The following is a 288,358-nucleotide window of genomic DNA, read 5'->3' on the forward strand; positions in this document are numbered from 1 at the left end:
GAGCACAGCAGTCACTGTCCTCCTCCCCGATATCATCACATCCATCAGTACATGGACACAGAGCAGCAGTCACTGTTCTCCTCCCCCGATATCATCACATCCACCAGTACGTGGACACAGAGCAGCAGTCACTGTCCTCCTCCCCTCATATCATCACATCCACCAGTACATGGACACAGAGCGCAGCAGTCACTGTCCTCCTCCCCGATATCATCACATCCATCAGTACATGGACACAGAGCGCAGCACTCATGTTCTTCTTCTTCTCCTCCGCCGCCGCCGCTCATTATTATTACTCGTTTTATTCTTTTTGTCTTCCCTACTTACAGGGGGCGGGAGAAAACATAGCAGCCGTCCAATCAGGACACGCAGTGAAGCCTGACTGACCAATCAGACGCCCGTCTTTTCCCCGTTGTTTGCCGGGTACGTCATGACGCTTTTACGTGCGTGGCTCGGTTTGTCTCCTCCATGATGGCGGGAAGCCGGAGGAGCTCAGCAGAATGAAGCCGGCTGACAGGGAACCGTAGTGGGGAGAGAGCAGTGTCTGCGGCGGGAGGGTCTCGGGGATGCGGGTCCGCCCCTGTGCGGGTGTGCTGTGATGCTGACCCCACTACACCGTGTCCTGAGCGGAGGGGACAGCGGCGCTGCCTGACAGGTACTCACCGTCCACAGGGGTGAATGGAGCTGTGTGCCGCATGTGTCACCGCGTCCCCAGAGCCCGGTGTGCCACCAACTGTGCGGCAAGTCAGGAGGCCGGCACACCTAGATGTGTATATACTGGTGTTGTGTCTGTATATGTGTGTATATATGTAATTGTGTATATAATGTATGTATATATCATGGTTGTGTGTATATATAATGTATATGTGTATATAATGTTTGTGCTTACAGTAATATACAATAATATGTGAAGTGTTGCAGGGAACAGTCGCCTCTCTGGGTCCCTTGTGGAGACTCCATCTGGGCCTCTCCCTCCTTTTTTCTATGTCAGTGATAGAAGCTGAGTGCAGATTTCCCTTTTTTGTGTCCCGTTTTACCATCATAAATTCTAAGTTTCTTCTTCCCATTAACAGTAAATATTGTATTTTTTTTTTACTACAGTTGGGCCCTGATCCGTCTGCTGCTTTTTCTGCAGTTTTCTGTAGTAATTTCACTTTTTTGTTTGCACCTCCTTCCGCACAAATTTGCACCACTTTTAAGTTTTCTTTCTTTAAGTCTTTGTTTTTTTTTTTGTTTTTTTTTTTTTACTTGACAACTTTGCGTATCCAAATATTTCAGGGGTCATGCACACATGAGTGTTTTTCTTCTACAAGCAAATCGGTCTGAGTTTTATCAGTTCTTTTCAATGGTTTTTCGCTGTTGAGAAGAAACAAATAATTCTCCACTTTTTCCTAACAGTCCGTGATAAATGGACTGCACATTGATGGCATCCAAATGCTGTTTTTTTTTTTTTTTTCCGCTGACCCATAGACTTTTTTAGGTAAGTTTGATCATCACCAGACGTGTCTACATGATTGTGCACTGACCGCTCAGTCTGCGAAGAATCGTGTGCCTGTGACCAGCTCTACAGAATCATTATAGGAACGAGTACGATGCCTGAAAATCTGGAGAACGCTCATACGTGAAAAACTGATCTGTGAATGAGCCCTTAGGGTAGGTGCAATCACTCAGTGAACGCTGCGGGTTGGACGCTGTGTGCTTGTGCAGCCTCCATCCTGCAGTGTCCAGATGTTACAGCATGGTGGATGGGATTTCAAGAAATCCCATGTCCACTATGCATCCAGAGACACCCATGGAAATGGACATGCAGCACGTCTCTCTAGACCACAACATGTCCATTTATTTTGCAGAGACGCAAGTCTCCGCAAGAGAAATTTCACCCATAGAATGTATTGGATGCGGTGATTCCGCACGGTGCAGTGATCACATGCGGATTAACCTGCGTTCAATAGCCGGCAGCGCCTTGGACGTAGCAAACATGCCCTGCCTCCAAAGCGCTGCCACTTCCGGATCGTCTGCACATACCGTTAGACTGATTTATGTAACATTTACCAATTTTTTTTTTTTTGAGCATCATTCTAGTCTCTGCTTGGAGTAAGGCTCCAATTTGGTGCATTTTTATGTCTTTTTTTTTTTTTTTTTTAAAGGATTTATGACTTTTGACAATTACAAAAAAAAAGTTAGACATAAGTAATATTCTTCTATTTTGCTTGTGTGTCATTATGAAGAGTTTGATGTAAAAAGAAAGAAATGTCATAAGATAAAAAAAAAATAAACTAATTCAGTAAATTGCAAAATGACATGTGAGCAGCCCTAAAGACTACAATGGCTGCTTGTTCTGTCATTGTAAAACATTGATAGAAGTATGTGAAATTTGTGTCTGAATGCGGCCTTAAGGGGGTTTTACACATAGCGATATCGCTAACAATATCGCTAAAGCATCACCGATTTGGTGACGCAGCAGCGATATCGCTATGTGTGATACTTACCTCCGACCGGCTGCCTCGCTGTCCATCGCTGATCGCGCTGCTCCATTTCTCGTCGGGCGCTTCCTGCTGGCGCCGACGAGCGACGCTCGGACGCGAGGATGTCAGGATCGCTGCGTCTGAAAGGTAAGTAACAACCGCTAGATCGCTGCTGCATCGCTGTGAGATATGCCTGTGTGGCAGCTCACTAGCGACCTTTTAGCGATGCAACAGCGATCCTGACCGGGTCGTATCGTTGTTGGGATCGCTGGTGCATCTCTCTAAATGTAAAGGAGCCTTAACTGTGAAAGTGGCAGATAGCACCCAGCTGTGGGCAGCAGCCTAGAGATCTCCTAATTTCACCGTCATTTCAGTGGAGTTTTAAAGTACTGTCACACTAAGCGATATCGCTATAACTTGTGACGTTATAGCGATATTGCTAGCGATATCGCTGTGTCTGATACTTACCTACAACCCGCTCCCCCGCTGGTTATCGCTGATCGCGCGAGAACGTCGAGGACCGTTTCTCGTCGTCTGCTTCCTGCTGTGACGACGAGCGACGCGTGGAGCCGGGCGGGAGGATGCAGGATCGCCGCGTCTGACAGGTAAGTAGCGACCCCCGACCCCTGCGATGTCGCTGGTGAGATCTGCCTGTGTGGCAGCTCACTAGCGACCACTTAGTGATGTACCAGCGATCCTGACCGCGTCATATCGCTGGTCGGGATCACTGGTACATCGCTAAGTGTGACAGTACCTTTAGGCCAGGGCTTCACTTATCAAGTGTAGAGTACTGGTATCTCACATGGAAGATGGCCGTACACTTCAGTCCTTGACATCGTTCTTTCCCTCAATATCATCTGTTGGGTGAGAGATGCACCAAAATGAAATCGATGGGTTTTCCAGATTTGCAACATTTTATGCCATGTGTTCAAATAAGAAAATCAGTTACATGCCGCAGCGCTGCCTTGTCACCGCTGTCCCCCTAATCCTTGTTAACAGTTTTCAGCAGTGATGTCACGACTATAGAACATCACCGCTGCAGCCAGTCATTGAACTCAGCATTCGTGTGCCATCTACATAAGCAAACCCGCTGATTGGCTGCAGCGTTCACGGACTGTGGTTGTGATTAGTGATGAGCAAACGTGCTCCGATAAGGTGTTATCTGAGCATGCTTGAGTGCGGAGTATCTTCGAACGTGCTTGAATAAATGAGTCTCTGCAGCTGTTAGTCAGCCGCAACACATGCAGGAATTGCATAACAAATGGGCAGTCCCTGCATAAAACCTAACCCGAGCACGTTCGCTCATCACTAGTTGTGATGTCACCGCTGCAGCCTGTCAAACAAGAAAGGCAATGCTCAAATGGCATTGAGTTAGTTACACTTACACATCTAATATTGTGTTAAGTGCTCAAAGTGTGTGAAAAACTGCACACAGGATGAGGACTTTATTTGTTAGGCCATGTTCAGTATTTTACATCAGTATTTGTTCCACTCCTAACTTTGGCTTAGAATCAGGAAAAATATAATAGACATGTCACCACTTCTGTATTTATCACCCACGCCTGGTTTTGGCTTACAAATACTGAGGTAAAACACTGAACGTGTGAACGTGGCCTTAGGCAGTTTCTTCTTCCTTAAACCATTTTGGAACTGGCAAGCTTTGTAAAAATAGAAGCTGCTGTTAATAAATGTGTGTGTGTGTGTGTGTGTATATATATATATATATATATATATATATATATATATATATATATATACACACACACACTATATACTAGCTGCTGGCCCGATTCTAAAGCATTGGGTATTCTAGAATATGGCCAGCGGCAAATTAAAATAAAAAATGTGATATACTTATCATCCGACGGCCCCCGGACTCTGTCCCTCCTCTCCACGCTGCCGGCATCTTCCTTTCCCAGTACTGCTTTGCGCCAAAGACACCTGCTGACGTCTCACTCGCGAGAGCGTGACGTCATCAGCGGTATTTCGCGCAAAGCATTACTGGGAACGGAAGATGCCGGCAGCGTGGAGAGGAGGGACAGAGTCCGGGGGCCGTCGGAAGGTGAGTATGTTTATGTTTTTGTTACCCATGGCCACCTTCCGACGGCCTCCGATGTTCTTTCCACGCTCCCGGCCTCGCGTTCCCAGTAATGCTTTGCGGCTTATACCGCTGATAACGTAGCGCTCTCGCGAGAGTGACGTCATCGCGGGTCTGAGTTGCAAAGCCTTCCTGGGACTGCGAGGCCAGGCGGGTGGAAAGGACCTTGGAGGCCGTCGGTGATACTAATTTTTTTTTTAATCTTTTTACTAATAATCCCTGCGGCTGATTGAGCGCTGCCCCTGACTGCGCTGGCCGCTGATTGGTCGCGGCCTAGCGGCCGTGACCAATCAGCGACAGGCGCAGCTTACTGTTACAAATAGCTGCGCCTGTGACTGATTGGTTGCGGCCTGGCGGGGGCCTGGCGGCCGCGACCAATAGGCGGCCCGCTATTTGATATATATATATCACACTGTATAACTTTTAGACACTTCATAACTGATTCAGAAGGTGCAAAAAATGTCTAATACACACAATGAAATTGTTCCCAAATTTTTTCAGTGCAATCTGTCATTTTTCGCCATTTTGCTTTCTGGGTCTGGAACTTCTGTATCATTCTGACTTGATATTGCCTATGGGTGCCATCACATGGGCAGTTTTGATGCAGTGACTACTATTGAGGCTGCTGTGAATAAACGTAGCAGCCAAGTAATTCCTTTTATATATAGTAAACAAAATATGGAAAAATACAACAAAATATAGCTGCGCAATCAATTGTATAAATGTCGTTTGTTTTAGATCATCCACAACAAATGTTTGCTCCAGAATCTCCTTTTCCATTTTACCAGGTTGGAGCTCTTAAGATTTTCCCCAGATACTTGCTGCGTCTTGTCGAAGTGAAGACTTGACAATGGCGTACAGTGACAGTAGAGGTAGAAATAGATTATTTTCAGGGAGTATTGTCCTCATCAGAGCACTGTGAAGACGCAGGCGTTCTTACTTGTACGTGTCCCCATTGCTGCAGTTCGGTAGTTACTGTTACCTATATTTTCCAGATTTTATGCAAGTGCAGAAGGAGACGAGGGTCAGGAATAATGTGCATTATTTCGTCTCCAGTATTAACAGGATACTAGAGTTGTATCAGTGACAGGTGTGTTCCCCCATATACAGGGAGGCATCACACTGGCTTGCTTATAAAGGGTATGGCCCATTGCCCCTCGTCAGTGCTGCACCTCCATCCATATTTCCCGTTTACTGCAGAATGACTCTTTAAAGTGGCTTTTTCCTATCAGGTTCCTGTGGACATGTCCGTGTAAGCTGATAAAGAGTTCACATGAAATAATAAACACCGTTATGACTAAGAAGATAGATGAACCCCCTTGTATTAAAGTTTTTTTCTTCCTGCATTTATGACTTCTAGATAGTTTAGTTGTAGAACGTGGGATGGATGATGTGAGCTTGGCTGCCGGCAGGAGCCAGCGCGAGAAAAAACGTTCATATAAAGATCTACTCCGAGAGGAAGAAGAGATGGCAGAGCAAGTGCGCAAATCTTCAAAGAAGAAATCGAAGGTGAGAAGATCCATTGTCCTGCTTCCTTCTGGAAAAGATCTAAGGCTACTCACAATGTCTTTACTGGCTGGTACGCTCTGTAACCTGTCTGAAAAAAAGTGTTAAACACTCAAATGAATGAACATATGCATTTATATTTAAAAACCACTCGCGGTTCATATGTTCAGTGTTTTGAGTTTTTCTTCACCACATTAGCTTTCCAAAGAAGCCAAGCAGTTAAAAGAAGTGACTGGACTGTTCTTCCTGCGGCTTCCACTATTTTATGCAATTCATGGTAAAAAAAAAAAATTAAAAATGGCGGCTGCAAAGATCTTACAAAAAACTGCACAGAAAATGATCGAAAAGATGCTGAACGATATTATAAAAGACGCCTGTGTGTCCTGAAGCGTCTTCCTCCTGAAAAGCTTGGTAGGTTCAAACCTCTACAAAAGGTGTCGTGCACTTATCCTAAAATGTTTTTCTTTAGGAAGCTATCCTGAGAGCCAGCTAATGTCTGCCGAGTGCATGCAGCGTGTTTGCTGTCAGCCATAAACGCTCATGTGCTATATGAACAACCGTGGCCACTGTCGGTATACATCACGTGGCATCTGTCCACCATAGGGACCATTTAAAAAAAAAAAAAACCTTTAGTACACAATTAACCCCTTACCTACAATGGACGTAATATTCCGTCCATGTGACCCTGGACCTAATTACCATGGACGGAATATTACGTCCCAGCGATCAGCGGCGCCCACGTGGTGAGCGCCGCTGATCGCGGCCGGGTGTCAGCTGATTATCACAGCTGACACCCGGCACAATGTGTCAGGGGCGGTCACGGACCGCCCCCGACACGTTAACCCCTTGTACACCACGATCAAACGTGATCGTGGTGTACCGGGGGTTAAAGGGAAGCATCGGCAGGGAGGGGGCTCCCTCCTTGCTTCCCTGAGCCCCCCACAGCAGCGCAATGTGCAGTGCTGCTGCGGGGGTCTCTTTCCCTACAGGCCCCCGGATCCAAGATGGCGACGGGGGCCTGTAGGGAGCTGACTTCCTCACTGCCTGCAAAGCGCAGGCATGAGGAAGTCTGCAGAACTGCCTGTGACAGATTGCTGATCTGTGATGTGACAGATCAGCGATCTGTCACAGGACAGTGATTTCCCACCTGGGACAAGGAAATAAAGTAAAAAAAAAAAAAAAAGTGTTAAAAATAATTTTAAAAAAGTCGCTAAATAAATTAGTAAAAAAAAAATATATATATTCCTCAATAAATCCATTTATTCAAAATAAAAAAACAAACAATAAAAGTACACATATTTGGTATCGCCGCGTCCGTAGCGACCCGCCCTATAAAACTGTCCCATTAGTTAACCCCTTTAGCGAACCCCTTAAAAAATAAAAATAAAAAACGAAGCAAAAAATGATTATCATACCACCGAACAAAAAGTGCAATAACGCGCGATCAAAAAGACGCATATAAATATCCATGGTACTGCTGAAAACGTCATCTTGTCCCGCAAAAAACGAGCCGCCATACAGCGTCATCCGCAAAAAAATAAAAGTTATAGCTCGCAGATTAAAGCGATACAAAAATAATTATTTTTTATATAAAATTGTTTTCATTGCAAAAAACCGACAAAACATAAAAAAAGCCTAAATGAGGTATTGCTGTAACCGTACTGACCCGAAGAATAAAACTGCTTTATCAATTTTACCACACGCAGAACGGTGTAAACGCACCCCCCAAAAGAAATTCATGAAACGCTGGTTTTTGTTCATTCTGCGTCCCAAAAATCGGAATAAAAAGCGATCAAAAAATGTCACGTGCCGAAAATGGTACCAATGAAAACGTCAACTCGTCCCGCAAAAAATAAGACCTCACATGACTCGGTGGGTCAAAATACGGAAAAATTATAGCTCACAATATGTGGTGATGCAAAAACTATTTTTACAATAAAAAACGCCTTTTAGCATCTGACAGCCGCCAAACATAAAAACCGCCATAAATAGTAAATCAAACCCCCTGTTATCACCCCCTTAGTTAGGGAAAAATAATAAAACTAAAAGAAAATGTATTTATTTCCATTTTCCCATTAGGGTTAGGGCTAGGGTTAGGGCTAGGGCTCAGATTAGGGTTAGGGGTGTGTTGGGGTTAGGGTTGGAGTTATAATTGGGGGGTTTCCACTGTTTGGGCACATCAGGTGCTCTCCAAATGCAACATGGCGTCTGATCTCAATTTCAGCCAATTCTGCGTTGAAAAAGTCAAATGGTGCTCCTTCCCTTCCAAGCTCTGCCATGCGCCCAAACAGTGTTTTACCCCCACATATGGGGTATCAGCCTACTCAGGACAAATTACAAAACAACTTTTGGGGTCCAATTTCTCCTGTTACCCTTAGGAAAATAAAAAATTGGGGGCAAAAATATCATTTTTGTGGAAAAAAATGTTTTTTTTATTTTCACGCCCAGGCGTTATAAACTTCTGTGAAGCACTTGGGGGTTCGAAGTGCTCACCACACATCTAGATAAGTTCCGTGGGGGGTCTAGTTTCCAAAATGGGGTCACTTGTGGGGAGTTTCAATAGTTTAGGTACATCAGGGGCTCTCCAAACGCACATGACACCCGCAGACCATTCCATCAAAGTCTGCATTCGAAAACGTCACTACTTCCCTTCCGAGCCCCGACGTGTGCCCATACAGTAGTTTTCTCCCACATATGAGGTATCAGCGTACTCAGGACAAATTGGACAACAACTTTTGGGGTCCAATTTCCAGGGTGGATTGATTTAAATCACGCCGATTTAAATCATGATTTAAATCACGATTTAAATCAAAAGATTTTTTTCTATTTAAATCGGATTGATTTAAATCATGATTTTAATCATGATTTAAATCACTGATTTAAATCAAAAGGTTTTTTTTTAATATAAATCACGATTAAAATGAGAAGTGAGAGCAGTGTGCATGTGCGCCCATAGTTACACGGACGAAACTAGGGGCAACGATCTAACGCCAGGGTGAGGGGGGGACCCCAAAGTAAGTAAAAATCTTTTTTGTTTTACTATATGGCAATAGGTAGGTGTTTAAAAGCAGCATGTCTTAATTGTATAAACTATTAATAGCCTCCACATTTTGTTCATACTGCCCCTTTAATTCCACACTTCTAGCTTGGTTTCAGTTTTGGTTTAGTTTCTTTTCCCCTGCATTCAGTTGACATGCCCAAACTTGTTGGATAGTCAGCAGTACTTGGCTCAGGCTGTAGTAACATCAGCAGTGCTTGGCTCAGGCTGTAGTAACAATCAAACTTCATAAGTGATCTGTGTGAGCCATGGCAGCAGGTCGTAAGAGAGACCCTATTTGGGTTCATTTTGTTGAGATGCCAGCAGCAGATCTTGGAAAGAAAGGTGCAAGAGCAAAGTGCAAATACTGTCAAAAGGATATCCAAGGACTTGTTTGCCGTTTGAAATCACATTATGAAAACTGCAACCAGAAGGGAAATGAAGATGTTGATAGTGATACAACTAATGTCAATGAACCCCCACAGCTTCTTATGCACCAGGAGCCTAGTACTAGTGGTAAGTCTGGCAATTAATTTACAACCTATTTTTTTAACAGACATTTTACTGGGATGGTTAAAGTCTATGAAAAGAAAAATGATTTAAATCAAAAAAATCTGATTTTTTTTATTTTTTTAAAAAAAATCAAGATTTTTATCCACCCTGCCAATTTCTCCTGTTACCCTTGGGAAAATAAAAAAATTGGAGACTAATTGATCATGTTTGTGGAAAAAATGCGATTTTTTTTTTTTTTTTTTTTTTTTTTTTTTTTTAATTTTCACGCCCGGGCGTTATAAACTTCTGTGAAGCACTGGGGGGTTCAAAGTGCTCACCACACATCTAGATAAGTTCCTTGGGGGGGTCTAGTTTCCAAAATGGTGTCATTTGTGGGGGGTTTCTATTGTTTTGGTACATCAGGGGCTTTCCAAACGCGACATGGTGTCCGATCTCGATTCCAGCCAAAAACGTCAAATGGTGCTGCTTCCCTTCCGAGCTCTGCCATGCGCCCAAATAGTGGTTTACCCCCACATGTGGGGTATCAGCGTACTCAGGACAAATTGCACAATAACTTACCCTTGGAAAAATAAAAATTGGGGGTGAAAAGATCATTTTTGTGGAAAAAATATGATTTTTTAATTGTACCGCTGTACGTTATAAACTTCTGTGAAGCTCTTGTGGGTTCAAAGTTCTCACCACATATCTAGGTAAGTTCCTTGGGGGGTCTAGTTTCCAAAATGGGGTCACTTGGGGGGGGTTTCCACTGTTTAGGTACATCAGGGGCTCTCCAAACGCGACATGGCGTCCGATCTGAATTCCAGCCAATTTTGCATTGAAAAAGTCAAACGGCGCTCCTTCCCTACTGAGGTCTGCCATGCGCCGAAACAGTGGTTCCCCCCCCCACATATCAGGTATCAGCGTACTCAGGACAAATTGCACAATAACTTTTGCAGTCCAATTTCTCCTGTTACCCTTGGTAAAATAAAGAAAATTGAACCTGAAGTATTTTTTTTGTGAAAAAAAGTTAAATGTTCATTTTTGTTTTAAATATTCAAAAAATTCCTGTGACGCACCTAAAGGGTTAATAAACTTCTTGAATGTGGTTTTAAGCTCCTTAAGGGGTGCAGTTTTTAGAATGGTGTCACTTTTGGGTATTTTCTATTATATAGACTCCTCAAAGTGGCTTCAAATGTGATGTGGTCCGTAAAAATAAAATGAGAAATCGCTGGTCAATTTTTAACCCTTATAACTTCCTAACAAAAAAAAATTTTGGTTCCAAAATTGTGCTGATGTAAAGTAAACATGTGGGAAATGTTACTTAAGTTTTTTGTGTGCCGTATCTCTGTGATTTAAGGGCATAGAAATTCAAAGTTGGAAAAATGCGAAATTTTCAAAATGTTCGCCAAATTTCCGTTTTTTTCACAAATAAACGCAAGTTATTTGAATGCAATTTTACCACTAACATGAAGTACGATATGTCATGAGAGAAGTACAATATGTCATGAGAAAACAACAGAATCACCGGGATCCATGGAAGCGTTTCAGAGTTATGACCTCATAAATGGACAGTGGTCAGAATTGTAAAAATTGGCCCGGGAGTTAACGTGCAAACCACCCTTGGTAGTGAAGGGGTTAAACAATCAGTATGAAGATGCATGGGAGCCAGACAGAAGCCAAATGTGGACCTATGGGAACGGCAGCAAGTATGCCCAGGAGCTTTCCCTTGAGTATACGTTTGGCTGTGTGCATCACAGATTTGCTGCAAAACCCTACAGCCATTAATGAAAGTGTTTTTAGCCGCTGTCATTTGAAAACAACAAGGCTCTGCACGTTTTCAGCTGAAAAGAAGCATATGGGTTCCTTGTTCAGTTTAGTAAACTACTGATTGAGCCTTTTAACGTGAAGCTTTGCTCAATATCTGAAAAATAACTTTCAAATATAAAGCATTTTGATCTGGCATGTGGTACCGTAAACTATAGAAAAGGGACCAAAAGGTGAATTATACAGTAGAAAAGGGACCAGGGACTGTGGCAGCATTGTATTTCTTAACAGACACAAGTTATATAAATAGATCCCTATGTGTGCATCATGGAAATGTATAGCAGCCCCAATGTTCTAAAGATATGAGACAAGTCCCGAGTAATGCATATTATTATACATCACTGGGGATTATAGCCGATAACATTATACCATTGGGACCCCCTAGTGATCCCGAGAGCTGAATGGAGCAGAGTTTAAGGCCTCTTTCACACATCAGGTTTTCGCCGTCAGGCGCGATCCGGCGCTTTTGACAAAAACCGGATCCGGCGAAATGCAATGCCGGATCCGGTTCCCCCCCATTGACTTGCATTTGCGCCGGATCGCGCCGGATGGCCATGCGTTTCATCCGGTTTTCGCCGGATCCGGCAATGTGTGTTTTTTGTCTCCGGCGAAAAAGCCGGACACGCCGGATCCGGCGCGTCCGGCTTTTTCACACAATGAAAGCCTATGAGCGCCGCAATGCGCCTGATCCGGCGAAAGCCGGATCCGGTGGCCGGATCCGTTTTTTTTTGGTCTGAGCATGCTCAGTAGCTCTGCCCACAAGACATATATAAAAGCAAGACAGTGGGACCCACAGCCACACCCAACATGCCACCCAAGAAAGCAACCAAGCGCAGGAGAAGGCAGGAGACCACTGCAGCACCATCAGCACCACCCCAAATGGAGCAGCAAATGGAACATGCTGAGGAGGGGAGGCCAGCAGCAGATGAGAGACGGTAATTATCAAATCCCCCATTCCTCCAAACTAGGGCTATTGAATATCAAGATATTCATTGGCCCTTTGTTTCTCTTTATTCAACAGCCGCCCAATAGATGCAGCAGCAATGGCAGCAGCTGGAACACCACCCACAGGCATGGAGTGTGGCCACCAGGAAGACAGCACATCATCTTCTGGGAGCCCTCCCTCGCATCGTCAGCGTTTGACGGTAAGTTTTTATTTCCAAAATCCATCATCTCTGGAATATATGTCTATTCATTGCCTTTTATTTCAAAACAGGATTCACAAGATGAAGAGGAGCTCCCAGAAGAAGAAGGAAGGGGTGGACAGACACCTGGAGTGGGCTCACAATTGGTAAGTTTTTTGCATCAAACGCAGAAACACAACATCACACTACACACAACACATAGAAAACAATGTTCTGCAGACCACACACAGCAAACAAATGCCTACATCCAAAGACATAACATTTTTTGTTTTCTTCTCTAGTCTTCCCAATCTGGTGCTCGGCCAAGAGGTCCTCGCAGTGCCTCCCAGGGTCGTCGGCGACAGCAACGCGGCGGTCACCAGCGTGTAAGTATAAATATTTTTGCTTTGTTTTTTTGCACTTTTTATTTCATTTCTTTTGTGGAGGCTAATTATGTTATTTTTGTCTATTTTTCTTTAACAGCCTTCACAGCGTGCTCCCGACTCTGACGGTGAGGATGGAGGACTCGATGTGGACCACCTCATCGATCTCGTCAGAGAAAGGGAGCCGCTCTGGAATATGGCTGACCGCCGCCATGCTGACCTTATCGTTACCCGACGACTCTGGGAGGAAATCTGTTCGCTCCTTGTGGGCCGCTGGGAGGACCTCGATGCTCGGGCCCAGATTAAAGAGCGTAAGTATATACAGTACCGGTTGCTTGATGTAAACCAGTGTTTCCCGAACTCCAGTCCTCGTGGTCCCCACGGATCATGTGTTCAGGATTTCTATTTACTATGGAAATCCTGAAAACATGACCCCTGGGGACCATGAGGACTGGAGTTTGGGAAACACTGATGTTGTATACTAACCACTCCTTTCTAGTTTCAGGGAACAGAATTGTGAATCGGTGGCGGTCTGTGAGGGATCGTTTCAAGAAGGAGTTCAATAAAGAGATGCGGGCCCCGAGTGGATCTGGAGGACGCAGGAGCAAGTACAAGTACGCACAAGCCCTGTCGTTCCTCCGGGAAACAATGGTCACTAGAAGGTAAATATTACACACCACATGTGAAAAAAAATGTTAGATGTAACTTTTTTTTTTCAGCCAGGGCCATACCATGTCAGTATTTTAATTGTTTTTTTTTCTCTTTATTCCACAGCACGGTGAGCAGCACTCGGGAGCCTGCACGATTGGACCCTTCTGAGGCGATCCCTGAGGAGACCGGCACCGAGGGACACTTCGACCGCCCCGGTACATCTGCACCTTCCCAGCCTTCCCACACATTCGACCCATCTGTCCCATCCACCAGCACAGGAGCATCGTGGCCGCCTACATTACATGAAGCTGCTGGTGAGGAGATCGCTTTCCCTTTACCCCACCCTTCTGCCCCTGCCACCTCTAGTACACCTGCGGGTACTGGGCGGCAGCGGCAGAGGGGTCAGGAAAAGAGTTATGCGCCAGAGTTCTTGCATCTGAATGCATCTTTCCAGAACTGTCTAAAAGTCTTGTCAGAGCAAATCTCCGCAGGCTTTCAGCAGATCAACTCCAGCATTCTGGAGGTGAAGACACTTCTGCAAACCATGCATTCAGAAGCAAGATCTTCGCCAAACCACACCTTTTTCAGGTCTGTTGTGGAGCGCATGGCAACACTATCTCCTACCCAGCAGATGCATGTAATGCATTCGTGCCACGGTGCTCTACAGCAGGTTACCTCCCAACCTCCACCTCCCACCACTGTAGTTCCTCCACCTGCACCCCCTCCAGCCACTTTCCATCCTCCCCCTCCTATTACATCTGCACCCCCTCCAGCCACTTTCCATCCTCCCCCTCCTATTACATACCAGCAACCTCCCCTGTACCAGCAATCTCCCCACTTCCAGCAACCTGCCCCGTACCAAACTCCTTCCCCGTACCAAACTCCTTCCCCGTACCAAACTCCTTCCCCGTACCACCTCTTCTGCCTCCCACATGTCCACCCATTCTGTAGCTTTTTCCACACCATCACCTCTAACTGTTCCTTCCCCACCACGATCCCAGTCCTCTCTCCACACTCCCATTGTCGAAGTGTCCCGCAGCCCCTCCAGCAGTATTTCCACCCCACACTACACCGAGTTATAATGTTTTTTTTGTAATAAAAATGCCCATTTGGTTGGTTTCAAACCTTTATTAAAAAAGTTTTTTTAACTTTAAAAACAGTTTACACAAAAAAAAATATTTTAAATAAGTTAAATTATTGTTTACACTGGTTATCTGTCATTTCTTTCTGCGGCGAAATATGTTTAAAAACAAGGTTAAATACAGGGTATTTAAAAGGTAAAAAGGTATTCAAAACCAGGTATATAACTGAGGGTAAATTTTAGCTTTTTGCCACAGTTGTGTTCCTGGTTGTGTTTGAAGCAAAGTATTTCACCTGAAAAGTTGTGTTTATTGTTGGTGATTTCCTAACAATGTACACAACTTTTGTTAAAAGGTGAAATACTTTGCATAAAACACAACCAGGTACACACCTGTGGCCTAAAGCTAAAAATAGAGACCATGACAAGATAGCCAACTTTGGTTGGCAAAGGTATATACTGTTGGTACAGAAGGTACACAAGTTTGGTTAAGGGCACAAGGGTTTTCCAGTAGCCAATCCCGTTCGGAAGGCCACAAGGGTCAATTTTAAAAACCGGATCCGGCGTAATCCGTTGAAAAACGGATGAACCGGATGAGACGGATCCGGTTTTGTCTGTCAAGAAAAAGACGGATCCGGCAGAAAACCGGATCCGGCACATCAGGTTTTACAAAACATTTGCCGGATCCGGCATTCCGGCACGACGCCGGATCGCGCCTGACGCCGAAAACCTCATGTGTGAAAGTAGCCTTAGCGTGTGCACCTTTGCTTTATTCGTTGTCTGTGTGTTTTGCTCCACTCTTTCCGCAGTTTCAAAGACAACGAATAGCATGACCTCTGCAGATCCCAGTTTTCGGGACCATTGAGAGTTCATTATTCTGTGGATAGACAATAACATTCAGTAGTAGGCAAACCAATGTCTAAAAGAAAACATAAGTTATAAAGCAAGAAAAACAAACAAAAACATGTAGTTGTGTCTACCAGCAATCCTGTCCTGATGCTACAGCAGTCCGTCCAGTCTTGGTTTGCACAGCCAGCTTTTGTTGGCTAACCCCTGTAACATGACTTCTGCTTGAGCCGGATATATACGGTACGTTAGCTAATGCAGTTAATAATTCTCATTTTAGGACGCAGAATTATTGGTTGTGGGAACTGAGCCCCTTAAGAAGAAAAGTAAGCATTCCTCAGATGACGCTTATTACCCAGGTATGTTCACCATTCATCTTTTTAACCCGCTGCCTTTGTATCTGTGATGTACTGTTGTGCCTAGTTTGCATGTTATTCCACAGGACCTTGTTTTGTTCTTTTTCTCTATATCTTTTCTATGAATAGTCTTATTTGTTCCTTTCTTTCAGTCTTATGAATTATAACCTTCATTTGCATTTTCTCTCTGCAATACTTCATTTTTGGCTCGTGTAGCTTAGTAATATCTCACCATCTAATTTAGAATTATCTTCATCTGACCTGAAGAAAAAAAAAAAACTTCTCCCCAGCTCCTCATCCCCAACCTCGGATACAGCCATGGACTTGCTGAATACCATTTCCCCTCCATTATCTGCCACAACCAAATCATCTTCCAAGAAAACTGAGAAGCTACAGGCAGGACCTCTACATTTTCAGTCCCCTATACAAGTGCCCCGTAAGGAACATCGGAAAAAAGAAGAAACCGCTGAGGACCTTTCACACAAGCCTAAAAAACCTAAACCTCTAACACTTCGGGAACCAGACGGCATAAGGATGAAACTTATTCTTTCTCCTAAGGAGAAAACAAGTGAGCGCATGTTCCCACCACAAGAAAGTCCAGTTCTTGGTGATAGCACATCTCCCAAGAAGAGCAGCAAAAAATCCTCGAGGGATGAAACGGAGAGAAGCAGCCATAAGAAACACCGTAAGGAAAGCCACGCACCTCGGCCTAGTGGAACACCAGATTCGGCTTCATCATCTGGAGGGGAGCATGAGGCCGGAGAGTTGGTGATTGACGATTCAATTCGGGAGATGATGAAGAAGAAAAAGAAATCGAAAAAGAGCAAGAAGAAAAAGGACAAACACAAAGAGGAAAGGCACAAGAAACACAGTAAAAGCAAGAGAGAGCATGGAATGGAGAGCAACCCATCACTAGGTCCTCCCCCTTTACTTTCTTCACCGCCGGCCTCCATCACTGCAGCATCTCCACCGCCAACTGCACAGTTACCCCAGTTACCTGCACAACCACCAGTGCCGACACTGATGACATCCACCGCTGTCCCCCATCTTGAAGGCACATTGGATAAGAAAAAGAAAAAAGAAGAGGCAGAAAAAGTAAGAAAAAATTAGATTGTGAAAATGGCAGTAGACATGAGTGATTGTTGTCCAGACCATTTTGTCATCCACTGAGCTGGCACAGTGTGTAGGTCGGAAATCTCCTGAGCAATACATTGTATAGTACAGTATATAACATTGCTGCGCTTATCGTAATAATCTGCACACACCACTTATGCTTCATGCCATTTTCTTTGCTTTTGATTTTTTGGATCGTCTTCAGTTTACGCGTGAGTATTGAAAGGGATTTTGAACGTTTCTTCTTTAAAATGGCTATAATAAACCCTGATTTTTTTTTTTTTTTTTTTTTTATTTTCCATCTTCCTGGACCTCTGCTTTGAGGATTCCAGGTCTCCTCCCGGTCTCTACTTCTAGCTGTAACAATTACCTTATTCCCAAACATGGGAGAACATCTGACCAGCTGCAGCGAAACTGGGTGATCACTACTGTGGCCACTGATTGACTGAGTGGTCATCTGTGTTTAGACCATTGAGGGACCAGGAAGGAATGGAAAGTGACCAACGGGATCAGTGAGAAGAGTACCACTGTTTTTTGGGTTTTTTTGGGTGTGGTGGAGTGTCAAAACAAATCTGTCAAAATGAAATTAAGAAAAAACAAACTGCCTTTTCAGGGGGTGTATGCAATTTTAAAACAGTTTCACTCTTATTTTGATTTTCTTATCTCATGGATATTTGTGTTGTGTATACACAGCCTAAGAAGAAAAATGTGTCTGCTTATCAAGTTTTCTCTAAAGAATATAGAGGCAGCATCATTGCAGAGCATCCAGGAATAGGTAAGAGGTGCACAGAAACAATACACGTAAATGTTTTTTCAAAATAGCAGTTTTGGAGAAAAAAATCCAGAGGAAAGGAAAGCAGGGTGCAGATTTCACATCTGCAGTATACTCATTTTGTAGATTTTTATTGCGGTACTCTCCCTGTTCAAAGCTTAGTAAATGGAGCAGGGAGAAATCCTCTACAAAATCTGAATGTGTGATGTGTAGATCTTATCACAGATTTAGGTGCTGATTTGTAACCAAATCTGCTACAGAGATTTCTCGCAACATGTGAACATAGCTTAAGAGTGCCCTGGTATCAATCACATTCATCTTGCGCTCTCCTCTATGATCAGATTTTATTTTCGGTGGGTAGATTCGGTAGCGTGTACATTAGCTGTTCTAGGCTGGCTTTAATAGAAGCCATGATGTGAAGAGATTCGTCTGGAGACTGATTTTTGTAAATTTATTATAAGAATCAAATAAAAAACTAGTCCATATTTCTTTTTCACTCAGATTTTGGAGAACTTAGCAAAAAATTAGCTGAAGTGTGGAAGCAACTACCAGAAAAAGACAAACTTGTAAGTCCAAGAGATACCGTATATACTTCTGTATAAGCCGACCCCCTAATTTTACCACACAAAACTGGGAAACCTTATTGACTCGTGTATAAGCTGAGGGTGGAATCCATAGAATATGCCCCCATATGCTGCTGCATAGAATATGCCCCCATATGCTGCTCCATAGTTTATGCCCCCCATATACTATGCCCCCCCATATACTGCTCCATAGACTATGCCCCACCATATACTGCTCCATAGACTATGCCCACCATATACTGCTCCATAGACTATGCCCCCCCATATACTGCTCCATAGACTATGCCCCCCCATATACTGCTCCATAGACTATGCCCCCCCATATACTGCTCCATAGACTATGCCCCACCATATACTGCTCCATAGACTATGCCCCCCCATATACTGCTCCATAGACTATGCCCCCCATATGCTGCAAAAAAAAAAAGCCATACTCGCCTCTCCTGGGTCCATCGCCGCTGTCTGCCGCTTCTTGTGTCAGTGACTGTTCAGCAGAGTGGCGGCGTGCACTAATCACGTCACCGCGCCCCCTGCTGCCTAAACGTCACTGACACAGGATGCAGCAGAGACAGCGATGGACCGGGGGACAGGTGAATATCGCTATACTCACCCATCCTGCCGCGGTCTCTGCTGCCTCGCTCGCTTCTCCACTGTGTCCCTTCCTGTCTTCAGCAGTAACGTGGTACTGCTCATTACCGCTCATGAATATGCGCATATTCATGAGTGGTAAAAAAAATGGGCTGAAAATCTCGGCTTATACACGAGTATATACGGTAAATCGTGCATACGTTGTATTTGTTTTATGGGGTTTTTTTTAAATACCATCTATACTTGACTTTTCCTTGTATGCAGGCTCGCTGCAAAAATATTTAGAACCACCCCCCCCACCCCACAAAAAAAAAAGCGGAGAAATGTGCAAAATGCTGAGTACCTGACATAGTTGTGTAATAAAGCCCCTCTTAATGCAAGCTGTATTTGGTAGCCGTTATTTCCCAGTTCTACTTCTATACATTGGCCGGACTGTTTCTCTTCCTACATGGACTACAGGTCTGGAAGCAGAAGGCTCAGTATCTCCAGCACAAGCAAAACAAAGCCGAAGCCACAACTGTAAAGCGGAAGTCAAGTCCTTCGGAATCTTCTTCAAGGAATAAAGGTATATTATCAGCTACATCTCCTATTTGGCAACCTGGCTTTATTTTACAGTGTGCGCACTTTTTTTTTTTTTTCTTTGATTCGTTCCTTATATTTTAGGATCCTCTTCAGGGCTATCATCGCCACACAAAAAGTCCCCAAGTAGTCTTGCATCCTTCTCTTCTTCTCCAGCAAAAGTCCCTGATACTGAGCCCATTGACTTAGCAGCCCATCTGCAGCTTTTGGGGGAGTCTTTAAGCCTCATAGGACACAGACTTCAAGAAACCGAGGTAATGCTTTTCAGAAGTTCCATCACATTTCACAAATCTTGGGTAATAATTCGATATTGAAAAATGATGGCTACTATTGTGTTTATTTCTGTTGCTGGAAGTAAGGGAGCATGGATATGTGAAATACTTTCTGACTTCTGACATAGCAGTAAACTTTTAAAGGGGTTGTCCACTACAGGGCAACTTCTGCTTAATAATTCTGTCCCCCCTGGAAATCTAACCAATGTATCCTCACTTCCTGCAGCTGCACCAATCCAACAATGTTGGTACTGCTGTTGTCAGTAGCTGCAGCACTCATATGACACATCACTCAGTGGAAGCCGATTGGCTGTAGCAGTCAAGTAACACCAGAATGTCATGTGACCCGTCAGGAACAATAGAATCAATATTGCTGGAATAGTTCTGCTGCGGCAGGTGCCATTATTTTATTTTTTTTGTGAGGCACAGATTTGATTATGGATAACGCATATATATATATATATATATATATATATATATATATATATATATATATATATTTTGGTTTTTAGATATTTCTTTTATTTTTCTCTATAGGGCATGGTTGCAGTGTCTGGCAGTTTATCTGTTCTGTTAGACTCCATTCTTTGTGCTATGAGCCCTTTGGTGTGCCTCACTAGCCATGTTCCTGAGCTAAATGGCTGCCCGAAGCAGGTTTTGGTAAGTTAAGTTTAGTTACAACTTTTTCATATTTCTCTGATTTCTCGTTCGCCTTATTGGGGGACACAGAGACCATGGGTGTATGCTGCTGCCACTAGGAGGCTGACACTATGCACAAAAAAAGGTTAGCTCCTCCTCCGCAGTGTACACCCCACCGACCGGCAGGGAATTGCTCAGTTTAGCTTAGTGTCAGTAGGAGGTGGACACGGGTCTTTCATTAGACCCTTATCTACCTCAAGGTGCGTCGTTCCTTTTCAGGTTCCGGAGGGATACAGTGTGAACAGTCACAGCTGTACTCCCACAAAAAGACTATGAGTACGGCGTGTACTGCCACCCCGTATCCTCATAGGTCTCTACGGCAGGACCAAGAGCTCAGCACGGATGCGTGACAGCGATCCAGATGGTCCTCGCTCCCCGTCTCCCACCCACTCGCCCACCAGAGCCTGTCGGTCTGGATGAGACGCGGACACTACAGAAGACAGACAGCGTGGGATATTGAGGTACCTTTATTGATTGCCAGACGGAGGTAAGTATGGGGGCCGAGTCACGTCCTCCTCATCCCTAGATGGGCATCTCGGCGGCTCCAATCTTATTCAAAGCGGCCACTGCGGCCGCCGCAATTACTCCTGGCCCTGGCGTCAGAAGGGGCCTTGCCCGGCGTTTCCCTCCCCCCCCCCCCCCGCCTTCAGTCCTGGGCCCAGCAGATGGCAATGGCGCTCTGCAGAGCGGTTGCCGCGGCAGCGCTGCGGGACCTTCCCGCCGCCCCGCGCTGACAGGCGGCCGCCGCTATTAATTTAGGCCCCGGCTTCATTTCGGGCCTTCTTCTGCGTCGCGGCCACGCCCCCCGCCCATTTCTTCTAAGCGGACTTCTCTCCCGCCCGTTCCAGGCCCTCCCTCCGCCTCCTTCTTGCACCCCAGCCTATTCTTGGCCAGCGGGCGGTGCCTCCGTCAGCCTGGCAGTTAACGCCGCCCTTCTTCTTCCCCTGGAAGCGCGCGTTTTCCCATTCCTCTCAGGCGGTCGCCATCTTCCCAGCCTGTCAGCCGGACGCCGTTCTGTCAGCCGGATATCGCTCTCTGGGCCTGTCAGCCGGATTTCGCCCTGACCTGCAGCTGCAGGCAAGCCGGATAGCATTGTCTCTGGGGACACCGGACTGTGAGTAGCACTGCATCTGCAGACTGACACCCTCCTCTGCCTTCTGTCCCCCAACCTTCCGGCACTACCTTAGTTATCACTATGTCTAACTCTAAATCTGATCGTGCCCGCTCTACGGCTCCCCCCTGCACTCTAGTCAAGTACTTTGCGTGCTCTTCTTGCAATCGCAAACTTCCCTCAGGTCAGTCCACTCCCCTCTGCCTGGACTGTAGCAATCCAATTCAGCCTGACGCCGCCCATGAGCCATCTATGGCCCCAGGTGAGAGTGAACCCCCCATGCCTGGCTGGGCTTCATCTCTTTCTCAATCAGTGGCAGACCTCACCAGGGTGTCTCAGTCCCTAGTAGCCGCTCTGGATAAGTTGCCCCTGGACACTTCTGCAGGGTCCAGCAGGCCTCAAGAGATTCCGTCTGAGTCAGCCAGCGTTAGTCGCAAAAGACCCAGGCAGGATCTCCAGCCGGAATTCTCCCCTCGTCCCATCTCACCGCATAGTCCGTCTCAGCAGCCTCCTTCCCGGGCCTCCTCTCCCGAGTCAGGTGAAGCGTTCTCGGACAGGTCTTCTGAGGGGATTTTAGAGCTGGATTCGGACCAGGATGCGAACATGAGGGTTACTGTACAGAACCTCATTGCAGCGATTCACCAGACCTTCGAGATTGCTGACCCCCTGCGAAATCCTCAGATCAGGAGGTTTCGTTCAGACGGGCGGAAACACCCTCCAGGGTATTTCCTTTCCATTCCGAGTTTGGAAAGATTTTTACCAGGGAAAGACAAGATCCGACCAGACGCTTTCAAAGAGGAAAGTGTCTCGGCGTACTGTACCCGTTTGCTAAAGAGCTCACGGACAACTGGGCTGCTTCTCCCTCGGTGGACCTGCCCGTGTCCAGACTTTCTAATAACACGGTTCTCCCGCTTTCAGGCGTGGCGGCTCTAAAGGATTCTAATGATAGGATTATAGAATCCCTAGCTAAGTCCGCCTTCGAAGCGGCTTCAGCGGCGGTATGTCCAAGCTTTGCTTCGTCTTGGGCAGCAAAAGCCATAGCTACTTGGGCAGAGGATCTTCGTCAGGGCATCCTAGATAAAGCACAACCAGAGCGATTGGCCGATCTCGCCAATCAGATTTCCCATGCGGGGGATTATCTGCTTTCTGCTTCTTTGGATGCCGCATCCTGCGCGGTTCAGGCGGCAAGCAACGTTGTGGCAATCCGACGTACAATTTGGCTCAAGGCGACTTGTCTTCTAAGAAGTCTCTTACTAATCTGCCTTTTCAGGGAGTACGCCTCTTTGGATCCCAATTGGACCAGATTATTAAGGTCGCCACCGGAGGCACGAGTCTCCCTCAGTCTAAGCCTCGCAGACCTCCACTAAGGCGTCAGTTTCGACCCTTTCGGGCTTTCCGCCGTTTCAATACGGCGGAGAACCCATCCAACCAACAAAGACCGCAGGCGCGCCAAGATAGAAAGAAAGTTTCCTTCAGACCCACTCCTTCCTGGCGATCCCACTCTTCCCAGGGCAGACCATCCAGATCCAGGTTTGGACGGTCTACATCTGCATGACTATCGTCGGACTCCCGAGGGTCCCTTCCGATTGGGAGGTCGACTTCTCTTCTTCAGGGACATTTGGCTGGCCTCAGTAGAGGACGCTTGGGTCAGGGAGGTTGTATCGTCAGGATACAAGATAGAGTTCGTTTCTCTTCCACCGAATCGTTTCTTTGAATCCCGTCCTCCAAAGGATCCAGCCTTGATTCCGGGGTTCTTTACGGCCATCACCTCTCTCCTCAGTTCCGGGGTGATTGTGCCCGTTCCTGTCTCGGAGCGGTTCACAGGATTTTATTCGAACCTTTTTGTGGTGCCGAAAAAAGGCGGGCCGGTCCGACCCATCTTGGATCTCAAGCTTCTCAACAAGAGAGTACGCCTTCGCCACTTTCGGATGGAGTCGGTTCGTTCGGTAATCGCTTCCATGGAGGAGCAGGAATTCATGTGTTCAATAGACATCCAAGATGCCTATCTACAAGTTCCCATATTCTCCGGACATCAGAAGTTCCTGCGGCTTGCGATTCGCCAGGAACATTACCAGTTCGTCGCGCTGCCCTTCAGTCTCGCCACCGCACCCAGAGTCTTCACGAAGATCATGGCTGCGCTGATGGCCTTGTTGAGGATCAGAGGTCTCGTTCTTTTTCCGTACCTCGACGATATTCTGATCAAAGCTTCCTCTTTTCAACAGGCTCGTCTAAGTTTGACGATCGTCCCAGACACCCTTTCCAATTTCGGGTGGATCGTCAACAGGAAAAAGTCTTGTCTGATTCCTTCTCAACATCTTGTGTTTCTGGGCCTACTGTTCGACACGCGTCGGTCAAGGGTCTTTCTCCCACGAGAGAAGATTCTTTCCCTGCAGCAGGATGTACGATCGCTGCAGACCACACGATTTCCGTCCCTCCGAACAGCTATGAGGGTCCTGGGAAAGATGGTGGCGGCGATAGAGGCAGTTCCTTTTGCCCAATTTCATGCCAGACCTCTCCAGCACGCCATTCTGTCGAGGTGGAACAGGTCGGCTCTGTCCCTGGATCGCCCTGTACGTCTTTCATGCCGGGTCAAGCGGTCACTCAACTGGTGGTTGACGTCACCTCTTATCCACTTGGGTCGGTCTTTTCTTCCCATTCACTGGCAGATTGTAACAACGGATGCCAGCCTCCTCGGCTGGGGTGCAGTGTTCCGCCATCACACTGTTCAGGGTCGTTGGTCGACTCAGGAATCAGCCCTGCCGAACAACGTCCTAGAGATACGAGCGATCCATCTGGCTCTCGTCCACTGGGAAAGGCTCCTCAGGGGTCTGCTGGTCCGGATTCAGACAGACAATGCCACAGCGGTGGCATATGTCAACCGCCAGGGAGGAACACGGAGTGTCTCAGCCCTGGCAGAAGTGTCCAAGATCCTTCAGTGGGCAGAGATTTCGGTACCGACAATCTCCGCGGTACACATTCCCGGCGTAGACAACTGGGCCGCCGACTTTCTCAGCCGCGAGGGTCTCGCGGCAGGAGAGTGGTCCCTACATCCGGAGGTCTTTGTTCAGCTCTGCAGTCGTTGGGGAACCCCGGACGTAGATCTGCTAGCTTCTCGCCTCAACTGGAAGGTCCCACAGTTTGTATCCAGAGCTCGAGATCCTCTCGCAGTGGGCGCCGACGCTCTGGCCATTCCTTGGTCACAGTTCGAGCTCCCCTACCTGTTTCCTCCCTTGCCTCTTCTTCCCAAGCTGTTGAAGAAGATCAAAGCAAAAGGAATTCCAGTCATTCTCATCGCCCCGAATTGGCCCAGAAGGTCTTGGTTCGCGGACATTGTCAACCTTCTCGCAGACGCCCCCTGGAAGCTTCCAGACAGGGCAGATCTGCTGTCTCAAGGTCCGATTTGCCACCCCAATTCTCGGCCACTCAATTTAACGGCGTGGCTGTTGAGACCGAGGTTTTGAAACGATCAGGATTCTCCGGTCGTGTAATTCATACCATGATCCGAGCCAGGAAGCCATCATCTTCCAAAATTTACTACCGTACTTGGAAGGCCTATTTCACTTGGTGTGAGGCCAATAACATCGCGCCTATGTGCTTTTCGCTCCCTTCCGTTCTGGCGTTTCTTCAGGCAGGGCTGGATGCGGGGCTTGCTCTCAGTTCCTTGAAGGGTCAAGTTTCGGCGCTGTCCATTTTATTTCAGAAGACTTTGGCCTCCCGCCCTCAGGTCAAAACCTTTCTTCAGGGCGTGGCTCACACGGCTCCTCCGTATCGAGCGCCCGTGGATCCTTGGGATCTTAATCTGGTTCTTGAGGTTCTGCAAGGTTCTCCCTTTGAACCTCTCAGAGAAGTCTCCCTTTCCCTTCTCTCCTGGAAGGTAGCCTTTCTGGTGGCCATCACCTCCATCCGGCGCATGTCGGAATTGGCGGCTCTTTCTTGCCGCTCTCCTTTTCTGGTACTTCACCAGGACAAGGTAGTGCTGCGGCCTCCGCCCTCTTTTCTTCCGCAGGTGGTGTCCTCCTTTCACCTCAATGAGGATATTGTTCTGTCAGAGTCCAACTCACCCTCGGGAGCTGTCCCTGAACAAGCTGGATCTGGTCAGGGCGATGGGAGTCTATCTGTCTAGGACGTCTTCCTTGCGAAAGACAGACTCTCTTCGTCATTCCAGATGGGGCGCGGAAAGGTCACCCGGCTTCCAAAGCTACTATTGCTCGCTGGATCCGATCGGCAATTTTGGAGGCCTACCGGGTTAAGCATCGAGTGGCCCCTCCGGGGATCAGAGCGCACTCTACCCGGGCAGTGGGTGCTTCCTGGGCGGTATGTCACAGAGCCTCCGCGCTGCAGCTTTGCAAAGTGGCAACCTGGTCTTCGGTTCACACGTTTGTGAAGTTCTACAGGGTCCACACCTACGCTTCGGCGGACACCAGCCTAGGTAGAAGGATTCTGCAGGCAGCGGTGGTGAGTCCACTGGCCTGATGGAAGTTTGTTTCCCACCCCAGGGACTGCTTTGGGACGTCCCATGGTCTCTGTGTCCCCCAATAAGGCAAACGAGAAAACAGGATTTTTGGGTTGCTTACCGTAAAATCTGTTTCTCGGAGCCTTCATTGGGGGACACAGCACCCTCCCATGTTCTACAACTCCTGTTCTTACTTTGGTTGATTTGGTTACAGTTGAGTTGTTTGTTCTGCTTTTCAATCTATTCTGTTACTTCTCCTACTGCTTTCTCACTAACTGAGGAATTCCCTGCCGGTCGGTGGGGTGTACACTGCGGAGGAGGAGCTAACTTTTTTTGTGCGTAGTGTCAGCCTCCTAGTGGCAGCAGCATACACCCATGGTCTCTGTGTCCCCCAATGAAGGCTCCGAGAAACAGATTTTACGGTAAGCAACCCAAAAATCCTGTTTTTCCATTCGCCTTTCCCTCCTTTTTTTTTTTTTTTTTTTTTATATATATCCCATCGACATAGCCATACAATGATTTTATTTTTGCAGGACTAATTGTACAACCCCTGGCAAAAATTATGGACTCACCGGCCTTGGAGGATGTTCATTCAGTTGTTTAATTTTGTAGAAAAAAAGCAGATCACAAACATGGCACAATACTAAAGTCAATTCAAATGGCAGCTTTCTGGCTTTAAGAAACACTAAAAGAAATCAAGAACAAAAAATGTGACAGTCAGTAATGGTTACTTTTTTAAACCAAGTATAGGGAAAAAATTATGGAATCACTCAATTCTGATGGAAAAAATTATGGAATCATGAAAAACAAACAAAAAAAAACACTCCAACACATCACTAGTATTTTGTTGCACCACCTCTGGCTTTTATAACAGCTTGCAGTCTCGAAGGCATGGACTTAATGAGTATCAAACAGTACTCTTCATCAATCTGGCTCCAACTTTCTCTGATTGCTGTTGCCAGATCAGCTTTGCAGGTTGGAGCCTTGTCATGGACTGTTCAACTTCCACCAAAGATTTTCAATTGGATTGAGATCCGGACTATTTGCAGGCCATGACATTGACCTTATGTGTCTTTTTTCAAGGAATGTTTGCAGTTTTTGCTCTATGGCAGGATGCATTATCATCGTGAAAAATGATTTCATCATCCCCAAACATCCTTTCAATTGATGGGATAAGCTAAGTGTCCAAAATATCAACCTAAACTTGTGCATTTATTTAAGATGTAATGACCGCCATCTGCCTTTACCTGACATGCAGCCCCATTTCATCGATGACTGTGGAAATTTGCATGTTCTCTTCAGGCAGTCATCTTTATAAATCTCATTGGAACGGCACCAAACAAAAGTTCCAGCATCATCACCTTGCCCAATGCAGATTTGCGATTCATCACTGAATATGACTTTCATCCAGTCATCCACAGTCCTCGATTGCTTTTCCTTAGCCCATTGTAACCTTGTTTAGTGCTGCGGAATATGTCGGCGCTATAAAAATAAAATTTATTATTATTTATTATATTGTTTTTTTCTGTTTAGGTGTTAATGATGGCTTTCATTTAGCTTTTCTGTATGTAAATCCCATTTCCTTTAGGCGGTTTCTTACAGTTTGGTCACAGACATTGACTCCAGTTTCCTCCCATTCGTTCTTCATTTGTTTTGTTGTGCATTTGGAGACATATTGCTTTAGATTTCCGGTCTTGACGCTTTGATGTCTTCCTTGGTCTACCAGTATGTTTGCCTTTAACAACCTTCCCATGTTGTTTGTATTTGGTCCAGATTTAGACACAGCTGACTGTGAACAACCAACATCTTTTGCAACATTGCATGATGATTTACCCTCTTAAGAGTTTGATAATCCTCTCCTTTGTTTCAATTGACATCTCTCGTGTTGGAGCCATGATTCATGTCAGTCCACTTGGTGCAACAGGTCTCCAAGGTGTGATCACTCCTTTTTAGATGCAGACTAATGAGCAGATATAATTTAGTGCAGGTGTTAGTTTTGGGAATGAAAATTTACAGGGTGATTCCATAATTTTTTCCTCAGAATTGAGTGACTCCATAATTTTTCCCCTATGCTTGGTTTAACCCCTTCCTTACCGATGACGGAATAGTACGTCATCGGTAAGGATCCCCGCTTTGAGGTGGGCTCCGGCCGTGAGCCCACCTCAAAGCCGTGACAGGTCAGCTGTTATGAACAGCTGACGTGCACTGCCCGCAATAGGCCCGAGCGGAATCACCGGCCGCCCGCGCCTATTAACTAGTTAAATCCCGCTGTCAAAGCTGACAGCGGGCATTTAAATAGCATTTCCGGCAGCTGGGCTGGAAATGAGCTCATCCCCGAACCACGTCACGTTATCGGGAGTCTGCGTCACGTTGCCTGGACAACCACAGGTCTCATAGAGACCTCTATGGTTGTTCCAGGCAGATGGCTTTGAGCGCCGCCCGGTGGTCAGTGCTCAAAGCACAGCAGTAAATCTGCTACATATAGGCGATCTGCTCATCGCCCATATGTAGCAGAGCCGATCGGATTGTGCATGCTTCTAGCCTCCTATGAAGCATGCCAAAAGTAAAAAAAAAAAAAAAGTTTAAAAATAAAAAAAAAATAAAGAAAACCTAAAAGTTCAAATCACACCCCTTTCGCCCCAATCAAAATAAAACAATAAAAAAAATCCCCATATACACATATTAGGTATCGCTGCGTTCAGAATCACCCGATCTATCAATAAAATAAAAGCATTAACCCGATCGCTAAACGGCGTAGTGAGAAAAAAATTCAAAACACCAGAATTTACGTTTTTTTTGGTCGCCGCGACGTTGCATTAAATTGCAATAAATGGGCGATCAAAAGAACGTATCTGCACAAATGTGGTATCCTTGAAAACGTCAGCTCGGCCCGCAAAAAATAAGCCCTCACCCGACCCCAGATCACGAAAAATGGAGACGCTACGGGTTTCAGAAAATTGTGCAATTTTTTTTAGCAAATTGGGAATTTTTTTTCACCACCTAGATAAAAGAGAAGGTAGGCAGGTTAGATTTAGCATCTAGTGAACCTAGCAAAAAAGCCAAGCAAAAAACAAAGGTGGGATTGCACTTTTTTTGCAATTTCACCGCACTTGGAATTCTTTTGTAGTACACGACATGGTTAAAGCAATGGTGTCGTTTAAAAGTACAACTCGTCCCGCAAAAAATAAGCCCTTACGTGGCCATATTGACGGAAAAATAAAGTTATGGCTCTGGAAAGAAGGGGAGCGAAAAACGAAAAAAGCTCCGGGAGTGAAGGGGTTAAAAAAGTAACCATTACTGACTACCACATTTTTTGTTCTTGATTTCTTTTAGTGTTTCTTAAAGCCAGAAAGTTGCCATTTGAATTGAATTTAGTTTTGTGCCATGTCTGTTTTCTGCTTTTTTTTTCTACAAAATTAAACTGAATGAACATCCTCCAAGGCCGGTGAGTCCATAATTTTTGCCAGGGGTTGTACTTTCCAACAACTGCTGGCTACTTTATCATGCAATGAAATGGAAAACTTGATAAAAATTCCAAGTGTGGCAAAATTGCAAAAAATAAAAAATGCAATTCTGCCATTGGTTTTTGGATTTTGTTTGACAGCATTCTTTATACAGTAAAAATGACTTGACAAGGAGTCTCCAGATTAGTATGATTGTGGTGATGCCAAGCCTAACAGGAAATCCCTGCTTGTGCTGCGGCCATCTAAGGCTAATTTCACATTAGCGGTTTTTTGCGCAGCGCATCGTGCACAATAGAAACGCATGCAAAAAAACCGTATCATGCATTTTTGCATGCGTTTGCGTTTTTTATGCGCATTCGTTCTCTAGGGGTTAAAACCAGTGTCTACACATTTTTATGCCAAAAGCGCATGCGCACGAAAACGCAGACGAATGCATGTCTATGCGCACACCTTCGTTCCCATAGACTGTAATGCGTTATTTTGTCGCATTCCGTGCGCAAGCGTGCACATGCGTTTTTTTTTTTTACGCCTTTCGGCGGACCCAAAAATGCAACAGGTTGCGTCTGGCACGCCTAGGTGCACACCTTGAAAAAACGCATGCGCACGAAAACGCATGTGCACGAAAACGCATGCAAACGCAAGGCCATGCGCACGCCATGTTAAACATAGGGACGCATGCGCATGGACGCGCACGATGCGCTGAGCAAAAAAAAAAAAAACCGCTAATATGAAATTAGCCTAACAGCCACGAGACATGCAGCCGCGGGAACTTGAACATATCTTTTGAGCATGATGAAATCACTCTGTTAGCACCTGAGCGTGGTTGGATAACACCTTATCAGAGCATGTTCACTCATCACTAGAGATATTATGTTTCGCTTTTTTTTTTTGTATTGCAGCAGCCAGAGAAACCTGTAGTTCTGGTGTTTAGATTTTTTTTTTTCTCATTACAGTCTACCGATCAGGTCATTTACTTTTATATTTTGATAGATCAGATTGTTATGAAGATGTCACATGTTTTCTTGTTTTTTTTAATGGGGTAAAAAGGTGATTCAAATAAAAAAAAAAAAATATATACAGTTGTGGCCAAAAGTATTGACACCCCTGCAATTCTGTCAGATAATACTCAGTTTCTTCCTGAAAATGATTGCAAACACAAATTCTTTGGTATTATTATCTTCATTTAATTTGTCTTAAATGAAAAATCACAAAAGAGAATGAAGCAAAACATTGATCATTTCACACAAAACTCCAAAAATGGGCCAGACAAAAGTATTGGCACCCTCAGCCTAATACTTGGTTGCACAACCTTTAGCCAAAATAACTGCGACCAACCGCTTCCGATTACCATCAATGAGTTTCTAACAATGCTCTGCTGGAATTTTAGACCATTCTTCTTTGGCAAACTGCTCCAGGTCCCTGATATTTGAAGGGTGCCTTCTCCAAACTGCCATTTTTAGATCTCTACACAGGTGTTCTATGGGATTCAGGTCTGGACTCATTGCTGGCCACCTTAGAAGTCTCCAGTGCTTTCTCTCAAACCATTTTCTAGTGCTTTTTGAAGTGTGTTTTGGGTCATTGTCCTGCTGGAAGACCCATGACCTCTGAGGGAGACCCAGCTTTCTCACACTGGGCCCTACATTATGCTGTAAAATTTGTTGGTAGTCTTCAGACTTCATAATGCCATGCACACGGTCAAGCAGTCCAGTGCCAGAGGCAGCAAAGCAACCCCAAAACATCAGGGAACCTCCGCCATGTTTGACTGTAGGGACCGTGTTCTTTTCTTTGAATGCCTCTTTTTTTTCTCCTGTAAACTCTATGTTGATGCCTTTGCCCAAAAAGCTCTACTTTTGTCTCATCTGACCAGAGAACATTCTTCCAAAACGTTTTAGGCTTTTTCAGGTAAGTTTTGGCAAACTCCAGCCTGGCTTTTTTATGTCTCGGGGTAAGAAGTGGGGTCTTCCTGGGTCTCCTACCCATACAGTCCCTTTTCATTCAGACACCGACGGATAGTACGGGTTGACACTGTTGTACCCTCGGACTGCAGGGCAGCTTGAACTTGTTTGGATGTTAGTCGAGGTTCTTTATCCAACATCCGCACAATCTTTCGTTGAAATCTCTTGTCAATTTTTCTTTTCCGTCCACATCTAGGGAGGTTAGCCACAGTGCCATGGGCTTTAAACTTCTTGATAACAATGCGCACGGTAGACACAGGAACATTCAGGTCTTTGGAGATGGACTTGTAGCCTTGAGATTGCTCATGCTTCCTCACAATTTGGTTTCTCAAGTCCTCAGACAGTTCTTTGGTCTTCTTTCTTTTCTCCATGCTCAATGTGGTACACACAAGGACACAGGACAGAGGTTGAGTCAACTTTAATCCATGTCAACTGGCTGCAAGTGTGATTTAGTTATTGCCAACACCTGTTAGGTGCCACAGGTAAGTTACAGGTGCTGTTAATTACACAAATTAGAGAAGCATCACATGATTTTTTGAACAGTGCCAATACTTTTGTCCACCCTCTTTTTTGTGTTTGGTGTGGAATTATATCCAATTTGGCTTTAGGACAATTCTTTTTGTGTTTTTTCATTTAAGACAATTTAAAGGGAAGGTGCCATCCAAAAAATTTTTTTTCAGCAATTGAAAAAATGTAAAGAATTAATGTTTACATTTTCTTAAAAAATATTATCGTTTGTTTTTAATTTTGCAAAATATGAAAAATAATTTTAAAAAGTTTGGCATTTCCACTTGTTAACACTAGGGGGAGCAGCTACTGAAATCTGGCACAAAAACCTATGACATCTATAGACACAGTGAGCAGCCATTTTGATGGGGCTTGCAAAGTTACTGACTGTCTTTGCATGTAAAGTCTGGATCAGAACAGGCCATCAATCAGCAGAAATGTTTCCTGGATTTCTGTGGAGCAGACAAGCAGACGGTCCATCCATGTGTATAAAACACAGCGCTCTATGTACAATCCCTGGCACTGAACAGGGCGCCCCCCACAGACCAGCACACTGCTCTCCTGAAATACTCTGTGCTGCTGTCACCCTGCTCCTTCCACCATACATCAGGCCCCTGTCCCCTCGGTTTCACACATCGCCAGGACGGGATCTGAGGAGAGGAATGGGGTCTTCGGTCACCAAGGATGGCAGGCAGCAAGGATTCTGGGAGCAGGGTGACAGCAGCACAGAGTATTTCAGGAGAGCAGTATCACACGGGATAGGATTAGATACACGGCTCAGCAGGCAGCATCACACAGGAGAGGATTAGATACACGGCTCAGCAGTCAGCATCACACAGGATAGGAATAGATACACGGCTCAGCAGGCAGTATCACACAGGATAGGATTAGATACACAGCTCAGCAGTCAGTATCACACAGGAGAGGATTAGACACATGGTCAGCAGGCAGCATCACACAGGAGAGGATTAGATACACGGCTCAGCAGTCAGCATCACACAGGAGAGGATTAGACACATGGTCAGCAGTCAGTATCACACAGGAGAGGATTAGATACACAGCTCAGCAGTCAGTATCACACAGGAGAGGATTAGACACATGGTCAGCAGTCAGTATCACACAGGAGAGGATTAGATACACGGCTCAGCAGTCAGTATCACACAGGAGAGGATTAGATACACGGCTCAGCAGTCAGCATCACACAGGATATGAATAGATACACGGCTCAGCAGGCAGTATCACACAGGAGAGGATTAGACACATGGTCAGCAGGCAGCATCACACAGGAGAGGATTAGATACACGGCTCAGCAGTCAGCATCACACAGGAGAGGATTAGACACATGGTCAGCAGTCAGTATCACACAGGAGAGGATTAGATACACAGCTCAGCAGTCAGTATCACACAGGAGAGGATTAGACACATGGTCAGCAGTCAGTATCACACAGGAGAGGATTAGATACACGGCTCAGCAGACAGTATCACACAGGATAGGATTAGATACACAGCTCAGCAGTCAGTATCACACAGGAGAGGATTAGACACATGGTCAGCAGTCAGTATCACACAGGAGAGGATTAGACACATGGCTCAGCAGACAGTATCACACAGGATAGGATTAGATACATGGCTCAGCAGACAGTATCACACAGGATAGGATTAGATACACAGCTCAGCAGTCAGTATCACACAGGAGAGGATTAGACACATGGTCAGCAGTCAGTATCACGCAGGATAGGATTAGATACATGGCTCAGCAGACAGTATCACACAGAATAGGATTAGATGCACGGCTCAGCAGGCAGTATCACACAGAATAGGATTAGATGCACGGCTCAGCAGGCAGTAGCACACAGAAGAGGATTAGATGCACGGCTCAGCAGGCAGTATCACACAGGAGAGGATTAGATACACGGCTCAACAGACAGTATTACAGATATGCCCACACTGGTGAAACTTCCAGCCCCCCCCAATTATACACAAGACTATGGGCTGTATAAGTCACTGTCCTCCTCAGACAGCCATAAAAGCAAAGGTGTCAGATTACTGGAGATCACTGGGGCTGTGTGTGAGGAGGCGGAGACAGAGCAGGAGGACGCTGGAGCAGGAAGCACAGGGCTGAGCCTGGAGTAAGCAGTACAGAGGAGCATAGATGAAAGTCACCCGCACTCACCACTCTCCATCCTCCGGCTCCAGTGAGCGCTTCTCTCCTCTGCTGACCACCTTCTCCTTTTCTTCAGCCTCTCCTCACAACACAGGACCCGTTATGCCACAAGTGGTCCTGTGATAGAGGGTAAGTGGAGCTCAGCAGATAGCACTGGGCTACAGTAAAATGGCACCCAGCCACACCTACAGCAGTGAATGGTGCAGCCCACAGGGGCGTGCCCAGTTCTCTGCTACTGAGGCTGCAATGTGCGGTCGGAAGCCGACCGCAGTCTCCTATGTGCAGGGACGGCCATATTTGCAGACTGTATGAGTCCTCCACAGATCTGCAAATCAAGATGGCAGCGCCCAGTGGCTACATTAAAACATTATTACAAACAAACCATAAATCCTGGTTAGTACAACATTTGCTGAAACAACATGTTTTGTAACTTACTATTTTTTTGCAAATTATATAAAATTGTGGCACCTTCCCTTTAAATGAAGATAATACCAAAGAATTTGTGTTTGCAATCATTGTCAGGAAGAAGCTGAGTATTATCTGACAGAATTGCAGGGGTGTCAATACTTTTGGCCACAACTGTGTGTGTATATGTGTGTGTATGTGTATAAAATTATATATATATAATTTTTTTTTTTTCCTTTACTGTATTTTGTAGTCCCTTTTCGGTGGCCAAAACCTGTGATCATCCGATTACTTTAACCATACGCAGCAATACCACAGTACTGCTGTGTATGTCCTTGGTGTCTTACACATCTTCATATGGAAACTGCTTGTATTCAATGCTTACAGTGCATTTTCTCTTATTTCTCCAGTCCAACACGTTGGATAACATTGCCTATGTGATGCCTGGCTTGTGACAACGGCAGTGATGCATGTGACATCTGGATCCACAAGTGTTTTATATATGTACATTCTGTATTATATGTATACAAAGTCTAAACGATTTTATATTCCTTTGTACTTTTATTGTGTTTTTTAAAGCAAATGGCAGCGTTCCAAATGAAAAAAACACTGTTTGCTCCAAGAAACCAACTCTAAAATATGAGCTGTAAAATCACTGTATTAGGCTGGTTTCACATTTGCGTTTTTTTTCGCGGTAATTTAGCGCTAAATAGCGCAAGCGTTTTTTTTTCCTATACTTTGCATGGGATGCGCTTATGTGCGCATACACATGCGTTTGTACGCGTTTTACCGCGCATGCGGTTTTTTGCGGTATGCGCTTGGGCGCACAAAATGCAACTTGTTGCATTTTTTGTGCGTCCGATTTGCCTCAAAAAAACGCATGCGCGCGCAATGCGTTTTTTTACAGCAAGACACCCAATATAAGTCTATGGGTGCGCATATGTGCGCATTGGCATGCTTATGTATGCGTTTTTTTGCACATGCGTTTTTTTTTGTTAACCATGGAATTTAGGGGTTTGGGTTAGAGTTAGGGTCAGGGTTAGGGTCAGGGTCAGGGTTAAGTATGGTTTGGTTAAGGGTCAGGGTTAGGGTCAGGGTTAGGGTTAAGTATGGTTTGGTTAAGGGTCAGGGTTAGGGTCAGGGTTAGGGTTAAGTATGGTTTGGTTAAGGGTTAGGGTCAGGGTTAGGGTTAAGGTTAGTTAGGGTTTGGGTTAGGGTTAAGTATGGTTTGGTTAAGGGTCAGGGTTAGGGTTAAGTATGGTTTGGTTAAGGGTCAGGGTTAGGGTTAAGTATGGTTTGGTTAAGGGTTAGGGTTAGGGTCAGGGTTAGGGTTAAGTATGGTAGGGTTAGGGTCAGGGTTAGGGTTAAGGTTAGTTAGGGTTTGGGTTAGGGTTAAGTATGGTTTGGTTAAGGGTTAGGGTCAGGGTTAGGGTTAAGTATGGTTTGGTTAAGGGTTAGGGTTAGGGTCAGGGTTAGGGTTAAGGTTAGTTAGGGTTTGGGTTAGGGTTAAGTATGGTTTGGTTAAGGGTTAGGGTCAGGGTTAGGGTTAAGTATGGTTTGGTTAAGGGTTAGGGTTAGGGTCAGGGTTAGGGTTAGTAAAGTCATGGTTTGGGTTAGTGTGAGGGGCCACCTAATGTTGGAAAAAAACGCAAACGCGGAAAAAACGCACTAAAAACGCATACAAACGCATAAAAACGCTGCGTTTTTTTCATGCATGCTCATAAAAATGCTTGAAAAAAACGCAGCAGTTGTATGCTTTTGTATGCGTTTTTCAATGCGTTTTTTTGCGGGAAAAACGCGCTGCAAAAAAAAGCAAGTGTGAAACAGGCCTTACAGGATGGGTGGTTAGACTGCACTTTTAGATGACCTTGTTCTACATGGTAAGGCCTCTGGCAGCAGTAAAATTCTGCCGAAGTTCTCCCGTAAAGCATGCAATAGCTGCGGTAGAACAGCTCTATGTAAACTAGATCTTTATAGGAGGTATTTCATTGAAAAAACGTATTTTTTTAAACTTGTGCATTGGATAGGTGAATATTAGATATTACAAGTGCTGGAACTGTTTGATTGCTAGAATGTGGGACCCCTGTGTACACACCCATCTTATAGACAGCGCTCCTTCGTCTTTTTTTCACACGTCTGTGTTTCGCGGTCTGATTTCAGATAATGATGCATGGATCTGCTGCTGGTCTCCTGCCCTGAATGTCATAGGCTCATAGGCATATACAAGGCAGTCACCTTTGGCTCAAGAGACCTGCAGCCAGTCTGTGTATCACGGTCTAACTTCCATTGAGTAGTAACAAGCAACAACACACAAGCATTAGAACAGGCAAGGTATTTATCAACGCGAAGGTGTTGAGGGGCTGATGTCCCACTTTCTAACAAACAATATGGGTCCCAGTGGTAAAACTTCCACTGATCTATCATTGCAGTTAATCATGATAATTGGTGGAATAGCTTCTAGTTTGGTAAACTGTATATTCAAGATCAGATCATGGCAATGTAACTGACATTGTAAAGACCAATACATTTTTATGCTGTGCATCAGTGATTAGGATGTACACATTATGATCATTTTAGCGCAATTGTCATGTAGTGGGGTCCATGGTTTTTAATATTAAAATGAGAAGCGGCGTATTGCACAGCACGCCCGGGCTTAGCAGGGCTGGGGCCCAGAGCTCTAATCTGACCAAGATCAACATGTGCAACCATGCTCTTTGTATTTGAAAGGGTTTCCTCCCACCCTCCAAAAAACATACTAGTAGGAAATGTCGGTTGTGACATATTGTCATCACTATGATTATATAAAGATCTGCTGAATAGGTTTGGTGCTATATAAGCAAGAATAAATCCTATATTGTGCAGAAACCCTTGTCTTTGCACAGTTTTATGATGATAATCCTTGGAAATGTCCAGTCTGGGGCAACATGGGTTAATGAAATAGGAATAAACAATTGCGTCTGTCAATTCATTTTTCTCTTTAGTAACAGGTTTTTTTTTACTTATATATGAGATATGTACAGGACAGACAGCTATGCTTGTGGCCGGAGCATTGCTTAAAGTGAACCTGTCAGCAGGATTGTGCACAGTAACCTACGCACAGTGTTAGGTCGGCGCCGTTATACTGAATAAAATAATACCTTTGTTGATAAAATCCATCTTGTGCTGCTTTTTTAATCCTTATTTTCATTTTTATGTTAATGATATGCTCGTGTCCTAAGGCGGCATTCATGTATGTGGTGCTCTGATTAGGTATTCATAATGCAGACTGCTGACAGGTCACTGCTCCCTCAATGACCTGCCCCCTAGTTTACGTAATTAATATACTAATCTTTGTATTTAAAAAAAAAACACGTCATTTCATAAAAAAGTGCGCAGGCGCCGTCAATCACTATTTTGTGCTGTTGAAAAGAAACAAATCACCATCAAAATGGCGCTGTGGGCTGCGCATTAGCACCTATCGCGTATCAATAGATGCTACTGGGCAAGCTCATCTGCCCGTCCTGTGTCGCTGCAGCCAAAAAAATTTATAGCACAACAAAATGTTGCCGGAGGCGGCGCATGCGCAGTAGCATTTATCGGTACGCTATAGATGTTAATGCACAGGCACAGCCGACGGAGCCATTTTGATGGTGATTTTTGTTTCTTTTCAACAGCGTAAGAGAATAGGCACTAACTGATAAGTGATAGTGTGCAGGCGCTGCCATTTTGATGAAGTGACATGTTTTTTTTTCAAATACACACTTTAGTATAGTCATAATGTAAACTAGGGGGCAGGTCAGTGAGGGATCAGTGACCTGTCAGCTGTCTGCCTTATGAATATATAATCCGCACCACATACCGCATCCCTGCTGTAGGTCACGAGCATATAATTTACTAAAACTAAAAATAAGGATTAAAAAAGCACAAGATGGATTTAATCAACAAAGGTATAATTTTATTCAGTTTAACATTGCTGACCTGACCCTGTGTGTAGGTTACTATGTACAACCCTGCTGACAGGTTCCCTTTAATTCATGGATGTGCACACAAGGCACTGCCATGAGGTTATAGCGTTGGCATGTAAGACTGTCAGGGGCATAAGTTAGTCCAGGCAACAAATAATTGCATCAAACTGTGAATCAAATATGACCTCTGAGCTTCCTCATAAAGGCTTTACATACATGGGAACATGTATATTGTAAGTTATAAAAAATAAATGTATCCGATCTGGGCATACTCACCTGTCTTCTCTGCGCAACTGCCCACTGAGCGGTATAGTTGTCGAGGAAAACACACTACGGCTGCTGCGTATAGGGCACGTGACCAAAGTCCTAATGTATATGAATGATGTTTACCAGATAGATTAGGAGACCCCTAAACTCCATATAGCTGCAGCTCTAATGGTAGGACCCACATGGATAGAGGTTAAAGGCATTTTCTGTCGATGAGCTGAGAATTGCCCTTTGCGCACAACTCATGATTGTACAGTCATGGCCAAAAGTTTTGAGAATGACACAAATATTATATTTTCACATGATCTGCTGGCCTCTGATTTTTATGTGTGTTTGTCAGATGTTTTTATCACATACAGAAATATAATTGCAATCATATTATGAGTAACAAAAGGTTATATTGACAGTTAGAATGAGTTAATGCAGCAAGTCAATATTTGCAGTGTTGACCCTTCTTCTTCAGGACCTCAGCAATTCTCCCTGGCATGCTCTCAATCAACTTCTGGATCAAATCCTGACTGATAGCAGTCCATTCTTGCAAAATCAATGCTTTTTGTTTTGTCTGAATTTGAAGGTTTTTGTTTGTCCACCCGTCTCTTGATGATTGACCACAAGTTCTCAATGGGATTAAGATCTGGGGAGTTTCCAGGCCATGGTCCCAAAATCTCTGTTTTGTTCCCTGAGCCATTTAGTTATCACCTTTGCTTTATGGCAAGGTGCTCCATCATGTTGAAAAAGGCATTGTTGATCGCCAAACTGCTCTTGGACGGTTGGGAGAAGTTTCTCTTGGAGGACATTCTGGTACCATTCTTTATTCATGGCTGTGTTTTTAGGCAAGACTGAGAGAGAGCCCATTCCCTTGACTGAGAAGGAACCCCACACATGAATGGTTTCAGGATGCTTGACAGTTGGCATGAGACAAGACTGGTGGTAGCGCTCACTTGGTCTTCTCCAAATAAGCAGTTTTCCAGATGTCCCAAACAATCGAAAAGGGGATTCATCAGAGAAAATGACTTTACCCCAGTCCTCAGCAGTCCACTCCCTGTACCTCTTGCAGAATATCAGTCTGTCCATGATGTTTTTCCTGGAGAGAAGTGGCTTCTTTGCTGCCCTCCTTGAGACCAGGCCTTGCTCCAAGAGTCTCCGCCTCACAGTGCGTGCAGATGCACTCACACCTGCCTGCTGCCATTCCTGAGCAAGCTCTGCACTGCTGGTAGCCCGATCCGCAGCTGAAACACTTTTAAGAGACGGTCCTGGCACTTGCTGGTCTTTCTAGGGCGCCCTGGAGCCTTTTTGGCAACAAGGGAACCTCTCTCCTTGAAGTTCTTGATGATGCGATAGATTGTTGACTGAGGTGCAATCTTTCTAGCTGCGATACTCTTCCCTGTTAGGCCATTTTTGTGCAGTGATGACTGCACGTGTTTCTTTAGAGATAACCATGGTTAACAGAAGAGAAACAATGATGCCAAGCACCAGCCTCCTTTTAAAGTGTCCAGTGGTGTCATTCTTACTTAATCATGACAGATTGATCTCCAGCCCTGTCCTGATCAACACCCACATCTGTGTTAATAGAGCAATCACTGAAACGATGTTAGCTGGTCCTTTTAAGGCAGGGCTGCAATGATGTTGAAATGTGTTTTGGGGGATAAAGTTCATTTTCTAGGCAAATATTGACTTTGCAAGCAATTGCTGTTAAGCTGATCACTCTTTATAACATTCTGGAGTATATGCAAATTGCCATTAGAAAAAATGAAGCAGTAGACTTTGTAAAAATTAATATTTGTGTCATTCTCAAAACTTTTGGCCATGACTGTACATGTCTTGAGAAGCAAGTCCAAAATAGACCCCAGTGCCCGAGGTTAAATTTTTTTTTTTTTGTAGTAAAGATAATGGTATGAAAAAAACAATTTTCTTTTAAATACATGTAGCACAAACACCAGATATAATAAACGATCAGATATTGTTTGATTAAGGCTTCTCGTCTAGTCAAGTATGGACTGCATCCACTTATCTTTTGTTGGATATCTGCAAAATTAATTTTTCCAATGCCTTTTTCTTCAGCCTTTTATTGGTAGAAAAGTGTGTTTTTTCAATCAAGTAAAACGATTCCCATCCAAAAACAACCTGCCAGAGGAATATTCTGACTTGTCTTGTCTCTTTTGTGATTTTTAAAAATAAATAACTATACAATGGATCAGGTTCCTGTGCATTTCTGCGGCAGCCAGCGTGCTTCAAACAGTTAATTAGGCCATTAAGTAGCAGGCAAAATCCAGTTTTTCTAGAACATTGATGGTAATTTTATGGGCGGCTATTATGTCAGTAATATTGCATCATAAACAGACCTGGTCTGATCAGCGACATAAGTATAGATGTAAGCTGTTAGTCAAAAGTATCCAGTTTTTGCTCCTTAATTATTCCCGTTGCTCTCCTGCGTATTACAGGGTTGTTGGGTTTTTTTTTAATCCACCATACAGTGCCCTATATAAGGACTTGTTTCTCAAGTGCATTTCTCTGGAGCTGTGTGATGGATATATACACTAATCACAAGAAGTTGGATATAAGATTTTTGGGTTAAATTTATGGAAAATGTAAAACATTCATACCACATTGATATCTAATATATAAAGCTCAAGTATGTATGTATGTCCGGGATTGGCATCCGCACCGTCGCAGCTACAGCCACAAAATTTGGCACAGTCACACGTCTGGACCCCGAGAGTGTCCTAGGCTATGTCGTGAGGCGAAATTTTAACCCTGCGCGTTCCAATTCACCAAACAATTTTGCCCCCATCTACATAATGGGGAAAAAGTGTGTGCGCATTAAGCCCCGCCCTTCATTATGATGTCACAATTGTTACCATGGCGACGCTGATTCATCATAGGTTGCAATGGTGACGGTTATGTGAGCTGTTGCCATGGTGATGATGTCATAATGGGTATATGGACACGGGACTATGGGATGGAGGATGTGTGATGGGTATATGGGCACGGGACTATGGGGTGGAGGAGATGTATGATGGGTGTATGGGCATGGGATTGTGAGATGAAAGATGTGTGATGGGTATATGGGCACTAGACTATGGGATGGCAAATATGTATGATGGGTATATGGGCATGGGACTATTGGATGAAGGATGTGTGATGGGTATATTGGCATGGGATGGAGGATATGTATGATGGGTATATGGGCACGGGCCTATGGGATCGTGGATATGTATGATGGGTATATGGGTATGGGATGGAGGATAATTATAATTTGCTATAACTAACCACAGTTAGTTACTATGCCCGGGCAGTATCATAAAAATAGGGTATTTACTTAAAAGCATGCAATGGTGATTTCCTCCTCTGAAACATTTATTGAAAAAAGCCAACAGTGGTGGGCATACCCCCCAAATATGTCACTGTGACAATAACTTGTCATGTGGCCTTGACCATCTATTACAGGTTGTCAACTACATCTACTGTTCACAAGTGGAGTTATTGTCTGCTCAGGCATGGCATTCCACTCTTGAAGGGTGGTCCTCAGGTCATTGAGGTTCTGGGTTACAGAGTTACGAGCCTGCACACAGCGTCTTGGCTGATCCCATAGGTTTTCTATGGGATTCAAGTCTGGAGAAAGTGCAGACAACGCCATTTGAGGTACCCCAGGCTCTAGCAGCGGTTCCCTATTGATGTGATGTCGATGAACTGGAGCACTGTCGTTTATGAAGATGAAATTAGGCCTGTGTTGTTCAAGCGGAGGCACAATGACTGGATTGATGATGTTATTCAAGTAGGAGCTTGTCACTGTACCATTCCCATAGTTTAGGGCAGGTCTAAGTTGACTAGACACACCTTCCCAAACTGTAACGCAAGGCTCATCTGGTGACAACAGTGGCTGATGCATAGCGCTCTCCTTGACGTCTCCAACGTCGTTGGTGGCCATCATTTCTGCTCCACTTGAATCAGCTTTCATCACTGAACAGCACTGAGTTCCAGTGGTCCCTGACCCATGGAAGACTGAGGCCTGTGCCTGGTGGTGTGGTCAGGTACCCTTGCAGGTCATGTAGCATGCAGATGATGTTGAGGTAAACTGTTTTGAATGGTGTGACGTAACACTTGGGTGCCTCTCACCTCCCTTAAATACGCCTGGAGTTGTGTGGCATTTATCATCCAGTTCCAAAGGGCATTGTACAAAATGAAGCTGTCATCCGTGCAGGACGTGGTCAAAAGTTGTCCACGTCTATGCCTTTCTGTGACTTCTCCAGTCTCTCTGTTGCAACCTGCTGATGACTCTGTGACACTCTAAGCTCAGTGACCACTTCAGTCTGAGAACATCCTGCTTGAAGCTTCACAATGGCGATGTACTGGTGATCAATTGTTAGGTGTAGTCTTGGTGTCATGATGTCAAAATGTGAACAGCATGAGGACTGTTTAATACCAATTCTAATTGAACCCCAAAATGTATTTGCCGATTCATGGATCAAACACTAGTTGTGAATTTTGCCATTAAGCTCCTAGTTAGAGAACAGCAAGTTGTACTGAAACACTGAACAGTTGGATGTGTGAATTCAAAAGATTATACTAATTATGCAAATTGTCTCTTCAGAGAGGAAGAGGACTAGAACTCTAGTGCCACCTATTGGAAGCAGGAGAAATGATACTTCTTGGATATCGGTCGGACGCCTCTCACAGCCAAACCAGATCTCACACTTTGCACTGACGAGGGGCAGTAGCCCGAAACGCAGTGTCTGCAAATTGAGATTCTGGCTTGGCTTTTATCCTAAGTCATGTAACAAGGGTTGACATTGACTTTTAAGATTGTTACTTCCAGTAGGTGGCACTAGAGTTCTAGTCCTCTTCCTCTCTGAAGAGACAATTTGCATAATTAGCATATTTCCCAGAGGAGCATTGCGGCTTTAAGTCTCCTCATATCGACATGCTTAGCATGTCATTATCCGCAAGGAGAAATGATACTTCTTGGATATCATTCAAAAGATTAGAAACGGCACATTAAGGTTAGAATGCATTTTACTTTGCAGTCCGGTCACCATCCTGGTAGCGCTTCTAAAAACTCTCAAGTTTTTTATTGTCTTTTCTCTAGTAACGACCCACGACAGCACATCGTAGGATGTTACCCCTTTCCTAATAGGGACAGGAAATACCAAAGGTTAAATAACCCCTCCCACATCCTCCCCTCAGTATTCTTTCCTGACCCTACTAGGGATGAAGAGGTCACTGTGTGCTGTGGCAGCAACAGTCATTGGGGGGGAATAGAGAACAAGCTGGGCAGCAGGGGACCAAGCTCCCATCTCCGTTCAAGACTCGGGACCCGCTTCCAGTCCGCACCTTCGGGCAAGGTCTGGGAGGGCTTTGTGGCTGGAGGCCTCTCAGAGCTCTCCAGCCTTCTCTCCTCCGGCGGTTGCTGAAATGCACGCACACGAGAACTTCCGGGTCAGAGAACGGCAGCAGGAAGTGACGTCAAACGCCGGCTTCAGTCCACTGTACACAGTACACAGGATTCCTGCCTTCCATACTGGAATGCATCAGGGATTACAGCGCTGATAGGTGTCAGCTACCCCCCCCACACCTGGACATCAGGGGGGGAGGAGGTCCTCTAATGAGAAGACAGGTGCTGAGGTCTGGTCGCCTACATAAGATCCCTGGATGAGGAAGACATCTAAGGTAGGATCAACCCTGTGTGGTCGTAGCATGGAGATGTCAAGTTCATCTCGCTCTGCATCTGCTGATCCCAGAACCATCCCGGTCCCAGTAAGTACTCTGCCACAGGGTGTCCCCTGTGTTCAGGTTCAGAGCCTTATTATTCCTTCTCCCCTTTCTTTTAGGGGGATAAGTAACCTGCACCATGAAGCAAGTCCAAGACTTCACGGAGATGTGCAGTCTGTACAAAAAAAACTTGCCCCTTCACATAAGAAATCATGTAAAGTGCACTGAAAAGATCATCAGGGAAGAACAACCTTCCTTAATGGAAAAAATTAAAGGCCTAATCCACCAGGAGATAAAAACCTCCCTGCCCACACATTCCCAGCCCACACACTCTCCCAGTGTCCCTCCAGAACCTAAAAAGAGAAGGCTTAATCTGGAGGAGGAGGTGAAGGATGAAATGTCAATCCCAGAAGAACTGAAAGAAGGCGAATTAAGCCTGGACCCAGAGATCTCCAAACAGGAGAGATATATTAATTCTCAGGGAATATAGAGCAACTCCTTATTGTAGTAAGGAGGACCATGGAGGTTGAGGAGGAAAAAACAGCCCAGACTGTACAGGAAGAAATGTTCGGGGGTCTACGATCTAGGAAGAAACAGGCGTTTTCCCATTCATAAAAACATCCGGGACCTGGTGCTAGAGGAGTGGGCATCCCCAAAAAAGAGGCTGAACACTACAGAGATGAAGGACAGGTTTCCCATGGACAACGAAACAGCGGCATGCTGGTCAGAGATTTCATAGGTCGACGTCCAGATGCTGCAGGTAGCCAAAAAGACCGCTAAGGTTTGCAATTGTCCAGGGAGAACACACAGTACATTATCAATTCATCGTCCTCCCATTTAGTCTATCTTCTGCCCCAGGGATCTTCACTAAGATCATGTCAGAGGTCATAGCATACATCAGAGGTCAACAAATATGCATAGTTCCATACCTTGAAAATTTTCTGCTGGTGGCTCCTTCAGTACCCATACTACAAGAACATCTACAGATAGCGACCCAGATCTTATCAAAAGGCTGATTGGTGAACCTCAAGAAATCAAATATGGTTCCCACAACAGCAAAGACATTCCTGGGAGTCCTACTAGACTCACACAGCCAAACATCCTTCTTAACCAAACAAAAACAAACCATGTTAAAATCAAAGATAAAGATACTACAAAGTAAGGAAGTAGTGTCAATAAGATGGGCCATGTCAGTTCTCGGCTCCATGACATCCTGCATACAGACGAACATTCTGGCAAACTCACCTCTTTCTCTTTCTGACCACAACCTACTTACATTCTCTTCCCTCTCCACTCCTTGTCCACAATCTCCACTCCACAAACTTGCACACCCTCGAAGAAATCTTAAACACCTCTATCTACACTCACTGTCTGAATCCCTTCTCCCTCTTACAGGCAGTAGTTATCTACACTATGCGGATGCCTCTGCCGCTCTATATAACACCACAATAGTTGTAGCTCTGGAATCGGTTGTCCCTCTCACACATACCAAAGCTCGCAAAATGAACAGACAGCCCTGGCACACCAGCCTGACCAAAGATCTGAGACGGGCTATCGGGGTTTCTGAGTGGAGATGGAAAAAATCCCACTCCAATGAGCACTTCATCGCATTCAAATAATCCCTCTCTACTTTCAAGGCCACACTCGCTGCAGCAAAATAAACCTACTTCTCATCTCTCATATCCTCCATGTCTCATAACCCTAAACAGTTATTCAACACTTTCAATTCTCTCCTCCTTTCCCCAGCACCCCTCCCTCTCCACTCATCTCAGCCGAAGACTTTGCTTCATTTTTCAAGCATAAGATTGATAACAGAGCCCTTCCTCCTAACTGCTCAGCCATCCACCTCCAAAACCAACTTCACCATTACAGTTCGACTCTCCACTCCACTCTACTCTCAAGATCACATCTCACCACCTGTGCACTTGACCCGATCCCATCCCACTTAATCTCAAACCTCACCACAGTCTTCATTCCAACCCTAACCCCTCTCTTCAACCTATCACTAACAACTAGTGTTTTCCCCTCTTTAAACATGCCTCAATCACACCTATTCTCAAAAAGCCCTCTCTTGACTCATCCTCTGTATCTAGCTATTGCCCCATATCACTTCTCCCCTATGCCTCAAAACTACTGGAACAACACGTCCATCTTGAACTGTCCTCCCACCTCTCTTCTTGCTCCCTCTTCGACAGCTTACAATCTTCCGGCTGCATCACTCCACTGAAACTGCACTAGCTAAAGTCACCAGTGACCTATTAACCGTCAAAAGACAAGCGACACTACTCTGTCCTCCTCCTGGACCAGTCCTCTGCCTTTGACCCAGCATTCCCTATTACTACAGACCCTCTCATCTACTGGCATCACTGACTTGGTCCTATCTTGCATCTTCTCATACCTAACAGACTGGACATTCAGCATCTCCCACTTGCACACCACCTCCTCATCTCGCTCCCTATCTGTCGGAGTCCTGCAAGGTTCAGTCCTAGGGTCCCCGATCTCCATTTACACCTTCGGCCTCGGACAGCTCATAGAATCTCACGGCTTTCAGTATCACCTCTAAGCTGATGACACACAGATCTACAGGGGTTGGACAAAATAATGGAAACACCTAACGTTTTGGCATCATAATCTTCGAACATGTTATAAACATGCAAACCGTGACATATGGTAATGTTTTCTAGTTGATTATTTGTGTTATGTGATGTGTATGTAAATTAACTGTTTGTTTTGCAGAATTGTAAGAACATTGATGAAAACCTGATACCAATGGCAGACCTCTCGGATTTTCAAAGAGGCCAAATTGTTGGTGCTCATATGGCAGGCGCTAGTGTAACAGAAAGTGCCCGAATGCTTTGCGTGTCAAGATGTACTGTCTCCAAAGTAATGACTGCATTTGAAAGAGAAGGAAAAACAGCTGCAGCAAAGCACAGGTCCGGCCGAAAGTGGAAGTTGACTGAGAGAGACCGTCGGACTCTAAAGCAAATTGTGAGAGGGGATCGCAAGACCACAGCTCCGAAAATCACTGCTGAGCTCAATGAACACCTACAGAACCCAATTTCCACGAAAAATGTTCATCGGGAGCTGAACAAATCTGGATTCCACGGAAGAGCTGCAATTCGAAAACCGCTGCTCTCAATGACAAATGTTTCCAAGCGTTTAGAGTGGTGTAGAAACCTCCAGAATTGGTCCCTTGAGCAGTGGAAACGTGATATTCTCAGACGAATCATCGTTTACCCTATTTCTGACCTCCAGCCGAGTGTACGTTTGGAGACAGCCGAAAGAAGCATTCCATCCAGACTGCCTTCTCCCAACCGTAAAGCATGGCGGAGGTTCTGTGATGATCTGGCGTGCTATTTTGTGGAGATCCGCCGGGCCAATGATATCCCTTCATGGAAGAATTAACAGCCGTGATTATTTAGGCATTTTGGGCGACCAAGTGCATCCTATGGTTCAAGCACTGTTCCCGGAGGGGAACGCCATCTTTCAGGATGATAATGCACCAATTCATACAGCTAGAATCGTTAAAGCATGGCACGAGGAACATTGTAATGAAGTTGAGCATCTCATCTAAATGGCTGATCACTCTCCCCAGTCCCACAAGCTCGCTGTCTCGGGGTAATCCTTGACCCTGATCTCTCCTTCAAACCACATACCCAATCCCTTTCCACTTCCTGCCGACTTCAACTCAAAAATATTTCCCGGATTCGTACATTCTTCAATCAAGAATCTGCAAAAACTCTAGGCCATGCCCTCATCATCTCCCGCCTTGACTACTGCAACCTCCTGCTCTGTGGCCTCCCCTCTACCACTCTTGCACCCCTCCAATCTATTTTAAACTGCTGCTCGACTAATCCACCTGTCCTCCTGCTATTCCCCAACCTCTCCCCTCTTTAAATCCCTGCACTGACTCCCCATTACCCAAAGACTCCAGTTCAAAACCCTAACCATGGAATACAAAGCCATCCTTAACCTGAGTCATCCATACATCTGTGACCTCGTCTCCAGGTACTTACGTGCACACAACTCCTGATCCTCACAAGATCTTCTCTACTCCCCTCTTATTTCCTCTTCCCACAGTTGCATACAAGATTTCTCCCGCACATCACCCCTACTCTGGAACTCTCTACCACAACATATTAAACTCGCCTACCATGGAAACCTTCAAAAAGAACCTGAAGATCTACCTCTTCCGACAAGCCTACAACCTGCAGTAACCACTGATCGACCAAACCACTGCACAACAAGCTCTACCCTCGCCTACTGTATCCTCATCCATCCGTTGTTGGTTGTGAGCCCTCACGGGCAGGATCAACTCTCATTCTGTACCAGTCATGACTTGTATTGTTTAAGATTACTGTACTTGTTTTTATTATGTATACTCACATGTAAAGCGCCAGGGAGTAAATGATGCTATAATTAATAAATAATAATAACAGAATCCTTAAACAAGATCCCGATACCACTGCTCAAAAAAACATTGTTAACATGGTGGCTAAAAACAAAAAATTTGAACAAAGGGGTCTCCTGGAAACAAGACCCTGTGATCACTATAAAAGTAGACACTAGTGGGAAAGGATGGGGAGACATGATCTCTCAACACATATTCCAGGGATGCTGGTCAGACGAGAAAAGTCAATGGTCCTCAAACTTCAGGGAACTGAAGGCAGTAGAGGAGGCACTCAGGACCGCAGTAGCCCTAGTCCAGAACACCCATGTCAAGATATACTCAAACAACATGACAACAGTTGCCCACCTTCGTCATCAAGGAAGTACAAGACACGAGGACCTGAAGACGATTTCAGCCAGAATATTCTCCTGGTCCAAAGAATACCTTCTCTCCCTGTCTGCTCTGCACATAAAAGGAGCAGTAAACATATAAGCCGATTTTCTCAGCAGAACAGAAATCCATCCCGGGGAAATGGAGTCTAGACCCGGAGATTTTTCAGATACTGACCAGAAGGTGGGGCCATCCAGAAGTAGATCTCTTCGCAACTGATGAGAAAGAGTGAGGAGTGAGTATGCTCGTTACTCAAGTTTTCCGAGCATGCTCGGGTGTTCTCCGAGTATTTTGGGTGTGCTCGGAGATTTAGTTTGTGTCGCCACAGCTGCATGATTTGTGGCTGCTAGACAGCCTGAATACACGTGGGAATTGCCTGTTTGTGAGGAAATCCCCACGTGTTCAGGCTGTCTAGCAGCTGGAAATTATGAAGCTGTGGCGACACAAACTAAATCTCGGAGAACACCCGATCATGCTCAGAAAACTTGAGTAACTAGCATACTCGTTCATCACGAGTCAGAACGCAAAGGTAGATCAATATTTTTCACTAAATCCAGCCGATCCTTGCTTAGGCGTAGAAACGTTAGCCCACCCATGAAGATTCAGACTGGCGTATACCTTCCCTCCAATATACCCCTGATCAGAAGCCTCCTCCAACAGGGACCCATCTTCCAGCCAGATTCCAAGAAGTTACATCTGAGTGCCTGGCTTCTGAGTTCTCAATCCTGAAGACCAGAGGATTGTCAGAAAAAGTTATTAGGACGCTACAGGAAAACAGGAAACCAGTGACAAATTATATATACCAGAAGATATCGAAGACCTTCATCTCATGGAGTACACCTGAACAGGGAAAAAAAGGGAGGCGTCCCAGCTCCTTAAGGCTATGTGCACACATTGCGGATTGTAATCGTTTTTCGCGACTAAAATGCTGCGAAAATGCATACAAAATGCAACCCATTGAATTCAATGGCATTCCACACATGCTGTGCTAATGCTGTGTATTTTTCCACGGCGGAATCGCATCGTGGAAAAAGATGCAGTATGCTCATTCTTAGTGCGGAATCGCGGGTATTCCGCACACATAGGAATGCATTGATCCGCTTACTTTCCGCATGTGGCTATGCCCACCATGCACAAAGTAAGCGGATTATGCACGGATGGCACCCAGGGTCTGGAGGAGAGGAGACTCTCCTCCAGGCCCTGGGTACCATATCCCTGTTAAAAAAGAATTAAAATAAAAAATATTGATATTTTCACATTCCAGCGGCCGTCGCAGCCTCCCCACCTCTCAGCCATGCGACAATGACCTGTGATGACGTAGCGGTCTCGCGTGATGCTACATCATCTGAGGTCATTGTCGCAAGGCATCTCTGGGATCGGGACTGGCCGGGAGCATCGCGAGGATCGGGAACACTGCGGGGGCCGCTGGAAGGTGAGAATATCACGATTTTTTATTTTTTACATTCTATCTTTTACTATTGATGCCGCATAGGCAGCATCAATAGTAAAAAGTTTGTCACACTTGTCAAACACTGTTTGACGAGTGTTACCAACCTGTCAATCAGTTTTCCAAGAGATGGTACAGATCGCTTGGAAAACACTAGCATTCTGCAAGCTAATTACGCTTGCAAAACGCTAGTTTTTCGCAGGAATTCCGCATGCGAATTTCCCGCGTATTTCCAGCGGCAGGAAGTTGCGGTATTGCCGCAGAAATTTCCGTGGCAATTCTGCACGTGTGCACATAGTCTAAAACTTGAAAAAATTCTTTATTACAAATCCATTAAAAATAATTGACAAATGGTTACTCCTCAGAGGTGACAGTGCACATGAATCATACAGGAATGCAGAAATTTTTTTTAAAAAAAGCAGCTATCCTACATGGGCATTAAAGAGAGTGCGGGATATAGTAAAAAAAAAAAAAGGAATAATTTTATTTATCTGAAAAATGATCAACATCTGAAAAGAGGAAGTAGAAAAAATAAACCATATATTTGATGGAGGCTATAGCCCACAATTTAATGAAATAAGGAAAATTATTTTTAAATCCTTACCTATTTTATATGAGGATGAAATATTGGCTGATATTTTAGATTCTGGTGTCAATGTGGTAGCTAGGCGTGCCCCTACTTTAGGAGACACTATTTCACCGGGTATTTTTAACTCTAAAATGAGCAAAAACAATTGGTTGCAATGTAAAGGTTTTTTCAGGTGCGGTAATACGAAATGTGCAATGTGTAAATATGTGCAAACGGGTAAGATTTTTAATAATCAGGATGGCACCCAAACTCATAATATTAATAAATTCATCAATTGCAATTCAAAAAATATTGTTTACTAAATTGAATGCACTTAATGCAATTTAATGTACATAGGGTGCACCACTAGGAAATTTAAAACTCGTATCTCTGAACATGTCAGAGACATAATTAACAATAATATTAGTAAGCGCATTATTTCCATGGCCTCTAAGCATTTTATTTTACAGCATAATAAAAATATTTCATCATTTAGGGTTATGGGTTTGGAACTATTAGGAAATCCTAAACGGGGGGGGGGGGGGTGATATTAGGAGACACCTCCTTACTCAGGAGGCGTTTTGGATTTATAGCCTGGAAACAAGATATCCATCAGTTTTAAATAAAAGAAATGAAATCATGTTCCATTACTGAGGATATACAATGTTTTTCTAATTTTTTTTTATTGTAATCAGTATATTGTGTGCAATGTTGTATTCTAAGGGTTAAAGGACCTGAATATTTGAATCGTGATTTGGCCCTGAGATCTTATTGGTTAGTTTGGACTAAATAATTATGTATGGAATAGGATTTAGTAACTGTGATAAAGATCCTAGTGATCGAAACGCGTCACTACATTCCTGTATGCTTTATGTGCACTGTCACTGCTGAGGAGTAGCCATTTGTCAATTATTTTTAATGGATTAGTAATAAAGAATTTTTTTCAAGTGTTAAAAAGCTGGGACGCCTCCCCTTTTTTTCCCCTTCTTGGATTATACGCATCAGTCCAGACGTAGTCCCGGGCACCTTCAGACTGTCGGTGAGCTGGCTTGGGCGTATAGCCCACTTTTTTCTATTTATAGTACACCCAAACAACCTGACCTGCACCAATCAAACATGGCACAGGTCCTGGATTTCCTGCAAGAGGGACTAGAGAAGGGTCTCAGACCTAGCACCCTCAAAGTCCAGGTGGCGGCTCTAAGTTCCTACTACAACCAAACGTTAGCCGACCACCGATGGGTTTGAAGATTTATGACAGCAGCATCTCACCTACGTCCAAGAGCCTCAAATTTAATACTTTCCTGGGACCTCAATGTTCTAAAAGGGCTCACACTACCACCGTTTGAGCCCTTATCATCTATAGACATAGATAAAATATCCTGGAAAACAGCTTTCCTTGTAGCAATAACTACAACCAGGACAGTGGGTGAGTTACAGGCTGTCTCAATCAATGAGACTCCTACATGAGAATCCTACAGGACCGACTTATTCTGTGACTGGACTCGTCATTTTTTCCTAAAGCGGTCTCAGAGTTCCACACGTCCCAGGAGATAATTCTTCACTCCTTCTATCAAGACCCAGGGAATACGGAGGAACAAGAGTTCCACACTCTGGACGTTCGCAGAACAGTGCTCCACTATCCTCCAGGAGACGAAGAAAACTAGGAAGGACCAAAACTTGTTTGTTCACCTTTGAGGACAGAATAAGGGGAAGACTTCCAGATCCACGATCGCCAACTGGATCAAGAGAGCAATCTCTGAGACGTATCACATCCAGGGCCATCCACTGCCAGAGACATTTATGGCTCATTCTACTAGAGCGACATCTGTCTCCTGGGCTGAGAAAGCCAGTGCTTCCATCGAGCACATATGCAGAGCTGCTACTTGATCTTCAGTCTATACAGTTTCCAAACATGAGGCCAATGGGATCCCCTTCGAGTCTGTAATAGCACTTACCAGATTCATCCTCAACTAAATGGAGGCTAGACATGACGTCTGTCAAATACTTGGCCTTTGGGATAAAAGGCCTCCAGGCTATAGTCCCTCCTTAACATTACTCTAGGGTATTGCTCTGGTGTGCTGTTGTGGGGGGTTACTAGACAAAATAGAATTGGACTAAGGCTATGTGCACACGTTGCGGGTCCGCTGCGGGTTTTTCCACGCGGAACCGCAGGTAAAGTGACCTGCGGTTTGGTCTGCGGTTTTGCCCTGTGGTTTCACACCTCTACTATGCTAAAGGTGTGAAACCGCTGCGGAAACCGCACAAACAATTGACATGCTGCGGTTTGTAAACCGCAGCAAAACCGCGTGGAAAAAACCGCACCGTGAGCACAGTGTTTTTGAAACCCCATAGGGTTTCATTGTACTGTACCATGTCAGCGGAACTGCTGCGTTTCCGCAGGGCCAAAACCGCTGCGGAAACGCAGCAGAATCCGCAACGTGTGCACATAGCCTTACCGGTAATTCGGCTTCTACTGTAGTAACAGCACAGGTAAATCCCTCCCTTTGATTAATTTTTTCGTTTTCTCAGATAAGGAGAATAAAATATAATTTGAAGCATTCCTACTCCTGTGGTCCTTTATAATAACTGTAAGGTTCGGCCAGGACCGTAGTCATGGCCGAGGACACCTAGGTATTAGTGTACTGGCCTCACCTCACAGAAAAATAATGTCCACTAGTCAGCATACCTTTGTCTTCAGGTCCAGCTCATTCAGGATCTTACCTATGCCACAGGGGACCCTCTTCACGCGGATTTGCATTAACTGAGACACAGTCTATTTCAACTTTAACAAGAACATCTTTACTGGGTTCGTTACACAGCACATCCAAAGTCTTCACAGCTTTTACAACAGGCTTCACAACACAATGTTCCTTTTCTTTCCCTGCGCTACTCTCGCGATCACAAAATGCAGGCCCATGTCGGACCGTCCCTGAGGATTCATCAGCATCCTCTCTGCACAGCTCTGCTACGGACATGCATCCCTTGGTCTGTTTCGCCCCAGACACAAGATCATTATTTCCCGGAGTCAGAAGCCACTGGGAGAGCGACCTGCCCTTCTGTGCTGGGCGATTCCATGCTGAGAAGGAATATTTAAAAAATTTTCAAATATTTTGGAAATAGTTAATTTTTTGTAAGTTGGTACTTCATTACACATGGCATAAGGTGGCAACACTGTTTCAAATTCTATATATTTCCAAGATGGCAGAGGGTTGCATGTGAACACCTACTGTTCTTACTGGAATCATACAGTAACATGCTAAGTGGATTACTATTAACTAGCAACATGCATAACTTAAGTTCAGTAAGTATAAAATAAGTACTGTTAGGAAACCAAAATACTATAATATCTTTGGTTCTGTAAGATTATTTTGCACATATCCATTGTAGCCATTTTCTCTGTAACGTAAATTACCAAAATGATAAAAAGTTTTTGTAGGATTGAGAACTAAGCATAAAGTAAGTTGTAACTTTCAGAGTTCTTATATTGCATAATGTATTAACTATTCACTAAGTTTCATGTTGCTGATAAAAGTTTCACAGTTTCTGTGTGAAGTAAACTTATTGTAACGTAAGTTACCATCAGCTTTGTAAGGAAGTTACTTCAGCTTTTCAATGTAAGTTACCCGCCTTTCAATTCAATTTCAAAACTGCAAACAAACTGAAGAACATAGGAGGTCCTAGACATAGGCAACACTGAGATTGATTACAGAAATTTGGCTCTGGATTTAAAGCAGTTGGTAAGAAATGCAAAGCCTGTTGAAGGAATTTCCAAATTTCATGCCATAGGGTATTTTGCAGGGAAATTTATTGGCTTTAGAACCACTAAAAACATGGTCTATTACAATGCTAATAACTGCAAGTACCCTGATTTTGAATACAAAGTTGATGACTGGGTTGAAGTAATGTATGATGGCAGAAAGTATCGTGGAGTGGTTACTGAGGTTGCACGCAATGAGATGAAAGTGAAAACCATGGAACTCTATGGCAAGAATAAAAATGTTAGGTTGAACAATAAGAAATGTTCACTAGTTGCCTGCTCCTGGCACAAAGGGTATTGGTCAGTGCGGACTAAAAGAATCACACCACACAGTCGGATGTAACCTCTCTGATCAATCTATGGCACAGCTCCCAGAGAGCAGGAGAGAGCTTTATTGATTCAAACATATTTCATATATCCCCTGTGAGGGAGCTCGGTTAACTCTAAAATGGGAGGGTTTGGATGTATTCCATTGGTTAGTGGGTTGGGCAGTGAGCTAGTCTGTCGGCGGATCGATGAGGTCATCAGAGTGGGCGTCATCGTGGGTGGATCCATGGAGCACATGGTGCGTGAAAGCAGGAAATTCCAGATCCATGAGCACATGGTGTGTGGTGAAAAATAGGAAATGGCAGTGTCAGGAACACCGCACTGAACTTGTTCACTGAGCCAGTGCGCGTGTCCTGAGTAAAGCGAACTGTGCTCAAAGATACCTGTGGAGTGGGCAGCAGCCGAGTAGATGCATTCTTCAGAACAGCAGGACCTGAAGCACGTGACTGCTAGGGGCATGGCCTAAACTCCAGAGAGCTAGGAGCTGCAAGAGAACTCCTAGCAGGGTAACTGTGAGACAAAGTTACCAAGGGGCATAGACAGGGAGGATAGTCAGGACGTAGCCAATGAGTCATACACAGAGATAGCTGCAAGGTACAGGGGGCGAGCAGAGAGTAGTCAGATCACAGGCAATGAGTCATACACAGTGAGGGTAGCGCAGTACAGAATCAACAGGCAAACTCACAACGGGGAACAGAACCGGGTCAGAACCGGGTTAGAACCATATAAACAAGCTATAACAACGAACAGGCACACAGAGGTCACCACACTCGGCCAAAGGCAAAAGTATAACTGGCAGGGATTGGAACTTCCCAGGGGTTTAAAAAGCTCTCCCAGAACCAAAGAGAGGCCACAATCATTAACCCCAGGTGTGCAGGTCAAAACCTGCACTGAGCTCCAGACAATAACCCCTGAGATGCAGATCAAAAACCTGCACTGGGATCATGACAGTACCCCCCTCTCAACAGGGGGCCTCTGGACCCCCAGGCTTCCCCGGGTATTTGGCATGGAAAGCCTGAACCAGGCGATCTGCATGTACATAGCGAGCAGGGACCCATGAGCGCTCCTCTGGTCCATATCCCTTCCAGTGGACCAGGTACAGCAAAGAGCGGTGCACCCACCGAGAGTCCACAATATGTCCGACCTCATACTCCAAATTGACCCTCCACCCGCACTGGAGGAACCACAGGCTCGGAGTCCTCTTTGACAGACCCTACGGATTTCAACAGAGATTTATGGAACGCATTGGATATTTTTAAGGAGGTGGGGAGACGCAACCTATATGCCACTGGGTTGACTATCTCCATAATCTCGTACGGACCAATGAACTTTGGTCCCAACTTAGCTGATGGTACCTTTAAGTTGATGCTACGTGTGGAAAGCCAAACCTCTCCCACCTAAAACATGTCTCCCGAGGCTCTCTTTTTGTCAGCAAAATATTTGTACCTCCCCTGGGCCCGAGAGATATTATGCTGGACTTCAGCCCAGATGTTTTTTAACCGTTGAACAGACCCCTCTACCCCTGGATAACCGGAATCCACCCGTGAAAACTCCCCAAAATGTGGATTAAACCCATAGTTAATCAGGAATGGGGACATGTTGGTGGACTGACTCACCCGGTTGTTAAAAGCGAATTCCGCCAACGGTAACGCATCACACCAATCCTCCTGTCTGGCAGAAGTCAGACACCTGAGAATTTGATCCAGGGATTGATTGGTGCGTTCTGTCTGACCATTACTCTCCGGGTAATATGCCGACGAGAAGGAGAGTGAGATGCCCAATTTCATACAGAACGCCCTCCAAAATTTGGCCACAAACTGCACACCTCTGTCAGACACAACATTCAGGGGTACCCCATGCAATCGGACCACATGCTGCACAGACAACCTTGACAATGTTTCTGCTGAGGGCAATGCTGCCAAGGGAAGTAAAAGGTATGAGTTCCCCAGCCGGCCGGTTATGCGAGCTTTTGGAATGGGTACACACGCCACAAGCAGAAACAAATTTCTTGACATTGGACCTTAGTGAAGGCCACCAAAAACCCCTGGCTACTGCCTCTCTAGTGGCCGTGATACCTGGATGAGCACTCAGCCTAGACTCATGAAACTCCTGCAGAAGTCTAGGCCGCAATAAATCTGGAACAGTTTATCCCCTGGCCTGGTTGCCAGAGCTAGGGCCTGGGCCCTTAGAATTTCTTGTTCCAACTCAGTTGAGACCCCCGCCGCTACCACCCCTGGGGGAAGAATGGAGGATGGCGGCTCAGGGGGAGACACTGGGTCAAAACTTCTGGACAGGGCATCCGCTTTAACATTTTTGGACCCCGGTCGAAAAGTAATGGAGAACTGAAATTGCGAAAAAAAAAGTGACCAACGGGCTTGTCTAGGAGTAAGCCTCTTAGCAGACTCAAGGTATGCCAAATTTTTGTGATCCGTGACAACCGTGATAGGGTGAGCCGCCCCTTCCAAAAAGTGCCTCCATTCCTCAAATGCCAGCTTGACCGCAAGAAGTTCTCTATTGCCTACATCATAGTTTCTCTTGGCTGAAGAGAACTTCTTGGAGAAGAAGGCACAGGGTTTGAGATTGGTAAGGGTGGCCGGACCCTGGGACAGCACAGCCCCCACCCCCACTTCAGAAGCATCCACCTCCACAATGAATGGTTTGGACGGGTCAGGTTGTACCAACACCGGGGCAGACATGAAACATTTCTTAATAGCTGAGAAGGACTCCTTAGCGGGTACAGACCAATTTTTTACATCAGTAGGTAATACAGATGGTTAGCACTCGGCCAGAGGGTTCGAGTTCGCGGTGCCAGTGAAAAGGAACGGATAGTCCCAGAATCGCATAAACAATGTATAGTCACTGCACACGCTGATTGTACTTAATGTGAAGTAAATTTATTGCTTGACAGTGAGGAAGCGACATCAAACAACGTTTCGGCCACATCGGCCTTTATCACAAAGTCGCCTTTTCAATTGAATGTATGGTCTGCTCTGGCACCATTGTGCAGACTTCACACTCCACTGAGCCACCAATAATACAGTGGCATATTTACCAGTCCACCACCTCTTCAAGGAACAGGATTTAGCGGCAACTTTGAATATGCTATCAACTCATTTATGCCTAGCAGTGACACTATCGATTTGGTGAAAACAGACCCTACATTCAATTGAAAAGGCGACTTTGTGATAAAGGCCGATGTGGCCGAAACGTCGTTTGATGTCGCTTCCTCACTGTCAAGCAATAAATTTACTTCACATTAAGTACAATCAGCGTGTGCAGTGACTATACATTGTTTATGCAATTTTTTACATCAGCGCCCTTCTGGGTAAGATCCGTGAGTGGTTTAACCACTTGTGAGAAACCTTTAATGAATCTTCGATAATAGTTCGCAAATCCTTAGAAGCGCTGGAGCCCCTTGAGATCTCGAGGCTGAACCCAGTCAGCGATCGCCAGCACCGTCTTAGGATCCTTACGAAACCCTTCACAGGACACAATCAACCCCAAAAAAGACAGTTCCTGTACAAAAAATGAACATTTTTCCAATTTAGCGAACAATTGGTTCTCCCTGAGTCTCTGGAGAACTGTCTGTAGATGTTGCAAGTGAGATTGGCTGTCCGGGGAATACACCAAAATGTCATCCAAATAAATAATAACAAAACGGCCTATCAGGTCAGAAAACACAACATTGATGAAATTCTGGAAAATAGCGGGTGCATTAGTTAACCCAAACGGCATTACCAGGTTTTCAAAGAGTCCTTCTGATGTGAGGAACGCAGTTTTTCACTCGTCCCCTTCCCGAACCCTTATCAGATTGTAGGCCCCCCGGAGATCTAACTTGGAGAACCATTGGGCCCCAGGTAACTGGTTACATAAGTCTGGGATGAGGGGAAGCAGGTAAGTGTTCCTAACCGTTTTCTTGTTCAGTTCCCGAAAGTTGAGGCACGGCCACAAACCACCATCTTTCTTCACAAAGAAGAATCCTGCTGCCACAGGTAACACAGAAGGCCTGATATGCCCTTTGCGGAGACTCTCAGCTATGTACTCCTTCATGGCTTGGCACTCAGGCCCAGACAAACTGAACAATCGAGCCTTAGGTAACTTGGCTCCGGGTACTAAATCAATGGCACAATCGTAGGGTCTATGTGGTGGCAGTGCCTCAGCCTCATTTTCGGAAAAAACGTCTTCGAAATCCTTCAGGTACTCCGCAATACATTCCAGACCGACAGACAACACAGATACGGATTTAACTGTGTTAACAAGATGTCCCAGGTTACCACATTTATCCTTGCATCCCCATTGAGTGATCTCCCCTGTAACCCAATCAATGGTAGGATTATGGCGTTGAAGCCAAGGCAACCCCAGTACCAGTTCTGCAGGCAAGTTATCTAGCACAAGACAACTTAGTTTTTCCACATGAGTGGAACCCACTTTTAGAGAAAAAAGTTCAGACCTGCAACAGATACCGTTCTGGGTAAGAGGAGACGAGTCAATTGCCACAAGTTTAACAGGATCGTGAAGCCTGACTGTCCCTATCTTATTAAGAGTCATAACCTTGGTATCAATCAGGTTCACAGCAGAACTGCAGTCAATAAAAGCAGTAGTCTGAACAGGACCATAACCAAGTTCCAGTTCCACCTGCAGCACCATTTTTGCACGTGAGGAAAATTGTACCTGAAGGTCTGGGTAGCCTCCTCGACTACTACCCAGACCTAGTCGTTTCCCGCCATCTTGGAGGATGACGGACAGGAGGGGCAGTCCTTCCAGTGTCCAGATTCCCCACAATAGAAGCACAACTGCTTCTCCCGGTGGCGTCTTCTTTTCTTTTCCACACAGGTGACAGCGCTCCCCTCCATAGCCACAGGAAGAGTCTGGGTCTCATCTCCACTGAAGAATAATGGTGTTTCCAGTTGCATAACGCCTCTAGCCCGCAGTCTGCGATCCATGCGAACTGCTTGGGTCATGGCATCCTCCAGGGAGTCGGGTGGAGGATGGAGTGCCTAGGCATCCTTCAGACGTTCACACAGGCCTCTACGGAACAGCCCCCGAAGGGCGGCATCACTCCAAGAAATCTCGGCTGCCCAACCCCTGAATTCAGTACAGAACCACTTGGCCGAGTGCTCCCCCCTGACAGACACTCATCACCTTGTCCTCAGCCAAACGCACTCTATCAAGTTCATCATAAATAAGCACTAAGGCTTCAAAAAACGCATCCACAGACATTCCCTCGGGCAGAAGAGGAAAGTGAAAATGCCCAGGCTTGTGGGGACCCCCTAAGCCCCTGCTCACCACCCCCACCCTCTGTTTCTCATCCCCAGAGGAGCGGGGTCTCAGAGAAAAAGAGCTTACAGCCCTCCTTAAACGCTCTGAATTCATCTTTGTTACCAGCAAACGTATCTGGCAATTTAATCGGGGATTCGAGTGGGACTAAAATGACATCCCTTTTCCCCACCTGCTGAAAGCCTGCGGAAAGCACCCCCTGAACTGAGTCCTCAACCCGCTGTTGGGACTGGGCCAGAGCTTGGCGTTCCAAACTAAGCTTCTGCAGTGACTGAGTCAAGCATTTCACCTACTCAGATAAAGCACACATTGGGTTCATGCTGCAAAAGTGAGGAGAGAAAAAAAAATTCATGGCCAGTTAAAATGTCAGGAACACCGCACTGAACTTGCTCACTGAGCCAGTGCGCGTGTCCTGAGTAAAGTGAACTGTGCTCAAAGATACCTGTGGAGCGGGCAGCAGCCGAGTAGGTGCATACTTCAGAACAGCAGGACCTGAAGCATGTGACTGCTGGGGGCGTGGCCTAAACTCCAGAGAGCTAGGAGCTGCAAGAGAACTCCTAGCAGGGTAACTGCGAGACAAAGTTACCAAGGGGCATAGACAGGGAGAATAGTCAGGATGTGGCCAATGAGTGATACACAGAGATAGCTGCAAGGTACAAGAGGGGCGAGCAGAGAGTAGTCAGATCACAGGCAATGAGTCATAAACAGGGAGGGTAGCGCAGTACAGAATCAACAGGCAACTCACAACGGGGAACAGAACCGGGTCAGAACCATATAAACAAGCTATAGAAACAAACAGGCACACAGAGGTCACCACACTCGGCCAAAGGCAAAAGTATAACTGGCAGGGATTGGAGCTTCCCAGGGGTTTAAGAAGCTCTCCCAGAACCAAAGAGAGGCCACAATCATTAACCCCAGGTGTGCAGGTGAAAACCTGCACTGAGCTCCAGACATTAACCCCTGAGGTGCAGCTCAAAAACCTGCACTGGGATCATGACAGGCAGCCATCTTTAGTGTCACACTTTGATCTGAAAAAGCTCATGTAAGGTAAAATAATACACTTTTTGGGTAGTTCCTCTCAATCTCTTATGCCTTGAGGATAATTAAGTATTTGATCTTAAGGCGCTCCTCAACAAAAATACCTGGAAATGGCCATCCAAAGATGATGAAATTTATTATGATGTCTGTCAAATTTTAAGAAAGGTTGATCCACCCCTGAAAATGGGTTCTAGGGACATTTGGGAATTTTTTGATTAGCCAGGAAATTAAATGAGCAGTGAGCACAAATTTACATCCTTGTTGAAGTTCTTAATTAGCTGTGTCTGAATTCATTGGACTGGACCGCATATGTAGGCCTAGATTAAAATTTAGTCTACATTATGTAATTGATAAACGGTCAAATTTTGTAATTAAAATTTCCACTCTGCAAAAATGTTGACAACTGAAGTATGAATATTGATTGATTACATTTTTATACTAAATTTTAGTCTACATATGTAATTCACATCAATGAATTCACATGCAGCCTATGTTTTGGTTAAATAAAGTCAGTTTGCCTTCTCAAATATGAACACTGACAAAGTTGAACACATTCTTTGTTTTGTAACGTAAGTTACGATATTGTGTTGTAACGTAAGTTACCTACATTTCTTGTAATAAAAACTGTTGCATTTAACTTGAGAGGTTAAAATAAATTTGTTAAAGCTGCTTGGACTATGGTGTTTTAATACAATAAAAATAGTGCTTCTCCCCTGTTTACCAGAACAGAAAATTTGGCAGTCTCATGTTATTATTATGCATTTATATAGCGCCATTTATTCCATGGCGCTTTACATGTGAAAAGGGGAAATATAGACAAGTATATTAAACATGTGTAAGACAAGGGACACACAAGTACATAAGGAGAGGGGACCCTGCCCGCGAGGGCTCACAGTCTACAGGGATGGGTGAGGATACAGTAGGAGAGGGTAGAGCAGGTCGTGCGGTGGTTCAGTAGACCGAGGATCATTGCAGGCTGTAGGCTTGTCGGAACAGGTGGGTCTTCAGGTTCTTCTTGAAGGTTTCCGTTGATGGTGAAAGTCTGATGTGTTGCGGCAGAGAGTTCCAGAGTATGGGGGAAGCACGGGAGAAGTCTTGTATGCGGTTGTGGGAAGAAGAGATAAGGGGGGAGTAGAGAAGGAGATATTGAGATGATCGAAGGTAGCGTGCAGGTAGGTACCTAGTGACCATGTCACAGATGTATGGAGGAGACAGGTTGTGGATGGCTTTGTATGTCATGGTTAGGGTTTTGAATTGGAGCCTCTGGGCAATAGGAAGCCAGTGAAGGGCCTGGCATAGGGGGGAGGCTGGGGAATAGCGGGGAGACAGGTGGATTAGTCGGGCAGCAGAGTGTAGGATGGACTGGAGCGGAGCCAGAGTGCTAGAGGGGAGGCCAGAGAGTAGGAGGTTGCAGTAGTCGAGGCTGGAGATAAGAGTATGCACTAGTGGTTTTGTGGTTGAGGAATGAGCGGATCGGGGAAATATTTTTGAGTTTGAGGTGGCAGGAGGAGGCGAGGGCTTGGATATGTGGTTTGAAAGAGAGGGCAGAGTCGAGGATCACCCCAAGGCACCGAGCATGCGGGAATGGGGAAAGAAAGAAGCCATTGACATTGATGGATAGGTCTGGTGGAGGGGTAGAGTGAGATGGGGGAAAGATGATGAATTCTGTTTTGTCCATGTTCAGTTTGAGAAAACGAGCAGAGAAGAAGGCTGAGATCGCAGACAGACATTTTGGGATTTCAGTCAGAAAGGAGGCGAGGTTGGGTCCAGATAGGTAGATCTGCGTGTCATCGGCATAGAGGTGATACTGCAAACAGTGGGATTCTATGAGCTGTCCCAAGCCCAAGGTGTAGATGGAGAACAGTAGGGGTCCTAGAACAGAGCCTTGAGGAACACCAACAGACATGGGGCGTGGTGGTGTGTGAGAGGGAGACACTAAATGTTCGGTCTGTTAGGTATGATGAGATCCAGGATAGGGCCAAGTCTGTGATGCCAAGAGATGAGAGAGTCTGTAGCAGGAGGGAATGGTCTACGGTGTCGAAGGCAGAGGACAGGTCCAGGAGAAGGAGGACAGAGTAGTGTCGCTTGCTCTTGGCGGTTAGTAAGTCGTTAGTGACTTTAGTTAGGGCAGTTTCAGTTGAGTGATGCGGTCGGAAGCCAGATTGTAACCGGTCAAAGAGGGAACAGATGGAGAGGTGGGAGGACAGTTCAAGATATATATGCTGTTCCAGTAGTTTTGAGGCGTAAGGGAGAAGAGATATCGGGCGATAGACACAGAGGATGGATCAAGGGAGGGCTTTTTGAGGATGGGTGTGATTGAGGCATGTTTGAAGGATGAGGGAAAGACACCATTTGTAAGTGAAAGGTTGAAGAGGTGTGTTAGAGATGGGATGAAGACTGTGGCCAAGTTAGGGATGAGGTGAGACGGGAGTGGGTCAAGGGCACAAGTGGTGAGGTGTGATATTGACAGAAGGGTGGAGAGCTGATCTTCTGTCATGGTGGAGAAGCTGGCTTTTGCAGAACAGGGCTGAGCGGCTAAGAGGGGCATTGGGGGCTGCGGGCCAAAGTTTTGTCTGATAGAGTCGATCTTCTGCTTAAAGAAGGAGGCAAAGTCTTCAGCCGAAATGAGAGGAGAGGGAGTAGGTGCTGTGGGACGGAGTAGAGAATTGAAAGTGTTGAAGAGCTGTTTAGGGTTGTGAGACAGGGAGGATAAGAGGGATGCGAAGTAAGTTTGTTTTGCGGCAGAGAGTGTTAAAGCTGGCAAGGGACTGCTTGTATGCGCTGAAGTGCTCAGTAGAATGGGTTCTCTTCCATCTCCGCTCAGCGGCCCTGGAAACCCGTCTCAGCTCTTTGGTCAGGCTGGTGGTCAGCCAGGGCTGCCTGTTGATTGTTCGAGTTTTGCTCGGCATGAGGGGGGCAGCCGAATCAAGTGTTGCTGTTATTGTGGTGTTATAAAAAGTGGCAGCAGCATCTGTGTCATGAAGGGAAGCTATGTCTGTAAGAGGGAGAAGGGACTCAGAGACTGATTGTAAATTGAGGTGTTTGAGATTCCTGCGAGGGTGAGCGAGTTTATGGAGTGGGGGTTGCGCAGTAGGAGAGGAGAGGGAAGAGAATATCAGTAGGTTGTGGTCAGACAGGGGGAAGGGAGAGTTATTGAGATTAGTGAGGGAACAGAGACGGGTGAAGATAAGGTCCTTTGTGTAACCATCTTTGTGAGTGGCCGCAGAGGACCATTGAGTGAGGCCGAGGGAAGCCGTGAGCAATAGAAGTTTAGAGGCAGCCGGGGTGGAAGTGTCAATGGGGATGTTGAAGTCGCCCATGATGATGGTGGGGATGTCAGCAGAAAGGAAATGGAGTAGCCAGGTGGTGAAGTGGTCGAGAAAGGTGGAGCTGGCTAGTTCAGGGGGGCGGTAGATGGCAGCCAGTTGAAAGTTGGAGGGGGAATAGATGCGGACTGAGTGCACCTCGAACGAGGGAAGAGTAGCGGAGGGTGGCAGAGGAATTGGGGTAAAGGAGCAGGTATCAGACAGGAGCAAGCCAACTCCACCACGTTTGTTGCTGGGGCGAGGGGTGTGAGAGTGATGGAATCCGCCATAGGAAAGGGCAGCTGGAGAGGCTGTGTCAGAGGGAGTGAGCCAGGTTTCAGTGATGGCAAGGAAGGAGAGTTTTTTGGTGATAAAGAGGTCATGGATAAATGATAGCTTGTTGCAGACAGAGCGTGCGTTCCATAAGGCGCCAGGTAAGAGGACCGGGGGAGTGGGGGCTGGATGAATGGGTATGAGGTTGTCATGGTTGCAAAAACGTGTAGAGGATCGTGGCAGAGTGTTAGAAATGAGTGTGGGGATTTGTTGAGGAGGGCCAGGATTAGGGGATACGTCGCCAGCAATGAGTAGCAGACAGAGCATTAAGGGCATGTCACACTAAGAGATATCGCTAGCAATATCGCTATAACTAGTGACATTATAGCGATATTGCTAGCGATATCTCTGTGTCTGATACTTACCTACGACCGGCTCCCCCGCTGGTTATCGCTGATCGCGCGAGAACGTTCAGGACCGTTTCTCGTCGTCAGCTTCCTGTGGCGCTTCCTGCTGTGAGGACGAGCGACGCGTGGAGCCGGGCGGGAGGACGCAGGATCGCCTGGTGTGACAGGTAAGTAGCGACCCCCGTCCCCAGTGATGTCGCTAGTGAGATCTGCCTGTGTGGCAGCTCACTAGCGACCACTTAGCGATGCACCAGCGATCCTGACCGCGTCATATCGCTGGTCGGGATCGCTGGTACATCGCTAAGTGTGACAGTACCTTTAGAAGGTGGGAGCAGGATAGGATATGATGTGGCCTTGTGTGTCTGGAGAAAAAGGATTGTATGTGGAGGAACAGTTGTGACGAAGAGGTGAGATGGCTTGGAAGGATGGAGGGGGAAATGACAAGTTCCTTACCGGGTTGAGGGATTGCAGGAGTTAGGGAGAAATAGAGTAGTATGGGGGTGATAGTAAAAAGAAGGTGAAACAATGTTATGGTATTATAGTCCGTTACCTTACAGTCAATTCCAGTCCAATTCTAGTCTAATTTAGAGTACTTAGAAATATGTACTTTGAAATATGGATTTTGAGATAGATGGAGCCGACTACGTCTGGAGCAGACCCATGGTGCTGAATATATGTGCAGCTAAACATAATCAGCTGTGAGTGAGAGTGGGGTGTGACTGCCCAGGCAAAATGCACAGAGTTAAGCAAAGGTCATAAAAGGGGGAAGGGGTTTTACAGACCACTTAGATGTGTGGCAAAGATAACAAGAATGGAGTACAATTATGGATACAAGAAGATGGGTAAGCAATGTATACCATATAAAAATACAATGCAGTTCACATTGGGCTTTCAGGAGCATGGGAGAGAGGGGTGGAAATTCAGCAATGCATACCATACAAAAATACAATGCAGTTCACATGGAGCTTTCAGGAGCATGGGAGAGAGGGGTGGAAATTCAGCAATGCATACCATATAAAAATACAATGCAGTTCACATGGGGCTTTCAGGAGCATGGGAGAGAGGGGTGGAAATTAAGCAAAGCATACCATATAAAAATACAATGCAGTTCACATGGAGCTTTCAGGAGCATGGGAGAGAGGGCTGGAAATTCAGCATGATATGGACAATTACCTTTCCTTTTTGTGTAACGTAAGTTACCAAGTAATAACACTTGTATTTTGTATTTATTTTGTATTGTTGAAAAATCAAACTGTGTTGAAATCTATTGAGAATAGTTTAATGTGCAAAATACATTCACTCATTTTTGTGCCTGCCTTCAAAGAACAGTCTGTAGCCATTATTAACTCAGTTTTTGGATTGTGAATGTAACATAAGTTACCATGGAATCGCCCTGCTGTTCCCTGCACTTGCACCACATCCTTTCTGTCCAAACTCACTATATCTGTAGGCTCCTCCAGCCGTTTCGCTCCGGCCCTGAGGGTATCTGCCCATGCGATGAGTTGCCACATACTGGAACCACTATTGGCCCCCCAACTGCATCAGCCCGCTGCTGAGATGTCCTGATACTGTGGATGACTGGGCTTTACTCCTTCTACGTTGCGTGACTGCTGTGGTGTCCGGGGCCTATAGCCCTTTTGGACAGTTTGGGCGGCCCTCGCCCTCTGCCCTAACTTTTCATGTGTCTAGCCCACCACACAGCAGCCCCTCCTATCTTAACTATTTCCCATCAGTATTCCTATAATACACACTATACACTAACTGAGAGCCTTGAACACGATAATGCCCCCCATCTAGTGGCCACTATTAGGAACTACACTTACCCTATTGTAAGAATACAGTAACACATCATTGTACATTATACACAGTTCACATCATGGCAATACACATTCAAGTGTAGCAATACCAATAAAGCATAATGGTAATACACATTTAAGTGTAGCAGTACCACAATATATCAACAAACATACATCAACTTTATATCACACTAAAACATGCGGTACCAGGACCGCTTGGGGAGGAAAGGTAAAGCAGTAACGTTATTCAATCCCCTTACATAACATTGAGGGGAGGATGTGGGAGGAGTTATTTAACCTCTTTGGTATTTCCTGTCCCCATTAGGAAAGGTGTAACATCCTTCAGTGTGCCATCGTGCTGGGTTACTAGAAACCGAATTACTGGTAAGTCTAATTCTATTTTTTAAAATGTGGTGCCCAGAATTGGACGCAGTATTCCAGATGAGGCCTGACCAAGGAGTTGAGGGGGGATAAACACTTCATGTGAGCTAGACTATGCTTCTCTTAATACATCCTAGAACAGTGTTTGCCTTTTTTGCTGCTGCATCCCTCTGTTGACTCATATGAGTCTGTGATCTATTAGTATACCCAAGTCTTTTTCCCACGTGTTGTTGCTTATTTCTATGCTTCCCATTCTGTAGATTTAATTGTCATTTTTCTTGCCCAGATATAGAATCTTGCATTTCTCCCTGTAAAATAACATTCTATTAGTCGCTGCCCTTTGTTATAAATATCCAGAAGTGATACCATTTTAAAAATCACACCTCTCAAATACTGCAAAACTGCTGTCGGGTATTTTTTTAACCATTCAGGTGCTACACAGAAATTAACCCCTTAAGCCCCAAGGGTGGTTTGCACGTTCATGAGCAGGCCAATTTTTACAATTCTGACAACTGTCCCTTTATGAGGTAATAACTCTGGAACGCTTCCATGGATCCTGGTGATTCTGACATTGTTTTCTCGTGACATATTGTACTTCATGTTAGTGGTAAAATTTCATTCAAATAACTTGCGTTTATTTGTGAAAAAAACAGAAATTTGGCGAAAATTTTGAAAATTTTGCAATTTTCCAACTTTGAATTTTTATGCCCTTAAATCACAGAGATACGGCACACAAAAAACTTGATAAGTAACATTTCCCACATGTTTACTTTACATCAACACAATTTTGGAACCAAAATTTTTTTTTGTTTGGAAGTTATAAGGGTTAAAAATTGACCAGCGATTTCTCATTTTTGCAACATCATTTTATTTTTACGGACCACATCACATTTGAAGCCACTTTGAGGGGTCTATATGATAGAAAATACCCAAAAGTGATGCCATTCTAAAAACTGCACCCCTTAAGGTGCTCAAAACCACATTCAAGAAGTTTATTAACCCTTTAGGTGCATCACAGGAATTTTTTGAATATTTAAAAAAAAAAATGAACATTTAACTTTTTTTCACAAAAAAAATACTTCAGGTTCAATTTTTTTTATTTTACCAAGGGTAACAGGAGAAATTGGACTGCAAAAGTTATTGTGCAATTTCTCCCGAATACGCCAATACCCCGTATGTGGGGCTAAACCACTGTTTGAGCACACGGCAGAGCTCAGAACGGAAGGAGTGCCGTTTGACTTTTTCAATGCAAAATTGGCTGGAATTCAGATCGGACGCCATGTTGCGTTTGGAGAGCCCCTGATGTACCTAAACAGTGGAAACCCCCCACAAGTGACCCCATATTGGAAACTAGACCCTCCAAGGAACTTATCTAGATGTGTGGTGAGAACTTTGAACCCCCAAGGGCTTCACAGAAGTTTATAACGCCCGGGCGTGAAAATAAAAAAATCATATTTTTTTCCACAAACATGATCTTTTAGTCACCAATTTTTTTATTTTCCCAAGGGTACAAGGAGAAATTGGACCCCAAAAGTTGTTGTCCAATTTGTCCTGAGTACGCTGATACCTCATATGTGGGAGAAAACTACTGTATGGGCACACGTTGGGGCTCGGAAGGGAAGTAGTGACGTTTTGGAATGCAGACTTTGATGGAATGGTCTGCGGGTGTCATGTGCGTTTGGAGAGCCCCTGATGTACCTAAACTATTGAAACTCCCCACAAGTGACCCCATTTTGGAAACTAGACCCCCCACGGAACTTTTCTAGATGTGTGGTGAGCACTTTGAACCCCCAAGTGCTTCACAGAAGTTTATAACGCCCGGGCGTGAAATTAAAAAAATCATTTTTTTCCACAAAAATGATATTTTTGTCCCCAATCTTTTATTTTCCTAAGAGTAACAGGAGAAATTGGACCCCAAAAGTTGTTATGCAATTTGTCCTGAGTAGGCTGATACCCTATATGTGGGGGTAAAACACTGTTTGGGAGCATGGCAGAGCTTGGAAGAGAAGGAGCACCATTTGACTTTTTCAACTCAGAATTGAGATCAGACACCATGTTGCATTTGGAGAGCACCTGATGTGCCCAAACAGTGGCAACCCCCCAATTCTAACTCCAACCCCAACACACCCCTAACCCTAATCTCAGCCCTAACTCTAGCCCTAACCCTAATCCTAACCCTAGCCCTAATGGGAAAATGGAAATAAATACATTTTCTTTTAGTTTTATTATTTTTCCCTAACTAAGGGGGTGATAACGGGGGGTTTGATTTACTATTTATGGCGGTTTTTATATTTGGCAGCTGTCGCACGCTAAAAGACGCTTTTTATTGTAAAAATAGTTTTTGCATCACGATATATTGAGAGCTATAATTTTTCCGTATTTTGACCCACCGAGTCATGTGAGGTCTTATTCTTTGCGGGACGAGTTGGTGTTTTTATTGGTATCATTTTCGGGCACGTGACATTTTTTGATCGCTTTTTATTCCAATTTTTGGGACGCAGAATGAACAAAAACCAGCGGTTCATGAATATCTTTTGGAGGGTTGCGTTTACACCGTTCCGCGTGCGGTAAAATTGATAAAGCGGTTTTATTCTTCGGGTCAGTACGGTTACAGCGATACCTCATTTAGGTCTTTTTTTATGTTTTGTCGGTTTTATGCAATGAAAACTATTTTATATAAAAAATAATTATTTTTGAATCGCTTTATTCTGCGAGCTATAACTTTTATTTTTTTGCGGAAGATGCTGTATGGCAGCTCGTTTTTTGCAGAATAATATGACGTTTTCAGCGGTACCATGAATATTATCTTTGATCGCGCGTTATTTCACTTTTTGTTCGGCGGTATGATAAATCATTATTTTTTGCTTCGTTTTTTATTTTTTAAGGGGTTCACTAAAGGGGTTAACTAATGGGACAGTTTTATAGGGCGGGTCGTTACGGACGCGGCGATACCAAATATGTGTACTTTTATTGTTTTTTTTTATTTTCAAAAAATGAATTTATTGGGGAATATTTTTTTTTTAACTAATTTATTTAGCGATTTTTAAAAAATTATTTTTACACTTTTTTTTTTTTTTTTTTAACTTTATTACATTGTCCCAGGTGGGACATCACTGTCCTGTGACAGATCGCTGATCTGTCACATCACAGATCACGGTGACAGATCAGCGATCTGTCACAGGCATAGACGCAGACTTCCTCATGCCTGCGCTTTGCAGGCACTGAGGAAGTCAGCTCCCTACAGGCCCCCGAAGGTCCCCGTCGCCATCTTGGATCCCGGGGCCTGTAGGGAAAGAGCCCCCCACAGCAGCGCTGCACATTGCGCTGCCGTAGGGGGCTCAGGGAAGCACGGAGGGAGCCTCCTCCCTGCCGATGCTTCCCTTTAACCCCCGGTACACCACGATCGTGTTTGATCGCTGTGTACAAGGGGTTCACGTGTCGGGGCTGTCCATGACCGCCCCTGACACATTGTGCCGGGTGTCAGCTGTGATAATCAGCTGACACCCGGCCGCGATCAGCGGCGCTCACCACGTGAGCGCTGCTGATCGCTATGACGTACTATCCCGTCCCTGGTAATTAAGTCCCAGGGCACATGGACGGGATAGTACGTCATATGGGATTAAGGGGTTAATGCAAAGTCACTTGAAAAAAATAAATACATTTTACCTCTAAAATGTTATTTTAGCCCCAATTTTTCACTTTTACAAGGAATAGTATGACCAAATGGACCCCACAATTTGATACCTAGTTTCTTCTGATGGCGCTGATACCCTACATGTGGTCAGAAACCTTTGTTTGGACAAATGGCATGGCTCAGAAGGAAAGAAGCACCATTTGAATTTTGGAACACAAATTTGGCTGAAATAGATTGCTGGCACCATGTCACATTTGCAGTGCCCTAAGGTAGCTAAACGAGAAAACCCCCACACGTGACCCCCATTTTGGAAACTACACCCCCCCGGGATTTTATCCAGGGGTATAGTGAGCATTTTGAACCCACAGCTACGACACAGAATTTGATATTGAAAATTATTTTATTTTTCTCAAAAATTTTGCTTTAGCCCTAAATTTCTCACTTTTGCAAGAGGTAACACCAAAAAGTGGACCTCACAACTTATGACCCACTTTAGGAGAGCAGCTATACTCCACACATAGGAAAAAAAAAGTTCTGCTTAGACAAACTACAGGACTGTGTGCAATATTTGAATTTTGGAGCACAAATTTAGTTCTATTTGGAATAAATTGTCATATTTGCAGAGCCTGTGTGGTTCGAGAACATCACAAAGCCCACCATAAATTTATTTTTTGTAAATTATACCCTCTAATGTATTTATCTAGGGAGGTAGTGAGTAGTTTGATACCATTTTTTATGCAACACAAATTTGAAAAATTACAATTTGCAGTTTTCATTATCACCTTTTATGGATCATTTTGTAAGTTCTGAGGAGCACACCTCAAATTTTATTGCACTAGTTTTTCAGTGTTCGGAAATACTTCAAAGATGGCACCAATGTGAGTAATGGACATATGGCTGTGACTTTTACAGATTGTGAAATTCAAAAAACAACAATGACCACCAATCCAGGACAATTTATATGAAAAGCAGGGTAGGATTATTTATTAATCCTACCCTATTACAGATGGTGCACCATTTGGTCTCTAGGGTAAAATTGTTGGAATTCCAGTACCCATTCAAAGCTTAGACACATTGAGATACCAAACAAAAAATTATTTCTAGGAATTATTACTCACAGGAGGCATGGCCCTAAAAACACATTTGCTGATTATGAAACTTGGTCTTTCTAACATACAAATTGTCCCTCAATTGCGTATATTACAGCAGGAAAAATAAACAGTACTGGAGTGAAGTGAAAAATGTGGAGGAAAATGCAGACAACTTACCCACATGTAGCAAACCTGAATTTGTTCCAAAGATGAAAGAACACCAGCAGGGCTAGAATGACAGGTTTATCTTTCATAGACTGGTCGTACAACGTCCGTTTCGCTCCATCAATCCCTATATGAGAGACGATTGTGCCAATAGATGTGGTACACCATGGTAAGTTCCTACCTGCCAAGGTCAGAACCGCTCTATGCAAAAAACAACCAATCCCCTACAGAATCCGTAAAGTATTGTCTCGTACAGGAGGTTCGGCAAGAACCATACAGTAAAGCCCATAGTGTATAAGTACGGAACAGCATAATTATTAGAGATCTTCCGATAAAATGTTCATGTCCGTATCACCATTATAAATATATAATTAATATGAATGCAAAATGAAAGTTTTTTGCAGCAAGATATAGTTGCAAAAGCAGGCAAACTAAGATAAATGGTCAAAATTTGTGAGTGAGCAAGACCTAGAATTGTCAGATGACCTGACTTTTCAAGAACATTTGTGGGGTCTACATTCTGGAGTGTACAGACGTGGGTACGTGGACGAAAATTTGAATAATATTTTGGTATATAAGTCCTGGATTTAATTGTGAAATGGGGTAAAATGTTGTTTTACTGATAAAAATATTTTTATTTGTCCAATAAAAATTCCTACTAAACAGAAAATATAAATTATTTGAAAAAAAAAAAAAAGACCCTATCACACAATTTGGTGTTATTCATGTCAATTTAATAATGGAAATTTGTGTGGTAGGTCTCAAAACAAGGGGTGACACAGAGGACGGGTTGGGATGGGCACATGGAGCAATATTACCTGGAATCACTCTTTCAACTGTGCTTCCTACAATCCTAGCATCTTTTTTAGGACAATTTTGGGTGGGTGTGGCAGGGACGGGCAAATAAAATGTTGCTCTTATAGTCTGCGGGCATCCCCTGACTCGAAGACTACCTCCTGTGCTGTTGAGTCAAATAGGAGACACTCAACAATTTTCTCCTGGAACTGGAGGAAAGAGAGAGCTCCTTGAGATTTCTTGTAGACGACAAAGCTGTCATAGGTAGCAACCTTTTTGTACTGGGTCCTGGTCTTCCGCTTCACCAGATACGATTGAAGCACCTGGTCTGACAAGTCAACGTCACCCATGAAATTTGTTCTTGTCTGTTTTGCAGACCAGTTTTTGCTTGTCCCTGGTGGCGCTCCTGTCTCTGACTGTCACAGTGGTGTTCACATGCAGGGTGGTTAGCATGCAGACATCTTTCCTGTCATTCCACTTCACTGCAAGAAGTTGGTCACTTGCCAGTGACAATGACGACCCCTTCTCCTAACGTCTAGACACCAACTGCGATGTAAAACCTATTAGGCTATTTCTGACTGCCCCACAGGACTCTGTGTTTAATGCGTGGAGGGATTTATATAGGGGGATAGTTTTTACACCAGTATTAGTGTACACATGGTAACCTTGATGTAAAAATGGCATCATTAGCTCGCAGATAATTTTACCAGGGATATCAATTGTCTGGGGGCAGTTTGGTGGGTTTATTTGGTGGTCCCTACCTTCATAAAATAGAAAGGTGCACGTGTACTCAGTTGTGTTATTACACATTTTGTATAATTTGACAGTGTATTTGTCGCGCTTGAAGGGAATAAATTGGAAGAATGACAGACAGTCCCAAAAACTCATGAGGAACTCGCGACTGCAACATTTTGCTCTGGGGTATAGGAGTTTAAAAATTTATCTTTTAGGAGGAAGATTAGGGGTGCCAATTTATTAAGGCCATCATAGCTGGGGTCACTTCTTGGGTGGTCTTGGGAATTATCACTAAAGTGAAGGAATTTTATTAGGGCTTAATAATGGTCTTGTGACAAGACAGCTGCAAATGTGCTTTGGACAGATTTTATTACCCAGTAGGAGCGGAGAGTGTTTTTTTTCTAAACCCATGTTCAAGGAACGGATATGAAAGGACGTACGTTTTTGGGAAATGTATTATCTGGCAGATAAATTTATTTGGTGGGCAATTAATTGTAGGACTTTTGGGGTAACAAAAATTTGGAAAAAATCAAAAGGGGGTAAAATTACTTACATCAACTTTTTTACCAGAGGTTGCTGAAAAAGGCGGAATTTGAGGGGAAAATAAACCGTTGGGATACCTAAGTGGAGGGGCGACTGTGGAACTTGGCCCTGCCTCCTGACGTTTTAGCAGTGATGACTGACTCCACTACCATCCAGCTGTGTTATCCAGAGGAGGAAGAGTCGTCGTCACTTGCTGAAAACAGTTCAACTTCAGAAGCAGATTCTGTGTCAGTCCCGATACTGCTGGAGCAAAGCATGGTGAACACTTGCTCCATCTTAACCGCTTCCCGACTGTCCACAGTAGATAAACGTTGGCGCTTGCTGGGCTTTGTGCAGCGCCGACGTTTATCTACTGTCGGCGGTTTTGTGCCCCCCGGGACCCCCACATACCTTACAACGCTGGGATCCCGGTGCACAATGCATGTTGGGACCCCCAACGTCATCGAGACCTGATTGGTTCAGGTCCTGATGACGTCAGCGTCACAGCAGCCAATGGGAGCGATCGCTGGGAAAGCTGCTTGTTTCCCGGCGATTTCACTCACTGTAACGCGGCTTCTCCTCTGATCTAACACTGACAGATGATCAGAGGTGAAGCAGCGTTACTGTGTGACTAGATTGCTGCCTGGCACAACTGATCGCTGCCTGGCACAGCTGTGCCAGGCAGCGATCTTGTCACATAGTAACGCTGCTTCACCTCTGATCATCTATCAGTGTGAGATCAGAGGAGAAGTGGCGTTACTATGAGTCAGATCGCAGGGCAGCAATCTTGTCACAAAAATAAAAAAAAATAAAGAAAAAAAAAAAGCAGGTACACGGGCTAGGGCTAGGGTTGGGATTAAGGTTATGGGTGTGTTGGTGTTAGGTTTTTGGTTATGGTTAGGGCTGAGATTAGGGTTAGGGGTGTGTTGGGGTTAGGGTTGGAATTAGAATTGGGGGTTTCCACTGTTTAGGTGCATCAGGGGCTCTGTAAATGCAATATGACGCCCGCAGACCATTCCATCAAAGTCTGCATTCCAGAACGTCACTACTTCCCTTCCGAGCCCCACCGTGTGCCCAAACAGTAGTTTTCTCCCACATATGGGGTACCAGCGTACTCAGGACAAATTGGACAACAATTCTTAGGGTCCAATTTCTCCTGTTACCCTTGTGAAAATAAAAATTGGGGGCCAAAAGATCATTTTTGTGGAAAAAAAAATGATTTTTTTATTTTCACGGCTCTACATTATAAACTTTAGTGAAACACTTGGGGGTTCAAAGTGCTCACCACACATCTATATAAGTCCCTTGGGGGGGTCTAATTTCCAAAATGGGGTCACTTGTGGGGGGTTTCCACTGTTTAGGTACATCAGGGGCTCTCCAAATGCAACATGGCATCCGATCTCAATTCCAGCCAATTCTGCATTGAAAAAGTCAAACGGCACTCCTTCCGTTCTGAGCTCTGCCGTGTGCTCAAACAGTGGTTTAGCCCCACATACGGGGTATTGGCGTATTCGGGAGAAATTGCACAAAAAATTTTGTGGTTCATTTTCTCTTTTTACACTTGTGAAAATAAAAAAAAATGGTTTTGAAGTAAAATGTTTGTGAAAAAAAGTTAAATGTTTATTTTTTCCTTCCATATTCCATTCATTCATGTGAAGCACCTGAAGGGTTAATAAACTTCTTGAATGTGGTTTTGAGTACATGGAGAGGTGCAGTTTTTAGAATGGTGTCACTTTTGGGTATTTTCTGTCATATTGACCCCCCAAACTCACTTCAAATGTGAGGTGGTCCCTAAAAAGAATGGTGTTGCAAATTTTGTTGTAAAAATGAGAAATCGCTGGTCAACTTTTAACCCTTATAACTTCCTAAAAAAAAAAAATTATGTTTCCAAAATTGTGCAGATGTAAAGAAGACATGTGGGAAATGTTATTTATTAACTATTTTGTGCGAAATCAGTCTCTGATTTAAGGGCATAAAAATTAAAAGTTTGAAAATTGCAAAATTTTCTAAATTTTCGCCAAATTTTGATTTTAACAAATAAGTGCAGATCATATCTAAAAATTTTTACCACCATCATGAAGTACAATATGTCATGAGAAAACAGTGTCAGAATCAGTAGGATCCGTTGAAGCGTTCTAGAGTTATGACCTCATAAAGTGACACTGGTCAGAATTGAAAAAATTGGCCCGGTCACGAAGGCAAAAACAGGCTCGGGTGCGAAGGGGTTAAACATTCTGCAAACCATTATTATGAACAGTGTGAAATGCATCCAGCTCACACACCAGGGTGTTGATAAAAATCTTTAATTCGGCTTTATGTGGAAAAATTCTTTTTAAAATAATGCAACATCAATTAGAACGTCTCAGACAACATTGTAAATATAAAATAGGAGGTGATGTATGAAAAGAACCATAAGCGTTTCGAACAAAAACACTGGTCACGTCATCAACCATTATTATACATTATCCCTGCCTGACAAAATAAAAAAAAAAACTAACTATAATCTAACACTAGTATTACTGGTGCTAGTATTACTAGAACTCGTAATGACCTGGAGAATCAAAATGGCAGGTCAGTTTTAGCATTTAGTGAACATGGTAAAAATAAAAACCAAACAAAAAACAACTGTGGAATTGCACTTTTTTTTGCAATATCACATCTCTTTTTTCCCATACACTATATGGTAAAACCAATGGTGTTGTTCAAAAGTACAACTTGTCCCTCAACTGTGTCAATGACTGCCCACTGAACATCTGTCAAGTTTGCAGTCATCCCCATGATTGTGGAGCCTACTGAAACAGACTAAGGGACCTTTTAAACACTTAGGAAGCCTTTACAGGTGTTTTTTGTTAATTATTCTAATTTATTGAGATATTGCCTTTTGGGTTTTCATTGGCTGTAAGCCATAATCATCAACATTAACAGAAATAAACACTTAAGATAGATCACTCTTTTGTAATGATTCTATATGAGTTCCACTTTTTGTATGGAAGAATTGAAATAAATTAACTTTTTGATGATATTGTAATTTAGTGAGAAGCATTTGTACATTCTAGACTCAAACACACACACGTCCATTCACATAATTGGGCTGTCTTTCACACAGGACGGGTCCTCAAGAGAGATTCTCTTTGTAACCATTTATACTCTGATCTAGATGGGGATTCTGAACACAGGACTCCTTATATTAATTGATTAACTTAAAATGTTTACCAAAATAGGTTTTACCATGTGGACAGTCAATAAGAATGTTTTCGTAGGATCATATACAGCAGTTAAGGGTACTTATTCCTCAGCGCCACTTTTTAACGGTGCTGAAAAATAAGGTTATAGCGCCCCCAGCGTCGGAAATTCTCCGGGGTCTCAGCTACCTGAGACCCCAGAGAACATGATTCGGGTCAGTTTTTACCGACCCCAGTGTTGCGATCACCATTTTTCACAGAAAAAAAATCAGATTTCTCAATAAATTTCTCTCTCCTCTGATATGATAATAATAATTAATAATAATAATAATTTTTATTTATATAGCGCCAACATATTCCGCAGCACTTTACAATTAAGCGGGGACATGTACAGACAATAAATTCAATACAAGTTAAGACAATTCAAACAGTGACATTAGGAGTGAGGTCCCTGCTTGCAAGCTTACAATCTACAAGGAAATGGGGGGACACAGTAGGTGAAAAATGCTTGTTAATTCAGGTCTGGCAATTATAATAGGGATTTTCATATAAAGCTGCATGATCCGGTCATCAGCCCGTGTGTTTAAGTGCAATAGACAAGTATCAAGTGCAGTTATCATGTGCATGAAGGGTGTGGAGACAGATGAATAGTAGGGTGCAGATTCAGAATAATATTTGGAAGGAGGGAACAGGGCAAAGTTAGCTTGCTGGGTAGTTGATGTGGTAGGCTTGTTTGAAGAGATGGGTTTTCAAAGCGCGCTTGAATAGGTCAGGGCTAGGTATCAGTCTGATCGCCTGGGGAAGTGCATTCCAGAGAGCTGGAGCAGCACGAGAGAAGTCTTGGAGGCGGAGGTGCGAGGTTCGGATTACGGGGGATGTTAGTCTTAGGTCATTTGTAGAACGGAGGGCACGTGTAGGGCGATAGACAGAGATGAGAGAGGAGATATAAGGCGGTGCAGAACAGTGGAGAGCTTTGTGGGTGAGAGAGATGAGTTTATACTGGACCCTGTAGCGAATAGGTAGCCAGTGTAATGACTGGCACAAGATGGAGGCATCGGTGAAGCGGCTGGACAGAAATATGACCCTGGCTGCCGCATTCAAGATGGATTGGAGAGGAGAAAGTTTGGTAAGAGGGAGACCGATCAGAAGAGAGTTGCAGTAGTCCAGGCGAGAATGAATAAGAGCGACAGTAAGAGTCTTAGCAGTTTCAAAGGTGAGAAAAGGTCGGATTCTGGAGATGTTTTTAAGATGCAGGTGACAAGAGCGACTGAGTGATCGGATGTACGGAGTAAAGGAAAGTTCAGTGTCGAATATGACCCCAAGACAGCGGGCATGCTGCTTGGGAGTTATGGTTGAACCCTCCAGGGTTATTTCGATGTTAGGTAGAGTGAGGTTAGTAGAGGGGAGAAACACAAGAAGTTCAGTTTTAGAGAGATTTAGTTTCAGATAGAGGGAGGACATGATGCTAGAGACAGCAGACAGACAATCCTTGGTATTTTGAATTAGGGTAGGGGTGATGTCAGGGGAAGAAGTGTATAATTGGGTGTCATCAGCATAGAGATGATACTGGAACCCAAATCTGCTGATTGTTTGTCCAATAGGGGCAGTGTATAAAGAGAAGAGGAGGGGGCCTAGGACTGAGCCCTGCGGGACCCCGATAGTAAGGGGACGAGAAGAGGAAGAGGAGCCGGAAAAAGATACAGTGAAGGAGCGGTCAGAGAGGTAGGAGGAGAACCAGGAGAGGGCTGTGTCCTTGAGGCCTATAGAGCGGAGCATAGTGAGGAGGAGCTGGTGATCCACAGTGACAAATGCGGCAGAGAGATCCAGGAGAATCAGCAGGGAGCAATGACCTTTCGATTTAGCTGTTATTAAATCATTAGAGACTTTAGTGAGGGCAGTTTCAGTAGAGTGTAAAGAGCGGAAAACAGATTGTAAGGGGTCGAGAAGAGAGTTATCCGAGAGATAGCGGATTAGACGGGAGTGGACCAGGCGTTCCAGGAGTTTAGAGATGAAGGGAAGGTTAGAGACAGGTCTGTAGTTAGCAGTGCAGTTCTGGTCCAGGGATGGCTTTTTAAGTAAAGGGGTTATGATGGCATGTTTAAATGAGGAGGGAAATATACCTGAAGAAAGAGAGAGGTTAAATATTTTAGTCAGGTGAGTGGTGACCACTGGTGAGAGAGACTGCAGGAGCTGTGAAGGAATAGGGTCACTGTTGCAGGTTGTAGGCCGAGCAGAAGCGAGGAGCTTGGAAACTTCTTCTTCTGAAACAGGCTCAAAGATGTCTAGTGAGCTTGAGGTGCGGCAGGGAAGGGGATCCAGGCACTGAGAAGATAGGGCTGAGATATCCTGATGGATGTGGTTGATTTTTTCTAGGAAATAAGTGGCCAGATCCTCACCGCTGAGGTTGGTGATGGGGGCCTGTACTTTAGGTTTCAGGAGGGAGTTTAAGGTTTCAAAAAGTCGTCTTGGGTTGTTGGATAGTGAGGTGATGAGGGTGGTGAAGTAGGATTGTTTGGCCAGATGAAGGGCAGAGTTATAGGTTTTGAGCATGAACTTATAGTGGATGAAGTCTTCTGCTAAGAGAGATTTTCTCCACTGCCGCTCTGCACACCTCGAGCAGCGCTGAAGAAAGCGTGTTTGCGTTGTGTGCCAGGGCTGCCGTTGTCTGTGTCGGGTCTTTCTGCGTATAGAAGGTGCTGCTTCATCTAGGGCATTCTTCAGTGTATTATTGAAGTGTGACAATGCTATGTCTGGACAGGAGAGGGTGGAGATGGGGGCTAAAGATGTGTGGAGATTGTCCCTAAGCTGTTGGGTATTAATGGTACGTGTATTCCGATAAGTGTGGTAAGTGGGGGTGTTCCGGGTGAGGAGACAATTCTTGACAGAGAAGGAAAGAAGGTTGTGGTCCGAGAGCGGGAGGGGTGAATTAGTAAAGTCGTGCAGCGAGCCGGGACGGGAGAAAACCAGGTCCAGAGTATTCCCGTCCTCATGTGTAGGAGAATTAGTAAACTGTGAGAGGCCGAATGAAGAAGTTAGAGAAAGAAGATGAGAGGCAGACTGGGAGAGCGGATCATTGATGGGGATGTTAAAGTCTCCCATGATGAGGGTGGGGATGTCACAGGACAGAAAGTGAGTAAGCCAGGTGGTGAAGTGGTCTAGAAACTGGCGGGAGGAGCCTGGAGGGCGATAAACGACCGCCACTCGTAAGGAGAAGGGCTTAAAGAGTCTGACGGCGTGGACTTCAAAGGAAGGAAATGTAAGTGAGGGAACCGGGGGGATGACCTGGAAAGCACATTGTGATGAAAGGAGCAAACCAACACCTCCACCCTGTCTGTTCTCAGGTCTGGGGGTATGTGAAAATTTTAGCCCACCAAACGAGAGAGCGGCAGCAGCGGTGGTGTCTGAATGCTGGATCCAGGTTTCTGTAATAGCCAGAAGGTTAAGGGAATTAGAGAGAAAAAGATTGTGAATGTAAGTCAGTTTGTTACACACAGACCGTGCATTCCAGAGAGCACATTGGAAAGTGAGAGGAGAAGGCATACACTGAATGTTAATAAGATTAGCAGGGTTTCTATATGCAGATGGAGGAGAGTAACGTATGCTGGTGGAGGGAGGCCCAGGGTTGGGGGAGATGTCACCTGCAACTATTAAAAGGAGAAAAAACAGAAAAAGCAGGTGGTGGGATGATTTGTATGAACGTTTTGAGTGCTGCATGGTGGTTTTGGATGGTTTGGTGTGGGTAAGAAATGTCAATAGAGCCTCAGAGTTATACATGGGAGAGGGGAAAAGGGAGGGGTGGATATGCAGAGAGTGCACAGAATGTGTAAAAGGGCAGGCGAGTTGTTAGAAAGCAGAGGTGAAGACAAAAAGCAGCAGGTTGATATGATCAATGCAAATGTAGTACGACTGACCAAGAAGCATGCGTGCATGAAAAACTTATGCACCTTACCTGTCTCCTGCCCTGTCCAACTGCATTGTCTAACTGCAAAACACTTGATCCACTTGATCCCGTTGCACTTAATATCTGTTGCACGCGTGAGCCCGCACGCGTGCTATCCCAACCAGAGCTAAATATATATGAAATGAAATGTCTGCTAGCTTCAGCCACCAAAAGGCCACAATCAGTAATTAACCAATTAGCACAAGGCCAGAGCAGGCATTACTATGCAGGGTAAATAACTAACCCTGGACAAGGCCATCAAACAGAGAAAGGGAAAAAAAAACCTTTCTACACTTCAAAGCAGATATGATCTATCACATTAGAGGAGAGGAGAGAGAAATGGGGTCCCCCAAGTCCCTCCGGCTCCCTGGACCCTCCTGCATCCCCCGGTCCTGTCCCCTGGCCGTCGGCGTCTTCTTCTGGGAAGAAAATGGCGGGCGCATGCGCAGTGCGCTTGCCGAGATCTGCCTGGCTCTCAAACTGAAAGCCATAATCTAGGAAGCAGAGCAGGCAATAGGATATCTTTCATACAGACATTGACAAATCTATTTCACTTTAATCTTTTATGGAGGACATCTATGTTACGTAAGTGCAAAGGTGCAATTTAAAAACATGTCTTTCCAGCTTTGCACCATGCGTTTTGCCAATATGGACATCAGAAGGTACTATGTGTTGATGTAAATCATTTTGCACAAGTTAAAGAAAGGAGCGTTTTCCTCCTGACCATAATATCAGTCCTCTGTTCTTTCATTCACTATATACTGGTGTTTAGCCAGTAGTAAATAGAATATTAAAAATGCTCTACTCCGCTGGCAGTGTGAGGTATCTATCACTTGCTGCTTCTCTGTGCCGGGTACTGCATTGTAAAGTGGGCAAAAGTAGATTGGTGAATGCATTAACAGCCCTTGCTTGATGGACATCCCAGAGGCTGGCATACATTATTACAGACCTGTTCGGACACAATCCGCTGTTTCTTTGTTGTATCGATAAAGTTGAGACCAGAATACCTCACTTTACGGCACATGAGTCAGTTGCTGCCCGAGCTAGATTCTAAAGACAGATCCCAGCCCGTGAGACATCAATAATCAATTAAAAATAAGAGCATGACTCAGGAGTGTGGCACCAGCTTTATCTGGCACCGCCTCTAGGACTCTTCAGGAGTGCGGCACCTCCCATAGGTCTCTTCAGGAGTGCGACACCTCTCAAAAGTCTCTTCAGGAGTGCGGCACCGCCTCTCGGACTCTTCAGGAATGCGGCACCGCTTTTAGGACTCTTCAGGAGTGCAGTACCGCCCATAAGTCTCTTCAGGAGTGCGGCACTGCCCCTAAGGGTGCCGTCACACTAAACGATACACCAGCGATCCCGACAACGATACGACCTTGTCAGGATCGCTGATGCCCCGCTACATGATCGCTGGTGAGCTGCCAAACAGGCAGATACACCAGCGATCAGGACCAGCGAGGACGCTGGTATCAAAGGTAAATATCGAGTAACTAAGCGAGCGCGTTGCTTAGTTACCCGCCGTGTACTTTAGATACCTGCGTGCTGGGAGCTGGTATCTGAGGTACACAGCGGGTAACTAAGGGATGCGCGTCACTTAGTTACCCGCTGTGTACCTTGGTTACCAGCTCCCTGCACCAGCACGCAGGTATCTAAGGTACATAGCGGGTAACTAAGTGATGGCGCGCTTAGTTGCCCGATATTTATCTTAGATACCAGCTCCCAGCGTCTGCTTACAGCGCTGGGAGCTCGCTCATTGTTGCTCTCCCACTGCCGCACGCGATGCGTGCTGGCCAGCGGGAGACTAATGATCAAAAAGTGGCCCAGGACATTTGTGCTCGATCAGCGATACTCGGCGGGGGGGGCGGTCGCTGATGCGTGCCACACACAGTTAGATCGCTAGCGAGATTGCTGATGCATCATAAAATCAGCGATCTCGCTGTGTGTGACGGGGCCTTAAGTCTCTTCAGGAGTGTGGCACCGCCACTAGGTCTCTTCAGGAATGTTGCACCACCCCTAGGACTCTTCAGGAATGTGGCACCACCCCTAGGACTCTTCAGGAATGCGGCACCACCCCTAGGTCTCTTCAGGAATGCGGCACCACCCCTAGGACTCTTCAGGAATGCGGCACCACACCTAGGTCTCTGAAGCAGTGTGGCACCACCCCCAAGTCTCTTCAGGAATGCTGCACTGCCCCTAGGTCTCTTTGGGAATGCAGTGCCACCCCTAGGTCTCTTTAGGAATGTGGCACCATCCCTAGGACTCTTCAGGAATGAGGCACCACCCCTAGGTCTCTTCAGGAATGAGGCCCTACCCCCCAAGTCTCTTCAGGAATGCGTCACCGCCCCTAGGTCTCTTCAGGAATGTGGCACCGCCCCTAGGACTCTTCAGGAATGTGGCACCGTCCCTAGGACTCTTCAGGAATGTGGCACCGCCCCTAGGACTCTTCAGGAATGTGGCACCGCCCCTAGGACTCTTCAGGAATGTGGCACCGCCCCTAGGACTCTTCAGGAATGTGGCACCGTCCCTAGGACTCTTCGGGAATGTGGCACTGTCCCTAGGTCTCTTTAGGAATGTGGCACTGTCCCTAGGACTCTTCAGGAATGTGGCACCGCCCCTAGGACTCTTCAGGAATGAGGCACCGCCCCTAGGACTCTTCAGGAATGAAGCCCACCTCTAGGACTCTTTGAATGAATAACACATACAGATTTCAAAGTTGTTATTCTTGTGCTGCGCTTGGCAGAATACACAAGCGCATCATTCTCAGCTTAATGCTGGAGAGTGGTGGTTTAGAGATGTAAGGTGCAGTTATGATTGAGAGATCACACGTTTATATGACATAGGCAGTGATCACACATGCGAGAAACTCTGACGAGTCCCAGCATCTTAATACCCGACACTGCTGCCGATAGAACTTCATGCAGCCGCACGCTCCGCTCCCGAGTGCCGGGTATTGACGAGCGAGACTCTCCGAGTTTCTCGCAAGTCTGACCCCGGCCATAGACTGGTAGTGACCTCTGACATGCGTTCATCATGCAGGTAATCACACATACTTGGGCATAAAATTAAATATAATTGTGCATTCAAAATTATTCACCTAAAGAATGTAGTATTACAAAAACACTCTTGCTTTGCATGGATTATGTGATAACAGATGAACCCATTATGACTACAGTGAATCATGAGATCCAGTGTATATATAGACCTGCTTCCTGTGAAGTCTGCTCCTGATTCTTTCAGCACTGTTTACTCTCACAAGCCTGTAGCCTGCATCCACCCTGATATAAATAATCCGTGTCCACACCCAGCAGACAGTGGAGTTTGCATGCTGTTATCGTGTATATCTCCTCTTATAAGTGTTTATAGCCTTTTCCTTGGAGTTTAGTCTATCTCAGCAGATGGGTGCATGAACCCCAGACAGTGCAGAATCTTACACTGATAAACACCAGCAATAACCGGAGAATGGAAATGTAAAAATCCAATATTTATCGTATCATTTCTGACTGCCATTGCTTTATTAGGTGTAATGTACAGATTTACAATTCCAGGCCTCATATGCTTCTCTGAGTCTGTACTGTACTGTGTGCCTCTGAAATGAGCTTCCTCCAGTATTCTCAGGCCAGTATGGATAGAGTTAACACTATGAACCATATACACTACTGGATAGTAGACCTGAAGAGACTAGTGTACTTATTTTAGGTATCCATGTCAGTGAATGCATAATATTTTTAGAAACGTCCTATCTAGTGCTAGTGTTAAAACGAGCATGTTATGAGTCCAGCTGTAGCTAAAAGTAAGTACACCAGTCCTGTCAGGACTAAGATGTATTTAAGCATGTAAGTGGGTTGTATGCTGAAACATGGTCACAGATCACTTTTTCATATAAATTGAAACACCCGACAAATGTATTCTTCAGAAACAAATATTTTTATCCAATAAAGTGCAAGGATATAAACAAAAAAGATGTTCACTTTCATGCCTACTGCTACCTTATATGGACATTGCTGTAGATCCACAGGAGAAACTCCTACATGCAGAGACACTACAGGGAGGAACAAGGCGGCCATACACCTGTGCGGTGTTTCGGGGGTATCCTGCCCATTCTTCAAGCATGGACACTGTATCCCAGGTACCATTGCATATATCATGTGATCACTTCCTACAGACAATAAATACAAGCACATAATAGACATATGATGTATATCCACATGTGGGAGTACTGACATACATACAAATACAGGGGTTACAGTTTTGCTACAGTGCATATTCATTTAAATACTTACGTTCCATGCATGATATAGACATCTATTATCCCCTTACGCATCCAAGGAACTTTTTTTGTTCTCCAATAAGACATTGGATTGCAGATATATACCTGGTTTAAGAACAACAACATCACTGAGCTTGATTGGCCAGCAAACTCGCCTGACCTTAACCCTATAGAGAATCTAAGGGATATTGTCAAGAGGAAGATGAGAGACACCAGACCCAACAATGCAGACGAGCTGAAGGCTGCTATCAAAGCAACCTGGGCTTCCATAACACCTCAGCAGCGCCACAGGCTGATCGCCTCCATGCCACGCGCATTGATGCAGTAATTGATGCAAAAGGAGCCCCGACCAAGTACTGAGTGCATTTACTGAACATGCATTTCAGTAGGCCAACATTTCAGATTTTTAAATTATTTTTCATTCTGGTGTTATAAAGAATTGTAATTTACTGAGATAATGACTTGTGGGTTTTCATTGGCTGTAAGCCATAATCATCAACATTAACAGAAATAAACACTTGAAATAGATCTGTGTGTAATGACTCTATATGAAATTCACTTTTTGTATTGAAGAAATGAAATAAATTGACTTTTTGATGATATTGTAATTTTGTGAGATGCACCTGTATGTTATTCAGCTTCCTAAGACCTACATGCACTATGGACCCTTGTGTATTTCGGTCACTATGTTGCAGCAGCATGTTTAAGCCAGAAACAGGAGTGGAGCCTTCAAGAAAAAAAAAAAAAGTAAAGACTTGTACCACTTTTGCGCTCTGGATCACTGTGGCGTTTATTGCATACAGTGGGCGAGTATATGGCACATATGCCAAATGTTGCCATAGGCCTAATTCACCCAGTGGAGGCCAGATGTGTGGCCATTTGTCTTCCGTCTGAATGGCACGTACGTGCAGCAGCTGCCTGTTTCCTGTTCAGTGGACTATAAACTGCGATATACTTTTTCAGCATGACATATGCCAATATTTGGCTCTATAGTGCCAAGTGCAAGTATTGCGTACCCCTAACTCAGTAATGATGCCCTCTTTAGTATTATTGCCTCCTTAAAATGTAATGATGCCACTTCAAAAACTAAGGACAGCTTTGTGCCGCCATCCACAAAAAAAAGGGGAGAAGGGGTCTTTGGATTTCATATTGAGTGGGGCGGCATCATACTGTTTCGGGGTACTATAAGGACATGATATTGTGTGAGTGGGACTGTGTAGGTACCATACTGGTTGGGGACAGCCTGCTATGTTGGAGGGGCACAGTAGAGGCATCATGCTGTGTGTGTGGTGGACTGTCCTGTCTAGGTGAGAGGTCTACGACAAGAGGTCTAAGGCAGGGCGTTTCTCCTTGCAGAGAAGACATAAGTAGAGTTGAGCGAAACAGGTCGGTCAGATTCAAAAGTCGCCGACTTTCGCCAAAGTCTCGTTTCACCCAGCGAAACCCGACCACAGCGTGAGGTCGGCCATGCAGTCGTCGACCTGAGCGTCAAAGTCGGATTTCACAGAATGCTTGCACATGCCTTTTTTTTTTTTCAGCCAATGAGCAAGGACGTACACTGTGGGCAACGAGATGTGCAGGGTCCTGAGAGAGAGGAGAGAGATTTTGCGCACATTAAAATCGCGGTCCGGCATGTAGGTGTATTTACTGTCCTCCACTCCCTGCCAACTTTGCTTCCCCATTGACTTGCATTGGGTTTCGTGTTTCAGTCGGACCCCGACTTTTCACAATAATCGGCCGATTTCGTTCGAGTCAACTTTTGAGAAAGGCACCGTCGCTCATCTCTAGACATAAGGACAATTCTAAGCTAAGAGGATATTTAAAAGTTAGGCGGCATGCCCCCATGTGCAATTTGGCTTCTCCACTGAATCATTAATTATTGGGACGTAAAGTTGGAGGGGGGGTGATTAATTTGGACTTTTACGATGGGGGGTCCCATGATTTCTATGCTCGCCCCTGCAACCGTTATTGACCACGTGACCTGTGGTGTCACTGCGGAGCCCCTGCTGCGGATGCTGTGCACAGCCCGAGCATCACGTTCTTACAGCGCCTGTTTTTCTAACCCCGAGGACTCGTTCACATGCAGCATCTTTACAGCACACTGCCAGTCACAGGGTGAGCTCCGCTTTGTGCTTTTTGTCCTTTGGTGCATTTATCTTAATTTTACTTTTAGAAGGCATCACATCAAGCGTTTCAGGACGTGTTCACATATAGCATACATGCTGCGGGTTTTTTTGTTGCGGCGAAAATTTGCTGTTTAGCTATACAAAGTTGATGGCATTTCCTGAAAATGCCTGACCACTGTGTCTAAAGACGACGCTGATAAAAGAAAATAAGGAGTTAAAATAAAAGCACGTGTAAGAAATGCAGTGGAATTTTATAGGGTAGAAAAAAAAATCTATATCTCTCTCTCTATATATATACACACACGTCTGCTTGAAACCTGCAATAAAAACGCATCATAACAAGTGGAAACCATTAAAAAAAAAAACAGCAATAATCAGAAAAGATTGTTCTTGTGCATTATGGAACTGATACCTGCAGAAAATGTGAGGAGAAAAAGCAGAAGAAAAAATGCAGCGTTTACACTGTGTGAACACAGCCTTGCTGGAAATTTTCACCAAGAGGTATCAAAAACCGCGCCAAAAAGACATGTAACGTCAGCTGCAGTTTTCCAGTCAGAATCTGTGCTCAGTTACGAAAATAATGCATCAAAACCGCTACATGTGAACAGAGAACATACTAATGCTACTACAGGTCTGTATGCAGAGCGCTGGAAGCCGCAAGGACACAACACAGACACTACTGGGCTGAAGAGACAGGAGGGAAAAATATACTACAAGTGCTGAGACGGTCAGCGCCGTGAGCCACACACCCCGCAGCAGCAGCTCAGCTGACTGACTGACTAGCAGGCTGGACACGTGTTTCCTGTTGGGGCGGAGCCAGGCAGCGTGACAGAACGACGTCATAGGGAGTGGGCGTGGTGGACGGAGGTCGGCTGGTGTCATGTGATCACGTCTCGTATCACGAGCTCTGCCTGGTGTCGAGGAGCTGTCGCAGCCACCGGCTTGGAACCATGGATTTCCTATTGGGTAACGCGTTTGGGACCCCGGTGGGACAGCGGATCGGTGAGTGCTGAGCGCACAGACGTGTACAGTGCACCGCGAAAGCGGCTGCTGGACGGCCACTTGCTCTTTTCCATTCAGCCAATGAAAAGTTGCTTAACAATAGGGGCTAAGCCTATTGCTGCTGGTTAAAGGGCCCGTCTGACCAATGAACTGCAAGCTAGCTAACTGGCTGGCCAATCAGTGCACAGACTGACCCGTGCGGCTGGATGAGTGACCAATGAGGTGTAGACGATTCTCCGGGTGGGCGGGTCAGTCATTCTGCTGCACTTCCCCGTTGTGGCAATAGTCGTTAGTTCTCGTTCTGTGCTCAGCCGGTTGCGGCTTGTTGTCCTGTAATAAATCAGAAAAACCTCATCGGGTAAAGGGGGCGTTCTGGACTTCTCACCCCATAGAAGGGAATGCTGTAAAGTAACGATCTGCGGCCATCTACATTGTCACGTGATCCTGTGGTCAGGATGTGTCACAGATCCTCGCATCGCTTCAGAGGTCACGTGCCAGTGATTGGCTGCAGCGGTCGCATGATTAATGGACGTCACACGTTATAATGAATGAGGAGGATACCTTACTAAGGGGCTAGATTCGGATAGATCGCATCGTGTGTGACAATATTATTCACATATTTAGCTTTGCTTAAAGGGATATTCTGGCATCTAGAAGTCAGGGGCCCCGGAGGGTAAGGAGGCCACTACCGCCCCCAAAACATGGAACTGTGCATTGTGATGAGCTGCTGGACTGCAGAGAGCCCATATTTTGTTCCTGCACAGGGCCCTTTTCTCTGTCTGCCAAGGCTGGACTTATCACCTATCCCTGGGTGAGGCGATCACTTATAGATCGATGGGTCAGCACTGATCGCGGGGCGGGACACTTCTGCCCATTAGAATGGCGCACACCACTGCGTCACTATGGGGCTGCTGAGAGCTGGACTGTTATGTCCCAGGATGGATGTGCTGGCTCACATAGGACTCGTGTCTTGCCCAGATAGGGGCTTGCTGTAGTGGAGGGTCCGACATGGTGCACTGTACTGACTGTATGGAGTAATTGGACTTTTTATGATGTTTCTGAGCACATACAATAATGTAATATCCCCAAAAATCTATTATACAGGTAGCAAAAGAATCAAACAAAAGTCAGACTAGGAGCCCATAACCCCAAATAGACAACACCTGAAAGAGAGCCTGTCGGCAGTGCGGACCCTGCTCAGCTTGCTGTGCTCTTCCTGCCTTGCAGCGGAGGTTGGTGTCCTATAGCAGCGGAGGTTGGTGTCCTATAACAGTGGAGGTTGGTGTCCTATAGCAGCGGAGGTTGGCACCCTTTATCCTGCGCAGTTGGCGCCCCCGCTCCTCAGCGGCTGTCCCTCCTAGCCCTACAAGACCCTGGAGAGGGAGTCCAGAGTACATTGATATAAGTGTGTAACCAACGTTATAACAGATACTAAGGGTAGGGGGTATAGGGCAAAAATGGCCGTAGAATATTATCTCTAAATGCAAAAAGACCCCAAGATAATAAAGTGCAGGGTGCAAATGGGGATATTCTACATGAGGAATCTCCTAAAACTGACCAACTCAAACTAGTAGGGGGCTCTCCCTGCGTTCGCCCCTGCCTAGCAGCGGAGGTTGGCACACTATGTATGTGCAAGTGGCGCCCTCACTCCCGACGACTGATCCTTCTGTCCCAACTAGCACAATCAATGAGGTGACAACAGCCAATAAAAAAATCATGAAGGGAAAATGTGGAATTGGTCCAAAGTAGGGAAGACCTGTAATCTACAGAAATATTAATAGAGTATACAGCAATATACAGACCGTGAGCTCCAGGACACTGATATTAGTCTACCAGTATTAGCGTGGTGTATAGACTACACCATCAGCACCGTATAGTAACACTCCTATGGCTGTATATATGTATCAATATAGAGGTACTAAAGGCTATTGTAACCGATCCATGTGATACCAACAACTTCTATCACCTTGGTCATTATTAAAATTACACCATGGACCTGCTGAATAGTGACCATACCCCAGATATAGTTTGCTAACACACTCAATAGGATTTGCTTAAACACTTGACGCGTTTCCCCTATATATAAGCTTCATCAGGAGGGAAGCAATAGTAATATATGAAGAGACCACTTAGCTGTCAGTTGTCTCGCTGGTTCACATGATAAATGTGCACACTGGAGGATCAGTCCCTCCTGATGGAGGACCCTCACTCCTGCCTCAATGAAGCTTGGTGTAAGGTGGGGGAAGCAGAGTATCAGTCTTGTCCGGTGCTGTAGTTTTGCTGAGATCTTCTTAAAGGGGTTACCCAGGACTATATAATTTTCTTTTTATTTTATACCTTCGATCTAACAGGCAGGTAGTTGCTAACCACCTGCCTGTTGTTCCCGACGCTGATCCCTGCCGGTACAGAGAGGTCACCATCTCACAGACCGCTCCTGCCGGTGACTTAGCAGCTTCCACTGACGTCATGTCGGCAGAGCAGTGGCTTCTTATCCGTTCTGCTCTGTTGAGGAGCCGGCTGTCAGTGATGTCAGCCCTCACGTCGTTTCGACAGAGCAGCTCGAAGACGAAGAGCTACTCTGTTAACATGGAGCAGCTTAATCGCCGGCAGGAGCGGTCAGTGACTACTCTGAGCCGGTGCTGGGTACAACAGGCAGGTGGTGGCCTCTTAGCAACTACCTTTCTTTTAGTTTTTAGACCCATAGTAAAAAAAAAAGTGTAATAGTCTTGGATAAACCTTTTAATTGCAGAGCATCTTGCAGATGGCTTTAACCCTTTGGAAGTGCTGCAGTATGTCATTGTGTGCTACTGTTTTTGCCCGTCAGTCCCCGGCGCTGTTGTGGGGCATTGCTGGTAATTATGGCAGCTGCTCGGTAATGGATTTGCATGTGCCAGTTGCTGCGGAGACTTCTGGACTTTGTCTTCGCTTACATTACACCTGATTATTCTGTGCGGAGCATTGTGCTGCTGCTTTGTAACCGCTATTATGGTAGTTTATGACGTGTACAAGATGGCACAATGCACATAACAGGTAAAAAGTACCAATAACCCCTCCTGTACGTCCCTCTTACTATATAAAGTCTGGCTAGCGATATAAAGTGTCCTCAGGACCAGGCCCGTTACCCCCCCCCCTCCCCCCGTTCCTGACTAGACACATTTTCGGGTATTTTTATTCTTGCGGTTTAAATGCTGTAAAAAAATGTTCTAGTTCACATATTTAAATACTTTTTACGTTTATTTTCGTGATGCGTGGGGTTTAATTTCTATGTTCTTTTCATACTCTCTCTTATCAGGAGATAATGGCAAGAAAATAATGTGACAGTGTTTCACGCGGTTTTATGTTTTTTTTTATCACCATAAAGGATCACTAAACACCATTAAAGAACTTTGGGAGGCATTTCAACTTTACAATTCTTTATGTGGCCGATCCAGAGGTCTGCGTCGGCTATATAAAGTGAGCTGACCGCTGCAGCCTGTGATTGACTGCAGCGCTCAGGTCACTAGAAGAGTACCTTATAAGAAAAATATCTAGTTACGTGCTATTCTAATCATCTGATCGCTGCAGCAGTCCTCTGACTTCTGGATGGAGCAAGCATTGCTTTTGGAGGGGTTTGTACTGTAGGAGCTGTAATATATGTACGTATGCTACCATTTTTTTTATTTTTAGCACATTTGTGCCTGCATTTTTTTTTTTTTTTTGTATAGCGACTACCCCAGTTAAGTATTAAGGATTTATATTCATACGCACTGCAAGTGAGTGCAGGAGTTTAGTGTCGCACATTCCACACTTAATAGAAGTAGCTGTGTTCCTGGCTTATTCCACCAGTGAGGATTGTGGTTGTTACAAAGGTCACTGAGGGTAATGGCAGTGATAGCAATGTGTCCGCAGCAGCCTCCGACCCAGACTGTATTATGGACGCATCCATGCACCATATACCCTATACGATACAGAGCGAGCAGAACCGCTTAGGACATTAGTGCGGCGTGCACAGACAGAGCAGACAATGGCCGCCGCGGCATCTTGTTGTTACCTGCATATCCCCATTGTTCTTAGATCTTTTTACTAGCCTCCAACATTGTGCACAAATTAAATTTTATGGCAAGATGACCATTGATATGAAAAGAGAAGTATATATGGCGCCATGGGGACTTTTTATCTAACTTAAAACTTTAGTAGCAATTAGTCCCTGTGTCGGGAAGCATAGATCTTAAAGGGATATTTTGAAGTTTGAGCTTCCTGTTTGCTGGGATCCCCACCGATCCTAAAAACTAGGACTTTAAAGCGCCCTGTGTGAATGGGGTGGAGGTCGATCTTGCCCACTGCCACTATTGATGAGCGAGCTTGATCGGATAAAGTGTCATCTAAGCATGCTCAGGTGCTAACAGAGTGTCTTCGGAGTGCTTGAATAATATGTTCGTGTCCCCGTGGCTGCATGTCTCGTGACTTTTCGACAGCCGCAACACAGGTAGGGATTGCCTGTTTGTTAGACAATCCCTACGTCTGTTGCAGCTGTTGAACAGCCAGGCCCAAGACATGCAGCTGCAGGTACTCGAACATACTTTTCGAGTGCGCCGAAGACACTCGGTTAGCACCCTAGCATACTCAGATAACACCTTATCCGGACATGTTCGCTCAGCACTGAATGCCGCTCCTCCATTTTTATGGGAGTGCTGAACAGCGGCCGGGCGCAGCTCCAGGCGATCTCTGGCCATCCCAGTAAGGGTGAATGGAGCAACAGTGCACAAGATCAGCCTCCACTCCATTCACATGTGGCTCTTCAGAACACCAGTTCTCGGGATTGATGGGGGGTCCTAGTTGTTGGACCCTCAGCCATCAGATAGTCATCTCCTAGTCCACCAATACCCCTTATCCTTCAGGGGCCTTTACACTAAGGGAGATCGCTTAGCAATATCGCTAAAGCGTCACCGATTTTGTGACGCCGCAGCGATATTGCTAGCGATATCGCTATGTGTGATACTTAACTCCGACCGGCTCCCCCGCTGTCTGTTGCTGATCGCGCGAGATCGGCCGGGTCCATTTCTCGTCGGGCGCTTCCTGCTGGCGCCGATGAGCAACGTGTGGACGCGGGCGGGAGGACGTCAGGATCGCTGCGTGTGAAAAGGTAAGCGCGACCGCCAACCGCTGCTGCATTGCTGTGAGATCTGCCTGTGTGGCAGCTCACTAGCGACCATTTAGCGATGCACCAGCGATCCTGACCGGGTCGTATCGTGGTCAGGATGGCTGGTGCATCGCTAAATGTAAAGGGGCCTTTCCACATTAACTAAATTTTCTTTTTTTGTTCAGCGTAATTTTTTTCCCCTTTTATTTCATACACCCAATATGCAAGTCCACAATTATGGAAATTGGATGTGGTGACTTACTTTTCTCTCAGTGTTCACACTTCAGGAATGCACCTCCCAAAGCAAATATTTCATCTTCACATAGTACCAGCAGTTTCTTAAGCTGGAGTCACACATAGCGACTTACCAACGATCCCGACAACGATATCAACGTGTCAGGATCGCTGGTGAGTCGCTATGTGATCGCTGGTGAGCTGTCACACAGACAGCTTCACCAGTGATTAGCACAGCGATGCCGAGCGCGCGGCATCGCTGTGTTCGTTAGCGCTGATGCCATATTCACGTCAAAAATAGAATTAAGATAAAAAATATAGTTATTCTCACCATCCTCTCTCCACGCTCCGGTCCCAGTAATCCTTTGCGAGAATGACGGCGAGAATGTCACGGTCTCGAGGGAGCGCAAAGTCTCGTGGTCATTCTCGCAAAGGATTACTGGGACCGGAGCGTGAAAAGAGAGGATGGTGAGAATAACTATATTTTTTATTTTTTTTATTATTTTTTACAGCTGATCGCTGGTCTTCCGCCTGTCACACACAGCGATGCGTGCTGGCCAGCGGGAGATCAGCGACGAAAAATATGTCCAGAGGTTTCTTGGAGCGATCGGCGATACCGGCAGGGGGGGCCGGTCGCTGATCGCTGTCACACATAGCGATCTCGCTGGTGAGATCGCTGTTGTGACTCAGCAGCGATCTCACTAGTGAGATTGCTATGTGTGACTACCACTTTACAGCTGAGGTCTGTCTCTAGCCATTATATTCTGCTTTATCTTTATTGTTTGCTTAGATTAGGTTCAGCAGTTCAGTGTGAGGCAGATTGTCTACTTGTGTCCATTGTTCTATTCACATTATGCAACTTTTTTTTTTTTTCTGTTTAATGGAAGTGAATAGAAACCTATCACTTTACAACTATGCAACAATGACAGTTTTTATATCGTCGTGTGAATGTGACTTGCTTACAGCTGAAGGAACACAAAAAAGTTGCAATTTTTGCACTGAGCATAAGGGTTGTATAAGGATTGATGATGATCGCACAGTGTGGAACTTCCATTAGGGTACGTGCACACGCTGCGGAGTGGTCTGCGGATTTTTCCGCGCGTGTTTAGTAAAATCCGTAGGTAAATCAGCAGGTCAGAAGAACTGCGGTTTATCTGCGGGTTTGCCCTGCGGTTTATCATCTCCACAATGGAGCAGATGGTAAACTGCAGCGGAATCCGCAGAAAGAATTGGCATGTCAATTCTTTCTGCGGATTTGAAACCACAGCAAATCCGTGTGGAAAATTCCGCAGCATCTGCACTGCGGTTTTCATTTTCCATTCATTTTAATGGTACTGTACAATGCAGCTGATTCTGCTGTGGTTCCGCAGGGCTAAATCTGCTGCGGATCCGCATCAGAATCCGCAGCGTGTGCACACACCCTTATGCACCTCTGTAACTGCACTCATTTTTTTTCTTGCTAAAATGATGTACTTTGACAGAAACTTTTATCATGGGTAAAAGCTTACCCATGATAAAGTGCAAGTGCAGGATCCCATGGGACAGCCCCGACGCACGTTTTGCAATCTACCCCTGTGAAAAAGCAAACTGGTGTCTGGGCTGTTCCCTGGGATCCAGCACATGTACTTTATCATGCGTAAGCATTTTTGTTTTTGCTGTGATCTACATGCACATGCACTTTGCTTGTATGTTGTTGCAACTAGCTAATGAACTTATGGGACTCATATGATTGGTGATTAGTTCTTATACATATGCACTTTGCTGGTACATTGCTTTTTTGGCTAGCTCATGAACATATGGGACTTACATCACTGGTTGGTTAGGCTATTAGGCACATAGAATTACTATATTATATTTTCCCCTCTCTTATAATTTGTCAAAAACTATGCTTTGTGTATTACACCTGATTTCTTGCCCATGTGTTCCTTTTTTATTGTGTGTAATTTTTGTATAAAATAAATGTTGTGTTTCAGAAAATTATGCTAATTGATTTACACATCTGAAGTCAGCACTCCCAATCAGGGCTGTGGAATCAGAGTCGGAGTCGTGGAGTCGGAGTCGGTGCTCATTTTGGTGGAGTTGGAGTCGGTATAAAATGGACCGACTCCGACTCCTAAAATATATAATAAATTGGGTACAGTAGTTCAATGCAGAATGTGCTGAATATTTTTTCATAGGAATTTGGGAAAGTTATGAAATGTCCTATAAATGACTGTTCTATTCCTGATCTAAGGCTACATTCACACAGCGTTTTTCCTGCGTTTTTTGAGGATACGTTTTTCAGTTGCAAAAGCAGATCAGCTTTTTAAAAAACCGCATCACCTGAAAGGTTTTTGAGCTCATAGATAATGTTTTCAATAGCAAAAGCAAATTAGAAATCTGCTCTATCTATATATCCATTTATCCATATCTGTCTATCCATATCTTATCTGTACCAAAAAGAATGAAAGCCGGATAGCACACAGACTAACACTCCTTTTTTTAGCACCAGTCAGGTACACTTCATAGCCGCCCAAAAGGACGCCCAGGACAGGCATTGCTCGTCTTCAGTAACATCAACTGATAGTTGGAATTAATAGACTGCATTCATCGCCACATCTTCTTAAGGTGCAGGCTTTATTTTCAAGTGTAGGGGTGTGAAGTATGAGGTTCTGCAGCAGCTGAGGTGTGCAGTATGAAATTCTGCGGAACAGTATGAGGTTCTGCCCCCCCCCCCCGGTTTGATCCTGGCTACGCCCATAGTGTGAATGTAGCCTGAGGATCTAGGCTTTATCTTAGCCGAGATAAGTCATAGTGTGTGTGTGTATGTGTATGTATATATATATGTACACACACAGTACAGACCAAAAGTTTGGACACACCTTCTCAATCAATGCGTTTTCTTTATTTTCATAACTATGAAAATTGTAGATTCACTCTGAAGGCATCAAAACTATGAATTAACACATGTGGAATTATATAATTAACAAAAAAGTGTGAAACAACTGAAAATACTGTATGTCTTATATTCTAGGTTCTTCAAAGTAGCCACCTTTTGCTTTGATTTCTGCTTTGCACACTCTTGGCATTCTCTTGATGAGCTTCAAGAGGTAGTCACCGAAAATGGTTTTCACTTCACAGGTGTGCCCTGTCAGGTTTAATAAGTGGGATTTCTTGCCTTATAAATGGGGTTGGGACCATCAGTTGTGTTGTGCAGAAGTCTGGTGGATACACAGGTGATAGTCCTACTGAATAGACTGTTAGAATTTGTATTATGGCAAGAAAAAAGCAGCTGAGTAAAGAAAAACGAGTGGCCATCATTACTTTAAGAAATGAAGGTTAGTCAGTCCGAAAAATTGGGAAAACTTTGAAAGTGTCCCCAAGTGCAGTGGCAAAAACCATCAAGCGCTACAAAGAAACGCTCACATGAGGACCGCCCCAGGAAAGGAAGACCAAGAGTCACCTCTGCTGCGGAGGATAAGTTCATCCAAATCACCAGCCTCAGAAATCGCAGGTTAACAGCAGCTAAGATTAGAGACCAGGTCAATGCCACACAGAGTTCTAGCTGCAGACACATCTCTACAACAAAACTGGAAGTGGCCGCGCTTAAACACTGTGTGATAAATTTGTGAAGCAAACTGAAAATGATAATGAAACTTAAAAGACAGACATTACTCACTGTTGCGGAGACTGGCTGTGGCTAAACATATTGCTCTTTGAATCATGAATGTTAAAAAGAACAGTCTCTGAACTGGAGCAAAACCAGGGAGCGTCCTCCCGTTTGCAAAAAGAAACAGCTCCCCGCAAGGGAGCACGTCCCCCTGAGCAGCAGACAGCCAACAGCTACAGGATGACACCCCTGAACTTCCCGTGGTTAGGGGGAAGGGGCCATTTAGCTCACGGCATACCACTCGAGTGCTAGATGTTTATACACCTACGGATACCAGTATTCCTATCAGCAATAGGTTTTCGCCCTTATTGTCAGGGGGTGAAAACCTAGATACCCCGTGTAGAGCAGGCCCTCTTCCAGCCACGGGCAGAGACCCACCCCCTCTGACGGACACCTCCAGGACATCCATCGGGGAGGTGCCTGGAGGCAAAGGGGGAAGCAGAATGGGGAATTCCCTGAACCATAACACTTTGACACAAAGACCATTTTCAAGATTCTTGGGTTCTAAAAATGTGGTACCTAGGAATCTGGGTAATAGTAAAAAAACTCAAGCTTTAAAGAACTTGAATAAAGGATCAATGTTTTTTAAGAAGGGAGGCACTTCCAAAATTAATTCAAATTTTTTTCAGGTCCGAAATACAAAGTCAAGCGTGGTAAGAGAGGAGGGAGGAAACTCACCAAAAAGAAAAAGAATATAATCAGTCATAGTCAAAAATTTTTTAATCTTAGTTCATATACTTTGTCTACTAAAGAAGAATCCCTCCTCCAAAAAGGTTTAAAATTTGCTCCAACCACAGAGCCTGTTCCGTTCAACTTATATGTGAGCATGAAAAAATTCCTTCGGAATTTGGCTCTTAAAAAATATTTAAAAAAAAAACAAATGGCCGGTCTCCATTCATCTGGTACGGTCCCTAGTGAGTATATTCATACATCATTAGCAAATCCTTCAGTGTTTAATCCTATTAGTGAATATTCCAATGCTTTTCATACATTTGAGACGCTGGTTTCTATGGATATTAGAAAAATGAAGAATGGGAACCGTAGATTTGTTCCTCAGAATCTCTCTGGAGAAGAAAAGAGGGCCTTAGTTAGCCTTCAGCATAATAATGATATTGTCATTCAAGGGGCGGACAAAGGGGGAGGTATTGTGGTCTTAGATCGCAAAAGTTATCATGAGGAGTCATTAAGACTTCTCAGTGATAATGTCACGTATAGAAAATTATTTGGTGACCCTACTTCTCATTTTGTAAAAAAACTGGATGTTTTGGCCCAAAGCGGCAAAGCTTTGGGTATTTTAAATAAAAAAGAATTCTGTTTTATTAATAATAGGACACCGAGTTTAGCGGTATTTTATCACATCCCTAAGATTCACAAAAATCCCAGCCATCCACCAGGAAGACCGATAGTCTCTGGGATTAATTGTTTTACTGCAAATCTGTCAGAATATGTAGACTCGCATCTACAACTTTGTGTGTCTAGGCTCCCGGCTTATTTAAAGGACACCAGAGATACTATCAAAAGTTTGGAATTGGTGAAGTGGGCTCACAATTGTTTTTTGGGTACTTTGGATATTAAGTCCTTGTACACTGTCATTGACCAAGAAAAAGGGTGTGATGCTGCTGACTATTTTCTTCACAAATTCAAAATTTTCAACCCCATTCAAATATCATTTATAGTAGATAGTATGAGATTTATTTTAAAACATAATTATTTTATTTATTGCAATCAGTTTTATTTGCAAACTTGGGGCACGGCTATGGGTACAAAATTTGCCCCAAGTTATGCAAATTTATTTGTTGGAAGGTGGGAGGAGTCTAATATTTTTTATAATGGCCATTTAAGAGATGGATTATTATATTAGCGGCGCTTCATTGTTGATGTGCTCTTTATTTGGCAGGGGTCTCAAACTAGTTTAGACTCTTTTTTTGAAGGAAATTAATGACAATTCGTTTGGCTTAGAATTTACCTCTAGTATCAGTCCCACCAATATCAATTTTTTTGGATCTTAATATTTTTGTGGAAAATAACTCCATTTATACCAAATGTTACCATAAGGAGGTGGATTGTAATAGTTATATTCATATGAACAGTTGTCACCTCCCTTTGTGGCTTTCAAATATTCCAAAGAGCCAATTCATGCGCATTAGACGCAATTGTACTAAGGATAGTGATTTTGATACTGAAGCCAGTTTTTTACAAGCTCAATTCGTGGAGAAAGGGTATGATGTATCCATTGTAGATCGAGCTAGACATGTAGCAAAATCGGCTTCTAGGAGCAGGATGATCAATGGAGAGAAACAGGTCTTGGATATTCCGGATATTAAACAAGAGATTGGCATACTATCCTTTATTACTCAATTTCACAATAATCCCAGATTTTTTACTAAGATCATTCAGAAATATTGGCCTATTTTAAAGAAAGACAAATTGGTGGGTGAATTTTTACCTGAAAAACCCAGGTTTGTTTATAGAAGGGCTCAAAATATTGGCAATTTGTTAGCACCCACCCAGAAGAAGGGTTTGATAAATGGCAGTAATATATTAAATGGGAAACATTCCAACATTACTGGGGGCTTTACCCCGTGTGGCAATTGTTCATGTTGTGTGCGTGTGAAAAACAAGAGTCACGCAGACTACCTTTTGGAATATGGAAAAAACTGAGATGTTCCATATTAAGGACAACTTAACATGCCATTCTACGGGGGTTATTTATATAGTAAAATGTCCCTGCAATAAGTTTTATGTTGGTCGTACGAAAAGAAAACTCAAAGAGAGAATAAAAGAACACCTGGACAATATCTCTAAGGGATTTTTAGGACATCCGCTGTCTCGCCATTTCGTGGAGAAACATGGCAAGACAGGTATGGGGTCCACCTTTTTTGGCATTCAAAAGGTTCGAAAAAATCCGAGGGGTGGTGATTACATTAAGAGTATGTCGAGGGTTGAGTCTAGGTGGATTTTTATACTGGACAGTTTGGTGCCAAATGGGCTTAATCATGAAATTGAACTTTATGCTTTGTGATCTATTTATATATTGTCTCTTTTTTATTTCTCCCCTTGCATGCAGGGTTCTTTTTTCTATATTAATAATAATAAAAAGATCTCTCCTTGCTTTCCCGTAGTTAAGAAGGATTGTCCCTTTGGATATTAATTATTGTTGGAATTATAATTACAAACTGAAATATTTTGGGGGGCGTGGAGTTTGTGTTATTCGTAATATAATTGATTTTAAGTAGTCTGCACCTGGTTTTAAATTGTTTTACCTTAATAAAGTTTAGTTATTTATTGATTTTTAGTAATATTCAGTCTGAGGGTATTATGCCATATAATGGGATATGTTTGCGTCATTTTTTTTTGTGGAGGCAGGGGTATATAGAGTGTGGGCGGTAGTGCAAGATCCATACCTTTGAGGAAGGGGGACGGTTCCCCCGAAACGTGTCAGGATTGGCCCTTGCACACGTTCGTCTTGCACGGACTGGTGACGTCACCACCCACAACTCACGCCCCCCGCCAGTCACGCCCCTCGCTCACCACGCTACTGTTCGGCGGCGCCATCGGCCGTGGCTGTCTGCCGCTCAGGGGGACGTGCTCCCTTGCGGGGAGCTGTTTCTTTTTGCAAACGGGAGGACGCTCCCTGGTTTTGCTCCAGTTCAGAGACTGTTCTTTTTAACATTCATGATTCAAAGAGCAATATGTTTAGCCACAGCCAGTCTCCGCAACAGTGAGTAATGTCTGTCTTTTAAGTTTCATTATCATTTTCAGTTTGCTTCACAAATTTATCACACAGTGTTTAAGCGCGGCCACTTCCAGTTTAGTTGCAGTTGGTTTTTTTTAGTGGCAGATAGCACACTTAATCTGCCAGGTGTGCCAGCAGCTTATCCATTGACTGTGTATTTGTAGCGCCGGTGTGTGTTTGTTTCTTTGTATTTTTACATCTCTACAACAACTGTTAGGCCTCTTCCACACATCAGGTTTTCGCCGTCAGGCGCGATCCGGCGCTTTTGACAGAAACCGGATCCGGCGAAATGCAATGCCGGATCCGGTTTCCCCCCCATTGACTTGCATTTGCGCCGGATCGCGCCGGATGGCCATGCGTTTCATCCGGTTTTCGCTGGATCCGGCAATGTGTCGCGATCCGGCGTCTGGAAAAAACGGCTACTGTAACTTTTTTTGTCTCCGGCGTAAAAGCCGGACGCGCCGCGTCCGGCTTTTTCACACAATGAAAGCCTATGAGCGCCGCAATGTGCCGGATCCGGCGAAAGCCGGATCCGGTGGCCGGATCCGTTTTTTTTGGTCTGAGCATGCTCAGTAGCTCTGCCCACAAGACATATATAAAAGCAAGACAGTGGGACCCACAGCCACACCCAACATGCCACCCAAGAAAGCAACCAAGCGCAGCAGGAGAAGGCAGGAGACCACTGCAGCACCATCAGCACCACCACCACCCCAAATGGAGCAGCAAATGGAACATGCTGAGGAGGGGAGGCCAGCAGCAGATGAGAGACGGTAATTATCAAATCCCCCCATTCCTCCAAACTAGGGCTATTGAATATCAAGATATTCATTGGCCCTTTGTTTCTCTTTATTCAACAGCCGCCCAATAGATGCAGCAGCAGCAGCAGCAATGGCAGCAGGTGGAACACCACCCACAGGCATGGAGTGTGGCCACCAGGAAGACAGCACATCATCTTCTGGGAGCCCTCCCTCGCATCGTCAGCGTTTGACGGTAAGTTTTTATTTCCAAAATCCATCATCTCTGTAATATATGTCTATTCATTGCCTTTTATTTCAAAACAGGATTCACAAGATGAAGAGGAGCTCCCAGAAGAAGAAGGAAGGGGTGGACAGACACCTGGAGTGGGCTCACAATTGGTAAGTTTTTTGCATCAAACGCAGAAACACAACATCACACTACACACAACACATAGAAAACAATGTTCTGCAGAACACACACAGCAAACAAATGCCTACATCCAAAGACATAACATTTTTTGTTTTCTTCTCTAGTCTTCCCAATCTGGTGCTCGGCCAAGAGGTCCTCGCAGTGCCTCCCAGGGTCGTCGGCGACAGCAACGCGGCGGTCACCAGCGTGTAAGTATAAATATTTTTGCTTTGTTTTTTTGCACTTTTTATTTCATTTCTTTTGTGGAGGCTAATTATGTTATTTTTGTCTTTTTCTTTAACAGCCTTCACAGCGTGCTCCCGACTCTGACGGTGAGGATGGAGGACTCGATGTGGACCACCTCATCGATCTCGTCAGAGAAAGGGAGCCGCTCTGGAATATGGCTGACCGCCGCCACGCTGACCTTATCGTTACCCGACGACTCTGGGAGGAAATCTGTTCGCTCCTTGTGGGCCGCTGGGAGGACCTCGATGTTCGGGCCCAGATTAAAGAGCGTAAGTATATACAGTACCGGTTGCTTGATGTAAACCAGTGTTTCCCGAACTCCAGTCCTCGTGGTCCCCACGGATCATGTGTTCAGGATTTCTATTTACTATGGAAATCCTGAAAACATGACCCCTGGGGACCATGAGGACTGGAGTTTGTGAAACACTGATGTTGTATACTAACCACTCCTTTCTCGTTTCAGGGAACAGAATTGTGAATCGGTGGCGGTCTGTGAGGGATCGTTTCAAGAAGGAGTTCAATAAAGAGATGCGGGCCCCGAGTGGATCTGGAGGACGCAGGAGCAAGTACAAGTACGCACAAGCCCTGTCGTTCCTCCGGGAAACAATGGTCACTAGAAGGTAAATATTACACACCACATGTGAAAAAAAATGTTAGATGTAACTTTTTTTTTTCAGCCAGGGCCATACCATGTCAGTATTTTAATTGTTTTTTTTTTCTCTTTATTCCACAGCACGGTGAGCAGCACTCGGGAGCCTGCACGATTGAACCCTTCTGAGGCGATCCCTGAGGAGACCGGCACCGAGGGACACTTCGACCGCCCCGGTACATCTGCACCTTCCCAGCCTTCCCACACATTCGACCCATCTGTCCCATCCACCAGCACAGGAGCATCGTGGCCGCCTATATTACATGAAGCTGCTGGTGAGGAGATCGCTTTCCCTTTACCCCACCCTTCTGCCCCTGCCACCTCTAGTACACCTGCGGGTACTGGGCGGCAGCGGCAGAGGGGTCAGGAAAAGAGTTATGCGCCAGAGTTCTTGCATCTGAATGCATCTTTCCAGAACTGTCTAAAAGTCTTGTCAGAGCAAATCTCCGCAGGCTTTCAGCAGATCAACTCCAGCATTCTGGAGGTGAAGACACTTCTGCAAACCATGCATTCAGAAGCAAGATCTTCGCCAAACCACACCTTTTTCAGGTCTGTTGTGGAGCGCATGGCAACACTATCTCCTACCCAGCAGATGCATGTAATGCATTCGTGCCACGGTGCTCTACAGCAGGTTACCTCCCAACCTCCACCTCCCACCACTGTAGTTCCTCCACCTGCACCCCCTCCAGCCACTTTCCATCCTCCCCCTCCTATTACATCTGCACCCCCTCCAGCCACTTTCCATCCTCCCCCTCCTATTACATCTGCTCCCCCTCCAGCCACTTTCCATCCTCCCCCTCCTATTACATCTGCACCCCCTCCAGCCACTTTCCATCCTCCCCCTCCTATTACATCTGCACCCCCTCCAGCCACTTTCCATCCTCCCCCTCCTATTACATACCAGCAACCTCACCAGTACCAGCAACCTTCCCAGTACCAGCAACCTCCCCAGTACCAGACATCTCCCCACTTCCAGCAACCTGCCCCGTACCAAACTCCTTCCCCGTACCAGACTCCTTCCCCGTACCAAACTCCTTCCCCGTACCAAACTCCTTCCCCATACAACTTTCCATCAACATCATCTGCTCCTACAGTCCCTGCCCAACCCTCCACTCCACCGCCCACCACCTCTTCTGCCTCCCACATGTCCACCCATTCTGTAGCTTTTTCCACACCATCACCTCTAACTGTTCCTTCCCCACCACGATCCCAGTCCTCTCTCCACACTCCCATTGTCCAAGTGTCCCGCAGCCCCTCCAGCAGTATTTCCACCCCACACTACACCGAGTTATAATGTTTTTTTTGTAATAAAAATGCCCATTTGGTTGGTTTCAAACCTTTATTAAAAAAGTTTTTTTAACTTTAAAAACAGTTTACACAAAAAAAAAATATTTTAAATAAAAGTTAAATTATTGTTTACACTGGTTGTCTGTCATTTCTTTCTGCGGCGAAATATGTTTAAAAAAAAGGTTAAATACAGGGTATTTAAAAGGTAAAAAGGTATTCAAAACCAGGTATATAACTGTGGGTAAATTTTAGCTTTTTGCCACAGTTGTGTTCCTGGTTGTGTTTGAAGCAAAGTATTTCACCTGAAAAGTTGTGTTTATTATTGGTGATTTCCTACCAATGTACACAACTTTTGTTAAAAGGTGAAATACTTTGCATAAAACACAACCAGGTACACACCTGTGGCCTAAAGCTAAAAATAGTAAGACCATGACAAGATAGCCAACTTTGGTTGGCAAAGGTATATACTGTTGGTACAGAAGGTACACAAGTTTGGTTAGGGCACAAATCTTTCACACTCTGTCATCCTGCCAGTGTACTCTGCCTTGAGGTGACATAAAGTATAGTGCAAAATTGTCCCTCATTACTGAAACCGTCACAGAACTTCTAGTGGTAATATTTCCAATGACAACATCCATCTTCGCCAGTAACTTGCTCTTCTCTCCAACCTGCACTTTCTCCTCTACAACCTGTCAAAGAAGGGCTGTAGGAACATGCTATATATAGTTTTCCAGTAGCCAATCCCGTTCGGAAGGCCACAAGGGTCAATTTTAAAAACCGGATCCGGCGTAATCCGTCGAAAAACGGATGAACCGGATGAGACGGATCCGGTTTTGTCTGTCAAGAACAAGACGGATCCGGCAGAAAACTGGATCCGGCACATCAGGTTTTACAAAACATTTGCCGGATCCGGCATTCCGGCACGACGCCGGATCGCGCCTGACGCCGAAAACCTGATGTGTGAAAGTAGCCTAAAGAGGAGACTTTGTGCAGCAGGCCTTCATGGTAAAATAGCTGCTAGGAAACCACTGCTAAGGACAGGCCACAAGCAGAAGAGACTTGTTTGGGCTAAAGAACACAAGGAATGGACATTAGACCAATGGAAATCTGTGCTTTGGTCTGATGAGTCTAAATTTGAGATCTTTGGTTCCAACCACCATGTCTTTGTGCGACGCAGAAAAGTTGAACGGATGGACTCAACATGCCTGGTTCCCACCGTGAAGCATGGAGGAGGAGGTGTGATGGTGTGGGGGGGCTTTGCTGGTGACACTGTTGGGGATTTATTCAAAATTGAAGGCATACTGAACCAGCTTGGCTACCACAGCATCTTGCAGCGGCATGCTATTCCATCCGGTTTGTGTTTAGTTGGACCATCATTTATTTTTCAACAGGACAATGGCCTCAAACACACCTCCAGGCTGTGTAAGGGCTATTTGACCAAGAAGGAGAGTGATGGGGTGCTACGCCAGATGACCTGGCCTCCACAGTCACCAGACCTGAACCCAATCGAGATGGTTTGGGGTGAGCTGGAGCGCAAAGTGAAGGCAAAAGGGCCAACGAGTGCTAAGCATCTCTGGGAACTCCTTCAAGACTGTTGGAAGACCATTTCCGGTGACTACCACTTGAAGGTCATCAACAGAATGCCAAGAGTGTGCAAAGCAGTAATCAAAGCAAAAGGTGGCTACTTTGAAGAATCTAGAATATAAGACATATTTTCAGTCGTTTAACACTTTTTTGTTAATTATATAATTCCACATGTGTTAATTCATAGTTTTGTTGCCTTCAGAGTGAATCTACAATTTTCATAGTCATGAAAATAAAGAAAACTCTTTGAATGAGAAGGTGTGTCCAAACTTTGGTCTGTACTGTATATATGTACATGTATACAGTGTATTACATATTTACAATTTATTACAGTTTTTTGTGTTCTAAAGTTGTATTCCAATAAATAGATATGTTCTATCTAAATATCTTGATTATTGGATCATAGAAATGATTAAATGTCTGATGTTCACATTGTACTACAATAAATTTTTCACTTAAATATAAGCAATATATGTGGGAGTCGGAGTCGTGGAGTCGGAGTTGGAGTCGGAGTCGGTGTAAGGGAAATTGAGGAGTCGGAGTCGCAGGTTTGGCTTACCGACTCCACAGCCCTGCTCCCAATTTCTTAGTTTTTGAATGTTATGGGCAGATACTGCTCAGCCTTATTAGGTTGTGTAACCAGTTGCACAATGATGAGGTTGTTTCACAAGAAGAATTTTCACTGTTTTAACTGAGGGGTGTGATCTCATAAAAGGAACTTCTCTGGAGTGTCGGCTAATTGTGCAATTGTAGGCCGCTGTTACATGGTTTGTGCACTGTTCTGACGGGAGCACACTGTTTTCTCCAAATTCCTGGACTTCATGAGAGATTTCACCAAGCTGTGTTATTAATATTTAATTAGCTGCTTTCACTACTGAAAAATTTTTTTCTTTAATTTTCGAAATTCATTTTTTTTCTTTTGAAAAACTTGGAGTATATAATAAGCTATTATCATGTGTAAATGAGTAAAATGAATACAAAATATATAATGTATATTATTGCAGCACTCATGCATATCACAACTGATATAACACATAGAGAAATGCATAAAACGTATAACAAGTACAGGGCATTTATAATCATTTTTGGAAACTTTTTTTGCCTATCACAATCTATATTAAAAATTAAAAAAGAAATCATGAAAATCATTGGCCACTGGGACTGTTCTAGCCTGTAACTTCCTGTTGTTTCAGGAAACAACACATGCACATAGCCACAATGACTCTATCTTTTTAATTGAAGGGTATTATGAGTGTGCGGAAAAGTAAATGTGAAGGAAGGGAGAGGAGTAGGGTCCGCTGTGACATCGCTTATTGTGATTGGTGGATCTTGTGTTATCAGCGCTGTACAAAGATGTTGCCTGTTATTGTAGTCATCCCTCTGATGATAGGGAACCTGCTGAAAACTCTTCATGAATTAACAAAAATATTTTTTTTCTTAAAGATGGTGCATGATATAGAAAAAAAAATGCCCAAAATAGAAAAAAAAATATACATACAAGACAAAAACTTGACTTAAATAATTTTTTTGACAACTCCTTCCCGTTAAGGAATAGGGATTAAACCTTATTCATGTGTCATTGTTTGACCTTCATGTCTTGTCAGTCTTCTGTACGGCTATTCACATCAGACCCATGATCTAGAGATGGTCAAGAAATGAGCGCGCAAAAAACCTAGGAGACTATTAAGGAAACCTCCATCCTTTTTTTGTTTCTTACAAGAAAGAGAGATGACCCATAGTCGATAGAAAATGGGATGCAAATGGATGAAAAATGGACATGGATGTGTGAAGAAGGCCGAAACTATATGGCCATGTGGAATACAGTATAAGAAGAGCAGTGGAAATGGAAGCAAAATTTCCGGATTTGGTCTCCACACTGCGCCCACTTCTCGCTTTGTAACCGGTCCATCAGTCAGTGGATCATGGTCACGCTATAGCAGCTGACATCGCTTGGGGTGTCTGTGGCCGGTCTGCAGCAACCACTGACAGGGAAATATTGTGTCACTGGTCAGCCATTCAGAGCGGCCGCTGCTCTAACTTGCCGCCTCACTCTTCGGCTGTGTTCACACCACGGCATTGATAGCACTCAGGTCAATGTTATTCAGATGGATTGTTCAAGTGACAGTTTTTTTTCACATAATTAATGTGTGTGAAGAAAAAAAATGGCAGCACTCACTAGTTTCTTCCATATTTCTGCTTTTTACGGATACATGGCAGTTAGTAACAAAGGAAACTGGATGTGGTCTTCCAAATCTATATTCATTGCTGGTATGAAAAATTCTTTCTGCATGAAAATCAGACCATTTTTCTATACGCTCATGTGAACGCAGCCTTATGCTCGTAGATGGCAGTCAGGAAGTAGGTGACTTCCATGGGATCTCTTTATGAGACAACCTATTTAAAATGGAACCTGTCAAGGGATTCGTGCTGCCCACAATACATGAATCTGACGTTGGCGGTGTTATGGCAGCCGTGTATGTGTTATTCTGAATCGCTGCGGCCTACTTTGAAAAGCCAGTCAGGCACTCTTGTTTTCCGATGACTCGTCTACAGCAGGTCTCCATTGGCTTCTCCTTGCCCCAGTCCCTTAGACTGATAGGTCTCCCCACTGGCGGACCGAGAGAGAAGAAGGGCCCCTTGTGCAAGAACAATATCTGGGCCCTTTTCACTACAAGATGCAAAATTACATCTGCTTTGCTTGTAAAAATGGCCCCCCTACCTCTTGGGTCCCTGTTTCATCAATGACGTGTCCGCCCCTGGGTGTCCCCTATACACTTACATATAGAGAGACAGCGTCCATTAGTAACCGTCAGTGTGAATGTGGCTCTGGTCAATAACACGAGCTGCACAATATGGGAAGCGCATTTACAGGGGTATATAGCACTTCCTATAGATTAGTGCCTTGTAAAATGTAATATAGTGTTCAAAGGTGAACCTTCCCTTATAACATCCCATACGAAGCTTCTAGTCCCTCTTATAAAGCAGCGGACGGCTCCAGAATGGGGGGGGGGGGCGCTCCACTCACACCTGATATCACTTACATGATGCTCTACAAGGACTTATCCTAGCAATATTTCCTAAAAATTTCCTTCAGTAATACCACTAAGGCACCGTGACGTGAATGTGTACCTGGAATCGGGAGCAGACAGACCACTGGTGAAACCTATGCAGCTGCACAGGGGCCCAGGTGGTCGGGGGCCAGTACCACCTACAAACCAGCAGCTTATATCACTGACACATAGGGGCACATGATGATGGACTACAAAGGACCCAGATACTGGCCTCCGTCTGTCTGTCTCACAGCACTTAGTAATTGAGACGTGTTACAGATTTTGTTTTCCGCAACAGATTTTGTCCCCAATCAGAAATTGCCGTGCTGTGGATGTATTCAGCTGCAGATTTTCCACTTGAATATCCAGACAGATGATTACCTGCAATTCTGTCACGTTAACAAGCAACACTGTCATACACTAGCTAATTAGACAACCCCTTTAAAGGGAATCTGTCACCCTTTTTTTGGCTTGCAGCTGCCAGCATAGACATTGGGGGCTTATCTACATCATTCTGTAATGCTGTAGATAAGCCTCCGATGTAACCTGAAAGAGAAGAAAAAGGAGTTACATTATACTCACCGAGGTGGGCTGTCCGGTCCGGTGGGTGTTGCGGTCCGGTCCGACGCCTCCCTTCTTCATGCGATGGCGTCCTCTTCTCCCGTCCTGTAATGGCTGCGGCGCAAGCGCACTGCTCTGTCCTGTTGAGGGCAGAGCAGAGTCCTGCAGTGCGCAGGCGTCGGAGAGGTCCAGCGCCTGCACACTGCAGAATTCTGCTCTGCCCTCAACAGGACAGAGCAGTGCGCTTGCGCCGCAGCCATTACAGGACGGGAGAAGAGGACGTCATCGCATGAAGAAGGGAGGCGTCGGACCGGACCGCAACACCCACCGGACCGGACCGCCCACCCCGATGAGTATAATATAACGTGTTTTTCTTATCTTTCAGGTTACATCGGAGGCTTATCTACAGCATTACAGAATGCTGTAGATAAGCCCCCGATGTCTATGCCGGCAGCTGCAAGCCAAAAAAAAGTGACAGATTCCCTGTAACGTTAAGTTCACACAAGGCATTTTTTCTGCATTTCTTTTTTCTGCAGAAAAACCTGATCTCTTGGCAGGAAAGAAGCTGCAGAAAAAAGCAGGTCTTCCTTACATTTTTTTATGTGCTTTTGTGCATTTTTTGTGGCAGTTTTGGAACGCTAGATGTGTGTATTGTGCATGTTGATGAAGTTTAGTGTTGAAAAAAAAAAAGTCCTATTCTACACGACTGTAGAGGTGTCGGCATATGTGTTGGCTTACCCTAGCCCTAGAGGTTCTGAATACAGTCATACAATGGCATATCCATCACTCCCATAGTGGTAAATGGATAGGGCTACCGAGTGCACCGCCACCTTTCACTCACTGTTGGTTGGATGACAGTCAGTACAAGGGATCCGGGAGGCTGATGTTCTGGAGATAGATGCATGCCCCAACTCTGGGACCCACACCCAGACATTTATTGCATATCCTAGGTGAGATAACTGCTTTTAAAGGGAATCTATCACCAAGTTTTTGCTTCCCCATCTAAGAGTAGCGTAATGTATGGGCAGAGAACCTGATTCCAGAGATGTCGCTTACTGAGCTGCTTGCTGCAGTATTATGTACAATTTCTCTGGATGCACAGCTCTGTATATAAGCTCCTGCACCACTGATTGGCAGCTTTCGGTGTACACTGTGCATAGGCAGAAAGCTGCCAATCAGTGGTGGGGTGGGGGGAGCTCTTGAATATGGAGGACTACAACCCCTGGCAAAAATTATGGAATCACCGGCCTTGGAGGATGTTCATTCAGTTGTTTAATTTTGCAGAAAAAAAGCAGATCACAGACATGGCACAAAACTAAAGTCAATTCAAATGGCAACTTTCTGGCTTTAAGAAACACTAAAAGAAATCAAGAACAAAAAAGTGGTAGTCAGTAATGAATGAAAGTCCTCAGTGGTTGATACCTTTTAATGGCTAACTGAAAAGATGGTAACACATTGCACGCTTTCGATACTACTCAGGTCTCTTCATCAGGCATAGACTAATACAACATCTGAAGAGTCACATATTTATGCACAACACAGCACAGGAAAAATGCAATAGATGAGACAAGTGACCTGAAGCAGAATTATGATTATGGGAGAGGGAGAAACATAAATATTGGACCAGTTCATAGATAAGGAGTCCGGATGTTTTATGGTCCTCTGATTGGGGTCTCCTAATGTGTTGTGATGCCCCCACAAGGTCTTTGGAGCAAATTCCTTAATTGATGTAAAAAGACATAAATCCATGCAACACATTCATTCCAGCATTGAGAGTGTCAAAGGTCGTCATAAATTTATACTCACAGACTCTTCTCTCTCTCTGAGATGTGAAGTTACCTTTCAATACCAGTAATTTCATATCCATGGTGCTGTTGTGATCAGGCATACAAAAATGTTTTGCCACAGGTAGATCCATTCTTTTTTCTCTTATTGTGTGACGATGAGCATTCATCCTTGTTCTAAGCTTTTGCCCTGTCTCCCCCACATACAGACCCCCAGTTGGACATTTAGTACAAATAATTAAGTACACCACATTAGATCTAATGCAGCTGAAAGTACCTGGGATCTTGTAGTCCTGATTTGAATTGGGGATCTTTATCGTGTCCGTGGTCATTATAAATTGACAGGTTTTACATTTTTTCTGGTTGCAAGGAAAGGTTCCTCCAGCTGTAGGAGAGGACAGGGAGCTTCTGACAATGATGCTTCTTAGATTTGGGGGCTGCCTAAAGCACAGTAGTGGGTGGTCTGGAAAAATGGATTGTAGTCGGGTATCTTTTTGTAGTAAAGGTTGTAATTTCCGTGCAGCTCCCCTTAGCACTTCCAGATTTGGGTTGTAGGTGACTACTAGAGGCACCCGGTTATTTTCTTCTTTAGCTTTGTAATGGAGCAGGTGATTCCTTGACATTCTGGTGATACAGGGATGTCTCTATTTCATTGTTTTTTAGCTTAATGATGGTGTCCAAAAAGTTAATCTCAGTGCTGGAGTAGTTGAGTGTTAAATTGATGGTGGGATGAAATTGATTAAACTGTTGAAATCCATTTTTCCAGACCCCCCACTACTGTGCTTTAGGCAGCCCCCAAATCTAAGAAGCATCATTGTTGTGAGTTCATTTTTCCCTTCACCATTGAGGTCTGATGAACTCCCTCCTCTAGTGAAGGAAGGTAGTGAGACTGATTACCAAACACCTGGGCAGCTAGATGATGACTGGGTGGCTGGAATTGAGGACTGGATATAAGGCTGCCGACGCCCTTCTTCCTGGCTGGTGATTTTCCTGCTGGATTCTTGGAGACCAGTCTGATTCCTGCATCTCAAAGCTAAGTTTTTCTGCTCTGCTTTGTACTCTTCAGTTTTGTTTTTGTTTTGCCTTGTTTTTTGGGAGTTCTGCCATCCCCGGCCGGGGGTGAGCTGAATTCCATTTTTGTCTCTGATCTGTTTATATTTTGCTCTGTCTTCAGAATATACCTGAGTGCTGATATAGTCTTTTGATGCCTAGCAACTTCAGGGCTTGTTTTTCCTATCAGTCGGTTGGCTCATTTTGATAGGGTTTTTGCGGATGGCAGACAGCAGCTTTCCTATCCTGTCCTATGTAGTTAGCTTGGGCCCCATCATTTTCTCAACCTATCTTTCTATCTGTGTTAGTGTTTTCATCTTGCTTCACCGTCATTATATGTTGGGGGCTGCCTGTTGCTTTGGGGTCTGCTCTGGGGCAGATTAGTTTTTCCCCTTTCTGTCTTTAGGCTATATAGTTCTCCGGCTGTGATCGAGGGGTCTAGGGCACCGTAGGAACCCCCCACGGCTACTGCTAGTTGTTGTGGATAGGTTCAGGGGTCTGCAATCCGATAGCTGCCAACCTCTCTGGTTTTTCTGGACTTAGCTGGTATTTTGTTTTTTCCTCCTTCGGTGACTCATCATAACACATCATTGTCAGAAGCTCCCTGTCCTCTCCTACAGCTGGAGGAACCTTTCCTTGCAACCAGAAAAAATGTAAAACCTGTCAATTTATAATGACCACAGACACGATAAAGATCCCCAATTCAAATCAGGACTACAAGATCCCAGGTACTTTCAGCTGCATTACATCTAATGTGGTGTACTTAATTATTTGTACTAAATGTCCAGCTGGGGGTCTGTATGTGGGGGAGACAGGGCAAAAGCTTAGAACAAGGATGAATGCTCATCGTCACACAATAAGAGAAAAAAGAATGGATCTACCTGTGGCAAAACATTTTTGTATGCCTGATCACAACAGCACCATGGATATGAAATTACTGGTATTGAAAGGTAACTTCACATCTCAGAGAGAGAGAAGAGTCTGTGAGTATACATTTATGACGACCTTTGACACTCTCAATGCTGGAATGAATGTGTCGCATGGATTTATGTCTTTTTACATCAATTAAGGAATTTGCTCCGAAGACCTTGTGGGGGCATCACAACACATTAGGAGACCCCAATCAGAAGACCATAAAACATCCGGACTCCTTATCTATGAACTGGTCCAATATTTATGTTTCTCCCTCTCCCATAATCATAATTCTGCTTCAGGTCACTTGTCTCATCTATTGCATTTTTTCTGTGCTGTGTTGTGCATAAATATGTGACGCTTCAGATGTTGTATTAGTCTATGCCTGATGAAGAGACCTGAGTAGTCTCGAAAGCTTGCAATGTGTTACCATCTTTTCAGTTAGCCATTAAAAGGTATCAACCACTGAGGACTCTCAATTCTGAATATTTTTCTACCTACTGGCTAACATGGTATAAAGATATACATCTTTCCTGTAGTCAATAATGGTTACATTTAAACCAAAGAGAAGGCTGGTAGTGCAATAAGAGACTGCGCTGCTGTGGTAGAATTCAAGGTATCTTTATTGCCAACGCGTTTCCTGAGCCAGGCCCAGCTCACTTCATCAGGGCATGTTACAGAAGTTCATTGCAGGGGTATATATACACATAAAAAAAAAGAAAAAAAAAGGGGGAGGCGCCAAGAATAGTGAGGTGACACGTCAGCATGGATACATATACATGAATCAAACAAAACAATAAAACTTTATTACAACCATATTAAAAACGATGTTTAAAATGCCATAAAAAGAGTGTTGGTATAAAAAACGTGATTAAAAAATAAAAAGACACGGGGGGGATCACGAGGTAAAAGATTAAAAAATGGCTTTCGAGTCCTGGGGTGGATAAGAACTTGCCTCAGAGGATATAACTCATGGTATTAGTCCACTATGCTACATGTGAAACTGGAAAGTAAGGAGGCAATTTCTCATGAGTACGCTGATACCCCACATGTGGGGGTAAACCACTATTTGGGCGCATGGCAGAGCTCGGAAGGGAAGCAGCGCCATTTGACGTTTTTGGCTGGAATTGAGATCGGACACCATGTCGCGATTGGAAAACCCCTGATGTACCAAAACAGTGGAAACCCCCCACAAATGACACCATTTTGGAAACTAGACCCCCTAAGGAACTTATCTAGATGTGTGGTGAGAACTTTGAACCCCCATGGGCTTCACAGATGTTTATAACATAAAGCCATACAATTAAAAAATCATATTTTTTCCACAAAAATGATCTTTTCACCCTCAATTCTTATTTTTCCAAGGGTAACAGGACCCTAAATGTTATTGTGCAATTTGTCCTGAGTACGCTGATACTCCACATGTGGGGGTAAACCACTATTTGGGCGCATGGCAGAGCTCGGAAGGGAAACAGCGCCATTTGACGTTTTTGGCTGGAATTGAGATCGGACACCATGTCGTGATTGGAAAACCCCTGATGTACCTAAACAGTGGAACCCCCCCACAAATGACACCATTTTGTAAACTAGACCCCCCAAGGAACTTATCTAGATGTGTGGTGAGCACTTTGAACCCCCCAGTGCTTCACAGAAGTTTATAACGCCCGGGCGTGAAAATAAAAAATTTGTATTTTTTCCACAAACATGATCTTTTAGTCACCATTTTTTTATTTTCCCAAGGGTACCAGGAGAAATTGGACCCCAAAAGTTGTTGTCCAATTTGTCCTGAGTATGCTGACACCCCATATGTGGGAGAAAACTACTGTATGGGCACACGTCGGGGCTCGGAAGGGAAGTAGTGACGTTTTGGAATGCAGACTTTGATGGAATGGTCTGCGGGTGTCATGTTGCCTTTGGAGAGCCCCTAATGTACCTAAACAGTGGAAACCCCCCACAAATGACCCCATTTTGAAAACTAGACCCCCTAAGGAACTTATCTAGATGTGTGGTGAGCACTTTGAACCCCCAAGGGCTTCACAGAAGTTTATAATGCCCGGGCATGAAAATAAAAAAATCGTATTTTTTCCACAAACATGATCAATTAGTCCCCAATTTTTTCATTTTCCCAAGGGTAACAGGAGAAATTGGACCCCAAAAGTTGTTGTCCAATTTGTCCTGAGTACGCTGACACCCCATATGTGGGAGAAAACTACTGTATGGACACACGTCGGGGCTCGGAAGGGAAGCAGTGACTTTTTGGAATGCAGACTTTGATGGAATGGTCTGCGGGTGTCATGTGCGTTTGGAGAGCCCCTGATGTACCTAAACTATTGAAACTCCCCACAAGTGACCCCATTTTGGACACTAGACCCCCACGGAACTTATCTAGATGTGTGGTGAGCACTTTGAACCCTCAAGTGCTTCACAGAAGTTTATAACACTCGGACGTGAAAATAAAAAAATCATTTTTTTCCACAAAAATGATATTTTTGCCCCCAATTTTTTTATTTTCCTAAGGGTAACAGGAGAAATTGGACCCCAAAAATTGTTTTGCAATTTGTCCTGAGTAGGCTGATACCCTACATGTGGGGGTAAAACACTGTTTGAGCGCATGGCAGAGCTTGGAAGGGAAGGAGCACCATTTGACTTTTTCAACTCAGAATTGGCTGGAATTGAGATCAGACGCCATGTTGCATTTGGAGAGCCCCTGATGTGCCCAAACAGTGGAAACCCCCAATTCTAACTCCAACCCGAACCCCAACACACCCCCTAACCCTAATCTCAGCCCTAACCCTAGCCCTAACCCTAATGGGAAAATGGAAATAAATACATTTTCTTTTAGTTTTATTATTTTTCCCTAACTAAGGGGGTGATAACGGGGGGTTTGATTTACTATTTGTGGCGGTTTTTATGTTTGGCAGCTGTCACACGCTAAAAGACGCTTTTTATTGTAAAAATAGTTTTTGCATCACCACATATTGAGAGCTATAATTTTTCCGTATTTTGACCCACCGAGTCATGTGAGGTCTTATTTTTTGCGGGACGAGTTGATGTTTTTATTGGTACCATTTTCGGGCACGTGACATTTTCTGATCGCTTTTTATTCCGATTTTTGGGACGCAGAATGAACAAAAACCAGCGTTTCATGAATTTCTTTTGGGAGGGTGCGTTTACACCGTTCCGCGTGCGGTAAAATTGATAAAGCGGTTTTATTCTTCGGATCAGTACGGTTACAGCGATACCTCATTTAGGTCGTTTTTTTATGTTTTTTCTGTTTTATGCAATGAAAACTATTTTATATAAAAAATAATTATTTTTGCATCGCTTTATTCTGCGAGCTATAACTTTTTTATTTTTTCGCTGATGATGCTGTTTGGCGGCTCGTTTTTTGCGGGACAAGACGACGTTTTCAGCGGTACCATGGATATTTATATGCGTCTTTTTGATCGCGCGTGATTACACTTTTTGTTTGGCAGTATGATAATAAATCATTATTTTTTTGCTTCGTTTTTTATTTTTATTTTTTAAGGGGTTCGCTAAAGGGGTTAACTAATGGGACAGTTTTATAGGGCGGGTCATTACGGACGCGGCGATACCTAATATGTGTACTTTTATTGGTTTTTTTTTTTTTTTCATTTCCAAAAAATGGATTTATTGGGGGAATATATATATTTTTTTTCTAATTTATTTGGCGATTTTTTTTTTTAATTATTTTAACACTTTTTTTTTTAATTTTTTTTTTAACTTTATTAAATAGTCCCAGGTGGGACATCACTGTCCTGTGACAGATCGCTGATCTGTCACATCACAGATCACTGTGACAGATCAGCGATCTGTCACAGGCAGTGCACTTTTCTTATCCCATCATTTGAAAGGATGTTTGGGGATGATGAATGCATCCTACCATAGAGCAAAAACTGTGAAAGCATTCCTTGAAAAAAGACACATAAGGTCAATGGCATGGCCTGCAAAAAGTCTGGATCTCAATCCAATTGAAAATCTTTGGTGGAAGTTGAAGAAAACGGTCCATGACCAGGCTCCAACCTGCAAAGCTGATCTGGCAACAGCAATCAGAGAAAGTTGGAGCCAGATTGATGAAGAGTCCTGTGTGACACTCATTAAGTCCATGCCTCAGAGACTGAAAGCTGTTATAAAAGCCAGAGGTGGCGCAACAAAATACTAGTGATGTGTTGGAGTGTTTTTTGTTTCTTTGTTTTTCATGATTCCATAATTTTTCCCCTATGCTTGGTTTGAAAAAGTAACCATTACTGACTGTCACAGTTTTTGTTCTTGATTTCTTTTAGTGTTTCTTAAAGCCAGAAAGTTGCCATTTGAATTGACTTTAGTTTTGTGCCATGTCTGTGATCTGCTTTTTTTCTACAAAATGAAACAACTGAATGAACATCCTCCAAGGCCGGTGAGTCCATAATTTTTGCCAGGGGTTGTACATAGTGTCACTGGGCTGATTGCTATAATCGAGATAAAATCACAGTTTTATCAGCAGGAGATTATCATTTGAGGACTATTAAACCTGCTGCCATGTAGTCCTCCACATCATGAGCTCTGTATAGCCCTGCCGCCACCACCACTGATTGGCAGCTTTCTGCCTATGCACAGTATACACAGAAATCTGCCAGTGAGTGGTGTGGGCAGGATTATACACAGCTCAGCATTTAGAGAACTGGTAGATCAGAAGTAAAAAACTGTGATTTTATGAAAACTGCAGCAAGCAGCCCAGTAAGTGACACATCACTGGAATCAGGGTCTCTTCCCCTACATCATGCTGCTCTCAGGTGTGGTTGCAAAAACCTATTGACAGATTCTTTTTAACTGTTTTCATAGCGTACTCTTCAATGGCCACCCCTTGGTTGCTTTACTCCGTTCTTAACTAACCTTTTAGATCCATATTTTTTTCTTTAGTATTTGAGGACAGGGAACTGTTTACTTCATTTTTGGTCACTGGCTTTCTGACATGTCTTCGTCCGCTCCCCATGCATTGCACTTGTGCGTCTGGGACGATGGGGGTCCCGGAATGTCTTCGGGTGGTGCCGCCAGTCCAGGCTTTAGTTTGGAGAGATGTCATGGTCCAAGAGTCTTTGCCAAAAGGAAATGAAGGCGCTTTTTCCCGCACGGGGCGTGGTAAGGTTAACCACGGTGGTTTAAATGCCTTTCATTCGTCCTGTGTCAGCTGAATCCCGCAGACTGTACTAATCAGTAATGTTGTGCTGGATTCCTGCGCTGAGCGATATGGAGGCATCGCACGCTCCTTCCAGGATGCAATCTGCCGAATTTACCATGTTCGTGCTATGTGATGATGTGCTATTTAAAGGTCACCTCTGTAAACTGCGGCAAAGCTGCCGATAACCGTAATAAAGGGAACAGATGACTCCTGGGATGTTAACCCTTAAAGGCTGGGTTGGATGCTTAGTGCAGGGGTGGCTGATGCCAATGGTATCAGCCATAGCTTTTCATGACTTGTCTGCTAAATGGATGCCACTATTACTTATTGATGATGGGTGCTGCTGTTCTGCATCCCTTTAACTCCACTCTCCAAGGCTGTAACGGCATCCATTTACCATCTATATAATAAGAGATTAAACCGCTCATGCCATATCCGTTTAAAAGGACATGTGCATTCATCAGCTCTGCAGTCTCCATAATGGTTTCTGGGTTTGGGGGGGGGGGGGCACTGTTCTTGACTGACAGTTCTGATGAGTAGCAGAACTTGTGCTGAGCTTTGTAATTCTACTGTAACACATTCAGCTATCGGTGTTTTTTTACAGAGTCGACACTGTTATAATACTTACATACTGAGATAACAGCATTTGAACAAGCACACTGCTTAGGAAAATGAGAGCCATGATGTGGAGAACTGCTCTGGAAGTTATATGTGGTGGGTGCTGTTCATTTTGCAAGATTTGTAATGACAGCTTGTCAGCAGCTGAGTGGAATAGAGGAGGAGAGCAGCTAACTGCTGTATAGAAATCAATGAGCTGGAGACTATTGGATTGGATCTTAGGAGTTAACTCCTCTCCTAGAATGTTAACTACTGTGAATACTCATCCAGGCTGAGCTCAATGGAAAAAGCTGTACACTATGTAGGATAAAAGCTCTCATTGCAGGAGAACAAAAGCAGGTAGAAAAAGCAAGTCAATTGCAAACTTGCTTATTTTCATGCTGTCTAACTAATTTAATAACATGAGAACACCCCTTTAACAGATGCTTGTTTGCACAGTTTCCGACAACCATAGACTTGGATGTTGCTGCACAGCGGGAATCCCGAGCCCTGCTCCTGGCGGTCTCCCATTCCTCCCCAGCCGCAGAGGAGGTTGCTCAGCAAACTCATCGATCCCGGCGCTCTGCCCAGACCACCTCCGTGGGTTTGCTTGCTGCTGCCACCAATGGCACAGCTATGGCAATGCAGGCTGCTCAGCAGCAAGATTCTCCAGGGACTGAGTCCTCATGTCGGGCCACTGAGCATGCCCGTGGCGTGATCTCCCATTGGAGATCGAAGGTCACGTGTTCAGGTCCTGCTCCTGTTCGGATTGGCCCATCCGAGAAGCCAGGAAGGTCCCGGACGCTCGCGGCTATAAAAGGTTCGCATGGCCGCTCGGCCATGCGCTAGGATACACTGTATTTTCAGACTATGAGGAGTGAGTGATGTATGCACGTATGAATGTCTCTGGTGACTGACTCATTATGAATCCCCTACCCTTGGTACGCATGTGTTGTGCAGCCTAGCCTGCTAGCGCCCAGGCTTAGGTGTAGGTAGGGCACAGTCAGAGTCAGGCATTAGTCCCCATCAGTGACTTGGCACGCCTCAGTGCACGTGCTCCACACTCCGTAGCCAGCATCTATAGCGGCGTTCGCGGCAGCGACGCCATGCGCTTAGAGGGCCTATAGGAACGCTAACCTCGTGTCCTTGGGGTAGAGTTCTGTGGCCGCTGTCTGTGCGCCTATTGGCCGGGCTCTGTGAGCTAAACAGGCTCCAGTATTTGCGTTCAGCGGCTGTGCGGCTCGGTGAGTCAACAGAGTTCGCTCCTGTTCACACTGGGTGACGTAACCCACGTGTGACTGTTTTCACGCCGCTGCCGCTCTATTCTTCCGCCATTACCTAGCAGCAGTGTACCACCTCTGCACGGTGGACCCCGGGCTGCGAACGCACCTACTATTATTTATAATTTGGTGCGTTCCGCCAGCTCTAACAATATCCTAGCGCCAGGGTCTGGCTAGTAATGGCGGACAAACAACGACTGCACAGGTACATCCGGCAGCTGGAGGGTAGGTTGGCAGAGCTAGAGCGTTCCACCTCAGCTGCAGATGTTACCTCGGTCGCTGTTCAAGCAGCTACAGAGGCTGTCGCCCGTGTCTCCACAGCCAGCCCTGCCCCGACCTTGTCTCGCCTCCCGCTGCCCGAGAATTTCTCGGGTGATAGTGCATCATGCAGGGGTTTCGTGAGTCAGTGCTCCATTCACCTGGAGTTGCTCTCCACACGATTTCCCTCTGAGCGGGCCAAGGTGGGATTTATCATCTCCCTCCTGTCGGGCAGGGCCTTGAAGTGGGCCTCCCCGCTGTGGGAGCGTGAGGATCCCTTGGTACAGAGTGCCACCCATTTTCTGCTCACTCTGAAGCAGGTGTTCCTGGGACCTCGGGTCACGCACGACACCGCACTGCAGTTGCTGGCCCTAACTCAGGGTCCGTCTCTGGTCAACCAGTATGCCATCCTCTTCAGAACTCTGGCCTCTGAGCTGGAGTGGCCAGATAAGGTTCTCATACCTATATTCTGGAGAGGCCTAGCTGATCATGTCAAAGATGCCATGGCTACCAGGGAGGTGCCCACCACTTTGGAGGAACTCATTACGGTCTCCACCCGAATTAACGTTCGCTTCACCGAGCGAGGGCTGGAGCGCTCCAAGTCCAGCCAACGATATAGGTTGGCTCCAAACTTTGCTAGACCGCTGGAATCTCCTGGTCAGCCGCCCGAGCCTCCAGAGGCCATGGAGGTGTCCCGCACGGGGTCCAAGTCCCGGCCTGCACGGGTATCTCCAGTCTGTTTCCGTTGTCGGCCGACTGGGCACGTTGCTAGCCAGTGCCCACAGCGGTCGGGAAACTCTCACGTCTAGTGGTTATCAGAGGGGGCCTTCTAAACACAGCGACTTTCTCCACCAAGCTTCTGTTTAAAGGGGCGTTAGAGTTCAATTCCTCCACTCTGATTGTGGAGGTTTGCGTGGACTCTGGGGCGGAGGGCAATTTCATGTCGTCTGCCTTCGCTCAACAACACGCAATCCCCCTGGTCCTGCTGCCTCAGCCAGTCACTATCAGAGTGGTGAATGGTGCGACACTCCCGTCCCAAATCACCCACCAAACAGCTCCACTGAGACTCTCACTGTCTCCTCATCAGGAGATGCTGTCTCTTCTTGTTATGCCCGAAGGTATCGACCAAGTCCTCCTAGGGGATCTCTGGCTACGATTTCACTCTCCTCACATAGAGTGGTCCTCGGGAAAAATCCTCGGTTGGAGCAAGTCCTGCGAGGGTAGGTGTCTGAGGGACTGCGTACAGGTCGCTACCTCTGAGGTTCCCACAGATCTCTCCTCGCTTCCCAAGCCGTATCAGCAGTATGCAGACGTTTTCTCCAAGAAGGCGGCAGAGACCCTTCCGCCGCACCGCCATTACGACTGCTCTTGCCCGGTGCTGAGCCTCCTCGGGGTCGAGTCTACCCCCTATCTCTCCCAGAGACAGAGGCCATGTCTCAGTATATCAGGGAGAATCTGGCAAGAGGAATTATTAGGAAGTCGGTGTCCCCGGCGGGAGCGGGATTCTTCTTTGTCCAAAAGAAGAATGGAGAATTACGTCCGTGCATCGATTACAGGGGTCTTAACGCCATAACCGTTAAGAACAAATATCCTCTGCCCCTGATATCGGAACTGTTTGATAGGCTATGGGGAGCGAGTGTGTTTACTAAGCTTGATCTGCGGGGAGCCTATAACCTGATTCGCATCTGTGATGGGGACGAATGGAAGACGGCATTTAACACCAGAGACAGGCACTATGAATACCTGGTGATGCCCTTCGGGCTATGTAATGCTCCAGCCGTCTTCCAAGACTTTGTGAACGATATCTTCTGGGATATGCTTACCACCTCGGTAGTAGTCTATCTGGACGATATTCTCATTTACTCTCCAGATACTGACTCCCACCGGAGAGATGTTTGCAAAGTTTTCAATCTCCTGCGGGCAAACTCCCTTTATGCCAAGTTGGAGAAATGTGTGTTTGAGCAGGAGTCCTTGCCTTTCCTGGGCTACATCATCTCTCCCCAGGGTTTGGCCATGGATCCTGGCAAACTACAGGCGGTGATGGATTGGCAAGAACCCCATTCTCTCAAAGCGGTGCAGCGCGTTATGGGGTTCATAAATTACTATCGCCAATTCATTCACCTTTTCTCAACTTTATTAGCGTCCTTGGTAGCCCTCACCAAGAGGTGTGCAAACCCCAAACTGTAGTCGGAAACTGTCTCCAAGGCCTTCGCTTCTATTAAATCCCACTTCGCTAGCGCTCCCATTCTACATCGCCCCGATGTAGTTAAGCCCTTCATTCTGGAGGTGGATGCCTCTTCCGTCGGTGCTGGAGCGGTCCTGTTCCAGAAGGACTCGCAAGGTCGGAAGCACCCATGCTTCTTCTCTAAGACCTTCACACCGGCGGAGAGGAATTATTCCATCGGGGACAGGGAGTTGCTAGCAATGAAGCTGGCCTTCTCAGAGTGGAGACACCTCCTGGGGGGGGCTCGCCACACTTTCCAGGTGTTCACCGACCACAAAAATTTGGTCTATCTACAGACAGCCCAGCGGCTGAATTCTCGCCAGGCCAGATGGTCCTTGTTCTTCTCCCGATTCCATTTCACCCTGCATTTTCTCTCCGGGGAGAAGAACGTCCAGGCCGACGCTCTTTCTCGCTCCGTGGTGTCATCGGAGGAGTAGGAGCCTCGGCTGATAGTCTCATTGGAGAGCCTGAGGACCGGTTGCTCTTAAGTCGGTACCTCCGGGCAAGACTTTTGTCCCTGCCCATCTGCGACGGGAGGTCCTCTCTTGGGCTCATTCATCCAGGGTGGGGGGACATTTTGGGACCAAACGGACCTCTGATCTCCTGGCAAGGACATACTGATGGCCGCATATGGCCCGTGACGTCAGGGACTATATTCAGGCGTGCGTCTCTTGCACCCAGAATTGGTCCTCTTGGCAGCGGCCCGCTGGGTTACTCTATCCCCTGCCGGTAGCGGACAGGCCCTGGGAGATGGTCGTTATGGACTTTGTGGTGGGTCTGCCCAAGTCCAGTGGCAGCACCTTCATTTGGGTGGTCACCGATCATTTCTCCAAGATGGTGCATCAGGTGCCACTCTCGCGGCTGCCTTCTGCATGGGACATGGCAGTGTTGTTTATTGAACATGTCTTCCGCCTGCACGGCTTGCCGGATAAGATTGTCAGCGACCGGGGTCCTCAGTTTGCATCTCGGTTCTGGAGAGAGCTCTGTTCTCTGCTCAGCATCGAGCTAAATCTCTCCTCGGCCTATCATCCCGAGACGAATGGGTTGGTTGAGAGAGTCAACCAGACCCTGGTGACATATCTGCAACATTTTGTCTCGGCCATGCAGGATGACTGGGCATCCTTGCTGCCGTGGGCGGAGTTTGCTTTGAACAACGCTGTGGCTGACTCCTCCGGTCAGACCCCATTCCTCTTAAATTACGGCCAGCATCCGCGCGTCCCCGTGCCCATGCCCGTGTCATCCACCAACTAGGGTGGCAGACTGGGCGGTGGAGGTACGTGACATTTGGGATCGCACGCAGGATGCTATCCGGGCCTCCAAGGAGAGAATGAGGGCCTCCGCTGACGCACACAGGCGTCCTGCTCTGACCTTCGCCCCTGGTGACTTAGTGTGGCTTTCTGCCCGAAACATCAGGCTGCGGGCTGAATCCGCTAAGTTCGCACCACGCTATATTGGTCCTTTCAAGGTCCTCGAGCAGATCAATCCTGTGGTCTACCGCCTGGCCCTTCCACCACACTTGGCTATTTCTGACACGTTTCATGTGTCCCTCCTTAAGCCGGTTCACATGTCCCGGTTTTCTGAGCCATCTGCCGGGGACATCAGACCTGTCGTCTGACGAGTTTGAGGTCAGTGCCATTGTGGGATGCAAGATGATGCGGGGCAAAAAGTTTTATTTGGTGGATTGTAAGGGTCATGGTCCAGAGGCTCGGTCCTGGGAGCCAGGGAAGAACATCCACGCTCCACTTCTCATTGCGGAATTTGTGCGGCGCGAGGCTCGGCGAGGGGGGGCCCTAGGAGGGGGGGGTAATGTTAGGCGTCAGGTTCCTGTTGCCGCACAGCGGGAATCCCGAGCCCTGCTCCCGGCGGTCTCCCATTCCTCCCCAGCCGCAGAGGAGGTTGCTCAGCAAACTCGTCTGTCCCGGTGCTCTGCCCAGACCACCTCCGTGGGTTTGCTTGCTGCTGCCACCTCTGGCACAGCTATGGCAATGCAGGCTGCTCAGCAGCGAGATTCTCCAGGGACTAAGTCCTCATGTCGGGCCACTGAGCATGCCCGTGGAGTGATCTCCCGTTGGAGATCGAAGGTCACATGTTCAGGTCCTGCTCCTGTTCGGATTGGCCCATCCGAGAAGCCAGGAAGGTCCGGACGCTCGCGGCTATAAGAGGTTCGCATGGCCGCTCGGCCATGCGCTAGGATACACTGTATTTTCAGACTATGAGGAGTGAGTGATGTATGCACGTATGAATGTCTCTGGTGACTGACTCATTATGAAACCCCTACCCTTGGTACGCATGTGTTGTGCAGCCTAGTCTGCTAGCGCCCAGGCTTAGGTGTAGGTAGAGCAGAGTCGGAGTCAGGCATTAGTCCCCATCAGTGACTCGGCACGCCTCAGTGCACGTGCTCCACACTCCGTAGCCAGCGTCTATAGTGGCGTTCGCGGCAGCGACGCCGTGCGCTCAGAGGGCCTAGAGGAACCGCTAACCCCGTGTCCTTGTGGTAGAGTTCTGTGGCCGCTGTCTGTGCGCTTTTTGGCCGGGCTCTGTGAGCTAAACAGGCTCCGGTATTTGCGTTCAGCGGCTGTACGGCTCTGTGAGTCATCAGAGTTCGCTCCTGTGCACACTGGGTGACGTAACCCACGTGTGACTGTTTTCACGCCGCTCTATTCTTCCGCCATTACCTAGCAGCAGTGTACCACCTCTGCACGGTGGACCCCGGGCTGCGAACGCACCTACTATTATTTATAATTTGGTGCGTTCCGCCAGCCCTAACAGTGAGCCTGTCAGTTCTCCTATCTATAGGTAAATAAAACTGAGTGTGTGTATGTATGTGTGTGTGTATCAAGCCACGGCCACTCCACATAGCAACTAATCACTAAGCATCTTTCTTTTCACCAGAGGCTGTATAAAAGATGAAAGCTGAGCTGTGATTGGTTGCTTTGAGCAACAGTTTTCCTTGTAACCAATCACTAATCATCTTTCATTTCACCAGAGTTGTTTAACAGATGAAAGCTGAGCTATGATTGGTTGCTATGAGCAACAGTTTTGCTTGTAGACAGTTTTGGTAACTGAGGCCTATTATTCTTATCATTTCTATGGTGTTATCGTCCTTCTGTAAAGCTGGAAATAACACAATTTATTACCGTGCCAACACAGACCACCCTCTGACACAAATTGCAGGGGGAGTCCAGGGGAAGCCCAGTATCACTCAGGATAGGATTAGATACACAGCCCAGTATCACACAGGACAGGATTAGATACGCAGCCCAGTATCACACAGGAAAGGATTAGATACACAGTCCAGTATCACACAGGACAGGATTAGATACGCAGCCCAGTATCACACAGGAAAGGATTAGATACACAGTCCAGTATCACACAGGATATGATTAGATACACAGTTCAGCACACAGTATCAGACAGGATAGGATTAGATACAAGGCTCAGCAGAGAGTATCGCACAGGCTGGGATTAGATACACGGTTCAGCAGTCAGTATAACACAGGATAGGATTAGATACACGACTCAGAACACAGTATCACACAGGATAGGATTAGATACACGGTTCAGCAGTCAGTATAACACAGGATAGGATTAGATACATGACTCAGAACACAGTATCACACAGGATAGGATTAGATACACGGTTCTGCAGTCAGTATCACACAGGCTGTGATTAGATACACAGCCCAATATAACACAGGATAGGATTAGATACATGGCTCAGCAGACTGTATCACACAGGATAGGATTAGATACACGGTTCAGCAGTCAGTATCACACAGGCTAGGATTAGATACATGGCTCAGCAGTCAGTATTACACAGCTGAGGATTAGATACACGGCTCAGCAGTCAGTATCACACAAGATAGGATTAGATACACAGCCCAGTATCACACAGGATAGGATTAGATACACAGCTCAGCACACAGTATCAAACAGGATAGGAATAGATACACGAGTCAGCAGACAGTATTACACAGCTGAGGATTAGATACACGGCTCAGCAGTCAGTATCACAGGATAGGATTAGATACACGGCTCAGCACACAGAAACACACAGGATTTGATTATATACACAGCTCAGCAGATGGTATTACACAGGATAGGATTAGATACACAGCTCAGCAGACTTTATCACACAGGAGAGGATTAGATACATGGCTCAGCATACAGTATTACACAGGATAGGATTAGATACACGGCTCAGCACACAGTATCACTCAGGATAGGATTAGATACACGGCTCAGCACACAGTATCACACAGGATAGGATTAGATACACAGCTCAGCAGACTGTATCACACAGGAGAGGATTAGATACACAGCTCAGCAGACTGTATCACACAGGAGAGGATTAGATACACAGCTCAGCAGACTATCACACAGGAGAGGATTAGATACACAGCTCAGCAGACTGTATCACACAGGTTAGGATTAGCTACACGGCTCAGCAGACAGTATCACACAGGATAGGATTAGATACACGGCTCAGCACACAGTATCACACAGGATAGGATTAGATACACGGCTCAGCACACAGTATCACACAGGATAGGATTAGATACACAGCTCAGCAGACTGTATCACACAGGAGAGGATTAGATACACAGCTCAGCAGACTGTATCACACAGGAGAGGATTAGATACACAGCTCAGCAGACTGTATCACACAGGTTAGGATTAGATACACGGCTCAGCAGACAGTATCACACAGGATAGGATTAGATACACAGCTCAGCAACAGGGTGGGCCAAAGGAGAGGACATTTTCGTTCCAAGAATTCCACTCGATCCATCTGATTTACCTTTGATTTTAAACGCCTCCAGTTTCCACTTCAGCTGGCATTTGCAATGTCCATTAACAATGCTCAGGGACAGTCCTTGAAAGTAGTAGGGATCGATTTGCAATCTCCATGCTTTTCTCATGGTCTACTGTATGTGGCCTGTTCAAGAGATGGAACTGCCAAAAATCTGTTCATCTTTGCATCGGAAGGAAAAACCAAAAATGTTTATCAAAAGGCTCTTGAATGAGCTGAAAAAAAAAATACTATCAATACTTAGGTAATCGTTTAGTTAATTTGTGTTGCAAATCTGTAGTGTTGAATATGTGATGTGAAATGTTTTTATGTGCAATATAATAATTATAATTTGTTATAACTAACCACAGTTGGCGTTACCTGAGCATAGCAACCGGGCTCTTCAGTTAGTACCTTCTAAACCGCCACCATGGCTTTTTATAATGCTTATTGCTGCATTACAGTAGTCTGTCCTCTGCAATGTACTTATTTCTATGTGCACTAAGCAAATCATCTTGTTAATGCGTTAATTCCCCCAGACGGATCTTGTAAGCACACCTCCCTGGAAGTTCATCCAGCACAACAACAATGTCAAAATCAGGTCCCTTCAAATCTCAGACACATTTTGCCCCCTTTGTCAGACATAGTGCGCCCATGAAGTCGGGGAACATACAACTAGCTCCAGTGTGCATGATCAGGGAAGGCCGAACGTTGCGCATATAACCTGAGATTTACAGGGACCTGAGGGTGACATTGTCATTATGCTGCATGTCCGTCATACCCAGAGGAGTGTGCTTTCAAGATCTGAGACCGGATTAGTTTGGCGGAATCCACGCCCCTACCTGACCAGGTAAGTTTAGAAGAGGCGGGAGCAGTCTGGTTCCTCCTAATGATATGTGCACAAGATGATTTTTAAAGCAGGAATTTGAGACTATTTAAAAAAAACATGTTAGAAAAAAAGAAATGTTATTTTTATTTTTCAGAAAAAGCAACCGATGGATCTCTGCGTTCTGAAGACTGGGCCTTGAACATGGAGATATGTGATATTATCAATGAGACTGAAGAAGGGTAATGACACCAAGTTCCCCGTTTTCTGTCATGCCACATATTTGACTAGTCAATGACTCCAATGTTTTCTCTTAGGCCTAAAGATTCAATCAGAGCCCTAAAGAAGAGGATTGTGGGGAATAAGAACTTTCAGGAGGTGATGTTGGCCTTGACGGTGAGTTCTACCTCAACTCCATCCTGTTTAGGGAGCCTGTAGCACAGCGACATCAGATAGTACGTGCAGAGGGCAGGGACCACCGGAGCTGGAGCTTCTCAAACTGACTGACCGTACATACTGGGGCATGGTGTCATGAGCGAGGTCATACTATAGGATAGTATTAGGTTATAGTAGTTATTGCACATGAAATAACCCTCCCGTGTTGTTCGCTCCTCCAGGTACTTGAAGCTTGTGTGAAGAACTGTGGCCATCGATTTCATGTATTGGCAGCTAGCCAAGAATTTGTGGAGGGCGTGCTAGTAAGGGCAATTTTGCCTAAAAATAATCCCCCGGCTATAGTCCATGATAAAGTGCTCAATTTGATACAGGTACGGTGACACCACACAATGGGAATGTGTTTAAAGGGAATGTGTCATCAGAACATGACCTATTATTTACCATAAATCAGGTTTTTGTGTTAAATGTATTTAAAGAAAAAAAAATTGATTAATTTTTGTAAAATTTTTTTCCCCATATCACAATCAGTATTAAAAATAAAACTAGGTAACTGGGGCTATTTTAGACTCTTTAAATTCCTATTGTATTAGGAAACAACACGTGTACATAGCCACAGTGGTCAGATCCCGACCTTAGCTTTTGTATTTTAGTGTCCAATGAGCATGTTCAAAAGTCATATGTTACATTGCCTACTGTGATTGGTGGATCTTGTGTAATCAGTTGTGTATAGAGGTGTTACCTGTCATTGTAATCCTGCCTCTGATGATAAGGAGCCTTCTGAAAAAAGCTCCAGTGGCCAGTGTGAAAATTGCAAGATTATTTTTTGCACGTCAGAACATGTCCAAAAATTCTTTATTTATTTTTATATTTCTTATTTTTGCATTTTTTTTATTATAAGCGATTTTTTTTTTTTTTTTGCCTTATGGTGTTTATTGACATCTTTTATTCATGCACTACAGTCTTCAAAATCGCACACTCAGGTTGATGAATGTTGTGCCGAATCAAAGATGCTCTTCTTTTATCTTTTTTTTTTTTTTTAAATATCGCATAATCTTTCCTTATGTCATACGTTAGTCTTCAACTGCGCAAGGTATAAAATTAGATATTGTACTCACACTTTGTGACATTTCACTAGTCGCATATCATGAATAAGGCTAAGGCGTCTAGACAGGGAAAACCACTCAAGCAAAAAAAAACCAAAAACTTGATGAAACAAAGTAAACTTATAAAAAAATAAAAAAGTTGAAGTTAAAATATGGATTAGGCACAAATAAATAGTCAATGTCAGAACCTTTTTTAGTCCAGAAAAAGAAGGCGCAGAGACAGTGATGAATCCGAGGCAAAGAGTTTTTTTTTTTTAGATTATAGTGTGACCCATTTGCAATCCGCAACATGTCAATTTACATTTTTTGCAATGCAAAGGATGAAACGAGTGGAAGACATTCACATGGGGATTTTGTTCTGCAGAAGGCCTGACGTGGAAGGCTGCATGGGACCATAAAGAAATTATAGATAATTAAAGGGGTTTTCCACTTTTAGAAAATTGGACTCCTAATGTTTTTATATATGTAACATAACAGAGCAGTTGCGCCCCTTCTTCATGTCCCCGCTCAGAGTATTGGTTGCCATCTACCTTGGCTGAGCCACTAAGTTTAGTGATTGCCTGCAGCGGTAACATGAGCTGCCGATGTGACAGCATTCCTACTGCCAAAACACGGAGAGTAGGGCATCGGTGGAAAGCGGACTCCTCTCTCCCCATTGAAAATACGTGCACACTTGACAAACTGAGCGCGCATGTATGTTGACCACTATCTAGGGTGTATGGGGACCTCAGGGAGAGGCATGACTGACTTGTACAATTAATCATTTTCCTCTGCATCAACAATTTTTTTTTTTTTAATGGTTTTATCGTTTGGAGATGTCAATTTTGCCATCAAAACATATTATGGAAATTTTCTAAAACTGGACTGAAAATTGCATTAAAATCTGAAATATTGCCAGCTATGCTCCAGAGTAGATTTTTTTTTTCCTAGAATTTATTTTTTATTTTCTGGCGTAATTTGTCGGGCTGCTGTTGGCCGTTCCCCTTGCGCGTCGTGACCTTTAATAAGACAATTTTCTGCCGTGAACGCCTTCATGAATTCTCACCCAAGTATGCTACCCTGTAGACTAAGATCCAGTGTATCGAGATATTTCATGGCCACCACCTGATGGCAGCCAGGTTTTGCAGAAGACTGAGATCTGCGATGTTCCTTTTGTGTCATGTTAAAGTAAAAAATGTGATTTAGATTAGAAAATAGTTTTATTAAATGAAATGTCTCCTGTTCGATTTTACATCTGTGCTTTATAGATGCTGACATGAATAAGAGCCATTTGACAGAGAATTGTCCTATATGGCTACAGTTCCTGTGAAGGATAGCCCTTTACCAGAGAACAAGGAGTGACTAGCTCTCCAGGTTTACATTAGAACTGTCCGATAACTCATCCATTCCTTAAAGCGAACCTGTCAGCAGTTTTGGCCAATATGAGATAAGGCCACCACCTTTCAGGGCTGATATATAGCATTCTATAATGCTGCAGATAAGCCCCCGAGCAGACCTGCAAGAGAAGAAAAATAACTTTTATTATACTCGCCTGCCGGACGGTCCGGTCCACCGATGTCTCTCTTTTTGGTCTGGTGCCTCCAGTAAAGTACTGCAATGCGCAGGCGCTGGGCCTCTCTGACCTTTCCCGGCGCCTGCGCAGTGCAGTACCTTGCTCCTCCCTCAACAGGGCAGATATGTACGCCTGCGCAAGAGCGCGATGCCAGGGAGCCTGTGTGTATGACACAGGGACGTGTCATCCACACAAACCTAGAAATAGGACTGCATCGCAAGAAGATGGGAGGTGCCAGACCAAAAAGAGCGACACCCTTTGGACTGGACAGCCCTGCAGGTGAGTATAATAAAAGTTATTTTTCTTCTCTTGCAGGTTGGATTGGGGGCTTATCTACAGCACTATAATAGAATGCTGTTGATAAGGCCTGAACGGCGATGGCCATAACCTGGTGACAGGTTCCCTTTAATGATAATGAAATGGCTCTGCTCTTTCAGTCTCATTCTACACAGCAAAGCTAGCTGACTTTTGAGCTAGAGAAAACCAGAAGAGTAAATCTATTCTGACAGCTCTAATCACCATTGTGACAGCTGGAACATTTTAGTATTTTTTTATGTGAATGGACAATAAAAACTCCTTTTTTTAGTGGAATGTGAATTTTTTTTGTGTTTTATTTGTTACTCTGATAGAATAGCCATATAAAACTTCGCATTGCGTTTTTGACATTCGTCAGTGGCTTCGTTGGGCATTTCATCTGAAGCCCTGAAAACTGGTATTCAGGCATTTGCGCCCACAGGGCTATTAACTTTAAGTTTAATGAGGCAGACCGTTCCCCCAGTTTTTGTGACCCATTTCACAAAGTGCGGCACTGCCAAAATGAAGTCATGCTGAGCACATAAGGACACCATCAGCTTGATTGAAGGCAATGGCCCGGTCAGGGGTTGGGGTTAAATCCCATTTTTCAGGGTTCCAAACTAAAGTGCCAATGGAAGCGTTGATGTGTTGCGAAAACATGATGTGAACATAGCCTTACTGAGGCTCAGCTAAAAGGCATCTAGGCAAGCAAACACATAGGAATCATAAATGGAAAAATGATGCAAATACTATTATGTTGAATCTATTTTTATTGAAAGAGACATCAAATAGACAGACAGAGTAAACAAAATAAACATACAAAATCGTAAAGATTGTACATCATCTGAACAATTTCACATTATAACAATCCCTTATAACTTTATCACATCTGCTTGAGGTAAAGTTTCGCATCTTCCCAATAGAATGCATGTTGAGTATACCCATATCCACTGTCGCTACCCAAGTTCCACCCGAATAATTGGCCCTTAGTATTAATTAACCCCACCATAAGGGTTGCATTAAACATTCTGCTTACATAAAATGGTGCAGCCAGGGGAGCAAACCTTCCTCTCATTATCTTAATTCTTAATACCATAGATGGGCAGGAACAGTGCAGTAGCGTTCGTTCAAAATATCTTTTACATTCCTCAGTGGGGGTGTGTTATAGAAAGAAGAAGAGAGAAGGAAAGATAAAAATAAAAAATAAAAAAAAAAAAGGGGGAAGAAAGAACACAAAAATTATAATTGGGACGTTTAGGGGTAGTAAAGAAGGGAGAATGTGGGAGAAAGGGGGGGAATTGGGCGCTAGACTCCCGAACCGGCCCCTAAGAAGCCTCCTCAACCAGTCGAGGCAGCCCAGTAGTTTCTTTGAACAAGATCCATGGACGCCAAGTACGAATCAAGCGGGAGTTGTCCCCCTCCATCTCGGCCATCAGCTCTTCCATTCGGAAAATTTCTGCAAATTCTGACACCCATTCCGCCATGGTTGGCGGTGATGTTGCCCTCCAATGGCGTGGGATTACCATACGTGCTGCAGTTATACAAAATCTGAGAATGCTCCGTTTCTGAGCTGATATGGAGCCTGGGAGGATCGAGAGGATGGCGACTTGTGGGGAAGGGGGGACATCATCACCAGTAATTGTTTGATAAGCCAGAAACACTCTCTTCCAGAAGGGCTGTATCGCGGAGCACTGCCACCATATATGGTATAGTGTGCCCCTCTCGGTTCCACACCGCCAACAAGTGTCCTCCACCGACGGAAAGATAGACTTTAGTCTAACGGGGGACAGATACCATCTGGTCAGTATCTTAAAATTTTTCTCCTGTGCGCCCCCGGCCGGGGACATTTTATGTGTAAATAGGTAGGCTTTGTTAAGATCCTCTACCGAGAATCTACATCCCATCTCCTCCTCCCATGCCCGGATATAGCTCGGGATCGTCTCCGAGTTCTCAACCTGGAGCTCTCTATATAATAGAGAGATCAAGTGGGAAGGGGATTCTATTTGCTGTAATAAGTTTTCCAGTCTTGTCTCGGGGAGGTGAGATGTATGACCAGCTATGTGGCTCTGAACAAACGATCTCAACTGATTATATTTCATCCAAGAGAGCCCCTCAGTGGGAAACTGATCTTGTAGAGACCCCAAAGATGGAATATCTCCTCCCACCAGTACTTGCCCCAAGAGTAAATCAGAACTAATATGCCAGCCCAAGAAGCGGTCCCTGAAACGTCCTGGAGGAAAGTCTGGGTTGCCAAAAATTGGTGTCAACGGGTTCAGGGCACTAATTAATCCCTTCTTAATTTTTATGCGATTCCATAGTCGTAATGTCTCCTGTACCAAAAAAACGGTCGATCCCTCAGAGCCGCCTGCCGCAAAATCACAGCATCGGATCCAAGGGAGGTGTCTTAAGGGAATGTCAAAGGATGTCTGTTCCAGTTGGACCCATTGTTTAGAGCGATGGCTGTATCGCCAGTCAAACAGGCGTACTAATGTGGATGCCCTATGATAAAGTTCTAAGTCAGGGAGACCTGCACCGCCTCTGGACTTTGGAGCAGTCAGACTGGCATATTTTAAACGGGGCCTAGAAGCCTGCCAAACGAATCGGATCAGTGCGGATCTGATGGTCTGGAAGAATGCCTTCGGCGGAGTGATCGGGACCGCCTGAAACAAATACAGAAATCTGGGAAGAACATCCATCTTGAAAGAGTTCATCCTCCCAAACCATGAGATATTTTTTCGTCCGTATTCCCTCAATCGCCTCAGGGTCGATTCCAGAAGGGGTAAATAATTAAGTTTATAAAGGTCGGTCATGTCAGTAGGAATTTGAACGCCCAAATATTGAATAGCTCCATTCTTGCATCTAAAGGGGAAATTCCCCATTGTTCTCGTAAGTTCTGCTTGTCCCAAGGATATGTTAAGGGCTTCAGTTTTCTGAAGATTGATTTTAAAATTACTGGCTGCACCATATTTTCTAAACTCCATCATTAGTGATGGGAGGGAAATGTGTGGCTGAGATATATACAATAAAAGGTCATCCGCGTAAAGAGAAACCTTATAATGGACATGGTTCACCCATAGACCGTGTACACTGGGGTTCTTCCTAATAGCTACTGCCAAATGTTCCATGACCACCGTGTATAAGAGGGGTGACAAAGGGCATCCCTGTCGTGTGCCGTTTCCAATAACTATAGGGTCTGACAATGCGCCATTGACCCTAACTCTCGCCGAAGGGCTGGAATATAGAGCCGCAATTCTTTGTAGGAAGCGGCTCCCCAGGCTTATCTGTCGTAAGGCCGAGAACATGAACCCCCAGTGTACCCGGTCAAAGGCTTTCTCTGCGTCAATCGACAGTAGTGCCATTGGTTTATTTTTTATTTTAGCATGTGCAGTCAGGATGAGGGTCTTGTTTATCCCGTCTCTCGCCTCCCTTCCCCGTACAAACCCCACCTGATCCGAGTGTACAGCCAAAGGCAGAAGGGGAGCCAGTCTGTTGGCCAAGATTTTTGCGTAGAGTTTCACGTCCACATTAATGAGTGATATTGGACGGTAATTGGTCACCACCGTAGGGTCCTTACCCGGTTTCGGTATCACTGTGATGAAAGACTCTAAAGATTGTGGAACAAATGGGGCCTCGCCGGTAATGGAATTAAAGACCTGTGTCATAGTGGGGCTAAGTTGTTCCCGAAACGTTTTGTAAAAATGAGGAGAAAAGCCGTCCGTCCCGGGCTCTTACCGGCCGGAGTGCTCCGAATAACCTCATCAATTGCAAATACTATTATATTATTAAATGCATTCTATAGAATAACGAGTAATTCATAACATGTGGCAAAATCTTCATACTCTGTGCAGCTGTAAATGATACTGAATTTATTTGACATTTTAAGCATCTCCCGTTTCCTAATTACAGGCATGGGCCGATGCTTTCCGCAGCACTCCGGACCTAACGGGGGTGGTCACCGTCTACGAGGACCTGAGACGGAAAGGGCTTGAGTTTCCAATGACTGATCTGGACACTCTGTCTCCTATTCACACACCCCAGGCGGTAAGTTCTTCATTGGGGCCATATATAGTTTTCTTTTTTTTTTACATTATTATGGGGTAATCATCTCTCCTGAGCTTCTATTACCTGCATTTAGAGATCTGCTTTACTGCAGCCTCATGGGCAATAGTCAGCAGTTTGTAGGCATGCTCTATGATCTGTGTCTGCGCAGGAAGGGGGTGGAGGTGAGCTGTGACCTGCACCCATTGCATATTAGCAGATCCTTTGTTGTGTGTGTGTGTGTGTGTGTGTATATATATATATATATATATATATATATATATTGTGAGGTGCCAAGGGGAGAGGTACTAGAAAACAGGTATATTTCTCCCCGTTTCATTTCATATGTCTCCCTGTACTGATGATGAAGCCAGTTTATTTCACTGTAATCCAGTCCTGGTTTCCTTAGTGATCAGCATGGAAAGGACTGGTAGTTCCCCTCCATTTATTCAATCCAGGTTTTGGTTTCCTGACTGGTCCAGCTGATATAATCAGGAGGAGCTGGGATCTCTCAGTCTCTGGTCTGCTGAGCTGGGAGCTGACACAGTAAGATTACATGGACTTGTTTGCTGTTATATAGGTTTATTTTGTAGTTAGCCTGCTATTGTTAGTTAGTGGCCAGACGGCCTTAGACGTTTTATTTCATGTTTGGCATGTGTAACATTGAATAACAAGTGTGCACAATAAATATGCCGTGTCCATATCCATGTGGAAATTGCTAGTCTGCTGCAGTTACTTCATAGCCACACGCTTGTGCCAAAGCAAAGATCCCAGCTGAGCTATCTATTCCCCACAATATATATATATATATATATATATATATATATATATATACACACACACACACTTTCTTTTACAATGCTGTGAATGTGAACTGGAATACAGACTGGTCCATATCTGCCGGACACTTGTATGTTCTTCCCCATATCTTGTGACAGCTGGAATATTTTACTAGCAGCCTGGCAGAGTGCCCAGTTCAAACCAGGAGTGTAGCCATGCCACTGGTCTAGCCATCAATTTTCCGGAGCATCCTGGCCCCCCGGCAAGCGGGAAGCCGGAGGGTTGGGGAGCGGTGTGCTCCTGAAGAAGCATGAAAATCAATTGCAATTTGCCATTTTTCCTGCATTTCCTCTAGAACACAAGTATGTGAACATAATATTAACATATATGCCAAGATGGAAAATAAATACTTTTACTGCTCAATTGTTTCTTCCCCAGAGTATTGTCACACCCGACCCCATGCCACGACCGGTTTTGCCACCTCCTGATACTCTTCAAAGAGGCAGTTCAGTTAGTCGTCCTGCACCACCCCCTTATGCAAGTCAGGCTCCTGCAGGACCCCCAGGCGACGCTCCGATAATCCCCACATCTGAACAGGTAAGTTGAGCTTTCTATCTATTGCAGCCTCATGGCAAGATATGTCAACCCATCGGATGTACAGGTAACGAATGAAGGCTGCAGTGGGAGAGGTAGTCCGCCGACTCTCTACTTCCATCCCATAATTGTGCACGGATCACGCTGCCAACCAGCATCCAATTAAGGAAATAGTAGAAAAACCTGTCCAGTCTCAAAACAGATGAGTGTAGAAAAAACTTTGGGGCTGATACATGAGAGCTTACACCATATCCGGCATAAAATGCTTGTTGCAAAATTTCTGCACAGCACGAGGTTGCGCACAAAATTTGGCGATTTGTGAAGTTTTTGCACCATTTTCTGGCTAGCACATGGAGGGCTATGCGGCTCTTCAAAGAACTACCTCCCCACACCATTACTGACCCATTGCCAAACCGGTCATGCTGGAGGATTCTGTCACCTGTGCTCAGTGTGAACCTGCTCTCATCCATGAAGAGCAGAGGAGCCAGTGTCGAATCTGCCAGTCGCCCTGCATGGTGTAGTGGCTGTTGCAGGTAAATTTGCAGGGTTCTGACACTGCTCTTCTTGTTCCTTCTTTTACAAAGGAGGAGGTAGCGGTCCTGTTGCTGGATTGTTGTCCTCTTACAAGCCCCCTCCATGTCTTTCTGAGGGTTGTAGACCTCTACTGCCCAAAACAACAGCCAAAAAGTGTGAGAGCAGAGACATGGTCTGTGGTCACCCCCTGCAGAGCCACTACTTTATACTGGTTGTCTTGCTAATTGTCTATCATTTCTACCTGTTGTCTGTTCCATTTGCACAGCAGCAGGAGAAATTGATTCACAATCTGTTGCTTCATAACTGGACAGGTTGGTTTCACAGAAGTGTGATTGATTTGGAGTTACATTGTGTTGTTTAAGTGTTTCCTTTATATTTTGAAGCAGAATAGTTTTCTTTCTGATGAAAATATAAAAAAAACTATTTTTTTGGGGGTTTAAGTTTTTTTTTGTTTCTATTTTTTTAGTATTCCCGTTTCATGCTAAGTAACCTTTTAGATTGAATTCTCCAAGTTACTACATTTGTATGGATGCCTAGGTGTTTTGCTTCTTAGATTTTATTACATACATACTAGCTGAAGAGCCCGGCGCTGCCCGGGCATAGTAACTAACTACGGTTAGTTATAACAAATTATAATGATTATATCTTTGTGGTGCAGTGACCACTGTGACAGCTAGGGGGCGCTGTATGGGTCATGCACACACGCATATCCATTGTGGTAATGGAGATAGGATGAACGGCAGGATGCTAAATGACCGTTATGTATCCCAGGGGGGTGGCCCTGGGATGCAACCTTGAACGAGTGTTGATCAGCAGAGGTACTGCTGAGGTTTTTGTTACAATGTATCAGGGAGAGCTTTCAGGTGGCTGGTGAGACAGGTGGAACCAGTCACCTACAAACCCACCCAGGGGCGTGTGTCTAAAAACGCCCAGAGTAAGCCTGTATATGGGTGTCTGATATAGGACCTGCAATGAGGTCATAGCCATGTCATCCAGTGGGCGTGGCTACTGACCATATAAGGTGACCAGGGTAGGTCACATGAGTGAGTGCCTGGATCTGATTGGTCCGTGTGGAAAGGTCCCGGAAGGCTGTTGTGCTGGAAGGTGGGCTACCTTCCTGAAGCGCACATGTGGACGCCGCTGACCGTGTGTGGCCTGTGTGTAATAACCTGTGAGTACTGGACACTCCCCAGGAGGGAAGGGACGTCAGGACTGAGAAGCAGCTAAGAGGTAACCCGGACAGGGGGAATTAACTGAGACTGTAAAGCCTGGTTGCTGGACAAAGCACAGCCTGTGTGACCACAGGACTAAGGGAGCCGTGCTCCACTATGAATCTTCATTTGGTCTGATGTAAGACTGTTGCTGCTATATGGTTTATGCTGCACAATAAACCAGATGGACTGATTTATGTGAACAACCCGTGCCTGACGTGATTAATCCGCTGCCGAGTGAGTGTCCCTCAACATGAACAATAGGCGCTACCTTAATATATATATATATATATATATATATATATATATACACTAGCTGAAGAGCCCGGCGATGCCCGGGCATAGTAACTAACTGTGGTTAGTTATAACAAATTATAATTATCCTCCATCCCATAGTCCCGTGCCCATATACCCATCATACATATCCAAGATCCCATAGGCCCATGCCCATATACCCATCATACGTATCCTCCCTCCCATAGTCCCGTGCCTATATACCCATCATACATATCCACCATCCCATAGGCCCGTGCCCATATACCCATCATACATATCCTCCATCCCATAGTCCCATGCCCATATACCCATCATACATATTCTTCATCCCATAGTCCCATACCAATATACAGTGGGGCAAAAAAGTATTTAGTCAGTCAGCAACAGTGCAAGTTCCACCACTTAAAAAGATGAGAGGCGTCTGTAATTTACATCATAGGTAGACCTCAACTATGGGAGACAAACTGAGAAAAAAAAATCCAGAAAATCACATTGTCTGTTTTTTTTTCATTTTATTTGCATATTATGGTGGAAAATAAGTATTTGGTCAGAAACAAAATTTCATCTCAATACTTTGTGATATATCCTTTGTTGGCAATGACAGAGGTCAAACGTTTTCTGTAAGTCTTCACAAGGTTGCCACACACTGTTGTTGGTATGTTGGCCCATTCCTCCATGCAGATCTCCTCTAGAGCAGTGATGTTTTTGGCTTTTTGCTTGGCAACACGGACTTTCAACTCCCTCCAAAGGTTTTCTATAGGGTTGAGATCTGGAGACTGGCTAGGCCACTCCAGGACCTTGAAATGCTTCTTACGAAGCCACTCCTTCGTTGCCCTGGCGGTGTGCTTTGGATCATTGTCATGTTGAAAGACCCAGCCACATTTCATCTTCAATGCCCTTGCTGATGGAAGGAGGTTTGCACTCAAAATCTCATGATACATGGCCCCATTCATTCTTTCATGTACACGGATCAGTCGTCCTGGCCCCTTTGCAGAGAAACAGCCCCAAAGCATGATGTTTCCACCACCATGCTTTACAGTAGGTATGGTGTTTGATGGATGCAACTCAGTATTCTTTTTCCTCCAAACACGACAAGTTGTGTTTCTACCAAACAGTTCCAGTTTGGTTTCATCAGACCATAGGACATTCTCCCAAAACTCCTCTGGATCATCCAAATGCTCTCTAGCAAACTTCAGACGGGCCCGGACATGTACAGGCTTAAGCAGTGGGACACGTCTGGCACTGCAGGATCTGAGTCCATGGTGGCGTAGTGTGTTACTTATGGTAGGCCTTGTTACATTGGTCCCAGCTCTCTGCAGTTCATTCACTAGGTCCCCCCTGCGTGGTTCTGGGATTTTTGCTCACCGTTCTTGTGATCATTCTGACCCCACGGGGTGGGATTTTGCGTGGAGCACCAGATCGAGGGAGATTATCAGTGGTCTTGTATGTCTTCCATTTTCTAATTATTGCTCCCACAGTTGATTTCTTCACTCCAAGCTGGTTGGCTATTGCAGATTCAGTCTTCCCAGCCTGGTGCAGGGCTACAATTTTGTTTCTGGTGTCCTTTGACAGCTCTTTGGTCTTCACCATAGTGGAGTTTGGAGTCAGACTGTTTGAGGGTGTGCACAGGTGTCTTTTTATACTGATAACAAGTTTAAACAGGTGCCATTACTACAGGTAATGAGTGGAGGAAAGAGGAGACTCTTAAAGAAGAAGTTACAGGTCTGTGAGAGCCAGAAATCTTGATTGCTTGTTTCTGACCAAATACTTATTTTCCACCATAATATGCAAATAAAATGAAAAAAAAACAGACAATGTGATTTTCTGGATTTTTTTTTCTCAGTTTGTCTCCCATAGTTGAGGTCTACCTATGATGTAAATTACAGACGCCTCTCATCTTTTTAAGTGGTGGAACTTGCACTATTGCTGACTGACTAAATACTTTTTTGCCCCACTGTACCTATCATACATATTCTCCATTCCATAGTCCCATGCCCATATACCCATCATACATATCCTCCATCCTATAGTCCCGTGCCCATATACCCATCACACATCCTCCATCCCATAGTCCCGTGCCCATGTACCCATCATACATATCCGCCATCCCATAGTCCCGTGCCCATATACCCGTCATACATATCCTGCATCCCATAGTCCAGTGTCCATATACCCATCACACATCCTCCATCCCATAGTCAACCATTATGACATCATAATGAACGGCGGGGCTTGCAACCTATGATGAATCAGCGTCGCCATGGCAACCATTATGACATCATAATGAAGGGCGGGGCTTGATACGCACACACTGTTTCCCCATTATGTAGATAGGGGCATTATGACATCATACTGAGGGGCGGGGCTTGACATGCACACACTTTTTCCCCATTATATAGATAGGGGCAAAATTGTTTGGTGAATTGGATTGCGCGGGGTTAAAATTTCGCCTCACAACATAGCTTAGGACGCTCTCGGGGTCCAGACGTGTGACTGTGCCAAATTTTGCGGCTGTAGCTGCGACGGTGCGGATGCCTATCCCGGACATACATACACACATACATACACACATACATACATACATACACACTTTGCGCTTTATATATTAGATATATATCTGAGTGTAGAGCCCCGCCCTCTCCGCATAGCCACATTCAATATAATATCCCACATCATTCAATCAGCCAGAGCTATCGGACAACAACCCCTAATATCCCACATTGTCCCATCAGCCAGAGTCACCGGACTACTACTCCTAATATCCCACATCGTCCCGTCAGCCAGAGCCACCGGACAACTACCCCGAATATCCCACATCATCCCGTCAGCCAGAGCCACCGGACAACTACCACTAATATCCCACATCGTCCCGTCAGCCAGAGCCACCGGACAACTACCCCGAATATCCCACATCATCCCGTCAGCCAGAGCCACCGGACAACTACCCCTAATATCCCACATCGTCCCGTCAGCCAGAGCCACCGCACTACTACCCCGAATATCCCACATCATCCCGTCAGCCAGAGCCACCGGACAACTACCATTAATATCCCACATCATCCCATCAGCCAGAGCCACCGGACAACTACCACTAATATCCCACATCATCCCATCAGCCAGAGCCACCTGACTACTACCCCTAATATCCCACATTGTCCCATCAGCCAGAGTCACCGGACTACTACTCCTAATATCCCACATCGTCCCGTCAGCCAGAGTCACCGGACTACTACCCCTAATATCCCACATTGTCCCGTCAGCCAGAGCCACCGGACTACTACTCCTAATATCCCACATCGTCCCGTCAGCCAGAGTCACCGGACTACTACCCCTAATATCCCACATCGTCCCGTCAGCCAGAGCCACCGCACTACTACCCCGAATATCCCACATCATCCCGTCAGCCAGAGCCACCGGACTGCTACCCCTAATATCCCACATCATCCCGTCAGCCTGGGGTCAGAACCAGGGCGCTAAGTGGAACGGTCCTAACTTCCATACCGGGGATCCCTTTAAGAGAGGCCTGGCGTCAGAACCAGAGTGCTTAGTGGAACGGTCCTAACTTCCATACCGGGGATCCCTTTAAGAGAGGCCTATCGTCAGAACCAGAGCACTGAGCGGATTTGCCCTGACTTCCATACCAATGATCCCTTTAATAGAAACCTGGGGTGAGAATCAGAGCGCTGAGGGATTTACCATATCTTCCATACCGGAGATCCCTTTAAGAGAGTCCTGGGGTCAGTACCAAAGCGCAGAGTGGATTTGCCCTCACTTCTATACCGGGGCTCCCTTTAAGAGGGGCCTTGGGTCAGAACCAGAGCACTGAGTGGATTTGCCCTGACTAGCATACCAATGATCCCTTTAATAGAACCCTGGGGTCAGAATCAGAGCACTGAGGGATTTGCCCTAACTTCCATACAGGAAATCCCTTTAAGAGAGCCTGGGGTCCGTACCAGAGCATTTGAAGGCAATTGCCCTGACTTCCATGCCGGAGATCCCTTTAAGAATGGCCTGGGGTCAGTACCAAAGTGCAGAGTGGATTTGCCCTAAGAAAGGCCTGGGGTCAAAACCAAAGCGCTGGATGGATTTGCTCTGACTTCCATACCAATGATCCCTTTAAGAGGGAAGATGTGCCTATCGGATGGAGGATGTGTGATGGGGATATGGGCAGGGAGGAGGGATTCATTTGTCATGTGCTCTCTGCTCCTTTCTGGGGGGCAGACAATGGCTGGGAGCTTATGTTCCCGGGGATGCTAGATTTCTCCCACCATGTCAGTGTCTGCTGAGGTGTTGTCAAGTGGGAAAACTGTTGGTCATAGCAACCAATCACAGCTCAGCTTCTTTTAACCAGCTCTGGTGAAATGAGAGATGCTTAGTGATTGGTTGCAAGGAAAACTGTTGGTCATAGCAACCAATCATAGCTCAGCTTCTTTTGAACAGCTCTGTTGAAATGAAAGATGCTTCGTGATTGGTTGGTGATACACACACACACACACACACACACACACACATTCAGTTTTATATATAGAGATAACAATTTCATGTATCCACAAAAAATTTTTTTTGGGAACTTTTTATTATTTATGACTTTTTTGTTTTTAATTGTACTTGGCGATGTTTTATGCTGATTTACAATTTTTACACAATATGTCCCACAGAATCTCGTAAACTATTTCTGAGGAACATTTTTTTACTTCATTTTTTTTCTCCATTGTAATTGGGTTGCTCATTGAAGCCCCAGTTACAAGTAAAACCCTGCCACTGGAATGACAGAAGTCACTGGCAGGGCTAACGTGGGTCTGCTAGGACCCAGCATCTCTTATGTTGGCAGCGACCAATTCATATGATCGCCAGGTCCTACAGATGCTCATGCTTCTGTTCACTGATCTCGATGAGAACTATGTAACTGGTAAAGGAGAAGACAGAAGCGGCGATAAACCTGTTCTGTCTTCTTCCCAGGGTCCCTGGCTGTTTCCTCTTTAAAAAGGTTGTACACTACTTTTGCATTGATGGCCTACCCTTAGGATAGGTCATCAATGACTGATCGGTCGGGGTTCAACACCCAGCACCCCTTCCGATCAGCTGTTCTTGGTGGCGGCCAGAAGTACTCGCTTGCGGATCTGCTCCGTCTACTTGTAGTGGTTGAGGCAGGGTACTGCGCATCGCTTCCTATTCAAATCAGTAGGAGGTGGATGTGCTACTATCAGGAGACGGAGCAGCTGCGCAAGTGAGTATCTCTGGCGCCACCGAGAACAGCTGATCGGCGCTGGTGCAAGTTTTCTGACCCCAACTGATCAGACAGTGATGACCTATCCTAAGGCTAAAGTAGTGGACAACCTCTTCAAGTACATTTTTTAAAGTTTCCATTAACGCAGTTTACAAGATGCCACGTCGGCCACAAATAAGTAAATGATGTAAAAACAACAAATGAAAATGCCTTCTAATGGGCGGGTTAGGAATGGGAACACGATCGTACTATAAGGAAACGGTTATTGATACATACAAAGAATCCTTAGAAATGTAAAATAAACCCGTTTGCTCGTCTCCCCTGCAGTCTTCAGTTTCCCCGACATTCTAGTGGCATTTAATGTAATATAGATTGAATGGCTGTAAAGTAATTGTCACATAAAGTGCATCATTTCCCATCGCCTTCATCACTTAATAATAGGATTTATTTTTTATGCCCAGAAGGATCTTTGCACATTCATTGCCTTCCATAGAATCCTTACACAGGACGAAGATGAGACTTTAGGAATGTCTCACTGAATGGAAATTCTTTTCATTTTTCACATTATTTCATGCAAATTCTGGTTACCCACATGAAAAAGTCTTTTCAGCGCCACTTCTTCCTCCCCCGGACGGGCTGGAATGTCCTCTCTGTATTTTCTGTCTGCAGATCGAGGTTACTTGATGTTGATCCTTTTTTAATACGTTGTAACATGTATTTGTCAATAATGGCCGGTTGTAAGCATTTCTAGAGACGGTTCCTCCTTATATGTAGATATTATCAGCAGAGAACATTGCAGAATTTATTTTCACTGCATCTTCTAGTCCGAGCTCATCCCGAGCGTCATCTTCAAGTTTGCAGGCTGAGATTAAACACTTCCATATTTTCACACTGTATGCACTGAACATGCCCTGGTGGTTTAATAATCTAAAGTAGGAAAACTAAAGTCTCCAGACACGTTAAATTAAAGGGGTTGTCCAGCAAATATAAGTCATCACCTATCCACAGTGCAGGTGATAACTTGCTGATTAGCCGGAGGTCCGTCCGCTGGCACCCATACTGATCAGCAGAGTAGGGAATTGTTCTCCCCAAAGGGTCACTTTTACCCCTGTTACAGAATTGTGTGGCAGTTGCGATGCCCGACCACCGCTTAATTTTCAATGGGCCTGTAAGAAAAGGGTAACGTAGAGCTCTGCAGCCCCATGGGGAATGAGTGGAGCAGCGGTCGAGAATGTGCACTGCCGATCCATACTTAGGGTAGGGTCTCCAAATTCTAGAAAAAGCGGTCCGAGTAGTCTGATCAGACACTGATCGGCGTGGTTCAGTTTTACTTGGAGGTGCATAAAAAAATCCTCAACAAATTTTTCCACTTTTTCAGTTCTGTCAGTCCCTGAAAATCAGGCTGCACCCGGATGTCATCTGAGTGAGGTCCAATTGTTTTTACGGACCCATACACTCGTATTGATGATTTTGATCCAGCACTAGGATCAAAAGCGGACATGTCTTGTATTTTTTCTTCGGACCACTCGGACTTGTGTACAGACCCCAAGAATATCAGAAGTTTGAGTGCTATCTGTGAAAAACGCGGATAGCCCTCATCTGAGAAAATCAGTTATGTGCATGAGCCCCAATAGGGATAAACGGTCCTTGTCCTGCTGATGGGTGCAGGTGCCAGTGGTCAGACCCCCACGATCAATGTTCTCACCCCTTCAAAGTTGGGCAAATGCGCTATTCATCTGACGTGTATGGGGGCCTCCTAACTCTTCTATTACTGATGATTTTGGGGAGCGAAGGATCAGGGATTCATGATTGACAGCTGTCAGCCAAACAAGCGCGCAGGGACAGCTCCTAAGGTGGGCGGCCATTACAGATGGGCAAACATATGCACACTACCCTGGCTCGACGTCTACTTTGGGACTTTTTGACTTCTGGACCATTTTGAACTTCCTCCTCCAATACTCAAATACCAGCGGCATCTTCTGCACCTCCTATGATTACTGGACCCCCATACCGCCACGTGAGGCCTCATCACTAAGCCTGGCTCTGCCGTCACCGAGATTCCCAAAGTAGCTTTTGCTCATCTCTAATGAACGCCTTAAGTGTTGCAGGTGCTCCAGGAGTGTTATCCCCAGGGTGTTGACTGATTCCTACAGATGTAAGACCACCTTTACTCTATAGTACGGCCATCACCAGGTATTGTATGTATAACTTGTATCGTGTCTGTGGCAGATCGCAAAGCTGCGTAGTGAGCTGGAGGTGGTGAACGGGAACGTGAAAGTCATGTCGGAGATGTTGACTGAATTGGTGCCACAGAACGCAACTCCGTCCGATTTGGACCTTCTGCAGGTAGGAAGCCAGGACTGGTTTGTGCCATAAAATCTTTGATCGATTCTTCTATATTTACACATTGGAGCATTAACTTTCCACGTTCCAAGCTTGAATGGATGGTCTGACAGTGCCAAAACAATGCTGGCAAAATTGGGAGTATGGTGCACTCATAATTGCCGGATCGGACCACAATTGTGCTGTTGGTGAGAAATGTGCGTTCATGGATGCTGCTAGCTAAAGTAGTTTTGCGTCTGCAGCATTGGAGGAGCGCAGTGGCACTAAAGCTACCCCGATCCAGCGATCCTGACACTTTACCACTGTGCTTACAAGCTTTATAGCAAATCTAGTAAGTGCCTAGCTTCTTGCCTAGAAGACCCGCCGCTGATTGACTGCAGAGGTGGTCAGTCCCTAGGCAGTGAAGAGTAAAGCGTAGAATTGCAGGATTTTGCTATGTAATCTGACAGCATGATGTAGGTATAGAGACCCTGATTCCAGCGATGTATCACAACTCCTGCAACCAATATCACAGTTTTCTCTGCTGCAGATCTAGCAGTGCTCTGAATGCTGAGCTGTGTATAACCCCACCCACACCATTGATTGGCAGCTTCCTGTGCACTGTATATTGAGAGAAAGATGCTGATCATTGGTGGGGGTATGGTTGGACCAGGAGGCACGAGACACCTAGTCCTGTAGAGATAATCTCCTGCTGATAAAACACTGATTTTATTGAAACTACAACATACAGCCCAGTAAGTGGCACATCACTGGAATCTGTGTATCTGCCCCTACATGCTGCTGCTCTCAGATTACATAACAAAACCTGCTGACCGATTCCCTTTACAATTCCTTACATTGTTGAGAATGGAGAAAATTTTTAATAACAAGTAAATTTCAGCATTTCTTGCACTTTTGGCCATTTAAGAAAATGACAATAACCAATTTAGTAGTTAAAAAAAAACACCTAATTTGTCTGCTTAATCCAAACATTGTTTGCACGGGTGACGTGCGCTGAAGCAGCAGGGAAATTACCAGGTGATTAATTTTCGTATTTATCTTGGGGATCGTTCCCAAGTATTTATTAAACTCCCTCTAATGGTTAGGTATTAGTGATGAGCGAACAAACCGGCAATCCCTACCTGTGTTGCGGCTGTCAAACAGCGGTGAGACATGCAGCCGACATACTTTTCGAGCACGCCGAAGTCACTCGGTTAACACCCGAGCATGCTCAGATAACACCTTATCCCAGCACGCTCGCTCGTCACTAGTGTTACCTAATGTGTCCTGTGTCGTACTCACTGTTGGTATCTTCTGGTACTTGGACATTAGAGTGATCCTGGTCATTTTGTAGACCAGTTCTCAAGAATCTGGACGTGGAGAAGAAAAATATAAAAAGGACACTAGGTGGCGCCACACCAACAAGTACAAGCTGTTCAAATCTAGATAGAAACATTCTTTTTTTCAGGTTTTGCACAATCTAATGGAGCAAATTAATATTTAATCCTGGGACTGCAACTTAATATGTTCAGCTTGCATTTATTTTTTGTCCTCACAGGCACTTTACTTTCTGATCTCTAAACCTTTTTTTATAATAATTTCACCATGGAAGACAAGTCATGCTCTTTCCCATTAGTGGTCATCTTGGGAGATATTTTGGCCCTCTACCTAATTTTTAGAACAATATGAATTACATTACTATAAGATGCACCTCAGGTTTAGACAGTCAAAAAAAAATATGAAAAATATTTTCTTACTAATTAAAACTTTCCTGGTGATGTAGAGTAGTGGAGGGGTCAATGTCACTAATTCTAATGCACTAGATGAGTATAGGGAGGTAATGGTTCTCCTATTCATACTTCACACATTGCTTCACAACATGCACATTATGTACAAGCTCTGCAGTGCACACATATAAAACACTGCTGCGTGTACAGTACATGCACACTCTGCTCTGCTATACCCACAGCCACACATAGTTCTGGTACACACACACACTCGGCTCTGCTGTTTATGTATACAAGTCTGCTACACACATATGCGCCTCTCATATGCACTTAGATCTGCTGTACATATACATCACTGCTACATACACATTCAGCTCTGCTATGTGCATGCACACGCATACAAGTATACACAGTCAGTTCTGGTGTGTGTGTGTGTATATATATATATATATATATATATATATATATATATATATATATATATATATATATATATATATATATATATACAGTGCCTACAAGTAGTATTCAACCCCCTTCAGATTTAGCAGGTTTGATAAGATGCAAATAAGTTAGAGCCTTCAAACTTCACACAAGAGCAGGATTTATTAACAGATGCATAAATCTTACAAACCAAAAAGTTATGTTGCTCAGTTAAATTTTAATAAATTTTAAACATAAAAGTGTGGGTCAATTATTATTCAACCCCTAGGTTTAATATTTTGTGGAATAACCCTTGTTTGCAATTACAGCTAATAATCGTCTTTTATAAGACCTGATCAGGCCGGCACAGGTCTCTGGAGTTATCTTGGCCCACTCCTCCATGCAGATCTTCTCCAAGTTATCTAGGTTCTTTGGGTGTCTCATGTGGACTTTAATTTTGAGCTCCTTCCACAAGTTTTCAATTGGGTTAAGGTCAGGAGACTGACTAGGCCACTCCAACACCTTGATTTTTTGCCTCTTGAATCAGGCCTTGGTTTTGTTGGCTGTGTGCTTTGGGTCGCTGTCTTGTTGGAAGATGAAATGACGACCCATCTTAAGATCCTTGATGGAGGAGCGGAGGTTCTTGGCCAAAATCTCCAGGTAGGCCGTGCTATCCATCTTCCCATGGATGCGGACCAGATGGCCAGGCCCCTTGGCTGAGAAACAGCCCCACAGCCTGATGCTGCCACCACCATGCTTGACTGTAGGGATGGTATTCTTGGGGTCGTATGCAGTGCCATCCAGTCTCCAAACGTCACGTGTGTGGTTGGCACCAAAGATCTCGATCTTGGTCTCATCAGACCAGAGAACCTTGAACCAGTCTGTCTCAGAGTCCTCCAAGTGATCATGAGCAAACTGTAGACGAGCCTTGACATGACGCTTTGAAAGTAAAGGTACCTTACGGGCTCGTCTGGAACGGAGACCATTGCGGTGGAGTACGTTACTTATGGTATTGACTGAAACCAATGTCCCCACTGCCATGAGATCTTCCCGGAGCTCCTTCCTTGTTGTCCTTGGGTTAGCCTTGACTCTTCGGACAAGCCTGGCCTCGGCACGGGAGGAAACTTTCAAAGGCTGTCCAGGCCGTGGAAGGCTAACAGTAGTTCCATAAGCCTTCCACTTCCGGATGATGCTCCCAACAGTGGAGACAGGTAGGCCCAACTCCTTGGAAAGGGTTTTGTACCCCTTGCCAGCCTTGTGACCCTCCACGATCTTGTCTCTGATGGCCTTGGAATGCTCCTTTGTCTTTCCCATGTTGACCATGTATGAGTGCTGTTCACAAGTTTGGGGAGGGTCTTAAATAGTCAGAAAAGGCTGGAAAAAGAGATAATTAATCCAAACATGTGAAGCTCATTGTTCTTTGTGCCTGAAATACTTCTTAATACTTTAGGGGAACCAAACAGAAATCTGGTGGTTTGAGGGGTTGAATAATAAATGACCCTCTGAATAAACTTTTCACAATTTAAAAAAAAATTAAACAAAGAAATAACATTCTTTTTTGCTGCAGTGCATTTCACACTTCCAGGCTGATCTACAGTCCAAATGCCACAATGCCAAGTTAATTCCGAATGTGTAAACCTGCTAAATCTGCAGGGGGTTGAATACTACTTGTAGGCACTGTATATATATACACACACACACTAAGATGGTGTGTATATATACACAGCTCTGCTACATGCATATACAGCTCTCATGCACACATAGCTCTGCTACATACGTGTAGTGGGGCTCTATATATAATATAATATACACGCATACTCTTCTCTTCTGTGTTTTTTAAAGTTCTTTCAAGCGAAGTGTCTGATCACATGACCTGACAGATCCTTCAGCTAGTCAGGACATTTGCAGTGCAGGTCCTAGTAGTTTTCTCTTCTGGACTGATCAGATAGGTCACTGTTGGACACGTGGAGAGCAGTTCTGTAAGTGATTGAGAAGGACGTGACATTAGTATTCTCCTCGATCAGATGAAGCTTTTCCTGTCTATATGATGCACACACTTTTCAGCAAGATTTTTTTTCTTGCTAAAAAGTGTGTCTTGCAAAATACACAATATATGTGACCTGGCTTTTTTGTTTCATTTCAAGTGCATACCACTATTACAGTTGCTTGATATTGAGTGTCAGTGTATCCTATGTTATAGCAGACAGTACAAAGCGTGCCATACATCCTTGGCGTTCTCACCAGACACGAGCGTTGCTTGTTTTCTTTCCAGGAGCTGAACCGTACTTGTAGATCCATGCAGCAGCGAGTCCTGGAGCTGATCCCTCGAGTGACCCATGAGCAACTCACAGAGGAGCTTCTTCTAGTGAACGACAACCTGAATAATGTTTTTCTCCGCCATGAGAGGTAATCGCCGGATGTCTGCCGCCACTTCACCACGCGGTTGTTTGAGGATGCTAACATGGCTTCTGTTACTGTGGTCAGATATTCTGTGTCTTGTATCACTGTGATGGTTGTAGGAGAAGTGTATAAAGCATGCCTGACTTCTCCCCAGGGGATTCCATGTGCAGATATTCACCTTTCACAACCACAGTAAATGTCGAGGACACCATGTACAGAAAATTAAAAATGAGCAGATTTTTGGATGGTCTCTGTATATTGCTGCCTTCCAGGCAAGCTGCCACTTTCCTGCACAGAAAAAAAACCCCAAATCGAGTGGAAGTGACCAATCTAGACTCCTCGTGGGCGGTATTCACACAAATACATTTCTAGTAGTAAACCTTTTAACCCCTTCTATTGTTGGGTCTAACTTTCGTTGTTTTCTTTAACCTTACTGTTTTTCTTCTTCCTTTTCTAAGAGCCATAACATTTTAACTTTTCTGTTGACATGTTGGTTAGTAAGACAGATGGTTGTTTTAAATTATAGCGTTCACTTTACATGTGCTATAAATTGGGGAAAAGAGCTATATGGGGGAGGGGTGGATGACGAAGAGATAAAAAAACAACAAAGGTTCAAACTTTTTTTTTTTTTTTTATGCTGTTAACTATGCCATAAAAATAAATGCCGCGGTCAGCCATTAACAGTGGCATGGAAGAGGTTAAGCAGAAGCCGATGATTTTTGCAAGGAGAATCGTTACCCCTCTAGACCCGCTATGATGATGATGATTGTGATTGTGATTAATAATAATGGATGTCAGAATTTATAGACATCTTACGGGAATTTTCTCTATTTTCAGGTTTGAGAGAGTATTTGTGGGTCAGACGGGTAGAGCTGCAGAAAACCAGGTACATGTGTAATGCTATTTTTTTTTTTTTTTTTTTTATAGTTATTTCATAAATTTTGCCCCGATAATATCATTAAAGCATTTTATGGTGGCATTTCAACATTTAAATCTATTTTTATATTGCTGATTGCAGCAGGCATAGTAGCCCTAGTCACAGGGCAAATTTAGCTTCCTGCAAATCTTAGTGTTCTCACTTTTATTTATTTTTTTTCCGTATTTTTTTTTTTTTTTTTTATACTAACTCCGTATCTACCGTGATGTGCAAAGTCTTTAAAAAATGTGGGGAAAAATGCAATGAAAATGGGTGTCCATAAGTTATTTTTATCAATTCACTAAATTCAACGTGAATGAAAAAAAATCAATCTAAATCAATATTTGGTGTGACCGCAATTTACCACCAAAACAGCATCAGTTCGTACTTTGCAGTAGTTTTTCCATACCTGCCTAAAACTTTTGCACAGTCCTGTCTACGTGCCACCTAGGCGTTCAATGCCACACTAAAAGATTCAAACTTTCTCAAAAGTTAAAAACTTTCCAATTAGAGTGATTGTCTGACTCCTGATGCAATCTACTGGTGAAAATGTGACTCTAAAGCTGCAGCTATTTGTGGTTATCACAAGAATGTGAATTTCTTCTTTTTTTTTTTTTGCCCTGACTTGCAGTCAATTTCTATTGTGTGAATGATCGGATCTGCAGTTACTGAGAAGATGATCACATTTCGGGTTAACTTTTTATATACAGTGTTCTATGTGTTTATCTTTGGGACCTCAGATCATAATTCTAATCTCTAATCCATAGGGTGAGTCGTATTAAAAACAATTTACCTATGTCCACCGTATTCAGTGCTTGTGCAGCACACACACACTATATATATATATATATATATATATATATAATATGTGTGTGTGTGTGTTTTTACTCTTTGAAACAATAATCATAATGTCAGAGATCATTAACTAAACCATTTAATAGTTCCAAAGATTTCATCTGACTTTTTATTCAATTATTTAAAGTAGCCATCATTGTAAATTTTATTTAATGAATAAAATGTACTTTTTTCACCTCCTGGATTGATATTTCATTCTCAATTCACAGGTAACATCTGTATTCACTGAAGACAGATTTTCCCATTACTGACATAGGAGATGACTGTTGGTGCTTACAAGAGTCTATGGGGCGGAGGAGGAGCTACACAGACATTCTGCTGCAAGTTCTCCTGAAATGACAGTTCTCCATTAAACTTTATGAACACCAACTGCCATCTCAGCAATGGGAAAATTTGTATTACCCATGAATTGAGAATTTTGAGTAATATAACAGCTATTCCTTTTAATTCACTGTAATTCCAATAATTCACACTACAAACTGCATATATTATTAAATTGCTTTCTTAGACTTGATGAGGCTGGTGTACTTAATTTGAAAATCAATGTCGGAATGGCTCTATAATCCTTGATGAAAGTTTATCTTCCATCTCCTCCCACTTAGCCTGATTGACATCTCCTCAGTGTCCCTCTTCCCTGCTGCTGCTGAGATCTCGCACTGTTCATTACAAGCTGCAGCTGTCAGATTAGGTGGGAGAAAATTGTCTACACTTGTACTCATAAGTTAGTTCATTCTACAACTGGAATCAAAAACTGTCATCATAATATCAGGATTTAACAACCATTCTTATGTGAGTTTTCAAAGTAAATACACCACTCTCCTTGGGTCTAAAATATATATTTAATAATGTATATAGTTTGTATTGTGAAATCTGGTGACAGATCGGCTGTAACAAAACTTTAAACATGCCATAGTGAGGGGTTGAAAGTTTAGAGTGGTGGTATCTTAGTTCTGAGATCGCAATTGTTAACCAGTTTAAGACCAGGCCACTTATTCCTGACCAGACACATTTTTTTTTTATTTGGAACATATTTAGAGACTTGCACCAAATTTTTGTAATTGTTCAGGTAGTCAAATCATTTTTGAATTTTGTTTTTTTGCAATACATCGGGCCTTAATTTTGTTATTTTTAGTCTCTTTTTTTATCTACGTATATATTTTTGTCAATATCAGGCAATAATATATGCTTCTTTTTCACATTTTTTATGACCACAAAGGACTACTAAAATACATTTTACATTTTGTGCCCCTCTATTTTTATTGATCAGACACAGGTTGTTGAGTTGTTTTTGTTATTTTTTTAATTGTGACAGACCTAGTAACAGTGATTTGGGTTGGCAGCTACTTTTTTTTTTATTTACTTTTAATTTATTATTTTTCTTCTACAATGTGCACCCTATAAGGCCATTAAAGACCTTTTTGGGGCAGGGGAAATTTCGACATTTAAATCTTTTCTTTTTTTTTTTAAATCTGATTTCTACTGTAACTTGTGTTGTTATATTTTCCCTAGTTACAGGGAAAATTCAGCCTCCTGCCAGCAAAGCCCAGCTAACTGGGTCTTTTAGGACCCAGAAGCTCCTTCTCTATCCCTATACCTAGCGATAACGTGATCACTGGATACAGAGATCATAACTGTCTGTATTGACGGGAACGGTGGAGACCGTAATAAACACAATCTACCTTTTGGGAGTCTGACAGCCAGCGCTCCACCCCAGAAGCATGCAGTTACATTGCTCTTCTGTGCAATGATGCTATAGCCAACAGTGCAGTGTATACTACTGACCGCCTGGGCATTAAAAGTCTATGGCTGATCCAAAAGTAGTTAAAATGAAGGGGCAGTAGCGATCTGCTTACTTGATGCCCATCTTTTGTTGATACAATTCTGTACATTGCTAACCCTGCCTCCTAGAGCACACTGTGCACTGCCAGCCCTGCATCTTAAGGGGTACTGTTAATCCTGCCTCTTAGGGCGCACTGCTAACTCATCCTCTTAAAGTACACTGCGCATTGCTAACCCTGCCTCTTTTGGGTGCACTGTTAACCCTGCCTCTTAGGGGCAATGTGCACTGCTAACCCTGCCTCTTAGGGGCACTGGGCACTGCTAACCCTGCCTCTTAGGGGCAATGTGCACTGCTAACCCTGCCTCTTAGGGGCAATGTGCACTGCTAACCCTGCCTCTTAGGGGCAATGTGCACTGCTAACCCTGCCTCTTAGGGGCATTGGGCACTGCTAACCCTGCCTCTTAGGGGCAATGGGCACTGCTAACCCTGCCTCTTAGAGGCATTGGGCACTGCTAACCCTGCCTCTTAGGGGCAATGGGCACTGCTAACCCTGCCTCTTAGGGGCAATGGGCACTGCTAACCCTGCCTCTTAGGGGCAATGGGCACTGCTAACCCTGCCTCTTAGAGGCACTGGTCACTGCTAACCCTGCCTCTTAAGGGCACTGGTCACTGCTAACCCTGCCTCTTAGGGGCACTGGTCACTGCTATCCCTGCCTCTTAGGGGCACTGGTCACTGCTATCCCTGCCTCTTAGGGGCACTGGGCACTGCTAACCTTGCCTCTTTAGGGGCACTGGGTACTTGTAACCCTGCCTCTTAGAGGCACTGTGCACTGCTAACCCTGCCTCTTAAGGGCACTGGTCACTGCTAACCCTGCCTCTTAGGGGCACTGGTCACTGCTAACCCTGCCTCTTAGGGGCACTGGTCACTGCTATCCCTGCCTCTTAGGGGCACTGTGCCCTGCTAACCCTGCCTCTTAGGGGCACTGTGCCCTGCTAACCCTGCCTCTTAGGGGCACTGTGCCCTGCTAACCCTGCCTCTTAGGGGCACTGTGCCCTGCTAACCCTGCCTCTTAGGGGCACTGTGCCCTGCTAACCCTGCCTCTTAGGGGCACTGTGCCCTGCTAACCCTGCCTCTTAGGGGCACTGTGCCCTGCTAACCCTGCCTCTTAGGGGCACTGTGCCCTGCTAACCCTGCCTCTTAGGGGCACTGTGCCCTGCTAACCCTGCCTCTTAGGGGCACTGTGCCCTGCTAACCCTGCCTCTTAGGGGCACTGTGCCCTGCTAACCCTGCCTCTTAGGGGCACTGTGCCCTGCTAACCCTGCCTCTTAGGGGCACTGTGCCCTGCTAACCCTGCCTCTTAGGGGCACTGTGCCCTGCTAACCCTGCCTCTTAGGGGCACTGTGCCCTGCTAACCCTGCCTCTTAGGGGCACTGTGCCCTGCTAACCCTGCCTCTTAGGGGCACTGTGCCCTGCTAACCCTGCCTCTTTTGGGGCACTGTGCCCTGCTAACCCTGCCTCTTAGGGGCACTGTGCCCTGCTAACCCTGCCTCTTAGGGGCACTGTGCCCTGCTAACCCTGCCTCTTAGGGGCACTGTGCCCTGCTAACCCTGCCTCTTAGGGGCAATGTGCACTGCTAACCCTGCCTCTTAGGGGCACTGTGCCCTGCTAACCCTGCCTCTTAGGGGCAATGTGCACTGCTAACCCTGCCTCTTTGGTTACACTGTGCACTGTTAGCCCTGCCTCTTAGGGGTACTGCTAACCCTGCCTCTTAGGGCGCATTGTGCCCTGCTAACCCTGCCTCTTGGGGCGCATTGTGCCCTGCTAACCCTGCCTCTTGGGGCGCATTGTGCCCTGCTAACCCTGCCTCTTAGGGCGCACTGTGCCCTGCTAACCCTGCCTCTTAGGGGTACTGCGAACCCAACCTCTTAGGAGCACTGTGCCCTGCTAACCCTGCCTCTTAGGCTGTGTGCACACGGTGCGATTATTAAGCATTATTGCCGAGATTTTCGCCGCAAAAACGCTTAAAAAACATGGCATTCCGCACATGCTGTGCTAATGCTGCGACTTTTTCCGCAGCGGAATCGCATCGCAGAAAAAAACGCAGCATGCTCATTCTTTTTGCGGAATCGCCACAATTCCTAAAAGAATTGCCGCGATTCCGCACCCATAGGAATGCATGAGATCCGCTTACTTCCCGCATGTGGCTATGCCCACCATGCACAAAGTGAGCAGCTCATGTGCGGATGGTACCCATGGTGTGGAGGAGAGGAGATGTGCTCCACGCTCCGGGTACCATATCCCTGTAAAAAAAAAAAAGAATAAAAAATAAAAAATCGGGTTATATTCACCTTCCGGCGACCAGCGCAGCCTTCCTAGGCCTCAGCGATGCTCCTGTTCCCAGTAATGCCTTGTGAGACCTTTGATGACGTCGCGGTCTCGCGATAATGTAGCGGTCCCTATTATTATATCTTTTACTATTGATGCCACATAGGCAGCCTCAATAGTAAAAAGTTGGTCACACTCGCCAAACACTATGTTTGACGAGTGTGACCAACCTGTCAATCACTTTCCAAGCGATGCTTCAAATCGCGTGGAAAGTGCTTGAATTTCGCACTTGAAAATCGCGAGAAAAATGCGCGGAAAAAGACGCAAAAAACCCACACGTTTTTCCTGGGAAGAAGTGCGTTTTTTTTCTGCATACGTGGGCACATAGCCTTAGGGGCACTCTGCCCTGCTAACCCTGCCTCTTAGGGGCACTGTGCCCTGCTAACCCTGCCTCTTAGGGGCACTGCTAACCCTGCCTCTTAGGCTGCTTTCACACATCGTGGTTTTTTTGCGTTTTCGCGGCGTTTTTTACTGTGCGATTTTGCCTCGAAAATGCAAAAAAACAGCATCCCATGCAATCCTATGGGTTTCCAGAATGTTGTGCTAATGCTGCAGATTTTCCAGCGGCGGAATCTCATCGCGTAAAAATACGCAGCATACTTATTATTTTGCGGAATCGCGGCGATCCCGCACACATAGAATTGCATTGTTCCGCTTACTTCCCGCATGTGGCTGTGACCACCATGCGAAAAGTAAGCAGAATATTTGCGGATGGTACCCACGGTCCGGAGGAGAGGAGACTGTCCTCCGGGCTGTGGGTACCATAGCCCTGTAAAAAAGAGAATAAAAAATCGTGTTATATTCACCTTCCGACGTCCCGCGCAGCCTTCTCGGGCCTCAGCGGTGCTTCCGTTCCCAGTAATAATGCCTTGCGAGACCTTTGATGATGTCGCGGTCTCGCGATAATGTAGCGGTCCCTATTCCTCGCGAGACCGCTACATTAACGCGAGACCACGACGTCATCAAAGGTCTCGCAAGGCATTACTGGGAACGGGAGCACCTCTGAGGCCCGGGAAGGCTGCGCGGGACACCGGAAGGTGAATATAACACCATTTTTTATTTTTTTTTAACATTATATCTTTTACTATTGAGGCTGCATAGGCAGCCTCAATAGTAAAAAGTTGGTCACACTCGTCAAACACTATGTTTGACGAGTGTGACCAACCTGTCAATCAGTTCTCCAAGCGATGCTATAGCTCGCTTGGAAAACGCTAGCATTCTGCAAGCTAATTACGCTTGCAAATCGCTAGTTTTTCCGCTGGAAAATCGCGGGAATTAAAAATGCGATTTTTCCAGCGGAATGGAATTCCGGAATTCTCGCGGTAACTTCCGTGAGAGTTCTGCTATGTGTGCACATAGCATTAGGGGCACTGTGCCTTGCTAACCCTGCCTCTTAGGGGCACTGTGCCCTGCTAACCCTGCCTCTTAGGGGCACTGTGCCCTGCTAACCCTGCCTCTTAGGGGCACTGTGCCCTGCTAACCCTGCCTCTTAGGGGCACTGTGCCCTGCTAACCCTGCCTCTTAGGGGCACTGTGCCCTGCTAACCCTGCCTCTTAGGGGCACTGTGCCCTGCTAACCCTGCCTCTTAGGGCACACTGTGCCCTAAGAAACCTTCCTCTTAGAGCGCACTGTGCACTTCTAACCCTACCTCTTAGGGTGCACTGTGCACTTCTAACCCTACCTCTTAGGGTGCACTGTGCACTTCTAACCCAGCCTCTTTGGGTGCACTGTGCACTGGTAACCCTGCCTCTTTGGAGCACTGGGCATTGGTAACCCTGCCTCTTAGGGGCACTGCACACTGCTAACCCTGCCTCTTAGGGCGCACTGCACACTGCTAACTCTGCTTATCAAAGAAGGCACATCGCCCCGCGATATATTTTGCCCCTTTATCTCAGTGGTTCTTGGGTCCAATCCTCCACTGTATCTCCTTTACATACATCTTGCCGTGGAGGGATGTTATGGACCTGCTGGTGCTGCAGCATTTCTGTTCTGGCTTATAAAGAACAGCGTGTAATAACGTCCCGTTTCTGTCCCCGTAGGCCGCTCCACTGTTTGCAGTCACCTCTCATTGCTTTGATACATACTGTTATCACTAAACCAATTACTTGAATGTAATTTTCCATAGGTCAGAATAATTCACCCGTCCTTTGTGGCTTAATATTTACATACGTAAGCCCCTTCTTCATCTGCCCCCATACAAAGGACAATAATAAGAGTGTTTAATACTGGGAGATTGAGCAATGCATGACGGAGGAGAACCTTATTAATTCATCTGCAGCTCCATGAGCGTCATTTCTGAGTTTCTCCTGCAGAAGCTGCTGCCCATTGTTTTGCGGCTGCCTGCGGTGAGCGCAGTCCGGTTTTGTAGTCTCGCCAAAATGGAGCATTATCCCTGCTGGAAGGAGTATGGTGCCTGACCCTGTCATGCAGCTGCACGCTAATACCATGTTATCTCAAGACTCTTTTCTGTATATATCCAGTCCCTGGGTTGTTTTATATATCACCTGTAATTTATGTGAGGTTTTGTGCCTTGTTATATTTAGTCTTCTGCATATACAATGTGTTCTATATTTTCTTAGAACTCATGTTTTTTTTTTTTCGTGTCCTTGAAGGTTTGTTGTATTACGATTAGTACTTCTCTTTTCCCTGCAGACACCAGATTTTGTATCTGACCATGCTTTTAAGGTTAAATTGAATTAATTGCAATTAAAACAAATACTAGTTAAAGACAAAAAAAAAATATAAAAATATGTATTATAAAACAAGTTACGCCTTTCGGGGATTTCCATCCCTAGAGATAAACAGAGATAGAGTAATGAAGCAATCCCCAAAATCCGTTACTATTGAAATCTTTATTTCCTAGCAAAGATCTGATCTTCACAGGTGATTTGAATAAAAAGAAATTTATTTAGAAGAAGGTTTACAATTAAAAAGGGATAAAGATAAGCGATAATGATGTACGGAGATCTCTATGAATATAAGAGGGGTTTCACTTGCTGCAAAAGGGTGCAGTATTTAAAGGGAACCTGTCACGTCTCAAAATTATATTAACCTGCAGATATGGGGTTAATCTGCTGGTTAATAGCGTTCCAGAGCTGCCCGGCTGCCGCTTTGTAAGACCAGCTGCCCGGATGAATGAAACTTTATTCCAACCGGCAGCCTCCAAAGGTGCGGCTTCAGTCAGTGCTCAGCGCATAGTCAGCGGCAGGTGAACCATACCTCTGACGCTGACTGACAGCCGGCTCAGCAGTGCATCAGTACAGAGCTGGCTGTCAGTCATGGCGAGGGAGTGGTTATAGCTGCCACTCACTAAGTATTGAGTGGTGCCTGAAGCCATGCCGGACGCACCTCTGACTGGAAGTCAGAGGAATAAAGTTCATTTTCTCCTGGTAGCGGGGCTTACACTGCAGCAGACGGGTGTCTTTGGAACGTTATTAGCCTGCAGAGTATTACCACAACTGCGGGTTAACAGCGTTTTGGGACTTGACAGGTTCTCTTTAAAGGGGTTGTCCACTACTAGGACAGCTCCTTTTTGATCAAAATGTTTGGCGCCGATGAAATAGTAAAACCTATACTCCCCTCCCGTGCCGGCGCTGTTGGCACTCACTCTCACAGGGCTCCCATGCGGTTGTTGTGACGCCGGCAACCAATCAGCTCTGGCGTTACTGTCCCCACCTTCGTACACATAATGAGGAAGTCGGGTCTGCAGCTGATCTGACTTCCCCTCAATTTGACAGGAGGCGGGGACAGTGAGGCCAGGGCTGATTGGGCGCCATGTCACCACAACAGCATGGAAGTGCCGGAACGGCACTGGCACGGGAGGTGAGTGTAAGCTTTAATTTATGGAGACCAAGCGAGTGGTATGAGAAGACGTTGTCCAAATAGTGGACAAATTCTATAAGTCAAATTTCCGTCTCCCAGCTATATAGTCTCTGCACGTGCCCAAATCAAAGTTTGCTGCACATCAGTAATAATTAAACATCGCATAGGCAAAATATAAACAATCTTTAGTTTTCAAGGACTGTTGGTCTCATAATACATCAAGACATCTGGTTTGTGTGAGGACATCTTACCTAGAGACCATCAACGTATAGAACGTTCTATGAATGTCTGCAGGCTTAGCTGGTTTCATTAGCTGAATTTAGAAAAACATGTTTTTATAAGGCTGGCATATAACAAGTAATATAGGCAAATTATAGATTGTGATAGCCGTATTGATTATTTATTTTACTTATATACAGTGGGGGAAAATAAGTATTTGATCCCTTGCTGATTTTGTAAGTTTGCCCACTCACAAAGACATGAACAGACTATAATTTTAAGGGTAGGTTAATTTTAACATTGAGAGATAGAACATCAAAAAAAAAATCCAGAAAATCACATTGTATAAATTATATAAATGTATTTGCATTTTGCAGTGATAAATAAGTATTTGATCCCTCTGGCAAACAAGACTTAATACTTGGTGGCAAAACCTTGTTGGCAAGCACAGCAGTCAGAAGTTTTTTGTAGTTGGGTTTTGAGGTTTGCGCACATGTCAGGAGGAATTTTGGTCCACTCCTCTTTGCAGATCATCTCTAAATCATTGAGATTTTGAGGCTGTCGCTTGGCAACTCGGAGTTCAACTCCCTCAATAAGTTTTCTATGGGTTTAAGGTCTGGAGACTGGCTAAGCCACTTCATGACCTTAATTAGCTTCTTTTTGAGCCACTCCTTTATTGCCTTGGCTGTATGTTTTGGGTCATTGTCTTGCAGGAAGACCCAGCCACGACCCATTTTTAATGTCCTGGCGGAGGGAAGGAGGTTGTCACTCAGGATTTTACGGTACATGGCTCCATCCATTCTCCCATTGATGCGGTGAAGTAGTCCTGTGCCCTTAGCAGAGAAACACCCCCAAAACACAATGTTTCCACCTCCATGCTTGACAGTGTGGACAGTGTTCTTTGGGTCCTAGGCAGCATTTCACTTCCTCGAAACACAGTGAGTTGAGTTGATGCCAAAGTGCTCAATTTTTGTCTCATCTGACCACAGCACCTTCTCCCAATCACTCACAGAATCATCCAGGTGTTCATTGGCAAACTTCAGAAGGCCCTGCACATGTGCCTTCTTGAGCAGGGGGACCTTGCGGGCACTGCAGGATTTTAACGGCGTAATGTGTTACCAGTGGCTTTCTTGTGACTGTGGTCCCAGCTGCCTTGAGATCATTAACAAGTTCCCCCCGTGTAGTTTTAGGCTGATCTCTCCCCTTCCTCATGATTAAGGATACCCCATGAGGTGAGATTTTGCATGCTGCCCCAGATCGATGTCGATTGACAGACATTTTGTATTTCCATTTTCTTACTATTGCACCAGCAGTTGTCTCCTTCTCACCCAGCGTCTTACTTATGAGTTTGTAGCCCATTCCAGCTTTGTGCAAGTTTGTGATCTTGTCACTGACATCCTTATAAAGCTGAGGAAAAAGAAAAGATCCAACTAGCTCACCTGTTGCAGCTTGTGGTGTGTGGGAGCACGGGAACACATAGTCCAGCGTATGTTCAATCAAGAGAAAAAAGGGGAGAAATTCCCAGCTTCCAAAAGATCCATGATTTATTGTGTGAAAACAAAGTTCACATGAATGTCAGAGCGACGCGTTTCGAACACTAGACCGGTGTTCTTTTTCAAAAAGCTGATAGTAGAGCTGACACAAATACATTTTATACACAGCTTCATCCAATGAACGACGATTAACACACGTGTCACATGAAATTAATTACAATTACCAAGTCATGGTAAAAAAAATTGTTAAACATACAAAACAACATATAACTTTATATCAGAAAATTGAAAAAAACACTTATCAAGAAATAATTTACATATATGTTGCACACTAATAATGGTACATAATTTCTCTGCATGCATTTAAACCTGCTGGAGCGCATGTTCCCAGACAAAATATCCAATAAGCTTCACGGTGTTAGCAGCGATTTTTTAATATTTCCTCCTCGTGGTTGCATGACAATTCTCTCAGTGCCAATCACTTTAAGGCTATGTGCCCACATAGTGATTTAATCCGGACAATGAAAACCGGACTCCTTCCCAGAAATCGCGCTTTTTTTTTCTGCGCGATTTCACCGCGATTATGTTTGCGATTTTGCCGCGATTTTCGCGTGCGATATTCAAGCACTTTCCAAGCGTTGCCGAGATTTGAATCTCGTCCCCCGAGATCTCGGGACGAGATCTGATCCCGCGCATGCGCCGTCCCCGGACCGGCGGCCATCTTTCCGGCGTCCATGCTCCCGGAGGCCACCGCAACATGGCGGCGGCCAGCAAGGGAACTGCGGGGGCCTCCGGGCTGCGAAGAAATGCCGGCGGAGCCGCGGCCCCTGCACCATAGCACAGCCCGCTGCCACCACCGCACCGCAGAGCGCCACCCGCTGCCACCACCGCAGAGCCCACCTGCCCCAGCACAGCTGCCCCAGCACAGCTGCCCCTGCCCCAGCACAGCTGCCCCTGCCCCAGCCCAGCTGCCCCAGCCCAGCTGCACCAGCCCAGCTGCCCCAGGCTAGCTGCCCCAGCCCAGCTGCCCCTGCCCCAGCACTGCTGCCCCTGCCCCAGCACTGCTGCCCCTGCCCCAGCACAGCTGCCCCAGCACAACCAACCTGCCCCAGCACAGAGCCGCCACCGCACGAGCCTGGACCACTAAATGACCCCTGTGACTACTTCTCCACCTGTGCCGGATCCCTTCCCAGGTAAGCTGAATTCGGACTGTAAGACGGACCCCCATTTGACACATTATTTTTTTTTCCCCTATTTTCCTACTGAAAATTGGGGTGCGTCTTATGGTCCGGTGCGTCTTATAGTCCGAAAAATACGGTACCTTGGCTTTTACAAGTGTGGCACTTTGCGCTGTAGAACGTGTGCACATTCTGCGGTGGCTCATAATTTTCGTAATTGTGACAATTCTAAGCAATATAAAATATCTCAATATATTAATTGCATTTCTAAGAATGTAGTTTATTTGATCAGTTGTACCATTTGCAACCTTTACTATGTGGGATGTACTACCCGACATCTGAAAATCAGAACTTCAGAACATATAACGGACATCATTTCTGTATGTAGTTTTAATCGTAGTTTGTCTTCTGCTTCTAAACATTTTATTCTTTGTCATCAGAGAAATACTTTGTCATGTAAAGTGATTGGCATTGAGAGAATTGTCATGCAACCACGAGGAGGAAATATTAAAAAATCGCTGCTAACACCGTGGAGCTTATTGGATATTTTGTCTGGGAACATGCGGTCCAGCAGGTTTAAATGCACGCAGAGAAATTATGTACCATTATTAGTGTGCAACATATATGTAAATTATGTCTTGATAAGGGTTTTTCTGATTTTTCAATTTTGTGATATAAAGTTATATGTTGTTTTGTATGTTTAACAATTTTTTTTTTTACCATGACTTGGTAATTGTAATTAATTTCATGTGACACGTGTTAATTGTCGTTCATTGGATGAAGGTGTGTATAAAATGTATTTGTGTCAGCTCTACTATCAGCTTTTTGAAAAAGAACACTGGTCTAGTGTTCTAAACGCGTCGCTCTGACATTCATGTGAACTCTGTCAACTTTGTTTTTACACAATAAATTATGGATCTTTTGGAAGCTGGGAATTTCTCCCCCTTTTTTTTTTTTCTCTTGATCCTTATAAAGCTCTTTGATCTTGCCCATGTTGTAGAGGTTAGAGTCTGACTGATTGAGTCTGTGGACAGGAGGAGCCTTTTGTAAAGGTGACTATGTAAGGCCACTGTCTTTAATGCAGGTAACGAGTTGATTAGGAGCATCTAACTGGTCTGTAGGAGCCAGAACTCTTAATGGTTGGTACGGGATCAAATACTTATTTCTCACTGCAAAATGCAAATAAATTTATATAATTTATACAATGTGATTTTCTGGATTTTATTTTTGATATTCTGTCTCTCAATGTTAAAATTAACCTACCTTTAAAACTATAGACTGTTCATGTCTTTGTCAGTGGGCAAACTTACAAAATCAGCAAGGGATCAAATACTTATTTCCCCCACTGTTTTTATTTTGTAATCTGTGTTTTTATATTGTTCTTGGTTTTTAATTGCTATTTTATATGAATTTGAAAGAATTAAAATGAATCTCCTTTTCACCATGGAGATATAATCCTATGCTAGATAGTCTAACAAGCGTGTGACTGCCCGGTATGCATCCAATGTGTCATTCTGTGCTGATGAAGGGAACATACAATTTACGCTGAGAAACTCAGAACTAACAACAATCTTTTTTTTCTCCCAATTAGACCCCAAGCAACAGAGAAGCCCCACCATCTTTTGTTGATCTGGAGGCGACCTCTGCTGCCGTCCAGGCACCTGCTTCTCTATCCGCACAACTAGCCAGTATCAGTAAGTTGTCATATTGCTCATTATTTTCTATTGTTTTTATGCTTTAAAGCACTGAAAAGGAAAATTCCAGAAGTTTTTTCTAAGATAAATTGTAGAGTGTTTGTGGCCTAAGGACAACCCCTTCCGCAAAGATACCTACTCTACTGGTTGGCTGATTGCCATAAGTCCGGTTCTTGTAGGCCCGGTGATCGGTCGGTATTGCTAAGAAAACCTGAACGTGGCACTTGCAGGAAAATATAGTACTCCATTCCAGTCATTCAGATGAATGGCCATCCATGTAATAAGACGTGGGTTCCTGGATCCACAAGATCAAAAGATGCAATTTAGGAGCGTCCAGCTGCCCAACTAGAAAATGGGGGTCATTAAAGGAATATATCACCTATATTGTCTTCTACCAATTAAAACAAGATAGTGATGCATATTTTCTTGTTCTAATCTGTTTTTAATTTCTGGTTGTAGAATTTATTGTATTCTATTTTCTATGCATACCTATGAGGGCGGCCATCTTGCCCAGTCTTCTGTTGACAGCACTTAGAGTTTTGCTTTACAGCAGCTGCGTGACCAAAGACAGCAATAGGCAGGATCTCGAATAACTGGGTCAGATTTCTCAGAGTTGCCTAAATCGGCACCACTTAGGTTTTATCAGGAATGGAAGCTAAACTAAGCCTATGCATCATTACCGTGACGAACAAGGACAGGTTTACTTTTAGACTGTTTTGATATATCTGCCAAATTGATTTAATGGGAAAGTATTTTAGGCATGCTCTGTGATCTGTGCAGAGGTCATTGTGCAGAGAGGGGGAAGAGATGAGCTGTGGCCATCACCGATTGTTAGAGGTGGTGGCTTCTGTGTTACCTGTTTAGAGTTGTTATTGGTCACTGTTAAACTGCCTGTGATTTCTGAAAAATGATTTCTACCGAAGAGTAAGCTTCAGTCCATTATAAAATAATCCATAAAAATTGGAGTTAATCAATCTAATATATAGAGATCATGGGTCTAAATACAGGCATATCTCAGAGATACTATGTTGATGCTTGTAAGAGAGAAAATGTATAGCAAAAAGTAAGCTCTCAATAAAAAAAAAGTGTAAAATGCATAACCGACAAAATAATTACCAGTTTTACATATGTGAAACACTATCAACATTATGACTTGCATATGTAGTCTTATGTAAGTAGCATATTACAAAGCCTTGAGTCAAATGTATCCATAGTGAAATGAACTACTACCCCAAAGGATGTATAACCATAAAAAAGTGCAACAGTAATGAGTTCAATCCCCAAAATCTCACTAACAAATAAAATGTCACAGGCACTTATAGCCAAAATTAGGGACTGGCACAGAGCTATAACTACTGTGTATCAAATCATGGCGTATATGGACCAATGAGCCTAGCATGTGTATGCCCAACGCACATTCGTTTCGCTGGAGCTTCTTCCTGGGCCTCATCGTATTATGCCTCCACAAGCCCCAAAAAGAGGCACGTAATATTTTAAATGTGGAAAATACTGAAACTCAAAAGCACTTGGGGTTTCTTTAGGGATTTCACGGACACGTCTGTTGTTCTCCCACTTTCTTGGGTAGCTACACAATATTTGTTGTTTTTTTTTTTGCTATACTTTCTGTTTTAGAATAAGTTCAGGTCTTTTTTTTTCGGTCACTTCCTCTGAACAGAAGTTTCTATCATGTTCCAAGTTGAGTATCACTTGCAGAAATTCCGGCACTTACACACCTTGTCTGCTATCAATGAGGTTATTAATGGTTGTCTGAGGAATGTTCTGCCACTTAACGTGCTTGAACAAATCATCAAGATCCGCTGCTGTCAGCTCCTGTGAAATCATCGATCAGTGACATCTCAGATGTGCTCAATGGATGACCAGTCAGGAGACGCTGTAGGCCATGGTAGCACATTTAGGCCACGCAGAATGCTCACAGTAGCACGAAAAAAACAGCCTGGTGTTGTCATGTTGAAAGATGGCTCATGGGATATGTTAGAGAAATGGCTGCATTACCCTCAACTAATTCAGTGTAATGCTGAGCTGTTAATTGTACCTCGAATAAGATTAGAGAGGTCCGGCTACTTTGCGATATGCCACCCCAGGAGAAGGACTAGTGTGATGTTACCTTGTAAATGTCTCTTAATTAACCTCACACCACCACCCTCAAAGGCTGTCTTGGTGCAGAGCAAGACTGCAGTGGAAGCTGGAATGGAGGGCTATCCTCTACAGCGATGAGTCTTGCTTCTATCTTGGACACAATGACAACCAGAGGATGGTCTCTGGAGACCACTTGGGCAATGCCATGAAGAGGCCTTCACAAGGAAACATTACACCATTCTTAATCTTGGTATTATGGTGTGTGTGTTTTTCTGCACAGTGTTCATACTCGATACTGAATAAATTGAGATGTTTGGAAAATTTTGTTTTAATATTTCCGTCATTGGAAAATCAGTAACTTTTCCTTCTTGCTGTTGCAATTTCAATGCAGAGAAGTGTGTATAATCGCCTTAAATTTTCAGTTCACTACTGAAGATATTAATTGTTCTTTGGTTCTTTCTTTCGTATTCTTGTTTTTCCATGGTCGCATCCACTGCCGGTATCCCGTCTCAGATGAGCTTGTATATTCAGTTTGGCCTGAGCCTTTGGGTCCGGTGGGTTCACGGAAGTGCACATTTGGAGAGAACGGCCCAGGCTGGCCATCTCTCCTCATCTTAGACAATAGGACGATTCCTGAGAATTTGAGGAACCAGAGTGTCATCCTGTTCTTCATGGATCGACCATTGATGCTACGCAGAATACTGCGTGTAGTATAGATAGTAGAATCCAGAGCCAGTGCACTCAATCATCACATAGTGCTGCCCAATGGGATTGGGAAGGTGGGACGCAAGGAACGGTATCTGGTGTGCGGTACGGGCGACATGAGGGTAAACTTTCTGAAGTGGGTGAATGTGTGAGGGGCGGGACAACAGTTATAAGGGGAGATTAGAATATCCATTTTAGTTATCAGAATATTCCACGAGCGCATATTCCCCATCTATAACCTATATCACCACTTATAGCGGAAGTAATCTTATAATAGGGTATATATAAAGAAAATGTATTAAAAAATGAGTATATGCAGTTAAGCACACCGCTGAACCATCACCCAACTTGGATCTCTTATTTGTACCATATTTATTTAAAAAAAAAACAAAACAAATGGTAGGATGATTGTGGTTCTCATTGACTTTGCCGGTGTACTACCTATTGGAGAAAGTAGAAAAATCTCATGAGCAGCTATTCAGACTTCAGGTAGCTCCTAAAATATGCTTTATTAAAATGCAACCAGATTGCAGTAACATATGAACCACGTAGAGATGGCAGACCGTATGATCTCCAGTGCTGCATCATAAGATGGCGTGAGGCTGACACTCCCTATACAGCTGTTTGACAGATGGCGATTTATTGGAAATGTGTGCCATCTGGAGCATCAAATGAATTCATTAGGATGTGGATAGATTTGGCAGGCGGCTCAGTATAGATCTAATTTGTCAGCATCGTAATATGCATTTATTTCCTTAAAGAAGTATTGAAATGCAATTAAAACAAAAACGTAGCGCATATTTTCTAATATGAAACTGAATGTGTGTATTGTTTTAATCAGGTATTGTGCTAAATGTATTTTGTTTTTTGTTTTTTTAAATCAAGAAACTTTTGTTAAAACCAATGTCAAAAGTTACAGCAAAATAGTTGGAGATATGCTGATCTGTATATAACTCAGGTTCAAGAATAGCAAGCATGTAAACCAATGTTCATACATTTTACAAACCAAATTCTTACCCCCTCCCCCATACAAACAGCACCCCACCTTCCTCCCTCTTCCCTTTGTGGTGTGCAATGAAAAATGACCATTAAAGTGAGATAATTCAGCTAGGTTAATGTATCAGATCTAGCGTAATCCAGCTAAAACAGAATGTAGAAACATCTTATGGAACCAACAAAAACTACAACCAACTCAGAAACTACAGTTGGGCATCTAATTCAGGATCCCCATTGTTTCCAAAAGTTGCCGATCGCTCCCCTCTTAATATTGACCTTTTTTCTATTAAGTTTGTTTTATTCAAGTCCTGGACCACTTCCTTCACTGAATGTTTGACGATAGACTTCCTAGTTTGAGCAAATATTTTAGCAATGGCCAACCACACTTGGGCAGATCCAGACACATCCCCCACCAAACCTAGCACACAGGATTTTGAGCTAAGTGGGATTTGGAAATTATACACCTCCATAACCAATCTGCCAATACTTTCCTAAAGCCCAGCTAATCGAGGGCATGTCCAAAACATGTGCATTAAGTCCGCACCCTCTTCTATACAACATGGACAACAGTCATCAGCCCTAAGGCCCTTTCTGTATATTACTTTTGGAGTTCTGCAGACTCTGTGTATAAGACACTATTGGGACCTTCTCTGCGCTGTATTTATTGAGACCAATTGTGTCGATTCTGGCATGTCCAAACACTCCTCAGTGAAGATATTGCCCCCTGTCCCTCTCCCACTTAGACCTGACCAACTCCATTGGATCTCTCACAATTTTTAATAGCAAGGAGTTATAAAGAAATAATTCCCTTAGTAGTTTTCTTGTGTACCACAAAATCTAAGAACCCATTAGACCAGAGAAACAGAAAGATCATAGATGGTTTCCTGAGACCTTATTGCATCTCTGACTTAAAGTCCGAGTTACGCAAGTTAAACTACTTCAGGTGTCAAGGTCAAATGAACAAAAATGGCTGTGTAAGAACAGCTGATAAACATGTTTCAGACACGGTTGTTTCCATTCCCCAAATCCATCCAGTTTTCCAATTCCCTCAAGTTAGGATTACTCCAAAGAGGCGTATACGTTGAGCAGTCCTTCATCGCCACCCATTACATCCTCAAACAGCTTGTATATTTCTATTGGAAGTTCATCCGAGCCGGATGCCTTGTTGTTGGCCATCTTCCCCACTGCCTGCTGCAATTCCTCCTATGAAATTGGCCTTTCTAGAAATTCCCTATCATTGTCCCCCAGCACAGAGAGACCAATCCCTGCTAAATATTCCGAGAGGTCCTTCTACGAGTAATTAACAATGGAGGAATATAAGCCAGAATAAAAGCCTTGTAGAATATCCAGTATTTTCTCAGTTTGGGTACTGATGCTCTCTCACTTTCCTTGAGATCAGGGGTCCCCAACCTGTGGTTCTGGAGCCACATGTGGCTTGTGGGCCCATGATGTGTGGCTCGTGGCTGAATAGTTGGTCTCCAGATGGTGAACTTTGTGAGTAGCCCCACACAGAAGAGCAGATCTGGATGCACATATACTGTGGGGGTTTAGAGATAATTAAGTATGGTACGCTGGAGACAGGATGATACTACCTGCCAGAAGAGGTCCTTGGAGCTGGATGGAACAGTGATGGGAGTACTTGACGTTAGAATACTGAATGAGGGTATTGTGGAAACCGTTAGATCTTGGTGTACTACTCCAGTGTGATTTCCATTTGAATTTAAAATAATTAAAAAAATGAATTGAATTTCTGTGCTATAAACTGATTAAAGCAACACTCCGAGCAGAACTGGTACACTGTATTATAACCTGTGTAAGGCTGGAGAGGGCTGAACAGGACACTGGCGTTTTCCTGTAGGGTTCTTTGCATCCCTATGTCTTGCACAGCGCCCTCAGGCCCTGCACTACAAATAACAGCGGGTATCCATTTTGCCTGAAGTATTCCTTTTAAAGTATGTATCTGCTGAGATGTTAACCTTGTAGTAGAATCCCTGCAGAGACACCTTACCTTTTTATATAGCTGCTCTGTGGACATTGCAGCCTTCGGCATTATTGTCCGATCCCACTGCTTTGCTCAACTACAATAACCAAGTGATGAAAGGTTTCAGGAGTGAATCAGTCTCCATACTTTCTACTTTCTCAAGCTGGGCTGACCATTGTTCTTGTACATTTATTATCCTCGAATCTGAACCACTTTTTAAAAAAAAAAAAAAAAAAATTTTGTATTTTTTTAAGGTCAGCTTTATGCCATACTAAACTTATTTTTTTATCTGTTCTTTTGTGTCTGGTCAAAAAGCAAGGCTCTGTTTTCCTTGGCTATAATTTCATTAGTACTTACTATAGAAGTTTCTTATCCAAGCTGTCCTAAAAGTCAATATTGAAACCAGACACTCCTATTTGCCGACACATGTTTCAGAATGTTTGTCCCCATCAGCGCAAATCAAGAGAACTGGTTTGACTTTGTGAGGGGCCTCTGACATGAGGTCTAAGAGGGCATGTTTCTCCTTGTGGAGAGTGCCAAGCTGGCGTAAGGAGATTTATAGGACCTGCAAATCTCCTCTGAAAAATTTAAATATGCAAATATCTTCTTCAGAGAAGAGATCAGGAGCTTTGCCACCACCTATTGGGGGATAGCGTTCCTCAAAATCAATATTGTCCCTTTAATTAGTCTTGCCACATGACTTTGAGATTGGCACTCACCACTAGGAGAATTATCAAAAGAGTAGACACACTTTTTTTTTTAGCCATGGATGGTTCAAAAACAATGAACTGAGGCCTACTCGCCTTCCAGCACAGGGCGCCCCAGGTCTGCGCCAGCTCAGCAAGAGATGTCTGCTCCATTTGTAACTGTATGGTACATATGTAATCATAGTGTGTTTTTCTTCATGCTAGGCACATTTCAGCCCACAGCGTGACGGATGATTGCATTTCATATCTCCGTCTCCAAGGACAATGGAATTCTCCGAAGAGACTTTTAATTAATATCTGTAATTAGGTTCAAGACTGAGCTGTTTGCAGAAGGCAATTAGATCAATTAGTTTGGCTTCTTTGTGAAGTTGAAAGAAGATCCTTAACAATTAAATCGGCATTCTTGTTATAAAGTGTCGACACGTGCCTAGAATATGCCATCACTTTATAATTGGTGGAGATCTAACCTCTGGTTCCTCTACCGATCCAGGGAATGAAGGGTATGGAGGAGAACTATAGATGGCTTTACTCACTTTAATGGAAAGTATGATGGCTGGGGACCCTGCTGTGCAGTGTGACAAGAGTCAAGGTTACGTAGTGCTAGCTCATTATTAGGATCTGTGGGGGGTCCTATAGGCTAGACCCCCGCTGATCCTAAAGCTATGGCTTATCCTAGCAACATGTCATTATTTTATGCCTTTAGACAACATCGTTAAGATCGCCCCATGTACATTGTACACACTTTGTTTTTTCTTTTAATAAAAAAGACAATTCATTGATGTTCATTTTGATAGCCTTATAATAATTTCCTTTTTTGTGGCTAAAGGGCCTGTCACACTAAGAGATATCGCTAGCAATATTGCTATAACTTGTGACATTATAGCAATATTGCTAGCGATATTGCTGTGTCTGATACTTACCAACAACCCGCTCCCCCGCTGGTTATCGCTGATCGCGCGAGAACGTCCTGGACTGTTTCTCGTCGTCAGCTTCCTGCGGCGCTTCCTGCTGTGACGACGAGCGACGTGTGGAGCCGGGCGGGAGGACGCAGGATCGCCTAGTGTGACAGGTAAGTAGCGACCCCCCGTCCCCAGCGATGTCGCTAGTGAGATCTGCCTGTGTGGCAGCTCACTAGCGACCATTCAATGCTGGTGCGGGCACGTCAGGTTTTTCACATGCACCGTGTCTTTGTGGAAAACCTGCAGACATGTCAGTTTTTTTATCAGCATCATAGACAAAATACGTGTGGCACACATGGATGTCTGTCATCATTGTGACACGTATTGGTGCCTGGAAAGAAGCAGGACACTTCGTGCTCTTCCCAGGTTCTGACTTCTGAAGGCAGCTCTCATGATTGTCACTTGGTCTCCCTGTGATTACTGCGACCAAGCAACAATGATGAGAGTTGTATACAGCACCCGCTGTATCCCTTCTATGTAAAATTTAAGAATTAAATAAAAAGGACTAGAGATATTGCCCCCCCTCACAGGCAACCAACATCAGCCCTCAGCTGCCCCATATATGGCGCATCCATAATCTGGCGCTTAGGCTCCCTCATCTCATTTGCCCTGGTGCGGTCACAAGTGGGATAATAGGTTTGGGGTTGGTGTCAGCTTTGTATTGTTAGCTTACATTAAGCCCATGGGTAATTAATGGAGAAGCGTCTATACAACTCCCCCAATACTAACTCCATAGTAAGTTTTGAAATAAACACACAGAAGAATAAAATCCTTTTTATTTGAAATAAAAATCAGCACCCTGTTTTACACATTTATTTAAAAATAAAAAGCAAAGCTATACTTTCTTTTATGCCTAAAATCCATTGAAGTCCATGTCCCCTGTAAAAAAATAAATAAATAAAAAACTATATCCCTCACCTGTCCAACGTGAAGATAATCCTTCAATGCCCATGTCCCCTGTAAAAAAATAATAATCGTATCGGAATTCCGATTTCCGATATTGTAAAAATATCGGAATTTCCGATATCAATGCAAGTCAATGGGAGAAAAATATCGGAATTACAAAATGACCACTACAGTGCTATATAATGGATAAAATGGAGGGGAAAACACCTCAGGATAATGGGGAAGGAGTTTGCAGAGGCAGAGGAGCAAAAAAATCGTTAGACAAATACACAGAGCGAAAGCTGTAGCAGGAAAACATCTTAACAGCGGTGTTTTTTCTTTGGGTTAGGATTAATTGGGGTAGGGTAATTGTTAGGGTTAGTGATTTTACATTATCAAATTAAAACTGCCGGTGGTGGTGTCAATATGCCCTTTGACTGACATGTGTCCGCGTTCAGCTCACCTTGCTTTGCAGGGAGTTTCCAGGAGCACCACGTGGAGGAACGGATACACTCCCTTTAAACCATGCTTAGTCTTCTTCTGCTGATTATATTACTGTTATTCAGTAATTCTGCATATTGATATTCTGCTTTTGGTTTATGTACATCTGCTCCTACTGCTTCCTAAACCTCTGTCTATGGTTATCCTGCTACTGGCTGGTCGCAGAATGTCCCAAACCCAGAGGAAATACGCAGAAGTAACAGTAGGCACAGGAACTTGAGAGAACCAGCTGGTGAGTCTGGAACCCATATAGGCAGCAGAAATCAGCATAAGAGCCAATGGTACTAACGGGCACCAGCTGACGTTACCGGAGACTGATAACTAAGCAGGAGGTAACCTGTGCCAGACTGCACTACCAAGGACCAGCAGACGTTACTGGAACTCGGACGTTAATGGAACTCGGACACCACAAAGGAGGGACCTAAGCCATTGACTCTACTGAGAACCAGCTGACGTTACTGGAACCCAGATAAGCAGCAGAAGGTAAAAGTGCCAGTGGCTGTACTGGGCAACAGCTGACATTACTGTAGCCCGGATACCACAATGTAGTAGTGACATAAGCCAAAAGCACTGCCGAGAAGCCCAAAAAAACCCCACAAAGATGCAAGTTCAAGAGCAAAAAGACAGGAGTCCGGGGACATCTCCATCTGTCTTCTTGTCTTGGGTCTTCTACCGGAGTAATGTCTTCTCGGCAGAAGGTGCAAGAGCCACATTTGCCCCCGCAACCCGGACACAGTCTTCTTTACTCCGCAGTCGCAACAGGGGAGGAGGAGGGCCTACTGGCACTGTCAAGACCAGCCTTGAGAGCCAGGTCCCGGAGTCCACGTAGGGGGCTCCTACACTGCCGACATCACGGATAACAGCAAACTGAGCTGGAATGATGTACGGCGGGGGCGTGGAACAGTGCGGCGGACACAACCGTGTAACGGCGAGCGTTTGGAGCAGGAGGTACCCGTGCCCTTGGGCACTCCCGAGAAGCATCTGGCGATGCTGGAACTCGGTTTACCTCTCGGGGGAGTCACCTGTGTCCGCACTTCACTGCCAGGAAACAGCGGCGTGGCTGGATCCCGCCTCTTGTGCTTCTGCCTATAGGTGTTTGGCATCTGTCGTCCTTTTTTTTCCACTTTGGTCTAACGAGGTACAGCTGGCGTTACTGTTGCCCAGAAACACAGCATGCTGTGAAATCAGCAGTCACGGAAATGGGCACTAGCTGGTGGTACTAGAGCCCATGGAAAACAGTATGAGGTGAAAGAGTCAGTCACAGAACCAGGAGCTAGATGTTGGTAGTAGAGGCCAGAGCACTGGCATAACAGATGACGCTGTGTGCAACATAGGCACATGACAGAGCATGTATACTGCTACCAACCATGCATGTAACCTGTCTACTCTGGCCCAGGGCAGCAAAAGTCACCAGAAATCCAGGCCTGGTTCATTTTTAGGAATGTAAGCCGGTCCACATTTGCAGCGAATAGTCTGGTACGTTGGTCTGTTAGTACATTGCCAGCTGCACTAAAGACACGTTCAGAAATCACACTGGCACCAGGACCAGCCAGGACCTCCAAGGCATACTGGCTAAGCTCGGGCCACGTATCCAACTTGGAGACCTAAAACTTGAAGGGTTCAGATCCATCCTGAAGCACACTGACAGGGGTGGAGAGGTATTGTGCCACCATGTCACGGTAACGTTGCCTCCTAGTGCGTTGCACTGTCTGTGCTGATGGTGCCCGAACTGTTTGCGGGTTCAGAAACCGTTGGAACAGGATGGATATACTGAACCTGTCAGTAGCAGATGTACTGCTTCTGCTACCGGCTTCTGAACGGATTCCGCTGGGCCCAGGACGCACTGAGGTGCCTGCTAGTGCACGCGCATCACTGCTATGCGGTGGAAAAGAGTACATGAGTGAATTAACCAGTGCATCTTGGTACTCCTACATTTTACGCGCCCGGTTCAACGGTGTAATTAGGCTTTGAAGGCTGTCCCGGTAACGTGGATCTAAGAGGGTGGCCACCCAGTAGTCATTTGTGTGGAGAATACGAGCCACGCGTGGGTCGTTTCTCAGACACTGCAGCATGAAGTCACTCATGTGCTGAAGGCTGCCAACTGGCCATGCATCGCTGTCACCAGCTGGAGGAATGTGCTCTCGCTGCTCTGCATCACCCCATCCACGCTCTATCTGGTGACTACTAGTAGAGCGCTGTGTACTTTCCTCCTCTGGATCATCCTCATAGTCCTCCTCATCCTCCTCACTTGCTGTGTCCTGCCTGGACCTTTGTGAGACACCCACAGAGCTTGAGCTTTGTACCAACCGGGCCGATGAAGATTGCCTGGTTGGTCCAAGTGTCTCATCATACTCCTCCTCCTCCAGAGAAACCTCATCCCTTAGTCTTTAAGTGATGATTCTATAAGGCATATAAGGGGAATAGTCAGGCTGAGTAGGGCAGCATCCGCGCTCACCATCAGAGTGGAGTCCTCGAAGCACTTCAAAATGGTGCATATGTCCTTCATGGATGCCCACTCTGTGGTTGTAAAGTGGGAGGGCTGAGATATCTGTCGCCTACTTTGCGCCTGCTGCAGCTGCATCTCCATAATTGCAGGTTGCTGCTCACACAACCTCCGCAGCATATGCAAAGTCGAATTCCACCTGGTGGGGAGGTCAACAATGATGCGGTGCTCGGGCAGGCCCAATCTGTGCTGCATGGCTGAAAGGCGCGATGCAGCCATGCTCGTATCTGACTTTGTGCAGCAGCTCCTCAAGGTCAGGATAGTTCCTAAGGAAACTCTGCACCACCAAGTTTAGGACATGGGCAAGGCATTGAATGTGAGTCAGACCACCTAGGCCCAGAGCTGCGACCAGGTTTCGTCTGTTGTCACACACCACCATGCCTGGCTGGAGGTTGAGCGGCGCAAGCCACATGTCGCTCTGCTTCCTTGAACGTGTTCCACAGCTCGGTTGTGGTGTGGCTAACATCACCCAGATAAACCAATTTCAACACGGCCTGTTGATGTTTGGCCGATGCAGTGCTAAAATCGGTTGTTGTGGTACGTCTGGGTGCATGCGAGTCTGACGAGGAGTATGAGGAGGAGTCATTTTGTACGGAGGAGAGGCCTGCAATCCGTGGAGTTGGCAGGACCCGCGCACTTGCATTTTCTACTTCAGTTCCAGGCTCAACTACATTTACCCAATGGGCGGTGATGGAAATGTAGCGTCCCTGGCCATGCTGACTGGTCCACGCGTCGGTGGTCAGGTGGACCTTGCTGCTAACTGCATTTTGTAGCACATGCTTAATTTTACGCTCCACATGCTGTTGCAGGGCGGGGACGGCTTGCCTGCTGAGGTAGAAGCGGCTGGGAACGCTGTATTGTGGGATTGCAAACCCTAACATATCGATAAAAGCTGGCTTGCTCACCAGCCAGAATTGTAGCATTTCCACTGCAAGCAGTTTGGCAATGCGAAAATTCATGCCCTGTGCTCGTGGGTGGTTTGCCGAGTACGGCGCCTTTTCTCCCACACCTGTGTGACAGATGGCTGCACACTGGATTGGGAGTGTGAGGATGCCAGTGATTGGGATGCTGATGCTGACGAAGTACAGACAGTGTGCCGCCGCACAACACTTCCTGCAGATGCTGCACCCTGGCATTCTGGTGAGGAAGTGGGAGCAGCTGTTTGCGAGCTGGAGTAAGAGGTGGCCGCTGTGGCTGAAGAGGTGGAAGGTGGGGATCCAGCTGCAGGTGGCGAATCATCTTTTGTGTGATGCTGCCACTCCACAGGGTGCCTCTTCCTGACATGCGTCAACATATTGGTGGTATTAAGGTTGCTGACATTCTTCCCTCTCCGCACAGTTTGTCGACAAAGCTTGCATCTGACTACTGTAACTTCATCTGCAACTTGGTCAAAATAGGCCCATGCACCACAACTCTTGGGCGCACCCCTTGTGTTCTTTAAAAGAGCCCTGCTCCTAACGGGTGCTGAAGTTGAGGGAGCCGACAACCAATTTTTCCCTCTTCCTCTCCCACGTGGATGGCCACGCTGCGCCACACCTGCAAGCTCTTCCTCTGAGCTATCCCCACTTGCTTGCTGCCCCTCAGCATGCCATGATGGGTCAAGGACCTCGTCATCCAATACACTTTCGTCAGCAGAAACTGGCAGCTGAGTTTCATCATCATCTGCTGACTGGGGTCTGGTCACTGTGGGCACTGGCCCACCCTCCACTTCTTCCTCAGATGGACACAGTGGTTGCGCATCTGTGCACACTACCTCTTCTTCAGCTGCAGGAGTGCTGTCTGGATGGCACACAGATTCCAAGCCAACAGATTCTGAGAAGAGGATTAAGGTTGGCTCCTGGCCCTCTGAATGTCTGGGCAATTTAGTGGGCGGTGAAGAAGCAGATGAGTGCTGCTCTTCAGTGGCCTGACCCGATGTGGTGGAGAGGTCCTGGGAGGACGCTGTGCTCATTGAGGTGGATTCCTCAGCTGCCATCCAACCAACAACGGTTTCTACTTGATCCTCTCTTATCAGCCTATGGCCCTGCGCTCCTAACAAGCTGCGAATAAATGACTGCTGCCGGGTGAAAGTAGGTGCTGAGTGACTTGGGCCTGCTGCTTGCTCTGGATGTGCACCATGTCTAGCTGCTGATGCACCTGTTCCGCGGCCACCGCGGGGACGTCCCCTACTCCCTGCCTTCTTCATCTCTATCGATGGATTCAGAACGGCAAGAAAGTAATTATTAGGAATTATTAGTGTGCTTATTCCTGTAGGACTACAAACAGGTATAAGAAACACTAATGGCACTGTATGATGATGGTGTGTCTGCTACACTTTATTTGAATCTAGTGTGGCCTACACAAAGAGTAACGTGTGTTTGTGGTATTGATTGGTGTACACGTTACGGTCGGATGTCACAGCGCAGTAAATGACACTGCTGTGATACCAAAAAAAAGAGGATTCTCTGGGACTGGGCCAGGTGCTGTGTGGCACCAGCCACAGAGGTTGTTTGGGCCCTCACAGTACAATCCCTATATAGTGTTTAACTTTTAGGAAAAAATAGGGGAAGGGGATTTAAGGGATGTAAAGAAAAGGCAGTGAGACACACACCACACAGTGCTGCAGCAAGAGGAGCTGCAGCAGCTGCAGTGAATGTGCTCTGCACTGTCTCACTAAGCACCTCACTGAGCGCCTGCACAGCACAAAAAATGAAACTGAGCGGGGTCAGTGAGGAAAAAGACTGCTTCTGTAACACACAGGGGCTGCTACAGTCGCTGAAAAACAATTTCTATCGCTATTAGATCCGAGATCTCTCCCTATCTGCAACAGCAACCTATCCCTATCTGCTTTCACAGTAGAGTGAGGCTAAAATGGCAGGCGCAGCCTTTTATACTGCCTGATCACACCATCCAGCCAGCCAATCGCAGCGCAGCCCCTAGCTAGCAAGTTTGGACGCCTCCTACCAAGCTTAGGGGAGTTACACAATGTTGTCAGCAATTCTTCAGCTCCTGATTGGCTCCACGGAGCGCTCAGAGGCTGAAGGATTATGGGATATCCGATTTCCGATATGAAAAAAATATCGGAATCGGAAATCGGAATTCCGATATCGCAAATATCAGGCAGATTTCCGATATTTCAATATCGGAAAACTCATCCCTACTCACCTGTTTGACATGAAGATAATCCATTTGTCCCTTGACTAGTCTAGCTTTGCTGCATCTAGATGCCAGGCTGAACAATGGCATGATGCAAGCGTTCAGCCTGCCATCAAGCAGAGACATTGAGCTGCGCGTGTCTTGTTTATCTTGTGGTGACGTGAATAAGGTGAACGTAGTTCATAGCCGATGAACTCCAGTCACCTCACTGGTGTCAGCGCTTAATATATTCTAATAATAAATTGTACTTTAATACTGCAAGTGGTCTTCACTCTATTTATCCAACCAGGAATACTGGATTGTGATATTTTTTGATGCTTATATACCTAAGGGGACCCTATGACTTATTGGTTTGAATACTTATTAGGACTTTTTTTTTATTGTTTGATATTGTACCTGAATTGAAACACGACTTTCTGCCTGTGTGCTGCTTTCGATATGTTGACTTGAAACTACGAGGGCAGAGAACGACTCGGTAACACACACACATAATCGGGAACTTATTAACCCGGCGTCTTTTGCTGTTTTGTACTGTTTACAGCAGAAAAACAACGGTTCGGATGTGAGTAAAAATGAGAAACTCTCTGTTGCTATTTTTGTATAATTCTTGGGGGGTTAATTTACAGGAAAAATTAGAAAAGCTCATTCAGTATAATGTGTGTAAACCCACTGCACCGAATGACTTTTATTTTGGTCAAGAAAGTCCCCATTAGAAGCTGCTATATAATAAAACATGTGTCTATATGTTATTTGGTAAAATTGGCGGCTCCTTGCAAATAACCGCTCCGCTTCTTTGCGCATTTTGATGATTTCTTTCTTTTTTTTCCCCACTATAAAGAATGGCACTATCGCTTCCAATAAGTCTATAAAAATTCATAGATGCCAAGTTTGTATATATAAATTTCTCCTCCTACTCCTTTTCTTTTCCTGTCTCGTTGTTTTCCTGTGCGGCTGCAGCCGATGACATTGAGCCTCATTTATCTCCGTCACTCATCTGTCTCCCTTGGTTCTTTACTGTCCTGATGACAGCTTGTCTTCAGAGCGGTTTACAGCGGGTTTAGCACAAAACTCCACCATACTTAGTAGTTTCGGCATATTGATAACTTTAATTTTCCAACGCAAAAATCATTCAAATAAACTGGGGAATAACACTCCAGACGGCTCCACTTTCCCTGCAGCGAGGGCCTCTGTGCACAGGCTCTGCATAAAGCCAACATATTACTCTATCTTTGCATAGGAATAATCTATAGGGAACTATATACGCCCTGAAATGTCATTATATACTGGAAAATATTTGCACTGAATGTTCAAATTTAGTTTCATATTTTTTTTCTTATGATATTTAGAAATATGTATTTTTATTATTACCATTATTTTAATTTTTTATTATTATTATTATTATTATTATTTTGATACTTTTTTCTTCTCACATGGCCATATTAACAGTCCATATTAAGCCCATAAATTGCTTATCCACTACCGTAGCAACTCCTATCTGAAGTGATGGAAAACAGATCCATGAATTCTTAGTGTAGACCACAAAGATGTGTCCTAACCAATGTTTGACGGACTCTGGTATGCCTCATTAAAGTATCCTGTAGGATGATTTATGCTGCACTATCAGGATATGATGCAGGAAAGGAAACTGAGCTACAAGATGCATAGGTTCATGATTTGTAGGAGGATTACTCAGTAAAAAAGCAGGGTGACTCCTCACAGGACTCTTAGAAGAGACAACAAGAGTCCTGCTTATCCCGCCCACACACAATGATTGACACATTTCCATTTATCAGGGTGTATACATTGTAGGCTGTAAACCTTTACTGTTTCTCCTATAGATAGGTGGATAGATCACAGAGCTCAGCTTCCCTGCCTGCATAAGATCCTGCTCTCTGCATCCTAAATCACCTGAACAGTTTGCTTTAAAGGGTTATTCAAATTTGCAAGGTTGTTGTAAAAACTCTTTTACCGTCCACATCTGCAGTCTATCAATGGTGGCCTATGTCCTATGAAAGGAGGGCAGTGTTTAGAAGCTCTTTTCTATAGATTTTGAAGCTGGTAGCCCGATCCCTGAACATGGTCTGAATGACCTAAGGTTGCCCAATCACTGAAGCTAGGCCAGATCACTGAAGATGGGCCAGATCACTGAAGGTAGTCCAATCAATGAAGCTGGGCCGTATCATGGAAGGTAGTCCAATTACTGAAGCTGGGCCAGATCACTGAAGGTAGTCAAATCACTGAACTGGGCTGGATCACTGAAGGTAGTCCAATCACTGAAGCTGGGCCGGATTACAGAAGGTAGTCCAATTACTGAAGCTGGGCTGGATTACAGAAGGTAGTCCAATTACTGAAGCTGGGCCAGATCACTGAAGGTAGTCCAATCATTGAAGCTGGGATAGATCACTGAAGGTAGTCCAATCACTGAAGCTGGGCCAGATCACTGAAGGTAGTCCAATCACTAAAGCTGGTCTGAATCACTCAAGATAGCAGGATCACTGAAGCTGGGCCGGATCACTGAAGGTAGTCCAATCACTGAAGCTGGGCCAGATCACTGAAGGTAGTCCAATCACTGAATCTGGGCTGAATCACGGAAGGTAGTCCAATCACTGAACTGGGCTGGATCACTGAAGGTAGTCCAATCTCTAAAGCTGGTCTGAATCACTCAAGATAGCAGGATCACTGAAGCTGGGCCAGATCACTGAACGTAGCCCAATCATTGGGCCGGATCACTGACTGTAGTCCAATCACTGAAGCTGTGCCGGATTACTGAATGTAGTCCAATCACTAAAGCTGGTCTGAATCACTGAAGGTATCCCAGTCATTGAAGCTTTGCCGGATCACTGAAGCTGTCTGCTGAATTTCAGTAGTTGATCCCTCTGTGCTCCCTGGAGGTAAGCCGCTGCATACTTGTATGCGAAGTTCATACAGTAATAGTACTGAACATGTCTGAACCGTGCTGAATACAGGGCATCCAGTGCTCAGTGCTTCTACTTTTCCACTGCTGCTAGACCTTCAACATTTATAGTGAAATTTAATTCTGCTGCATTTTCATGGACGTCCTTACTGTTACTCACCAGTCTGCAGCTCTGATAATGTCGGTAATGTTAATGTCATTTGTAGCGAGAGTGAAGCGACTTAAATACATCTCCACTTTTATTATTTACTATGAGTAATTCAGATAATAGTAATTTCCCTCTGTAATCAGTGATCAGGCTTGAAGCGGAAGCCATTATGTGATGTGACTCATTCCTTGTGTTATGATGACTTTTAAAAGGGGCCGTCTGTGAAACTAAATGAAAGGAGTATTCCCATCTCAGCCATTTACTCCCACAGAAGTTTCTAAGGCGTTACAGGAACAGCGTAGCGCGGTCTGTAGGGCATAGCTCTAAACCTGAACAATTCTGCAGTCATTACCCATGTATTTTTTCCTACAGTGTATACAGTGCCAAATCCCATCCACAACCCTTGTTTTTGTGGCTGCTGGTAAATGTTAGGCTGCATGATTGAAAGTGCCACATATTTTGGATAAATAAAGCACTGATTGCACCAAGTTTTTGTCGAGAGATGGTTTTGTTATACTTGAGAGGTATACAGTGCCTTGTGAAAGTATTTGGCCCCCTGGAACTTTTCAAACTTTTCCCACATTTCATGCTTCAAACATAAAGATACCAAATGTAAATTTTTGGTGAAGAATCAGCAACAAGTGGGACACAGTTGTGAAGTTGAACGAAATTTATTGGTTATTTTAAATTTTTGTGGAAATTCAAAAACTGAAAAGTGGGGCGTGCAATATTATTCGACCCCTTTTAACTTGATACTTTGTTGCACCACCTTTTGCTGCGATTACAGCTGTAAGTCACTTGAGGTATGTCTCTATCAGTTTTGTACATCGTGAGACTGAAATTCTTGCCCATTCTTCCTCGGCAAACAGCTCGAGCTCAGTGAGGTTTGATGGAGATCGTTTGTGAACAGCAGTTTTCAGCTCTTTCCACAGATTCTCGATTGGATTCAGGTCTGGACTTTGACTTGGCCATTCTAGCGCCTGGATACGTTTTTGTGAACCATTCCATTGTAGATTTTGCTTTATGTTTGGGATCATTGACTTGTTGGAAGACAAATCTCCGTCCCAGTCTCAGGTCTTTGCAGACTCCAACAGGTTTTCTTCAAAAATGGTCCTGTATTTGGCTCCATCCATCTTCCCATCAATTTTAACCATCTTCTCTGTCCCTGCTGAAGAAAAGCAGCCCCAAACCATGATGCTGCCACCACCATGTTTGACAGTGGGGATGGTGTGTTCAGGGTGATGAGCTGTGTTGCCTTTACGCCAAACATATCATTTGGCATTGTTGCCAAAAAGTTTGATTTTGGTTTCATCTGACTAGAGCACCTTCTTCCACATGTTTGGTGTGTCTCCCCGGTGGCTTGTTGCAAACTTTAAACAACACTTTTTATGGATATCTTTGAGAAATGGCTTTCTTCTAGCCACTCTTCCATAAAGGCCAGATTTATGCAGTGTACGACTGATTGTTGTCCTATGGACAGGCTGTCTCACCTCAGCTGTAGATCTCTGCAGTTCATCCAGAGTGATCATGGGCCTCTTGGCTGCATCTCTGATCAATCTTCTCCTTGTTGGAGATGAAAGTTTAGAGGGACAGCCGAATCTTGGTAGATTTGCAGTGGTATGATACTCCTTCCATTTTAATATGATCACTTGCACAGTGCTCCTTGGGATGTTTAAAGTTTTGAAAATCATTTTGTATCCAAATACGGCTTTAAACTCCCCCACAACAGTAGCACAAACCTGCCTGTTGTGTTCCTTGGTCTTCATAATGCTCTCTGTGCATCAAACAAATCCCTGAGACTATCACAGAGCAGGTGCATTTATACGGAGAGTTGATTACACACAGGTGGATTATATTTATCATCATTAGTCATTTAGGACAACATTGGATCATTCAGAGATCCACAATGAACTTCTGGAGTGAGTTTGCTGCACTGAAAGTAAAGGGGTCGAATACTATTGCACGCCCCACTTTTCAGTTTTTGAATTTCCACAAAAATTTAAAATAACCAATGAATTTCGTTCAACTTCACGATTGTGTCCCACTTGTTGATTCTTCACCAAAAATTTACATTTGGTATCTTAATGTTTGAAGCATGATATGTGGGAAAAGGTTGAAAAGTTCCAGGGGCCGAATACTTTCACAAGGCACTGTAATTCTAATATCGGTCCAAGAAGACTCCTACTGTGCATAAATGGGAAAATACAGCCCAAGCCCTCATGGATGATAGTATTTTCTATGTTTATGGAGTATGAATCTCATAAATAAGGATGACAGGTTATGTTTAGAGATGGGCGGATTCCTGGATGTTCAGGTTCTGTCGAACAGTTACAAACGTTCGGGTACCAGAACAGTACCCGGACCCCATTCACTTGAATGGGAGACCGGAACATCCAGTGTTTGCCACGCTGTCATGTGCATGACAGCGCGGCAAACACTGCTTCTGATCGGCGATGAAATCATGCTCTCCGGTTAGAGAGCCGCGTTTCCCACTCTGTCAAAAGACAGCGTGAGCGCTCAGCTATGATTGGAGGTATAAAGTTTACCTCCAGTCACTGGTGTCAGCTGATGGGACTACTGATCCCATCACACGACACATGCAGCTACTAATAACAGTGAGCAGGAGCGGCGGATTGGAGTATTCATCACCTGTGCTGTAAATAAATAATTAAAAAAAAAAAAAAACCAGCGTGGGACCCCCCTGTATTTTTGATAACCAGCCAGGCAAAACTCACAGCGGGGGGCTACAACCCTCAGCTGTCAGCTTCATCAAGGCTGATTATCAAGATTAGAGGGGTCCCCACGCTGTTTTTTTTAAATTATTTAAATAAATAATTTAAAAAAACTGCGTAGGGTCCCCTCCATTTTTTACAACCAGCCTTGCTAAAGCAGACAGGGGCTGATAGTCTTAGGCTGATAAGGGGCCATGGATATTGCGCGCCCCCCCCAGCCTAACAAATTGCAACCCAAAGCTGCCCAGAAAAAGCACATCTATTCATTGCGCCAATTCTCGCACTTTGCCCAGCTCTTCCCACTTGCCCTGTAGCAGTGGAAAGGGGGTTAATATTTGTGGGGTTGATGTCACCTTTGTATTGTCAGGTGACATCAAGTCCACAGATTAGTAATGGAGAGGCGTCTGTAAGACACCTCTCCATTACTAATCCTATAGTCACATGGTAAATAAACACAACTAGAATTAAGTCCTTTATTACAAATAAAACAAAACACAGCAGATCTCACTGAGGTCACCGCAGTTCAGCCCAGACGGAAATAGAGCCTCAGTGGCCGGAGGTAACCTCGAAGATGTCACCACTGGTTACTGAGGCTGCGCTCACAGCAGTTCAGTCACCAGTGGTTCTCAGCCTGGACAGTTGCATCTTGGCACAGTCCAGGTTGAATACTGTTTATCCCCCAGACATGGATTACGGCGTGGGACAGAGCGACAGACAGGTATGGTATATTGTCGTTTTTTTATTTTTGGTTTATTACAGGAGAACGAGGGCTTCAGTGGAATTAGGCGTTAGGTGATTATAACTGTGTTAGTTTTTCATTTTTATTTAAAAATAACAATGTTTTGTTTTATTTCTAATAAAGGACTTATTCTGGAAGTCTCTTCATTTACCATACCACTATAGGATTAGTAATGGATAGGTGTCTTACAGACGCCTCTCCATAACTAATCCGTGGGCTTCATGTCACCTGACAATATAAAGGTGACATCAATCCCACAAATATTAACCCCACTTGCCACCGCTACAGGGCAAGTGGGAAGAGCCAGGCAAAGCACCAGAATTGGCGCATCTAATAGATGTGCGTGGGAGCCATGGCTCTCTGACCGGCGGGGATGATTTCACCGCCGATTATAAGCAGTGTTTGCCGCGCTACCGTGCACATGACAACGCGACAAACACCCGGTGTTCGGGTAACAAACTCGAACAGTAACACTGACTTCGTGGTGAAGTCTATGTTCGTTGTCCGTGCCTGAACAGTAGGTGTTCGGTACGGACGCCAAACTTTACTGTTCGTGTTCGCCCATCTCTAGTTATGTTGCTTTTTATAGCCGGTTCTATAGCTTTTTTTATCGATGGTTCTGTAGCTTTTTATAGCAGGTTCTGTAGCTTTTTATAGCAGGTTCTGTAGCTTTTTATAGCAGGTTCTGTAGCTTTTTATAACAGGTTCTGTAGCTTTTTATAACAGGTTCTGTAGCTTTTTATAGCAGGTTCTGTAGCTTTTTCTGGAAGGTTCTGTAGCTTTTTCTGGAAGGTTCTGTAGCTTTTTCTGGAAGGTTCTGTAGCATTTTATGGAAGGTTCTGTAGCTTTTTATAGTAGGTTCTGTAGCTTTTTGTAGCAGGTTCTGTAGCTTTAAAATGGAAGGTTCTGCAGCTTTTTCTGGAAGGTTCTGTAGCTTTTTAAGGAAGGTTGTGTAGCTTTTTATAGCAGGTTGTATAGCTTTTTATGGAAGGTTCTGTAGCTTTTTTATGAATGTTTGTTTTTTGTAGCATTTTTATTTGGACACTAAGAAATTAATATGGGGAAAAAAAGGCTAATTATAGTATTTGTCAATGTGAAACATCTTCCAGTCTTCTTGATATGTCTTATGAAAAGGTGTACATTTTTCCTTCTGTCTTGGCTACAGAATAATTGAAGTGTGGCTTAGCTGAAGGAACGCTATTCTTCTACTTCACAGATAGTGATGGATGGGGGAGGCAGGTTCCTTCTGGTGACAGCTGACTTCTAGCAATACGACCTTTTTCCTTTTTTGTGAGGCTCGTGAAAAGGAAGGAAAATAATTCCCACTTTTTTATCTCCTTATTGTCCTGGGTAGGGTATAATGTGTTATGCTATGATTTTGATTTAGTATGATGGGAAAGGAAGCACCAAGTTATTGCAATGTTTTACTAAGGTCTAACTTCCCTAGACTGATCCTTATAACCAAAGGGTTGCAGCTTAATGTAATATTCCGTGATCTCTTTGTGTGGTCAAGTGCTGGGGTCTAAGGAGTAATTTTTCTTCTTGTGGAGAGTGAGATATCAAGCCTGGCATGTCAGTGAGGAGACTTAAAGGCCATGCATTCTCATCTGGGAAATGAAATATGCAAATTGTGTCTTCAGAGAGGAAAAGGACTTGAACTCTAGCTCCACCTACTGTAAGCAGCTATTCTAAAAGTCAATATTGACCCTACAACTACGTTGTCAGCCTTGCCTGCCTGCTACTTTTATTATATGTAGCTCTAAAGGTCCCCATGCACATTAAACTAACATTAATATCGACAGTTGACCATCTAATGTATATGGAGGCCTCCCAACGTCATCCAATCCGGAATGTCCAACTTTGGACTGCCTATTTTTCTTTATTTATTTTTATTGAGAGGTATGCCACCGCCAGTGGATTTTTTTCAGTGACTTTCTCACCGAGAACATAGAAGCTTCTGTGTGTGATGGAGTCGGGAAACATAGCTGTGAGCCAAGCCAGCTGTCTATTGCGTATGGGAGGTTTATGTTTGCCGCCGATGATCAATTTGTATTTTTTAATGACATTTTTGTTTATTTTGCCTATATTATACCGTAATGCAACTATCAGTTTTTAAAAAAAAAAACAACGATGAAGCCAGCTCACAAAAAATGTCCAATAGCTCCAGGTGCTCGGAATGCTGTCCAGATCAGACGTATGCAGCAATACAAAGAGAAACGAGGGGTTTGTTCCAGCTTTCCAAATTTTTCTTTGACCATGGTTAAATTTTCCATAACACTAGCGACGCGTTTCAATCGTACTCCTGCGACGTTAATCAGGGTTCTGACTACGACCCCAGGAGTACGATCGAAATACGTTGCTCTTTTCCTCTAAATTTTTTTTTTTTTTTTTTTTTTTTAAGCGTTATGAAATTTTAAACCATGGTACAATAAAAGTTTTGAAGTCTTGAGTTTTTACCCATTTTCACATTCTACAGTAACTCAGATTTACCCCAGATGAAACTGTATCTATCTATGTAGCTTTGGTTATGGGACTATGTTTATAGAACTTTTTCTCTACTTTTTATTTTCTATTTTGCAGATGTGAGTTCTGGGTCCGTGAGTGGAACGCTGAAGTCTCTGGAACAAGGCAAGAAGGAGCAGGAGGATGATTTTGATATGTTTGCACTTACTAGAGGGAGTTCTCTGGCCGAGCAACGCAAGAGGTGGGTGGCCGGCGTGGCACTCAGCGCTAGTTTTACTTTACTGCTGTTTGTAGAATTGCTGAATGTGTAATGGGTCATTATTCTTAGTATATTAAATTATTTTTCACCAACATATTTAATAATTTAAATACATTTAAATACAATCTACTTAATAACTTACCCACATAGTGAGCTTCTTATGAAACTAATCCATCAGTTTTGGGGAAAAAAAATAGAAGTCCTCAAAGGAAACAGGTGCAAGGACTGGGAAAGCATGCAACGTGTATGGCAATGTGGGATTTGATGTCAAAACCACAGTGTTGCAATGCAGAATTGCTATGTTATACACCGGCCATCTCTGCTGCCCAGTCCTTCTTCACAGAGACTCTAGTAGTAAAATCATCCCCTCCATACAGCAGATATGGACATGCAGGTCTCTGAAATGTAGATCCATCCACACAACAGTGAGGCATATGCAGTATACACATTTCTCATACCTGCTCCTGGATATCACAGATCTATTCCTATGTATTGGGTGAGATACAACCATTTAACGCACGGTGTACACCTGCTGGAGGGGGATACTCCGATATTAGTAGACTGCATCTGAGTATCCACCCTCAGTAGGTGGGCTTGCATGAAAATGATGCACAGCAGAGCGCACATTCACTCTGTCTGCACCATTATAGTCTATGGCCCATTGGCGTGTACTCCCAAATCCGGTTCTGCAAGGGGTTCAGACATGAACCCCAACAAGACCAAGGAACGGGTGCCAAAACAGTGTGAAAACACCCATATTTGTAACCATCTCTATATCTCTTAAAATACCTTTTGTAGGTTTTTTTTTTTATTCCCAGTGTACATTAAAAGTTACATTTTATAGCTTGTCTCCTTGCTACATATACAGTGTATTCTCTGATAGGAGTGTGACATTTAACTATAGGGCATAAGTACATTTTGTGGCTGTTAAATTCATCAACACCTTTTAGATTTCCTATCTGTTGCCGCATTCCTGAGTACTTAACATTTAATTCATATGCATATATAGCATTAAGTCCTCTGGGAGTGGCAGAGCACTTCCAACGTGTCTTCTTCTCCAGGTTGTTTCCTCCCCAATCATCAGCTTCTTTAGCTTCATTGATAATTCATGTCTGAGTGATGTCAGATGCCAGGCCAGGAAACCAGACTATGAGCTATCAAGCTAACTTTGCTGATGCTGGATGTGGAAACAACCTGAGAAAGCAGAGGCACGGGAAGTGCTCTGCCTCTCCAAGCCTCTGAAAATGATGTGTTAAGTGCTCTGGGGGTGAAAGAGCACTTCCTGAGCTTCTGCCACCTCCGTATCACTTAACACCTTATGTGCACATGACATAAAATGTTATTTACTCAGGACTACAACAACAGATAGAATATATAAAGGTATTGATGAATTTTCATTTGAAATACCTGCACGTCCTTGGATGCGGTTTGGGTGGGATTATCTTACTGATAGATTCTCTTGATGGAGAATTAGCTCCCCCTATATTTCTATTTTAGTAAATACTTTAATTCAATAAGAAATATAAACTATGGAGCAACTCTTTTGAGGCTAGGAGCGTTTTCTCCTAAGTTCAGTGGCCCTAGTTGGGGGTTCTATCCAAACCCCTTAGCAAACCGTGATTTGAGCGTATGACTACGCTTAGTAGACTACGTCTTGGTGCCCACCATCAATAGGCATTTTTGGATGACCATGATGCACCACAGAGCACGCTGAGACTCCATCTGCATCATTACAGTCAATGTCCTCTTCGACTTGTACGCTCAAATCCCTTTTTGCTTGAGGATTCGAACGGAAGCCTTGACAGGGCCACTGAACGTAGGTAAAAACGTGGTGTGAACCCAGCCTTAGATGATCCATTCCTTTAAATGTATTGACAACTGGTTATCAATTCCGTGGATTCCCTGCACGCTCTTCCTGCTGTCTGTGCCCCATGCCAGCCAAATTAGGAAGACATTTCCTTGGTATGAGGAATGGTAAGCCAAGTTGGCAATTTATTCCTAATTTCCCAGTAGCATGAATTCGGGAATGGCAAGAAAGATGCTCCGGAATTGTTACTTTATGGGAAATCTAAGTATTTGCCAACACACGTACCCAGAGAGATGACAAGTCCTTATTCAATAAGACTCTGAAAATGCTTAAATCCATGAACTTATGAGAACTGCAATAGGTATAATGTCTTGGTCATCATCCAAGAGTCTGAGATAGTTGTCAGCCCGCCTTCCATAGGTGATAAAGGAATATTGGCTGTCATCTGACTCTCTCCGGCCCCAGGGGTGAGTCTCGGGCGTCGTAAATCAATGTTGTATGAACTGAGAAGACCGCAGGGCTGATCATGTGAGGTTCTTGCAGAAGATGTAAAATGACCCCTCATATAATCTGATCTTTCTTTGGTGAAGAAGATTGAGAGCTTAGTTTAGGTACATGACGGAGGAACTTGACATCAAATTCCTCTACCCTCAGGGTGTCCAGTCTATTTCTGACTCCCCACTGGCTTGTACATATCCCCTTCAGGTCTCTGGTCTCCTCACTGCGCTTTCACCTTCTCTTGCTTCCAGGATTTGTTATTTACTTGAATGACAACTTTTTGAGCTCTTTTTGGCTACATCTTGGGTTTTTTTTTATTTTTTTTTTACATTTTTGTCATTTTTCTTATTTTGCTAACCATGAGCCTTTCCGATTTCTGCGGCTGGTGCAAGCACCTAAGAGCATTTGTGCCGTTCTTCTTGATTAGTGGGATGATAGTGGGCATCTACTTCATCCTGGAGGCCATCGTGCATAGCGGACCTTTATCTGATGAGCATTTCTTTGATCGGATTGACCTTCATTTTCCTAAACCAAAGTCTGGACAGAATCCATCTGCTCCCAGGTTATTCTTAAGGTTTTGACCCATCACGTGTCGTTTGTCTTCGGGAAAGTGAATAGTTTTGTAAATAAGGGATTTGGAGTTTGGCTGAAAATTTCCCTAAAAAGTTTTTAGCAAGTCAGAAAGTTCTCTGTACGTTAAATATCAGTCTGAAGAACAAGAGTTGATGTTGGCTTCCGATTTTCAAGAGGGGCTTGTACATGTGCTGGATAGGATTGTTTTCCATTTTTGGAGAACATGCATTTTAAACACCAAAATTCCCAGTCATTCACTTGAACCCCTGTGGTTTGTCGTTTTCTTATTTTTTTCATTTATGATTTCCATTTTCTATTTTATTTAGATTAAATCCTCATCTTTTTCCCACTTAGTGTTAAATATGAGGATCCTCAGGCAGCAGAAGGACTTGCAGTAGCCCTCGATACTCGGCAGCAGAACACTGGCGCGGTAAGTATTTTTTGACATGCCCCATAATTACCAGACTTTTCTAGAAATGCTGAAAGCAGTTGTCCAAAGAATTAAAGAGGCAATACTCATTTTTAACGATCGCCTGCTGCCCCTGTTCCAACGCTGGGAGTCTTCGCTGGTATTTACTTCATGGGCCAGGCTTAAAGTGGACCTGTCATAAACCAAAAGTGGCCATTTTTTGCCTTATTTTATTTAGGCTGTCCCCCTGAGTATTCAGTAGTTGTTTTTGTTTTTTTTAAATCCGCCATACTGTTCCAGAGAATGTCTCTTCATATTTGGTGCTAATGTTTATTGCCTTTACAGAGGGGGTGTGGCTCACAGGACAATAATGCAGAGCAGTCTAAAGACACGCCCCTGAGGATCCTATGAGCCACGCCCCTCAGTAACGACCATACAGATTAGTACTAAAAAAGGCCCATATCTCGGGGTGATTTAAACTCCGGGTATCAGACACCACAAAATAAAAGCAAAACGTGTCAGTTTTTTGCTCTGTTGACAGGTCCTCTTTAACACTCAGGGAATGCATAGTAAAACCCCTGCATCTGCCAGAGATTTTTTGCAATTTTTAAAGTAAGCATCCTGCAAGCAAATTATTCACATTGAGAAATAGTGTATTTTGAAAATATAAAAACAAAAAAGTGAAAATTTTAATCGCCCTTTTCCCCTATTGAAGGTTTTTAGAAATTTAAAAAAAAAGAGACATTTATGACATCACATCCATAAAAGTCAGATTTATCAAAATATAAAATTAACACCGTATAATCTGTAACAAGAAAAACATTCAAAACCACAGGATTATGGGGGGGGGGTTTTGGTCACCACTCCAATCTTAAAAATTAAAAAATTGCAATCAAAATTTCATTTGTACCCCTAATTGGTATGGTTGTAACCATCAGCTTGCCATGCAAAAAAACAAGCCCTCACACAGCTCATTGGAAGGAAGGAAAATAAAATGTTATGGGTCTCCAGTAATGGCAGCACAAACCAATTTTTATTTTTTTTTTTATTTTTTTGTGCAAAGGTCAAAATTTCTTTTCACCACGTAAATAAATAAAAAAAAAAAAAAAAAAAAAAAAGATCCATGCAATTTTGATACTGCCATAATCGTACTGATCTGAGAATCCTGTTTTCTCGTGATTTTTACCACACCATAAACTCTGTAAAAGCAAAATACAAAAACATGGCAGAATTGCCTTATTTTTCAACCCACTTGGAATTTTTTCCCGTTTCGCAGTACACTGTAGCTAAGCCCACTTTTTCCACCTCACTAAAGAGTCTAGAAAAGTGTCTAAAGCACTTTTCATTTGTGTAATTTAAGCCAAAGTTGTGTAGCCATTTGCTTTATAAATTTGCATTAATGTCTTTAAACCTAATCTGATCAGTGACTGGTTTACAGTCTCATAGTTTTTGTCTTTTAAAGAAGTAATATTAGGGTAGTATTAAAGTGAACATGTCAACCTGTTTTTGCTACTCCATATTAGAGCAGCATGATGAAGGGGCAGAGACCCTGATTCCAGTGATGTGTCACTTACTGGGCTGCTTGCTTTAGTTTTGATAAAATCACAGTTTTCTCTGCTGCAGATCTAGCAGTTCTATGAATTCTGCACTCTGTATAACCCCGCCCACACCACTGATTGGCAGCTTTCTGTGTACACTGTGTAGAGGAAGAAAGCTGCCAATGAGTGGTGGGGGCGTGGTTATACAGAGCTCATGACTGCATGACAGCAGATTAACTAGTCCTCTACTGAAAATCTCCTGCTAAAATAGTGATTTTTATCAAAACTATAGCAAGCAGCCCAGTAAGTGACACATCTCTGGAATCAGGGTCTTTGTCGCCACAATATGCTACGGTGGCAAAATCCTGGTAATGGATTCCCTTTAAATTCAATTGAAAAAAAATGTACATTGTTTTTTTTTTTTCTCATCAGATTCCCACCTCTCAAAACAATTTTATGGACGACATTGAAAAATGGCTGTCAGTTGATGCAGTAAGTAATGAGGCCTTGTTGTCCTGCCCTGTCTGGGAGTCAGCCGCTGCTTTTTCCTGCTTTATTATTATAGGAGGTTGTTGTGTGAAATGTGTCATAATAATAATTACGGTAATATATTGCCGGTTGTAATCAGACTCCTGATTAGCGATCTGGTGATTTGATCTGAAAGTGTCATTTTGATTATTCTCATTTCCTCGACAATGGCTGGAGTGCTTCCCGTCTAACCATTTCTAGGTTTATTTTATAGGAACCCTTTTCTGTCTTAGTAAAACCTTTGGTTACCATAGAGACTGAGCCGCTTCTGCAAGTAACACTAATATGAAGAGAAGTCTCATTCTTGAGCTTCTGTGCATAATATCGTGTGACGCAGGTGCAGTATCACACACTCATAGTTATACTTTATCTGCCTGAATACTCATTGGAATAGGATTTACAATGTAAGTTACATTTAAGGGAATCTGTCAGCAGATATTTGCTTCCTCATCTCAGAGCAGCATGATGTAGGGACAGAGACCCTGATTCCAGTGATGTGTCACTTAGTTTAATTGGTGCAGCCGCTGTGATAGACCTGGTGACAGATTCCCTTTAAGACTAGTAGGAAATAGTAATTTATATCTGTTTTGATATTGAATGAGAGGGTCTGTCTTGAAATTGACAAGTTAAAGAGAACCTGTCAGCAGGATTTAGCACTATAAAGTAAAGGCATGGCCATAATGGTGCAGTTATACTGATTACATACTTGCGGGGAAGGAAGAAGGCAAGGCCAGAGGAGCAGGAAAGACCCTACCCCCTAGGCCCGCACCTTGACGCACAGATGCAGTGGCTTGCAAAAGTTCTCACCCCTTTGGCTTTTTACCTATTTTGTTACATTGCCACCTATGTTTTAATTATTTTTTAATCCGATTTGTGTGTGATGCATCAGCACTAAATAGTCTTAAGTTGGTGAAGTGAGAAAAATATAGGTATAAATTAAATTTATGGGAATCAAATAACTAAAAATTGGCATGTGCATATGTATTCACCTCTTTTGCTGTAAAGCCTCTAAAAATTTCTGGTGCAAGCAATTCCCTTCATAAGTCCCATGCTTAGATTGCACACAGGGGGACCTCCTGTCACTAAGTGTCACATGTCTGTCAGCATATACACTTTACCTCCTCTGAAAGGCTACAGAGGCTGCAACACCATTAACAAGAGCCCCCACTAATCAAACACCATTAACAAGAGGAGCCACTAACCAAACACCATTAACAAGAGGCCCCACTAACCAAACACCATCAACAAGAGGCCCCACTAACCAAACACCATCAACAAGAGGCCCCATTAACCAAACACCATCAACAAGAGGCCCCACTAACCAAACACCATCAACAGGAGGCCCCACTAACCAAACACCATCAACAAGAGGCCCCACTAACCAAACACCATTAACAGGAGGCCCCACTAACCAAACACCATTAACAAGAGGCCCCACTAACCAAACACCATTAACAGGAGGCCCCACTAACCAAACACCATTAACAGGAGGCCCCACTAACCAAACACCATTAACAGGAGGCCCCACTAACCAAACACCATTAACAGGAGGCCCCACTAACCAAACACCATTAACAAGAGGCCCCACTAACCAATCACCATTAACAAGAAGCACCAATAACCAAACACCATTAACAAGAGGCCCCACTAACCAAACACCATTAACAGGAGGCCCCACTAACCAAACACCATTAACAGGAGGCCCCACTAACCAAACACCATTAACAAGAAGCACCAATAACCAAACACCATTAACAAGAGGCCCCACTAACCAAACACCATTAACAGGAGGCCCCACTAACCAAACACCATTAACAGGAGGCCCCACTAACCAAACACCATTAACAGGAAGCCCCACTAACCAAACACCATTAACAGAAGGCCCCACTAACCAAACACCATTAACAGGAGGCCCCACTAAACAAACACCATTAACAAGAGGCCCCACTAACCAATCACCATTAACAAGAAGCACCAATAACCAAACACCATTAACAAGAGGCCCCACTAACCAAACACCATTAACAGGAGGCCCCACTAACCAAACACCATTAACAGGAGGCCCCACTAACCAAACACCATTAACAAGAAGCACCAATAACCAAACACCATTAACAAGAGGCCCCACTAACCAAACACCATTAACAGGAGGCCCCACTAACCAAACACCATTAACAGGAGGCCCCACTAACCAAACACCATTAACAAGAAGCACCAATAACCAAACACCATTAACAAGAGGCCCCACTAACCAAACACCATTAACAGGAGGCCCCACTAACCAAACACCATTAACAGGAGGCCCCACTAACCAAACACCATTAACAGGAGGCCCCACTAACCAAACACCATTAACAAGAAGCACCAATAACCAAACACCATTAACAGGAGGCCCCACTAACCAAACACCATTAACAGGAGGCCCCACTAACCAAACACCATTAACAGGAGGCCCCACTAACCAAACACCATTAACAGGAAGCCCCACTAACCAAACACCATCAACAAGAGGCCCCACTAACCAAACACCATTAACAAGAAGCACCAATAACCAAACACCATTAACAAGAGGCCCCACTAACCAAACACCATTAACAAGAAGCACCAATAACCAAACACCATTAACAAGAGGCCCCACTAACCAAACACCATTAACAGGAGGCCCCACTAACCAAACACCATTAACAGGAAGCCCCACTAACCAAACACCATTAACAAGAGGCCCCACTAACCAAACACCATTAACAAGAGGCCCCACTAACCAAACACCATTAACAAGAGGCCCCATTAACCAAACACCATTAACAGGAGGCCCCACTAACCAAACACCATTAACAGGAGGCCCCACTAACCAAACACCATTAACAGGAGGCCCCACTAACCAAACACCATTAACAGGAGGCCCCACTAACCAAACACCATTAACAAGAGGCCCCATTAACCAAACACCATTAACAAGAAGCACCAATAACCAAACACCATTAACAAGAGGCCCCACTAACCAAACACCATCAACAAGAGGCCCCACTAACCAAACACCATCAACAAGAGGCCCCATTAACCAAACACCATTAACAAGAAGCACCACTAACCAAACACCATCGACTATGAAAATTGTAGATTCACTCTGAAGGCATCAAAACTATGAATTAACACCTGTGGAATTAATAATTAAAAAAAAGTGTGAAACAACTGAAAATATGTCTTATATTATTATTATTATTATTATTATTATTATTTATTTATATAGCGCCATTAATTCCATGGTGCTGTACATGAGAAGGGGGGTTACATGTGAAGTTATAAATATCATTAACAGTAAACAAATTTACAATGAGAGACTGGTACAGAGCGGAAGGGACCCTGTCCTTGTGTACTTACATTCTATGGGATAGTGAGGAAGAGACAGAAGGTCGGGGGTGCAGCAGCTCAAGTGGTGTTGAGGCGGCGGCTCGGGCAGTGGTGAGGCGGCAGAATGGTCATTGCAGGTTGTAAGCTTTCCTGAAAAGATGGGTTTTCAGGTTCCCTTTGAAGGATCCGAGGGTGGTGGATAATTGGACGTGCTGATTCATGGAATTCTAGAGGATAGGGGATATTCGGAAGAAATCTTGGAGGCGATTGTGTGAGGAACGAATAAGTGTGGAGGAGAGTAGGAGGTCTTGGGAGGATCGAAGATTACATGAGGGAAGATGTTGGGAGATTAGTTCAGAGATATAGGGAGGAGATAGGTTGTGGATGGCTTTGTAGGTCAGTGTTAGTAGTTTGAACTGGATTCGCTGGTGAATTGGTAGCCAATGGAGGGATTTGCAGAGGGGAGAGACAGGGGAGTAGCGAGGAGAGAGGTGGATTAGTCGGGCAGCAGAGTTGAGGACAGACTGGAGTGGTGCAACAATCAGCGCCACTTTTCTTGTGGTCCCCGCCAGTGCTGAAGTGATGACTTGCTGTCTATTATATGCATGACCACGGCAGCCAGTCACTGGCCTCAGTGATGACACTTGCCTATGCGGTAGATGACTGCTGACTCCATTGATTGGCTACACCTGGCAGGCGAGCGATAGACAGGACTTTACCACTGCAGGATCCTTAAGGGCCACATGAAAGTCGTTGCTGGAAAAAGGGGTGTTTTGAAGGGTAAGTTATCATTATTTCTTTTTATAGCATTCCCATCTTTTCTAAAATTCTAGTTTTGTGGATACTAACTTATTATTGATCTTCAAATAATATACCACACTTCATTAGATTAAAAATGCAATTTTTATTAGAAACCTCAAACAAAAGAAAAAGAAATTAGAGGTGTGATCATTAAAATAACTATACATAAATAAGTCGGCCATAGAATATTCTATATAGAGCAAGTAAAACTGACAAGCTATAAAACATTTTATTTCTTTATATATACCGTATTTTTCGCACTATAAGACGCACTTTTTTCCTCCAAAGATGTGGAGGAATGAAGGGGTGCATATTATAGTACGGATGTACCAGCTCTGGCTGTGGTGGGGAGGTGGGGAACGGCATCGGCAGAGCAGCGGGTCACAGAGGCAGGAGCTGGTTGCTGCGGCTAACTCCTGTGCCCGCCGATATAGAGAAATGAATATTCACTGCATTCCATGCCCATTGGCGTGGAGGGCAATGAATATTCATTTCTCTTTAATAATAGTATCTTGGTATGATTGGCCCCCATCTCCGGTCCTGGTATTCATGCTCAATCCTTATGATTGGCCCGTACCCCCATCCTAGTATGCATGGGATTGCAGGACTGGGATGGGGGCCAATCATACCAGACTAGGAATGAGGCCATGCATACTAGGAATTGATGGGGGCCAATCATACCAGACTAGTAATGGGGCCATGCATACTAGGAATTGATGGGGCCCTGCATACCAGCATAGGGATGGGGCCATTCATACTAGGACGAGATGGGGGCCTGCATACCAAGATAAGATTGGGGGCCTTGCATACTAGGATGAGATGGGGGCCCTGCATACCAGGATAAGGATGAGGGACATGCTTACTAGGACGAGATGGGGCCCCTGCATACTAGTATAGGGATGAGGGCGATCATTCCTGCTAGGATGGGGATGAGGGGGCCCATGCATACAAGGAGGCCATGTGTATCAGGATGGAGATGAGGGGACCTTATATATTAGCATAGGGGGTATTAAGTACAGAATTGACCACATTTTTTGCTTCAAATTTTTTTCCCTAATTTCCTCCTCTAAAGCCTAGGTGCGTCTTATGGTCCTGTGCGGCTTATAGTCCGAAATTTACAATATTATAAATAATTTAAATAGTCTATATTCCTATACCGGATTTAAAAAGTACATAGCAGAGAACTCAGTGCATGGTCAGTAGTTACCCAACGTCTAAATAAATGGCCGCACCCTTACGGGTATTTCACCTTATGCTTTCTCAAGACTGGGATCGTTGGAGTGTTCCTTTACTTAGTAATCCCAGCCAACTGCAGCTCAGTGCTTGCAAGCTAGACAGCAGCGTTGGTCGGTCTCCCAGGCAACGAGCTGCATACAAAAACGTTACTAACACAAGAATGGCTACCTATTTTAATAAGCAGTAAATAGAAAAAGTGCTTGTTTTTCCAAGAACTGTCCAGCCATATCCATCTATGACGATATGAGGATTGGAATTACTCTTTAAGGAACACAATGATATATTCTTGGAATATTGTCCGTTGCCTTCCGTGCTTATAAACAGAGTATGTGCCGTTAATAGTCATTCTTTTAAGTCATATTTTCTCGGATAGCGTCTGTTTCTTGGCCGTGATCTCCAGCTTTCTGCATTTGTGCACAATAATCGCGTCAGTTATAGATAATGTGAGACGTTTTCATGTTCTCTAATAACATGGTTCAGCGACCCCATACAAACCAAGTGAATCATATCTGTTATTTTGTGGCGCAGTCATCTGAGCACCGTTGTTACGCGCACAGTCCCGCACATTGCTTTGTGCCTTTTATGACTATTTCTCATTGACTTAGCCTTTTATTTTCAGGTTGTTAAACCTTTTCCCATCCTTTTCCTAGTTAGAAGTTTTCTGTGAATCCTAGGTAGCAAGTAATATGGCTGCTCTTACAGCGTCACAGTGGAGGTCACCCAGCTTCCTGAACTACCGATGTGGCTGGTGCGCTCGTGTGGGAGTTCGGAGGTAGCCTTACCCTAGTTGAAAGGGTTTGGTGGCAGCCCCAGTGGTATTTGTCATTGTGGCCATATTGGCTATCACCCAGCTCCAAGAAGATGTAGCTGCAGAGAATTTTCATGACATAATAGAGTTGGGTGTAATAAGCCACTAGATTTTTGTTGGCAAAAAAAAAAAAACATTAAAAAAGTAACAAAGGTTTTCTCGATCTTCAACTAAGAGCTCTAGTTCCGGGATGTCGTTCTCTGGTTTGTGCGCTGTTCTGGTTCCTGTGTTGGCACGTGAGCAGCGCTGTGCATGAAGAGGTTTCCAATAGCTGATTTAGCCAATGTATATATCGGCAAGGGGGCTGGCTTAGCTATTCAAATGAGCATTTAGCCAGCCCCCTTCACAGTTCTGGACACATATTAAATCAGGCGATAATGTCCTGTCTGTAGATGAAGATAACTTAATAATTTAAAGGGGTTTTCTGATTTCAGAACACTTCTATCCCCTAAAAGGAGTTTCTTTAGAAGGACATAGGTCTGGGGATTTACTCTTGACAGGATATAGGCTGAACTGGATGTCTTTTTTCGGCCTTATTAACTATGTTACTATGTTTAAAAGCAAACAAGTTATCCTTTATTCACGTCCCCTGGTCCACTGTTTAATCTTCTGCTTCCAATGTCTGCTATTGGCTGCAACACTGACATTGCATTGAGAGAGCTGCAGCCAATCTGTGAGCTCAGAGGCTCTTCCGGTGTGGATGTCACAACCACTGGGATCACTGATTGGCTGCAGTGCTGCCGACATGACTTTATCACTACTGACAATAACTGACATTGGAAGCAGCGGAGGAGACTCTGTGTTGCACCTGGGGAGGGCGAGTATTGAACAGTGGACTTTCCTTAGTTTTTAAACAAAATGAACAGGGATATTCTGAAACTGTAAAACTCCTTTAAGTATTATGCATTGATCATTAGCTGGAAAACCCTTTTTAATATATCTAACTGGTCAGCACTAGTGATTTGCGAAGGTGTTATCTGAGCATGCTAAGGTACTAACTAGAGTTGAGCGAAACGGGTCGAACAATTTCAAAAGTCGACGACTTTTGGCAAAGTCGGGTTTCATGAAACAAAACCCGACCCTAGGATGAGGTCGGCCACAAGGTCGGCGACTTACGCGCCAAAGTCGCGTTTCAAAAGTTTGTTTAGCGCTCTTTTTCAGCCAATCAGGATCCACGGACACTGTGGGCAACGTGATGACATAGGCAGGGGTCACCACCATCTTTCAGAAGGGCATGCAAGTGATTGGCTTGCTTTGGTGGGCGTCACAGGGGTTATAAAAGGGCGTGCACGCCGACCGCCATCTTACTTCTGCCGATCTTAGCATAGGGAGAGGTTGCTGATTCTGTAGGGAGAGCGTTAGGCAGGGAAGAAGACAAAAAAAACTGCTGCTGCTAGCGATTTTGCCTGTGCAACACACCAGTCACTGTGTTTGCAGTGCAAGGGGAGGCTATATTGTGGTGGATCAGCGGTGTTGGTTGTTAGGCTGCCTTCTAAGGCTTCCTGACAGCTGCATTGCTGTTTCCCCACTGCTCTGCAAACTGCTTTTTTAAAAGCAATCCCAATTTTTTTTTTGTCCTGCTAAGGTACTGAGCGTGCATTTATTCACACCATACAGCGGTGTACGCTCCTCACACAGTACCGTGTAACGGCTGTTATCACAGCCACAGTGAAGCTATCTGTGTGTCACTGTGGAAGGATAAGTGGAGGACTTGTTCCATTCTTACAGACCTACACTCTAGGGAGATTCCTATTCTGCCCAATTCTACAATTCACTTTTTTCACACCTGTGCCATCGAGCCTGTGACATAGCGCTGTGATATTCAGTGGGCCTCACACAATCCAAGTGTCCAGTGTCCACAAGTATCTGCAGAAATTCAAAATCTCCCAGAAATTCAAAATCTCCCTTATCCTGTAGTCACTTTTTTCACACCTGTGCCATCGAGCCTGTGACATAGCACTGTGATATTCAGTGGGCCTCACACAATCCAAGTGTCCAGTGTCCACAAGTGTCTGCAGAAATTCAAAATCTCCCTTGTCCTGTAGTCACTTTTTTCACACCTGTGCCATCGAGCCTGTGACATAGCGCTGTGATATTCAGTGGGCCTCACACAATCCAAGTGTCCAGTGTCCACAAGTGTCTGCAGAAATTCAAAATCTCCCTTATCCTGTAGTCACTTTTTTCACACCTGTGCCATCGAGCCTGTTACATAGCACTGTGATATTCAGTGGGCCTCACACAATCCAAGTGTCCAGTGTCCACAAGTGTCTGCAGAAATTCAAAATCTCCCTTATCCTGTAGTCACTTTTTTCCACCTGCTGCATCGAGCCTGTGACATAGCGCTGTGATATTCAGTGGGCCTCACACAATCCAAGTGTCCAGTGTCCACAAGTGTCTCCCTTATCCTGTAGTCACTTTTTTCACACCTGTGCCATCGAGCCTGTGACATAGCGCTGTGATATTCAGTGGGCCTCACACAAGCCAAGTGTCCAGTGTCCACAAGTGTCTGCAGAAATTCAAAATCTCCCTTATCCTGTAGTCACTTTTTTCACACCTGTGCCATCGAGCCTGTGACATAGCGCTGTGATATTCAGTGGGCCTCACACAATCCAAGTGTCCAGTGTCCACAAGTGTCTCCAGAAATTCAAAATCTCCCTTATCCTGTAGTCACTTTTTTCACACCTGTGCCATCGAGCCTGTGACATAGCGCTGTGATATTCAGTGGGCCTCACACAATCCAAGTGTCCAGTGTCCACAAGTGTCTGCAGAAATTCAAAATCTCCCAGAAATTCAAAATCTCCCTTATCCTGTAGTCACTTTTTTCACACCTGTGCCATCGAGCCTGTGACATAGCGCTGTGATATTCAGTGGGCCTCACACAATCCAAGTGTCCAGTGTCCACAAGTGTCTGCAGAAAATCTAAATCTCCCCTGTCCTATAGACACCTTGTACCTTGTTACATTACTATATAGTTGTAAGGTACTCCTGGGGTGGACCCACTAGACCGTGGCAACGAACCTCCCGAGGGCGAGCTGACCAGGTGGACCACCCCCTATACAGGGAGTGTATGGGGCAAGCCCACGGGTAACTATCACCACGGTAGCCGGTACCCGGGAAAGTATAAGCGGACAGATGGGTAGATCCAAATAGCAGGCACTGGACAGACGACACGGCTCGGAGACACAGGAGAGACGGCACGTCTTGGCGGGACAGGAGGGATGGCTCGGCTAGAAGACACAGGAGGAACGGCACAGCTTGGCGAGACAGGAGGGATGGCACGGCTTGAAGACACAGGAGGGAAACGGACGAGGACTGAAGCCACAGAACCTAGGAGAGAGAGCACAAAAGGAACTGGGTAAATGCACGGGAGAAAGCTAGGGAGCACTAGGAGGGCGGCCAGAGTCACTAGCAAGTTCTAGTGATAGTCAGGCATCGCCTCCAGAAGGAGGCGGCCTGATATAGGGAGAGAGAAGGGCTTCCCGGTCATGACCTCCAGCTGGAGGAGGAGACGCGCGTCCTCAGGTGGGGGAGGGCGCGCGCCCGGCCATAGCGAGGAAACGCGCCCGCCGAGGAGGAGGAGCGGGAGCGCGCACCAGGGGGCTGGACCGAGGCGGCCGTGGGCCGTGGACGGGAGACCGGGAGAGACCGCGCCGAGGCCTGCAGCGGCCGGCACGGCAGCGAGGAGAACCCCGGAGAGCGGGTGAGCCGGGGCCGGAGGGAGGTAAGAGGAGAAGTCCGCGGCAGCCGCCGCGTGACAGTACCCCCCCCCCCCTTACGCGCCCTCCCCCGCAGACCGGACAAAAATTTAGCCAGGATTCGAGGAGCTTGGATATTCTCCTGGGGCTCCCAGGATCTCTCCTCAGGACCAAAGCCCTTCCAATCAACCAAAAAACAGGTTTTCCCTTTTTGCTTCCTCATGGCCAAAATATCTCTCACCTCAAATACATCGTCTGCGGCGGCAGGCGGAGGTGAATGAGGAGCTTCAGAAAGGAAACGATTGAAAATAACTGGCTTAAGCAAAGTCACATGGAAAGCATTAGGGATGCGGAGAGAGGCGGGAAGACACAATTTATAGGAGACATCATTAATACGGGACAAGACCTCAAAAGGTCCAATATAGCGGGGACCCAGTTTGTGGGACGGGACTTTGAGGCGAATAAACTTGGAGGCTAGCCAAACTTTATCACCTGGGTGATATGGTGGAACATCCAGGCGCCTCTTGTCTGCGTATCCTTTCACCCTGTTACGCACCAACTCGAGAGCGGTCTTGGTCTCCTGCCAGATCCTGGAGAATTCGCCGGACAGAAGTTCAGCCGCCGGTACACCCGAGGCGGGCGGAACTGGTAGAGGTACACCAGGATGTAGACCGTAGACGACAAAGAACGGGGATTTGCCAGAAGATTCACTGATGTGGTCATTATAGGAAAACTCAGCCCACGGGAGTAATTCAGACCAGTCGTTCTGGTGGATATTAGAAAAGTGCCGGAGGTAGTTCACCAAACTCTGATTCGTCCGTTCTGCCTGACCGTTGGACTGTGGATGATAAGATGAGGAGAAGTCGAGAGTGACATCCATCGATTTGCATAGAGCTCTCCAGAAGCGAGAGGTGAATTGGACTCCTCTGTCCGAAACAATATGTTGGGGCAGTCCATGGAGACGAAAGATGTGCTGGACGAAAATCTTCGCCAAGGCGGAAGCCGATGGCAAGCCAGGCAAAGGGATGAAGTGTGCCATTTTAGAGAATCTATCTACTACCACTAAGACGACAGTACACTTGGCAGAGGAGGGTAGGTCCGTAATAAAGTCCATGGCGATGTGTTGCCAAGGTGACGAGGGTACTGGAAGCGGATGTAGAAGACCAGAAGGCAGCTGCCGAGGCACCTTGATCTTGGCACACGAGAGACAGGAGGCGACGAAATCCCGGACATCTTGGGAAAGGGTCGGCCACCAGTAATAGCGGGACACCAGAAGAAGTGTCTTTTTATGGCCAAGATGACCCGCCAGCTTAGAAGCATGGCCCCAGTGGAGGATTCGTCTTCGGTCCCTCTCAGAAACAAAAGTCTTGCCAGGTGGGGTAGCGAGGAGAGAAAGTGGTGCCACGGTGATGAACCTGGATGGGTCCAAGATATGTGCAGGTTCCTCCTCGACATCCGTGGAAAGGGAGGACCTGGACAAGGCGTCGGCTTTGAGGTTCTTGTTGCCTGGACGAAAATGCAGGTCAAAATCGAATCGGCCGAAGAACAGAGACCACCTGGCCTGCCGAGGGTTGAGTCTTTGTGCAGACCGCAGGTACGCTAGATTCTTATGGTCTGTGTAGATTGTGAAGGGATGTGCGGCGCCCTCCAACAAGTACCTCCACTTCTCTAGGGCTAACTTGATGGCAAGCAGTTCTCGGTCTCCGATGGAATAATTCCGCTCTGGGGTGGAGAATGATTTTGAAAAGAAACCGCACGTAACGAGCCTGCCGGAGGAGGACTTCTGAGACAAAACAGCTCCGGCTCCAGTTGCGGATGCATCCACCTCAAGGACGAATGGTTTGTTGACCTCAGGGCGATGGAGTACGGGAGCCGTGGCAAAGGCACGTTTCAGAGATAGAAAGGCTCCTTCTGCTTCAGGGGTCCAGACGTGTGGGTTGGCTCCCTTACGGATCAAAGACGAGATAGCGCCAGTCAAAGAGGAGAAATGGGAGATGAACTGCCGGTAGTAGTTTGCGAAGCCGAGAAAGCGCTGAATGGCTTTCACCCCTTGAGGACGTGGCCAGTTAAGCACGGCCGAACCCTTCTCAGGATCCATACGCAGACCAGAGTCGGAGATGATATAGCCCAGAAATGGAAGAGAGGACTGTTCAAAGGCACACTTCTCCAACTTGGCGTACAGACGATTCTCCCTCAAACGGAACAGTACGCGGCGGACATCTCTTCTATGGGTGGACAGATCAGGAGAGAAGACCAGGATATCGTCGAGGTACACCACCACACAGGAATACAGAAGGTCTCGGAAGACGTCGTTCACAAATTCCTGAAAGACTGCGGGAGCATTGCATAACCCAAAGGGCATGACGAGATACTCATAGTGTCCATCTCTGGTGTTGAAGGCGGTCTTCCACTCATCTCCGGAGCGAATACGGATGAGATTGTAGGCTCCACGGAGATCCAATTTAGAAAAGATTCGTGCCCCACGTAGCCGGTCGAACAACTCGGGGATGAGAGGTAGCGGATATCTATTCTTAACGGTAATCTCGTTGAGACCACGATAGTCAATACAGGGGCGCAGGGACCCGTCTTTCTTCTTGACAAAAAAGAAGCCAGCTCAAGCAGGGGAAGAAGACTTTCGGATGAAGCCCCTGGCCAAATTCTCCTGTACATATTCGGTCATGGCCTGGGACTCGAGTGGACTCAACAGATAGATCCGCCCTCGGGGTGGAGTCGAGCCAGGAACAAGCTCGATGGGACAATCATATTGCCGGTGCGGAGGGAGGACCTCCGCTTCCTTTTTATCGAAGACGTCCGCGAAGGCCCAGTAAGCCGAAGGCAACTCCGCAGGGCCCGAGACAGGAGACGAGCATTTGAGGGGTCGTACTGGGCGGAGACATCTGGTTTGGCAGAAGCGGCCCCAGCGAAGAATGTCTCCGGACCGCCAATCCAGAACAGGTTCATGCATCCGCAACCACGGAAGACCCAGGAGCACGGTGTGGGACAAAGACGGCAGCATGAAGGTGGTTATCTTTTCACGGTGCAAGACCCCGATCTGTAACTCCAGCTCTTCAGTGACCAGTGTAACAGCTTCGCGCAAGGGAGCACCGTCGACAGAGGCTAACTGCCGGGGAACCTCCAAGGACCTGACAGGTATCCCTAATCTCTTCACCGCCTCGAGTTGGATGAAGTTTCCCGCAGCCCCAGAATCAATATAGGCTAACTCCGAAAAACGTTTGGAGCCCAGGAAAAACACAACAGAAAGGGTCAAGGGTAGAGAGGTGTCAGTGACACCTAGGGAGGCCTCTCTTACCTGTCCTAGGCGGAGGAGTTTCCCGGCCTCACAGGACAGGAACGCAGGAGATGGGAGGCGCTGCCACAATAGAGACAAAGGCCATGAGCGAGTCTGTCCTGGCGGCGAAGCTCCGCGGGCCTGAGTCGGTCCACTTGCATGGGTTCGGGAGCTGCGGCCGCGGCGGAGGACCGCGAGCGTGGTGGGCTGTGTGTCAGAGGAGAAAAACGATTGGGCCTTCTCTCCCTGGCGATCTCGCGGGAACGCTCCCGGAAACGTAGATCCACTCGTGTTGCCAGCGAGATGAGGTCCTCCAAAGACGTGGGTGTATCCCGGCCTGCCAGCTCGTCCTTGATTCGGGACGATAAGCCTCGCCAAAAAGCCCCAACCAGGGCCTCATTGTTCCACCCCAGCTCCGAGGATAACGTACGGAACTGGATGGCGTACTGTCCTACCGAGAGAGTACCCTGGCGAAGGCAAAATAAAGACTCGGTAGCAGAGACCAGGCGACCGGGCTCATCGAAGACCTTACGAAAGGTCTCCAAGAAGGCCGCGAGCTGGGAGACTATCGGGTCATCGCGTTCCCACAAGGGATTCACCCAGGCCAGTGCCTCACCCTCAAAGTGGGAAATCATAAAAGCCACTTTGGCCCGGTCGGAGGGATACTGTAGAGGAGCCAACTCGAAATGCAACTGGCACTGGTTGATGAACCCCCGACAGAGTTTGGGATCTCCGCTATAACGTGGGGGTTTGGCCAACCGGGGAGAGGAGTGTGGGACTGCCACAGGTGCCGGGACTGCGGCTGCCGTCTGTAGGGCTAGTAAGCGGTTATCTACAGAGGCAATGTAGTTCAAAATATGGGCCTGGGTGTCGCGCTGCTGGGCCAGTTCCTGCTGCAGGCCGGAGATCTGGGAGGCAATTCCCGGATCGGAGGTCTGCAAAGAGGAAAGTCGGGACTCCATCGATTTGAGGAACGACATGATCCTCGCCTGGTTCTCACGAAGGAACAAAAGTTCCTTTTGGGTCGGGGTCGAGGTACCAGCGGGATCCATGGCCTGACTATCCTGTAAGGTACTCCTGGGGTGGACCCACTAGACCGTGGCAACGAACCTCCCGAGGGCGAGCTGACCAGGTGGACCACCCGCTACATACAGGGAGTGTATGGGGCAAGCCCACGGGTAACTATCACCACGGTAGCCGGTACCCGGGAAAGTATAAGCGGACAGATGGGTAGATCCAAATAGCAGGCACTGGACAGACGACACGGCTCGGAGACACAGGAGAGACGGCACGTCTTGGCGGGACAGGAGGGATGGCTCGGCTAGAAGACACAGGAGGAACGGCACAGCTTGGCGAGACAGGAGGGATGGCACGGCTTGAAGACACAGGAGGGAAACGGACGAGGACTGAAGCCACAGAACCTAGGAGAGAGAGCACAAAAGGAACTGGGTAAATGCACGGGAGAAAGCTAGGGAGCACTAGGAGGGCGGCCAGAGTCACTAGCAAGTTCTAGTGATAGTCAGGCATCGCCTCCAGAAGGAGGCGGCCTGATATAGGGAGAGAAAAGGGCTTCCCGGTCATGACCTCCAGCTGGAGGAGGAGACGCGCGTCCTCAGGTGGGGGAGGGCGCGCGCCCGGCCATAGCGAGGAAACGCGCCCGCCGAGGAGGAGGAGCGGGAGCGCGCACCAGGGGGCTGGACCGAGGCGGCCGTGGACGGGAGACCGGGAGAGACCGCGCCGAGGCCTGCAGCGGCCGGCACGGCAGCGAGGAGAACCCCGGAGAGCGGGTGAGCCGGGGCCGGAGGGAGGTAAGAGGAGAAGTCCGCGGCAGCCGCCGCGTGACAATAGTTTGTAGGATTTTGTCTACATTTCTACCAAAAATGAGGAAGGCTGGTGGAAGAGGCCGTGGAATTGGGCGGGGGTTGGCAGCTGGTAATGATGGTGTTGGTGGTGGATCTGATGGTAGTGGCAAAAGCAAAATAGGACCGAATGCAGGAGGTGTTGAGCCTGCGTCATCGTCTGGCTCCATAAGGCTTCGAAGGCTTAGTTTTCTAGGAGTTGGCAAACCGCTTTTAACGTCAGAGCATCAGGAAAAAGTTTTGTCTTACATTGCTGACTCAGCCTCCAGCTCTATCGCCTCCTCTTCTGAAGTTGTAAAAAGTAAAAGCACTGAGTCGTCATTGGAGGCTCATGTTCATGAACCACACCTTTCCTTGTGTCCTTCACCACAACCAAGATAGAAGGATGACGCAGGCCATACTACTGATTACTCCATGGAGCTGTTTTCACATACCATGCCTGGATTATCAAGTGAAATGGTGAATTACCCAGGCCAAGATGAATCTGACATGGAGTGCACTGATGCACAGCCGCTGATAGATGATTCTGCTGGTACATTCACTCAGAGCACTACATTGTCCTTGCAGTGTACAGAGCCAGATTCTGACCCTGATGAGACTCAGGTGCCCCTTCCCGCACACTATACCACCATACACGGTGACACAGAGGAAGGTGCACATGACATTGAAGAGGAGGTGATGGATGACCCAGTTGTTGACCCAGATTGGCATCCATTGGGGGAAGAGGGTGCTGCTTCCAATAGCTCAGATGAGGAGCATCCACAGCAGACATCAACATCGCAACAGCTGTTATCTGGCAGGCCCGGAGCACTCCAAAGACAGGTTCCAAAAATCAAGAGTTGCTGGACAGCTTGTCCAGAGGGTCAAAACATCACAGCGTGCTAGGCCGCAAAATGTCTGCCAAAGTAGGAAGAGTGCAGTGTGGCACTTTTTTGAACAAAATCCTCATGATCAGGCCAAGGTTATCTGTAAGAAGTGCGCAAAGACCTTTAGCCGAGGGAAAAATCTGAAAAATTTGAATACCAGTTGCATGCTTAGACATTTAACCAGCATGCACTTGCAAGCGTGGACACAACACCAAACCTCAAGTGCCACATGTGCAACTGATCACAAAGAAGGTAGTCAGCAACGCTACATTGTTTCCCCCACTGTAAGCCCACCGGTTAGCACAGCAGCAAATGTTGAGGTGTCGTTGCAAGGCCACAGCAGTCAGGGAATCCCACTGTTATATCAACGAAATACTGAATCTAGGCCATCAGAAAGAACACCAACTCCATCACCATCATCAACCCTCTCTCAGTCTGCCCTGTCCACCGCTACTTCCACCATATGCAGCTCTCAAGTCCAGCTCACCCTCCCAGACACTATGAGTAGGTCAAGAAAGTACTCAGTCTCTCATCCGCGTACACTGGGTTTGAACGCCCACATTGCCAAACTAATCTCGTTTGAGATGATGCCCTATCGGTTGGTGGAAAGCGCAGCTTTCCGCGAACTCATGGCCTATGCAGTACCACGCTATGACCTACCCAGTCGCCACTTCTTCTCTCGCAAAGCCATCCCAGCCCTCCACCATCATGTGAAAGACCGCATTGTCCATGCACTCAAGCAGTCAGTGAGTGGAAAGGTGCACCTCACAACTGATGCATGGTCCAGTCGGCATGGCCAGGGCCGTTACGTGTCCATCACTGCGCACTGGGTTAATGTGGTGGATGCAGGGTCCACAGGGGACAGCGGTGGTGGGACAGTGCTGCCTAGCCCACGGTATAGGAAACAGTTGGCTGTAGGCGTTCCACCCTCCTCCTCCTCCTCCAGAAGCGAAAGCTCGTCCACAGAGCGCAGTCGTACGAGCACTCCATCTGCAGCTGCCACTGTTGCACACGAGGTGTCCCCCTATCGAGCAGCTAGTGGAAAGCGTCAGCAGGCTGTGTTGCAGATGATGTGTTTGGGCGACAGACACACCGCCGAGGTGCTGGCCGAGTACTTGAAGCGACAAACTGAGTCATGGCTGGGCAGTGTACATCTTGAGGCAGGCAAGGTAGTTAGTGATAACGGCTGTAATTTTGTGGCAGCCATAGCCCTTTCAAAACTCAGCCACATACCTTGCTTGGCTCACACCTTGAACCTGGTGGTGCAGTGCTTCCTCAAAAATTATCCGGAGTTAACAGCCCTGCTCCAGAAGGTGCGAAGACTGTGCGCGCACATCCGCCGGTCGCCTGTACACTCCGTTCGTATGCAGAAGCTGCAGCGATTGCTCCACCTTCCCAACCACCGCCTCATTATCGACATTGCAACAAGGTGGAACTCCACCCTGCACATGGTGGAGCGGCTGTGCGAGCAGAGGCAGGCCATAATGCATTTGTGGGAGGATACACGGCCAGGCACTTTGAGAGCAGACATGGAGTTGACAGGTGTGCAGTGGTCGAAGCTGAAAGACCTCTATAAAGTCCTTCAGTGTTTTGAGGAATGCACACGGCTGGTAAGCGCAGACGCCATCCTAAGCATGAGCATCCCACTTATGCGTCTGCTCATGCAAACTTTGACGCACCTTAAGGAGCAGGCGTCTGCAGCCAATGTTGACGAGGAGGAAGTGGTGGAGGGAATCCTTGATGACATTCAGCCATTGTCTGCTCAGGGACCTCTCCTGGACGAGTTGGAGGAAGAAGAGGAGGAGGATGATGATGATGGGGATGATTACTTAGGGGAGGAGGATGCATCTCATGGGGCAAGTGAAAATGTTGGCGTGGCAAGGTCTGGTACAGGGTTTGTGCGTGACTGGAGGGATGTGGATTTGCCAGAAAGTGCTCCTCCAACCAGCACTCGCAGTGCATCATTGACACCGGGAACATTGGCCCACATGTCAGATTATGCCTTGCGGATCCTAAAAAGGGACCCCCGCATTGCCAAAATGATGAACGATGACGACTACTGGTTGGCCAGCATCCTGGATCCACGCTATAAAGGCAAATTACAAAACATCATGCCACAGGAGAACCTTGACCTAATATTGGCTAATAAACAAGCAACTCTGGTAAATCGGTTGCTTGAGGCATTCCCAGCACACAGCAGCGGTGATGGTTCTCACACGAGCCGTACGGGCCGGGGGCAGCTTGGCAAAGGTGTTCATGGTGCACACAGCAGAAGTGGCGTTGGAGACAGGGGTTTCATGACAATGTTGTGGACTGATTTTTCAAGTACCGCTCACACAACTGGTAATACAGCATCGATGGAAAGTGACAGGAGACAGCAGTTGTCAACTATGGTTACAAACTACTTTTCCTCCCATATCGATATTCTCCCACACAGGTCATTCCCCTTTGACTATTGGGCTGCTAAACTGGACACCTGGCCTGAATTGGCACAATATGCCTTACAGGAGCTCGCTTGCCCAGCTGCAAGTGTGCTATCGGAAAGAGTCTTCAGTGCAGCTGGATCAATCCTGACAGAAAAAAGGACCCGTCTGTCAACCCAAAATGTGGATGATCTAACCTTCATTAAAGTGAACCATGCATGGGTTTCCAAGGATTTTGTCCCACCTTCCCCTGATGACACATAGGGTGACAGAAAAATGGCTTGCTTTGGTCCACCTCTTCCTGGGACTTGACCTATTTCGCCTTTTGCATCAGCTGAATAATTAGAGTTGGCCTCATCATTGCTGAATGTCCAACATCAACATATGCCACTTTCTAAAACTCCCTAACTGTGCTGCCTCCCCCCCCCCATGGCCGGGGTCACCACCTAGCGCACGACACCGTGCGAGTGCCGTTGCCCTGGACAGGTGGGTAGGCCGACTCTTGGGCGCGGGCACTGGCACAGGGTCCCTCATAGTGCAATCAAGTGTCTCTGACGATGGTGGTGCACACCCGCCGTCAGACACACCGCCGTACTATGAGGGGCCCAGTGCCAGTACCGACGCCCACGAGTGGGCCCCCCTTGCTTGGGCAGGGCCCCAGCATTTGCAATCTTTACCTCTCCCTGCTCCTCCGCTGTGTAGTCTGGGCCGTCAAATCCATACTGTGCCTGACACCATCTGAGCCTGCCTCCTGATGTATAGACATATCTTTTGAATGTGTACACTATCCATACATGTTATCCGGGGATACGGTACCCTTTCTCACCTTTGTGCAATCACGTGCAAGCCATACTGGGCCTAACACCGTCTGAGCCTGCCTCCTGATGTATAGACATATCTTTTGAATGTGTACGCTATCCATACATGTTATCCGGGGATACGGTACCCTTTCTCACCTTTGTGCAATCACGTGTAACCCATACTGGGCGTGAGAACGGCTGGCAAGCTGTTAAGCAAGCTACAGCACCTGTGGTTTGCACACGTAAGTTTTTCATTTTTTTTCAGGAATGACGGTTAGGCCTAATTCCTGCACTTACTGGGAAATCATCGTTCGCGAGTAATAATTGTAATCAGTGATCCCCATCACTAACGTTGTTCAGCGGGTTATCTGCACCTGTAAGCGACAAACGCTGGCCTTTTCAGTGTAGCGCACATGCAGCCACGGACATGTAAGGTCATGACACACCAGTTATTGGCCAATCTCATGTGCCAGAGCCTCACGTGTCCCTCTAGTAAGCCGGACTCGGACCGCGGGGCATGACGGAGTCTCGTTCGTTAACGGAATTAAGCTTGCAATGTGTGCATCTGTTCTGTAGCTGGCATGGTTGAGGTTGCCCGTGTTGAGTCAAATTACGCCGTAGGCTCCACTCCTGGTGGTGCCCTTCTGGACATTCCTTTAAGGTTCAGCTTTGCAACCATACTGCCCACGTAAAACAAACACTTTGCCTTCATGAACGCTGTTTGGAGGGTCATGACTCGTGGGAATAACACCGCCCAATCAGTTAACCTGCTAGAGAGATCCTTCGTTGCTCCCAAGCATGACATCACACTCCCTAGGAAGAAGGTAATGCCACTGTGGCGACCGTACTCCTGGGGGCGACACAAGTGCACTGATGCCCAGCCACTGCTCGATGAATCTGCTGGTACATTGACCCAGACCACTACATTCCCCTCGCATGCTACACGGCCTGAATCTGACCCTGATGAAACTCAGGTTACCCTTCCCATATACAGTTCCATCTTACACGGTGACAAAGAGGAAGCTGCAGATGAAAGTGCAGGTTCGGCCCACCCGCCATCAGAAACAACACCGTACTATCAGGGGCCCTGTGCCAGTGCCGTCGCCAACGAGTGGGCCCCCCCTGCTTGCTCAGGATCACAGCACTTACAAGGTTGAAATACTGTGCAGTGAGATGGAAGATGGGAACGACGAGGAGTCCAGACTAGTACAGGGATTCCCTAGCGAGGAGACTTATTTCATTGTTTTCAATGTTGGGACAGCAATTTTTGGGGAGCACTATACTCTGGAGAATGATAGATGGGGCCCACCATACACTGGAACATTCCAAAGGTGGACATCAGACACTGGAGCAGCATTTACAGGGCCCATTATACACTAGAGCATTAGAAATGGGGCCCATTATGTTTGGAGCATTATTTGGGCCCATAAGACAGTGGAGCTTCATCCATGGGGACCAACATATACTGTAGCATTATGTGGAGCTCATCATATACTGTTTCAAACATTATATGGGACCAATGATTCTGTATGGAGAAATAGATGGGCCTCGTCATGACATGTAAAAAGTGAGGTATTTTTCATTTTACTATACCGCTATTTCTCTGCCGTATCGGAGCATGATGAGTTGTGGTATGTGTTAAAGGAGCGCTCTTTCGCCCAGGGCACATGAAAACCTGGAGCCAGCCCTACCCCCCCACAACTTTAGCCAAATAACCCCCATTTTTCAGTGCGTAACTTGTATTATGAAGTTAATTAAGGTTGACAAGCTTAAGTAAGAAGAATTGATGCTTTTGGCATTCAAATGGGCACTGTAGGTGTGTTTCCTGTCCTCCTCTCACTGCCGACTTTTATTCCCCATTGACTTACATTGGGTTTCGTGTTTCGGGACGACCCCGACTTTTCCCTATAATCGGCCGATCTTGCTCGACCCGACTTTTGGAAAAGTCGGGTTTCACGAAACGAAACTCGACCATAAAAAAACAAAAGTCGCTCATCTCTAGTACTAACCAAGTGACTTCGGCGTGCTCGAATACTACGTTCATGTCCCCGCAGCAGCATGTCTCGCAGCTGTTCAACAGTCACAACACATATACGGATTGCCTAACAAACCGCAATCCCTGCATGTGTTGCACCTGTCAAACAGACACGAGACATGCAGCCGCAGGGTCACGAATGTAGTATTCGAACACACCGAAGTCACTCGGTTAGCACCCAAGCATGCTCAGATAACACCTTATCCCAGCACGCCCGCTCATCACTAGTGATCACATCTGTGACCTGCCATCACTTTGGATTTGTGAAAGGTTTATATGGGGAGTTCCCAATGATCTGGTGTCACATCTGTTCTGGCGATAAGGAATTACATTTTATACTTTTTGATAGGAGTCGTTGCCATAGCTCTTCAAATGACATTTGCTGTCGCTATCTTGTACTGTTTTCTAATTCTTGTGGTTTCTTCCCATTCCCAGGAGGATGAGATGGAGGGGGAGGATGGTGTTACAAGTGAAGGTAAGCCCAGCATTTAAACCTCTGCAATGATGAGGCCAACTCTAATTATACAGTGTTCTGTTTACTTCCACGGGGTCATGGCTTTTTCTCCAGTTGCTTTCCTGTTGGGGAGAAAAATGGGCACAATTTGACATGTAACAGCAAGATTTAACTCTTTAGGAACACAGCCCATTTTCTTTTTAGCATTTTAGTTTTTTCCTCCAAGAACCATAACTCTTTTTTTATATTTTCGGTCTACAATCATAGATGTAAAATGTGCTTGTCTGTCATCAGTACAGATCTCCGGGCAAGGGTAAACGTGAGGGTAGTTTGGTCTGTCTATCAGTGTCGTAACGAGAATCTGAAGAGCCTCTGTGCAAAATTTGGACCTTGACCCCCACCTTCATGTTGGTCAGATGTATGGGCCCTTGTGACATTCTAGAATGTATACAGACATGACTGATCACCCTCTATGTAATAATGCCCCCCATCCTGGCTCTTTCCTGTAATAATGCCCCCCATCCTGGCTCTTTCCTGTAATAATGCCCCCCATCCTGGCTCTTTCCTGTAATAACGCCTCCCATACTGGCTCTTTCCTGTAATAACGTCCCCCATCCTGGGTCTTTCCTGTAATAATGCCCCCCATTCTGGCTCTTTCCTGTAATAATGCCTCCCATCCTGGCTCTTTCCTGTAATAATGCCCCCCATCCTGGCTCTTTCCTGTAATAATGCCCCCCATTCTGGCTCTTTCCTGTAATAATTCCCCCCTTCCTGGCTCTTTCCTGTAATAATGCCCCCCATCCTGGCTCTTTCCTGTAATAATGCCTCCCATCCTGGCTCTTTCCTGTAATAATGCCCCCCATTCTGGCTCTTTCCTGTAATAATGTCCCTTATCCTGCAATAATGCCCTCATCCTGGCACTTTCCTGTAATAATGCCCCCCCCCCGGCACTTTCCTGTAATAATGCCCTAATCCTGGTTCTTTCCTGTAATAATGCCTTGGCACTTTCCTGTAATAATGCCCCCCATCCTGGCACTTTCCTGTTATAATGTCCCTTATCCTGTCTCTTTCCTGCAATAATGCCCTCATCCTGGCACTTTACTGTAATAATGCCCCCCATCCTGGCACTTTCCTGTAATAATGCCCCCATCCTGGTTCTTTCCTGTAATAATGCCCCCCATCCTGGCTCTTTCCTGTAACAATGTACCCCATCCTGGCTCTTTCCTGTAATAATGTACCCCATCCTGGCACTTTCCTGTAATAATGTACCCCATCCTGGCTCTTTCCTGTAATAATGCCCCCATCCTGGCTATTTCCTGTAATTATTCCCCCATCCTGGCTATTTCCTGTAATTATGGCCTCATCCTGGCACTTTCCTGTACTTATGGCCTCATCCTGGCACTTTCCTGTAATTATGGCCTCATCCTGGCACTTTCCTGCAATAATGCCCCCCATCCTGGCTCTTTCCTGTAATAATGCCCCCCATCCTGGCTCTTTCCTGTAATAATGCCTCCCATCCTGGCTCTTTCCTGTAATAATGCCTCCCATCCTGGCTCTTTCCTGTAATAATGCCTCCCATCCTGGCTCTTTCCTGTAATAATGCCCCCCATCCTGGCTCTTTCCTGTAATAATGCCCCCCATCCTGGCTCTTTCCTGTAATAATGCACCCCATCCTGGCTCTTTCCTGTAATAATGCCCCTCATCCTGGCTCTTTCCTGCAATAATGCCCCTCATCCTGGCTCTTTCCTGTAATTATGGCCTCATCCTGGCTCTTTCCTGAAATAATGCCCTCTCCCCCCCATCCTGGCTCTTTCCAGTAATAATACCCCTCATCCTGGCACTTTCCTGTAGTAATGCCCCGCATCCTGGCACTTTCCTGTAATAATGTCCCTTATCCTGCAATAATGCCCTCATCCTGGCACTTTCCTGTAATAATGCCCCCCCCGGCACTTTCCTGTAATAATGCCCTAATCGTGGTTCTTTCCTGTAATAATGCCTTGGCACTTTCCTGTAATAATGCCCCCCATCCTGGCACTTTCCTGTTATAATGTCCCTTATCCTGTCTCTTTCCTGCAATAATGCCCTCATCCTGGCACTTTCCTGTAATAATGCCCCCCATCCTGGCACTTTCCTGTAATAATGCCCCTCATCCTGGCTCTTTCCTGTAATTATGGCCTCATCCTGGCTCTTTCCTGAAATAATGCCCCCCCCCCATCCTGGCTCTTTCCTGTAATAATACCCCTCATCCTGGCACTTTCCTGTAGTAATGCCCCCCATCCTGGCACTTTCCTGTAATAATGTCCCTTATCCTGCAATAATGCCCTCATCCTGGCACTTTCCTGTAATAATGCCCCCCCCGGCACTTTCCTGTAATAATGCCCTAATCGTGGTTCTTTCCTGTAATAATGCCTTGGCACTTTCCTGTAATAATGCCCCCCATCTTGGCACTTTCCTGTAATAATGCCCCCCATCTTGGCACTTTCCTGTAATAATGCCCCCCATCCTGGCTCTTTCTTGTAACAATGTACCCCATCCTGGCTCTTTGCTGTAATAATGTACCCCATCCTGGCTCTTTCCTGTAATAATGTACCCCATCCTGGCACTTTCCTGTAACCCCATCCTGGCTCTTTCCTGTAATAATGCCCCCATCCTGGCTATTTCCTGTAATTATGGCCTCATCCTGGCACTTTCCTGTACTTATTGCCTCATCCTGGCACTTTCCTGTAATTATGGCCTCATCCTGGCACTTTCCTGCAATAATGCCCCCCATCCTGGCTCTTTCCTGGAATAATGTACCCCATCTTGGCACTTTCCTGTAATAACGCCCCCCATCCTGGCACTTTCCTGCAATAATGCCCGTCATCCTGGCTCTTTCCGGTAATTATGGCCTCATCCTGGCTCTTTCCTGTAGTAATGCCCCCCATCCTGGCACTTTCCTATAATAATGTCCCTTATCCTGTCTCTTTCCTGCAATAATGCCCTCATCCTGGCACTTTCCTGTAATAATGTCCCCCCCCGGCACTTTCCTGTAATAATGCCCTCATCCTGGTTCTTTCCTGTAATAATGCCTTGGCACTTTCCTGTAATAATGCCCCCCATCCTGGCACTTTCCTGTTATAATGTCCCTTACCCTGTCTCTTTCCTGCAATAATGCCCCCCATCCTGGCACTTTCCTGTAATAATGCCCCCATCCTGGCTTTCTCCTGTAATAATGTACCCCATCCTGGCACTTTTCTGTAATAACGCCCCCCATCTTGGCACTTTCCTGTAATAACGCCTCCCATCCTGGCACTTTCCTGCAATAATGCCCGTCATCCTGGCTCTTTCCTGTAATTATGTCCTCTTCCAGGCTCTTTCCTGTAATAATGTACCCCATCCTGGCACTTTCCTGTAATAATGTACCCCATCCTGGCTCTTTCCTGTAATAATGCCCCCATCCTGGCTATTTCCTGTAATTATGGCCTCATCCTGGCACTTTCCTGTACTTATGGCCTCATCCTGGCACTTTCCTGTACTTATGGCCTCATCCTGGCACTTTCCTGTAATTATGGCCTCATCCTGGCACTTTCCTGCAATAATGCCCCCCATCCTGGCTCTTTCCTGTAATAATGTACCCCTTCCTGGCTCTTTCCTGGAATAATGTACCCCATCTTGGCACTTTCCTGTAATAACGTCCCCCATCCTGGGTCTTTCCTGTAATAATGCCCCCCATTCTGGCTCTTTCCTGTAATAATGCCTCCCATCCTGGCTCTTTCCTGTAATAATGCCCCCCATCCTGGCTCTTTCCTGTAATAATGCCCCCCATTCTGGCTCTTTCCTGTAATAATTCCCCCCTTCCTGGCTCTTTCCTGTAATAATGCCCCCCATTCTGGCTCTTGCCTGTAATAATGTCCCTTATCCTGCAATAATGCCCTCATCCTGGCACTTTCCTGTACTTATGGCCTCATCCTGGCACTTTCTTGTAATTATGGCCTCATCCTGGCACTTTCCTGTACTTATGGCCTCATCCTGGCACTTTCCTGTAATTATGTCCTCATCCTGGCACTTTCCTGCAATAATGCCCCCCATCCTGGCTCTTTCCTGTAATAATGTACCCCATCCTGGCTCTTTCCTGGAATAATGTACCCCATCTTGGCACTTTCCTGTAATAATGCCCCCCATCCTGGCTCTTTCCTGTAATAATGCCTCCCATCCTGGCTCTTTCCTGTAAAAATGCCTCCCATCCTGGCTCTTTCCTGTAATAATGCCTCCCATCCTGGCACTTTCCTGTAATAATGCCCCCCCCCCGGCACTTTCCTGTAATAATGCCCTAATCCTGGTTCTTTCCTGTAATAATGCCTTGGCACTTTCCTGTAATAATGCCCCCCATCATGGCACTTTCCTGTTATAATGTCCCTTATCCTGTCTCTTTCCTGCAATAATGCCCTCATCCTGGCACTTTCCTGTAATAATGTACCCCATCCTGGCTCTTTCCTGTAATAATGTACCCCATCCTGGCTCTTTCCTGTAATAATGTACCCCATCCTGGCTCTTTCCTGTAATAATGTACCCCATCCTGGCACTTTCCTGTAATAATGTACCCCATCCTGGCTCTTTCCTGTAATAATGCCCCCATCCTGGCTATTTCCTGTAATTATGGCCTCATCCTGGCACTTTCCTGTAATTATGGCCTCATCCTGGCACTTTCCTGCAATAATGCCCCCCATCCTGGCTCTTTCCTGTAATAATTCCCCCCTTCCTGGCTCTTTCCTGTAATAATGCCCCCCATCCTGGCTCTGTCCTGTAATAATGCCTCCCATCCTGGCTCTTTCCTGTAATAATGCCTCCCATCCTGGCTCTTTCCTGAAATAATGCCCCCCCCATCCTGGCTCTTTCCTGTAATAATACCCCTCATCCTGGCACTTTCCTGTAGTAATGCCCCCCCATCCTGGCACTTTCCTGTAATAATGTCCCCCCCCCCCGACACTTTCCTGCAATAATGCCCTCATCCTGGCACTTTCCTGTAATAATGCCCCCCCCCCCGACACTTTCCTGTAATAATGCCCTAATCCTGGTTCTTTCCTGTAATAATGCCTTGGCACTTTCCTGTAATAATGCCCCCCATCCTGGCACTTTCCTGTAATAATGCCCCCCATCCTGGTTCTTTCCTGTAATAATGCCCCCCATCCTGGCTCTTTCCTGCAATAATGCCCCCCATCCTGGCTCTTTCCTGCAATAATGCCCCCCATCCTGGCTCTTTCCTGTAATAATGTACCCCATCCTGGCTCTTTCCTGGAATAATGTACCCCATCTTGGCACTTTCCTGTAATAACGCCCCCCATCCTGGCACTTTCCTGCAATAATGCCCGTCATCCTGGCTCTTTCCTGTAATTATGGCCTCATCCTGGCTCTTTCCTGAAATAATGCCCCCCCCATCCTGGCTCTTTCCTGTAATAATACCCCTCATCCTGGCACTTTCCTGTAGTAATGCCCCCCATCCTGGCACTTTCCTGTAATAATTTCCCTTATCCTGTCTCTTTCCTGCAATAATGCCCTCATCCTGTCACTTTCCTGTAATAATGTCCCCCCCCCGGCACTTTCCTGTAATAATGCCCTCATCCTGGTTCTTTCCTGTAATAATGCCTTGGCACTTTGCTGTAATAATGCCCCCCATCCTGGCACTTTCCTGTAATAACGTCCCCCATCCTGGCTCTTTCCTGTAATAATGCCCCCATCCTGGCTATTTCCTGTAATTATGGCCTCTTCCTGGCACTTTCCTGTAATTATGGCCCCATCTTGGCACTTTCCTGTAATAATGCCCCCCCATCCTGGCACTTTCCTGCAATAATACCTGTCATCCTGGCTCTTTCCATTAATTATGTCCTCTTCTAGGCTCTTTCCTGTAATAATGTACCCCATCCTGGCACTTTCCTGTAATAATGTACCCCATCCTGGCTCTTTCCTGTAATAATGCCCCCATCCTGGCTATTTCCTGTAATTATGGCCTCATCCTGGCACTTTCCTGTACTTATGGCCTCATCCTGGCACTTTCCTGTAATAATGCCCGTCATCCTGGCTCTTTCCTGTAATTATGTCCTCTTCCAGGCTCTTTCCTGTAATAATGTACACCATCCTGGCACTTTCCTGCAATAATGCCCCCCATCCTGGCTCTTTCCTATAATAATGTACCCCATCCTGGCTCTTTCCTGGAATAATGTACCCCATCTTGGCACTTTCCTGTAATAATGCCCTCCATCCTGACTCTTTCCTGTAATAATGTACCCCATCCTGGCACTTTCCTGTAATAATGCCCCCCATCCTGGCTCTTTCCTATAATAATGTACCCCATCCTGGCTCTTTCCTGGAATAATGTACCCCATCTTGGCACTTTCCTGTAATAATGCCCTCCATCCTGACTCTTTCCTGTAATAATGTACCCCATCCTGGCTCTTTCCTGTAATAATGCCCCTCATCCTGGCTCTTTCCTGCAATAATGCCCCTCATCCTGGCTCTTTCCTGCAATTATGGCCTCATCCTGGCTCTTTCCTGAAATAATGCCCCCCCATCCTGGCTCTTTCCTGTTATAATACCCCTCATCCTGGCACTTTCCTGTAGTAATGCCCCCCATCCTGGCAATTTCCTGTAATAATGCCCCCCATCCTGGCACTTTCCTATAATAATGTCCCTTATGCTGTCTCTTTCCTGCAATAATGCCCTCATCCTGGCACTTTCCTGTAATAATGCCCCCCCCCCGGAACTTTCCTGTATTAATGCCCTCATCCTGGTTCTTTCCTGTAATAATGCCTTGGCACTTTCCTGTAATAATGCCCCCCATCCTGGCACTTTCCTGTTATAATGTCCCTTATCCTGTCTCTTTCCTGCAATAATGCCCCTCATCCTGGCTCTTTCCTGTAATTATGGCCTCATCCTGGCTCTTTCCTGAAATAATGCCCCCCCATCCTGGCTCTTTCCTGTAATAATACCCCTCATCCTGGCACTTTCCTGTAGTAATGCCCCCCATCCTGGCACTTTCCTGTAATAATGCCCCCCATCCTGGCACTTTCCTATAATAATGTCCCTTATCCTGTCTCTTTCCTGCAATAATGCCCTCATCCTGGCACTTTCCTGTAATAATGCCCCCCCCCGGAACTTTCCTGTATTAATGCCCTCATCCTGGTTCTTTCCTGTAATAATGCCTTGGCACTTTCCTGTAATAATGCCCCCATCCTGGCACTTTCCTGTAATAATGCCCCCATCCTGGCTCTTTCCTGTAATAATGTACCCCATCCTGGCACTTTTCTGTAATAACGCCCCCAATCCTGGCACTTTCCTGCAATAATGCCCCCCATCCTGGCTCTTTCCTATAATAATGTACCCCATCCTGGCTCTTTCCTGGAATAATGTACCCCATCTTGGCACTTTCCTGCAGTAATGCCCCCCATCCTGGCACTTTCCTGTAATAATGCCCCCCACCCTGGCACCTTCCTGGAATAACGCCCCCCATCCTGACTCTTTCCTGTAATAATGTACCCCATCCTGGCACTTTCCTGTAATAATGCCCCCCATCCTGGCACTTTCCTGTAATAACACCCCCCATCTTGGCTCTTTTCTGTAATAATGTCCCCATCCTGTCTCTTTAATGTAATTATGGCCTCATCCTGGCTCTTTCCTGTAATAATGCCCCCCATCCTGGCTCTTTCCTGTAATAATACCCCCATCCTGGCTATTTCCTGTAATTATGGCCTCATCCTGGCACTTTCCTGCAATAATGCCCCCCATCCTGGCTCTTTCCTGTAATAATGTACCCCATCCTGGCTCTTTCCTAGAATAATGTACCCCATCTTGGCACTTTCCTGTAATAACGCCCCCCCATCCAGGCTCTTACCTGTAATAATGTACCCCATCCTGGCACTTTCCTGTAATAATATACCCCATTCTGGCTCTTTCCTGTAATAATGCCCCCCACCCTGGCACTTTCCTGTAATAACGCCCCCCATCCTGACTCTTTCCTGTAATAATGTACCCCATCCTGGCACTTTCCTGTAATAATACCCCCATCCTGGCTATTTCCTGTAATTATGGCCTCATCCTGGCTCTTTCCTGTAATAATGCCCCCCATCCTGGCTCTTTCCTGTAATAATACCCCCATCCTGGCTATTTCCTGTAATTATGGCCTCATCCTGGCTCTTTCCTGTAATTATGGCCCCATCCTGACACTTTCCTGTAATAATACCCCCCACCCTGGCACTTTCCTGTAATAATGTCCCTTATCCTGTCTCTTTCCTGCAATAATGCCCTCATCCTGGCACTAATCTGTAATAATGCCCCCCATCCTGGCACTTTCCTGTAATAATGCCCCCATCCTGGCTCTTTCCTGTAATAATACCCCCCATACTGGGTCCTTCCTGTAATAATGTTCCCTTTCTGGCCCTCTCCCATATAATGCCCCCCATTCTAGCACTTTCCTGTAATAATGCCCCCCATCCTTGCACTTTCCTGTAATAACTCCCCCCCCATCCTGGCTCTTACCTGTAATAATGCCCCCATCCTGGCTATTTCCTGTAATTATGTCCTCATCCTGGCTCTTTCCTGTAATAATGCCCCCATCCTGGCACTTTCCTGCAATATTGCCCCCCATCCTGGCACTTTCCTGTAATAATGCCCCCCATCCTGGCACTTTCCTGTAATAATGCCCCCCATCTTGGCTCTTACCTGTAATAATGCCCCCATCCTGGCTATTTCCTGTAATTATGTCCTCATCCTGGCTCTTTCCTGTAATAACGCCCCCTATCCTGACACTTTCCTGCAATAATGCCCCTCATGCTGGCACTTTCCTGCAATAATGCCCCTCATCATGGCTCTTTCCTGCAATAATGCCCCTCATCCTGGCTCTTTCCTGTAATTATGGCCTCATCCTGGCACTTTTCTGTAATAATGCCCCCATCCTGGCTCTTTCCTGTAATAATGCCCCCATCCTGGGTCCTTCCAGTAATAATGTTCCCTTCCTGGCCCTCTCCCATATAATGCCCCCTGTCATGGGCCCCATGCTATAACAATGTGCTTTGCTCCTTCCTGGTATAATGTCCCCCATTCTGGGTCCCTTCCTGGTAAGATGTCTCTTTCTAGGCCTCTTCTGTTCTTCTCCAGGACATTTTATAAAAAAAAAACAACTATTATTCTTACCTTCATCTGCTTCTACGCCACGCAGCATTCTCTATAGCCGACAGCTAACTTCAGTGTGCTGGCATGGGAAGCGTCTGAGGGCACACTCCCATGTGATAATGACATTGGCGTTAGTGGGCCTGCCTCTTGCATGGGCCCGATTTCGATTGCACTCTCTGCGACAACGATCATTCCGCCCCTGCCGTCAGTCCTGTTGGCTGACAGTTATCCATGTGACTAAGACAAACAGAGATTGGCAAACACCATAGCTACAGGTGCACGTTTCTTCATGTAGCCAAAACTGTTCCAAAAAGGCCATTATCTGGTGCAGTTATGGTAACATCCACCATCAAAGCTTATATGGGTATTTAAAAAGGAGATTTTCGTCATTTCCACATATTTGCCCTTTAGTTTAGTCATTTAAGTTTGAGATGCAAATTGTTCTTTTTCTTCCCACAGAATTTGATAAATTCCTAGAGGAGCGAGCAAAGGCAGCAGACCGAATCCCAACATTGCCTTCTCCTCCAACTGATGGCCCAAGAGTATCCTCCAGCACAGGACGGAATAAGAAGGAGAAAGATGAAGACGCTCTCTTTGCCTTGTAAATCCCTAACTCTCATCAGTCTGGAGCTTAAGGACATCGATAATTGTAAAAAAAGAAAAAAAAGTTGTCACAGACAGAGTGGAACTTTCCAGTAGGCGGCTCCTCCGAGATGAGGAGAAAAGTTTCCTGTGGTACGAGGATCTTCTAGACTATGGATGAGTAACACCGGACTTCATACCTGATTTACTCTGTTGATTTGAAATCTCCTGGGATGTTAGCTGAGATGGCTCCATCTCCTAAACCCACCTAATGCTGTAGACCAACTTGGTTGAACCTTTTGCTTTCTTCTTGTGTCCCATTTCTGGATAACTCCGTGAAGTGAAGCGATTATTTAGCACTACAAACCTGAATCTGTCTACATCTGCCTTCAACAGACTCACCAACCACATCCAGAATTCATGACTGGAATGAGTATACAACTAATAGTATGAGATTTCCTAATATGATGGTCGTCTTCTCACCACCACCTGGCTTAACACCTAAAGTGCCTTCTTGGTCTTGCTTTGTCAAAAAAAAAAAAATTGGTGCGTCCTCTGAGAGGTTGTTATAGGGATTAGGAGCAGCACTCGGTTAGTTCCAGTACAGGTGCAGGAATACGCTGCTTTTTAAAATGTATTACTCATAGTGTTGGAATAAACCCAAGACATGGTAATGTCACGATTGGTCCCATTCTATTGGGACATGACTTGAGGAAGCCATGTAAGCTTGGACTATGGGGGGGTCTCCAGAAAACCATGGCTACTGTCTTCCAAAATCTGCTCCACATCTGTTCACAGGTTGTGTGTGGTATTACAGTTCAGCCTCATCCACTTCCAAGTAGCTGCAGTACCGGCTATATAACCTGCAGAGAAGTGTGACACTGTTTCTGAAAGAAAGAATACCATGTGCTTACAATGTGCAACTCTCATAAAGTACAATCCTTGTGTGTGTTTTTTATTTTACTATCCATTTGCTATCATTATTGTATGTTTTGTGCATAAAATCAAACACTTACTGGTTGCCATCTTCTGCCGTTTCCAGCGCTGCTCCAGTCCTCTCCGGGACCACATGACCGCAGTTGTGACCAGCCGGATCATTACAGTGTTTGCTGTGAAATCGGAAGTCCCTTTCTCAATGTAATTCTATGAGACTCCGAACAAACTTATCATTGACTTACACTAAGAGAGGAAGTAGCGGTCTGCGGTGCAGCGTTGGAAACGGCAGAGGACAACAACTGCAAAGTATTTGGATGCAAACATTGAACAGACAGTTATGATGGTGAAAGAATACACAAACACAAAAATGTCGGAACGAGATTTTCAGTTTCGCTGTCGGCTAAATGTTTCTTATTAATCCAGCCTCAGATAAAAGCGCATATGTCCTGAACGGGGAAAATGGGAATAAGCATCTGCTAGACACCCCTCTCACCAGCTTATACTTCCTGAAAACAGAAAGATGAAGCATTTTGAAATCCAACCACCCTGACCTTCTTTTCCTAAAGCTTCTTCAGCCGAGGAAAGTCAGGACACACCAATAAAACATTAATCATTGGCCATTGCAGCCTTAATCGACAGGTTTGGTTGATGTTTGTCTGATGCGTATGGCCGCCATCAGAATTTTAATGAACCTTTATCTTGTAACTTTGTGCTGTTATAAGCTATCCCCATTTTCCAGATGAATACAGGAATGCAAATAATGGTTGCCATGTCTGTGTTCCTGGCCACCTATACGTATTATTCTTGATGATTTAGTGTTCATTGTCAGAAATTCCAGAAACCCTTATGGATTTTCCATATCTGGAAGAACGTGGCCATTCATATACAGTATACATACGAGTGTCCCTGGAAATACTCATGGCAACCAGGATCCATTGTCTTCACCGCTGGCTGCACCCACCCGGAGGACTAGACAATAAGGCAGATGGAAATAAGGTTTTAAGGGTTTCCTTTGTTGTTTGTTTTTGGTTTTTTTTTTTTAAAGTTTCCTAAAAAAAAAAAAAATGACAACTACATGTAGAAAGGTACTAGTAAAGCTTGGACACTTTTATATTCGTGACCCCTTAAGGTCAGCATTTATACCTTCTGGATGAGATTGAGACTCCTTGGAATGTTGACCGTACGGATCACCGGAGAGTATTCCAATGGTGTATCCAATGTGTTCTCTGCTGTGTTTTGTTTCTCTGCATGATTGACTTTCTGCATTTTCTGGTGTCTTTACATCTCATTACTGTCTTCATCCGACATACCAGGCAGATGTCTCACGCATTGTCATTTCTGTTTTTCTTTTTTTTTTTTTTCTTTTTAGAAATCTCAATAAAAATTTTCCTGGGCGTCTCGTTGTTTAAATATATAAATGTATTGAAATTAATGAATAAATACAATTGAAAATGATGCATTCTTTCTCGTGTCCTGTGAATGTGTCATACCTGATAACTGAATGTGCTGATTTCATGTGTCAGCTTTCTAATGTATTTCTAAGACTCGATCACGGTATGAGACGAATGTTAATGTGGCAATGCATGTACAATGGATGGAGTGTAAGCAGTGATATGGTGTGCATGGCTCCCCACTCCTTGTCCTGCTATGCATGGCTCCCCACTCCTTGTACTGCTATGCGTAGCTCCCCGGTCCCTGTCCTGCTATGCATGGCTACCCCATCCAGTCCTGGTATGCATGGCTCCTTATCCCCATCGTACTCACCCACCAGCGCACCCTCGCAGCGTCTCGGTGGTCCCGGCATCTTCGCTGCATCACCATGGTTTCGGCTTCCGGCGCGATCACGTGGCGCCGCTCATTAAGGTAATGACTATTCCCTCCACGCCTATGGGAGTGGAGATGCATGCATATTCATTATCTTAATGAGCGGCGCCACGTAATCGCGCCGGAAGAGCTGCTGGAAGCCGAAACCATGGAGATGCTGCGAAGATGCAGGGACCACCGAGACTCAGCGAGGGCACACTGGTGGGTGTGTAGGATGTCTTCTGGAAGCTGGCGGTTGTCACTGTGCACTGCTATAAGAGAAATGAATATTCATTTCTCTTTAGCAGCGAGCACAGTTACAGCCGCCGGCTCCTGCCTCCTGTGACTCGCCGCTCCTCTTCCCTTGCTGGCTTTCTGGACAATTGACTCATGTATAAGCCGAGGGAGGCGTTTTCAGTACAAAAAAATGTGCTGAAAAACTCGGCTTATGTACGAGTATATACGGTATATAGCACCAGTGTGCTTTACAGACACCGTCATCGCTGTCCCCATTGGGGCTCACAATCTAAATTCTTTACTAATGTCTTTGGAGTGTGGGAGGAAACCAGAGTACCTAAAAGAAACCCGCAAATGCGGGGAGAACATACAGACTCCTTGCAGAAGTTGTCCTTGGTGGAATTTGAACCAAGGACACCAGTGCTGCAATAAACAAACTTGTGCAACCAGCAAAAAAGCTAGTCTCTAATAATAAAAAAAATAGGCCCAGCAAAAATGGTGGTTTGCGGGACCTATTTTTTTCTTTTTTAGAAACTAGCTTTTTTGCTGTTTGCACAAGTTTGTTTATTGCCATAAGATGCAATGCTGTGGGGTGGCATTATTAATGTGACAGATCTCAAGGCCACTCTGATGTTTGGTGGTGTCCTTCTGCTTATCATCTGTTGCAAGGAAACGGTATTGTCGGGAGTTCAGGTGGCTGCTGCACTATGTCCAGGCCTGGACTGTCCCACAGGAGAACAGGAGAATCCTTTGGCGGGCCCCCCATGCAGGAAAGGGCTCTCCACTCCACCTATATGAGAAGTAGTTTGCACGATACATTTGTTTCACTATGTGCAGACAAGGGCATCATCTCAACCTTCATTTAACAAACTACCCCGTTTATTATTATATAGAAACATAGGAAAATTTGTGAATGAGGGTAATAAACTGCGGCGTCTGTTCACATGGCATGCATTTTGATAGCGCTGGGCAGCCCGCCTGAGCTAATAGAAGGGTGTCACTACTAGGCTGGCCTGGATGCTGTGCATGGCCATAGTGTGAACAGCGCCGCATACAAGTTATTTATTGTGCATTAACATACCAGGCAACCGCCCCCTCCATGTATTGGTAGGCTGTGAGCGGTTGTTTCATCGGTATTCTTGCACCTGTGTTGCCATCTTAATTATATGGGTCCACTGCACCCTGATAGTGCATTTGTCTGGAGGCCTGGACGGGGAAAACCTTTTTGCTCTTTTGCTGTTTTCTATTATTGGAGGATTTTTAAGTCCTCTTTCTGTGCTATTTCAGCTTCTAGTCTCCCAAAAGTAAAAAAAAAAGTTTTTAAAAATATAAAAAAAAATAAAAGTTCAAATCTCCCCATTCAAAATAAAACAATAAAAAAAAATCAAACATAACACATATTTGGTTCAAAATCACCTGGTTATCAATATAAAAAAAGAATTAACCCGATCGCTAAACGGAGTACTCAGAAAAAAAGTGAAAATGCCAGAGTTACATTTTTTTTTGGTCGCCGCAACATTGCATTAAAATGCAATAACGGGTGATCAACAGATCGTACCTGCACCAAAATGGTAACATTAAAAACTTCAGCTCAGCACGCAAAAAATAAGCTATTACTCAACCCGATATAATGAAAAATGGAGACACTACGGGTCTCAGAATATGGCGCTTTTTTTTTTAACAAACTTTGGAATTTTTTTTCACCACTTGATAAAAAAGAACCGAGGCATGTTTGGTGTCTATGAACTCGCAAAAACCTGGAGAATCATAGTGGCAGGTCAGTTTTAGCATTTAGTAAGCATGGTAAAAAAAACCTAAACAACAACTGTGTGATTGCACTTTTTTTTTTGCAATTTCACTGCACTTGGAATTTTTTTCCCGTTTTCCAGTACGCAATATGTTAAAACCAATGATGTCGTTCCAAAGTACAACTTGTCCCGCAAAAAAACAAGCCCTCAATGGCCATATTGACAGAAAAATAAAAAAGTTAGAGCTCTGGGAAGAAGGGGAGCAAGAAATGAAAACGCAAAAACAAAAATACCTCCAGGGGTTAAGGGATTAATGTTGATAATTATGGCTTACAGCCAATGAAAACCCAAAAGTCATTTTCTCAGTAAATTTGAATAATTAACAAAAAACACCTGCAAAGGCTTCCTAAGCATTTAAAAAGGTCCCTTGGTCTGTTTCAGTAGCTCCACAATCATGGGGAAGACTGCTGACTTGACAGATGTCCAGAAGGCAGTCATTGACACACTTTTACAGGAACCTAGTTCAGAATGCTATACGCTGGAAAATGACAGAAACCTGACAGACCTCATTATAAGTGAATGTGACTGTTCTGTGCCTGACATGGATTTTATTTTACTGTTCCTAATTAGGAACAAAAAGAAAATAAAAACTATTTGTAAGGCTAGTTTCACACTAGCGTTTATGAGCGCAGCGACGGCCTGCGCACGGCCGCAGCTAAGCCCCGCCCCCTGCAGTGCCCCCGCCGGTAGCTCCGCCCACCGGCGCATGACGCTGCATGCGCCCTGCGTCCCCTATCTTTATCACAGGGGGCGCAGGCCGTGCGCGGTATGCGTTTGGCGGCGCATGCGCCTTTTTGACGGTGCGCCGACGCAACCAATCTGCAGCAGGTTGCGTTTGGCGCAGGTCAGCGCACCGTCAAAAGGACGCATGCGCCGCCAAACGCATACTGCGCACGGCCTGCGCCCCCTGTGATAAAGATAGGGGACGCAGGGCGCATGCAGCGTCATGCGCCGGTGGGCAGAGCTACCGGCGGGGGCGCGGCATGGGGCGGGGCTTAGCGGCGGCCGTGTGCAGGCCGTCGCTGCGCTCATAAACGCTAGTGTGAAACTAGCCTAATGCAGATGTGAAGCCAGCATTATACAGGTGTCTAACACTTATCCATCACCCATAGACAATAATGGCATCTGCCTAATGGATTAGTCATTAAAGAAAGTATGTGAAAAATGAGGATGTGACCTCATGGAGATCAACATCCAACACTGCGGAGACACCATCACATGTTTCTCAACGCAGTGATTCTAGAGCACTGCCCCATCCCTTATGGGAAATATGCAAAACATGCAAAACAGAAGCCGCGGAGACACCATCACATGTTTCTCAACGCAGTGATTCTAGAGCAATGCCCCCATCCCTTATGGGAAATATGCAAAAACATGTAAATCAAAAGCCGCGGAGACACCATCACATGTTTCTCAACGCAAGCAATGACTAGCCAGGTCTTTCACCGGGAAGGAACAACCACGGGAAGGGCAGTCTCCAATGAGAAAAATTATAGCATAGTGGAAAAGGAGTGCTTAGCCATTAAGTGGGCCTTAGAGTCAGTAAGATATTAATTACTCACGCGACAGTTTCGCTTGGTAATGGACCCTTCATCCTTGGTCTGGGTAAGAAATGCCAAGGAAGATGGTTTCTGCCTTTGCAAAACTTTAGCTTCTTGGTGGAACATTGAGCTGGGAAGGCGCAAGGAAATGCGGATGCCTTCTCACATGCATCCTGCATGGTAACAGGTGTTCAACCCCCCAAGTTTGAACAGAGGTGGTGGGTACATGAGGCAGTGATGGGAATCATATATGAAGGTCGTTATGTGTCCTCCAGGATGTGCATAGAAGCATCCTAAACCCACTGGAGTGGATTGTAATTACAGCCACAGCTGTGGTTACAATGCAAAATAAAAGAGAGTGTGCACCTGGTCAAACTATTTGACCAAGTCAGATTTAAGAATACCTGACATGGGATTTTATTTTTGGAAAGATCTGTAGGATGGCAGTGGGATAGATCTCTCCCTCCACTACGGGTCTTGGGAGTGGCCCATGTCCATGATTCTCATTTAAACTTTCAAGGGTTGGGTGTGCCAGTTTTGGTTTACAGGCATCAGAGCAGAAGGCTCTGTGTAGGACAGGTCTATGTGATACTGAAAACAGGCCAAAGCCAGATAAAGCAAATCCATTGACGCACCCACAAGTGATATGGTGATGCAGTCGCCCACGGCAACATTTGATACATACTGTTACTGATGATCTGGCTGTGAACTAGAGAATAATGTTTGAATTATTTTTGTAAGTTGCCAAAATAAAGGCTTTAAGTTGAATTAACCATGGTTGATGCCTTATGACCACACTGTTGTGAAAACCTCTGCCTTATATTACGTACACACATTCATACACACACAGATACACATACACAAACTAATCTATGACATGCAGGAGAGCAGAGATGGCAGCCAGTGAGCGCTCTCATCAGTCTGGTGGGGAAAGCATTCATTGGTCAGGGTCTCCCCCTGCATGACATGCCCCCTTTTTGCCAATTGCCGATTTTGATTCGAGTGTTGGATCAGTGATTTGTAACGTTTCTGAAAACCTGGCACTGCCACGGGCACTCGGACCGAAGCGTGCTCCAGTCCGAGTGCTGGCAGCAGTGTCAGGTTTTCATGCGAGAGACTCGCACGAGAATCGTGCGAGTCTCTCGCAAGTGAGTATGAGGCCTAAGAGTGAGATTACCACTTCTCCCAATTGGTGCGATCGTGCTACGAGAATGATCTGCATAGCAACAGGTTGGAGGCTCCGCAGTGGATACGTTTTGTAGATTAGGCTGTTTCTTGGCCCATCTGGCACTCTCACGCTCTATGGCTATTCTTCTCTTATTGCAGCATATCCATCGATGTTCATAAGCATAAAGAAATCCCAGATGAGAAAAGTAGGAAAACACCTTTTTTTTCACCATCTGGAATGAAAAATCACATTTTAGCAATAAACATGCAGATAAAATATTAGTTTTGTAATTCCAGGTAAAAAATTTGCCTGTATCAAAAAAAATACCTAAGAAATAAAAAATGGTCTGTATAATTCATAATCCCCAGCAGTGCATGGCCAAATATACATTAAAATGAAGATAGATGTCTCGTGATGACAGATACCATCTAATTGGCAATGGATTCCTCATCTCAGCGAGTTGCTGAAGACAGATTATAAATGGTAGCGGTAATGTGACGTGTGCGCCTGCAGACTGTGATACAGATCTTGGGAGAGCATTTAGACTTGTCAGACTTTGCTGTCCCAGTTGCATCTGCATTTTATCTTTCCAGTATACGGTATTCTACCCTGTTCACTGTCTGCAAATTACAGGGGTTGCCCAACACTGGGTACATTTTTTGGCAAGCACTGCAGCTCGCTGAATCCTAACAGCGTGTTATATCTACACTGTTAAGATTCAGCTGCGCTTTCCCGATTTAGCGGTCATGATGTGACCATTAGTATGCGACTTGCATTTTTGCAGTCACATGCAATATAGATTATCATCAGCTTCTCTGAAAAACATGAACCAGTCTGAATAAGCCCTTTAACCATTTCATAACCACATGGACATTGTGTAAGTGTTCTATTCATATTTTTCATGGACAGAACACGTACCCATCCCATTATAATCTATGGTGCTGTTCACATGTTCGTTTCTTTCGCAAACAGAAAGCCTGCAAAAAAAAAAAAATTCAAACTGAGTGAGCTCAATCATGGATTCTTAGTTAACTCATTCGACAGCTAACAATATATAATGGGACACAGAGCACAGAGGTTATGCAAGACAAGCGGTGCAATCATTTTAATGAAACCCAGTTGCAATAATGATAATTAGCTCCATATTCATTCAATTAAGTAAAACAAGGAAAAAAATTGTTTCCAAAGGTGGACAACCTAGTTGTTAGACAGTAAGGCCACTTCAACATATTATTTTTTTTATGCATAAGTGTGCTATCTATTACTTTTTTAGATAGATCACAAGCCCGTTTACAATGGATGTGCCTTTCCACATGACTTTTTTTTGAGGTGCTACAACATTTTTTTTTTAAAAAAAGGAAACATTTTGCTTTGATCCATGCTGCAATCAAACTTTCAAGTCAGTGGCCCAGTGAAAAAAATGATAGATCACAGTAGTGATTCATGTGCTGTTCATATGTTATTATTTAACCCCTTCCTGTCGAAGCCTGCTTTCACCTTTGGCCACATGCACACATTGAGTATTTGGTGAGTTTTTTACCCCAGTATTTCTAAGCTAAAACCAGGAGAGAAACAATCAGAGGAAAAGCATGATAGAAACATTTGCACCATGTTCTGCCTTCCTCCAAGTATGATGCTGTGTGGATTCCAGCATACGGCTAAACCCTTCATCCACTTCCCAGTAAACAGACTGTATGGATTTTTAAGTCTATATTTATTGAGATGATGAACGGTGAACAATAATAGTGGATGATATTGTGACGGACAATATAGTGGATGATAACGGGTAAAAGCTACAAAACAATAAACAGTGTATCAGTACTGGCAGATAACAGAGACAACAGCATGATACAGAGTGCAAATACATCAGTAGCTAGCATTACAGAAGCTGCACAGTAACATTACAACACAACTATGTCAAAGTACATGCTGCAACACTACCCTGCTCTATACAGAAATGCAACCTATCTGTAAGCAGTGTAAAAGTGTTTACTAATCTAAAGCCCCCTTCTCACATAGCGAGATTGCTAGCAAGATCGCTGAAGCGTCACCGATTTTGTGACGCAACAGCAACCTCGCCAGCGATCTCGCTACATCTGACATGCAGCGACGACCGCCCCCCCCCCGCTGGATATGGCTGATCGTGCTTGAATGTTCTGGGCTATTTTTTCGTCGTCGGCATCCCGCTGGTCAGGGCGCATCGCTGTGTTTGACGCCGACGAGCGACCTTGCTGGCGACACAGAACTCAGGGACGCAGGCGGGAATCGTCTGAAAAGCTGCTGTGTGACAACGTACCAATGACCGTCGAGGTTGTTACACGGATTGCCAGATCGTTGCTGCGTCGCTGAAGAAATCTGCCTGTTTGGCAGCTTACTAGCGACCATTTAGCGACGCACCAGCGATCCTTAACAGGTCGTATCATTTTCGGGATCACTGGTGCGTCGCTAAGTGAAACGGGACCCTAAGAGATACAGAGACTACACTGAGGCTGTCTAACACAAACACATAAATGTGTCTCACCGGAATGGTCATGTGAAGAGATTGAAGTGAATAGAAAGCCAAGACACTAGTGTATCACTAAGAAAAACCCGGGAAAGATGTGTACATATCTCTTCCTGCCCGAAAAAAAACAAGGGGACAGTTCTATGCATTACACACTATTCCTTAAAGGAGACATTCTCTCTCGTACACAGAAACAAGATAAATGAGTAATTAATTACCTCTAAAGGCTGTAACTGGTACTAAGCCATGAATTTTAGCTTGCTGCTCATGAATGGGCAGAACACTCCCTACTTTGCATCAACGGATGCCACTATTTGGTTCTTTTGTACAACACGGGGTATTGTAACCTTGGTTCTTTCCAGGTTGGGAGTGGTAAATACATGCTTGCAGTGATGCCAAACTTTACAAGGTTTCTGGTTTGTAGGTAGTGCTGACTTGCAGGACTGAGCTACATGAAGTAGACAAGAGATGGCTTGAACAAGTGACTTCCAGGTTGAGAACCTGCTGAACCAATGAGATTCGAGGTGATGACATGAAATCACTGTATGTAGAGCAGACACTTGAGGACAAAGCTCTTCATCGGTATCTGGATCCACTAGTTTGAATGCATCAGGTCTGCTGATGTGGGGCATCGAACAGTTCAAGGAGGCAGGGCCTGTGAACCATGTAGTGTCCTTAAGATGATTGGTGCAGTGGATCTAGTTGCATAGTCTGCAGGCTTGTAGTGAGTAGGTACGTAATGCCACTGGTTAGGGCAGGTGGATCTTCTTATCCTCAGTACCCGGTTGCTAATGTAGACATTGAAGCGTCGCGTTTCGTTGCAGATGTATCCCAGTACCACCTTGCTATTGGTGTAGAACTCTGCATCTTTGATCTCCAGATTCATCGCATCTGAGATAAGTTTGGCCAACTCAACTGTGAGGACGGCAGTGCAGAGTTCCAGTCTGGGAATCGTGTGTTCACAGAGTGGCGCTAATTTTGTCCGGCTCATAACGTACCCGATATGGCATTATTCATTCACGTCCATAGTTTTGAGGTATGCAACTGCTGCGATCGCTTTGACTGATACATCACAGAAGACACAAAGTCTTTGTGCTTTCACTTCTGTGGATGGCACAGGAGCATACAGTTGTTTCACACGAAGGTCAGTCAAGGCTTCGAGAGACTTCCTCCACTCTGCCCACAGGTCAGCTTTCTCTGCCGGAAGGGGATCGTCCCAATCAGACGTGTCTTGGGTGGTCTCTTAGTATCATATTTCCTTGGATGGTTACTTGAGCTAAGAAACCCCAGGGGGTCGTATAGACTATTCACGAAAGAAAGAACTCCTCTGCATGTGAAGGGTTTCTCATGTTTGCTGATCTGAAAGGTGAAGGCATCCTTCTTCAGATCCCAAAGCAATCCAAGACTCCGCTGCATGGGAAGGGAGTCGATGCTTAGGTCTAAGTCCTTTATTTCACTGGAATAGTCTTGAAAGGGAAAGGCTTCCATCAACTCTCAGCTGTTGGAGGAAATCTTATGTAACCTCAGGTTAGACTGAGCGAGCATTTCTTGAGCCCTTCTTAGTAGACTGATGCGGCCTCTTTTGTCGGTGTGAACTTCAAACAGTCGTCTACGTAGAAGTCCTTTTCTATGAAGGATCTAACGTCTGACCCATACTCTTCTTCGTCCTCTTTGGCAGAATGTCGGAGGCCATAGATAGCGACTGCCGGGGAAGGACTGTTCCCGAAGATGTGTACCCTCATCCGGTACTCTGCGATGTCTTTGTCTGGGTTGTTGTCGAGGTACCAGAAGAACCTCAAGTAGTTTCTGTTTTCCTCTTTGACAAGAAAACAGTAGAACATCTGTTGTATGTTAGCCATAAATGCCACCGTATCTTTGCGGAAATAGAGTAGTACTTCCAGAAGTCTGTTGTTGAGGTCTGGGCCCGACAGTAGGACATCATTCAATGAGACGTCTTTGCATTTGGTGCTTGAGTCGAATACCACTCTTATTTGACCTGGCTTCTAAGGATGGTACACTCCGAAGATGGGCAAGTACCAACACTCCTCTGAGTGCCGAAGTGCAGGTGCAATCTCTGCTGGCTGTTCTGGACTATCTTCCCCATGAAGGTGAAGTGTTCCTTTGTCTCAGGTGACTTCTGAAACTTGTGTCTGAGGGATCTGAATTGGCTGTAGACCAGTTCCCTGTTGCTGGGTAGGCATCTTCTCTGAGGTCGAAATGGTAGAGGTGCGACCCAACTGTTTGACTTGTCTTTGACTGTCTATCCATGCTGTCAAGGAACATCTTGTCTTCTATAGACATTGCTACCTTGTTGTCTTCCTTTGTCCTGTGGAAGACTGTGTGGAACTTGCAGGTACGTAGGATACAGTGACGAGTCGCGAGGCGGTTTGGTGCTTTTTATAATAACGTTTATAGGCCTCAGTCACAGCCTGACCAACCAAAGGGGTAACAAGGGTTGCCCTCGCAGGGGCTCAATACAAGCAAACACAAGCAGAGTAGAACACGACTACGTCCGGCGAAAGCCGGTCACTATAGGGCCGCGGTATGGCCGACTACAGGTCCTTAACTATATAGTCAACTTAGCCGTCCTGATGTCCCTCGGCATCCTGGATGGTGGCTCTTCGGCGGAGCAGCCGCTGGGCCCAGCTGCTGAAGACGTAGTCTTCGAGCGTTCTGACGCTCCTGTGACACTGGGGCACCTCCGGCCCCGGAGGAGTCCTTGAACAAGTGGGCCGTGGCCCCAGGACTGAGGTAAGCGGTAGCGGTGCGGGGTGGCGAGCGGCAGGCCACCTGTGCAGCTAGCAGCTGCGACGGGGAATCCGCGGCCAGCAGAGGCTCGGCCCCTGCCGCGGACCGGAGCGGAACAGTGGTGGCCGCCGACAGCACTGGACTTGCCGCGACCACTGGTGAGGGCAGAGCGGCTGCGGGTGGTGGGAGACAGGCCACGATCTGGAGCGAGGCGGCAAAGGCCGCAAGCGACCGCGGGTAGGCCGCAGCCACGGACTAGGGCGAGGCGGCAGCGGCCATGAGCTGAGGCGGGGCAGCAGGTTGTCTGGGCGCCGTCCCTCTGATGTCCTAGGTGAGCATCTCCCCTGGCACTGGTGAGTCGCTTTTGCTCTCAGTCACTCCCACGGTCTCCTGTTGCTTCTGTCCCGGTCTGCTGATTCATCGTGACTAGCGCTCCCCGTCCCTTTTATACCGGCTCCTCCCCAGCCCATCTGTCCATCTCAGCGGTCCGTCCCTGAACTCTGTCCCCCGGGAACAGTTTCCCCCGGAACCTAGATGACGGTCCTCTTGGTTCCGGCCCGGACATTTGGTGGGGGCCATTCTTCCCACACTCCCCCACCCTGTATGCTCGCCAGTCCTCGGGCGAGGGTTTTGGTAAACTCGGGTTAGTCTTTCGAGACGACAGTCCTTGTTGCCATACGAACTGGTCCTGTTCGTAACGTTCAAGGGGTTTGCCAGCTGTTGACCACTCGGAGCTTCGAAGCTCGGGTATAGTGGAGTCTTCTGGGGTGGTGGAGGGTGGTCAGATAGTCGATTCTGGTGGGCTGTCTGGGTCCACTGTAGTGCCACTACTTGGGTGCGCCCGCGGAATGCGGTTGGGAAATCCTCTTCGCCATCCAGGTCCCAGACCGTGGGTGGGGGGTCGGGGACCTGGGGGGATGGTTCAGGCTGCAGGGGATCAGTGGACGCACAAGGCCGTAACATGTTACGGTGTACAACACGCGTGAGTGGTGCGTTGTTTCCTTCGGATTGTATTTCATACACTGGCCCGTCGGGGCTTAACCGGCGCAGCACTCGGTACGGGTTCTCCTCCCAACGGGGTTCTAACTTGTTCTGGGGGCGTTGATCTAGTACGAGTACCCGATCCCCAGTCTGGAAGTCAATGGGTGGGGGCAGCGCTCCCCCCGGGTGTTCTAGATCCTGCAGTCGGTGCCGGTGGTTTCGGACCCACGAGGATATTCCAGTCAAGGGTTGGGGTTCCTCCGGGTTTAACTCCACTTCCGTAATTCCTTTGCCCTCCCGTCCGAACAGTAATGAGTAGGGGGTGTAACCAGTGACTCGGTGCACCCGGTTATTATATACCCACACCAGCCTAGGGACATATTCAGGCCAGCGGGCCTTTCGGTCGCTCTCCAGGGTACGCAGCATTTGAATTAGTGTCCGATTGAATCATTCGCAGGCTCCGTTCCCCTGCGGGTGGTACGGTGTAGTCCGAGACTTATCGATACCATAGAAATGGTGTAGCTCTTCCATGACTCTTCCTAGGAAGCATGCTCCTTGGTCCGAATGTATTCGCTGCGGGCAGCCGTACACTTGGATAAAGTTTTTACAGATCGCATAGGCAGCCGATTCCGCTGTCTGGTCTTGGGTGGGGGTGACCACGGCGAACTTGGTGAAATGATCCACCATAACGAGACAATGTTCATACCCCTGGTAGGCAGGACCTATGGTCAGATAGTCCACCATGAGGAGCTCGAGGGGAGCTGATGTTACAATTGTCTGCACCGGGGCTCGTTGTGCGGGAGGTTTATCAGCAGGTTCGACAAACTTCTTCCACAGCAGCGTGCAAGTGTGGATGGCACCCTATCTGCTGCAACCATTGCAAAGTCTTTTGAGCACTAAAGTGAGCCCCCTTCTCATGGGCTTCCCGAGCCAGTTGGCTGAGATGGGTCCCGGGCACGATCACCTGCCATATCGGAGCAGACGTTGTTCGTGACACGGCTTTCCGATATAAAAGTCCCTTTTTGATGACTAGCTTTTCCCACTGGCGCAACATCAGCAACATATCCTGGGTCAAAGTCTGTCTCTGTGAGCCTCTGGGCAATTTGCCGGTGGCCACCCATCGGCGCAGGAGTCCAATCTCTCCATCCTCTTGTTGCTGCTGAATTCACAAGTAGCGTGGCTGTTCTAATATTCCCCCTAAGGGTCCCAGATGGGGCGCTTCGTGCACGTTGGCAGTAAGCGCGGCGGTGGTGAGGGCGAACGGCGTCTCTTCTCCTTCTAATTCGTCGTCACGATTCCTCCCTGGGGTGGTGTGTCGGATTCTGGAGAGTGCGTCAGCGTGCACGTTTTCAGCTCCCCGTTTGTAGATGATCTTGTAGTTGAATTTGGCCACCCGAGCCACCCACCGCTGCTCTAGGGCCCCCAGTTTGGCATTCTCTAAATGGGCTAATGGGTTGTTATCAGTCCGCACCACCACCTCGGAGCCCGCCAGGTACTTTGCGATCCGCTCCGTCATTGCCCACACTACCGCGAGGAGCTCGAGCTTAAAGGAGCTGTAATTGACCGGGTTTCGTTCGGAGTCATGCAGCGACCGGCTACCATAGGCGATCACTTTCTCTCGGCCGTCCTGCACCTGTGACAACACAGCTCCTATTCCCTGGAGGCTCCTGTCGGTATGCAGGATGAACGGTTGCGAGAAATCCGCATATGCCAATACCGTTCGAGAGTGCAGCTTTGAGATCTTGAGATGCATCCTCTTGCGGTTGTTGCCACTGGACCTTCCGTCCATTAGCCTGCAGGGCTCGGGCTCGGCGTGCAAAATTCTTCACGAACCGACGGTAGTAGCCGGCCAACCCCAGGAAGGCCTGCACATCTTTCACCGTCTCGGGGTAGGCCACCCCTGGATGGCAGCAACCTTCTCCAGGGATGGTCTAACACCTTTCACCGAGACGGTATGCCCCAGATATTCGATATGGGTGCGGAACAGGTGGCATTTCTGGGGCTTCACCTTCAACCCGTACTTCTGCAGCCGGCCGAGCACCTGCCCCAACCGCCGCAGGTGGTCCTCGAACGTGGCGGAATAGATGATAATATCGTCCAGGTATATCAACGTGGCTTCAAAGTTGAGGTCTCCTAGACACTGCTCCATCAACCGCTGGAAGGTTCCTGGGGCGTTGGCCAGCCCGAACGGCATCCGATTAAACTCGAACAGTCCCATGGGAAGGATAAATGCCGTCTTGGCTCTGTCTTCCTCCGACATTGGCACCTGCCAGTACCCACTGGCCAGGTCTAGAGTCGAAAAGTATGTCGCGTTCCCCAAGGCGGACAGAGACTCTTCTATGCGGGGCAGTGGATATGAATCCTTTATGGTGCAGGTGTTCAACTTTCGATAATCCACACAAAAACGCAGAGTGCCATCTTTTTTACGAACCAGAACAATGGGGACTGTCCAGGGCCTCTGGCTTTCTCGTATGACCCCCTTCCGAAGCATTTGAGCTAATAGAGTTTTTTCTTCCTGGTATAGCTGTGGTGGTATTTGCCGATATCGTTCCCGGATGGGGGCCGCTCCTGCCGTGGGGATGCCATGTGTGATGGCCATGGTACATCCGAAGAGACTGGTGAATGGGCAGAACACACCACTTCTGCATTTTTCACCCACTCCTGGTTTTGGCTTACAAATGCTGGGGTAAAAACTCACTAAATACTCAATGTGTGCATGTAGCCTTTCTGACTAGGGCAGATTTTTCAAATCTGATGTTTCACTTTATCTATATATAAAGCTGTGTGTATGCATGTGTGTGCGTGTGTGTATGTATCAAGCCATGCCCATTCCACATAGTCACCCACTCCATAACTGCCCCTTTTGTGATATACTGTGTGTGCGTATATATATTTATTGTGACGAGTGTCAGCTTGCGCTGAGTCGTTTTTCTTCTTAGAGTGGACCCTCTGGGCCGTGGCACCCACCCACCTAGGGCAAGCTGACTTAGTGAGAACCCACCCCCTGTACAGGGAGTGTCAGGGGCAAGACCAATGGGGTGAGCAACCACGGCAGCTGGACCAGACGTCAGGCTCAGGGAGACACTATTGAGTGTCTAGCAACAGGACGGACAGGATGCGAAACATAAAGCGAGGTCACAGGGTTTCTTCAACAAATGTGGTTTCACACTTTAATCAGGTTCAAGGCATAAACAGAGAATCAGGTGCAGGGCACAAACAGTGAAACACGGCAAGACACTTGCAAGGGCACGCCAAATGTTCCAGACATAACACGTGCTAGAAAACATACCAGGGTCCAGGGCAGGGTACGTGTTAGGGGTCACACCAGAGTTCCTAGGAAGGATGCGTGCTAGGGCACGCCAGAATCCAAGACAAGGTGCATGCTAGGAGACACGCCAGAGTTCAAGGCAGGGTGCGTGCTAGAAGACACGCCGGGGTCCAAGGCAGGTGCGAAGGCATCGGACTCCGAAAGACTGGCAAGGACTGACAGGATCCAGGCATCAGGATGTAGTCATCTGGTTCCGGACCTCTGGCAGCGGTCGTCAGGCTTCGGGAATCCGACACACAAACCAGGATACGAGGCAGGGTGCGTGCTAGGAGACACCCCAGGGTCAGGTTCAAGGACGGAGGCCTGCGCGTGCAGTGGGCACGACAGGGACAGGTACAAGGACGGAGGCCTGAGCGTGTAGAGGGACACACCAAGGACAGGTACAAGGACGGAGGCCTGCGCGTGCAGAGGGCACGCCAGGGACAGGTACAGGGGCGGAGGCCTGCGCGTGTAGAGGGAACGCCAGGGACAGGTACAAGGACGGAGGCCTGTGCGTGTAGAGGGACACGCCAGGGACAGGTACAAGGACTGAGGCCTGCGCGTGTAGAGGGACACGCCAGGGACAGGTACAAGGACGGAGGCCTGCACGTGTAGAGGGACACGCCAGGGACAGGTACAAGGACGGTTGGCCTGCGCGTGTGGAGGGACACGCCAGGGACAGGTACAAGGACGGAGGCCTGCGCGTGTAGAGGGACACGCCAGGGACAGGTACAGACAAGGACCTGTACGTGTGAGAGGGCACGACAGGGTACATGGCCTGCGTGTACTTTTACAGAAGCACGGGGAAGTATGCCACGGGGCGCGCGAGGGTCTGCGCGTGCTAAGAGAAGCACAGACAGCACAGTGCAGAGACAGCGTAGGTGCAAGGAAGCACAGAGAGCACGGCTGGGCACTGGCTAGCTGGACGGATTGCAGCACAAACAGTCGGGTAAGACTCCAGCAAACCCGACTGGGGCATAGCAGGCGACACAGCTGTCACTGACCGACGAGCACGGCTGAGGCACAAGCAGTCGGGCACGGCTAGGGCGGCCACGGCTGAGGTACAAGCAGGAGGCTAGGAAGGCCAGGCGCAAGCAAAGGGCACACGAAGAAACCAGGCAAGGCAAAGCAAGAAACAAAGCAAAGCTAAGCAGGGTATGGGAAAACCAGGCAGAGACAAGAAACATGAGTAGTACTACAAGGCTCAGAATAGCAAAGACCAGACATAGTGAAACAGGCTAAGGCAGAGAAGAGCGGAAGTACTACAAGGCAAAGCAAGGCAAGGACAAACATGGCACGAGAGACAACACAAGACATGGCAAGAGACAGAGTACAAGCACAGAGCGTGTGCAGAGACGCACTACAGAGCAGAGTGCAGGGGCACAGAATACAGGGAGCGACCGAGCAGACCAAGCAGCCATGCAGGGAAGCAACACAATACTCAGGCCCTGACCATAGGGAGGGGCGGTCTGATATAGCACCATAGCACCAGTACTTCCAGGTCAGGACCAGGGAGGGACTTTGGGTTCAGATCCTCCAGGATCATAGAGAGCATTGCTAGAACAGCCTGTGTAGAACCATAGAGAAGGTCACATGATCAGGGGTTCCAGGAATACAGCGGATTGCAGAACCAGAGCAGGGCTGGAACATAGGAAAGGTCACATGATCAGGGGTTCTAGGAATGCAGCGGATTGCAGAGTCAGACAGAGACGGATGGTTACCCAGCAATAGTGTGCAGCCATGAGGTAAGGCGCGACCTTTCTCCTGGATCGAGGGGACGGCAGTCTGTTGGGTTCGTACCGTTACTGCCCAAGGATCTTTGGGCTGCACCTTCAACTGGACCGCGGGGTCCTGCAGCATCTCCTCCAAAGGCCTCACTAGTTTGGCCATTTCAGCCCGGGGTTTCAGGGCGATATCTTGGTCTTCCAGGTTGACACAATGCACCAGGACGGTCCGTCCCCGCACCGTGGCCAGGGAGCGGGCTACCAGTATGCCAGGGTGCAGGCTCTCCGAGTAACATGGTTCCACCTGCACCTCCACGCCCTCCAGTGGCATCGGGGCGCGGATTGGCAGGGCTACCACCGTCTGCCCTGGAGGAAGCACGAGCGGGGGGCCGCCGGCGCGATGACCTTGCCCAGCGCCTCACCCTCCTGGCACTCCTGGAGCACTCGCGCCCTGCCCTTGGGCCATGCGAGAACCCCACTGGCTCAGGGTCTCCTGCGTGGGATCGTTGAGGAGTAGATTGCCGAATTCCCACAGTATGTTCATGCCCAAGATAACTGTATGATGGTCGTTAGTCTCTCCTTGGGTTAGTACCACTCCCCGGCGGCTGAGGGATTTACCACACAGTGTCATCTGGAGCCACACCACTCCGGCGACAGGTACAGGCAGTTGGTTTGCGGCCACTAGTCGTATCATGGGCCCCCACTGGGGCCTTGCCGCTTCCGGGAAATTCTGGCAGTCAGGCAAGGTCGTTACTTGCGACCCCGTATCCACTAGGCACAGTACGGCACGACCCTCGACTTCGGCCCACACTATTGGGCACTTAGCAACCAGATCATCGGGACTTCCACCACCCCTAGTTGTTGCTTCCGGCTCCGAGCGGCGTCCCCCATGCCCGGAGCCCTCTAGTTTAATGTCCGCCGGAGTGGGTATCTCCCACGCCGCGGACACTCCTGTGCGAAGTGGCCCAGTTCTCCACACTCATAACACCGAGGCGGTGAGGCCCGGCCACCCCGACTATTGCGAGGCCCCCAGGGCCCGGAATTGTAGCCAGGCCGGCCGGCGCGAGCTCTGTTCTCTTCTTCACTTTGGCCAGCTCGCCCCGGATACTCTTCAGTTCTTGTCTCACTTCCTCAATCCATTGAGGCTCTCCGACAATGCTTGCGGAAGCCTCCATGCCCCGGGCCTTCCCCACGGGAACCGTCATCCCCTGCTCCTGCTCTCGCACCCGGGCCTGACTCCCCACGTCAGAGAAAGCTATACGTGGGTTCACTCGGATCTGCTCCCGCAATGCCTGCTTGATTAACGGGTTCCGGAGTCCAGTCACTAACAGGTCACGCAGGGTGATGTCGATGGGGCCTACCCCTATTCCGTCCTTTCGCTCTATGGCGGTATATAGCTCCTGGAGGGCGTTCATATACTGGGTGATGGTCTCTCCCTCCCCCTGCATCCGACTGAACAACCGGGTTCTCAACTCCCCCACGTTTGTTGGATCCCCGTGGGTTCACCTTCGCCAGAATCTGCAAGACCCTGGCGAAGGTGTTGCGGCGTCCTGGGGGTCTCAGCATCACTGACTTTCGGGCTTCCCCATCTAGCGCCATGAGGGCCACCTCAGCCTCTAAATCGGGGGTCGTTGGGTGCATGCGGAAGAGGCCTCGCATGCGTTCTGTCCAGCTCCACAACAGTGTATCGGAGCCAGAAAACAGGGGCAAGTTACTTAGAATAGCCCCCAAAGAGATGCTAGAGCGGGGGCCCCCATTATCAGCAGCACCTGCAGCCCCACTCTGGTCGGGCGCAACGCCGTGTGCGCTCAGACTGCATCCTGCCGACTACGCCAAATGTGGTATTTGCAGGTACGCAGGATGCAATGACGAGTCGCGAGACGGTTTGGTGCTTTTTATAATAACGTTTATAGGCCTAGAGGTAAGTATCCTCAGTCACAGCCTGACCAAATAAAGGGGTAACAAGGGTTGCCCTCACAGGGACTCAATACAAGCAAACACAACCAGAGTAGAACACGACTACGTCCAGCGAAAGCCGGTCACTATAGGGCCGCGGTATGGCCGACTACGGGTCCTTAACTATATAGTCAACTTAGCCGTCCTGACGTCCCTCGGCATCCTGGACAGTGGCTCTTCGGCGGAGCAGCCGCTGGGCCCAGCTGCTGAAGAGTCGACGTAGTCTTCGAGCGTTCCGACGCTCCTGTGACACTGGGGCACCTCCGGCCCCGGAGGAGTCCTTGGACAAGTGGGCCGCGGCCCCTGGACTGGGGTAAGCTGTAGCGGTGCGGGGTGGCGAGCGGCAGGCCACCTGTGCAGCTAGCAGCTGCGACGGGGAATCAGCGGCCATCAGAGGCTCGGCCCCTGCTGCGGACCGGAGGCGGGACAGTGGTGGCCGCCAACGGCACTGGACTTGCCGCGACCACTGGTGAGGCTGTAACTGATACTACGCTATGAATATTAGCTTGCTGCTCATGAGTGGGCAGAACACACCACTTCTGCATTTTTCACCCACTCCTGGTTTTGGCTTACAAATGCTGGAGTGAAAACTCACTAAATACTCAATGTGTGCATGCAGCCTTTCTGACTAGGGCAGATTTTTCAAATCTGATGTTTCACTTTATCTATATATATATATAAAGCTGTGTGTATGCACGTGTGTGTATGTATCAAGCCACGCCCATTCCACATAGTCACCCACTCCATAACTCTGCCCCATTTGTGATATACTGTGTGTGCATATATATATTTATTGTGACGAGCGTCAGCTTACGCTGAGTCGTTTCTTCTTTGAATGAGTGGACCCTCTGGGTCGTGGCACCCACCCACCTAGGGCAAGCTAACCTAGTGAGAACCACCCCCTATACAGGGAGTGTCTGGGGCAAGACCAAGGGGGTGAGCCACCACGGCAGCTGGACCAGACGACTGGCTCAGGAAACAAGACAAGGCGAGACGAGACGTTAGTTCAAAGAAACTTCATTTAAGGAAGGCTTCAGGGATAACATCAGGTACAAACATAACCAGAACAGGGACAACATAGCAAGGTGTGTGCAACGGCACGCCAAAGTCCAAGCATGGTACGTGCAGATGGTAGGCGGAGGCACGATGACATCAGACTCCGGACAGCAAGCGAAGATCAACCGGGACATCAGGTTCTGAAGCTCTGTAGGCAATCATCAGGATCCGGATATCCGAAAGTCAGCCAGGGTTCCATGCAAGGAAACAAGACAGGGTTAACGACATGATGCGTGTCAACGGACACGCCAGGTTCGGGTTCACAGGACGGAGGCATGCACATGCCAAGGGGCATGCCAGGGACGGGTACAAGGACGGAGACCTGCGCGTGCGAGGGCACGCCAGGGACGGGTTCAATGGCATCGGAATCCGGGGTGCTGGCATCGACCGACAGGGTCTAGGAATCAGGCTACGAACATCAGCTCCGGACATCAGGCCGCAGTCCTCTAGGTCCGGACCTCTGGCAGCGGTCGGCAGGTTACGGAATCGGCACGCAAACTAGGGTTCAGAGCGGAGCAAAGAGAGCAAAAGGTTTTGTGCAAGAGTAGCACGAAAAGGCACAGTGCGAGAACCAGCGTGCATGCAAGGGAGCACGGAGATCACAGCTGGGGGCACCAGCAGGTGGTACCGATGATGGCATAAGCAAGCGGGCACGACTAGAGGCGGCAACGCTGCGGCCACGCAGCTGGAGACCACTATAGCACTGGACTCGGGCACGGTTGAGGCACACAGGCAAGCACGGCTAGAGGCGGCACGGTTGAGGCACAACAGACAGGCACAGGCGACCAAGCACATGCACGGGGCACGGAGCCACAAGGCAGGGCTAGGCAAAGGTACAGGACAGAGACGCGTGCAGAGAGCACGGCAAAGCCTAGTACGAAAAGTGCAAAAGCTCACGAAACATCAGAGGCAAAGCATAGAGTAGTAGACAGGACCCTGCACATGCAAAGGACATGCCAGGGGCAAAGTACAAGGCGAGGCCTGTGCGTACCGAGGGGCACGCCAGGGACAGGGCTCAGAACGGAGGCCTGCACGTGTAGACAGACACGTCAGGGACAGGGACAGAATCTAGCAGCGGAGCGTAGGCCGAAGCCCAGAGCCGGGCCAAGGGAGAACCTTGGGACTAGACAGGGTACAGAGCAGAGGCCTGCACGCACAGAGAGGCACGCCAGGGACAGGGTACAGAGACGAGGCCTGCACTTGTAGGGAGACACGTCAGGGACAGGGTCAGAGTCTAGCAGCGGAGCGTAGGCCGAAGCCCAGAGCCGGGCCATGGGAGAACCTTGGGACTAGACAGGGTACAGAGCAGAGGCCTGCACGTGCAGAGAGGCACGCCAGGGACAGGCTACAGAGACGAGGCCTGCACGTGTAGACAGACACGTCAGGGACAGGGACAGAGTCTAGCAGCGGAGCGTAGGCCGAAGCCCAGAGCCGGGCCAAGGGAGAACCTTGATACTAGACAGGGTACAGAGCGGAGGCCTGCACGTGCAGAGAGGCACGCCAGGGACAGGGTACAGAGACGAGGCCTGCACGTGTAGGGAGACACGTCAGGGACAGGGTACAGAGAGGGGTACCTGAAGCCACAAAGCAAAGCGAGACAGGAAACATGGAAAGAAACACGGAACAGAATCAGAGCAAACAAGGACTACAAGGCAAAGCAGGGCAAAGACAAAACATAACACGAAGGACAAACACTAGACAAGGCACGAGACAAGAGACGGAATACGAGCACGGAGTGTGTGCAGAGACGCACTACAGAGCAGAGTGCAAGGGCACAGAATAGAGGGAGCAACCCCACAGACCAAGCAGGCATGCAGAGAAGCAACACAATACTCAGGCCCTGAGCATAGGAAGGGGCGGTCTGATATAGGGCCTAGCACCACCACTTCTGGGTCAGGACTAGGGAAGAGCTTCCAGTTCAATCCTCTAGGATCACAGAGCGCGGTCACATGATCAGGGCTTCAGACCTGCAGAGACGATTGCAGAACCAGACAGTGCAGGATCCTAGGAAAGGTCACATGATCAGGGTTTCAGACTTGCAGAATTGATTGCAGAACTGGACAGTGCAGGATCCTAGGAAAGGACACATGATCAGGGTCTCAGACATGCAGAGACGAATGCAGAACCAGCCTATGCTGGAACATAGGAAGGACACATGATCAGGGATTCTAGACATGACGAGATGATCACAGAAGGCAGAGCAGAAATGCAGGCATCCTGCAGCTCAACAGACATGAGGTGAGTGTGCACACTGCTCTAAGGAACATGCAGTATAGCAGACACGAAATGCGCATGCACAGCGCTCCAGGGGTTCTTGAGGCAAAACAGACATGGCAGACATGACAGACATGGCGAGCACGACATTTATGCTGTGTCACAAACATATTATACACACATAGCAATGCAGTGCAGACACATACTTCTCTGTGATGAATGAAGCACATGACCTTCGGCCCTGCCAGCATTTTTATCCCGCCTACACATGCATGTGATTCATCACGTGGTCATGACATCACCGAGGGACCTTTAACTTCCTCGTATTTAGCTATTACCGAAAGAAGATGGCGTCCTTGGTGTAGAAGTGAGGAGCGGGCCAGCTTCCCTGACACTAAGTACAGCCATGCTGGTGTAGCAGAACCTGACGGAGCCGGGAGCTCATTCCCCGGAGCAGAGACCAGCTGAGGGCAGGTGACTGTCCGTGGTGTACATACTTAGTCCTCAGGCTCCTGTGGATGTGAAGCTGCTGTTCTGTCTAGGTGGTACCCAGAATGTATTGTTTATTGGGGCCGAGTGCCCTGTTATCCCCTGTACTGCCCCGTGGTTGGTGCAGTGACCGAAGGTGATCACCCCATATGTTATCAGCCAGAGGACGGTACTGACCTGGCTGCGGTAACACCCCGGCTCAGTGATGAGAAGAGGCAGTGGCCGGTGACATAGAGTCAATGCCTCAGCTGAGCTGTCTGGCAATCTGTACATACAGACTCCACCATAACACCACTTCTACTGAGCACCGAAACAGTGAGATAAAAGACTTTAGAGTCTGGCTGTAGTCTACGTGCTCCCGGCTGTAGGGCCCCAACGTAGTCTGCGCTGTAGTGTCTGGTTGTAGTCTGTACGCTCCCGACTGTAGTGTCTGGTTGTAGTCTGAGCATTCCTGGCTGTAGGGCCCGCTGTAGTCTGCGCGCTCCCGGCTGTAGTGCCCACTGTTGTCTGCGCGCTCCCGGCTGTAGGGCCCGCTGTTGTCTGCGCGCTCCCGGCTGTAGGAGGTGGGGGCCAGGTTTGGAAGGGTCACCACAAGAAGGGGCCAGAGCTGGAGGGGTTACCACAGGCAGGGGCAAGAGTTGGAGGGGATACCACAGGTGGGGGCCAGGGTTGGAGGGATCACAACAGGCGGGGGCTACAGTTGGAGGGATCACAACAGGCGGGAGCTAGGGTTGGAGGGGTCACTACGGGCAGGGTCCAGGGATGGAAGGGTCACTGCAGGCAGGGGCCAGGGTTGGAGGTGTCACCACAGGCAGGGGCCAGGGTTGGAGGTGTCACCACAGGCAGGGGCTAGGGTTGGAGGGGGTCACCACAGGTGGGTTGGAGGGGTCACCACAGGTCCAAAGGCGGGAGCCAGGGTTGGAGGTGTCACCAATGGCTGGGACCATGGTTGGAGGGGTCTCCACAGGTGGGGGCCGGAGTAACGGCACCAAACAAACAAAATACTATCAATACTTGGGTAATCATTTAGTTAATTTGTGTTGATATATGATGTGAAATGTTTTTATGTGAAATATAATCATTATAAATGTGACGTCTGCCTGCGGTCTGGACTGCAGCCAGACAGCACCCCGAGAAACACTGAGACCCTTTACCCCTATACAGGGATCTGGATTTATAGCAGAGCCCAGGAGGCGCTGTCTGAATAGGAGCAATGACCAGAGCAGGACGGTCGCCAGAAAGGTGTTCCAATACAGGACACAGAGGCAATGATATCCGAGACTAAACCAGTCAGGCAGAAATGGTATAAAAACAGTAGACAGTAGCAGAGTCAGATTCCAGGCCGAAGCCAGAGTCATAAACCAGGAGGGCAGCAGAGGTACAGAATCGTTAGGCAGAAGCAGAGTCAGAATCCAGGCCACAGTAAGAGTCATAAACCAGGAGGGCAGCAGAGGTACAAAGTCGTTAGGCAGAAGCAGAGTCAGAATCCAGGCCAAAGTAAGAGTCATAAACCAGGAGAGCAGCAGAGGTACAGAATCGTTAGGCAGAAGAAGAGTCAGAATCCAGGCCGAAGTCAGTGTCATAAACCAGGAGAGTCGCAGAGGTACAGAATCGTTAGGCAGAAGCAGAGTCAGAAGTCCAGGCAAAAGTCAGAGTCAGTAAAACAGCAATTCACACAGTAACACGCAGGGGAACCAAGAATATATCCGGCGGCCTGCAAGAGCAGTCCCAAGGTATTTGAGGGATCAGGTCATCCCTTACAGGCCCGTGGCCTGATGATGTCATCCGGACCGCCCCCAGGACCAGGCTGGATGGTAATGCACCAGCCCCTTCATGACTGATCGAGGAGCGAAGCCTGCGTCCAGCGGACTCCTGCGCAGGAGCCTCATGACTATCGCCGCCATCACTCATCTGATGGTGATGTGATAGTCCGGCGCCTCCTACTGGCCGAGGCCGGGACAGCAGGCCCTGAGTCTGGCGGTGCCGTGACAGTACCCCCCCTCTAAGAGGGGCCTCCGGACCCTCAAAACCCGGTTTGTCAGGGTGGAGGAGGTGAAACCTCCTAATCAACCGCTTTGCACGAATGTCACTAGCGGGGACCCAGGACCTCTCCTCTGGGCCGTAGCCCTTCCAATGCACCAAATATTGTACTGAGTTTCTCACTAGACGGGAATCAAATATGCCCTGGACCTCGTACTCCAAGGCGCCCTTGACCAAAACTGGAGGAGGAGGGGACCGGACGGGACGAATTGGGGAGCGGTATACCTTGAGGAGGGACTTATGAAAAACGTTAGGAATTTTAAAAGACTGCGGGAGCTTTAACCGAAACGCTACCGGGTTAATTACCTCTAATATTTCATATGGGCCGATGAACCTGGGACCCAGTTTGGCCGACGGTACCTTAAGTTTGATGTTTCTTGTAGAGAGCCAAACCTTGTCACCAACTCCCAGGTGCGGCCCCTGGGATCGTCGTCTATTAGCTGCCGAAGTCTGTCTAATTTGAGCCCCTTTTAAATTAGAGTTTACTTCGGACCAAATAGTCTTTAGACGATGTATATTTTGCTCAACCCCTGGGATTTCTGACATCTTGGCCGAAAATTATCCAAAGCGCGGATGTAGTCCAAGGTTACAGAAGAAGGGGGTGGTTTTGATGGAGTCTTGGTATCTATTATTGAGAGCGAACTCTGCCAATGGCAAATGTTCCACCCAATCTGACTGATGTGCTGAGACATAGCAGCGGAGATATTGCTCCAGCGTTTGGTTGGCACGCTCAGTTTGACCATTCGTCTCGGGATGGTATGCCGAGGAAAAGGACAACTCAACACCAATACGTCTACAGAACGCCCTCCAGAACTTCGAGACGAACTGGGTACCCCTGTCAGATACGATATTTGCCGGAACGCCGTGCAAACGTACAACGTGAAGAACAAACAACTTACTTAAGGTTTCAGAGTTGGGTAAGCCGGACAGGGGAACAAAGTGAGACTGTTTACTGAACCTGTCCACCACCACCCAAATACAAGTTTTCCCCTCGGAGGGTGGCAGGTCTGTAATGAAGTCCATGGAGATGTGGGTCCATGGACTTTCAGGGGTGGGCAAGGGCTGAAGCCAGCCGGCAGGACGGTTATGGGGGGACTTGGCGCGGGCACAGACTTCACACGCTGAGACGTACTCCTTACAGTCCTTGGCCACCGTTGGCCACCAAAAGTTCCTGGTTACCAGCCTAGTGGTATTATTGAGACCAGGGTGGCCTGCCAGGACGGAGTCGTGAGATTCTTTTAACACTCGTAAGAGAAAGGTAGCTGGAACGAATAATTTTTTTGGGGGCGTAGTGTCAGGAGCTTGTTCTGATGACCTACGGATCTCCTCCAGAAGGTCCAGAGATACTGCCGACACGACAATGCCATTAGCCAATATGGGGGCTGGTTCATAGTCCTCGGTGTGTGTGTGACAAAAGCTGCGGGAGAGGGCATCTGCCCTCACATTTTTGGTTCCGGGGCGAAAGGTGATTAAAAAATCGAACCTGGAGAAAAACAAGGCCCACCTGGCCTGCCTAGGGTTTAGTCTTTTAGCCGACTCTAGGTAGGTTAGGTTCTTGTGATCGGTAATAACAGTAACTTTGTGTTTGGCGCCTTTGAGGAAGTGGCGCCATTCCTCGAAGGCCCACTTGATGGCCAATAATTCTTGGTTGCCAATGTCATAGTTTCTCTCCGTGGCAGAGAATTTGCGGGAGAAAAAGGCACATGGGCGAAGCTGAGTGAGGGCTGCAGTGCCTTGTGAGAGCACTGCTCCCACTCCGACTTCGGAGGCATCTACTTCCACAATAAACGGGTGGTCCAAGTTTGGTTGAATCAACACCGGGTTGGCCACGAAGCACTCTTTTAGTGTAGAAAAAGCCCTGGTTGCCTCAGGATTCCAATTAGTCACGTCCGCCCCTTTCCGGGTAAGGTCCGTGAGTGGCTTGGCAATCTCTGAGAATCCCCGGATGAACTTGCGATAATAATTCGCAAATCCCAAAAATCGCTGTAGTGCTTTCAGCGATTTGGGTTGTACCCAATCCTTAATGGGTTGAATCTTGGCGGGATCCATGCGGAACCCCTTGCCTGAGACCATGTATCCTAAGAACTGCACCTCTTCGGCAAAAAAAACACATTTCTCAAATTTCGCGAACAAAGAGTTTTCGCGCAGTCTCTGCAGTACTGAACGGACGTGTTGAGCATGCGTCACAGGGTCAGCAGAATAAATCAAAATGTCGTCCAGATATACGACGACATACACCCCACAAATATCTCTGAAAATATCATTGACGAAGTGCTGAAATACTGCAGGAGCGTTACTGAGTCCGAAGGGCATTACCAGGTACTCAAAATGGCCAAGGGGTGTATTAAAGGCCGTTTTCCATTCGTCCCCATCTCTTATGTGGACCAGGTTATATGCCCCCCGGAGGTCAAGCTTAGTAAACCAGCGAGCTCCCAGTAACTGATTAAACAGATCAGGAATGAGTGGCAGCGGGTATTGATTTTTTACGGTTATGGCGTTCAGCTCACGGTAGTCAATGCATGGTCTAAGTCCACCATCTTTTTTCTCTACAAAGAAAAACCCAGCTCCTACAGGTGAGGTGGAAGGTCTAATGAAGCCTTTTCGAAGGCTATCTGCTACGTATTCCTTCATGGCTACACGCTCAGGACCAGAGAGGTTGAATATTCTCCCCTTAGGGAGACGGGCACCAGGGACCAATTCAATAGGACAATCGTATTCTCTGTGAGGAGGTAGTTTCTCCGACTCCACTATAGAGAAAACATCTTCATAATCCCTAAACGCATATGGAATAGAAGGTGTTTTAATTTTAATCTGGTTTACTGAAAAAGACATACAGTTACTCTGACACCGTGGACTCCAGCGCACAACGTCACCTATGCGCCAGTCAATAACCGGATTATGTTGGTGCAACCATGGCATGCCTAACACAACTGGATCGGTTAAATTGTATATAACAAAAAATGACATTTGCTCGTTATGTAATGTCCCCACTGACATAGAAATTTCGGCAGTAACGAATTCCACGCCTCCTTGGAATATAGATGTACCATTAATCGCAGTAGTCTGAATAGGCGCTTTAAGCCTTGACAGAGGTACACCAAGGCTCTTAGCAAATGAAAAATCCATAAGGTTGCCAGCAGCACCACAATCCACATAAGCCTTCACACACAGACGTTTCTTAGCATAAGAAAGGGAAACTGGTAACAACAGTTTGGCCGCATTTGCGGGCAATACCTGACCCCCAGAGCTGTCCAGGGGGCGATGATCCAGGGATGTGGATTTCCAACAGCCAGCATTTTCCTTGAAGCTTCCAAGCTGCAGCATGCTTGAGCCTGAGAGCGACCTTCCAGGCTGTGCAATGTAACAGGTGTTTGGGCCAAGAATCAGCTCAGTCAGGAGGAAGGAAAAAAAAAGTGAGGAAAAACTGCTTTTATATGTGTTAAGTATAGACACAAAAAGCCGTTTTATTTTTGTGGCCGGATATAATGTGACGTCTGCCTGCGGTCTGGACTGCAGCCAGACAGCACCCCGAGAAACACTGATACCCTTTACCCCTATACAGGGATCTGGATTTATAGCAGAGCCCAGGAGGCGCTGTCTGAATAGGAGCAATGACCAGAGCAGGACGGTCGCCAGAAAGGTGTTCCAATACAGGACACAGAGGCAATGATATCCGAGACTAAACCAGTCAGGCAGAAATGGTATAAAAACAGTAGACAGTAGCAGAGTCAGATTCCAGGCCGAAGCCAGAGTCATAAACCAGGAGGGCAGCAGAGGTACAGAATCGTTAGGCAAAAGCAGAGTCAGAATCCAGGCCAAAGTAAGAGTCATAAACCAGGAGGGCAGCAGAGGTACAAAGTCGTTAGGCAGAAGCAGAGTCAGAATCCAGGCCAAAGTAAGAGTCATAAACCAGGAGAGCAGCAGAGGTACAGAATCGTTAGGCAGAAGCAGAGTCAGAATCCAGGCCGAAGTCAGTGTCATAAACCAGGAGAGTCGCAGAGGTACAGAATCGTTAGGCAGAAGCAGAGTCAGAAGTCCAGGCAAAAGTCAGAGTCAGTAAAACAGCAATTCACACAGTAACACGCAGGGGAACCAAGAATATATCCGGCGGCCTGCAAGAGCAGTCCCAAGGTATTTGAGGGATCAGGTCATCCCTTACAGGCCCGTGGCCTGATGATGTCATCCGGACCGCCCCCAGGACCAGGCTGGATGGTAATGCACCAGCCCCTTCATGACTGATCGAGGAGCGAAGCCTGCGTCCAGCGGACGCCTGCGCAGGAGCCTCATGACTATTGCCGCCATCACTCGGGGTTGAAGCACAACGCCTCCCAGAGACCAAGGCCGAGACTGCAGGCCACGGGTCAGCCGGTGATAGGACAGTCCGGGGCCTCCTAGTGGTCGAGGCTGGGACAGCAGGCCCTGAGTCTGACGGTGATGTGATAGTCCGGCGCCTCCTACTGGCCGAGGCTGGGACAGCAGGCCCTGAGTCTGATGGTGATGTGATAGTCCGGCGCCTCCTACTGGCCGAGGCCGGGACAGCAGGCCCTGAGTCTGGCGGTGCCGTGACAATAATTTGTTATAACTAACCACAGTTAGTTACTATGCTCGGGCAACGCCGGGCTCTTCAGCTAGTGAGGTAATAACTCTGAAACGTTTGTACCCATTCCAGTGATTCTGAAACAGTTTTTTTTATCACACATTGTACCATGTTAGGGTATGTTGCCTCGTTCAGGATTACATCAGGATTTGCTGCGGACTGGATGCAGTGTCCAGATGTTATAGCAAGGTGGAGGGGATTTCATTAAATCCCATCTCCACTATGCGTGTAAGAACGCGGGTGACACACCCGAAATTACGGACATGCGGCGCGTCTTTTTAGACCGCAGCATGTCTATTTATCGTGCGTAGATGCTCCTTCTATGCAAGATAAGTTACACAGTCTACGGATGCAATGAACACATGCGGTATCACCGTGCGTAGAAAGGGGAGCGGCGCTTTGGGCGGAGCGGGGTTTCCACAGTGTCCAAAGCGCCGGCAATACTGAAAGTGGAAACATACCCTTAGTGTTAATTCAGGTCAGTATGATTTGCGTTTACTTTTGAATGTATCTAAAATTTGCTAAAAATTTAGGAAAATTATCAGTTTTTGAACTTTATATTATTAATACCTTTAAAGGGAATCTGCCAGCACATTTGACAGTAATATAATATTAATATGGGCATACAGTTTATAGACGGCTGAAAAAAGTGATGTGTTAGGTATAATAACACATAGCTCTGCAGAGAGATGCACAGAGCAGAGAGCGGCTATCACATGACACACTGACAACCCCCCTTCATGTAAAATAAGCTCTGGAGGCAGAGTCATGTTCTAGGCACCATCCTCCCCAGAGCCTGGAAGAGCTCATTTACATAAAGAGATAAAAGATGATTTATCAGCAAGACGTCTATATACTGTATGCCCGTAGTAATAGTTTAGATAGGTCAAATGTAGTGACAGATTTCCTTTAAAACAGATAGTCATGCAAATTAAAAGCTCCATTTGCAGAGACATATTTCTGGTCCCTTCCTTTCTAAAGAGGCCATTTCATAGTTTTCAAAGGCTGAAGGTAGACTTAAGGGGTTGTCCAGGCTTTTTTCCTATTCTTTGTGTGTACCTAGGTTGCAGAATGCTGATAGTTTGTAATATAAGCCTTGTCAGCATTCTTCACTGTTGCCGAGATACCACACTTGGGGATGTAAACAGCTCTCTCTTGATTCTCGAGTAATTGCTCAGACACCATCTAGAGTTTTCTTGTCTGGCACCTGTTTGGTTTGGCAGAGACTGGACGAAAGATCACAAGATACACTACGCGCCTAGTCTCTGTCAGACCCTCCCCATGCCTCCTGCTGCAGCCTTTCTTTGCCAGCACACAGTGTAAGCCAGCAGTGACAGGACTCTGCTGATTGGACAAATCAGTCCAATCAGCTGTTAGCAGGGTCTTCAATTTCTCTATTGAATGTGGAGCAAGGAGCTGAAAGTTGAAAACACCTTCCTCCGCTGTTCAATATCAGCAAAAGACTGAAGATGCTGCTGGGTCGCCCTCCAAGGGCCGTGGCGTACTCGGTACCGGGCCGGCGTCAGGGGAATGTGTCACAGCAGCGGTGACCCGGTCCGTGGCCCTGGGCGCCCAAGTAATCAAAGGGAGTTTATAATGTAATGGAATAGTTTGTGACGCCACCTGTGGTGCTCGGCAAGGGAGATGTTAAGCCGACGCTGCAGACAGATCCTCCGGGACAGATGGTATGGTGCAGCAGTGATGGTATAACCCTCCACAGGCAGGGCTGATGTCCCAGGGCAGTGTAGTTGTAATGGTTGTCAGGAGGCGCAGGCAGTGTAAAGGATGGTACCCATATGTAGTGGTGCTGAGTGGGTTGGCGCGAGAATGAATGGAGGACACCGAGGCTTGCAGTTCCAAAACATTACTCACAGTCTGCGGTACACAAGGGTGCCTGCCTCCGGACCGTGTCCTACGGGTCAGAGACTCAGCCAACCTCTAGGCCAGATGGAAAGCTCCTCTCCAACACTCCGCCAACATGTACCTTTCCTGAACGACTCCTCTATTGTGCCTTAAAGTGTGAAGAGCTCCAGTACCGTGGTACTCTGGAGTTCCTCTTGTCAGATGTTCCCAAGAACTCTACTCGTATGGCAGAGAGCTGTTGCCTGCTTCGGGGACTCCCTTCTCTAATCAGTTGCTGTTGTGCCCCAAGTCTTAGATGGGAGTAGTGCATTTACAGCCTACTACTCCACCAGTGTCTGCTGCAGAACCATAAGTGTCATGAACTCATTTTCTGCTCCACCAGTTGAGAGTTCCCCTTCCGTTCTCCCTCTGGTGGTGACAGGAGGTAGTGCGGTTGGTTTAAGTGGTAGTGATCTGTCACATGATGAGGAAGATAACGATTGGATCTCTTGAGTATCAGACTGGATATAAGACAGCCGACGCCTTATCCGGGTGCTGGTGATTCAGTCTGCTTCTCAGGTCCTGGACTTCAGCTCTCTTCCAGTCTTCTCAAGTTAAGTTTGTTTTTTGCTAATGTTCACACTTGCGCTTGTTGGTCAATTCAGTTTTTTGTGTAATCAGCCTGCCCCTGCTGGGGCTATGCTGAAATTCCACTCCTATTAATCAGTATTTGCCAATCTGCTTTTTGTCCCTTATTAGATTGGCCTCTTTTTTGCTCTGTCTCAGAATATTTCAGAGTGCTGATATAGGTTTAGAAGTCTAGTGACTTCAGGGTTAATTTTGCTATCAGAAATGTTGAACAATATTTTTGTAGGTTTTTTTTTGGCAGATTGCAGACAGTGTCTTTCCTTTTCTGTCCTTTTTATTTAGCCGGGCCCCATCGTTTGCTCAGCCTATTTTCCTGCCTTTGTTTGTATTTTCATCTTGTTTCACCGTCAATACATGTGGGGGGCTGTCTTTCCTTTGGGGTCTGCTCTGGGGCAGTTAGTTTTCCTCTTTTCCTGCTTTAGGCTTATGTAGTTCTCTGGTTGTGATGAGGCGTCTAGGACCAACGTAGGAACGCTCCACGACTGCTGCTAGTTGTGCGGGTAAGATCAGGGATCTGCAATCTGCATAGTTACCAACTTCTCTGGTTTTCTGAGACTTAGCTTGTTGTCTTTTTTCCTCCTCGGTTTCCCATTCATAACACATAAGTGTCCATACAACCTCGGGGACCGGGCCCCGGCCTTGCGCTGAGAACCTATAGGCAGGGTTCCTCTTCTAACCCACGTCCTCTCTGTTCTCTCTACTCCTTCGTTCCATACTGATCTTTCTCTTTCTTATGGAAGCTTAGGTTGCAGTTCTACGTCTTTCTCCTTCTTTCCTTTCCCGTGCCAGCTGGCTCAGATCACTGAGGCACCTGCAGCACTCCTTCCTCAATCCCTTCTTCCAGGGATCCTCATTCCTGTCTGTGTGACTTCTTACCCGCCTGACCTTCTGCCAGACTGAACCTCTAATCCTACACTTTCCCACTCTTTAATATATCTCAACTCCACCCACCTCCCAACACATCCAATGTTCCAAGCAGGGAACCACCAGAGGTGCTCTGCTACTCTCCAAGCACTGAGCCGCAATGTGGTTGTGCAGAACTACCCTGTTGTGTGGGGTGCGAGTGTTGGAGCGTGGAAAGGAGTTCCCACCTTACCTGGATGGTGGGGCACTACACCTTAGGAGAAGGTGCAGTACCTCTGTGGCGACTGAGCCTCAGGGGCGCCACACTGCCAGGACCATAGGGTCACATGATAGCCTCATGTGACTGAAAGAAATATAAGGGTATGTGCACATGTTGCAGATTTGCCTGCAGAATTATCTGCACAGAATCTGCATCTCTTGCAAGAAAAAACAGGTAAAAATCTGCGCATTTTTGATACGTTTTTGACGCAGATTTGATGTGTTTTTTTCATGCAGATTTGTTTGCGTTTTTGTAAGCTAAATAAAGCTCTATTTAACAAAAGAAGAGAGTTTTAATGTAATTTCTTTGTCCAACCTCTTATTTTGCATACTCCATTGAAGAGTGATGTTTTCACAGACAGATAGATATATCTATAGATAGATAGATATATGGATAGATATAGATAGATATATGGAAAGATAGATAGACCCATATATCTATCTATATCTATAGCTATATATCTATCTATAGATATATATATATATATATATATATATATATATATATAGATAGAAAACCTACAACAACACTTCACACAAGGCCATATCATGATAATTGACAAAATCTTTATTAAGAATATATAAACCAATAAAAACAAGGCAGGCACCACAAGTAACAAGAGAAAAACAGATGGGTAACCCACAGAGCAACTCCAACAAGCAATATATACCACAGAAGATATTAATAATGAAGTATCTGAAATTTTCACCAAAATAGAACAGTAATAAATGTAAAGACCTAAATAGGATATACATGTAACAAAAAAGTGTCCGTGATTGCACAGAGCAGGTGAAGGCAATCAAGACTAACTAATGACAATCGCCAATAAACAACAGGTATACATAGCTGGATAAAAATGAATAAGGCACAGTTACCAAAGAGGTATACCCGGGGAACCCACCACACCCGATGCGCGTTTCGCACTGAAATGCTTTGTCCAGGGGTGGTTGGGTACTGGCCAGATAGGGTAATTATACTGTATATCAAAGAACCAATTATAACAGAGAACCAAATAACATCCTCCCATTCACCTGTGACGTACTACATTGATTGGACGCAGGACGCTATAATGATGGGGGCAAAGTAAATCTTTATTGGTTGCCAAGAGACAATTGCTGTTAACCCGGTAGTAAATAAAGTCCCTCCGGAAAAACATCTAGCGCATGCGTATATAAATGCTGAAAATATATTGCCTGACATCCGGAGACACTAAACGCATTTCTATAGCAACAACCGGGTCCAGAGTGTCATATCCGGTCATACGTGCCCAGCGTATTGCTTGTTGGGGTTGCTCTGTGGGTTACCCACCTTTTTTTCTCTTGTTACTTGTGGTGCCTGCCTTGTTTTTATTGGTTTATATGTTCTTAATAAAGATTTTGTCAATTATCATGATATGGCCTTGTGTGAAATGTTGTTGTAGGTTTTCTATGTATTTCTTCATGGCCTCATAAGGGATATGCTTATGTGTTTTTATATTTATAGATGGAGAGATAAATCTATAGATAGATAGATATATAATAGCAAGGTCGATGTTATTAATGAACATTATGTTTAATTTTGAAAAAAATAATGGAAAAAAAATGGCGTAGGCTCCTGCACAATTTTCTGAGGGAGAAAAAGAGAGGGAAAGCCGACAACTGGGGGCAGATATTCATAGCCTAGAAAGGGACCATGGTTATTGACCCCCCTGGCTACAAACATCTGCCCCCTGCTGCCCCAGAAATGGCGCATCTCTAAGATATGCCAATTCCAGCACCTCTCTCTTCCCACTGCCATGTAGTGGTGGCATATGGGGTAATATTTGTGGGGTTGATGTCACCTTTGTATTGTAAGGTGACATCAAGCCCGGTTAGTAATGGAGAGGCGTCAATAAGACACCTCTCCATTACTAATCCTATAGTTGTTAAGGGTTAAAAAAAGACAGCCAGAAAAAAGTCTTTTAACACCTTCACGACCAATGATGCCACATAGGCGTCATGAAAACCTGTGCCAATCTGACCAGTGATGCCTTTGTGGCGTCATGACTTTAAAGCCCCCCCTGCTGGTCGGGTGACCGGGGTCACTAAATGGTCACCCGACCCGCAGATACAGGGGGCTTTGTTCTTCACCACAGGGGGCGTGGCTTCGCCCCCACGTGGCTACGATCGCTCTGATTGGCTGTTAAAAGTAAAACAGCCAATCAGAGCGATAGTAATATTTCATCAATGAAAATTGATGAAATATTACAATCCAGCCATGGCCGATGCTGCAGTAGCATCGGACATGGCTGGAGACAGTAATGTGACTCCCCATACACCGCCTGGCGGGGGTGATTGGCCCCCGCCGCTGTCATCATCAGCTCCCCTGCAGTCGGATCACCCCCCCACCCCCTGTTGCCTACCGAGTGCCGCTGTCACTCCCAGTGTCCCGCGGTCCCGGATCATGGGCGCCGCCATCTTTGAGAATGGCGGGCGCATGCGCAGTGCGCCCGCCCGAATCTGCCGGCTGCAGATTCGATTCATTCATTTTGATCACTCTCACAGTGATCAAAATGAAATGAAAAGTAAATAAAACCCCCCTCTATCACCCCCATTGGTAGGCACATATGATAAAATAAAGAAAATATTTTTATTTTTATTTTTCCGTTAGGGTTAGGGCTAGGTTTAGGGTTAGGGCTAGGGTTGGAATTAGGGTTAGGGTTGGAATTAGGGTTAGGGTTAGGGTGGAATTAGGGTTAGGGTTGGAATAAGGGTTAGGGTTAGGGTGGAATTAGGGTTAGGGTTACAATTAGGGTTAGGGTTGGAATTAGGGTTAAAATTAGGGTTAGGCTTATGGTTAGGGTTATAGTTAGGGTTGGGATTAGGGTTAGGGGTGTGTTGGAGTTAGGGTTGTGGTTAGAGGTGTGTTGGGGTTAGAAATTAGGGGTTTCCACTCTTTAGGCACATCAGGGGGTCTCCAAACGCGACATGGTGCCACCATTGATTCCAGCCAATTTTGCGCTCAAAAAGTCAAACGGTGCTCCCTCCCTTCCAAGCCCCAATGTGTGCCCAAACAGTGGTTTACCCCAACATATGGGGTATCAGCGTATTCAGGACAAATTGCACAACAACTTTGGCAGTCTAATTTATCCTGTTACCCTTGGAAAAATAAAAAATTGGGGGCTAAAAAATTATTTTTGAGGAAAAAAATGTATTTTTAATTTTCACGTCTCTGCGTTATAAACTTCTGTGAAGAACTTGGGGGGTTCAAAGTGCTCACGAGACATCTAAGTAAGTTCCTTGGAAGTCTAGCTTCCAAAATGGGGTCACTTATGGGGGGTTTCTACTGTTTAGGCACATCAGGGGCTCTGCAAACGTAACGACGACCGCAGACCATTCCATCAAAGTCTGCATTTCAAAATGTCACTACTTCCATTCCGAGCCCTGACGTGTGCCCAAATAATGGTTCCCCCCACATATGGGGTATCAGCGTACTCAGGACAAATTGGACAACAACTTTTGGGGTCCAATTTCTCCTCTTATGGGTCACCCTCCCAGGGCTGTGGGGTACTCAGTACCGGGCCGGTCTCTCAGAGGGGAATGTCACAGCAGTGGTGACCCGGTCCGTGGCCCTGGGCGCCCATGTAAAAGGGATCAAGTGACGGAATAAAGTTTATGAGTGAATGATTTGTGACGCCACCTGTGGTGTTCGGCAATAAAGATGTTAAGTCGATGCTGCAGACAGATCCTCTGGGACAGATGGTGTGGTGCAGCAATGGTGTTGTGGCCCTCCACAGGTAGGGCTGTAGTCCCAGGGCAGTGTAGATGGAGAGCTAGTGAAGAGAACGTAATGGTGCGATGTCAGGCACAGCGATGTAGCAGTGCTGAGTGTGTTGGTGCAGGAATAAGTGGAGGACACCAGGGCATGTAGCTCCAAAGCTTTACTCAGTCTGTTGTGCATACATCTGTGCCGTGTCCTCCAGGTCAGGAGCCCAGTTAACCTCCAGGCAAGGTGAAGTACTCTGTTCCAACGCTCCGCCAACATATGTGCCTTTTCTGAACGTCTCCTTTCTAGCGCTTGTAATGAAGTACTCACAGTACTGAGTTACACTGGAGTTCCTCCTGTCAGATGTTCCTATGAACTCTACTTGTACGGCAGAGAGCTGTAGCCTGCTTTGGGGACTCCTTGCTACCAAGTCCCGGCTCACTCTCGTTGCTGTTGTGCCCCCAAGTCTTGGGTGGGAATAAAGTGGTGACAACTTCTATTCCTCCGGTGTCTGTCGCAGGACCATTAGTATCCATACAACCTCGGGGACCGGACCCCGGTCTTGCGCTGTGAACTTGGGAAGGGTTCTGCTCTAACCCTAATCCATAGTCCTCCTCTCCTTATGTTCCGTACTAATCCTTCCTTCTTATGGAGAGAGTCAAGCTTTCCATCAATGTTCCTCTCCTGTGCCAGCGGACCCAGGTCACTGAGGTCGGTTGCAGCACTTCCTTCATCCATCCCACTCAGGGGATCTTCACTCTCCCACTGACTCTGTCAGACTGTCTAAATCCTAAACTCTTCCCGCTCTTTTGGTGCCAACTAACTCCACCCGCCTCCCAGCACGCTTCGTGTTCCAAACAGGGAGCCACCAAAGAGTGCTTTGCTACACTACTGTGTTGTGTGGGATGCAGGTGTTGGAGTGTGGTCAGGTGTCTCCACCTTACCTGAATGGTGGGGTACCACACCTCAGGAGGAGGTGCAGTACATCTGTGGCGACTGAACTCTCAGGGGCGCCACACTTACCCTTGTGAAAATAAAAAATTGCGAGCTAAAAAATCATTTTTTGAAGAAAAAAAATGATTTTTTATTTTCACACCTTTGCGCTATAAACTTCTGTGAACATTTAGGGGTTCAAAGTGCTCACCATACATCTAGTTAAGTTCCTTGGGGGGTCTAGTTTCCAAAATGGGGTCACTTGTGGGGGGTTTCCACAGTTCAGTCACATCAGGGGCTCTGCAAATCAACATGATGCCCACAGACCATTCCAATACCTCACTACTTCCGTTCCAAGCCCCGACGTTTGCCCAAACAGTGGTTCTCTCCACATATAGGGTACCAGCGTACTCAGGACAAACTTGACAACAACTTTTGGGGTCCAATTTATCCTGTTACCCTTATGGAAAAAAAAATTGCGGGCTAAAAATCATTTTTTGGAGGAAAAAAAATGATTTTTTTATTTTCACGGCTCTACGTTATAAACTTCTGTGATATACTAAAGGAACAGAAAAGCACAATAGGGTCTTATCCGGGTTAATATTAAGAGAATAAAAGAGATTCACTCACCTATTTGTAGGAGAGATCAAGTACATAGGATTCGTAGTCAGCTGCTGCACATCCAAAGGTCAAACGAGTGACCGCTGATACATCAATTCTAATGGAAATAATTTATGGACTTCCATGCGCTGCTTGACAAAATACAGAATCCCACTTACGGTGAAAGATTAATCATTTATTCCCAACGCGTTTCGAAGTAATGACTACTTCTTCCTCAGGGGATGTTATCCCCTGAGGAAGATTTAGTCCTTACTTCGAAACGTGTTGGGAATAAATGATTAATCTTTCACCGTAAGTGGGATTCTGTATTTTGTCAAGCAGCGCATGGAAGTCCATAAATTATTTTCATTAGAATTGAAACTTCTGTGAAGCACTTGGGTGTTCAAGGTGCTCACAACACATCTAGATAAGTTCCTTTGGGGGTCTAGTTTCCAAAATGGGGTCACTTGTGGGGGGTTTCCACAGTTTAGTCACATCAGGGGCTCTGCAAAGGCAACATGACACCCGCAGACCTTTCCATCAAGTCTGCATTTCAAAACCTCACTATTTCCCTTCCAAGCCCCGACGTGTGCCCAAACAGTGGTCCTCCCCCACATCTGGGGTACCAGCGTACTCAGGACAAACCGGACAACAACTTTTGGGGTCCAATTGATCCTGTTACCCTTGTGGAAAAAAAAAATTGCGGGCTAAAAATCATTTTTTGGAGGAAAAAATGAATTTTTATTTTCACGTCTCTGCGTTATAAACTTCTGTGAAGCACTTGGGGGTTCAAGGTGCTCACCACACATCTAGATAAGTTCCTTGGGGGCTCTAGTTTCCAAAAGGGGTCACTTGTGGGGGGTTTCCACAGTTTAGGTACATCAGGGGTTCTGCAAATGTAACATGACGCCCGCAGACTATTCCATCAAAGTCAGCATTTCAAAATGTCACTACTTCCCTTCCGAGCCCCGACGTGTGCCCAAACAGTGGTCCCCCCCACATACTGGGTACCAGCATACTCAGGACAAACTGGACAACTTTAGGGGTCCAATTTATCCTGTTACCCTTGTGAAAATAAAAAATTGCGGACTAAAAAATAATTTTTTGTGGAAAAATTTTTTTTTTTAATTTTCAAGGCTCTGCTTTATAAACTTCTGTGAAGCACCTGGGGGTTGAAAGTGCTCATTATGCATCTAGATAAGTTCCTTAGAGGGTCTAGTTTCCAGAATGGGGTCATTTGTGGGGGAGATCCAAAGTTTAGGCACACAGGGGCTCTCCAAACATGACATGGTGTCCGCTAACGATTGGAGCTAATTTTCCTTTCAAAAAGTCAAATGGCGCTCCTTCCCTTCTGAGCCCTGCCGTGCGCCCAAACAGTGGTTCCTCCCCACATATGGGGTACCAGCGTACTCAGGACAAACTGGACAACAACTTTTGTGGTCCAATTTCTTATGTTAGCCATGTGAAAATAAAAAATAGCGTGCTAAAAAAATCATTTTTGAGGAAAAAAAATTATTTTTTATTTTCACTGCTCTGCGTTATAAACTTTTGTGAAGCACTTGGAGGTTCAAAGTGCTCACTACACATCTAGATAAGTTCCTTAAGGGGTTTAGTTTCCAAAATGGTGTCACTTGTGGGGGGTTTTCACTGTTTAGGCACATCAGGGGCTCTCCAAACGCGACATCGTGTCCGATAACGATTGGAGCTAATTTTCCATTCAAAAAGTCAAACGGCGCTCCTTCCCTTCTGGACCCTGCCGTGTGCCCAAACAGTGGTTTATGATGACATACTCTCCTGAGTACACCGATACCTCATATGTGGTCATAAACCACTGTTTGGGCGCACGGCAGGGCTCGGAAGGGAAGGAGCACCATTTTACTTTTTGAATGGAAAATATGCTGGAATATTTAGTGGTTGCCATATCGCGTTTGGAGAGCCCCTGTGTGCCTAAACATTGGGGCTTCCCCACAAGTGACCCCATTTTGGAAACTAGACCCCACAAGGAACTTATCTAGATGCATAGTGATCACTTTGAACCCCCAGGTGCTTCACAAATTGATCCATAAAAAAAAAAGTACTTTTTTTTTCACAAAAATTTTCTTTTAGCCTCAGTTTTTTCATTTTCACATGGGCAACAGGATAAAATGGATCCTAAAATTTGTGGGGCAATTTCTCCAGAGTACACTTAACCTCTAAAAGGTTAGCCCAACTTGAGTCCAGATGGATTTTGACACTTGGCACGGTCCATCCATCTGGACTTAATGAGCACATAAGTTATGCCCCTTTCCTATGATCATACTGTTCTGTTTCATTAAGAGCACTCATGTTATATGGTGTCCACTTTTTAATATTGATTTTATATTTTAGTTATTTCTCGTCATGATGATGGTCTATGTGAATTGGATGTATAATTTGACCAGAGGCTTCTTGATGTCTTATAACGTATGAGGAATCAAGCTCTATGTCTACCAATGAAGAAGTAGGAGATGAAGAATGGACGGATATATATATTTCAAGAAAAAGAAAATAAGATATTATTGTGAATGATTATTTGCTATATCCTGTCCCTTTCCCCTAGGTATATATATATATATATATATATATATATATATATATATATATATATAAATCCAACAATGTAGACCAGCTCACTCCTGTGAACCACCTGGAACCTCAGCTGACCTGGTTAACTCCGTTGTGCCCGGATCTGGATGTAGGAGTCCATCCATACACATGTGAACAACGACAAAGCAAAGTCCAGCAATAACGTGAGCAATCCAGGATGCTGTTAAAAATTTTTTTCTTTGTATTCAGAAATCCATTAAAATGCAATGGTCCAAGCAGTTCAAAACAGCAATAATGCAGGAAAGTCGTGCAGATAGGACTACGCGTTTCAGCGGTAGAACCCGCCTTCTTCACGGTCCAGAATCAGTTATTTTTAACACCATCCAGGATTGCTCACGTTATTGCTGGACTTTGCTTTGTCGTTGTTCATATATATATATATATATATATATATATATATATATGGCTGGTTCTCTTTCTCTTATTTGTGTGAGTGGTTAGTTACAATGTATGGTACCGCTGTTCACACATTCCGTTTATTGGAGGAGGTTCTTATTTCCGTTTGCATATACAGTCACCACGATGTATGGTTTTATTTTATTGGCCTTGTAATTACCTTTCTTTGGTATGGTTTATATGTTGCTGGTGATAGGCAATCACAATCCGCGTTACATATATATGGTAAATATATTATGATATACCATGTGTGTAAGTTTGACCTGTTGGTTCTACTGACTCAATGGAAGTCAATGGGTGCAGAAACACTGCAGATCTGCAAAAAGAATTGACATACTGCTGAAAAAAACTGCTGTGTAGGTAGGGGCAACCGACAGGGGGGTGGTCCGTTACTGGCCGCAGACAGACTCAAGACAGAGACAGGATTATGTCCAACAGGTCTTCTTTATTGATCATAATCTTCCACGACCCACAGCTCCACACAGCAGCTGTACAATACGCTCCACAGCTCTACACAACAGCTGCTCGATTAGCGGCTTCCCACAGCAGCTGCTTGACTCCACACACAGGCCCGGGTACCTTCACTCTCTGCCTTTAGTTACTTAACGTCCCTCGCAGTTCTTCCACTGTGGCTGCCCTAAGCCTACCACCACAGCGGTTTACCAGTCTGAGGCCGTTCTTGTTATGGTACCCCAGTCTGTCTCTATATGCGGCCTCTCCTGTCGGGGCCACCCCCCGTGACCTATCTCAGCTGTCAGTCCTCTCCGGAGCCTTGCCTTAGTCCTTTCTGCTCAGCGTAGTTCCTGTCTCCTGGGCTCCCGTCGCTGACAGACTTTTCCAGAACCTTCCATCTGCCTTTTATCACCTTCTGCTCTGGTAACCTTTTCCCCATGACTCAACGGTTTTCTTAGCCAATGGCTGATGTTCAGTTCTAACCTACAACTCTCCACTTCCCTCTAATGGTCAAACTTCAAATCTACACCCTTCCTTCCTATCTCCAGCTGTTTCCCCTCTTTCACCACAACAGTCCACCCACAATACTCCACACCTCTGCCTTCCCACTGCAGACAGGTCTGTCCATCCGCCCACCTTCCCTACAGCTGCACGGACTTTTCCACAGCATGTGCACAACACTACTTAATTTCCCATTTACTATCATTGGTTGTGCACTACACTGCAGATTTGATGCGAATCTGTGTAGCCAAAAATGCTGCGGATCCACAGCTAAACCTGCAACGTGTGCACATACCCTAAGACTGCTTCAGAATCCCATTAATTTTGCTGAATTGGTTCTTGTTTTTGAGATAATTTTTCCATGAAACTACAGGAAAGGTGTATATCTTTGTACCGTGTTAGCCAGTAGATAGAAAAATATTCAGGATTGAGAGTCCTCAGTAGTTGATACCTTTTAATGGCTAACTGAAAAGATGGTAACACATTGCAAGCTTTCGAGACTACTCAGGTCTCTTCATCAGGCATAGACTAATACAAAATCTGAAGTCACATATTTATGCACAATACAGCCTAGAAAAAATGCAATAGATAAGACAAGTGACGTGAAGCAGAACTATCAATATGGGAGAGGGAGAAACATAAATATAAACATTGGACCAGTTCATAGATAAGGAGTCCGGATGTTTTATGGTCCTCTGATTGGGGTCTAGTTCTGTGTTGTGATGCCCCCACAAAGTTTTAAAAGGAAATTCCTTAATTGATGTAAAAAGACATAAATCCATGCGACACATTCATTCCAGCACTGAGAGTGTCAAAGTTCGTCATAAATTTGTACTCCCAAACTCGTCTCTCTCTCTGAGAATTGAAGTTACCTTTCAATACCAGTAATTTCATATCCATGTTGCTGTGATCAGGGATACAGAAATGTTTTGCCACAGGTAGATCCATTCTTTTTTCTCTTATTGTGTGACGATGAGCATTCATCCTTGTTCTAAGCTTTTGCCCTGTCTCCTCCACATACAGACCCCCAGTTGGACATTTAGTACAAATAATTAAGTTCACCACATTAGATGTAATTCAGGTGAAAGTATACCAGAGACTCCAAGAATAGGGACATTCTACATGCTTCCCAAAATCCACAAATCTGGAAATCCAGGAAGACCAAATATTTCATGTGTGGGCACCCTCTCTGAGCAGGTATCTGGATGGGTAGAGGGTATTCTTAAACCACTGGTGAAGGATACATCCAGCTACATTCAGGACACAACCGACCTATTGAATAAACTAGCAGCAATAGGTCCTCTACCAGAAGGAACCATCCTGGCCACCATGGATGTGGAATCTTTGTACTCAAATATCCCACACCAAGATGGTTTAAATGCCTGCAAATTCTTCATGGAAAACACAGGGACTGATGCTGATGCTGTGGTGAAACTTATAAAATTCATCCTCACCCACAATTACTTTGAATTTGACAACAGGATCTATCTACAGGAGACTGGCACAGCTATGGGAAGTAAAATGACTCCACAGTATGCAAATCTTTTCATGGCCAAGCTTGAAAGCGACTTTTTGTCCTCATGCCCCATCAGGCCCCTGGCCTACTACCGCTTCATTGATGATATTTTAATCATCTGGACGGAGTCTGAGCAACAGCTAAAGACGTTCCACGAACAGTTTAATCAATTTCATCCCACCATCAATTTAACACTCAACTACTCCAGTACTGAGATTAATTTTTTGGACACCATCATTAAGCTAAAAAACAATGAAATAGAGACATCCCTGTATCAGAAGCCAATCGACCGTCCAACATACCTTAAATGGGACAGTTTCCATCCAAAACACATAAAGAACTCTATTATCTATAGCCAAGCCATCAGATACAATCGTATATGTTCCAACCCCATGGATAGAGACAAACACCTTGGTCGCCTCAAAAAGACCTTTTTGAATCAGGGTTACCATCCAAGAACAATTGAAAACCAAATTACAAGAGCCACCAGATTGTCAAGGAATCACCTGCTACATTACAAAGCTAAAGAAGAAAATAACCGGGTGCCTCTAGTGGTCACCTACAACCCAAATCTGGAGGTGCTAAGGGGAGCTGCACGGAAATTACAACCTTTACTGCAAAAAGATGCCCGATTACAATCCATTTTTCCAGACCCCCCACTGCTGTGTTTTAGGCAGCCCCCAAATTTAAGAAGCATCATTGTCAGAAGCTCCCTGTCCTCTCCAACAGCTGCAGGAACCTTTCCTTGCAACCAGAAAAAATGTAAAACCTGTCCATTTATAATGACCACGGACAAGATAAAGATCCCCAACTCACATCAGGACTACAAGATCCCAGGTACTTTCAGCTGCATTACATCTAATGTGGTGTACTTAATTATTTGTACTAAATGTCCAACTGGGGGTCTGTATGTGGGGGAGACAGGGCAAAAGCTTAGAACAAGGATGAATGCTCATCGTCACACAATAAGAGAAAAAAGAATGGATCTACCTGTGGCAAAACATTTCTGTATCCCTGATCACAGCAGCATGGATATGAAATTACTGGTATTGAAAGGTAACTTCACATCTCAGAGAGAGAGACGAGTTTGGGAGTACAAATTTATGACGAACTTTGACACTCTCAGTGCTGGAATGAATGTGTTGCATGGATTTATGTCTTTTTACATCAATTAAGGAATTTCCTTTTAAAACTTTGTGGGGGCATCACAACACAGAACTAGACCCCAATCAGAGGACTATAAAACATCCGGACTCCTTATCTATGAACTGGTCCAATGTTTATATTTATGTTTCTCCCTCTCCCATATTGATAGTTCTGCTTCACGTCACTTGTCTTATCTATTGCATTTTTTCTAGGCTGTATTGTGCATAAATATGTTATTCTTCAGATTTTGTATTAGTCTAGCCTCATGAAGAGACCTGCGTAGTCTCGAAAGCTTGCAATGTGTTACCATCTTTTCAGTTAGCCATTAAAAGGTATCAACTACTGAGGACTCTCAATCCTGAATATTTTTCCATGAAACTAATGCATTTCACCAATGTGACTTGTGTGATAACAAATGCAATAGCTTTTGGTCTTTTGACTCTTTACGAGTGTCTTAGGTAGTAAAATATCCCATAAAATTATTCTGTATTTCATTTTGTAGGCTTACAATATTATAAAATCGACTTTTTGAAACCACAATTCTACTGTAATTAATTAACTATTAAATATCTGGAAAACTAGAGACAATCTGGCAAAACCGAAGTCATATTCTTAACCCCTTCACGACCTTGGATGTATCCATACGTCATGAAAGGGAAGGACTTCCCGACCAAGGATGTATGGATACGTTCTGGCAATTTTGTGCACAAAGGAGCTGTGCGTGTGCGATCGCCGCTGGGTATTCAACAGACATAACAGCTGACACCCAGCTCTCACAGCCAGGAGCAGTGCCTGCATTGCCACTGGCATCTTAACCCTCTGAAGACTTCAGCAGAAGTATACACCTCTCAATGAATTAATCTAGGAGTGCAGTGAGAATATTGACATGACACATTTTGCTAGACTTTTATTACATATGACTGTGAAGAGAAGCAATGACATTTTATCCCCATTTTTTCATTTTCACAAGGGAATTTCCCCCCAAATGCAGCAATACCCATATATATTCATTCAGTTCTGTTTAGGAACACACCAGGGCTTATCAGGAACGAGTGCTATGTGATTTTTGAGCGCAAATTTTGCAGAACCACAGAAATGTCTTGTTTTTTGTGCGCTGAGTTGAAGTTCTTATTGGTATTATTTTTGGGTACATGACAAATTGCATCACTTTTAACCCCTTTCTGCCATGTGACGTACCATCCCGTCCATGTGCCCTGGGACTTAATTCCCAGGGACGGGATAGTACGTCATGGCATTTAATGCGACATCGCGACTTCAGTCGCGATGATCGCATTAAAATTCCGACGCCATCCTACCTTATGGTAGATGGCCTCGGCATCCAGGGGTCTGTCGCCGCCCTCCCTTCCTCCCGATCGCTGTGATTGGCTGTTGAAATCGAAACAGCCAATCACAGCGCTTCTCATAGTTTCAGCCAATCGGCGCGGCTGAAACAATGATGTGCTAGGCTGGGATCGAGTACCGATGTACTCGATCCTGGATCCGATGCCTGGCAACGCCAGGCACCGGCAAACCCCCCCCGGATTGGCGCGATCGCCGATCGCATCGATTGCGCCAATCGCAGGGCACAGCGGCGCTATAGCGCCGCTCTTCCCTGCCAGTATCGGTCCGGATCGGTGCTGTGTTAGCACCGATCCTAGGCAGGGACCTGATACAGGCCCAGTAGGGCCTGCAGAAGCTGGTTGGCGTGATCGATTAGATCGGCGATCGCGCCAACCACAGGGCACAGCAGCTGTCACTCTGTGACCGCTCTGTGCCCTCCTGATGACCTGGGCATGACCTGCCTTTGAATCAGAGCTGTGAGCTCCGATTCTAGGTGGTTGCCATGGTCACCAGGCAGTGCAGGGATTGGTGGATCGATATTATCATTAGATCCCACCAATGGCAGGTCACAGCAGCGATGTGACCGCTCTGTGACCTGCCCCTGACCTGCCTGTGACCTGTATGACAGCTCTGCAGGGGGTCCTCACACTAGCTGAGGATTCCCTAGAGAGCGGTCATACGTCTGGATCTCCTGGTGTGCTGGGTATTGTGGTGCCACAGCAGCTTGTAGCATCACAATACCTGCTAAAGAAAGAAGAAAGAAAACCCTACAACTGTAAGTATTGCCTGATCCCCGATCCCTGCCCAATCTAGCTTCACCCCCCAATCTAGCTTCATCCCCCCAATCTAGCTTTATCCCCCCCAATCCCCCTACCCCCTCTTTTTACCCCCCTCCACCCCCCCCTTTGCGCCACCTCCGTGCGCACATTTAGCAGCCGCCGAGCGTTGATTGGTGACGTAGTTCACCAATCAACACTCGTGCTTGCTTTTTGTCTCTAAGCCCCCTTTGTGCCAGCTCCGTATTCGCATCCTACAGCTGCCAAACTTTGATAAGTTGACATAGTTCACTTATCATAGCTTGTGCTTGCTGATTTCCTTTTTTTTTCACCCCCTCTTTGCGCCACCTGACTACAAGCGTAAGTGCTAATCCCTGTCCGATCTCTCTTCATCCCCACCCTTCCCCCTTCCCCCTCTTTTTACCCCCTCAATCCCCCTTTGCGTCGCCTCTGTGCCCACATTTAGCAGCCCCCTTTGCGCCACTCCGTATTCGCATCCCACAGCCGCCAAACTGTGATAAGTGACATAGTTCACTTATCATAGCTTGTGCTTGCTGATTTCCTTTTTTTTTTCACCCCCTCTTTGCGCCACCTGACTACAAGCGTAAGTGCTAATCCCTGTCCGATCTCTCTTCATCCCCACCCTTCCCCCTTCCCCCTCTTTTTACCCCCTCAATCCCCCTTTGCGTCGCCTCTGTGCCCACATTTAGCAGCCCCCTTTGCGCCACTCCGTATTCACATCCCACAGCCGCCAAACTGTGATAAGTGACATAGTTCACTTATCATAGCTTGTGCCTGCTGATTTCCTTTTTTTTCACCCCCTCTTTGCGCCACCTAACTACAAGTGTAAGTGCTAATCCCTGATCCCTGTCCGATCTCTCTTCATCCCCCTTCCCCCACTTTTTACCCCCTCCATCCCCCTTTGCGCCGTCTCTGTGCGCACATTTAGCAGCCCCCTTAGCGCCAACTCCTTATTCGCATCGCACAGCCGCCAAACTGTGATAAGTGACATAGTTCACTTATCAGAGCTTGTGCCTGCTGATTTCCTTTTTTTCACCCCCCCTTGCACCACACCTGTATGCACACCCAGCAGCCGCCACTGAACTTTGATAAGTGACACCGTTCACTTATCACAGCTAGGGCCTGCTGTTTTAGACTTTTCTTATCACAGGTATTTTTCTCCCCATTTCCTTGTTTCTTTTAGCTTTTTCTTTACAGGATAGTGTGCACCAATCACTAGCTCCCCCACACCTACACATAGTTGTAAATAAAGTACACGCAAGCACCACTTTCACAAAAAATGCCCCGCCCATTGCGTTCGTCCCAACAGCGCTATTCAATGGAGGAGGCATATTCTTACCTTGGCAATGAGAAAAAACTTTGTCCAGCTCCACGATGTAGTGAAAAATATTCTTTATTCACTCAATAGAAATGAGGTTTAAAAGCCAGCATGAGTTACAAGGCATGCGATCGATCTACGCGTTTCGAGTGGCTAGGCACTCTTAATCATGGATTTTCTATTGAGTGAATAAAGAATATTTTTCACTACATCGTGGAGCTGGACAAAGTTTTTTCTCATTGCCTTGGATTGTGCGGTTTGACACAGCGGTCTCGTGCTCCGATGTTGGAATGCTATGTCTGGTGAGCTGGATTTGTATCCTGATATTCTTACCTTGCCTCCGACACTGATAGCGAGGATGACGATCCAACTTTTCTTTATTTTTCGGATTCTTCATCCTCTTCCTCTTCCCCCTCCTCATCTTCCTCCTCGGGTCCTGCGGAACCGCCACGCAGACGCTCCAGGACAGAAGATGAGGCAGCGCCCACCATGCCTGAAGCTGATTCAGTAGACCCTGTATGGACTTCGCCCCCCGAAAATTACGAGCCACTGATTCCTGATTTTGTGGCAGAATCAGGAATCAAGTTTGACACCACCGGCCTCACAGAAATAGACTTTTTCAAAGTCTTTTTCTCTGAGGATTTTGTTAACCTCATGGTGGAGCAAACTAATTTGTACGCTCGTCAATTTTTGGCGGAAAACCCGATTTCAACATATTCCAACTGGTCTCCTATGGACGCAGTTGAAATGAGGCAGTTTTGGGGCCTGGTCCTCCACATGGGGATACTGAAGAAGCCGGAAATTCGGCAATATTGGAGTGTTGATATTTTATACAACACTCCAGTGTTCCGAATGGTCATGGTCCGGACGCGTTTTGAGGCCATCCACAAGTTTCTGCATTATACCGATAATGCACTGTGTCCCGCACGAGATGACCCCAACTTTGACCGTCTGTTCAAAGTTCGGCCGGTCATCGAACACTTCAACAAAAAGTTTGCTGAAGTGTACATGCCTCAAAGGAACATCAGCGTGGATGAGTCCTTGGTCCATTTCAAGGGAAGGCTCGGATTCCGTCAATACATGCCCAGTAAGAGGGCCAGGTACGGAATCAAACTCTACAAACTTTGTGAGAGTACCTCAGTGTACACTCACAGGTTTAGAGTCTACGAAGGAAAGGACACCAGGATTGAACCCCCTGAGTGTCCCCCTGTCCTGGGAGTGAGTGGGAAAATTGTGTGGGATTTGATTCACCCACTGCTGGATAAAGGTTATCACCTCTACACTGATAACTTTTATACCAGCATCCCACTCTACAAATCCCTTTCTGCGTGAGGTACCGCAGCCTGTGGTACTGTCCGCAAAAATCAGAGAGGCCTTCCGAAGACGCTACTTGGGCAGATGCTCAGAAAAGGTGAGAGCAGAGCCCAATGTAGCGACCACCTGCTGGTGGTCAAGTACAAGGACAAGAGGGATGTCCATCTCTTGACCACCATACACGGTGATGGCAGCACCCTCTGCACTGTACGGGGTACCTCCACACAGGTCAGAAAACCGACCTGTGTAGTGGGGTACAACAAAAACATGGGGGGCGTTGATCTCTCCGATCAATACCTCCAACCGTACAATGCTCTCAGAAAGGCAAGGGCGTGGTACAAAAAGCTGGCCGTGCACATCGTACAAATGGCAATGCTCAACGCATTCCTGCTGTCACAATGTGCACACCCCACCGATACGTCGTACCTTCATTTCCAGGAGGTAGTGGTTAAGGCCCTGATGTTTGGCGCTCAGGAAGGAGCGGGTCCCAGTACTTCCGGAACTGAAGGTGCTCGTATCGTACCAGGTCAGCATTTTCCGGGGGTGGTCCCGCCAACTGGTAGAAAAGGTAAGCCGCAAAAAAGGTGCCGAGTGTGTTACAAAAAGGGAATACGCAAGGATACCATTTACCAGTGCGACACCTGCCCCGAAAAACCTGGCCTGTGTATGAAGGATTGCTTCAAATTGTACCACACCTCCATGCACTACTAATTTACATTAGTGTAGTTGGGGGCACATCTAGATTTGTTCTTTGGGGGTCCAGTATACAAAATGATGTCTCATGTGGGTTTTTTCCTGTTTAGGCACATCAGGGGCTCTGCAAACGGAACATGACGCCAGCAGACCCATCAAATTCTGCATTCCAAAACGTCACTACTTCCCTTTCGAGCCCCGACATGTGCCTAAACAGTTTTTTCCCACATGTAGGGTACCAGCATACTCAGGTCAAATTGGACAACGTCTTTGGGGGTCCAATTTCTCCTGTTACTCTTGGGAAAATTAAAAATTGGGGACTAAAAATAATTTATGTGGAAACAAAATAGGATTTTATATTTTCACGCCCGGGCATTATAAACTTTAGCGAAACACTTGGGGGTTCAAAGTTCTCACCACACATCTAGAAAAGTTCCTTAGGAGGTCTAGTTTCCAAAATGGGGTCACTTGTGGGGAGTTTCCACTGTTTAGGTACATCAGGGGCTCTGCAAAAGAACATGACGCCGCAGAACATTCCATCAAAGTCTGCATTCCAAAACGTCATTACTTCCCTTTCGAGCCCTGCCGTGTGCCCAAACAGTGTTTCTCCCCCACATATGGGGTATTAGTGCACTCAGGACAAATTGGACAACAACTTTTGGGGTCCAATTTCTCCTGATACTCTTGGGAAAATAACAAATTGGGGACTAAGAGATAATTTTTGTGGAAAAAAAAAATATTTTTTTTTCACGCCCGGGCATTATAAGCTTTAGCGAAACACTTGGGGGGTTTAAAGTTCTCACCACACATCTAGATAAGTTCCTTAGGGGGTCTAGTTTCCAAAATGGGGTCACTTGTGGGGGGTTTCCACTGTTTAGGTACATTAGGGGCTCTGCAAACGGAACATGATGCCCGCAGACCATTCCATCAAAGTCTGCATTCCAAAACGTCATTACTTCCCTTTCGAGTCTTGCCGTGTGCCCAAACAGTGTTTCTCCCCCACATATGGGGTATTAGCGCACTCAGGACAAATTGGACAACAACTTTTGGGGTCCAATTTCTCCTGATACTCTTGGGAAAGTAACAAATTGGGGACTAAGAGATAATTTTTGTGGAAAAAAAATTTTATATTTTTTTTTCACGCCCGGGCATTATAAGCTTTAGCGAAACACTTGGGGGTTCAAAGTGCTCACCACACATCTAGATACGTTCCTTAGGGGGTCTAGTTTCCAAAATGGGGTCACTTGTGGGGGGTTTCCACTGTGTAGGCATATCATGGGCTCTCCAAACGGAACATGGCGTCCGATTTCAATTTCAGCCAATCTTAGGTTGAAAATGTCAAACGGCGCTCTTTCCCTTCCGAGCCCTGCCGTGTGCCCAAACAGTGTTTTTCCCCCACATATGGGGTATCAGCGCACTCAGGACAAATTGGACAACAACTTTTGGTGTTCAATTTCTCCTGATAACTTTGGGAAAATAACAAATTGGGGACTAAACCATCATGTTTGTGGAAAAAATATGATTTTTTTATTTTTATGCCCGGGCGTTATAAACTTCTGTGAAGCCTTGGGGGTTCAAAGTGCTCACCACACATCTAGATGAGTTCCTTAGGGGGTCTAGTTTCCAAAATGTCGTCACTTGTGGGGGGTTTCCACTGTTTAGGCATATCATGGGCTCTGCAAACGGAACATGGCATCAGATTTCAATTTCAGCCAATTTTAGGCTGAAAGTGTCAAACGGCGCTCTTTCCCTTCCGAGCCCTGCCGTGTGCCCAAACAGTGTTTCTCCCCCACATATGGGGTATCAGCGCACTCAGGACAAATTGGACAACAACTTTTGGGGTCCAATTTCTCCTGATACCCTTGGGAAAATAACAAATTGGGGACTAAACGATCATGTTTGTGGAAAACATATGATTTTTTATTTTTACGCCCGGGCGTTATAAACTTCTGTGAAGCTCTTGGGGGTTCAAAGTGCTCACCACACATCTAGATGAGTTCCTTAGGGGGTCTAGTTTCCAAAATGGGGTCACTTGTGGGGGTTTCCACTGTTTAGGCGTATCATGGGCTCTCCAAATGGAACATGGCGTCCGATTTCAATTTCAGCCAATTTTAGGTTGAAAATGTCAAACGGCGCTCTTTCCCTTCCGAGCCCTGCTGTGTGCCCAAACAGCGTTTCTCCCCCACATATGGGGTATCAGCGCACTCAGGACAAACTGGACAACAACTTTTGGGGTCCAATTTCTCCTGATACCCTTGGGAAAATACCAAATTGGGGACTAAACGATCATGTTTGTGGAAAAAATATGATTTTTCATTTTTATGCCCAGGCGTTATAAACTTCTGTGAAGCCCTTGGGGGTTCAAAGTGCTCACCACACATCTAGATGAGTTCCTTAGGGGGTCTAGTTTCCAAAATGGGGTCACTTGTGGGGGGTTTCCACTGTTTAGGCATATCATGGGCTCTCCAAACGGAACATGGCATCAGATTTCAATTTCAGCCAATTTTAGACTGAAAGTGTCAAACAGCGCTCTTTCCCTTCCGAGCCCTGCGTGTGCCCAAACAGTGTTTCTCCCCCACATATGGGGTATTAGCGCACTCAGGACAAATTGGACAACAACTTTTGGGGTCCAATTTCTCCTGATACCCTTGGGAAAATAACAAATTGGGGACTAAACGATCATGTTTGTGGAAAAAATATGATTTTTTATTTTTATGCCCGGGCGTTATAAACTTCTGTGAAGCTCTTGGGGGTTCAAAGTGCTCACCACACATCTAGATGAGTTCCTTAGGGGGTCTAGTTTCCAAAATGGGATCACTTGTGGGGGTTTCCACTGTTTAGGCGTATCATGGGCTCTCCAAACGGAACATGGCGTCCGATTTCAATTTCAGCCAATTTTAGGTTGAAAATGTCAAACGGCGCTCTTTCCCTTCCGAGCCCTGCTGTGTGCCCAAACAGTGTTTCTCCTCCACATATGGGGTATCAGCGCACTCAGGACAAATTGGACAACAACTTTTGGGGTCCAATTTCTCCTGATTACCTTGGGAAAATAACAAATTGGGGACTAAACGATCATGTTTGTGGAAAAAAATATGATTTTATATTTTTCACCCGGGCGTTATAAACTTCTGTGAGGCCCTTGGGGGTTCAAAGTGCTCACCACACATCTAGATGAGTTCCTTAGGGGGTCTAGTTTCCAAAATGTGATCACTTGTGGGGGGTTTCCACTGTTTAGGCACATCATAGGCTCTGCAAACCAACATGGCGTCCGATCTCAAATTCAGCCAATTTTAGGTTGAAAAAGTCAAACGACACTCCTTCCCTTCTGAGCCATGCCATGCGCTAAAACAGTGGTTCCTCCCCACATATGGGGTATCAGTGTACTCAGGACAAATTGGACAACAACTTTTGGGGTCCAATTTCTCCTGTTACCCTTGGGAAAATAAAAAAATGTTGCTAAAATATCATTTTTGTGACTAAAAAGTTAAATGTTAATTTTTTCCTTCCATGTTGCTTCTGCTCCTGTGAAACACCTGAAGGGTTAATAATCTTCTTGAATGTAGTTTTGAGTAGCTTGAGGGGTGCAGTTTTTAGAATGTTGTCACTTTTGGGTATTTTCTGCCATATAGACCCCTCAAACTGACTTTGAATGTGAGGTGGTCCCTAAAAAAAATGGTTTTGTAAATTTTGTTGTAAAAATGAGAAATCGCTGGTCAACTTTTAACCCTTATAACTTCCTAATAAAAAAAAATTTTGGTTCCAAAATTGTGCTGATGTAAAGTAGACATGTGGGAAATGTTATTTAGTAATTACTTTGTGTCACATATTTCTCTATTTTAAGGGCATAAAAATTCAAAGTTTGAAAATTGCAATATTTTCAAAATTTTTTCCATATTTCCGCTTTTTTTCACAATTAAATGCAAGTTATATGAATGAAATTTTACCACTAACATGAAGTACAATATGTCACGAGAAAACCTTCTCAGAATCGCCTAGATCCGTTGAAGCGTTCCAGAGTTATGACCTCATAAAGGGACAGTGGTCAGAATTGTAAAAAATGGCTCCGTCATTAACGTGCAAACCACCCTTGGGGCTTAAGGGGTTAAGGCTCAGTTCACATGTATCCTGAGTGAGTACTTATATTGAGGTCTCTGTGTAAATATGCAAATTACGGGATTCAGACAGAACTATTCATTGTAATGAGGCAGACAGAGTAAGGCCACATGCACACATTGAGTATTTGGTGAATTTTTTACCCCAGTATTTGTAAGCCAAAACCAAGAGTGGAGCAGTCAGAGGAAAAGCATAATAGAAACCCGTCACCGCTTCTGGATTTATCACCCACTCCTGGTTTTGGTTTACAAATCCTGGGGTAAAAAACTCACCAAATACTCAATGTGTGCTTGAGCCCTAAGGCTGGAGATGCACTTGCAATTTAAAAATCGGACCGATTTTGATGCAGGAGAGTCAGATGAGTGTAATGCAAGTGTCATGCGTTATTTATGCGAGTACAATCCAACTTTTCACACCTAGCATCCGATTTACATCCGAATGCAGTGCGATTGCTATCAGACTGCAATGCGATTTTAACATGAGCTTTAACATAGAGCACTTTTCTGTCATTTACACATCGTTTTAAAACGAAATATATTGTTCAATATATATATATATATATATATATATATATATATATATATGTATACACACACATATTTTAGATAGATAGCTTAAAAGCTGGCAATTGATCTGTCAGGTACAGTATAGAATAGAATAGGGTATAACAGAATACATATATACACATAGAATAGGTATATATATATATATATATATATATATATATACTAGCTATGAACCTGTTCTACGCCTGGGTGGCGAGCATTTTTATTGGTATATAGTCTCCCATCCTGGTATGTGCTGCCATCCTCCTATCCTGGTATGCATGGTACACCCTCTTCCCTATCCTGGTATGCATGGTACCCCACTTATCCCTATCCTGGTATGCATGGTCCTCTAACCCCCTATCCTGGTATGCATGGTCCCCTCACACCCCAATCCTGGTATGCATGGTCCCCTCACCCCCCCTATCCTGGTATGCATGGTCCTCTCACCTCCCCTATCCTGGTATGCATGGTCCTCTCACCCCCCTATCCTGGTATGCATGGTCCTCTCACCTCCCCTATCCTGGTATGCATGGTCCTCTCACCCCCCTATCCTGGTATGCATGTTATCCCTCACCCCTCTATCCTGATATGCATGGTCCTCTCACCCCCCCTTTTCCTGGTATGCATGGTCCTCTCATCCCCCAATCCTGCTGTGCATGATCCTCTCCCTCTCCATCCTGGTATGCATGGTCCTCTCACCCCCCTATCCTGGTATGCATGGTCCTCTCACCCCCCTATCCTGGTATGCATAGTCCTCTCACCCCCCCAATCCTGGTATGCATGGTACCCCACTTATCCCTATCCTGGTATGTATGGTCCCCTCACCCCCTATCCTGGTATGCATGGTCCTCTAACCCCCCTATCCTAGTATGCATGGTCCCCTCACACCCCAATCCTGGTATGCATGGTCCCCTCACCCCCCTATCCTGGTATGCATGGTCCTCTCACCTCCCCAATCCTGGTATGCATGGTCCTGTCACCCCCCTATCCTGGTATGCATGGTCCTCTCACCTCCCCTATCCTGGTATGCATGGTCCTCTCACCCCCCTTATCCTGGTATGCATGTTATCCCTCACCCCTCTATCCTGATATGCATGGTCCTCTCACCCCCCTTTTCCTGGTATGCATGGTCCTCTCATCCCCCAATCCTGCTGTGCATGGTCCTCTCCCTCTCCATCCTGGTATGCATGGTCCTCTCACCCCCCCTATCCTGGTATGCATGGTCCTCTCACCCCCATATCCTGGTATGCATAGTCCTCTCACCCCCCCAATCCTGGTATGCATGGTACCCCACTTATCCCTATCCTGGTATGTATGGTCCCCTCACCCCCTATCCTGGTATGCATGGTCCTCTAACCCCCCTATCCTGGTATGCATGGTCCCCTCACACCCCAATCCTGGTATGCATGGTCCCCTCACCCCCCCTATCCTGGTATGCATGGTCCTCTCACCTCCCCTATCCTGGTATGCATGGTCCTCTCACCCCCCCTATCCTGGTATGCATGGTCCTCTCACCTCCCCTATCCTGGTATGCATGGTCCTCTCACCCCCCTATCCTGGTATGCATGTTATCCCTCACCCCTCTATCCTGATATGCATGGTCCTCTCACCCCCTTTTACTGATATGCATGGTCCTCTCATCCCCCAATCCTGCTGTGCATGGTCCTCTCCCTCTCCATCCTGGTATGCATGGTCCTCTCACCCCCCCTATCCTGGTATGCATGGTCCTCTCACCCCCCTATCCTGGTATGCATAGTCCTCTCACCCCCCCAATCCTGGTATGCATGGTCCCCTCAGCCCTCCAATCCTGGTATGCATGGTCCCGTCACCCCCCAATCCTGGTATACATGGTCCTCTCACCCCCCAATCAAGGTTTGCATGGTCCCCTCACCCCCCTATCCTGGTATGCATGGTGCTCTCACCCCCCTATCCTGGTAAACATGCTACCCCTCACCCCCCAATCCTGGTATACATGGTCCCCCTCAGCCCCCTTTCCTGGAATGCATGGTCCCCTCACCCCCCTATCCTGGTATGCATGGTTCCCTCACCCCCCTTTTCGTGGTATGCATGGTCCCCTCACCCCCCTTTTCGTGGTATGCATGGTTCCCTCACCCTCCTTTCGTGGTATGCATGGTCCTCTCACCCCCCTTTCGTGTTATGCATGGTCCCCTCTCCCCCCAATCCTGGTATGCATGGTACTCCCTCATCCCTATCCTGGTATGCATGGTCCTCTAACCCCCCTATCCTGGTATGCATGGTCCCCTCACACCCCAATCCTGGTATGCATGGTCCCCTCACCCCCCCTATCCTGGTATGCATGGTCCTCTCACCTCCCCTATCCTGGTATGCATGGTCCTCTCACCCCCCTATCCTGGTATGCATGGTCCTCTCACCTCCCCTATCCTGGTATGCATGGTCCTCTCACCCCCCTATCCTGGTATGCATGTTATCCCTCACCCCTCTATCCTGATATGCATGGTCCTCTCACCCCCCTTTTACTGATATGCATGGTCCTCTCATCCCCCAATCCTGCTGTGCATGGTCCTCTCCCTCTCCATCCTGGTATGCATGGTCCTCTCACCCCCCCTATCCTGGTATGCATGGTCCTCTCACCCCCCTATCCTGGTATGCATAGTCCTCTCACCCCCCCAATCCTGGTATGCATGGTCCCCTCAGCCCCCCAATCCTGGTATGCATGGTCCCCTCACCCCCCAATCCTGGTATACATGGTCCTCTCACCCCCCAATCAAGGTTTGCATGGTCCCTTCACCCCCCTATCCTGGTATGCATGGTGCTCTCACCCCCCTATCCTGGTAAACATGCTACCCCTCACCCCCCAATCCTGGTATACATGGTCCCCCTCAGCCCCCTTTCCTGGAATGCATGGTCCCCTCACCCCCCTATCCTGGTATGCATGGTTCCTCACCCCCCTTTTCGTGGTATGCATGGTCCCCTCACCCCCCTTTTCGTGGTATGCATGGTTCCCTCACCCTCCTTTCGTGGTATGCATGGTCCTCTCACCCCCCTTTCGTGTTATGCATGGTCCCCTCTCCCCCCAATCCTGGTATGCATGGTACTCCCTCATCCCTATCCTGGTATGCATGGTACCCCCCCTTATCCCTATCCTGGTATGTATGGTCCCCTCACCCCCTATCCTGGTATGCATGGTACCCCTCATCCCCCAATCCTGGTATGCATGGTACCCCTCATCCCCCAATCCTGGTATGCATGGCCCCCTCACCCCCTAATCCTGGTATGCATGTCCTCTCACCCCCCAATCCTGGTATACATGGTCCTCTCACCCCCTATCCTGGTGTGCATGGTCCCCTCACCCCCCTATCCTGGTATGCATGGTCCTCTAACCCCCCTATCCTGGTATGCATGGTCCTCTCACCCCCCCATCCTCATATGCATGGTCCTCTCACCCCCCTTTCCTGGTATGCATCATCCTGTACCATGTAAGCCAGGGCAGGGTCCTCTCCCCTCTGTATCAGTCTGTCATTGTTAGTTTGTTTACTGTAAGTGATATCTGTAATTTGTATGTAACCCCTTATCATGTACCTCACCATGGAATCAATGGTGCTATATAAATAAATAATAATAGTTCAGCGTGGGTCAGGCTGTGAGGCAACACAGCATCAGTGACATCACCGCTAGTCACTGAAGCAAGCCCCGGCAGCATCAGTGACTAGCAGTGACGTCACTGATGCTGTGCTGCCTCACAACCTGACCCGCGCTGAACTCTTGAGCATGGGGAAAAAGCCAGTTCACTCTCCCACGCTGCAGAGCGGGTCAGGCCGGCAGGGAGGGCAGACTCGGCGACATCAGCGCTTGTCTCTGAAGCAAGCGCTGGCATCATCTCATTCATTCAGCAGTAGTTTACAGCTGGGATGGTTGCATTAGTGTGGTAGGGGGCCGGATTGGGGGATGGACCACTGCTTACCGCGACCAGACGATGCAAAGACGAGATGGAGGCAGATTCCAATTGTAACAGGTCCGAGTTTATTGGCCGTCCTCCTGACGATCGTAGCCACACACTGCAGCACCTTTACAGCTCTCCGTATCTAGGCCCGGGTACCTTCACCTTTCCTTCAGTCATGGTGACGTTCCTCGCAGATCGTTCGCTGGGGCTGTCCTAGACCATTCTACCGCCAGCGCTTCACCTGCCCGAGATCATCGTCCAATCGGTACCCCCGGGGCCTTGTCTGTCATGCGGTACGTCATGTCAGGACCACCCCCTGACTGTCTTCTCCTGTCAGTCCCTTGGTTGAGCTCTCCACCGTCATCAGTCTTCTGTAGTGAGTCTCTCCACCTGAGCTCCTCCCGGGACTAACCTAACCTGGAACCCTGTCCTGTCCTATTTATTCCCTCTCTCACTGGGAATTTCCCTCCTGGGTTCCTATCTCCCCGCCCCCCATGACTAAGCGGTTTACTAAGCCCTAAGCTGATGTCAAGTCCTGTACTACACTCCCCCCTGCCATCTTGTGGTCAATTCTAGGTACTGCACTCCCTTTCCTATCTTTCCCAGCTGTTACTCTTCTGTCATGGCCAATCTC

General features: G+C 45.9%; 2 protein-coding genes across 8 annotated transcripts; both read left to right on the forward strand.

The window, feature by feature from the left end:
* Nucleotides 1-349: 349 nt before the first annotated feature.
* Nucleotides 350-35,084, forward strand: HMGXB4 (HMG-box containing 4). 5 transcript variants are annotated; one of them, XM_073549543.1, is made up of 10 exons: nucleotides 350-423; nucleotides 5,924-6,072; nucleotides 15,785-15,863; nucleotides 16,105-16,955; nucleotides 17,667-17,748; nucleotides 18,247-18,311; nucleotides 19,377-19,482; nucleotides 19,581-19,750; nucleotides 20,306-20,428; nucleotides 34,937-35,084. In XM_073549543.1, exons 2-10 carry the CDS (start codon nucleotides 5,947-5,949, stop codon nucleotides 34,979-34,981), a joined length of 1,647 nt encoding a protein of 548 aa, XP_073405644.1. In that variant the 5' UTR covers nucleotides 350-423; nucleotides 5,924-5,946; the 3' UTR covers nucleotides 34,982-35,084. The 5 variants fall into 5 exon arrangements, with proteins under 5 accessions (XP_073405644.1, XP_073405642.1, XP_073405643.1 ...); XM_073549541.1 differs by lacking the exon at nucleotides 350-423 and adding an exon at nucleotides 431-655; XM_073549542.1 differs by lacking the exon at nucleotides 350-423 and adding an exon at nucleotides 431-655 and having other exon boundaries at nucleotides 5,928-6,072.
* A 54,023-nt stretch (nucleotides 35,085-89,107) lies between these two features.
* On the forward strand, nucleotides 89,108-229,455 carry LOC141052331 (target of Myb1 membrane trafficking protein-like). Of its 3 annotated transcripts, none has more exons than XM_073549546.1 (15): nucleotides 89,108-89,264; nucleotides 129,585-129,669; nucleotides 129,745-129,823; nucleotides 130,045-130,194; nucleotides 136,679-136,813; nucleotides 138,029-138,187; nucleotides 147,662-147,778; nucleotides 152,177-152,310; nucleotides 153,142-153,190; nucleotides 166,545-166,647; nucleotides 190,230-190,353; nucleotides 193,604-193,679; nucleotides 195,629-195,688; nucleotides 217,323-217,362; nucleotides 226,942-229,455. In XM_073549546.1, exons 1-15 carry the CDS (start codon nucleotides 89,213-89,215, stop codon nucleotides 227,085-227,087), a joined length of 1,509 nt encoding a protein of 502 aa, XP_073405647.1. In that variant the 5' UTR covers nucleotides 89,108-89,212; the 3' UTR covers nucleotides 227,088-229,455. The 3 variants fall into 3 exon arrangements, with proteins under 3 accessions (XP_073405647.1, XP_073405649.1, XP_073405648.1); XM_073549548.1 differs by lacking the exon at nucleotides 89,108-89,264 and adding an exon at nucleotides 89,860-89,937; XM_073549547.1 differs by lacking the exon at nucleotides 89,108-89,264 and adding an exon at nucleotides 118,499-118,688.
* The last annotated feature ends 58,903 nt before the right edge of the window (nucleotides 229,456-288,358 follow it).

Source organism: Dendrobates tinctorius, unplaced genomic scaffold (assembly GCF_039654945.1).
Source record: "Dendrobates tinctorius isolate UK_male_01 unplaced genomic scaffold, ASM3965494v1 ptg000159l, whole genome shotgun sequence".
In the NCBI taxonomy this organism is placed as follows: domain Eukaryota; kingdom Metazoa; phylum Chordata; class Amphibia; order Anura; family Dendrobatidae; genus Dendrobates; species Dendrobates tinctorius.

What these genes read in the sequence shown, in the direction of transcription:
- HMGXB4 (XM_073549543.1), top strand. Translation starts at nt 5,947, where the DNA reads ATGGATGATGTGAGCTTGGCTGCCGGCAGGAGCCAGCGCGAGAAAAAA. An exon ending in CTTCAAAGAAGAAATCGAAG is followed by an intron (nt 6,073 to 15,784) that starts GTGAGAAGATCC and finishes TTCTCATTTTAG; the next exon opens with GACGCAGAATTATTGGTTGT. An exon ending in ATCTTCTTCAAGGAATAAAG is followed by an intron (nt 19,483 to 19,580) that starts GTATATTATCAG and finishes CTTATATTTTAG; the next exon opens with GATCCTCTTCAGGGCTATCA.
- LOC141052331 (XM_073549546.1), top strand. Translation starts at nt 89,213, where the DNA reads ATGGATTTCCTATTGGGTAACGCGTTTGGGACCCCGGTGGGACAGCGG. An exon ending in AAGTGCTCAATTTGATACAG is followed by an intron (nt 130,195 to 136,678) that starts GTACGGTGACAC and finishes TCCTAATTACAG; the next exon opens with GCATGGGCCGATGCTTTCCG. An exon ending in CTATTCACACACCCCAGGCG is followed by an intron (nt 136,814 to 138,028) that starts GTAAGTTCTTCA and finishes TTTCTTCCCCAG; the next exon opens with AGTATTGTCACACCCGACCC.